This window comes from Ambystoma mexicanum, chromosome 3p (genome assembly GCF_040938575.1).
Source record: "Ambystoma mexicanum isolate Mex_15411 chromosome 3p, UKY_AmexF1_1, whole genome shotgun sequence".
NCBI classification, from domain to species: Eukaryota; Metazoa; Chordata; class Amphibia; order Caudata; family Ambystomatidae; genus Ambystoma; species Ambystoma mexicanum.
Window position 1 is genome coordinate 811083218 of NC_090925.1, and position 288358 is coordinate 811371575.

A 288358-nucleotide genomic window follows, 5' to 3' on the forward strand; every position below is an offset into this window, starting at 1 on the left:
GGGGTGGGGGATAGCAGGAGAGCGACACGGGGCATGAGCGGGGGTGGGGGGCAACAGCAGGGAGACATGGGGCATGAGCGGGGGGTGGGGGGCAACAGCAGGGAGACATGGGGCATGACGGGGGGTGCGGGGCAACAGCAGGGAGACACGGGGCATGAGCGGGGGGTAACAGGGGAGAGACACGGGGCATGAGCGAGCGGTGGGGGGCAACAGCAGGGAGACACGGGGCATGAGAGGGGGTGGGGGGTAACAGGAGAGAGACACTGGGCATGAGAGGGGTGTGGGGGGTAACCGGAGGGAGACACAGGGCATGAGAGGCGGGTGGGGGGGTAACATTAGAGAGACACGGGGCATGAGCGGGGGGTTGGGGGCAACAGCAGGGAGACACTGGGCATGAGCAGAGGGTGGGGGGCAACAGCAGTAAGTCACGGGGCATGAGAGGGCAGTGGGGGTAACAGGAGAGAGACAAGGGGCATGAGCGGGGGGTGGGGGCAACAGGAGAGAGACACGGGGCATGAGCGGGGGGTGGGGGGCAACAGGAGAGAGACACGGGGCATGAGCGGGGGGTGGGGGGTAACAGGAGAGAGGCACGGGGCATGAGCAGGGGGTGGGGGCAACAGCAGTGAGACATGGTGCTTGAGCGGGGGGTGAGGGGTAACAGCAGGGAGACATGGGGCATGACCAGGGGGGTGGGTGGAACAGGAGAGAGACATGGGGCATGAGCGGGGGGCAACAGCAGGGAGAAACGGGGCATGACCGGGGGTGGGGGGCAACAGGAGAGAGACACGAGGCATGAATGGGGAGTGGGGGGCAACAGCAGGGAGACACGGGGCATGACCGGGGGGGTGGGGGACAACAGGAGAGAGACACGGGCATGAGAGGGGTTGGGGGTAACAGGAGAGAGACACGGGGCATGAGCGGGGGTTGGGGGCAACAGCAGGGAGACACAGGGCAGGACCGGGGAGTGGGGGGCAACAGGAAAGAGACACAGGGCATGAGAGGGGCGTGGGGGGCAACAGCAGGGAGACACGGGGATGACAGGGGTGGGGGCAACAGCAGGGAGACACGGGGCATGAGCAGGGGGTGGGGGGCAACATGAGAGAAACATGGGGCATGAGCCGGGGGGTGGGGGGCAACAGCAGGGAGACACGGGGCATGAGCGGGGGTGGGGCGAACACGAGGGAGGCACGGGGCATGAGCGGGGGGTGGGGAGTAACAAGAGAGAGACACGAGGCATGAGCAGGGGTGGGGGGTAACAGCAGGGAGACACGGGTCATGACCGGGGGTGGGGGGCAACAGGAGAGAGACACAGGGCATGAGAGGGGGGTGGGGTGTAACAGGAGAGAGACACGGGGCATGAGAGGGGCATGGGGGGGTAACAGGAGAGAGACATGGGACATGAGCGGGGGTGGGGGGCAACAGCAGGGAGACATGGGGTATGAGTGGAAGGTGGGGGGCAACAGCAGGGAGACACAGGGCATGAAAGGGGGGTGGGGGGAACACGAGGGAGACACGGGCATGAGTGGGGGTGGGGGTAACAGGAGAGAGACACGGGGCATGAGCAGGGGGTGGGGGCAACAGAAGGGAGACACGGGGCATGAGCGGGGGTGGGGGGCAACAGGAGAGAGACACAGGGAATGTGCGGGGGGTGGGGGGCAACAGCAGGGAGACACGGGGCCTGACCGGGGGTGGGTTGGGGGGCAACAGCAGAGAGACACCGGGCATTACCGGGGTGGGCGGCAACAGGAGAGAGACACGGGGCAGGAGCGGGGGGTGGGGGGCAACAGCAGGGAGACACAGAGCATGAGCTGGGAGTGGAGGGCAACAGCAGGGATACACGGGGCATGAGCAGGGGGTGGAGGGAAACAGCAGGGAAACACGGGGCATGACCGGGGGGTGGGGGGCAACAGGAGAGAGGCACGGGGCATGAGAGGGGGGTGGGGGATAACAGGAGAGAGACACGGGGCATGAGAGGGGATGTGGGGGGTAACAGGAGAGAGACACGGGGCATGAGCGGGGTGGGGGGCAATAGCAGGGAGACACTGGGCATGAGCGGAGGGTGGGGGCCAACAGCAGGGAGACACAGGGCATGAGTGGGGGGTGGGGGGAACACAAGGGAGACATGGGGCATGAGCAGGGGGTGGGGGTAACAGGAGAGAGACACAGGGCAGGAGTGGGGGGTGGGGGCAACAGCAGGGAGAAACGGGGCATGAGCGGGGGGTGGGGGGCAACAGGAGAGAGACATGGGGCATGACGGGGGTGGGGGGCAACAGCAGGGAGACACGGGGCATGACCGGGGGGTGGGGGGCACAGCAGGGAGACACGGGGCATGAGCGGGGGGTGGGGGGCAACAGGAGAGAGACATGGGGCATGAGCGGGGGTGGGGGGCAACAGCAGGGAGACACGGGGCATGAGCGGGGGGTGGGGGGAACACGAGGGAGACACGGGGCATGAGCGGGGGGTGGGGAGTAACAGGAGAGAGACACGAGGCATGAGCGGGGGGTGGGGGGCAAAAGCAGGGAAACACGGGGCATGAGCAGGGGGTGGAGGGAACACGAGGGAGACACGGGGCATGAGCGGGGGTGGGGGGCAACAGGAGAGAGTCACAGGGCATGAGCGGGGGTGGGTGGGGGGCAACAGCAGGGAGACACGGGGCATGACTGGGGGGTGGGGGGCAACAGCAGCGAGACACGGGGCATGACCGGGGGGTGGGGGGCAACATGAGAGAAACATGGGGCATGAGCTGGGGGGTGGGGGGCAACAGCAGGGAGACATGGGGCATGAGCGGGGGGTGAGGGGAACACGAGGGAGGCACGGGCATGAGCGGGGGGTGGCGAGTAACAGGAGAGAGAGACACGGGGCATGAGCAGGAGTGGGGGGTAACAGGAGAGAGACACAGGACATGAGCGGGGGTGGGGGCAACAGCAGGGAGACACGGGGCATGACTGGGGGTGGGGGCAACAGGAGAGAGACACAGGGCATGACAGGGGGGTGGGGTGTAACAGGAGAGAGACATGGGGCATGAGAGGGGCGTGGGGGGTAACAGGAGAGAGACACAGGGCATGAGCGGGGGGTGGAGGGCAACAGCAGGGAGACATGAGGCATGAGTGGAGGGTGGGGGGCAACAGCAGGGAGACACGGGGCATGAACAGGGGGTGGGGGGAACACGAGGGAGACACGGGTCATGAGCGGGGGGTGGGGGGTAACAGGAGAGAGATACGGGGCATGAGCAGGGGGTGGGGGCAACAGCAGGGAGACACAGGGCATGAGCGGGGGTGGGGGGCAACAGGAGAGAGACACAGGGCATGTGCGGGGGGTGGGGGCAACAGCAGGGAGACACAGGGCATGACCGGGGGTGGGGGTGGGGGGCAACAGCAGAGAGACACGGGGCATGAACGGGGGTGGGGGGCAACAGGAGAGAGACAATGGGCAGGAGCAGGGGGTGGGGGGCAACAGCAGGGAGACATGGAGCATGAGCAGGGGGTGGGGTGTAACAGGAGAGAGACACAGGGCATGAGTAGGGCGAGTGGGGGGAACAGGGGAGACACGGGGCATGAGCAGGGGGTTGGGGGAAACAAGAGAGAGACACGGGCATGAGCAGGGGTCGGGGGTACAGGAGGGAGACATGGGTAATGAGCGGGGGTGGGGGATACAGGAGGGAGACACGGGTAATGAGCAGGGGTGGGGGGGACAGGGGAGACACGGGGCATGAGCAGGGGGTGGGGGGAACACGAGGGAGACACGGGGCATGAGCGGGGAGTGGGGGAGCAGGGGAGACACGGGGCATGAGCGGGGGGTGGGGGGAAACAAGAGAGAGACACGAGGTATGAGCAGGGGTGGGGGGTACAGGAGGTTGACACGTGTAATGAGCAAGGGTGGGGGGAATGGGATATCCGCACATCGGTCCTCTGCAGGCCACCGTGTACCGATGGCATGTCTCCTGCAAGTTTGCAGCAGCCTTGGATGTTCAGGAAGTGTAATCCACATGAGTCTCACACAGCCCCATTGGAGGCCGCTCTGTCCTCTGATCTTATCACATCGGAATTTTCGCTTGTTAAGTTGTGATAATCACTTGTGAAGTCTGAAGTCACCGCAGATCTTACCACAGATGCCAATATACGAACAATAAACTATGATGGCAGGGTGTCTCTGAAAATAAGACACACTGCACGCTTTACTGCAGCCAAGAGCACGTCAGATTTCCGCGGACATCACGCAAGTCGCTTGCCCAATTCCCTGTTCTGTCCGCGGAGTGAACAGGGAAGTGTGTCCGCGAAGCGGACACAGATATCACTAATTTTTTTCACTTACATTTTTGTCTTTTTTTAAAAAACTACTGGACGGATTTACACCAAATTAAAAAAAGCACGCTTTCGTGACCAAACCGCCGCTCCTACTGCAAATTTGGTGTAAATCCGTCCAGCGGTTTGGGCTGTAGGCGTGAGCAAATTTTTTTCCCATTATGTCTATGGGAAAAAAAAAAGTTTTGGGACCCCCCCTATAACTTTGCCCCCCCTGACCAAACCTCACCTAACTTTGCAAAAAAATTCGGAGTGGGCCATATACTTTTTTTGCAAAGTTTGGTAAGTATTCGTCCAAGGGGAGCGAAGTTATAAGCCGCCCAAAATGTGCTCTTCCTATGGAAACAGCAACTTAACCATAATTACATGGCCAGTACCGTGGCCATGTAATATATATATATATATATATATATATATATATTCAGTAAAAAAACTTTGTTAAAGGGATGTTATGGTTAAGTTGCGCTAATAAAAACCTATGAAATTCAATGAAAAAACGTTGTTAAAAGGGACGTTATGGTTAAGTTGCGCTACTAAAAACCTATCAAATTCAGTAAAAAAACTTTGTTAAAGGGACGTTATGGTTCAAAGTAAAACTGAAAAACCCCTGAAATTCGGCAGTTATGGTAAGATAAGCAACCATAACTCGCGCCACCGTGCACTGCTAACACTAACACCCAGGAAATCAAAGATGACATCACAAATGTCATTGATGACATCACTGATGACATCACATGGCTGGCTCTCCCTTTTTTTCCTTTACTGACATATCTAAGCCACATAGTTTTCTTCAGTAACAGTCAGGAAGTAAAAATTGAAAAGGCACTATTTTTGTAGACTTAGGGTCAAGTCATATCATATGAAACATATGTATAGCGGAAGACACAGGCTTGAAAGAGAACAATCCTTTCTGTGCATGAAGATAATCATTAGAGTTATCAGCACTTTCTCATAGTTTTATTTTTATTACTATACCTTCCCTGTATATGCTCATATTTGTATACATTGTACTCACACTCTTTTCCTTAGGGTTCACTGACATCATTTGATACACATACATACAGTAAGTAGCATCTTTGAAACAGAGCAATCATTTCTCTACATAAAGATAATCAGTTAGGTTATGAACTCTTTCTGCTACTACTTCTGCTTTTTTGCTTATTTCTCTGTCCCTGTATATACTCATATTTGTATGTGTTGTTGTCTCTTTGTGTTTTGTCTGTAATAATGTAATTATATATTAAGTGGTTTTTATTAGCTACTTATTACATGTTTCACAGTATGCAAAACTCTAATAAGAAAGCAGTTACAATTTCATTATTCTACATGGCAAGATTATGAATATTGCACCTTCATCATGTATACTGCACACACTGCCTAGGTTTCTGCATGAGTTGCTTAGTATACTGGATAGAACTTCATAATAGAATGCTACTTATATCAATGCATTGCTTAATGCACTAATTAGCTCATGATTAGCTCATGATTAGCTCATGATTAATTAGCTCACTAATTAGCTCATGATTAGCTCATGATTAATTAGCTCACTAATTAGCTCATGATATTCAAATGATCCTTGACACTTTTTGGTCAACATTATAAGAATCCCTCCTACAGAGTTTTAATGAAAAGTAAATGTGCATGTGATGTCATCAGTGATGTCATCAATGACATTTGTGATGTCATCTTTGATGTCCTGGGTGTTAGTGTTAGCAGTGCACGGTGGCGCGAGTTATGGTGGCTTATCTTACCATAACTGCCGAATTTCAGGGGTTTTTCGGTTTTACTTTGAACCATAATAACTTAACCATAATGTCCCTTTAACAAAGATTTTTTACTGAATTTGATAGGTTTTTAGAAGCGCAACTTAACCATAACATCCCTTTTAACAACGTTTTTTCATTGAATTTCATAGGTTTTTATTAGCGCAACTTAACTATAATGTCCCTTTAACAACGTTTTTTTACCGAATTTCATAGGTTTTTAGTTGCACAATTTAACCATAACCTCGCTTTAACAAACTTTTTTCATTAGCATGCAGACAATATACAAAGATGGAGTGTAAAAAGCAACTTCTCAGGGATGGCTTTACACAGAATGTTGCAAAGTAAGAATTTATGCTCGTTCACAGTGAAGGTCAGCTGCTTAAATTTTTTGCTCGCGGGCCGGAGTGGCCCACGACTCGCACTATAAGGTTCTATTGTTTTTTGACCTTGACAGACAGGGATCGTGCCAAAAGACTTCTTTTGAAGTAGGGGTGCAGTAACGTAAGAGACGATAAGGACGAAATTTCAGAAACAAAACCGCTTTTATATATTATATCACTATGAGAAAGATCGTTGGCACAGACAGAGTTGTATTTAGGGACTGCATTACGCGTAGACAATGGAAAATGCCAATATAATGTAAGTAACCCTTTAGATTATTTTATACCGGAATATAATAACAATAGCGTGGCGTTAAAACCCGGTTAAATTGTACTTGTTCGTTCAATGTGACATATTGTTTTGTACAGTGCACTATCACCGCTGAAGTGGTCCCCTGTCGCTCAGGCGGCTCTGAAAAAGGCAGAGGAGAGAGGGTGGGTTAGTGGGAATAAGTTAACATACTCCGTTGCACTATCCTCGCTAGCAAATAGTTTCACGCCCTAATAAATAAAATGAATATTTTTAATGAAGATCGGCTGGTGAGACTAATTTACGTTTTTAAAACAGGTATATCCTTCCCTACTGTCAATGCCACAATTTTCAGAATCGGGCCGATGGATTTTTTAACTGCCAGGTGCAGCTCCTAGTAAACAACTTCATGACCCTCACCATTTTATGGGACAATCGCCAAGGACCAATATGCCCTTACGCGGTACTAGCGGCTAGAAGCAACATACCAACCGTCATGGTGGTCTAATGCCTCGTTGTTGGAACAGCCTTCCGATTATCAGTGCGACCACAGTCCTTCTTTTATCATAAACCAATACCCTGTGTAGCGCAAAGGAACAGAGCGTGACTCAAGATGAACTTTTGCGAATCGACAGCAAAGAAAAATGCAAATCGCTGAATATTCTCTAAACATTTGATATCAAATAAATGTACTTTACAAAATGTACAATGTTGCTGTTTGCTTTTAAATCACAGTTTCATATTCCGAATTGTGGTGCGCTGTGTTGTGAGATGATGTGTGTTGTTTTCCGGGTTCTGTGTAAAGTCGCGTAGGACTGGAGACGACTGGGCGCGTTTGGCTACGCACCCTGTAACGTCACGGAGAGAGACGGGGAATATGAATGCTTTGATAATGTCAGGCTTAGGGGCGGGAGATATGATTTAGTGTCGCAAAAGCAGGTGAGCCAGGTCGATGGGGCAAGTGATAGGATTATCACATAATGTCGGCGCACAGCAGCTTGATTTATCGTTTCTTTAGTGGACAAAAAGTCGGGTAAGGCCCATAGGAAATTGTAATGTCAGCGGACATAAGGAGGGTTCTTAGAACACTTTCAACCTGACAACGAACAATACGAGCAGCGTTCTCAGAACACCCCCATTTTGTTTAATTGCAAACATTTCAGGCCACCGCGAGTGTTCTTAGAACACATTCAACTTGCCAGAGTACAATACGGACAGCGTCCTCAGGACACCCCCATTTTGTTTATGTTCGAACATTTAAGGACACCGCAAGTGTTCTTAGCTCAATTTTAGCTTGCTTGCGAACAAAACGGACACATTCTCCGTCCTCAGAACACCCCACCATTTAGTTTATATAGAAAATTTCAGAACAGCCGTGTTGTCTGCAGACAAATCGAACACAACAAAAGCGTCTAGCACATAAAAAAACAGAACATTTTAACCTATCTCATACTCCCCCACCCTCCCCAAACACTCTTACACACCAACACACTCCACTAAATACAATTTTTAATCCAAGTTTCACCGCGCTGTCCGTGGTCGTCGGTGAATGCAAGATGGCGGGCGCCACAAAAACTCTGACGCGCTTCACGTACCACGCCGTCCAATTAGCGAACACGTTGCATGTCCGCGGACATCACGCAAGCCGCTTGGCCAATCGGGGAGTTGTCTGCGGAGCGAACAGGGAAGTCCGTCCGCGTAGCGAACGGAGATATCACTAATTTGTTTGCCTTACATTTTGGTCATTGTTAAAAAAACTACTGGACGGATTTACACCAAATTTGCAAAAGCACGCTTTCGGGACCAAGCCCCCGCTCCTGCTGCAAATTTGGTGTAAATCCATCCAGCCGTTTGGGCTGTAGCTTTGCAAAAAAATTCAGAGTGGGCCATATACTTTTTTTTGCAATGTTTGGTGAGGATTCGTCCAGAGGGAGCGAAGTTATAAGCCACCCAAAAAATGCTCTTCCTATGGAAACACCAACTTAACCATAACTACATGGACGCTACCGCGTCCATGTAATATATATATGTATATATATATATATATTTTTTTTTTTATTTATTTATTTTATTTTATTTATATGTTTATATAGCGCTGCAGCCCGCAGGCATCAGAGCGCTTTACATAAAGACAGACGGAGTATGAAGACGGGACAGTCAGGATCACATGTAATAGACATTTGGGGCAGAGATGTGTGTGGGAATTTTATTTAAAAATATTTTATTTATATATATATAATATATATATATATATATATATAATATATATATAATATATAATATATATATAATATATATATATATATATATGCGAACTTTAGTTAAGAGAGAGTTAAGTTGAAACAGTACAAGTGAACAAAACCCTTGACTTTAGTGAAAAAGCTTTTGTTGAAGTGATAGTAAGGTGATGGTTTAACGCAACAAAACCATTCAAATTCTGTAAGTGTTGGAATCTATGCCACCCTAAATGTGAGCTCCCCCGGCTAAGTAGCCCATGAGCACACTGATTACCTCACTTATTACATCATTGATGACATCACAGGAAACTAGAGCACACTGATTAAAACCATGGTCTGTTGCCACATTGCCTGAGTCATGGTTTTCAGCCATTCCAAAAGCCCAACCAACCCACCCAGAGTAGCAGGCGGCCAGGCCCAGTGGCCATGCAATCCCCCATAGCGGGTCCATGGGCCACTGGCCATGGCCTGTACTCATGGCCACACTGGCCATCTGTGATGCTGTGTGCTGTAGTTTCCAGTGATGCCATTGAGGATCTATTAATTGATGTCATAAGTAACATCATCAGTGATGTCATCAGAGTTAAGGTGGCACAACTTCTAACAGTAGATGAATGTCAAGGGTTTTGTTGTGTGAAACCATCACTTTAATGTCACTTCCACTGAATTCCAAGGCTATTATTGCATGAACTGTTTCAACTTAACTCTCTCTTAACTCAAGTATTTTCATTGAATTTTAAGAGTTGTGTTATGCTATATCTCACACATCCTGTAGGGCTCAAGTTAGCATCACAGGTGTCCTATTCAATATTTGTTGTCAAGCTACGGACCATCGGGTTTGTCTCCATTATGGGTCCTTACTCAAGAGGTAACTTGGGGATAAAACGGAACCAGGAAGAGAATGGGTGCGATTTTTGGGGTTTTAGCTTACATTCTGAATAAGGTTTTTTGTGACCCCAGAAGCCTTTTACTCTGGCAAGAATTCACTGTAAAATTGCCACATATTTACTGGGTAAGTAGTGCAAATGTACCATGAAATTAACACATAATTCCCAAAATAACGACACCTATTGATAAAACAAAAATGATGACCCTTCATTTCTACAATTCACAATGGGGGATTCATAAAATACTTTAATGCAGGGGTTGGCAACATCTTCACCCACATTTGTAAAAAAAAAGAACAAAAAATACTGGATGGATTTGCACCAAACCACCAAAAGAAATATCTTCAAAGCTTTGTGGCAAACCTGGTTTGAATGTGAAGGAAATCCGTCCTGCGGTTTAGGCTGTGCACCTAATAAGTGTTCATTTGGCCTATGGTAAAAACAATGCAAAAGCGGAAAATCACCCCCTTCATCCAATGCGTCATCATTTTTAAACAATTGAATACATTTGCATTAGACTTTCCAAATTTAGCAGGCCGGGCCGGAAAACCTCATTTGAATATTGTGTACATATATTTCAACGAATCAAGGTGAAATCCTAAGATCCATTGACTGCAAAGAATTCTATTGCTAATAGCTTGAACTATATAGGTCGGCAATCTTTGCCCAATGTTATGTTATGTTAAAGGTACTTATATAGTGCACCGTCACAAACGGAATTGGTCCCCAGGCACTCTGGCGGATCTGTAAACAGGAAGGACGGGTAGGTTTAGACGGGAGGAGGGGAGTAGGAGAGTGGGAGAAGTGGTGTGCTGTTGGCAGCTTCAGCTCGGTATGCACCGAATGCTGGGCTTTGGTGCAAGTATCGGATCAGGCGAGACCTCGTATGCTGTATGTGCTGTTTATGTGTTGTTGAGGCTGTGTGGTAAAGTGCGTGCGGATTGCTGGAAGAGAAATGGTTGTGTGACTTTTGTGTGGGTTGAGTATGCAGAAAATTGAGGTTTGTGTTAGTGGGGTCTGTATCCTGATTCAGGTGCTTCTGGTTCCGTTTGAGCTGTATCCCTGTGGGTGGGGTTGTTGCTGGTTCCTTACGGGCTGTCTCACTGTGGTGGTGCTGCGCGGATCCAGCTGTATCATAGTGAGTATTGTATGGAGTGATAGGTGTGTCTGAACATTTTCTTCGGGTGTGGATCTGGGTTGGTACTATTTATTCTCTTGTTATCTAATGTGACACTGGTCGGTTGAGGCTTTGAATGGTTCAGGGCTGTATAAAAAAACAATAGGCTTGTCTCCCTCAGCTGGGCTAAGGGTGGTTCCCAAGTGCCATATGAGCCAAGACTGAGCAGCCAGCAGCACGTGTGACCTGTTCCTTTCTCTACACAGCCCCTCCTCACATTCTTGTCTACACCAGTCTTTGTGCCCCGGAAGTGCACCGTTTCTGAGCCACAACTACCGAAGACAGAGGCACGGAAGCCAAAGAGCACATACCATCCATATGCAAACTCCAGATGGAGCGCAGTCGGCAGAGGTCAGCCCAGAGCCTCGTGAGAGCTGATGGGGCATGCGCCGATGTCACTGGCTCCCGGGGGAACACAAAGGGCCCCATGAGTGCTCATGCACGTGCCATTCCAGACCAAACAAACATAGCCACATTTACCTGATTTCTTGAAGATTTTGTAGAGGAATACTTTTTTTGTAGTTTGAGAAACAGATTCAACACACATCGATTTAGGAAAATATCTTGATTACTTCCAAATGGCAACGAGTATATCTGCAGTAGCTTGTTCATATTCCACTGACAGTAGTTTACATTCATAGGGACATTTTTAATTCATTTTAATAAACTTTATTACACGCTTAACACCAAACATCAGTTTCCAAACAAGGGACCCGGATTTGAACCTGTGCTGTCTTGCTTCCAAGGCAAACATGTTGCCCCTGAGCTATCCTCCTGGTGCAGGGAGGAAACCTAAAGGACATTTTCAGCGCAATACTGGTAGGCAGTAGGAACTGAAAGTAACCAATGGGCGGCTGGTATGAATGCCTGGATGCATTGATATATTAGTGCATTTAGGTTAGTTTATAAAAAAAATAAAGCAGGTTAACCATATTCTGGTACATTCTATTTATTTGTTAACCTCAAATTCGTTATAAAGTTTCTTCATCAGGAAAGATATATATTTGCAAGCCTTTTGTGCAATATTAATATGTATTATTCTTTAATTTAGAAGCATCCGCCATTCTATTGATGTCGGAATGACAAAAACCTGACGTATGGTGCCCTGACCCGCTGGGCTCTCTTTCTGGTGAAAGGTTGGTGCGACTGTGAATCCAAGCACCGTTGCCAGTTTCTATGAGAGGGGGCAAAAGACACGTTCAACCAAATGTATAAATATCACGTGAGTATTTTTGAAAGGGATCAACCAACTGCCATGTTCAACATCAGAGCGCAAGGAAAAAGTGTATGGCTCTCATTCCGAGATTGGAGGTAAGTAACGTCCATTACTGGCATGGCGCAAATAGCGTGTCCGAGCTGGCAATAGACCGCTAAAAGTGCACTATTACGAGTTCGCGGGCATGAGCTTTGCGCCATGTCGGTAATGAAAGTAGCGGCATGCCACAAAAACGTCCAGAAAACCCCTACCGGCATGAACCGCAATGTAGCGAACACTACCGCCTTAGAACAACACGTCAATATCGGTGACCGTAAACAGCGATCACCGTTATTTACGGTCACCGTTAAAATACGGAACCGGAAACAGGGTCATTGCACAGGAACTGGAAGAAGCACTGCGGCCATATTTAAAAACACAATCCATTGCTAACCTCACCAGACAGGACCCCTGGCACACTTTTGACATACCGGAAAGATACCAATATCAACGAGGAATGCCCAAAGCGCCAAAAAAGGGAGCTGCCCACCTCCTGAAGGAGTGGTTCAGGAGCGGTTCAGCCCTAACGAACTCCAAATGCTAGTGGATACCCTCCACGAGCATGCTGACACTGTTTTCAGCAATGACATGCGGAGGGTGGCGGTGATAAAAAAAAAGACATCTGGGCTATAGTGGTGCAGAAGGTGAGCATTGTGGGCAACATCCCCCGGCACCACAAAGGATTGCAGAAAAAGGTGGGACGACCTGCGGCTGAGGGTGCTGAGCATCCTCTCTGCCAATAGATGCCAGGCCTCGGAGACTGGAGGAGGCCCAGGTTCGCCCATGAAACTGATGCCGTGGGCGGAGACATGTGCGGCCATGATAAGCCCCGAATCCATCAAAGGGGTTGGAAAAATGGAGTGCGGGGCAACGTCATCCGCTGATGGAGTGTCCAAAGTCAATACTGCCAACGCAAATGTTATGAAAGTCACTGCTAAGGTCTGGCCAAGGAGTCACGGCATGGTTGGCCACACTCCGCCCCCCTGTAAATCATGCCGAACAAAATGAGACCCAGGCTAGTGCCAGGTGCGTGGCCGTAACCTATATGACACATACCACACAAAGTGGCCCATTGCATGAGGCACACAGGGCAGTTGATGTAAACAGTGTGCATGTGAGCCAGCACAGTACCCGGCCACCATGAGTGACACAGACATATGCATGCATTTACCACCCTAGTATTGAATCATGTGCCATTCCCCACCCAAATGCTGATAACCCACAAATATCTGAATATGCTATTGTAGCCATGTACAAATTCTGGCTCTCAAATCATCACTCATGCCGTCCCTCTCTTCCACCCCCACAACAGTGAGCATGACAGCGAGGAGCAGGAGAGCAAACGGCTCAGCACCTCCAGGGACCAAGGCAGGGGCCACCGTCTCCCTGCGAGGAAGAGAACACCTGGAGGCACACCACCGGCTCCAGCAAGGCCCGTGGAGGGTGCACCACCCCCACCCCTACCCCACCCTGCACTGGCGGCAGACACATGCCCTACGCCGCGGTCAGAGGAGTCGAGTGTGGCTGGGGAGGTGGCAGCCACGGCCCCCCCTCGATGTTGCCAACAGCCCCAATTCCATCTGTGGAGTGACTGAGGAGGACACATTTGAAGTCGTCCACACCCCTGATGCCCACTCCAACCCCCAGGACTCCTATAGTGACTCGGGTGAGACCGACACACCTGAGCTATCTGGCCAAGGAGCTACACAGGGACATGCCAGTCCTGTGGCCAGTTCCCTAGAGGAAGCGCCGAAAACACATGTGAGCCTGATCCCCAGCAGGGCACAACATTAGCCATTGATGCACAATGGGCTGTACAGCTCACAGGCCTGATCACTGACTTCATGCAGGACAATCGGCAGGCCAGGGAGGAGTGGCGGGATGAACTGAGGGCACTGGGCCAGGTCATAACAGACAGCACCAACCGGCTCTGTGAGGTCCTTGGCCAGATAGCAGATGCTCTGGAGGCTGCACATCCCACACAACAGCCCCAGCATGAGGACACCCCTCAACTAGCAACTCAACCCAGACCAGCCCGCTCCGTCGGTCGCTCCATACGATGCGCCGCCAGGACATGCCTCCAACTCGCTCTGGGAGTGCACATTGAACATACTGCCATCCACATATGGGCTATGTGGACCCTATGGGACTAGTGTGGGGTTGTTGTGGTGGGAGGGGGAGGGGGGTGAGGGTGTGTTTGGGAGTTTTGGTGGGAGGGGGAGGAGGGGTGAGGGTGTGGTTGGGAGTTTTGGTGGGAGGGGGAGGGGGTGAGGGTGTGTTTGGGAGTTTTGGTAGGAGCGGGGTGAGGGTGTGTTTGGGAGTTTTGGTGGGAGGGGGAGGGGGTGAGAGTGGTGGAGGGTTTGTTTATCACGTTGAAATCTTCACTTTAAATACACTGGTTGACAGAGTGGACATTCATCATTGTGCATGTGTCATTTAATATTGCACAGTGCATAGTGTACATGTATCCCCACACCCAGTGCCCGATGTCCAGACATCCTCACACCCTCTGCTGACTGGTGTGTCAGAAATATTTTCCAATCAATGATAGCTGCACGGCACGTCCCTGCTGTGCATCGGTAACGTGATGCTGTCCTGCCACTTCTTCCTCCTCCTCTCCTTCTTCATCATCTGGTTGTGGCAGTTCCATGTCAGAGGGCAGGGGCACGTTCCGACGGTTGCACATATTGTGCAGCATTACACATGCCATGGTGATCTTGGCCACCTTCTCATGGCTGTAGATGAGTGCCTCACCTGACCGGCTGAGGCAACGAAATGGTGCCTTCAATAGGCCAAAGGTCTGCTCAATCACCACACGTGTACGGGAATGGGAATGATTGTAGTCCTCCTTGTGCCTGTTCTGTGGGTTTCGGACAGGGGTCATGAGCCATGGCTTCAAGGGATAGCCACCATCACCTGCATGAGGGGGGAATGAACGTAAGTGTTCGTACATTCATGGGGGACAACTGTACTGGTCTTACATGGCAGCAGGTGATTTCTGCCCATACGCACATGTCCCTGGGTGCATTTACCCCATTTCTGGCCCCGCTATGTGTCCTGTGCAATGGAATGATGGAGGGGGTGGCATCTTCAAGATGGTTTATGGTGTGCACTCACAGCTTGTTGCACATGCATCGTATATGCATGCAGCAGTGTTGTAGTAAAATCATTGATGTGTTGTGTTCTGTGAGATTTGGTAGTAGAGAGTGTTGGCTGTAGTCAGTAGCATATTCGTCATTCTGCACTGATCAGTACCATGGTGACTTGCAGCACTCCTATGGGTGTGCAGAACCAGTGACACGCTGTGGTATCCCTGTTAGGCTCACTTCAATGCACTCCCAGGGATGACTGTCTTGTGTGGTGAAATGCTGGAGGCAGCGACATAGTGCATATGCAGTGCATAGTGCAGGATGCCCTTATGGTGTGTGAGGGCCGCCGAAGAGTGGTGCATGTGTTGTGGGACATGGCCTGGTTACCTGTTATTCATGTAGTGTTGGGTGTCGGCCTTACTTCATCACTGTGTGATTTGGTAGTCATGTGCCGTTTCACTTGCTTTGGGGCACAGTGTTCGGTGAGGTGCACATCGTGCACTGCATCAACATTTCCACCCAGGTGGAGTATGCATCTCCCCCCCTTCCCACCCAGGTGGAGTATGCACCCCCCCCTTCCCAGACAGGTGGGGTATGCAGCCACCCAACTCACAACCCAGATGCACTGCCATGGCCCAGCCAGGCAACTCACCAAGCAGCCAGGCACGTCGTCCAGCATGTCTTTCCATATAGCGTGGTAGCGTGGAGTTCCGCAGGACCAAAGAGTCATGAGTTGATTCTGGATATCGGGCACAGCAATGTGTGATGATCTTGCTGGTGTTGCATACCATCTGCACGTTGATGGAGTGGTATTGCTTGCGGTTGCAATATGCCACCTCCATGGCATGCGGGACCACCAACTCCATGTGGGTGCAGTCGAGAGCACCTATACAATTTGGCATGCCTGCCAGTGCATGGAAGGCAACTTTTGTATCGAATATCTCCTGGGGAGTCTGTGGTAGGGATATGTAGTCCCTTGTGTGCTTGAGGAGGGCATCCAGTTTTTGGTTCAGTATCCGGGAAAATAATGGTTGTGATATCCCATGCATGTGCCCCACTGTGTGCTGGTAGGTGCCTGTGGCAAGGAAGTGGAGCACAGACACTACCTTCAGTAGAGGGGGGATGGCGGTGCGTATTTCAATGAGGCTCACTATGTCGTCATGTATCAGGTCCCCTATGGTGGTGATGGTGTCACGGTCAAGTCGGTACAAGGTGTGGATCTGCTCTGGTGTTAGGTTTAAGGGGGTGGCTCTGATGCGAGGGATTGGTGGCTGCCGGCGTGGTAACGGTGGCTGCACTGGTGAGGAATACTGGGCCTGTCTCACCCTCCTTCTCCTCCCGTGTCTCCTCTGTGGTGGGGGCTGTGGTTGTTGTTGTTGTGGTTGTTGTGGTTGTTGTTGTTGTTGTTGTTGTTATTGTTGCCTTGCAAGCAGGGCCTCCAGCTCCAGTAATGCTACTACTATTGGTATCATCTTGGTGTGGGAGGGGGTGTGGTGTGTGGGTGTGCTCCTTTTGTGCTGTGCCAGACTCCATTGACTCCACCTGTGCTGATTGTGTGCACCTGTGGCTCTTGGTAACACTGCTCAGGGTTCTTAACACCTTCTCGGAGATGCTGGTATTTACTTCATGCCGGTAAGTTACTTTTCGGACTTCAGTAGGCCGTTATTTGCATGTACGCATGGCTTGTGATCAGCTCCGGTTTACGGCATGCCGGTAATGCCTGCATGTTGTGTCGCGTGCGCGCGCCTAGACCGCTATTTACAGCATCGTAATTTACAATGCCATAAATAGTGGTCTGGTTGGTCAGAATAGCCCGTAGCGGTAAGCGATGCCAGTAATCCATTACCGGCATCGTTTTTACCTTACCTCCAACCTGGAATGACCCCCTTTGACTAACGAAGATCATTAAAATAAGTTCAACTGTGCAACATTACAGTTTGGATGCAGGTTCTAGTTTTGGGGGACGCACCACAAGTACCAAGACCCCCGAACACCACAGGACTAAGTAACTACGTGGAAACGCATGTGTATAGGCGCCATACAAACGTCCAATGAATAAAGTAAATAAATAAGAGCTACTTTGACAGCGGGAATGTGGTAAACATTCGGAAATGGGGGACCAAAGACGTAGGCATTGAAGCACCTGGAACAACTCGTGAGGCCTTTCATGAATTCCCTGGTCACTCCTAGCCACCACCATCACGCACAGACCCGCCTGCATGCAAATCCGAAACAACAGCAAGACCCTCCTCTTCAAAGAGCACCTTCTTCACATCCCATAAGATACCCCAAGCTCACGCTGCCCTGTTACTCTCCCGATGGTCACCCTTCACAGGCAACCCTCCTTTCCAGGCCCCACACACACTTTCAGCCCTGTTACATGTGCCCCACCAACAGTAAACGTTAATTATTCCCTGCCAACCTAAATAGTATTCTGGCCATACATGCTACCAATGTACAGTGCTCCATTGCTCCCTGAAGTTGAGCCCACATTCAATAAACAGCCCAAAAAATATAAATACAATACATTTAACTGAGATCTAAAAGCACATGAGGCCATGCGTGCTCAGCTATGACTGGATCAAACTCGGGCAATTAGTCCGTACAATCAAATGTGTCCATTGGTACCAATCCACCGGGAGACGATAGCTGGCCAAGGCTTGGTGTCACGCTATCTACTAGTATCAATCCACCAGGAGGCATTAGATGGTCAAGGCTTGGGTGCTACACTACTGGTATCAATCCACCGGTAGGTGAAAGATGGTCAAGGCTTGGGTGGCACACTATCTACTGGTATCAATCCACTGGGAGGCATTAGATGGTCAAGGCTTGGGTGGCACGCTAACTACCGGTATCAATCCACCAGTAGGCTATAGATGGTCAAGGCTTGGGTGGCATGCTATCTACTGGCATCAATCCACCGATAGGTGATAGATGGCCAAGGCTTGGGTGGCACACTATCTACTGGTATCAATCCACCGGGAGACGTTAGATGGTCAATGCTTGGGTGGCACACTATCTACTGGTATCAAACTACCGGTAGGCGATAGATGGTCAAGGCTTGGGTGGTATGCTATCTACTGGTATCAATCCACCGGTAGGCGATAGATGGTCAAGGCTTGGGTGGCACGCTATCTACAGGTATCAATCCACCGGGATCTCCACTGAGAGTGTGAGGAGTAAACATAGAATAGGAGTATCAGGGCAGTAGTGGTGGCGGAAGTGGTAGTAGTAATGTTGGTAATAGAGTGGTGGGAGTAGGAGGTGGTAGTTGGTAGTGGTGGAAGGCAGTAAGCCTTAGTGAGTGGTAGTCAGAGAGGCAGTAGAGAAGGAGGGTGATAGTAGTGGTAGCAGAGTGGTAGTAGTAGTGACAGGGAGTAGGAGAACAGGATTAGAGGTAGGAAAGGAGAGGCAATAGTAGTAGTGGCAGAGGATTCCCAGGAAGAAGGAGGGTGGAAAGAATAACAGGGGAGGACTCAGGGAGTGGTAGTTGGAGGTAAGATTGATAGTAGGAGAAGGAGAAAGAAGGGAGGTTAGAAGAGAGGTGAGAACAAAGGATGGAGGTGGAAAGGCAGAGTGAGCGATTCAAGGCTTGAATGGCACGCTATCTACCGGTATCAATCCACCGGTAGGCGATAGATGGTCAAGGCTTGGGTGGCACGCTATCTACTGGTATCAATCCACTGGTAGGCGATAGATGTCATGGCTTGGGTGGCACGCTATCTACTGGTATCAATCCACCGATAGGCGATAGATGGTCAAAGCTTGGGTGGCATGCTATCTACTGGTATCAATCCACCGGTAGGCGATAGATGGCCAAGGCTTGGGTGGCACACTATCTTCCGTATCAAAATACAACATGCTTTTTAGTGGGTGCGGAGAACAGGATGGGGGCACATTACATTGACCCTGCCAAACCTCTGATCCAGAGAACCCACAGATTTCTCCAGTTTCCCACACCCTTAGATCATTTTCCCAAATGTAAAAGGAAAGGTTTCTACAACATCAGAAAGGGCAATTTGCAGCTGGCCTGGGCCAGACGCGCTGAGTCTCATGAAGCCCATTACAAAGTTATGGGATAATGGCAAACGTTGGCATTGAACTGCACAGTCAAAGTGAGACCATGTGTTTGAGGCTTCGCCAGTGTTTCTTAGATGGTATTGCCATACGTGCCAAGCTCCCATTGATGGGATGGGATGGTGTCCTCGCTGCTGCGGGCCTACAAGTGACGGAGTAGGAATGCTGCCAGGAGGACAGCCAGGGAACTGGTGCAGGAGGTCTGGCTTGATGTAACGCCTTGCTGGTTGCTCTTCTCCTCCCGGAGCGTGGTGCTAGAAATGGGAGGCGTGGTCTGGGTGGGGATGCTGGAGAACTTGACTGTGCTGAATTCCATTCCTGGCAAATGCTTCTGTATCCAGCTGGTGTAGGCAGCCACCCTGGTGTACACCCCAGGACGGTTGGGAAGGGCGCACTCTTCTCCCCAGCTGACGATGCCAGCGAGAATCCAGACACCATCCACTTCGCACACTAGAGGTCCACCAGAGTCTCCCTGAGGGTGTAAAATCACATTTTAGAATGTGTAGCTCTCATTCTGTGTAAGCACAGATTGCACTGCTCCTCAATAGCAACTTTCTGGCCTCTTGTCGCCTCCATGCTGGGCCTTCAATTCATGGCCCTCTTGATGTTTTGGACTGCAACTCTCATGGCAATTCGCCACTCACTGTACTGGCTAGGGCTGGTGAGAGTGGCCATCCAAAGCATCTGGAAGGCCATGAATGAAGCTGACTCCCAACTACTCCAGCTGTAGAAAATCTGATATCTGCTGTCACAAAAATCTTCAGAATCAGAACATAGGCAAAATAGTCTTCATTTCAAGCTTTCCAAGCACTTTAAAATAACCAAAGGCAGATTGCAGAATAAACCAACAGGAATTCGTCCCGTTATTGTACAAACTAAAACAATGGGAACATGGGGTGGCCTTGGGGTTGCCCGTCCCTTGAATTCAAGAGCAAAAGACTGCACAAAGTCTTCTGTTACATTTAAAACAGGTCCATCATTCTATCATTCTGAGTGATTTCAATAGTCCAAGCCCTTGTTCAAAATACTAGCTGTGTGATTTCTGAGGTCTCACCCCACGACTCACCAAAGTATCACAAAGTCTGCACCAGGCAGCTCAATGTAGCACATTACTGGCTTCCCAATCATGTCCACTGGGCCCCTGGTGTTTGAGGTCCAGTAAAGTACACAGAGGATTGTGCCCCCATCCTCCCTCTTGAATCCATTTCTTTTTTCTCTCTCACTCTCTCCGTCTCTCCTTCTCACTCACTCTGGGACCAGGCCCCTTCCCAGTCCCTCTTTAAAGTGTCTTATGGCAGCGGCGCCGCAATGGGGCACAACCGCAGCAGGAAACTGTGGTACCGCCCAAGGAAAGGAGCCAGAGCCACGCAGCAGCGGTCAACGCCATGCCGCAGGGCGGCATAAGCATCACACCGGACTGCCTAAGGATGCGGGCCGGGAAATGAGAATCAAGGGATACAGCGGGCGTAATAACACCAGCTGCCGCAGTCCAGGACCTCACAGAGCACATAAGCCCACCAGGCAGGGTGATGTTATTAAACAAAGACCCCACTGTGGGCTACACAGGGAAAATTAGCCCCACCAAACCTTCATGGACCTGTATTAGGAAAAGGCAGCAGGGAGGCCTGCAGGCATTCATGACCCCTGGAAGCCATTGGAGGCTCCAGGTCAAGAATGCTGCAAGAAGGGGGGCAGGGCTTACTAGCATTTCCCAGCCCTTCCCCAGTCACACCCCCTGGAGACAGGTAGGTAATTCGCTAAGGTAAGTTGAGCAACACAAGGTGGGTGTGGGGTATTTAGGGAGATGTGTGGGGAAGGTTGAGTGTGGGTTAGGTGGTTGAGGACAGGAGTTGGTGGAGGATGTCCAGGAGACCAGAGTAGGTGAGAGCGACCAGAGTGTGGAAGCTATTGGAGAGAGAGGGTCTGTGGAGTATTTGTGAGTGCGTGGAGAGTGTGAAGAGTAGAGGTAGAGTAGGAGTAGCAGGGCGGTAGCGGTGCCTGAGGTGGTAGTAGTTGTGTTGGTAATAGAGTGGTGGGTGTAGGAGGTGGTAGTTGGTAGTAGCAGACGGTAGTAAGCCTTACTGAGTGGTAGTCAGAGTAGAGAGGGAGTAGAGGAGGTGGGAGATAGTAGTGGTTGCAGAGTGGTTGTAGTAGCAACAGAGAGTAGCAGGAGAGGCAATAGCAGTACTGGCAGAGGAAGCCAGGAAGAAGGAGAAAGGAAAGAATAACAGAGGAGATCTCAGGGAGTGATAGTTGGAGGTAAGATTGATAGGAGCAGGAGTAAGAAGAGAGGTCAGAATAGAGGTGAGAACAAAGGGTGGAGGTGGAAAGGCAGAGTGAGAGAACCTCTCAGGAAACTAGGGTAGGGAAGAGTCAGGCAATAAAGTGTATCGAAGGAGTGCAAGTAAAACCGGGCGAAAGAAGGCACCATCCCTAACTTCCTAGAGTACTAAGAAGGTTAGGTCAGGAAAAGAGGAGAAAGTCCCTAGGGTGTTAGTTATCCAACATGTTAGGGAAAACACCTTCAGGCTTAGTGAGAAACATCAGATCGATAGGGGTCACCGTTGGCGAGATACTAACATTGACATTAGGGATGCCTGGGCTAGGGAGGGGGGAAAACCCCCAGCGATAAAAGTGCCAGTAATTCCGTTACTGCCCCAAAACAACTTGTTTACTGCACCGCCAACAAGTAATGAGGCCCTTTGACTTTAGGCTGCACACCTGCTGAGGCTTACTTATGCTGTATATGGAAACTGCACATTACACTGAATGTTGCAGCTAACTGCAATGGTCCCAGGAAGCAGAGGCATTGCTGAGCGGGGCGGTGAGGGGGCTAAAGCCACGGGTCTTATGGTTGTAGCGCCGGATAGAAGCTTAGGGACTACAACCAAAAGGCTATAGCTAGCCCCGAATCCCGCTAGTCCCTACATTAGCTTAGTCCCTGATCTTTTCCAGACCTAGCAACACCCCTGCCAGTAAGGACGACCCTAGCAGCAAAATCCCAAGCCCGCATCATGCCTGTAAAGATTTTTAAATAACCACTGTTGGAACTTGTGTCACCATGGTTCTTTGTGGTGGGCCGCCCCATCAAAACTCCCTCATCTTTAGTGTAGCAGCACTGGGCCTCATTACGAATGTGACGGTAAGGCAACAATGACGCCGGTAGTGCTACCGGCACCGTTGTTACCATACCGCCACATTACGAATTCTGCTTGCGGGTGCCTCTCTGCACGCCCGGTCAGACCAGGCATGCAGAGCGGCACCCGCAAGCAGAACTTGTGATTGCACTGGCACCGTTATGAACGGTGCCAGTGCAGCCATGCTCCGCACCGCCATTCTGCTCTATGGGGCAGAATGGGGATCGGGAGCCCGGCCATACCGGCACCTGCGAATGGGCAATTACCGGCCCATTCATCTCGTAATGGGCCGGTAATGGCCCATTCGCGGGTGCCGGCAGTGAGTTTGGCAGTAGCCGTGCCCTTATTAATGGTATGGCTACCGCCAAACTCATAATGAGGCCCATTGTCTTGTAACCTCTTCCATCTTCTGTGCCTGCCTTGGGCCAACTCAATACATTGGAACCTTCCAACACTGGCAAGCTGGTCTCACGTCTCGCCTGTGCCCTTTATGACAGGGTCAGCTGTCTGACCCTATCAGGAGAGTAAGAGGATCGCTCGTAGCCAGGGTGTGAGACCTACCAGGGTGGAATCCAGAGACATACCTACAACAGACCCCATAGGGGGAAGATGGCAGTTGGGAGGGCCCATGCTCCTGTTCCCTCCCTAATTGCCTCTATGTGCTCAGGCAGCACCACTTTTAATCACCCCATGCCTCTGTATTAAGCTGCTGGCAGTCCCTCCTCATTTGAAGCAACTTCATCGAACAGCATTCAGTACAGATTGCCCAGAACAAGGCAGTCCACCAGATCCTCTATACAGCGGTGGGACAGCTCCCTGACATGAACTCCAACAGGACTCAACCACCTACCTATAGTCTAGCTGCAGAGTAGTCCCAGCCATGCCCTGGAACATTATTCAACACGGGCCACCATTGATCCGTCTCGCGGACCTGTGAGGCAGAAAGGAACGCGCATGGACGCCTTTTTTGTGTTCTATCTGTAACACTACCCGGGTGAGGATAAGCAGGCAGGATTGGCCCAACTAGGGATAGTCCAACGGGAAGAGAAGGGGAAGGATACAACTGGGCACAGAAAACAGGAAGGTGTGGGTTGTTCGGAGAGGTCAGAGGAGGAAGAGAAGGTGCCAGATCGAGAGACCACAAGGAAGAAGGATGGTGAACAGGAGTGTGGAGGTGGCTTTCAGAAAAGGTGGGGCATGGGCTGGTGAGAGAAACGGGTACTGTGTTGCAAGTGTTCATGTAAGGTGTGTGAGCGAGAGTGGTAGTGCAAAAAAGGGAGTGAGTTGAAGATGAATGAGGGAGTGAAAGGAGGGTGACTGAGTAAAAAATGGGGTGCAGTAGTAGTTGTGGTATGGACAGAGAAGTAGTAGAGGTGTAGAGGCAGGAGAAGAGTAGAGGCGGGAGTAGTAGTAGTGTAAAGCTGTGAGTAGCAGAGGACAGGAGGTGCAAGTAGTGGTCTGGAGGCGGAAGGAGGTGTAGTGTGAGGAGGGAAGAGTAGTAACGGTGTAGGAGGGGACCATATTAGAAAGTAAGATCCGATGGGGAAGGTAGACTGTGGAGAAACTGAGCCATTGGAGGGATAGAGGAGGAAGATGCAGGGAGAGTGGAAAGAAGGTGGGGAGAATTGGAGATAAAAGAGTAGGCGGAGGAAGGGAGAGTAACAGAGAGGTATAGGCAGAGGAACTTCAGATTGCGAAAGGAAGGAGACAGAGTGGGGGTCTTGAGTATCTGGAAGGCTCCTCAAGACCCCTAGAACTAATCCAGGAGTAGAGTATATCACACCTAGAAAGTCCCTGAGGGAGTCAAATAGACAGGGCATTTTCCCTTAATCCATCACAACAGGACAGGCATACCCTAGAGAGTAGGGAGTAAAAGTCAGTAGACACTAACCTCGAGATATAGATGCATGGTTTAGGAAGGGATTTTCTGGAGAGAGATAGAAAGAGAGAGGGGGGAGAGAGAGAGAGAGGGAGGGGGGAAGAGAGAGAGAGAGAGAGAGAGAGAGAGAGAGAGAGAGACCCAGCCTTAGATCCTGCTTCCCAATAATCAATAAAACTGTGAACTATGCTTGGGAATTGGTTTGTCATTTTAGGCCATCTGTGACATCTTGTCCTAGTAGCATCCCCTCCCTCCGTGGATGTCCCTTTCCAATTCTCTTGGTAAATATTTCTCTCCATACTGTGGCTCCCATTGAATGGCAAATTTGTAATTCTGCCACCTACCTCACCTCCTTGGACACAACTGTCTCTGCTCTCCTGATCGACCTCTCTCTGATCTTTATCACCCCTTTGGGCACAGATATCTCCACTCTCTAGAGCTCTCTCTGTCTCCTTAACTCACCTGGGAACACTGTCACTACTCCACACATTCCTGGGGTACTCCTGCACTTCCTCCTCCAAATATTTGGATGACTCTTGCACCCACTCTACCAAATCTCAGGGTGACCCTTGCAGCCCCTCTTCAAAAGGTCAGAGAGACTCCTGACCTTCTTTTTCCAAATAGCTGGGTGACTGCTGTACAAACCTCTTCAAAATCTCATGGTCACTCCTGCACCCTTTATTCATAATTCTGAGTTGGCTCCTCCGCTCCTCTTCCAATTCTCGGGCTGACCTTTGCACTCCCTTTCAAAATCTCGAGGGGATTGCAGTACCCCTTTTTCCAAATGTCAGGGTGACTCCTTCATCCCCTCTTTAAAATCTCCGGATGAATTTTGCACCCCATGTTTAAAATCTCAGGGTGACTGCTGCACTCCCTTTTCCAAATCTAAGGGGGGGCTCCTATACCTCTCTTTCAAAATCATGGTGTCACTCTGTCACGCTTGACTTCAAACCTCTAAGTGACCCCTGCTCCATGTTCTCCAAAACTCTGGGTTTTTAAGAAAGTGGTACAGGGGTGACCCAAAGTGACCCTGCTCTCCAAAGCTCTGGCTAGCGCCTGCTCCTTCAAGCCTCTATGTGATCCCTGAACCCCCTCTTCTAAATCTCCTCCTCACGCTCCCCCAGTCTCATCTTTGATTGGCCGTTAACAACAGTGCCGGCGCTTCTGAGTCACCACTCCCATAGAATTTTATGGGACTCTGTGGGAATGGGGACTTACATTTTAACGGCGCCTGACTTTCCGGGCCGCCGGACTTGTAATCTCCCGGTGGCACCGGGAAGTCAGGCGCCGGTAACATTTTACGAGTCCGTTGGCAACCCGAAAGTAGCACCGGCATGTTTACCGCCGGACTCGTAATGAGGCCCAATGTTCTGTTTTAAAATTGACTTCAGTCATACAACAATTTAGTTCAACATACAAGGGAACCAAAGCGGAAATAAACGCTGGATGCTGAAATCATTAAAATAATCAGAACATCGAATTCATCGTAAATCATTACAAGAGGGTTACATAACTGTCTGTTTTCAAAGAGGGTCCTATGGTTTCTAATCAGTGGTCCTGCGACCCCTTGAAGCCCATGAAGGGAAGACTTTACACTTGTTCAAGATGGCCTGTTCGTAATTGTGTAATGACGTGCCACCCCTGTGTTGCTTGTGACTGTCCATTGTATAGTGCCTGGTTATGATTGAGCAGTTCCAGCCTAAGCTAGAGCAGTTCCAGCCTAAGCTAGAGCACTTCCTGTCCGTTCCAATGCTTTTCCGGAAGTGGATCTGCAGTGCCCCTCAGTGGTCGTTAAACCCCTGTCCTGGGCTCCCTAATGTCTATGTATAGCGGCTTATTACCTGCAGATGTCTGTTCAGGACTACGCGGTGTCGATAATGGCTGCCCAGTGACTGTCATGGGGATATGTGTGCCCTTTCATACCTGGGTATCCCTGCCAATGGCTGTCTAATGTTTCTCTTTCTCAGTATAGGACATTCACTGCCATTGTAATGGCCGTCATTGGCTATGTAGTGCGTGTCACTGAGTGGGTGCAGGTCCATCTCTCCTTGGTGCATGCCCATACATGCACAGGCATTGCTGGTAGTAGTGATATGTACATAATGGGTTAAGCTCTCCATCTGCTTGACTGCTTCCCTCAGATCACTGACCTACTGACTTTTTCTCACCCACTTTTATATTAATGAAGCGTGGGACTCTTTGTAATCTCTCGTGGGATTGGCTGTTTCCTTAAGCGATCTGGTTTGTGCACTCGGATTGGTCAATTCTGGTAGGTTTCACACATTGATGCATTACACAATTATTTCAGGTTTTCTGTTTGTATAATCTCATGTCCTTTCCTAAGGGACCTGTTAGCAGCAGGCAAAACTATAAAGGTGTCCGACACTGTCAGTACCGTCATGGTTTTGGGGTAACATTGGGGGTCATTACAAGTTTGCCGGTCTAGGAACTACAGTACCGGTAAGCTTGCCGGTACTGTAGTTTCCGGACTGGCAAACTACGCGTTCTGCTTGCGGGTACCATTACGGCTGCCAGGCCTGACCTGGCGGCCGTACTGACACCCGCAAGCAGAGCATGTCGGATGCACCGGCACCATTCTGAATGGTGCCGGTGCATCTGACGTCCCCATTCCCATTGAGCCATATGGGGCTCAATGAGAATGGGGAGCATTCCGTTCTGGCGCCTGCGAATGGGCAATTACTGGGTCCGGCAGGGCCGTAATGACCCAGTAATTGCCCATTCTTGGGTGCCGGAAAAAATTGCAAGTTAGTCGGCAGCCTGCCAGTTTTACCGGCAACGATACTACCAAACTTGTAATGAGGCCCATTGTGTTTTGCAGTTCAGCAGCGTTCGGCAGTCAACTGAAGTCCACAGGGGAAGGTAGGGGTCCTTTCCACCCCTCACAAGGTAGGCAACATCTTGTTTGCCATGCCTTTCCCCTATCCCCGTACACGATCATGCTGGTAGGTGAACGAACTTGGTCCATGGATTGGCTTTGGTGCCTGTTGGCTGCAGCACCATGGCCTTTTGGGAAATGTAGTCTTTATTGAAAGATTTGTATTTCAGCTTTCTCAAAGACGTTAGGTAGGATGTGAGGTTATTATATACATGAGGGTGTGAAGATACGAGCAAACCGCACTAGAATCACTTCTGAGTATCGGCCTGGCCACATCCATCCCATAGAGCTCTGCTCCCTCACACCAGCAAATTGGCATTTGCTCCAATTCACCACTCTGCCCCAACCTTTTGCGGGTGCACTGCTGCTCAGCTGCGAGTTTGCATACGTAGCTTCACTTCTGTGAATTCGTGCACTCACAGAATGTGGGTGTTTTCTCCACCCTCCTGTACAATGCATACATTTTCTATGAACTGGATACAAGAATGGTGCCTTTTTTGAGGCAATATTACCACACAGAATCTGCGGGGTACACTCCTGCAACCCCACATTTTTTTAAATGGAGCGGGGGACACCCCTGCACCACTTGCTCCCATTTACCCAATACATTATCCCCCTACATAATGTTGCTTATGCCGTTTCCTGGAGACTATATGTGTGGCGACATTATTTATGGGGAAAATATTATCTGATACCGGCCATTGCATGTAGCCGCCACATTCAGTGTGGGGTGTAGTCTTCTAGGGCAGCATAACTAAGCCTCATCAGGGGGTCCAGCCTAAAGTCAAAAGGCCTCAGTACTAGTTTGGCTGTGCCGTAAAAAAGTGACAGTCATTTGATGGCCTCCACTTTTTTGGGCAGTAACGGAATTACTGCCACGTTTACTGCACCGCTGAGTTCTGACTTCGGCGTTAAAGTTGAGGAGTCACCTTCAGCAAACTGCTGGAGGTGAACCCTCCACTTTGCCACCAACGATTGGCGCATTCACCGCACAGTATTACCGCCAGCAGTAAATCTGCCAGAAATGCCCGCGGAGCCGTATAGATGCCACATCAGGGATTTGCACCGTCGTACCAGCACTCGTAATCCCAGGGTAAGGCCACAGGACCGAGTGGCAGACTTGGTGCCCACATTTGGGGGTCCGGTAAATCAGGGGATTCACAGCCAAACCCATTACGAGGAGCCAGAGCATTCCGTTAGCAGGTAAAGCGCTGGTGTGAGCCCCCATTCAATGTGGTTTCTTTGAGTTTTGCAACTTCCGTTGCAAAGGTTTTGCAAATTGGAGTGGGCTCAAACATTGTAAGTGTATCAAACACATACGCCCGGGTGATTAGAGGTATTATAGTTCATAATCTGGTGGGAAGTCAAAGTCCTTCGAACGCTAGCAGCTACTTCTGGCTCCTTGTGCACTTGACACATTGATTAAAGATCTGGTCCATTGTGCCATCGACAGCACAAATGAAACACAACAAACACTTTGGCCCTTTTCAGGGCCCAAAACAGTAGGTGTCAACATCCAAATGTCCAATGAGACATGCCTCTGGTTTCTCTCCATTTTCTCTAGCAAAGGCTCAGAGCAACATCCTATTCTAATTGCACACTACTTTACATAAATGGGTTTCCATGCAAAGAGGGATTTCCCTGCAAAACTGTTTAACAATCACAGACAGCAAGCGTCCGATTTGGGATTTTAAGTGATACAATTCCAAAATGTCCAAGCTGAGCCATTTGGGCTGCAATGGAATGGGTGAAGTGGTAAGTGTACGCATAGATTATACATTATAGGCCTCATTACGAGGAAATTGCCAGTCCGGATACCACGGTACCAGTAAGTTTACCAGTACTGTTGTTACTGGACTGGCAAACTCCGAGTTGAGCTCTCAGGTGCCTTTCATTCCGGCAGATTTTCTTGCCGGAATGAGGCCCAATGTCCAAAATTGGGCTGGTTATATACGACCCTCTTTGGTAAACTGACCCATAACTACGAGTCAATGAGTCCATAGCAACGCACATCGCACTTTATAGAATGTAGTTAAACATAAGGAACAGTCTAGAGGTCTAAATGAGATGTATTAATGGGAAATGTCCAAGACTAAAAGATTTTAAAGATTTTGACTCAACATGGTCTCTTCAGTTGTTTGTAATGATTATATGAACTTTGAAGATGTGCTTTACAGTAGTATTTGTACATCGTTTTATGACTTGATTGTAAATAAATTCTGAAAAGTTCCTGATGGAATGAAAGCCCAATAAATAAATAAACTATAATGAAGTGAATAAATAAATATATAGTGTAATGAAAAGTGTCCCAATAATAATTCACACATCACACATTTCGTATTTTACAGTATGCGCGCAGTCAGAAGATAAGGCACGTACCTGGCAGGAGTCCTTCATTCCCTGGGCATTGCCAGCGCAGATCATGTCGTCCTTCACTACTTTAATCAATGGGCTCACGGGGGAGTTAATGTGGTACATGGCATCGCAAGCACTGGCATCAATGAGCGGAATCTGCACTTCCTGCAGCCTCATCGGCGAGGGTAAATCCTCTGAAACAGAAAAACCCACTTGTTATGTGACGAGATATGATCTAACGGTTACGTTGTTCACAGCAGAGCCAGGAGTGGGCCTCGGTCACTGTCCTTGCCATTTGGCTGCAGTGTGAGATCCTGGGGCAAACCACATTGTTTCCTTTTCTCTCAGGTACATTACCTTTAAAAAATTTGGATCCACAAAAAAAGCTCACCCTCGGAAACACAGGAGACGCCCACACCCGTGGCGAACCCCCGCCACATTGCCATGGTCCCCATGCAACCTTTATTCCATCTTGTAGTCAGGTCGTCTAGCATTTTGGGAAGGGGTATTCGGTGAGTGCATTTAGCGTGCCACATGTGCATCATCAGCATATGCAGTGCTTTAATTGGGCCGGGACCAGACGCGGCATGCGCCCGCCATTAAGTCAGGCAAGCTGACGCAGTGGCTGGCTGGCACTTCTGTCAGTCACTGTAACTTCCTCTGGTGACCCCTCGTGTGAGGGGTCACCAGAGGAAGCTACTGTCCCTTTGTTTCCCCACTCCCTCCACAGGTCACTGAGGCGTCTTTAACCCTTGGCGAACCTGGGGACTCCTCGACATATTTCGAGGTTTATAAAAGATGACTTGAAAAGTACACAATTGAAGCCATCTTTTATAATGCTTTGCCGACGGACAAAGGTGCTTCAGGCAAAGCTTTATAAAAGATGGATTGAATTGTGTACATTTCAAGCCATTATTTATAAAAATGTAAATGTTTTAAAAAGATGGCTTGAAAAGTACACAAATCATAAGGTACAAACACAAAAATATAAATGTTATATATTTGTGTGCCCACCTTGCTATGGTTTGTGTACTTTTCCAGCCATCTTTTATAAACATAGAAATATATTACATATTTCTGTTTATAAAAGATGGCTTGCATATTACAGATACGATAGTAAGGTACGCATGCAAATATATAAATGCTTGCATGCATTTATATATTTGTTTGCGTACCTTACTATGTTTTGTGTACTTTTTTAGGCCAAGCCCATCCCACAAGCCACGCCCCCAAATGAGGGCCCCCCTTGATTTCTTACCCCACTTAAAGCCCTGAGCACAGGCATTCTGTGTGGTGTATGCGGAGGCAGCTGAGGAGCATCCACCAATTAAACATACCAATACAAGCGTCGTTATCTTTACCTGATACCTGGTAACTCTACCTTGGTACTGTCTGTGCGAACATTCTCTATTTTTTTTTATTTTTATTTTTATTTGTATTTGTAGAGCGCACTACAGCCCACAGGCATTGCGGCGCTATAGCAGTACTCAAAGAAGGTTCGCTTAAGGGTTACAGTGAAGCCGCCCAGGTAGATAGACTTAGTGACGATACAATGCATGCATTAGGAATCCAGCATTAGTGTAAAAACTTAAGTGTCACTCTGGTTCCAAATGTTTTTATCGCACACTTTTTCACTGCAGATTTTTATAACATATTTATTTCCAGGAAAGTCAGCGGGAAACCTCCACACTCCTCCCACTGTCCCATCACCTCCCTCCCCCTTTCCAGCCCGTATTGCCCAAACCAAACCTACCCTCTGCCTTTTGTGGCAAAAGTTTAGTAAAACATGTTAGGTAAAAAATCTGCAGTGAGTTTTGTGCTGTGAAAAGACTGGAAACCGTCACATTTATATTTTGTATTTAATGTGGAGCTGTACAAGTACAGCCCCTCCGATTTCCTCTGAACCATCCCAAAGGTTTGCGGCGGTTATTAAGGAGACACAAGCTTTTCTGAATCATTTTCCGCCCACTTTTTACTAGTTTCAGTAGAATCCTAGTGCTTGCTACCAAGGAAATGAAAAGTCCCTGCTGAGCACTTTTCAGTGATGCTACTCTGAAAATGCTGAGGCCAATCTATATTGTTGATTTGTCAGTGGGGTGAGAGCACCGGAGAAGTGTGGCTACCGTGCTGAACTTGTCTTTTCCAGATCAATGCGTACTAGCAGCCTGTTGTAAGAATCCAATGGGGCCGTGCTCAGTACACCAGGCAATACGCCACCAAGTTACCTAATATCCATGACATATACCTACTTGCCTTGATAAAGACCCTCAAGTGGTTGAAACACCTGTCGGCACTTCTAGTAACATTAAAGACCTATTGGCACAAATGGAATCAACGGGCTCCTGTTTTCATTAATTGAGACAAAACATACAAACCACAAAGTCTACTCAAGACCACATGTGAACTGTGTGTGCATCGTCAATATCGTAGGAATCCCACATCCATCCTATATTATTGATTTAATTACTTATCAGTAATCTTTATTACTCCCGGTCCTACTCTTCCTAGTCACTGAACTTCCCTGCGAGGTTCCACCATCCTCCCTTGGCAGGAACCTCTTTTCAATTTCTTCATGATACTGCCACTCCACTCATGCTTGGAATCTATTACCCCCCACCCCCACCTTTCTGAGCCTGGGAAGGTTTACTGTACAAGTATCACCAAGATGCTATCCCTTTCGGGGGGGGGGGGGGGGGGGGGGGAGCCTAGTCGTATGTACTGTGACGAGGAAGAAGGGCGCTAGTAATAATGATTACTGGTAAGTAGTCGAATCATTATCGCCACGTCCCTCTTTCTCGCTCAGTGCTTACTAGTAAGATATACCAAATACTTTGACATGGGTTGACAATCAGACTCTGACGAGAATGTATTCTCTGCGCACAACCAAAAAACATTTTATTTGAGGCCCATCCAACAAGACCACCTAAATCCCCACAAAAGGAACTCGGCTCACAAGTGTGCACGAGCAGACGATAGTGCCTTGTGATTGTGTTTGGGTCTGCCCAGGTTGCAGCCCTCCCCCTATGACGCTGACATACCCCTGGCGGATCCTCCCTGACACCCCTTAGGCAGCAAAAGTCCAAGTACATAAACAAGGACCTGCGTACGTTCAAAAAGTGCCATCGAGCTTCCTCGGGAGATGGCGGGTTTAAGAAAAAGGTTTCCTGTGGCAAATGGAACTTTGACACCACCTTGCCAAAAAGCTGAGTTACATAACAAACAAAAAACAACCTCTTCCTGTATTATTAAATGCGGAGGTGTACGCAATGGGGCCCTTCTCTCTCCCAGCCTTCTTGTCGATGTGATAGCCACCAGAAACACTGCTTTTAATGTCAGGGAACTTTAAGATAATACTACCAATAGGCTGAAGATGAGTCTCCTGCAAAAACCCCAGCACCAAGGGGCAAGCCCCACCAGGAAAGCCGGGCCACCTGACCTGTCTGCAATTTGCGAGACTAACAGGCAATTTATAAAGAAGTTTCTCCTTTTCCGAATCAGTGTCCCAAGGACCCCTGGCTGCCCATATGGCAGCCCATTGCCGTTCTGATAGCACAGAGAGCTCAGCGCTCGTCCATGATATCTGTGCGTAGCCTGCTGTGGGAGGTTCGAATCCCAGCAGGGTCAACTCAGCCTTTCATCCTTCCGAGGTCGATAAATTGAGTACCACTTTGTGGGATAACACTGGCCCTCATTGCGAGTATGGAGGGCCCTCATTGCGAGTATGGAGGGCTACCCCCATACTGGGTCCGGGTTCCAGGAATGAGGAATTACCGGGCCATTCCGACCTTGGAGGGCCCCGGTAATTCCCTTTCCTGGGACCCAGACCCTGTGCATAGGGCTCAATGGGAATGGGTGTTAGGGAGAATTCTCTGTTTAGGCTGAAATTTCCTAACCTAGTGAGTCCCCCAGCAGCTTTGCTGGATTTTTGGAGTTTGTTGTTTCCATCCTGCCAAGAGTGAGACTCTTTTTCTCCCACTCTTGGACATGAATGTGTGTAATTCCTTTGAATGTCAATGTGTTCTATGGGCTATGGGGTTTTTACTCCATAGGGTCTCATATGTTTTGCTATGTGTGTTACACTGCACCCTCCGTGCCGTAGCACTGGGGCATCCTAGAGGACCTCCATCATAGACTCCATACCCGGGGACTGACTACTGTCTCCCCGGGCATGTAAAGTCACCATTGGCTTTACTAGACCTAAATTTACTAACAGAACTAGTACAAACCATCCTATTGTGGACGTACTAGTAGGGGTAATTCGATTACTCCTGGGTCTGTTATTCGAGGGGGCACTGTCCCGTCCCCCCTCGTCGAGTTTTGGCTGGTGGCAGTGGAAACTACTTGTTATATTCGACCCCGAATATAATCCTATGGGATTCTTCCCATTGTTGGAGATTGATACTTTTTCTCGTTAATCTCTAACATACCACCGGTTTACTTATCTTAAATAAGTCTATCGGATGGTATTTTCTGCCAGAACTCGGTTTTTAAAATGGCGTCTGTGTTCGTCTCTGTGACTCCTAAACCAAAGGTTGAGCCCTTTGTTCCACTTTTGGCGGGCTTCTGTACAAAGACCCTCCAAAGTGGTGCCATTCTGTCTGGGTTACCACAGGGGTGTGGGAGGGGGTTTAGGCACCCTGGACTGAGTTGCCTTGCCAACTCCAGTCGCACTCTGGTGTGATTGGCCCAAGTGGTGAGCCACCCCGCTCACCACTTAGCGTGTTTTGATTGACAGCTAGGCTGAATGAATGGGGGTTTTCTGCATTAAAGCAGGGCTTTTGGGACTGGATCTTCAGAAGTCGCCACAGGACCTAAGAATCCGATGAGGGTAAAGCTGAGCCGACCTGCAACGACGACACCTCCGGTGGAGCCCTACTGAACCGACTCACCACTTCCCGACGACAGAGGAGATCTCCCTGCCGGAGAGTCTCTTCCCCTGACTGGTGGGAACAACCAGTCCCCTTTGCTTTTTCTTCGCTCCAGGACGCAGTGGTCGAATTACCCGTGCAGAACACCCCGGCAACCGGATAGCCACTACCCCTGTACCGCGACCAAAAGGTGGTGTCTTGTGACGGAGCACTCCGCGGCTGGTCTCTTCCATTGTGGTGCACCGGACTTCACTTTTCTTCGACGACAAGATCATCTCTACTCTTGGCAAAGACCCGACGTGCATCCACCACCAGGAACAACTGCCCCCGCCGTAGCTGTCTCTCCACAAACAAGGTACCGTGTCCGCCTGGCTTCCCTTTCTGCCAGATAGAGTGAGGTGTCTTAATCCTCGCTTGTCCCTTGGGTCGCCTCCAAGCTTTCTTTAACTTGCTGTTCTGAACTGGTCCAATCTTTCCATAACAATTTGCGATAAAGACTTGAAGCGCATTTCCACTGAGACACTTTTTGGGACATATCGCCTTGCCTCTCTCCGAGTGGGCCTGGCCTCTGAACTTTGTGATCTGCAGTAGACCCTGCCTTACTTGCCTTGCATTTGTCCGTAAAGTATTGGTACCGAGTTGATTTCATAACCTGCCTTATTTTTCTCTCCCGTCCTAACGAATACTAGAGTGTCATCTAGGTTAAAGCATACACCTCTGTCTGCAAATAAGTGATGCCGGTGAACCTAGACTTGTCGAACTATTGTTAGGGGATTGATCTTTTTCTTCGTATTAGTAATTGTGATTGAAGTTGTTTGCCGTATTAGTGCCAGAGTGTTCTCCATAGATGTGTCGTTATAAATAAATACCTTTCTATCTTTACACTGAAGCCTTGTTCCCTGTTTACTTGTTCTACTGTGTAGATTGCCCTATTTTGTATACTCCACATACTGCCTAACTCTTCTTGAGGGAAGTCTGACTGCTCAGCCACAGCTACCAAGTGAATCTGTGTGGTACAGACTGCTACCAAGTGGGTTTACTGCCAAACACCTGTAGTCCTAAATCTTTTGCAGTGGTCCCAGAGGGAACTGCACAGGTTTCCGCCTAACAATGGGGAGCATGCTAACAACATGCCCTTTAATGACGGGCCCGTTGTTGGCATCCTGGTCTGCTCGCGGGTCCCGCAAAGGACGCCCGGTTTTACCCACGAGCAGACCTTGTACTGCGGCGGTAGAGGGATAACGGCGCCGGTAGCTCTACCAGCGCCGTTAAACCTCTACCGCCATCCTTGTAATGAGGCCCACTGTCTTCTGTTATTACCGCGCACTGAGAGCTATGGGTGTGTAGCGGTATATAAGAAGTAAATTGTATTGTGTGTTCAAGGTGCAAAAGCCACATTTATTTTCAACCCATCTCTCAAGAACTGCATAAACTAGGGAAGTGAACACTGTAGCGCCTGCAACCTTTTCTTCTTGTACCATACCATGCAGACAGGTTTGCCTGTCTATCATACACTTCCAAGGTCGCTATGCTCCTCGTGCACTGCACTCTCTGAGCAAATAGCAGAGCTAGACTTTATCTTCTCAAGACGTCCCTTTCAATCTCCAATCCCCCCAACCCTAACCTGTTCCCCAAGTCCCCTGGGGTCAGTATTAACCGACGGGGAGACCCTGGAAGCTGGGAAACCAGAGCGATCGCCAGCCCCATTACCAGATGGAACCAGAATCTCCTTGGGCAGAAGGACACTGGTAGAATCACCTCTGCCGTTACCTTCTGTGATTACACCAGAGTCTGAACTAGGCTCTGTAGCCCGACTGCTCTTCATATGCTAGCAGGCCCTTGGTCATCCAGAAGACTACAAAAAGCCCAGAATGCGGCAGTGAGGTTAACTGCCCATCTGGGCAAAAGAGATCACGTTTCTTCATCTCGAAAAGCATTCCACTGGCTGATGGTGGAGGACCGTATTAAATTCAAGGTGGCATGTCTGGTTTATAAATGTTACCACAAACTCGCACCCAGATACCTTAACACGAGAATCCACCAGTATTACCCTACCAGAGACCTCCGTTCAGGAGACAAACTCCTGCTTTGTGTCCCTCCGACAAAATACACCTCTAAAGGAGAAAGGAGGTTCTCCGTGTTCGGTCCCAAGCTGTGGAACCAGCTGCCTTTTGACATCCGTTCATGCACTACACTGGCAACGTTCAGAAAAGAATTAAAAACATTCCTATTCAAATGAACCTAAGTAACCATGGTGACCCTAAGCCTCCACAGCTAAATATATAACATATAGTTAACATCTGCGCCCAAATGCAATTGCTTGCTTGGTGCGCGTAAGAAATGAATCAAAATCAAAATCAAATCAAATCGAACCTGGCCCGCATACAAGTCAGATCCTTTGCCTGCATACGGATAACAACACTTTGGACAATATTTGTGTTGCTTTGTGTATTGTAAATACAGATGGGTCAGGCAAAACAGGATGAACCCGACCACTATGAGGCCTTAATATCCACCTATCATCGAAGGGAGACAGTGATTTTGGAGTCTGCTAGAAAAATAGATGGAACACCGTGACTTGGATGTGAGCACTATGGAGGAAATGTGCTAATTTAGGCATATATATGTAGCCTAGGGCAATGAGGAGTGAACTAATGTTCTCTGGTATGTTGATGTAGGTACTCTGAAATACATTTTGGGCACAGAAGCGGATCGGAAGCTTACCAGAATGTAGGTAGTTTAGTGCGATTTATACAACAGGCTAAATGACATTATGGTATTGAATGAAGATTTAAGTTCGTTCTAAACTTGGCAATTCCATCTGTTTCTTCGCTGCAGATATTCTACCACAAAGGTCCCTCACCCTCCTCCCCCTCTGTTGTAATTGTATTTACCAACCTCCCTCCTTGCCCTGTGAGCGCTTTTAAACAGTATATTCTTATTGTATAAGTGCCTAACAGGCAAACAATAAATAAGTAAAAAATAAATGTTGTGGGTTATATCAGGTAATCGCTAGTCCTGATTAAGGCCATTTGCATTTGGAGCCCTAAATGGCTTGCATGGGCCGAAACAATGGGGTGTCGACTTTTTTCGTGAGGAATAAAGATTCATGCTAATTGTTGAATTATATGTGTTTGTGGTAAGAGGAATGGGCATAGATCCCTGGAATGAAATACAACACGTCAATTGAGAGAGAAAATGGCTCCAAGATTTTGTAACCAGATGAAATCAGGTGTTGCCTTTCCCGTGAATAGATATAATACTGTTTTTATAATGTGTTGTCATTGTATGTGAGACTATTGTTTATATATTGATGAATCCTTGTGTTTATGCCTCTATGATGGTTTTTTAAATGTTTTTATTTGGAATAAAATTGTGAATATCTTTGAAGATTACTGGTCTAATAAAAGAAATGGCCGATCTTTTTTAATTTATTTTACATTTTTAAAGTGCTCACATAGCCCGCGGGCATCCAGACGCTGTTACAGGAATTGTTTGTTTTCTTAGTTGCGTAATTGTTTCCTTTTTTGGTCTTAGTTGTATTTATAATGCGCTTAAACAACCAGAAGTTTCTAAGCTCGGACCCGTGGATCGAATCTGTGTTGCTTCATGACGTCTTGCTTCCAAGAAGGCGCACGTTGCCGCTGAGCTATCCTCCCGGGATCTGACATATCAGTCCTGATAATTTTGCATGTTTAATATATATGTGGACCCTGTGAGACCAGGATTGGAACCAGGAAACCTATCGTATATGTGTACTTTCTAAGAATGCCATAACAAGGACAAAATAGAATGAAGTGCATTAAAGTCTCAATTTGATCAGGACAGAATGGACAAAGGGGATTTAAATGAGGATTCATCTTCCCCACATAGATGTTTCCACACATAAAGCTAGCATATACATTTAGCAGGGACTGAAGCGCCCCTTGGGTCCTGGATGGTACCACTAACATCAACCTAAGACAAAAGTGGTATGTTCCTGAGACTAGTTGCAGACACATCAGCATTCACCTTAAACAACCTACCATAAAGAGCATTAGTTTATATGGCTCTACAGTGATAACAACAGAAAAAATAACGAAAACATTTTCATTGAATTTAAAATAATGAAATAACGTTTATTGAATAACATAAATAACGAATTATTGAATTGTATTTTATCTTATAATATTTAAAACGTACTCAATATTAAGTTTTATCAACTGCAATATTGTTTTTCGCCAGTCGGTATCACTCTTTCCAATGTATTTCGAACGGAAACACTGCAACCTCATTTTTTTGCTTCAACTTTATACGTGATTGATTGATTGATTGATATTTTATTTCTATCGCGCTCGTACACAAGTGTTTCAGAGCGCGATTGGACAGCTTTCTCTGGGGTTCCCTTTTTCATTTATTTTTTCGTGGTTTTTCTTTGTCGTTTTGCAGGATTTCTTCACATTTGGGTCCGTGGATTTGGACTGAGACTGGTTCTTTGGGTTTCCTGCGATTGCTTCTGGCTCGCTGGATTATTTTCTTTTCGGATGGATTTCTTCACTGTTCTTGGATTCTTTTACACATTTTTATTGGTTTTCTTCATGTCTTGAATCCTTGATGAGGATTTTTTTTTCCTGGGTTCCGGATTCTTCTTTGGATTTAATTGGATTTGCTTTTCAATGACACTTGAATAAATCTGCTTTCTGGACACCTCTTGGTAAGTCTTTTTTTCTTTATTAACACAACAAACCACCTAGCGTAACCATCACAGCGTAACAACAGCGACGCACTAGAATGGCCACCCCATTAAAACTACAACGAAAATAACACCAACCTCGGCCACTCTCAAATGGACAAACACTAAACCCAAAGAACCGACCACACGACAGACCATAAGATATCATGGGAAATAGCCACAACTCTAGAGACTGATCACATAATCAGACCCAGACGAAAGTCCTAAAGGTCTCACCCACTCCCCCCTGATGGACCACATCCAAACTGGCAGATGCATTTAGATAGAAAGTTTGAGAGGAGTCCGCTACACCAGCCCCAGCACCGAAGGAGAAGAATAGACACCAAACCCAGATTAATCAATCCATCAGCATTAGAACACCTACAGAGCTGGCTAGAATAGAACGGCAAGGAGCAATCATAACACTTACAAAGCATGTTAGAACAGCACAGGGAGCGCCCCACATAAACCAAACCCTGCCAGGCGTAGCCCTTTTGAACAACCCGATGAAATTGGGAGGATTGGCGAGTGCCACACTCGGACAGATTTCTGAACTTCTGTTAACCTTCATACAAACTGACTAACAAAAAACTCAGCATTTCTGCAGACTTATCTCACTCAAAAATCTCACACAATCATCTCTCGCACAACAACCCGCACGCACTTCATAACACCGCAACAACACATAAGCAACACCAACAGCACACGAGGACTGACATCGATCCAATACTCGCACCGAAGCTCAGCACCCGCTGTATACCGAGTTGAAGCTGCCAACAGAACACCACTCCTCTCACTATCCTACTCCCGCTTCACCTACTAACCCATCCCACCTTCTCATTTGCAGATCCGCCAGAGCGCCTGGGGACCAACTCCGTTGGTGACGGTGCGTGGTACAAATACCTTTAACATTTAACATTAAGTGTTTTATATTAAATGCCACGCTTTGCAAATATGCAATTTCATCTATTTTGCCAAAATTCTGAATACATTCTTTGAAATGTGTTTGCTCATCTCTATATTTTTTTTCTATGTACTCCTGTTTCTTCTCTTGTAATTGACTGTGCTAGTAGCATTTCTTGGAAGGATTGTTCTTTCTTCAAATGCTTCAAAAAACTCCATAATCCTGGATTATTTGTTTAGAATATGTGTCTTATTTCGTAATGCCATCCTTCCAAAGTATTATTCGTTTTGTCTGTTTCTTCTGTACTTTCTTGGTAACACTATGGTTTCGGTATATACATCTGTGGTTGGTTGTTTTTCGGTATAAGGACACATTACCTTGGACCCTATGCATTTTGTTATTTGTGTTTTCGTTATTAGATTTTCATTATATTTTCATTTCAATATTTATTTTTCGCTATAAACACATGGAACCGTTTATATGATATGAAGAAACGGAGCTTGGACATAACCCTGTCTGACTCCTTTTTTATCACCAGCAGGAGTTGGAGTTGTGGGAGGTGGGGGGGGGGTTACTGCTCATGCCCCAACTACCCTTATACTGCTCACTCATACAGTGCCTCCTCAGCATCCTGCATGCCTCAACACCTCTGATGACCCTCCCCAATTTCCTATCTTCCACCATTCATCTGCTCCTTCTCTCGCGTTCTTCCTCTTTAACTGGTCCTCTAAAAGGGTTCATTTATTAATCTCCTCCTTCTTTCCTCCTACTCGTTCGGCTCAATGTAGATACCAGCATAAAAATGTGCTTGAGTGGGGGAAAACTGGACTAACATTAGGGGAAAACTGGACTAGCATTGGCGGAAAACTGGACTAACATTGGGGGAAAACTGGACTAGCATTGGGGGAAAACTGGACTAACATTGGGGGAAAACTGGACTAGCATTGGCGGAAAACTAGACTAGCACTGTTGACAACAGCATGGCAATTTTCAGAGCATAATGGCAGCCTGGCATGTTCCTTTTCTTGAAGTAATGTAGAAACAAACATGACAATGTACTTCAATAAAGCGAAACAAGGATGACACGTGAACGGAGGATACCACAGGGGCAACGTGCTGGTCTTGGAAGCAAGTCCAGGCAGAGCACCAGAGGTTCGAATCCCGAATCCGCACTCAGAAGCGTATTAAGTGTGTTATAAGAAACCAACAAATAAATGAATGGCACTGTTGTCATTAGTTTGGAGCACGGTCATTTCAAGGGGCAAAGAGGAATCAAGAATAACAATGTGCTTACCTGAAGGGAGGTTCTTATGGCACGGTTTAAGAGGGCACAACACTTTTCGAGAGGCAATTTACAGACTTACACACAAAGTGCGTACTTGGGGGGAAAAGCTGTCATTGCAATCTTCTGTGATTATTGTGAACCTGGCACAGTTGTTTTCTGGGAGAATTTGGAAAACTAGCATATCAATGTGCTTGCATGCAAGGAATTTTCTGGTGACAATAGGTGCACACTGGAACCCAGCATGGCAAGGAGCCTAGCTGGGAAATACAGCTTACCACCACTGAAACCGAGATACGTTTTTTTTATGGCAATGTGAACCTAGCGGCACATTTTTGTCGCGCCACTGTGTAGCTGGAGAAAAATTAGAGTGCCACTGCCGAACCTGGCAAAGTAATATGTATTTTGGTGTGGCTGCTTGAAACTGTCTGGGAAATGTGGAGATTGCCCAGACAATGTGGACACTGCCAAGCTGGCGTATTGAACCGAATTCTAGTTTAATTAGGAGCACCACAGTATATTTGGAATTGAATTGATATTTTAATTCTATTGCGCTCATACACAAGTGTTTCAGAGTGCGACAGGGCAAGGGAGGGGAACAGGGGAGAACAAGGCCCAGTGACATTGAGAATGCGCGAGTGCATGGGAGAGAGGGAGGGGAAAAGTGCAAGGAAGAGGGGAAAAGTGGAAAGTGCGGAGCAAAAGGAGAACAGAGTAAATAATAATAAATAAATAAAAAATAAAAGCAGTAGTGCAGCCAGCAAGTGGCAAGTGCTGAGTTTAAGGCAGCAGACAGGGTAGGTCAGATAAGTGCAGGAAGAAAAGGGGGGTATTGTATGGGTACAGATGCAGACCCCAGTGCAAGGGGTAGCCCGGAGGCAGTGAGGGAGGGTGGCAGGGTGAGCAGGTACCTGGGCCCAGGTGCACGGTGCCAGGAGAGAACAGATCAGCAGGGGAGAGGGGGGGGGGCGGGTGAAGGCAGAAGCAAAGAGGAAGGTCTTGAGGTGCTTCCGGAACTGGAGATGGTTCTCCTCAAGTTTTAGAGTGGCAGGCAGGCTGTTCCAGGGGGAGACCCCAGCCAAAGACAGAGATCTACGCCCAGCTGAGGGAGTTAGCGGTAGAGGAGCGAAGAGGAGAGGTCTTTGCAGAGGGGTTATATGAGCAGCAACCCAATTATACCGACTAGCACATGAAAACCTGGTGTATTTTCTACTGTACGTGATTTATGATGGAAACTGTCCCTTTTGTGGTAGTGGCACAATGTACCAGGCACTGCTTCAGTGATGTGGCACAAATATCTATCTGCAGTGCGTCCAGTTTTTCAATTATTCACCTGATTGGACCAAAAACATGATGTGTTGCAAAGACCACTTACGAGGCACTGTTTTTAACCCAGCTGATAAAGTACTGCAATACCTCATTTGTCACAGATCAGAATTGTTTGCAAATGCTGCGCTGTTTTATGTGATCTTTATAAAAATTGTACTGTAACATGCATAATTTGACCCCTTATTTTTTAATCTGCTGTGCCAGAAAACTCTCCCAAACCTCCCTAGGCATAGGTCAGGCTGACACCTTTGCTCCAAGTCAGGTTGGGATTTCTGCCCAAATGTTTTATTTATTTATTTTTACATTTATAAAGCACCACATGCCCATGGGCCTCAGATTGCATATAAAGGACAAACAGGGTCAAGAGTTACGGTGGGGTGGGTGATCAGGCAGAGTAGGCAAGGGGGTACCGAGTTTACCCTGGGGTTGAGGTTAAACAGGTTTGTTTGATTTGTTTCTTAAACAGCACCAGATTGTGAGTCAGGCATAGAAGCCCGGGAAGTCAGTTCCAATGTAGAGCGGCCTAGACATCGTTCTCAAATGTCATCAGGAGCCGTGCATAATGCATGGGGGTGTTTGCCAGGGCTCAGCCCAGGCACTTATTTCTCGTCACCAGCACTTATTTCTGAGCTCTGGCACTTATTTCTGAGCACCGGCACTTATTTCTGAGCCCTGGCACTTATTTCTGAGCACCAGCACTTATTTCTGAGCCCTGGCACTTATTTCTGTGCACCAGCACTTATTGCCTTAGACTCAGATTGATTATGATGTGCTTTTCTGGCAATGTTATTATTTTACTGTCAGTCATACAAGAATCTTCTATAGAATCAGAACAAAATGTTTACCAGGATTGTGTTTAAAAATACACTTATACATTTGTCTCATATCAAGACATAACGGGAATGCTAGTCATAGTCAATACACTGGTCAACTCCAAAGAGCCGGTGGGAGTTGCAGCTTTAACCCCTTATATGTTAACATGGAGGGGAGCAGCCGTGGTTGGAGGCAACAATGGGTGGGGAGCTGCCTGTCTTGATATGTCACGGGCATGCTAGAAAGTATTAGAGCCCTGGCACTTATTTTTGGCACAGTGACAAAGTCCACAGCCTGGCTCTGAGAACCACCAGGGCAGTCACTCAGGAGGCTGGGTGCCACCCGAAGCAGTGGATGTTGCGGTCACAGGTGGTATAGGGACGCACCCCTGATCACTACATTAGTCCCAAAAGGTGTCAGGATTAGGAAACATACTCCTCCTGAGGAGAAAGAGCCCGCAGCCCACAGCAGCCAATCCCAGAGTCTCACCATGAAAGCAGGCAACTTCGCCTTAAGGAGAATGGCTGCCACACAGTTAGATAAGAAAAGAAAGAGCTACACGGCCACCACTGCCAGCTCAGCGGACAACCAGAAGGGGACCATACTTCGACTCCTGCAGCACCCGCAATGATTGTGGTAGCCCTGAAGGGACAGTCATTTCTGTTTGCATTCGGGCGCTTAAAAGGGTGCTCCAACTTCTGCAGTGTTCAGCAATAAATGCCGACGTTGCAGAACAAATGTACCAACATTCTCCACTCACGCATCATATAACTTGAATCTGACAGAATAAAAACCTTACCCAGCATGTGTTCACAACTTAACTCACCCACAGGAAACCACAGGCAGCAGAAACAACTACTCCCAGAAAACCCAAGGAGGCTATAAAGGACATGACTAAAATCCAAGATGGCGGCTCCATCACATATAGCTTAGGTCTCTACCCCCGCCGCCACATCTAACTTATCCTAGCGGAAGTTCTACCCAAAGTGAGGAGTGAGTAAAGTGTAAAAGCCAGACAAGCCTGTCTGACAGTGTGGGTTGTAGAAGATGAAGGCTGGAAAGCTGCAGAAGACAAGGAGAAGGTGGCAGTGGTGGAGGAGACTTGAACATTGGTGGCAGAGGAGAGTAGGGGGAGGTATATGGAGCAGAAAGAGTGAGAAAAGAAGCAATCATGCCAGGAGTGGAACGGGAAGAGCCGGTGAGTGCTGGAGGGATGAGGGAAGAGAAGATGACTTCGGGAGTGGAGCTGAGCAAGAAGGTGATAACATCTTGAATGGAGCAGGAGGGAAGAGTTGAAGGAGGTGAGGAAGGAGGTGGTATGACCAGAGGTAGAACAGAAGAAGGAGGTAACATTGGGATTGGAGAAAGAGGTGGTGGTAACAAAGACACTGGTAACTGTTGTGTATGGCTTGGCTTTGCAGAAGGAATGTTGTGATGTCATGTGGAGTGTTTATGCCTGAGTGATGGAATGCATGGGTAGATGTTCTAACCTGGTCAGTTGGTCAGCAGAGGCCTGTGTGATGGGCTGCCAGTGTCTTTTAATGTCCTTTATGTAACCTAAAAGTAACCTGATTGACTGCCTGTAAAGATACCTAAGAAGCATGTAATAAACCTGGCAAGTCAACCTAAGAAGGCTGGGAGCTGCTTCGTAACAATGGCGACAAGTTGGTCTTTTAAAAGGAGAATCTACGCGTGAAACAGATGTAAAGCTGGTGCCCTGCTGCAGGGGGTGCAGGAAGGAAGAAGAGGACAACACTGCCCCCAAATGATGTAAGGCCCATCATCCAGGGTGGCAAGGTACTGCAGGGCTGAAAAAGGGAAGCCAACTCTTAAGTTGAAGAAAGGGGAGTTTTTTCCATCAGCAGGAGAGGGAACAACGGATTGGTTATTAGCCGGATTATTATTATCCAGGGACATCTTTATGGAGTCCTCTTTCCAGTTTTGGGGTGCCAATTAATGGAAGATGCATAGCGCTGGGATGCTGGGCATGAATTGCATGGCAGGTGAAGCAAGTCTCCTGTGCAGGAGAGAGGAGTCTGATGGTCTGGAGAATAACTGCTGTGTGTGATGTGCAATACAAACTGCTGCTCTGGTTATGTGCACTGAAGTCTAACATCATAGCTGGGCTTATGTGCATGTCATTACTGCACTTTCAACTAGGGGAGACTGTCCCATCTGTGCATTGGAGAGTTTGAGCTGGGTCCCATATGGGAAGACAGCGGTACATAGAAGGTCTGGTGGTCAAAGGATTGGAGTGGTTGGACAAACCTGCAATGAGTACTAATGCAGGGGATCGGAATACGTAATGGAAGTTGGTAAAAGCTGTGCAGTTTGGCAGCATTGTGGACCCATCTGCACAATGGAGGTGTTTGGACATGGTACGGCGTGGGACAGATCCATGGAGCCTGGATTTGGGTAAAACTATGTATGCTTTAAGTAATGGAGCTAAGGACTCGGGTAAAATGGTTGAAGTTGCTTGCTCTATGGATTGAAGGAAAATGTACTATGTGGAGCATCCTAGCGTGTATTTTGCTTAGGTGCTTATCTGTGTTTCATTTACTTTGATGCATATAGATGGATTTCAGGCTGGTATCTGGTGTTTTGTTTTTAAGTATGGGTGGGTATGGTTTGGATGTGATGAGTGTGTTTTAGATTTAACACTCTTGAGGATTTGCAGTTTAGAGTCGCAGCAAGCGACATGGACATTTAGTATGGAGTAAAGTATATGGTATGGTCCAAAATGAGTATGGAAGAATGGGTTTCCCGAATGTTTAGTTTTTGACTTCTTTGAGGATTTTCAGCATTTACGTTGTCCCATGACAACATGGACTTTTAGTTGACAACATGGACTTTTAGGATTAGATTTGGGTCAGTTCATGGCATCTAATGTTTCAGAGACTAGAAGTAACTTTTTGAGGATTTTCAGCATTTAGGTCGCTAAATAGCGACATGGACTTTTAGGAATGGATTTGGTTTGGGCTTCATGACATATATAGTGTCTTTTAAGAAATGCATCCATACTAATGTTGAAAATATTGCAATGTGAACTACATATTGTGTAATATGTGATGTATGGAGTAGGGTATGGAAGATCTGTATGGATCCGGGCAGTTTAGTCATTTTGAGGGTAGCGCCTTCAAGTATCCCTTGTATGGGTGTTGATATGGTTGTCTGGTGATTGAGGGGGTAGTGCCTCCCATGTTTTTGGTTTTGGGTGAAGCTTATATGAAATTTATAAGTATGGTTGCTGATGGTGTGAGTGCCAGGACAGCACATCTTACCTCTCAATGTGGTTGCTGGGGGTAACGCCTTCAGCCTAACAAACAGTATGGATGTGGATGGGTATGCCACAAGGGTATTTGAGAGGTAGTGCCACTTGGTATGGTATCTGGGGGTAGTGCCTCCAGTTTGGTGTGGGCGTGATTGTGATGAGTCGCGCATGGTTAAACAATGTATGTGTGTTACTGGTGGTAGCGCCACCAGTTCCGTCGGGGCGTGACTATAATAGGTTATGCATGGTTATTCCACGTATGGCTGTGTGAGGTGGTAGCGCCACCAATTGTCGGGGTGTGACTGAAGTTAGTCATGCAAGGTGATTGGTTTGGTATCTGGGTGGTAGCGCCCCCAGTAGGTGTAGGGGTATCTGTGTACGGGTGGTAGCGCCCGCGACTTTGGTATGGACATTTCTGTGGTATTAGGCATTGCATGGTCAAACACTACCCCGACTTTGTGCTTTATTTACCACAAATAATTAGATTTTTTGTCTCTGCACATGTGGTGCGGCTGTGTTTAGCTGTACTGTGTGCGCTTCTATGACTCTTTCCAAACTCATCAGGGTCCGAAGTGTGACAGTGATATTGGTTGTTGGTCCTGGTGTGCCTTGCCAGTGCATTGGGTATGAGGTGAGTGGTAGAGTGTCAGAGCACGTGTTGTGTGCTAGCCCTGATGATGCGAGTCGGTGTGAATGGCTTATGTTGGTGTGTGTGGAGATGTGTTGTGTAATGTCTTGCGCTGTTGTCGGAAGAGGGGAGATGTGTTGTGTAACATTTTGCTGTGTGTGATGTGCAATGTAAGGGGAGGAGATGTGTTGTGTATGGATTGGCTTTGCAGAAGGAATGTTGTGATGTCATGTGGAGTGTTTATGCCTGAGTGATGGAATGCATGGGTAGATGTTCTAACCTGGTCAGTTGGTCAGCAGAGGCCTGGGTGATGGGCTGCCAGTGTCTTTTAATGTCCTTTATGTAACCTAAAAGTAACCTGATTGACTGCCTGTAAAGACACCTAAGAAGCATGCAATAAACCTGGCAAGTCAACCTAAGAAGGCTGGGAGCTGCTACGTAACAGTAACATTGCAAGAGAGGGTACAGAAAGTCGATGGGTAGATCTGGAGTTAATGATTGGTCGTTAAAAGTGATAGGCGGAGAGAGATTTAGCCAAGAAGGGGATAGGACTGGCTGGGCACCCATGTGTGGGAATAAAAGGGAGGCTATGGTAACATCAAAGAAGAGAGGTACAGAAGTAGTGAGGAGGAAGCAGAGATTTTCATGAATGAAGAGAGAGAGTGAGGAAGACTAGGGCCTGGCTAGAAAAGGCAGATTCCACAGGGCCGAGAGAGCCCTGGGCAGGCCTAAATAGTGGGGGAGTAATTTGTCCAGGGCAGAGAGTATGACCCATCTCTATATCTCCTTGCCGACCATGACCACTGACCTGCATTCTCAGGAGGTCTTGAAACAGCATTAGTTCAGGGGTTCAAGACCTCAAAAAGCCTACACCTAGACACCAACGGAAGGAGAGAGTTCAGGGAATCCCTTAGCCACAATACCAGAGAAGAAAGAGGTGGCAAATCCTGCTGGGAAGTCTAAAGACTGGAGGGACCAGAGGGGTTGGGAACCCCGTTAGTCCCTGGAATACCAAAAGTGGGGAGCTCGAGCAACCTCTCAGGAACTATGAGGAATGGAAATTTAACACCAGAGGGTGAGGGGCCAGGCCACCTACATAGGCGGGAGAAACATGTCCCCGAAGGAGATCATCCTGACAGTTCTTTATTTTTTTCCCCAAATAAACCTAGTGCAATAAAACCATGTGATCTTGGCATCCTACTTGGTCACTGCTGTCCCATGTGACATTGCCTTAATTGTTTTAGTTTAATGACACCTGATATACTGATATATGCTTTAAAGACTTTATTATTGTCTGGACGGGTAATGTAAATTGGCTCTAGAAGTTTCTCTACAAAGGCGATGATGTTACATTCTACAAACGACCTAAACAAAAGATGTAGAGAAAGGACAAACTATAATGTGTCAGGTTCTTCTTATCTGATAAGGACATTTGTCTCTCTCTAGTTCTCTTTTTAATTGCACAGTCTGGTTCCCGGATTGTAGCGCCTGGTATGCTTCATTGGAATATAGCGCCCAGAGCATGTCTTGTCACCTTAGCACAGTCTCAGGAACATAGCACCCAGCCTGCTTCTTGAAGCCGAAACAGAAGCTTGTGCGTACAGTACCTTGTGCGCTGTGCTTTACTGCTTTAGGAATATGGTGCCCTCGTCACTATGCTTGGCCGTCTCAGAGATATAGTGCCCAGCCCTCTATGCTTTCTTTGAATCTCTTGGGCATTTGGTGCCCAGGCTCTCCCAGGGGTATAGTGCCCAGTGTACCCTTCTGAACTGTTTCAAGAATAAGGTTCCTAGCTGACTATCTCTACAAGCTGAGCCACCGTCTGGTTGGGTTGCTCTGAGGGGGAGGTTTCTCTTCTCACAGATCTCTTTGACCGCTTCGTACCCTTGGTTCCCTATTGGGCTTGCACGCTCATTCCTTTCATATTTTTTATCCCATGACGATTGTCACCATCTGGTATCTCAGCTATATAAGCTTCTCCACTATCTCAGGCTTCTCAAGATACTCTGTTCTCTCAGGTTTCTCAAGCTACTCCGTTCTTTCAGGCTTCTCAAGCTACTCCATTCTTTCAGTTTTCTCAAGCTACTCCGTTTTCTCAGGTTTCTCAGCTCGCTCAATACTATGCAGCTTCCTGCCTCTCACAATGTTCTCAGCTCTACTCAGCCACTCAGCTCTCTCTGTCTATTCAACTCTCTTAGACCTGTCAGTTGTCTTGGCCACTCAAGACTCTTGAGCCACTCAGCATTATTGTGTCTTCCATCTTCCTTGGGTCATTTAGCACCCCTAGGCCACTCAGCTCTCTTGGGAAACTAATATCTTGGGCCGCTAAGCTCTCTTAGGCTATTGAGCTGTCTAGAACCATTCGGCTAGTTGGGACAATTCAGCCCTTTTGGGCCTCTCGGCTCTCTCGGGCCTGTCATCTTTCTTGAGTCGTTCAGTTCCACTCAGTTGCCCTAGATCACTCAGCTCTAATAGGCCATTCAGCTCTAAGGGTCATCCATTTCTCTTCGGTTATTCAGCTTTCTTTGCCTATTACGTTCTCTTCAGCTATTCAGCTCTCTTGTGTCCCTCACTCCTCTACAGCCGTTGAGCTGTATGAGGCAATTTAGCTCACCTAGTCATCTCTACTCTCTTAGGCCATCATGCTTTCTCCGCCAACCATTCAGCTATAGGACCTTCAGATCTCTCCACTGACTACTCCCAATGGCCACTGCTCCTACCTCCACCCTTCTTGCCCTTGGACTGATTTCCCCTCAGTCTTCCATTTGGATTTGTGTGATCTAATTTCCCTGTAAGCTAGTTTGGCAGTTGTTATTCCAGGGTGAGGGCTGGTGGGTAATCATTCTGATTAGGTTTTGTGTGTAATTAAGTGATCAGTCTCACTTAAATGTCCCGCTCATAGCTCTGTTGCTTTAAGGCAGAGACACCATTTTAGGATCAAGCAGAAGCCCCAACCTCCTTCCGCATTTCTGCATGTCCTTGCGGCCGTCTCTCATTTCTTTGCATTTTTGCTCTCTCAAGCCTCTGGGTATGTGGAAGTCAATGAGCTTAAGCTGCACATTGCTTTTCCTAATTACTGATGAGGTTGTTCCTCGACAGGACTTGCAATCATGAATAGTTCCACTGTATCTTTCCACCCGTGGATCCTGTGGCTTCCACCTGCTCCCAGGCTGGATTTTACAAGAGCCATAGAAGTTGTGAAAAAATTCTGCCATGTGTCAACGAGAGGGCTAGATGATGGCAGAGGGGGACTCCCCTCATTATGGGGAGATGTATCCGCTCTCCCTGGGCAAGGGGACTCCACTGGCTATGGGGAAGAAGATTTAGTGAATCTGACCCTCACACTGCAACAGATCTTGGGATCAGGTTAGAATACATCCTTAGTCACAATGCCATTGCTTTTTGTTTATTCAGTAAACAATGCATATATGTAAAGCATATCACTTGTTATGCTCTTTTGGCATTGTTTACAAAAAAGGCTGATGAGCTAATTCACTGCAAACACCTGCTCTAGGTACATGTTGCGATCACATGTGTGCATATCTTAGATCTGATCATTTGGACCCATCCCGTGCTCTGGTCATAGGAATGCTTAAAGGGATAGTTCACGCTAAAATTGTATTGGCTCAAAAGATGGGCCATGATCAAAAATATATATAAAAAATATTTTTTAAGAAAGTTCTTATGTAAACTTTTGAGCAAATGAGGCTCAAAGTCACACATTTCAAGCACTAGGAGGCATCCATTTTGTGAAATGGATTAGCCTCCTTTGCTTCTGTTAAGCTCTGCCCTTGCGGCACTGATGAAGCAAAAGCCAGCCAGCTGTAATAAACAAAAGCTACCACTGGGTGTCTTTTGCTTCATTATTGCAGGAGAGCAGAGAATGCAGGCAGGAAGGCTGCATGCAGGTAAGTGCTTATTTCTTTTAGCACCGAAAACGTAAAATATATTTATGTTTGCAGTGGCTTTAGATTTTAGTCTCCTGGGCTCCCCAGTCGGGGGAGCCCAGCAGACTCAAAGCTGAAGCCACCGCAAACATAAATATAACGTTATTGTATTCATAAATGCTGCAGTTTTCTTTTCTAATTTTCCCAGGCTCCTCTGGAAGCGGAGAAAAGAAAACCGCAGCATTTATAAATACAACCGCATTGTATTTATGACTGCGGCAGCTTTCGCTTTGAGTCTCCTGGACTCCCCCGACATGGGGGAGCCCACGAGACTCAAAGCTGAAGCACCGCAATCATTAAAACAACATTGTATTTCTGATTTTTGTGGTTTTCTAACCACGGAAATCATAAATACAACAACGTTGTATTTATAATTTCTGCGCCTTTGCTTGTAGGCAAGTGCAGGCAATTATGAATACTTCGCCAGCATCCGGCAGAGGTTTCATAGTTGCTGCGACTTTCTTTTCTAGTTTCCCGCACGAGAAACTAGAAAAGAAAGTGGCAGCAATTATGAAAACTCTGCCGGCTTCCGGCGAAGTATTTATAATTGCACCATGCCTTTCATTTTACATTTTCTGTGCTTCCATGGGCTTGGGGTGCACCGAAAACATAAAATGAAAGTGAATGCAGCCTCCTCCATGTTCAGCTCCAGAGACGTTTTTTGCAGGGCAAAAGGGGCACTTGCCCAGGGCCCCCACCTTGAAGGGGGCCCCACAAGGCTAGCTGATCTGAAGAAGTAAGATTGCATTGTTCACCAGTCTTAAATAGCACACGTCAGAATATTTTACGGGGTGCTGCTGAGGCTCTAAACCCATTGCCATTCTGTTTTGGCAAGTGCATTCTGCTTTGATCAATTCATAATGTATTGCTTTCTGCGTTCACTGTGGTATACATAGTTTGTGTGTTCCTTATGGCACAACTCTGTAGCATTCTTTCCTTCCTGTGGGAATTATGTTGATCATGTGCAATAGGCAATAAATTGGTACATTGATAAATTGAGTGTCAAAATGGTTCAGAAGTTCGCTCAGTGCGTGAAGCACCCATTGCAGAGATATGTGTTCATATGCAAAATTAGAATATCCCATTCCAGCAGGGCTGGCTGAGCCTTTCCTATGTCTGAAGTTTATAAAACTGCCTGCATATGTAGTTGGTTTTGCAGAACAACATCTGCTATTATCAGCAATGTTCCTGTACCAGATAGGGGTTGCTATAAAAACTAACATCATCCATATGGTGAAGGTCTAGAAATTGGTTTGTACAGATGGGGTTTGTAAAGCCTAGGCAATCACCTCCAACGATGGCATAAACTATTAGTCCAAGAGGTGAATAAGTATCCAAATTCAAGACTATGGAACGACAGTGTTCATGTTTGTATCCTGGATTTGCCAGCAGATGATCTGTGATCCTGGTCAAATCATCTAATATATCTTACATTACTGTGCTGTGAGGTTTGCTTTCTGACATGCTGCTGGTATCGCTTAGCCCATTACTTGATCTTTCTTTTTATGTAGGCCATTTGGGTGGAAGGGTTGGTAGACAGAAGAGAGTGGACCATATGTTGCAGGCCTCAAGCAAGCATATTTTAAGGTCTGCTTGTTTGACGCAAAAAGCGGTTTGCTTTTTGGTAAAAGTGAAAAAGTTTTTATGCACGTTTCTGAATGAAAATGTCACAAGCCATTGTTTTGGAAGTATTCAAAGCTTTAAAATACAAAAGACAAACCCAGATTAAATTTGTGAAATCACATCGATTGGTATGCCGGTTCTTATATACTTCCTTTGATGATGGAGAGAATGAAGCTAGAATCATTCCCATTTTGCATAAGACCCTTCTATAATATTTTCTTTAAAAATGGTCAGTTTTGGTAATGTAATTTGTGTACTTACCAAGTCTGTTTCTATATAAAATTAGATTGTTTTAGTTCATGGTTAGAACTGGAAAAGAAAGTTTTGAAATGCAGAAATTGCAGAGTTGGCACAAATCCTAGCTTCACCGCTTCACTCCTTAACCAATATGTGTTCCTGGGCATCTCATGTATTCTTGTATTGCCTAACCTCTTAATATTGCCAGTCCCTAAACCTTTCAAAATTGGTCAGCCCTTCAGAGTGATTTCCTTCTCATGGTATGATCTTTATAAAAGCCTTATCGCACACTGCAGGCATTTGTTCCTTTGATATCTAATGGCAACACTATTTGAAAACCAGATCCCCCTTCTAATCTCAGTCTGTCTGGATAAAGACACCTTCCTGGTAGCTTCTAATCTGCCTCCACTATCCATGCTACGGTGTAGCATTCTCCTTCCAATTGGTGGTCCCTATCCATGCATGAGCACTTTTGCATTCTGTGGGGCAGCTAATGTGAGTTCTCTGTCTATTATGGGTTACATGTACATTTTACATACAGTTCTGCATTAATACTACATCTACCTTCATGGATGTTATCAATAAAACGTATCCTGTATGTACTAGAACAATAACCCCTTTGTAGACGGCTAATGTTGGTCTTCAAATGCTACTTGTTTATCATTCCTTCTGATTAGAGCAAGAATGAAGAGGGCGAGGGCACTTAAAGGAGTAAACGTGCTTATTATACTGCGAGACAGCATATCAACCTATAGGATGTGAGCGCGACGGGTGGGGTAGGGGGGCACGACCAGTATTCTTGATCCCTTAAATGCTTTGGTTTGGTGGAGGGGGGCCCCAAAGATGCCTGTGCCCAGGGCCCAAAACGTGCTTAAAATGGCCCTGTTCAGCTCTGCACTGACTGCAGTAAGCAAAGGCTCCCACTAAGGGGCTGTTGCTGCTTGATTAGTGCTGCCAAGGCAGAGCTTAACATGAACAGAGGAAGTTGCATGAAATGACAAAATCGATGCTCCCATGTAAACACTTTGAGCCTTGTTTGCTGATTTTTGCCCATCTTTTGGGACAATAAACTGTTAGAGTGAACTATTCCTTTAATATAGCATTTGGAATGCTTGGTCTAAAGAACACATACTGTTCTGGAACCTCTTGCCTACCTAATGAGGAACATACTTGTCATGGGTCCAACACATTTTAGCTGGAGATCCAACAGATGTATACCCTTAAAAGCAACCACCACTAGCATTCTATGAGAGGAACAAACACAAAGCACAGTGGAAATCACACAGAACAAGCACAATGTAGCAGCCACCCGGGGAAAACATTTGCAGTAAAAGACATGACTTCAAGAATGCTTTGTTCGGCCCTCACTTACTTCCGAATTCAATGTCCCCCCAGCCGGTGACCCAGCACTCCATGCCAGTCGGGAACTGGACCGAGGCACTGGGGAGGCAGACGGGAAGGATGAAGGGCGTGTAGGTCACTGGGGTGCTGAGCTCTATCAGCGCGATGTCCCCGCTGCTCCCTTCCCCGGAGTAGATGGAGTTGATGAACACCTGCCTTATGGCGACAGAAGAAACGTTGGGGTTGTAACTGGCGAGGTCATGTTCACCCAGGGACACACGATAGTTTGAGTAGTGGTAATAACTGGGAAAGCAAATCAAAGAAACAAAAAGTTTATGAGAAATGTATATTGTAGCAAGAGATGCAACGCTCCCAGGTGGAGAATTGAGGATAACTGGCATAAAGTAGGGGACATTTTGGGATAAAATAATGCCTGTGAAGGCCAGACTAGGGAAGGGAACATGTTTTATCCATGGGAGCGGGGCTCTCACATGAGTGAAACCGCCCACTCTTAGTATCAGTGGTGTGTTGTTGCTAAGACTAGATAGCCCGTTGGTAAAGTACAGTGGGTTTCATATCAAGTTTGGCAGTGCATAGGTAGAGCAACAGAATTACTTGCACTTTTATTCTGAGACGTGGAGGGAAATACTGCAGCAGTTGACTGGAGGTCTTTCCTCCACTTTACTTCAGAAAAAATTAGGAATTACCTCTGGCTGAACTACCACCAGTAATTACCACCAGCAAATCCTCCAAACCCCGAAAGAGTCCTATGGGACTCCATTATAGGGACTAATGCCACCTCGGAATCTGTAAGGTCTCCGCTCTTGTTCCCAGGGGGTAAGCTGGCAGTAATTGTACATGCGTTAGTTGGCTGTACCGCAGGCACATCCAGGACACAGTGAATGAAGCCCAGTGTGTGATGTACAAGCGGGGGAACTGGACAGTTCTCAAGTGGCAGGCATGGAACAACAATGCTTACATAGATGCTCATCTGGAGCTATGGTCAGAACCAGTATTCACCTGTGCCTCAAGGGTGGTAACGACTAAGCAGAGCAATGCAATTACAACTTTCTCCTATTCAAGTCTACCGATGCTCCACTCCCTTTCAACACATTTCCACATATACAGTGGTCTTCATTACACGGTAGGCGGAGGACCAAGGTGCTATTAGCACCTTGGTCCATGCCGGTAAAATACCGGCACCGCCTTGGTGGAAAGGGGAATTACTGCCCTATTCCAAGGTTGGCGGGGCGGTAATTCCCCCTTCCCCCATTGCCCTTCCCCATTCCCATTTTTGCCCCATAGGGCATGATGGGAATGGGGAAGGCGCTAATTATGGTGCCGCAAATTGCGGTACCGTAATTAGCACCCTGGTCCCTTTGCGGGTTGGTTTTTAACGCCTGCTAGATAGCAGGCGTTAAAGTACCTACCCGCAAAGGGACCTCATAGTAAGGTGGTAAGGGTTTACCGGTACCGGTGCCCTTACCGGTATCGGTAAACCCTTACCGTCGTCCGTGTAATGAGGCCCAGTGTTTCTTGAGCTTACACCCCATACAAAATTCCATGCAATCTTTACCATTCCCATTTGTCAATTGCAGGGAACCTACAGAAGGAAATGCATTGAAAAACACTCTTAAATCTATCATATAAACCACCTGCTATTTAAGCTCTCATGTTACACTAACAAACACCTGTTATCGTCTATATTTTTTAATGTTATGTTACGGGAACTTATACCAGGCTCTGCCTTTGCATGATCTCGAGATTTTAATTTTTTATTTACATTTTTTTTTATAACACGCCTAATAGTACCTGAGTTTGGTGGATCCAGGATTCAAACCTCTGTTGCTCTGCATGATCTTGCTTCCAAGACCAGCGTTTTGCCCCTGTGCTATCCTGCGATCTCCATGCACTGGCAGATCTGAAAGATATATGGTCGTGGGTGTGGATAGTGGGGACAGAGGGGCAAATGCAAGATAGTTTTGTTGTTGTGTTGATGCGTGCACACTGGAAGTAACCTGAACTCTGAATTGGGATCATCTTCAAGGTGTCCTGTGTCAAGAGCATAGAGACATTTGCCTTCAAAGAGAAGCCATGTGTTCCTGCAATGCTAAGATACGATGCCTCGGAGTGTGGTATGTAAATTAGTTGTTGAAGTGTTGTCGTCTGATGTGTAATGTCTGCTTGGGTGGTGTTCAATTGCCATGCATGGGTGCCATTTCTGGTATGGGTATTTTGTGCTGGGATGTAGAATTTGAGCAGGGTTGTGCGGGGAGCAGTCAGAGATCTCAATGGTCAGCGATACCTGAAGCCACATCTAGCAGATCACAACAGGCCTTAGCAAACCATGAAAAAAGCATGAACATCATCATAATCCGATAGAAGTCATGTTATGTTATGTTACTTGCCATTTATATAGCACTGTATGTATCAATGGTATGACTTCAAAGCGCTGGTAGGTTGAACGCCCTCAGAAACCGTAGTTCAAGTCAGTAGAGAGAAGGAGTGTCGTATGGTGCGTGGGTGCACCGGCTTTGTGTGCAGCTGGTGTGGTTGATGGATGATGGCTGCTTTATAGCAATATGTGTGGTGCTGGTGAAATCAGTTGGATGTGTTCAGTCTGGTGGGTGGACACCTAGACTGGGTTCTGGCTGCGTTAGGCCTGAGGAACGCCTAAACTAGCCGGAATGTGCTCAGCTAGCTGTGTTTTATTAGGGTGACAAGGTGTTCGTGGGGTCGTGTTCGTATGAGAACAGGTAGGCCGAATTTATCATGGTATAGCTGTGTTCTAGTTGAATGATGGTGTATAGAAGAGAGTAAGCATAGTGGTGTGAATGGTAGATATCAGTACACGTGCCTGCCTGAGACCAGGCACGTGAGCAGGACAGTGGGGACGTACATAGCAACATACATATATTTAACGACAGGATGGGTATATCTGGGGTACAGATACATAAGCGGGAAAAGACTGCTTCATACAAACACTGGGAAAAGGCCTTACAACCTGGTGTCCCTGTCTTGCTGCTACCCTTCCTCCTACCACTAGCCTCATGCAGACAGGTCACATTTCAGTTTCTCCCATGGCCACCGTAAGACCCTGTCTCTCACTCTTGCCCCCCCCCCCTCACTCTCTCACATTTCACCAACGTTCTGGAAGTTGCCAGATGTGGACGAGGACAATCTGGAGACTCTACTCATTTACCTTAAGTGGGTTCTTAGGGTTAGGGGGGACAAGAATGCTTGCTTCAGAGAAACAGCTGCTTGAGATATGAAGACCCCAGACACACATTTCACCACCCTTACTATGTAGGTTAGCAGACTAAGAGCTGCGTCAAACCTCACTCTGACTTGCCCAGGAGCTATGCTAAGTGGGTAGATGTTTACTGCCCCCCTGGCCTCCTTCTGGTACCTCCATGGATCTGGAGGCTTCCGTACTTTGCAGGAATCATTGAGGCAAACCTCGTTTCTACACGATAGGCACTAATGGTGAAATAAGTGATTGACAAAGGACAACATGTTAAAAGTGAATTACCCCCAACGCCATCAGTCTAATCAACTAGCATGAATGAGTCTAATTCCATGGCACTAAAAGAGTTTTGACGCAATCAGACATTTGCTTTCTCTTTAAAATTGTCCTTCATGAAAATGTAGAAATGTGCAGCACAGCTATGTTCACTTGTTGGTGGTAAATCATTCCAGATTGAATCTGGAAAATGTCCAGGATTCCAACTCACCACACTCGTACTGAACATCTTGTGGATATATTTTATGGGGCAAGCCCATGATACCCCCCTTCAATATCTCCCCACCGCTTCCCCAAACACCAACTACCTTCAAAACTAAAATAAATTCAACTCTGACTCGGCACCCACGTAAAGGATCCAAGGTAAAAAATGCAATAAAATGGCTGTTCACCAAATGCAGTGAAAGGGCAGCATTGCATTGGGTGGGTCTTCAGACTGGACCGCAGTGACCAGTACCCAAAAAATGAAACATTCTTCTATTACTTTCAGCTCTGAAGCAAGATAGTCAGGAGGGAGCTTTTCTGTGCACAAAGGGTCTAGAATATTTCTAAATGCATATGTTCTTTATTTTATCAATATATTTGCATTTTTATTTAGGGACCTTCAGCATTCCTCCTGTTGGGAAATCTATACCAAAGAAAAGGATGCAAAGAAAGAAAAATAGCCACTTTTAAAACATACATATAAGCTGCAGCCTGCGAAAAGCATCAGAAAAATGGCACTTGCAGCGAATGTGCAATGTTTGCAGCCCATCTATAATAGGTGTATATTTTGAAAGTAACTGATAAAGCCAAGAAAATAAGCCCTTTTAGTTACTAGAAGGTATCCAGCAACTTTCATTAAAATGGAAAAATATACAACCTGGGATGAAAAGCACAGCCTTTCAGAGGAGATTCAAAACCGAATTTGGGCCTTGCGCTGTGTATACTTTCCTTTACAGAACTCAGACACAGCTTTGCAAAATGAAACCTACAGATACTTAAACATGTAAAGTCTTTGGCAGGTCTTTGTTGACAAAGAATAAGTAATGATGTTGTTCTCTTTTAGTCGGCAATTACAACATGGAACAAAGATTACTTCAAAAAGAACATTTTGAGAATGAGACCAAGCTAGGCCTAAAGTGCCAAGTAACCTTTTATCCTTCCAACAAGCTACAGGATATGAATCCCCTGCTTTCCCATAAGAAAAGTGTGAACATTGTCATTAGAAGCTCAGTATAAAATAAAAAATGTTATGATTTTGCATGGATCCTGGTACCCAGAGACATGCAGAGGTAATAAAAACAAAGGCCGCCCATTTACATCTTCCATCTGCCACATGTTCTATACACGAATACCCTAAAAATACAGTAAATAGACTTCTTGCATCAATCCCCTCTCAAATAATCTGATCCCCAACAGCCAGGAGAAGGGAATTTCAAATCTTTGGAGACGGGATGTCTCACATAAGGGGTAGCCAGATCCTGGAATTATTCACAGGAGGCGTGATTGAAGCCGTAAATGGCCCTGCCAACCTAACTTCAAAGAACATTTGCTGTGGCGACCAGGCCTCTCAAAGTCGTGAATACCCCGAGCCCTGAGCTCAAAGGGATTAACAGTATAGGACATCAGATGTTCTTTTGCCATCCAGAGGGACTGGGGATGCCACTTAATATTATTTATAGAAGACATTTTAAAAAAATTCTGTTGAATTTTACATTGGGAATTACTTTTTTGCGTGCAACTATTGAATGAAAGGCCATAGAGACAATTTTTTAAATGTTCAGGGTGAAAAGTGCAATAATTTGAATATCATTTTTTTTTTACATTATCTTCATTATGGAAATTAGGTGAAAGTGGAAATCTATGCGCAGAAATGGCACGAGCCAGTGATTTATATAACCTAGTGTCTGTGTTGCTGAGCCTTTCATTTTGAGATGTAAAAATAATGTTTGCATAAACTTGTCGGAAGGAAACATGCTAAATATCTTTCATTTTGAGATGAAAATCACATTATTTGGTTCACCTAAGTGAGACTAATATGATGAACTGACACTGAGATGACACCCACTCACTGATTGGCTGGCTGATCGTGAGGAAGAAGCAGAGAAAGGAGAATTGATAACAACAGAAAGGAGAATGGAATATATTGCTTTCCTTTGGACCCATTTTGGATCATTAACAGAACACTGTAAGTGAGGCCTAACTGGAGATAAACACTCAGGGCTTCTTCAGTGGAAAAGACAGAGACAGGCCCCAATACAGAAAGAGGCAGAAATCATGCTGTGGGGGGACCCTCTGCCCACCTTTCCGACTGATGCCCACTTGTCCTAGAGGGGCAGTTGAACCAGTGCCCACTGCTCTGTGAGACAGACAAAATTCAGATATAAAAAATAGACCTGAGGGGAGCTATTCTTTACAGGGCAATAGATTAAATGCCAGCTCTTTTATTTGTGAAAGTACTGAGGAGTAGGGGGTATATAAATTGACTAGACATCCTGGGAAATTGATAAATACTTCAGAGGTGTAGGTGCTTCTGGAGATTTTAGATTTGATCGAATAGAGCCCAGAGGGTGTTTGTATTGAAGATCCCTCACTCCTTTTCTGTGAAATGCCCAATTGCAGACTAGAAGCTAATTGGTATCTCACCTTGCACATGCCTAGAAGGGTAATGTCATTGAAGTCATTCCTTGGTACAATCACCAAGCAGAGTTCTGTTACTAGTGCTGATCTACTCAATAATAAGGGCAAAGGGTTATTAACTGTCACCCATTTCCCCATCTTTACATTGTCCATTGAAAATGATAAATGTACGAGGGGCGTGGCCAAGTAGCCATGCAGTAGGACGTGTTCCCGAGAGCTCCTGCTGATGTGGATTGATCCTATGCAGAAACGCAGGAGAGAGTGTGTGTTCATGCACACAAATTATAAACCAGGCACATGAAATGGTTGTGCATCTACACGAATAATCTGTGGACTGTATGATGGAGGCATAACTGGAAACAAGCTGTCGGATGTTGGTCGCCCGATAAGAGGAGGAGGAAGAAGATGGCGGCCGCCGGGAGACAGAGGGCAGAACAAAGGAAGGGAACTGCGTCAAGGTGAGATGGCTGCTAGTCGCTGAAGGTCGGGGGCATCCTACCATAATCCATGAGCAGGTCTGTGGCTAGATTCGATCTAGCCTGAACGGAGATGATAGCACATCAATCGGACCAGGAGTTATGCCACATCCTGAAGCGATTCTGCTAGTGAACCTGCGGTGAGGCGTGCAGCAAGGATCCCCACTCCAGAGGACGGCACCAGGGAATCGGGTTGCATGGAGCAGGGTGTAATGACTGCAAAGTGTGCTTCTGTTCTTGCGCAAGAGGAGCGACACTGTCGGGGTGCCAGATAGTCTGGCATTGGTGAGGGAGGAACAGGCTGGTTCAGACTTCTGCCGATCTCCGTTGGTGCAGTGGTGGGCAGAGTACACTGCCTTGCACCGTTGTGCACCGGAGTCAACTCTAACTGGTGCGGACCCCCGATACTGGTGCATGGTGTGAGGAGGCACGATTAAAACTAGTGACAGATGTGAAGAAGGACCGGGAGAAATCAAGCATGGCACTGAGTCCCAGAAGGAACGGGATATCAACACTAGTTATCCCACAGCACAGCGGGTACATTCCAGCAGTAATGTTGTGGCAAACCTGGAGAGCACAGACATGCACGGAGGGACAAAACCAGGGAGAAAATAATCAGTGGATCGTTGCTGTTGACTCCCAGAAGCACTAATATTGTGAGACAATTGAGTGGACAAATAAGGAATCCTTCCCAACCAGTACACGTGATTGGTCAGGCACCCTTGTTAAGAAGCCATGTGCTGGAATTGGAACGCACGCTATCCCGTGTGTTGGGTGGAAAATGATAAATGTACACTTTAATACATTAATGCAATAGGAACATCATTGAAGGAAATTTAGCAAACATACACGTTGAGCATATAGTTTCCTTTTTACAAGTGATTTACATGTGGGAAAGTCAAGTAGTTGGTATTTCAAATGCATTTTCTAGAATGCAGATTGTCCATAGGGGGTGGAGGGGCTTCTATTTTTTTTAAAATGGGGAGTGGCAGGATTTAGATAGGCAGGGATCTTCTGCTCCAAGAATCTTGAATATATTTGCCAACCAGTGCGGAATCCATGAGAATATGGAGGCAAACCAACTGTCATCTGCAATATCCTCTGTCTCATCTTCCATTTTATTATGCAGGTTTGTTAACAAAGTTCTGGCCTCTGTCAAGATCGCATTCTCGTCACTATGAGCAGGTATGAACATGCAACATGAAGGCCCGATTTTGGCGCAAACTCATCCTTCCATCGCTGTGATCATCTCAAGGACATATCTGTTCTGCAAGGTCATTAGTCGTATGGCCCTCAGCTCTTCCTTGATAGCATTGAATCCCTTCATGGTGGTATCGATTGTCTGCAGGACCTCCCTAAGTTACTTGGGGAATCCAGACGTGGACTCCTTGCTCACTATTCTTAGAGAGGCACAGCTCCTCCCTACTGATGAGGTCCAACCAGACCGAAACACCGTGTCTGGGGATGCTGTTGGTACTCTTGTTCAGAGGAGAATTGCCTAGCATTTCGGTGCTGGACTGCCCCAGGGCAGGATAAAGACTGATATGTTAGGATATTTCTTCTCTGTGAAAGATAGTGATCTAAAGACTCTCGGTATGTCTCTCGCAACCAGGACTAATGTCTGGCAGAGGGACTCCCAGGACCCCCCTTGTTAATTTGCATATGCAAGTAACTTTGGGTCTCACCCTAAGTTACTACGGGAATCCAGACGTGGACCCCTTGCTCACTATTCTTAGAGAGGCACAGCTCCTCCCTACTGATGAGGTCCAACCAGACCGAAACACGTGTCTGGGGATACTGTTGGTACTCTTGTTCAGAGGAGAATTGCCTAGCATTTCGGTGCTGGACTGCCCCAGGGCAGGACAAAGACTGATATGTTTAGGATATTTCTTCTCTGTGAAAGATAGTGAGCTAAAGACTCTGGGTAAGTCTCTCGCAACCAGGACTAATGTCTGGCAGAGGGACTCCCAGGACCCCCCTTGTTAATTTGCATATGCAAGTAACTTTGGGTCTCACCCTAAGCTATTAGGGGAATCCAGACGTGGACCCCTTGCTCACTATTCGTAGAGAGGCACAGCTCCTCCCTACTGATGAGGTCCAACCAGACCGAAATACGTGTCTGGGGATGCTGTTGGTACTCTTGTTCAGAGGAGAATTGCCTAGCATTTCGGTGCTGGACTGCCCCAGGGCAGGACAAAGACTGATATGTTTAGGATATTTTTTCTCTGTGAAAGATAGTGAGCTAAAGACTCTGGGTAAGTCTCTCGCAACCAGGACTAATGTCTGGCAGAGGGACTTCCAGGACCCCCCTTGTTAATTGGCGGAGTCACTGTAGACTGTCACTTCCTGTCCTTCATATTTCTTGAGCATGACAATGAGCTGCTTGCGCTGCTGCTTGCGCTGAAATGTGAGACTCCCTACAACTTCATATTCTACATTTAATCTATGCCTCACTATTGCGGCACCCAAATGCCTTTCCCCACTAGTCTGATCAAATTTCGAAGAACCATCAATAAAATGAATCTCCCCTCCTGCTAAGGCATTTTCCTTCACATGGGGTATATCATCATAAAATTCAATATAATTAGCACAGTTGTAGAGGAGGAGCCAAGTACCCCCACCTCAACCACTTCACCTATATCACCTATGTTGCCTATAGACTTTATACCGAAATACAAGACATACATGGAACAGTTGAATCACAAAGAGCAGAATATGGGCTCTGTGCAGTACCAGTGAGACTACCAATACCTAAGAGAATCCTGGAAGCAAGGTTCCCATTCAGAAAGCTATGCCTGCACATGAAGAAATATGACAGTTGTTTAAATGAAATTCCTGAAGAAGCAGAGCAGATAAACGACAGAGATGAATGGTGACGTCACACAGAGTCGAGCTGACGTGTATAGAAGAGATGCAGAGACCAGAGAATGCAGATATTCTATAAGGCATCAAGAAAGTACAGAGGATAAGTGCCATCTTCGGCTCAAGGTGAAGAAGCTTATGCCACAGAAACGATGAAGATTTCAAGTTAGTTTACATGTGTACAGATGAAAGAAACACAAGCAGCAAAGTAATTGTAAAGCTAGCCTTATGCTTTATAGTGAATAGATTGCGTCAAGCGCCAATATATACATATATGCAGATGAACTAGTAAAGAATGGATGGTTCCACTATACGTTATTCGCAGTGCTGAACAGTAACTAGAAGGCCTCATTCAAGTGTATCGCATTTAAAAAGCAGTTGAATTAACAAAATGAATCTCGAGAGACCACCAGGGGGTGCAGGCAAAATGGCCGCCTGAGCATTGAGCTCCGTTGGAACCCTCGAACATTAGCAGGGAACACTAGGTTGCCCAGCCTGTGAGCTTCCCCGAAAACACTGGACCAGAGAGCAAGGCAATGGCGACCAGCGGCACGACCTCCGAGGAAAATCAGATATGGAATCATCATAAACGCAGCTCATGAAGTGGCACCCCCTCCAGGAAAGCGCCAGCCTCATCATCACTGCAGTTAAGGCTGACAGCGCGGGCCAGCAAAAGGCAGGCAGCAAGGCGAGAGCTGCCCCACATTCGGTTCTTTCCGGACAGCGCCAGGGGTGCCCGGGCCCCCTTCGACTGCCTGAAACCAAACAGCAGAGTGGAGCAACCCTGACCGCAGAGCAACTAGAGCAACCAGCAGCAAGCACCGGCTAGCCAGCATTCTAGTGGATGGGAGACGGAGCAGCCCACAAGATATGCCACACCCTGAGTCCAAGACCGGGCTCCAGGACGGCACAATACGCAGCCCGTGGCATGAGCCAGAGGTGAAAGCATCAGCCAGCCCCAGAACCCAGTAGCTACGGACTGGGAAGGGCTAGCGGTCCCCTTTCTCCCAATGCCTCCCCACATAAGCAGATAAGGATAGGGCAGCAGTGCAGTCGAGCCCTCCGGTCCGAGGTACAGGCTGCATATAAGCCCGCTCACCCGTCCCATCTCCTAAGCTGCACAGTACCGCTACAGAAACAGAGGTGGCTCGGCTGCCAGAAGTGTGGCCCCGTCAAATGAGAAAGCGAAAACGGCTGAAGCACTCACGGTCTAACAGTGATACAAGTAGGGAGCAGCACCTCAACAGGAGCCAACAGCACTGCCCAGGCACGGCATAGAATGCAGCCCTGAGCCCCGTCAAACACCACCCGAGACCGTCTAGGAGCGGGGAGGCAGCCCGTGGGGGGCACTGACCAGGTCTCACCCCAGGAGAGGTCATTGCATAATAATAATCCAGGGGACTGCAGGTGGGGAGAGGGGGGCACAGAGCACAGGGACAGACCCCTGCCCTGCCAGTCACTACCCGGCGGAGCAGCCGCACAAGAGGGACAGAGCCAATACAGATCGCTGTGGTCCCCCCCCTCTCTCCATCCCCCTGCCCTCCTCTGAGAAGGAAGTGCAGTCGGGCCCTGCAAGGCCAGGGGGACCAGACCACGTATAAGCCCGCTGCAAACAGGGGAGACAACCCACGGCATATGTACGAGCCGCGTTACCCATCAGCCATCTGAGGTGCGCAAGCAGGAGCCAGATCTCCCCCTATTACAGATCCCAACTGGTGCCTCAAATCAGCACTCCACAGATCTGGGGCAGTACCGCGGGGTGTGAAACCGGGCCCAAAGCACCGCACCACAAACAACTGTGTGGAAACAGAAGACAACAACCCTCCATACACAGCAGCTTGGGGGGGTCACCACAAGGAATGGACATCAAAATCTAAATCCCTCCTCCCCTACCTGCCCCCTTGCGCCAGGCCACCACTGCACTTGGGTGCGCTGAACACTTCTGGATAAACCAAAGTGTCCCAGCATACTGACTAGTGCAGACAAGTTGCGCTCAGAAGGCAGGGAACACGGCCGGGGCAAGTTCCCCTCCCGGCTCCACAGTTAGAGTGGGCCAAGAGCCGACCGCAGAGCCAAAAGAAAGCCGCAAGAACTGGCGTAGGAGCCCTCCACGGGGCAGGGGCCGATCACCAGACCACCCACCCCCAAAAAGTGGAACCACTGACTTGCCCTGAGAAACGCCAATGGACAGGGGGGTGGTGCCCTGCGGGTGCCTTCTCAAACTGACCACCACAAGTGTCAGAATACTGCACACCAGACTTCACCTCTTCCACCTCCTCCCCAAACTCTAGCAATAGCACAGTGCAGTAGAGCGCCAACCCAGGCATCCCGAAAAGAAACACCAACGAACATCAAAACGCATTAGTCAGTTACCACGCCACCAGTGAAGACACGGCACAAGTTCTGTGAAAAAAAGCCCAAAGCGCAAAACATATGTAGAGAGGGATCGACCCTTCTACCATTCAAAGGCTGCAAGAATTCTAGCGGGTCCAAACAGCCATGTCTGCCTCTCAATCCCAAGATTCCTCCCTAATCCCGGGGAGTGACCAGGAAACATCGACCAAAGCAGATATGCGTCTCTTCCTTGATGAAATCCGAACGTTCAGGACCAGCATGACCACAACAGGGTCCGGTCTTCAAAGAAAAGGTACAGAGGATTGAGGACAAGGTAGAAACCCGGGAAAACAACCAACAATCAGCGGACTTAATAGAGATGAAAACCGAAGGCTGACTACAAGACCTGGAGCAGAGGAATCAGGACCTGGAAGTGAAAATCGACGATCTAGAAAACAGGGAAAGGAGAGATAACATTCAGATTCAAGGCCTCAAAGAATCCCCCAATGAAACCCGAGCCTCCCTAGAGAGAAGAGTCAAAGCCCTGATAACGACCTTGCTAGCCTCATCCCTAACCCCGGATTTGGAATTTGAAATGGTGCACCGAGCAGAGGTCCCCTGGGTAGCCCCCGTTCGGTCCTGGCAAGGTGCCATCACTACAAACATAAAATGGAGATTGTCAGGCAGGCCCGAGAATGAGAATTCAATCGATTTTGAAGCCTCTAGAGTTTCAATTTATCAGGATCTCTCAGCCTAAACCCTGGCCAAGAGAAGGGCATGCAAGCCTTTGACATCCTGGTTGAGAGAGCAGAATTTGAGATATAGATGACGCTACCCCTTTGCACTCATGTTCACACACAGGGACGAAGAATATCGAGTGGTTACAGGAGAAGAAGCCACCAACGTCATGAGGGGATTGCAGACAGGGGAAAGGTGAGGAAATGCCTTCCGCGTCAAAACCCAGCAGGAAACCATCAGGTCCCTGGTCACAGAGAGGTCGTGCCAAAAGTAGGAGAAAATGTTCTAGACTGAACACTTCCTGAAAAGAGGAGTTAGTGCCATAAGTACTGCATGAGCGATGTATCCTGGAGGGGTCAAACAGCTTGAACCATCATCGACTGACAGAGCATTACGGGTAGGAAACGCAAACCACTCAGAAGTCTACCTTCCGCCATCGGGCAGGAATTTCCCTTCCCGACCCCCCCACACCCCCTAAACGTTGGCAAGCCAGGCTGAGCACACAATGAAGCCGTCAGCGCACACGCATATTAATTAAGAGTTGCTGAAATTTTAACCTAGACAAAAGGTTCCCGGGCCTACCCGTTGAGTGACCCTATGTTCATACCTAGGGCATCTCCAATGTTGGGAGAAGTCTTTCTTCTTCTTCTTGAATCTCTATCTTTTGGTTTCTATCCTTTCTTTCAACAACAGGGGGGTTGGGGTGGACTCAATTATGTCCACACAGGGTTTGGGAAATGCAAGGGAACGATCCATATATCTACAGATAGACTCGTTTGAGACGTACTATGAACCAGCGGCGAGCGAACAAATAAATGCACACAAGGCTTTCGCCAACAAGCAACACACAGACTCGATGCAAAAATCCCATTTACATCTGAGGGGGACTCTACATGCATGGCCCCCGACACAGCTCATAAAACAATACCCAGATTGCAGGTGATAAAATCCGTATAGGCACTCTGAACGTCAAGGGCCTCAGCTCGCCACAAAAGAGGTCCATGTTGGTTAGGACTTTTCAGCTGGCTAAACTGGACATCCTCTTCATCCAAGAGACCAAATTGAAGCGCAATGCAGAGTTCACCCTGAGAGGCAGACACATGGGAGGGGCCCTGTGGGCATCCGGGCCAGACAAGAAAGGTGGCGTGGGCATCCTGTACCGCTCTTCCCATGAGCTGCAAATACATCAAATATATAGAGACCCAGGGGGTAGGTTCCTAGTGGCCCAGGGATCCATCAGATCCAGAGCAATAACCCTATGCTCCTCATATGATCTTTTGCAGAGACCTCTTTTCACAATTAGAAAGAGAAAGGACAGGCTCCTTCAACCTCATAGTGAACCCTGATCTTGACTGGAAATCGTATAGAGAGGGGGCCCAACCTGCGGCAGAGAGGAAAGGTTTTCAAAATCTTGTTGCCGATCACAGTTTGATCGACGCATGGCGCGCCCATCACCCACAAGTGAAACACTATACCTTCTATTCCCCACCAGACCAAAACCTACTCCCGCCTTGACTATTTTTTCCTAGAGGGAGACCTGGAATACCTAATGAGAGACTCCACAATAGACGTGATTGGGTGGTCTGACCATGACAGTAGAGGAAAACATGTAGAGAAAAGATGGACATGAAAATGACACGTTATTTAAAGACAAGCCCTTTAGAGAATCGTTAGACGAGAAAGTGCGGGACTTCTTTAAAAGAAACAATACAGGGGAGATCTCCCTAAACACAGTTTGGGAGGCAGCAAAAGCCACATTAAGAGGATTGCTTATAGCCCAAGGGGCCTCGGTCAAAGGACTGAAATTGCTTAGAGAAACCAAAATTAAACAAGAAATAAAGGTCAAAGAAGCATCCAGGGGTGAAGCTGGGGGGTATTCGCATGGAACTAATAGCAGGAATCAGAAATCTCAGACAGGAACTGAAAGTTATTTGGCAGGAAAAAGCAGTTACCCACCTCAGGTATGTTAAACAGAGGTATTTCGAGAAGGGAGTCAAAGCACACACCCTACTTGTGGCCAAACTCCGAAAACAGAGAGCAGACAGAGCAGTCCTTAAACTTGTCTCCCCTCAGGGTCCACCCTGGTAAACCCAATAGGCATCACCGCCTGTTTCGCCGAATATTATCAACAGCCATATTCACCGGAATCCGCTCCCCAATCAGAAAGCGCCACAGAACCTCAGCCCGAAGTAACATTCCCGCAGATCCAGCCCCCTGACCAAGAGAAAATAAACACCTGCATAACGCCTGAAGAGGTAGACCACGCCATCTCACACTTGAAGGCAGGATCAGCACCGGGAGCAGATGGGTTCACCCTGGGTTACTACAAAAGGATGAGAGGAGTGCTTGTCCCATTCCAAGGCCTCATATACAACAATATCATGGCCACTGGAGCTGCCCCTCCATCCTTCACAGAAGCCAGGATCATTATCATACCGAAGGAGGGCAGAGATAAACTGGACTGCGGCCCTTATAGACCGATAAGTGTGGATGCGAAAAATATATGCAAGCATCCTAGCTAGCAGACTGAGCATGGTCCTCCCTCGCCAGGTCCATGGTGACCAGGTTGGATATGTTACGGATAGGCAAAGAGCCGATAATGTCTGCAAAACGCTGATCTGATGGCCTCCATGGATGCACATGACGTGAACCCCACACTGATCTCAGTCGACGTCGAAAAGGCTTTTGACCAGGTCGAATGGCATTACATGACCCAGATACTACAAAAGGCAGGCCTGGGCCCAGAGTGGGGGCTGGGAGTGCAAGCTTTGTACAGCAACACACGCACAAAAGTCATAGTAAACGGAGTAGCATCACCCCAATTTACCCTAACGAGAGGCACTAGACAGCGGTGCCCCTTATCACTGCTGGTTTTCATCCAAGTTATGGAGCCCCTAGCCCAGAGCATCAGAAGCGACAGCAGAATTAAGGGCCTAAGGAGAGGTGGCAGAGAGTACAAGGTAGCGCTGTTCGTAGACGATGTCCTGGTCTACGTCACCCAACCTGAACAATCCATTCTTGCTCTATTGGAAAAGTTAGAATAGTATGGCGCCCAGTCAGGGTTCCGTATCAACCGCAATAAAACCAACATGGTTGGTATCGCAAAAAACCCAACATGGCTGGTATCACAACCTGGCCCTCTCCACTCAGCTGTATCTGGGCCCCCCCATTAGAGACGCAATCACAGACCCCAATCGCTTCCAACCACAATACGAGCAAGGCCTAGTTAGAGCGGGTGAAATGTGGCAGGATGGCGCTTTCTTGACAAAAACAGACCTGGAAGAGGCGCAACAGGGGCTAGCGATTAAACCCCTCCCGTACCTGCAGTTGAAAGGGGTCTTGACAGATGCAAAATGGAAGGGGCAGCTGCAGCGTCCTCTCACCGCCTTTGAGTCCATTCTGAACACCTACAGCGGAACAAAGGGCCTGGTAGCAAAAATGTACAAAGCCCTCTTGGAAAGAGGCCACTTACCCCCACCACGCACCAAATCAAAATGGGATGAAGCGCTAGGATGGGAAGACAGCCAAGAGGGGTGGGAAGCAATATACAGGGTGGTTTGGAAATCCTCCATTGCAGTGCAATACAAAATGCACAATTGCAGACTCCTTATGCAATGGCACTTAACCTCTCAATGCCTAGCCAAAATGTACTCCAGCGCCTCCCCACACTGCTGGAAAGGATGCCCACAAATATGCACCCACTGGCACCAGTGGTGGAGCTGCCCCCACATGCAAGCATATTGGAAAGAAGTCTTGGGGTGCATCCATGGGATAGAGGGCATACACAGGGAACTCACTCCTCTCCTTGTACTATTTGGGGTTGAACACACAGATGAGCAGTACCTGGTCCTCCCTCATATGCCTAGAAACTTGCTCTTAGCAGCGCAAGTGTGTGTCACAATAAAATGGAAAGCGAGCACCCCACCCACACAAGCAGAGCAGCTGCGCAAAGCCAAAGAAATCTATGACATGGAAAGTCTCACAGCGTTAGTCATGGAAACCCACACACACATCGACGCTCAATGGCTTCCCTTCCTGGAATTCTTTAGAGAAGCAAACCTTACACTCTGATTTCTCTTGCTGTCTAAGCACGCTTTCCCTCACACCGCTGGATCTATCTCTCTAACAGTCATTGCCAAGCGGTCAAAGCAACAAACTCGTACCGTAGTTGGAACATCAGCCACTTTGTGACTTAAGGACCTGGGACGGGGGGAGGGTTTAGGGAGGAGGCTAAAGGGACAAAGGGGGGAGCGTTTTTGTTCACTTCTACTCCTCCTTTTTCATTGTTTACTTCTTTCTCACTACTCTTTAATTTCACTGTTTACCAGAAAACGTTAAAATTCAACCTTGTAGATCACAACCAGTTTTTGTAACCTAATTGCACACAGCAAGGTTTGTGTTATATTTTGTATGATCTCAATAAAAACAAAATTAATCTCAGAAGGCAGAGTTGGATGAGCCAAGAAGCCAAGGTCTTATAAAACTGGAGCAAACTGACATTGGATATAAATCATGTGAAAGAACGTCTGAGGTATATTAAGAATTAGTATTTTAAATGCACCAGAAGCTCGATTCCATGGCCTCTAGTCACGTGGAAGGATGAAGTTGGACGAACGAAGTGGTCACACCTACGCACGAGCGTAGCTTGTACCTTCACTCCCTAAATTTCTCAGAGCTAAGAACACTCTCAAGGACAAATTTCGAAGCCCTAATTGACACTGGACCATTGAGGGGATGATGGATTGATATGCTAATTGGTGGGAAGCTGGTATTAAGGTGAGCTCACCAGCACCTGTATGTTCAGCCAGCCTGCTTCTAGACGTAGGTGGAAAGGTACTGACGGAGGTTAGAAGCCAACCAATTATAGAGCACTGCATCATTAAGGGTGATATAGTTTTGTAGTTAATGGGACTTTGTACATTTAGTGATGTTCATAGTGGCCATTTTGAGGGGAGGGTTTAGTTGCCCCACCTGATCACTTTCATTCACAGACTCATGCTAGTATAGAACGTATACTTAGATACTCACTGAGACGCTATCATTACTGCGCATAGGTTTTTGTAGTTTGCCCCGTAGGATGAAGTTGATAGTACGCAGGTTAAACGTCATCAATGACAAGTTTTGCCTACAAGAACCCAGTTTTTTTTTAAGATGCATTGAGTGAGTGCGCTGATGTTCATTGTGCTCCCTGTTTTAGATCATTGAAAATAAAACAGTCTTCCTTTTGCCAAATTACCGGAATCGTTTCGATTATTGATGTATGAATAAAATCTGCATCCCCATCCATCTGCAGGGTATTGCTACGCACCTTAAAAAGCTGGGGAACCACCTCAGTTTACGTGGTAGCGGAGAGGATGGTTTTGTAAAAAATCCATTGCCATAATTAAACTTTGGAGTCCCGGGAATATCGCACAACCTTTGCCATTCGACTGACAGGACGTGAAGCTCCCCATAGATAGAGGTTAGTGTAACTACCAAAACCCTGCAGGGTGGGTGTGATAGGTCCCCTGATTTCAGCCAAGATCCCCTCTCACATCTACGATCAGCTGATCGGACGACAGTTTGAAGAGGCGGATAAAAGAGGCGTGCAATCCCGAGAATCGGAAGAAGAAAAAATGTGAATGGTGAGTAAAAACTAAGGAGTATTGCAAATTGTTGCATGCGCAGTGAATGAAAGCAAGTGTTAAGGGAAAAGAAGAGTAACGGAGGGAGGTGGGATAAACGTGACGTAAGAATAAGAGTGTTGGAGATATTGAATAGAACTTGACTCGAGTGTTGCCGAGTAGGTCAAGAGACATTGTGAGAGATGCCACGATAAAGAGGATATGCCCTATACCTAAGTTTTAAAGAACGTTAGAAGAAATCTTAATCTAGAGTCCTGTAGTGGATGATGTAGAAGACGGGTCTGATTTAAGGCAGACCTAAAGAGATAGATTTAAGTTCCGTTTAGGAGCAATTTTAGAGGGCAAGGCAGACCCCGCAGAAGGGCTCTGTGTTTGTTCGTCTGTTCGTTTCATGTATTTATGTATTTGTCATGATGTCATAAGTACAAAATTGGTGATTAAAGAAAAGCACAAAAGTGGAAAAAGAAATTGTTTTTAAAATTAAACTTGATGGTTGTTTTTTAGCAAGATTAAATTAAAAAGTCGTGATCGAAGGGATTGGAGCTGCAATGTTTGGTGCACGCTCACGTTGTGTTAAGTATTGAAGCAAAGTTTTAAACCTGTGATAAAAGTAAATAAGAGTTACAGAGTGATGAGGTTAAGAATTGAGGAGATTACTCCACTTGTACATCTCTGTAAACAGCTCCCAAACATGCACCCAAGCCTAGATAACACAGTGAAGAATGGGTTAAGGGAACCGCAGCCAAAATGTGTATGCCATGGCTGCAAGGAGGGTCACTATCGAAGGCAGTTTTGCAGCACATGACAACATATTTTCATGCTGCGTGTACTGGGAAGAAGCTATACAAGCGACTTGCGAGCTTAGAGTTTAGGGAAAATATACTAACATGAGACAGATGAGCAGCGTCCTTTTGATTTAATGCTTAATGTTTGCAAAGAAGGGGGTGAAGAGCCCTCAGCTCCACCCGCCCCACCTGAATTAGACAGCAAGAATGAGAAATATGATGGGTTATACCAATTGAGGGAGATTAAAAAGCAGCAGCAGGGTATAGTAACCCGATGTAGGAGTCACCTGCACAAAGCAGTGACAAGGGCCCAGAGAAAAATATTGAGAAAAATGTAATCTCTTATGTCCCGAGGGACAAGGAGAGACGCGAGAAGGAAAGAAGTGAGCGAGCAAATACATCTCTAGACCTAGGAAGAAAAATTAAGAGATGGAAGGAAGAAAGAGATAAAACTGACGAGTTAGCACTTATATAGAACGAATGGATGGGCGGTCAGATTTTGTTTAAACTTGGTGGTAAAAGTATTGACGATGTAAGGCAAAGAGAAGGTCTAGATGAATAAAACAAAAAAAGGTAAAGAAGTTGAGGAAAGAGGTGACACATGTGGTCATGGGGGATGCTTCCTATGGATAAAGGAGTAAGATGGTCAGATTTAAACGCACCTGTATTTAGAGCGATAGAATCATGGACACAGTCAGGCCGACCTAAAGAGCAACTCTATGGTGAGAGGGGGGGAACAGCCACCATATGTGAACAGGTCGAGGTCATTGCTAAGTAAAAAATGGTGCAGGTATATGGTCTTTACAGTAAATAGACAGATGATGGGAAATAAGAGTGAGTTCGAAGCATCACAGTTTTCCTTGCTAGAGAAAAGGGGGAGCCAGATCGCAGTATATACTATGGCCCCAGATGGGAAAAGATAATTTAATCAGAATAATAATAAGTTTGATCCATGGGGAAGAGGATTTCATGGAAGAAGGTGGAAAGGTAACTCAGGGAATGGGCAGAATAATTAGGGTGACTTCCAAAATAACCAAGGTGAGTTTCAGAGTATGAAGAATGGGCAGAGCCGGAGATCTCTGCCTATATGTTGGACATATAGAATGACAAGTCATTTTGTTTGTATGTGAGGCATTTTGTTTGTATGTGTGGAAGCCAAGGGTTTGTGCCACATGGCCAGTTTTCGAGAGGGGGGATGTCAAACCCACCTGCGTATTTGCAGCAAAGTGGAGATGGATTTGCTCAGAATTAAACAATGCAACAGACATATGCTTCAAGAGTGCAGCAAGGCTTGCAATCACAGCAAGCAGCAGTTAATCTGCCATAAGGGTTAAGGTCAGTATAAGAGGCAAAGGGTTTTTTCGTTTTAGTAGACTCGCGTGCAACGTGCTCTTGTATACGAGAGGGAAAGTTTCAATATCTGGCGGAAGCTATGAATACTCAAGGTTTTACAAAAGTTAAAAGCAGAGTTCCTTTGTCTGAAGAATTACCAGTTTCTATAAAAGAGTTTGATATATCAGTGCCATTGCTATATTCAAGGCAAATACTTGTCAATATATTGGGTCGAGATTTAATGACAAAATTGAATATGATAATTTTGTTTGCCGACAAAGGCATAGTGTTGTCAATAATAGGAATTAATCATTTAGTGAGTTTATTATGGCATCTGAAGGACAAGTGGCCATGAGAGCAATGCCTGTAGAGCTAGAGTTTTTGATTATGAAGTGCACATTCTGCTGACATGTCTGGCAGGCCTAGTAGGCAGGACGATGAGAATACCTGATGAATTTTTATTCAGATCAAAAATATCTATGCTTGAAGAGAAGGGACAAGTGTTTCCCTTAGAGCTACAAACAGCCATAGTGCGAGGGGAAATGGTATTGCTTGATGGAAATAATGATTAAAGCAGACAATGGTGTGTAGTAATTGCCATAGGGGAAGGTTACAAATTGATTGATGTCACTGATGACGATCTGTCTGGAGATCATTCATCTATACTACATCGATGTAGTATTTGAAATGAGCATTACTTATTGGGTAAGAGCAATTAAACGAGAGGTTCCTCAGAAGATGATAATAGTATAAAAGTATCCTGAGTATTTTGATGAAGATATGGCGACAGTGCCAGTTTCATATGACGTAGGCTTGCTGAAGAGGGTTAGAGAAGTAAAGGCTAAATTGAACCCAAGAGTAATTTTTACCTTGAGCATGACAGTATTCTATGACAAACAAGAAGCTGTGTATATAGGTCAATTGATTTCACACAAAGGTAAAAAGGTCTCTCCTTAAAGAGCTGAGGCCAGTTTTGAAAACAGCCAAGCCACAAGAAAATAAAGCATATGCAGAGATTTTTTGGGATTATGTAACTACGTCAGAGCATGGGTCTTTGACTACAGCTCATATATAAGGCCTTTATTACAGGCTTTAAAGAGAGCACAGGTAACGCAGGGAAAAATCGTGTGAATTTCAGACATAGAAGAAGGATTTGACGAATTGAAGAAAAAAAAAGCAATTTGCACAGCCCCAGTTTTAAGGATTCCTAATTATGCTGAAGAATTTGTTTTGTTCTCACATACAGATGGCACAGTTATGACAGAGGTACTTACACAGAGGACTACGATGGGGTGCAAAGCCCCTTGCATAGTATAGTTGAATTTTAGACCTCGTAATGAGAGGTCAGTTTAGTGCGAATAATCTTATGCTGCTGCCGTGTTCACCATAGAGAAGGCTACAAGCATAGTGATGGGATGTTTTATGACGTTATTTAGTGAACATGCATTATTTGCTATTTTAGAGAAACCAAAGGGCTTCTGCCTATGAGGTAGTTATATCGAATGCAGCAATCAAAATAGTTCAATGGAAAATAGTGAATCCTGCTATGTTTGCAGCTAAGCCAAAAATGGAAGGAGAGCCTGTATACTATTGGCAAACTATGAAGTTCTATGATGAAATCCCTAGAATAAAGAAAAGCACTTTAGCAGGGGGAGAGATTGTTTTTAATTGACGGTTCTTTGAGAATCAATCAAAATGATGGGCATAGATATGTAGGTGCCGCTGTGGTGAAGCACACGGCTAATGGGGAATTTCGGGTGCTTATAGGTACACAATTACCATTTTATTATTCAGCACAGGCAGCAGAATTATTGCCGTTGATACGCTTGAGAATCATTCAGACCAGGATGTAACAGTGTACAGCGACTCCGCCTATGTGACGTCAACAGTGCACACAGGGCTAGCACGTTGGAAAAGGAGGGGTTACCTCCAAGCGGACGGCACACCAGTACAGCACGCAGCCTTATTAGACAGGCTCATTAAAAGCACTACAAACTCCCATGGGCATAGCAGTCTTTAAATTTGCAGCTCACACTAAAGGAGCACATTTTATCTCACGTGGTAATCATGTAGCTGACGCTGAGGCCAAGCGCGTAGCAACGACTGAAAACGTGATGATGAATGTAGAGATGTCTGATGTGTATAAATTATGGTTATCATAATGGCTAAAACGCAGCTGGTGGAAGTCCAGGGGAAAGCACCTCAAGAGGAGAAGAATTTGTTGACACGAAGAGGGTGTTCTTTAAACCCCTCCGAAGAATTGTCGCAACAAAAACAGCACTGATAAACCAGTGATGCCTGTAGCCTTATTAAGGATGGTGCTGAAATAGCTACACTAGCCGCGCATGTAACTAGGGAGAATCTTGCTGCAACAATTGCTGAGGATTGGTACGTACCAAATCTGGTAGAGCATGTTGCATTCTTTATGACAAATTGTATAGTCTGTCAGAAATTCACAGCTGGGCATACACTGCACACAGTTAGGGGAGTTAGTCCAAGACCCACTGGCTTATTCTTTTTTTTTTTTTTTACAATTTGCGTGTTGTTTATCTCGATATGATACAGATTCTACCTGTGCAGTAACATTTTTAGTGAGGGAAGTGTTTCCTAGATGGGGAATATGTGGAGTCATGAGGTCAGACAATGGTCCTCATTCTATGGACCAGATATTTGAGTGGATAAGCTTGTTGTTTGGTATAAAGCACACATTTTCTTTGGATTATCATTCTCAAGGGGACTGGGATCTACAGACAGTTCAATGATATGTTTAAAAAAGGAGTAGCCATTGTCAGATTTGTTAAAAATAGAATTATATGATTAATTGAATTATATGACATCAAGTATCTCTGTCATTTCAGGTCAGCTACGTCGAAGAGGGTGTGGGGCAGTGCAGAACACAGAAGGAGATGCTGCAACAAGGGAATCTCAGACATTACGTCTTTCCCAACTACTCTCCGGTGATGCGTTCCTAAACCGCAATCATCCAAAGAAGAAGTGGGACGAACCCTGCTTCAAAACCTCATTTATTGTGGAAGACGTCACGCCGTCTGCAGTCAGAGTTTAAGGCAGACGTGCATAGACTTTCATAGGTGACGTCAAAATCCATACTGGAGAAACCCCACTGCTCTCGTACCCATCGGAAGCAAGTACAGGCTTCGGGGAAGAACCACAGCACGTGCAGACAAGGTCTATAACAAGAAAGAAGGACGCAGAAGCTGACAAGTGAAAGGTCAAGGAGGTCATTGGACTGTGAATTTGTTCGGGACACTCTTAAGCCATTCATAAAGGAGGGAGAAAAGCTGATTTGAATGCTATGTGCACTCATTGCAGGGTGAAGATAAATATCTTTGTTCTCAAGCCACAGGAGCTTCATAGACTTTGGACTGAGGCATGCTAAAGCCTTGAAAAGAAGAGAAATATTTGCCAGATTCTGATCTTGGTTTTGACAATTGGAAAAGAGTACAGTATCCTGATTCCTTCCATAGTGAGTTCCTGTTTGGATTTGCCTATGGTGTTACCCAATGACCACGCTCTGCAGGTCATTCTTGATTATTTGTATTTCATGTTGTGCGTATTTCATTCCCTTGTGGGGAGAACTAATCGCATTTTTGATTTTTTGCAAGATGCTAAAACTGGCCGAGTCATAAGAAAATTGCTTATAGTAATTGCTGAACAGATTTTGCAACTACCTGAGTTCAGTGGGAAGAGCACAAATGCCCCTAACCACTGATGATGCGTACAGATTAGTTAGTGTGGTTTTCTATCATGTGATTGAGGAGTACCTGCATCTTGTTGGAAGATACACTGATGTGCACACATTTCTAAGGGATTCGAGAAACAATATAAAATTGAGAGAAATCCTGAGAGGTGTCATACTACAGGTGAACGCTTATTGTGCAAGAACTCTGAGATAAAAGTGAAAACTTTCCTTCGAGGGACAGATCGAGAGGCTACTGGTCAAAAAAGGACTCTTGGTTTATGCTGAAAGAAGATTTATCAGCCAGATCTCCCCCTATTACAGATCCCAACTGGTGCCTCAAATCAGCACTCCACAGATCTGGGGCAGTACCGCGGGGTGTGAAACCGGGCCCAAAGCACCGCACCACAAACAACTGTGTGGAAACAGAAGACAACAACCCTCCATACACAGCAGCTTGGGGGGGTCACCACAAGGAATGGACATCAAAATCTAAATCCCTCCTCCCCTACCTGCCCCCTTGCGTCAGGCCACCACTGCACTTGGGTGCGCTGAACACTTCTGGATAAACCAAAGTGTCCCAGCATACTGACTAGTGCAGACAAGTTGCGCTCAGAAGGCAGGGAACACGGCTGGGGCAAGTTCCCCTCCCGGCTCCACAGTTAGAGTGGGCCAAGAGCCGACCGCAGAGCCAAAAGAAAGCCGCAAGAACTGGCGTAGGAGCCCTCCACGGGGCAGGGGCCGATCACCAGACCACCCACCCCCAAAAAGTGGAACCACTGACTTGCCCTGAGAAACGCCAATGGACAGGGGGGTGGTGCCCTGCGGGTGCCTTCTCAAACTGACCACCACAAGTGTCAGAATACTGCACACCAGACTTCACCTCTTCCACCTCCTCCCCAAACTCTAGCAATAGCACAGTGCAGTAGAGCGCCAACCCAGGCATCCCGAAAAGAAACACCAACGTACATCAAAACGCACTAGTCAGTTACCACGCCACCAGTGAAGACACGGCACAAGTTCTGTGAAAAAAAGCCCAAAGCGCAAAACATATGCAGAGAGGGATCGACCCTTCTACCATTCAAAGGCTGCAAGAATTCTAGCGGGTCCAAACAGCCATGTCTGCCTCTCAATCCCAAGATTCCTCCCTAATCCCGGGGAGTGACCAGGAAACATCGACCAAAGCAGATATGCGTCTCTTCCTTGATGAAATCCGAACGTTCAGGACCAGCATGACCACAACAGGGTCCGGTCTTCAAAGAAAAGGTACAGAGGATTGAGGACAAGGTAGAAACCCGGGAAAACAACCAACAATCAGCGGACTTAATAGAGATGAAAACCGAAGGCCGACTACAAGACCTGGAGCAGAGGAATCAGGACCTGGAAGTGAAAATCGACGATCTAGAAAACAGGGAAAGGAGAGATAACATTCAGATTCAAGGCCTCAAAGAATCCCCCAATGAAACCCGAGCCTCCCCAGAGAGAAGAGTCAAAGCCCTGATAACGACCTTGCTAGCCTCATCCCTAACCCCGGATTTGGAATTTGAAATGGTGCACCGAGCAGAGGTCCCCTGGGTAGCCCCCGTTCGGTCCTGGCAAGGTGCCATCACTACAAACATAAAATGGAGATTGTCAGGCAGGCCCGAGAATGAGAATTCAATCGATTTTGAAGCCTCTAGAGTTTCAATTTATCAGGATCTCTCAGCCTAAACCCTGGCCAAGAGAAGGGCATGCAAGCCTTTGACATCCTGGTTGAGAGAGCAGAATTTGAGATATAGATGACGCTACCCCTTTGCACTCATGTTCACACACAGGGACGAAGAATATCGAGTGGTTACAGGAGAAGAAGCCACCAACGTCATGAGGGGATTGCAGACAGGGGAAAGGTGAGGAAATGCCTTCCTCGTCAAAACCCAGCAGGAAACCATCAGGTCCCTGGTCACAGAGAGGTCGTGCCAAAAGTAGGAGAAAATGTTCTAGACTGAACACTTCCTGAAAAGAGGAGTTAGTGCCATAAGTACTGCATGAGCGATGTATCCTGGAGGGGTCAAACAGCTTGAACCATCATCGACTGACAGAGCATTACGGGTAGGAAACGCAAACCACTCAGAAGTCTACCTTCCGCCATCGGGCAGGAATTTCCCTTCCCGACCCCCCCACACCCCCTAAACGTTGGCAAGCCAGGCTGAGCACACAATGAAGCCGTCAGCGCACACGCATATTAATTAAGAGTTGCTGAAATTTTAACCTAGACAAAAGGTTCCCGGGCCTACCCGTTGAGTGACCCTATGTTCATACCTAGGGCATCTCCAATGTTGGGAGAAGTCTTTCTTCTTCTTCTTGAATCTCTATCTTTTGGTTTCTATCCTTTCTTTCAACAACAGGGGGGTTGGGGTGGACTCAATTATGTCCACACAGGGTTTGGGAAATGCAAGGGAACGATCCATATATCTACAGATAGACTCGTTTGAGACGTACTATGAACCAGCGGCGAGCGAACAAATAAATGCACACAAGGCTTTCGCCAACAAGCAACACACAGACTCGATGCAAAAATCCCATTTACAACTGAGGGGGACTCTACATGCATGGCCCCCGACACAGCTCATAAAACAATACCCAGATTGCAGGTGATAAAATCCGTATAGGCACTCTGAACGTCAAGGGCCTCAGCTCGCCACAAAAGAGGACCATGTTGGTTAGGACTTTTCAGCTGACTAAACTGGACATCCTCTTCATCCAAGAGACCAAATTCAAGCGCAATGCAGAGTTCACCCTGAGAGGCAGACACATGGGAGGGGCCCTGTGGGCATCCGGGCCAGACAAGAAAGGTGGCGTGGGCATCCTGTACCGCTCTTCCCATGAGCTGCAAATACATCAAATATATAGAGACCCAGGGGGTAGGTTCCTAGTGGCCCAGGGATCCATCAGATCCAGAGCAATAACCCTATGCTCCTCATATGATCTTTTGCAGAGACCTCTTTTCACAATTAGAAAGAGAAAGGACAGGCTCCTTCAACCTCATAGTGAACCCTGATCTTGACTGGAAATCGTATAGAGAGGGGGCCCAACCTACGGCAGAGAGGAAAGGTTTTCAAAATCTTGTTGCCGATCACAGTTTGATCGACGCATGGCGCGCCCATCACCCACAAGTGAAACACTATACCTTCTATTCCCCACCAGACCAAAACCTACTCCCGCCTTGACTATTTTTTCCTAGAGGGAGACCTGGAATACCTAATGAGAGACTCCACAATAGACGTGATTGGGTGGTCTGACCATGACAGTAGAGGAAAACATGTAGAGAAAAGATGGACATGAAAATGACACGTTATTTAAAGACAAGCCCTTTAGAGAATCGTTAGACGAGAAAGTGCGGGACTTCTTTAAAAGAAACAATACAGGGGAGATCTCCCTAAACACAGTTTGGGAGGCAGCAAAAGCCACATTAAGAGGATTGCTTATAGCCCAAGGGGCCTCGGTCAAAGGACTGAAATTGCTTAGAGAAACCAAAATTAAACAAGAAATAAAGGTCAAAGAAGCATCCAGGGGTGAAGCTGGGGGGTATTCGCATGGAACTAATAGCAGGAATCAGAAATTTCAGACAGGAACTGAAAGTTATTTGGCAGGAAAAAGCAGTTACCCACCTCAGGTATGTTAAACAGAGGTATTTCGAGAAGGGAGTCAAAGCACACACCCTACTTGTGGCCAAACTCCGAAAACAGAGAGCAGACAGAGCAGTCCTTAAACTTGTCTCCCCTCAGGGTCCACCCTGGTAAACCCAATAGGCATCACCGCCTGTTTCGCCGAATATTATCAACAGCCATATTCACCGGAATCCGCTCCCCAATCAGAAAGCGCCACAGAACCTCAGCCCGAAGTAACATTCCCGCAGATCCAGCCCCCTGACCAAGAGAAAATAAACACCTGCATAACGCCTGAAGAGGTAGACCACGCCATCTCACACTTGAAGGCAGGATCAGCACCGGGAGCAGATGGGTTCACCCTGGGTTACTACAAAAGGATGAGAGGAGTGCTTGTCCCATTCCAAGGCCTCATATACAACAATATCATGGCCACTGGAGCTGCCCCTCCGTCCTTCACAGAAGCCAGGATCATTATCATACCGAAGGAGGGCAGAGATAAACTGGACTGCGGCCCTTATAGACCGATAAGTGTGGATGCGAAAAATATATGCAAGCATCCTAGCTAGCAGACTCAGCATGGTCCTCCCTCGCCAGGTCCATGGTGACCAGGTTGGATATGTTACGGATAGGCAAAGAGCCGATAATGTCTGCAAAACACTGATCTGATGGCCTCCATGGATGCACGTGACGTGAACCCCACACTGATCTCAGTCGACGTCGAAAAGGCTTTTGACCAGGTCGAATGGCATTACATGACCCAGATACTACAAAAGGCAGGCCTGGGCCCAGAGTGGGGGCTGGGAGTGCAAGCTTTGTACAGCAACACACGCACAAAAGTCATAGTAAACGGAGTAGCATCACCCCAATTTACCCTAACGAGAGGCACTAGACAGCGGTGCCCCTTATCACTGCTGGTTTTCATCCTAGTTATGGAGCCCCTAGCCCAGAGCATCAGAAGCGACAGCAGAATTAAGGGCCTAAGGAGAGGTGGCAGAGAGTACAAGAAAGCGCTGTTCGTAGACGATGTCCTGGTCTACGTCACCCAACCTGAACAATCCATTCTTGCTCTATTGGAAAAGTTAGAATAGTATGGCGCCCAGTCAGGGTTCCGTATCAACCGCAATAAAACCAACATGGTTGATATCGCAAAAAACCCAACATGGCTGGTATCACAACCTGGCCCTCTCCACTCAGCTGTATCTGGGCCCCCCATTAGAGACGCAATCACAGACCCCAATCGCTTCCAACCACAATACGAGCAAGGCCTAGTTAGAGCCGGTGAAATGTGGCAGGATGGCGCTTTCTTGACAAAAACAGACCTGGAAGAGGCGCAACAGGGGCTAGCGATTAAACCCCTCCCGTACCTGCAGTTGAAAGGGGTCTTGACAGATGCAAAATGGAAGGGGCAGCTGCAGCGTCCTCTCACCGCCTTTGAGTCCATTCTGAACACCTACAGCGGAACAAAGGGCCTGGTAGCAAAAATGTACAAAGCCCTCTTGGAAAGAGGCCACTTACCCCCACCACGCACCAAATCAAAATGGGATGAAGCGCTAGGATGGGAAGACAACCAAGAGGGGTGGGAAGCAATATACAGGGTGGTTTGGAAATCCTCCATTGCAGTGCAATACAAAATGCACAATTGCAGACTCCTTATGCAATGGCACTTAACCTCTCAATGCCTAGCCAAAATGTACTCCAGCGCCTCCCCACACTGCTGGAAAGGATGCCCACAAATATGCACCCACTGGCACCAGTGGTGGAGCTGCCCCCACATGCAAGCATATTGGAAAGAAGTCTTGGGGTGCATCCATGGGATAGAGGGCATACACAGGGAACTCACTCCTCTCCTTGTACTATTTGGGGTTGAACACACAGATGAGCAGTACCTGGTCCTCCCTCATATGCCTAGAAACTTGCTCTTAGCAGCGCAAGTGTGTGTCACAATAAAATGGAAAGCGAGCACCCCACCCACACAAGCAGAGCAGCTGCGCAAAGCCAAAGAAATCTATGACATGGAAAGTCTCACAGCGTTAGTCATGGAAACCCACACACACATCGACGCTCAATGGCTTCCCTTCCTGGAATTCTTTCGAGAAGCAAACCTTACACTCTGATTTCTCTTGCTGTCTAAGCACGCTTTCCCTCACACCACTGGATCTATCTCTCTAACAGTCATTGCCAAGCGGTCAAAGCAACAAACTCGTACCATAGTTGGAACATCAGCCACTTTGTGACTTAAGGACCTGGGACGGGGGGAGGGTTTAGGGAGGAGGCTAAAGGGACAAAGGGGGGAGCGTTTTTGTTCACTTCTACTCCTCCTTTTTCATTGTTTACTTCTTTCTCACTACTCTTTAATTTCACTGTTTACCAGAAAACGTTAAAATTCAACCTTGTAGATCACAACCAGTTTTTGTAACCTAATTGCACACAGCAAGGTTTGTGTTATATTTTGTATGATCTCAATAAAAACAAAATTAATCTCAGAAGGCAGAGTTGGATGAGCCAAGAAGCCAAGGTCTTATAAAACTGGAGCAAACTGACATTGGATATAAATCATGTGAAAGAACGTCTGAGGTATATTAAGAATTAGTATTTTAAATGCACCAGAAGCTCGATTCCATGGCCTCTAGTCACGTGGAAGGATGAAGTTGGACGAACGAAGTGGTCACACCTACGCACGAGCGTAGCTTGTACCTTCACTCCCTAAATTTCTCAGAGCTAAGAACACTCTCAAGGACAAATTTCGAAGCCCTAATTGACACTGGACCATTGAGGGGATGATGGATTGATATGCTAATTGGTGGGAAGCTGGTATTAAGGTGAGCTCACCAGCACCTGTATGTTCAGCCAGCCTGCTTCTAGACGTAGGTGGAAAGGTACTGACGGAGGTTAGAAGCCAACCAATTATAGAGCACTGCATCATTAAGGGTGATATAGTTTTGTAGTTAATGGGACTTTGTACATTTAGTGATGTTCATAGTGGCCATTTTGAGGGGAGGGTTTAGTTGCCCCACCTGATGTTAAGTACCCAATCACTTTCATTCACAGACTCATGATAGTATAGAACGTATACTTAGATACTCACTGAGACGCTATCATTACTGCGCATAGGTTTTTGTAGTTTGCCCCGTAGGATGACGTTGATAGTACGCAGGTTAAACGTCATCAATGACAAGTTTTGCCTACAAGAACCCAGTTTTTTTTTAAGATGCATTGAGTGAGTGCGCTGATGTTCATTGTGCTCCCTATTTTAGATCATTGAAAATAAAACAGTCTTCCTTTTGCCAAATTACCGGAATCGTTTCGATTATTGATGTATGAATAAAATTTGCATCCCCATCCATCTGCAGGGTATTGCTACGCACCTTAAAAAGCTGGGGAACCACCTCAGTTTACGTGGTAGCGGAGAGGATGGTTTTGTAAAAAATCCATTGCCATAATTAAACTTTGGAGTCCCGGGAATATCGCACAACCTTTGCCATTCGACTGACAGGACGTGAAGCTCCCCCTAGATAGAGGTTAGTGTAACTACCAAAACCCTGCAGGGTGGGTGTGATAGGTCCCCTGATTTCAGCCAAGATCCCCTCTCACATCTACGATCAGCTGATCGGACGACAGTTTGAAGAGGCGGATAAAAGAGGCGTGCAATCCCGAGAATCGGAAGAAGAAAAAATGTGAATGGTGAGTAAAAACTAAGGAGTATTGCAAATTGTTGCATGCGCAGTGAATGAAAGCAAGTGTTAAGGGAAAAGAAGAGTAACGGAGGGAGGTGGATAAACGTGACGTAAGAATAAGAGTGTTGGAGATATTGAATAGAACTTGACTCAAGTGTTGCCGAGTAGGTCAAGAGACATTGTGAGAGATGCCACGATAAAGAGGATATGCCCTATACCTAAGTTTTAAAGAACGTTAGAAGAAATCTTAATCTAGAGTCCTGTAGTGGATGATGTAGAAGACGGGTCTGATTTAAGGCAGACCTAAAGAGATAGATTTAAGTTCCGTTTAGGAGCAATTTTAGAGGGCAAGGCAGACCCCGCAGAAGGGCTCTGTGTTTGTTCGTCTGTTCGTTTCATGTATTTATGTATTTGTCATGATGTCATAAGTACAAAATTGGTGATTAAAGAAAAGCACAAAAGTGGAAAAAGAAATTGTTTTTAAAATTAAACTTGATGGTTGTTTTTTAGCAAGATTAAATTAAAAAGCCGTGATCGAAGGGATTGGAGCTGCAATGTTTGGTGCACGCTCACGTTGTGTTAAGTATTGAAGCAAAGTTTTAAACCTGTGATAAAAGTAAATAAGAGTTACAGAGTGATGAGGTTAAGAATTGAGGAGATTACTCCACTTGTACATCTCTGTAAACAGCTCCCAAACATGCACCCAAGCCTAGACAATACAGTGAAGAATGGGTTAAGGGAACCGCAGCCAAAATGTGTATGCCATGGCTGCAAGGAGGGTCACTATCGAAGGCAGTTTTGCAGCACATGACGACATATTTTCATGCTGCGTGTACTGGGAAGAAGCTATACAAGCGACTTGCGAGCTTAGAGTTTAGGGAAAATATACTAACATGAGACAGATGAGCAGCGTCCTTTTGATTTAATGCTTAATGTATGCAAAGAAGGGGGTGAAGAGCCCTCAGCTCCACCTGCCCCACCTGAATTAGACAGCAAGAATGAGAAATATGATGGGTTATACCAATTGAGGGAGATTAAAAAGCAGCAGCATGGTATAGTAACCCGATGTAGGAGTCACCTGCACAAAGCAGTGACAAGGGCCCAGAGAAAAATATTGAGAAAAATGTAATCTCTAATGTCCCGAGGGACAAGGAGAGACGCGAGAAGGAAAGAAGTGATTGAGCAAATACATCTCTAGACCTAGGAAGAAAAATTAAGAGATGGAAGGAAGAAAGAGATAAAACTGACGAGTTAGCACTTATATAGAACGAATGGATGGGCGGTCAGATTTTGTTTCAACTTGGTGGTAAAAGTATTGACGATGTAAGGCAAAGAGAAGGTCTAGATGAATAAAACAAAAAAAGGTAAAGAAGTTGAGGAAAGAGGTGACACATGTGGTCATGGGGGATGCTTCCTATGGATAAAGGAGTAAGATGGTCAGATTTAAACGCACCTGTATTTAGAGCGATAGAATCATGGACACAGTCAGGCCGACCTAAAGAGCAACTCTATGGTGAGAGGGGGGAACAGCCACCATATGTGAACAGGTCGAGGTCATTGCTAAGTAAAAAATGGTGCAGGTATATGGTCTTTACAGTAAATAGACAGATAATGGGAAATAAGAGTGAGTTCGAAGCATCACAGTTTTCCTTGCTAGAGAAAAGGGGGAGCCAGATCGCAGTATATACTATGGCCCCAGATGGGAAAAGATAATTTAATCAGAATAATAATAAGTTTGATCCATGGGGAAGAGGATTTCATGGAAGAAGGTGGAAAGGTAACTCATGGAATGGGCAGAATAATTAGGGTGACTTCCAAAATAACCAAGGTGAGTTTCAGAGTATGAAGAATGGGCAGAGCCGGAGATCTCTGCCTATATTTTGGACATATAGAATGACAAGGCATTTTGTTTGTATGTGAGGCATTTTGTTTGTATGTGTGGAAGCCAAGGGTTTGTGCCACATGGCCAGTTTTCGAGAGGGGGGATGTCAAACCCACCTGCGTATTCGCAGCAAAGTGGAGATGGATTTGCTCAGAATTAAACAATGCAACAGACGTATGCGTCAAGAGTGCAGCAAGGCTTGCAATCACAGCAAGCAGCAGTTAATCCGCCATAAGGGTTAAGGTCAGTATAAGAGGCAAAGGGTTTTTTCGTTTTAGTAGACTTGCGTGCAACGTGCTCTTGTATACGAGAGGGAAAGTTTCAATATCTGGCGGAAGCTATGAATACTCAAGGTTTTACAAAAGTTAAAAGCAGAGTTCCTTTGTCTGAAGAATTACCAGTTTCTATAAAAGAGTGTGATATATCAGTGCCATTGCTATATTCAAGGCAAATACTTGTCAATATATTGGGTCGAGATTTAATGACAGAATTGAATATGATAATTCTGTTTGCCGACAAAGGCATAGTGTTGTCAATAATAGGAATTAATCATTTAGTGAGTTTATTATGGCATCTGAAGGACAAGTGGCCATGAGAGCAATGCCTGTAGAGCTAGAGTTTTTGATTATGAAGTGCACATTCTGCTGACATGTCTGGCAGGCCTAGTAGGCAGGACGATGAGAATACCTGATGAATTTTTATTCAGATCAAAAATATCTATGCTTGAAGAGAAGGGACAAGTGTTTCCCTTAGAGCTACAAACAGCCATAGTGCGAGGGGAAATGGTATTGCTTGATGGAAATAATGATTAAAGCAGACAATGGTGTGTAGTAATTGCCATAGGGGAAGGTTACAAATTGATTGATGTCACTGATGACGATCTGTCTGGAGATCATTCATCTATACTACATCGATGTAGTATTTGAAATGAGCATTACTTATTGGGTAAGAGCAATTAAACGAGAGGTTCCTCAGAAGATGATAATAGTATAAAAGTATTCTGAGTATTTTGATGAAGATATGGCGACAGTGCCAGTTTCATATGACGTAGGCTTGCTGAAGAGGGTTAGAGAAGTAAAGGCTAAATTGAACCCAAGAGTAATTTTTACCTTGAGCATGACAGTATTCTATGACAAACAAGAAGCTGTGTATATAGGTCAATTGATTTCACACAAAGGTAAAAATGTCTCTCCTTAAAGAGCTGAGGCCAGTTTTGAAAACAGCCAAGCCACAAGAAAATAAAGCATATGCAGAGATTTTTTGGGATTATGTAACTACGTCAGAGCATGGGTCTTTGACTACAGCTCATATATAAGGCCTTTATCACAGGCTTTAAAGAGAGCACAGGTAACGCAGGGAAAAATCGTGTGAATTTCAGACATAGAAGAAGGATTTGACGAATTGAAGAAAAAAAAGCAATTTGCACAGCCCCAGTTTTAAGGATTCCTAATTATGCTGAAGAATTTGTTTTGTTCTCACATACAGATGGCACAGTTATGACAGCGGTACTTACACAGAGGACTACGATGGGGTGCAAAGCCCCGTGCATAATATAGTTGAATTTTAGACCTCGTAATGAGAGGTTAGTTTAGTGCGAATAATCTTATGCTCCTGCCGTGTTCACCATAGAGAAGGCTACAAGCATAGTGATGGGATGTTTTATGACGTTATTTAGTGAACATGCATTATTTGCTATTTTAGAGAAACCAAAGGGCTTCTGCCTATGAGGTAGTTATATTGAATGCAGCAATCAAAATAGTTCAATGGAAAATAGTGAATCCTGCTATGTTTGTAGCTAAGCCAAAAATGGAAGGAGAGCCTGTTTACTATTGGCAAACTATGAAGTTCTATGATGAAATCCCTAGAATAAAGAAAATCACTTTAGCAGGGGGAGAGATTGTTTTTAATTGACGGTTCTTTGAGAATCAATCAAAATGATGGGCATCGATATGTAGGTGCCGCTGTGGTGAAGCACACGGCTAATGGGGAATTTCGGGTGCTTATAGGTACACGATTACCATTTTATTATTCAGCACAGGCAGCAGAATTATTACCGTTGATACGCTTGAGAATCATTCAGACCAGGATGTAACAGTGTACAGCTACTCCGCCTATGTGACGTCAACAGTGCACACCAGTACAGCACGCAGCCTTATTAGACAGGCTCATTAAAAGCACTACAAACTCCCATGGGCATAGCAGTCTTTAAATTTGCAGCTCACACTAAAGGATCACATTTTATCTCACGTGGTAATCATGTAGCTGACGCTGAGGCCAAGCGCGTAGCAACGACTGAAAACGTGATGATGAATGTAGAGATGTATGATGTGTATAAATTATGGTTATCATAATGGCTAAAACGCAGCTGGTGGAAGTCCAGGGGAAAGCACCTCAAGAGGAGAAGAATTTGTTGACACGAAGAGGGTGTTCTTTAAACCCCTCTGAAGAATTGTCGCAACAAAAACAGCACTGATAAACCAGTGATGCCTGTAGCCTTATTAAGGATGGTGCTGGAATAGCTACACTAGCCGCGCATGTAACTAGGGAGAATCTTGCTGCAACAATTGCTGAGGATTGGTTCGTACCAAATCTGGTAGAGCATGTTGCATTCTTTATGACAAATTGTATAGTCTGTCAGAAATTCACAGCTGGGCACAGTTAGGGGAGTTAGTCCAAGACCCACTGGCTTATTCTTTTTTTTTTTTTTTACAATTTGCTTGTTCTTTATGTCGATATGATACAAACATGTAATGGATATAGATATATAATCATAGTAGTTTGTCCCTTTTTAAGATGGATTAGAGCAGGTCCATGTATACACCCAGATTCCACCTGTGCAGTAACATTTTTAGTGAGGGAAGTGTTTCCTAGATGGGGAATATGTGGAGTCATGAGGTCAGACAAGGGTCCTCATCCTATGGACCAGATATTTGAGTGGATAAGCTTGTTGTTTGGTATAAAGCACACGTTTTCTTTGGATTATCATTCTCAAGGGGACTGGGATCTACAGACAGTTCAATGATATGTTTAAAAAAGGAGTAGCCAATGTCAGATTTGTTAAAAATAGAATTATATGATTAATTGAATTATATGACATCAAGTATCTCTGTCATTTCAGGTCAGCTACGTCGAAGAGGGTGTGGGGCAGTGCAGAACACAGAAGGAGATGCTGCAACAAGGGAATATCAGACATTACGTCTTTCCCAACTACTCTCCGGTGATGCGTTCCTAAGCCGCAATCATCCAAAGAAGAAGTGGGACGAACCCTGCTTCAAAACCTCATTTATTGTGGAAGACGTCACGCCGTCTGCAGTCAGAGTTTAAGGCAGACATGCATAGACTTTCATAGGTGACGTCAAAATCCATACTGGAGAAACCCCACTGCTCTCGCACCCATCGGAAGCAAGTACAGGCTTCGGGGAAGAACCACAGCACGTGCAGACAAGGTCTATAACAAGAAAGAAGGACGCAGAAGCTGGCAAGTGAAAGGTCAAGGAGGTCATTGGACTGTGGATTTGTTCGGGACACTCTTAAGCCATTCATAAAGGAGGGAGAAAAGCTGATTTGAATGTTATGTGCACTCATTGCAGGGTGAAGATAAATATCTTTGTTCTCAAGCCACAGGAGCTTCATAGACTTTGGACTGAGGCATGCTAAAGCCTTGAAAAGAAGAGAAATATTTGCCAGATTCTGATCTTGGTTTTGACAATTGGAAAAGAGTACAGTATCCTGATTCCTTCCATAGTGAGTTCCTGTTTGGATTTGCCTATGGTGTTACCCAATGACCACGCTCTGCAGGTCATTCTTGATTATTTGTATTTCATGTTGTGCGTATTTCATTCCCTTGTGGGGAGAACTAATCGCATTTTTTATTTTTTGCAAGATGCTAAAAATGGCCCAGTCATAAGAAGATTGCTTATAGTAATTGCTGAACAGATTTTGCAACTACCTGAGTTCAGTGGGAAGAGCACAAATGCCCCTAACCACTGATGATGCGTACAGATTAGTTAGTGTGGTTTTCTATCATGTGATTGAGGAGTACCTGCATCTTGTTGGAAGATACACTGATGTGCACACATTTCTAAGGGATTCGAGAAACAATATAAAATTGAGAGAAATCCTGAGAGGTGTCATACTACAGGTGAACGCTTATTGTGCAAGAACTCTGAGATCAAAGTGAAAACTTTCCTTCGAGGGACAGATCGAGAGGCTACTGGTCAAAAAAGGACTCTTGGTTTATGCTGAAAGAAGATTTATCATGTTGTCTGGTCTGAAGCAAATTCGAGGCATAGACTGGGAGCTTGTTTATGTCATTGAACTTGTATAAAAATAATTGAAGTAAAAAAGAAAATTGGTGAAATAATTTTTGCTTCAGAAACATCTACATTCCATCTGATGAAATGACTGATGCAGGAAGAGCATTAAGGGTCTTGTCCTTGATCAGCCAGGACAAAGCGCTGAGTCAAGTTGACAGTCTTCAAGAAACAGTACAGAATGTTGCATTATTAAAAAAATGTTGAGTGTTTTCTTCTGTAGGCAATAAGGATGGGTGTAGCTAGTAATGTAGTTATGCCTGACCAAGAAAGACATCCATGATGCTCACAAAGTAGATGCTGCTGATTTTCTTATTTGTGTATAATCTACCTTTGCATTCTGTTGATAATTGTATTGCTTTCACTCACAGTAAGAACGTCATAGTATATTGACGTGGAGGGAGCTAGGACTCCACTGAATCTGCCTGAGCAGAAAGAAGGTATGAACGTGGCAAATACTAGACAGCCGAGACACTATGTAGTCATTCCTGTTCCAAAGAAAGATGGCATAGTGTCTGAGCCTGAGATAAATGGTACTAATAGCCGTTCAAAGGTCTTAGAAGTTATTTTTGGGCTCCAAAAACAGGCTTTACAGGAGAAACAAAGAAAATAATTGTTAGAAAGTGAGCCCACACAAGCAATACATGCAAACACACCTGCTCCTGTGATACATGATCTAAGGTTAGTCCCTAAAAGGAGGTCACACATGAAGATTTTGCGAGACATTTTCATGCCTAAATGGGCTGCTGGGCAGATGAGACATTCTGAACTTTCACCGACTCAAGGCGCACATGTGGGTGCACCCCGCCCACTGATAGATGTACCCATGATTTACCCAGAAAGAAGAAGTTATGCTGGTACACTTCATGACATGATTATGGAAGGTCACATGAGGAGAATGAGAACTAAAAGAAACGCTCAAGAAGATTCTTTGGAACTAAATGATTACCTGGCCAGCACAGCACACTTGGGAAATAACATCTAGTATCAGCATATGAAGGAAGTGGTAAGGAGGACCTCAAAGGAAGGATGCTTTGTGTGTGCACTCCTGCCGTACAGCATGGGGAAGTCAAAGATCTTCATAGCCATTGAAGTAGATGTCCAGACAGCACATTGTCTGTCGCACGTAGCACTGTGCCGAACCAAAGGCCAGTTCCTGGGCCAAGATGCCTATATCAAGTGGGCAACTGAATGGACAGATCCAGATGGAGAAGGAGCTGGAATCAGATGGGAAGTGAACAAAAAACTTAATAGTCCAAATAAAACAGAATAAAGCATCTGGCGATCAGTGTTATCACCAGATTGTCATGATGCCTACCTCCAAGGAGCCAGGTCTGACCCAGCAACCCCAGAGGCAGGCATCATTTCCCCCAGGGAAGTGCCAGCGGGCCCAAGCTGGGGCCCTTTGGACACAGTCCTGGCGCCTTAGGCGCCAGGCTCATGTTGGACCCCTGTCCTGGCGCCTTAGGCGCCAGGCTCATAAAGCTAGACATGTGTTCAAGTTTTTTAAGGTGCACTTACCTGATGCAGACCATGCTGCTACATCCAGACCCTCTTGAGGCCTGAATGGAACTACTTTACCTGTGGACCTACTTTCCCCTGGGTGTGGTCGGGGAAGGATACATACCCGATCGGTGGAAGGATACATACCTGGAACTTCTTCCAAAGCTATTTAAACCACGCCCGATCAGCAACTCAAGCTTCGCATTGTTCTGCTCCTCGCAGCTGGACGTTCACCGTGTCAGCTCCTGCATCTGGACTTCAGCCACGCCTCTCAGCATCCTGGGTCACCTGCTAATAGAGAATTGGAGAGAAAGAAGACCTTACCTGCTAAAGCTGCATCACGGAGACTTCACACCGACGATCCTGAAAGGGAAGACATCATTTTAAAAGCATTTCGCTTCGATCGCTGCAGCGCTGCATTTCACTCACCTTTCCTGGGCACCTCCATCTTCAGCAGCGATCATCCGGATCCGCAGTCACTTTCCAGAGCCTAGAGAGAAAAAGACAAGAACACAAGGTGAGAGAAGGAAGGGAATAGGAAAAGCTCAGTTTCCTTCTAAGACTTACCTGTTGGGTCATTCCCATTTCATTTCGGGTCCTGCCGCTTCCTGGCATTCCGGACCCCGGCCCCTATGGGGAAAAAAGACCAAGACATTGAATGAGCGAATACAAAGACATTACCCGAATGCTCATCCAGAACTTACCTGTCATTTACTGGAACTGCACGTTTCACTTCGGGTCGGCGCCATATCTCCGGCACTCCGAACCCTGGCCCCTAAGGGGAAAAAAGACATAAGCGATTAGCGCTTGCTGCAATAAGACAATGAACATTATTATAAGGCTTGAACTTTTGAACTTGCTACAGAACTCTTACAGCGCCTTACCTGAATAGTCAAGCTTATTTGAACTCCCATCAAACCTCAATCCAGTGAAGTAACTGGGTTTCAACGCGCCCCTGCATCAGAAACAGGATGGAGAACTCATCCTTCCAGACCCTAAGGTGAGACTTCACGGGGAATCGAGGAAGGGTCTCGTGGAGGGCTGGAAGGGAGTGGGAGGCTTGAGCATTATTCCGTCAGTAGGTAATACTCCCTTTTCACGCACAGGGGAACATTCCTGCGTGGCAGTGAGTCCATCTTCAGAGTCCTGCGCTTCACCATAGAAGAAGCATCAGCACTCGAAGCCAGACCTGCGCCTCCGTGGGAATCAGGTGAGCGTGACACAGATGGCTAGGAAGAAGGAGTAGTCATCTGCAGAGTATGATCATCCTGAATCAACTGTGTGGAATGTACAAGTGCTCTGCAAACCACTGGCCGAGTCTTGCCAAATTATTAACCTGAGCCGAAGACAGAGGAGGACCCTAACAGATAGTTCCACTGGAAAGTGCAAAGTTGTGCTTCAGAAATAATGGTACAAGAAAAATGGGAGAGAATCAGAACTGCAGTCGAACCTTTGATGCACCAAGAATGAATATTGGGACAGCAGTGATGATGGATCACTATTGGGCGTGTGGAGCCAGAGCCTACATAAGGTTGCCTGCAGACAGGGGAGGAATATGCTCCTTGGTCAATGTCCATGTTCCAGCGTTGGTAATTCCGAAAAGTGATCTGAATATTCCCGAAAGCAGAGGCTCACCTGAGGAAGAAGAAATCTGTGGAGCTGCTAAAAAGAATGAAGAGAGAGAACTACTTCTCAGCAAAATCAATCGAAGCCTTTGATGCCATTCTGTATGAGCATAGGCTGTTCAGCCAGACTTCCTCAGTGATCAGGTTGATCTTCATGCCAGCTATCCAGGTTGGAGCAAACACCAAATGGCTGCAGATTACCATATGGGAATTGCCACAGACGATTAACACGACCATAAAAGGTTCAATGCAATCAGAGAAGAAATGAGAGCCATAAGACTGATGACTCTCCAGAATAGGTATGTCTTGGATATGATCACAGCTATGGATAGAGGAGTTTGTGCATAAATTGGAGAATCTTGTTGCACATTCGTACCTTCTCATGATGACGAGAATGGAACCTCCACAGAGGCCATAGACATGCTGACTACGCTCCATGGTCAGCTAATAGATGAAGTTCAAGACTGATGACAGCTGGTTTGGATCAATCTTTTCTTGGATTCCAGAGTGGCTGGCTGACATCTTCAAGTTCCTTGGAGCTCTGATAGTGATGATATTGCTTGGATTCTGTGTGATTAAGCTGGTAATCTTGCAATGCTGCGAGAATGTGCGGAAGGCATGGTAAGAATTTTCGTCCCACCGCTTTAAGGAACGAAAATTCTTACCATGCCTTCCGCAGATTACTCAAAACCACATTGTTTAACTAACCTCTCCTCCCCACCCCTCCTATCCTACTGTATTACCACAACTGTATGTAGATTAGCACAACTGCATGCAAATATGCAATTATGATCTGCATTGTATCTATATATACACCATGTTTGCCTGTAACAAGTAAGATTGCTTTCAGCGCCACGATGCCCCTGGGCAGATGTGCGCTATACAAATTCAAATAAATAAATAAGTAAGTAAATAAATAAATAAATAAATAAATAAATGCAGGAAGACAGCAAAGAAAGCAATAGGAATGAAGATCATGATCGATGTTGAGCAGGGATGGAATGCCAAATAATTGACAGATGAAGAAATCAGAGACTATGTGAAGGCCAGTATCTATGCACCTGAGGGAACAAAGTTCCTATACCCAAAGAACCATAAGAAGTATGTGGGAAGATGGGTCTATTGCAGCCAAAATGGACAATGTCAACACATGACATGGACCAAAGATGAGCATGTCAAAACAGCAGGTTGCCTGAAGGGAGTCATAAAGATATGGGCCCCAAAGAAGCTCTTTTTCAGAAAAGGATGCCTGGATGTAAAGGATGATGAAAGAGTGGTTGATAAATCACCCAGAGGGGGGAGTGTAGAGGAGGAGCCAAGTACCCCCACCTCAACCACTCCACCTATATCGCCTATGTTACCTATAGACTTTATACCGAAATACGAGACATACATGGAACAGTTGAATCGACAAAGAGCAGAGTATGGACTCTGAGCAGTACCAGTGAGACTACCAATACCTAAGAGAATCCTGGAAGCAAGGTTCCCATTCAGAAAGCCATACCTGCCCATGAAGAAATATGATAGTTGTTTAAATGAAATCCCTGAAGAAGCAGAGCAGATAAACGACAGAGATTAATGGTGATGTCACACAGAGTCGAGCTGAAGTGTATAGAAGAGATGCAGAGACCAGAAAATGCAGATATTCTATAGGGCATCAAGAAAGTACAGAGGATAAGTGACATCTTGGGCTCAAGGTGAAGAAGCTTATCCCACAGAAACGATGAAGATATCAAGTTAGTTTACACGTGTACAGATGGAAGAAATGCAAGCAGTAAAGTAATTGTGAAGCTAACCTTGTGGTTTATAGTGAATAGATTGCCGCAAGCGCCAATATATACATATATGCAGATGAACTAGTAAAGGATGAATGGTTCCACTATACGTTATTCGCAGTGCTGAACAGTAACAAGAAGGCCTCATTCTAGTGTGTCGCAGTTAAAAAGCAGTTGAATTAACAAAATGATGGTCAGAATGCAGAGTTGGATGAGCCAAGAAGCCAAGGTCTTATCAAACTGGAGAAAACTGACATTGGATACATATTGTGTGAAAGAACAGAACTCCTGTTCTGAAGACATGGACAAAAACAAAAGACGTCAGAGGTCTATCAAGAATTAGTATTTTAAATGCACTAGAAGCTTGATTCCATGGTCTCTAGTCACGTGGAAGGATGAAGTTGGATGAGCAAGGTGGTCACATCTACGCACAAGGGCAGATTGTGCCTTCACTCCCTAAATTTCTCAGAGCTAAGAATAATCTCAAGGACGAATTTCAAAGCCCTAATTGACACTGGACCATTGAGGAGATGATGGATTGATATGCTAATTGGTGGGAAGCTGGTGTTAAGGTGAGCTCACCAGCACCTGGATGTTCAGCCTGCCTGCTGCAAGACTTAGGGGGAAAAGCACTGATGGAGGTTAGAAGCCAACCAATTATAGAGGACAACGTCATTAAGGGTACTATAGTTTTATAGCCAATGGGAAGTTGTATATTTAGTGACGTTCATAGTGGCCATTTTGAGGGGAGGGCTTAGTTGCCCCACCTGAGGTTAAGTTCCCCTTCACTTTCATTCACTGACTCATGCTAGTATAGAACGTATACTTAGATACTCACTGAGAGCCTGTCATTACTGTGCATATGTTTTTGTAGTTTGCAACATAGGATGACGTTGATAGTACGCAGGTCAAACGTCATCAATGACGAGTTTTGGGTACAAGAACCCTGTTTTTTTTTAAGATGCATTGAGTAAGAGGATTGAGTGAGTGCGCTGATGTTCGTTGTGCTCCCAGTTTTAGATCATTGAAAATAAAACAGTCTTCCTTTTGGCAAATTACCTGAGCCATTTAGATTATTGATATATGAATAAAATCTGCATCCCCATCCATCTTCAGGGTATTGCTACTCGCCTTAAAGAGCTGGGGAGCCACTTCAGTTCACAGTCATGCACATGATCACCTTCTTCTATTGGCTCAGCTATAAACATGGCAGGATTCACCATTTTACATCTTTCAATCTTAATCATTGGGTTAGAAATGATTACCTCATAAGCCGAAGCTCTCTGGGATGTCAATGTGTCCTTGGGTTTCTCTAAAATATCAAATAGAGCATGTTCCACAAAGACAGTCATGGAGCAGCCCATGACAATACTTGTAGATTTCTCAATTGCGAACGTGGCAGTAGCCAAAGATTGTGCACAAGGTAAGTGTCCTCTCATAACTAAGTCTAAAATCCCACTGTAATACGCTAATGGTTTGTATCCCAAAGTGGTTCTCTGCATAAGCACTGCTCTTATAACTGTACCATTTGTGTGCGAAAACAAATAAAATTCCTCATCATAATTGGGAATTCCTAAAACAGGGGCTGTACAAATTGCTTATTCAGCTCCTCAAACCCTTCCTCCATTTCTTCAGTACATTCTATTTTTATTTTCTCCACTTCTGCTTTCTTTAAAGCTTGCAAAGGTGATATTGTGTACGTACTATAATCAAACACCCAGGTTCTAACTGTTGCATCTGTTTCACTATATTTGGTTTTGAAGTTTTCATAATTGCCTCAGCTCTTACAGATGTCACTTTCTTTCCTTCATGTGAAATTGACTGACCTATGTATAACACCTCTTCTTGACAATATTGCAACTTCTCCTTGTCTACCTTATATCCTTTGTCTGCTAGAATAGTCATCAACTGAACAGAATCTCATCTGCACTCATCTTCAGTGGTGCTGCAAGTTAAAAAATGTCATCTATGTACTGTATCACCGCACTCTTGAGATCAATATTGGCTAAATCCATCTGTAAAACTTTACTAAAGATTGATGGGGACTCACAGTATCCTTGAGGCAAAAAAGTATGTTTCATTCGCGTTTGGCGGAATGTAAAACAAGTCAAGTCTTATGAGTCCTTGTGCAACAGGATCGAGAAAAATGCATTCTTCAAATTGATCACCGTGAAATATCGAGCTTCCACCGGGACACTGCACAGTATCGTCACCAGATTAGGAACTAAAGGAAACTCTGCATCTACAATCTGGTTAATCGGTCTAATATCTTGTATAAATCTCCACGATCCTACTTTAGATTTTTTAGTAGGAAACACTACAGTATTACACAATGATTCTGATGGCACCAGAATCCCTCTCAGTGCTGAAATGGTCTGAAATATGCCTTCATCATCTTCTCGAGACACGGAGTACTGCTTTGCTCGAGGTAAAATCACTCCTGGCTTAAGCTTTATTTTAACCTCCCATATTCCCTTTAATAAACCTACATTATAAGGGCCTGTGGTCCAAAGGACACTCTGCACCTTTTCCAAGTGTTCCTGAAGAAATGGTGGACATTGCCGCATTATCGCCATTCGCTGTGGGACTTCCCTCTTTTTATCCTTATCCAGTATGCTCCTAAAGAACACCACTTCATCATCTGTTTGGTCTTCTCTGAACATGTCGTCATCAGTTATGTTAGTAAATCTGTTCCCTTCCTCGAGAGCTATCAGTGTTCTCCATGGTCTACCCTCATCATCATCATCATCTACTCCTTCGAGCATTACCATTTTGCTTTGTACTATGGCTGCTTCCAATTCTATAGGGATAGCCTGTCCCCCTCTATGTCCATAGGTATTTGTGATCTACACAAGAACTCATCAGGTATCCTTGCAATTTTTCCCACCAAGCCAGGTAGCCATGTCAGTAAAATGCTCACTCCATATAGAAAAATCTCTCTGCAACATCTTGCAGAGCCACTTACCCTGTGAACGTCAATATAAATTCTCCGACATTTAAATAGTGTATTCCTGGAATGGAGCACACCATCCCTTGCTCAGTGAATGAAATTGTCATGTTTCGTTTTGTCATTAAATCTCTTCCCAAAATGTTAACCGGTGTCTGTTGTGAGTATAAAAAAGGAACAGACATATCACATTCTCTTATAGAGACTGTTAATTCATTAGTTAAAGGAACTCGACTCGTAGCTCCAGAGAACCCTTGAGTATTCATGGCAATTCCTGACATTGGATATTTTCCCTCTCCTGTACATGAATGAGTTGCTCCAGTGTCTACAAGAAAAGAAAGGATTTGCCTCCTATCGTCACATCGACCCTTGGTTCCTCTTCGGGATCTGGTGTCACTGATAGCACTGAAGACATCAGGTCCCCTGTGAGCTGTCCTATTGTGGATACAAGCTCATCCTGTCCCTGTGAAAGGATTCCCGCCTACCACAGTGACACCTCCTATCCTGGGTGTCAGTAGTTGTCCTGTGTTTGCATACGGCTGTGTCTGCATAGGGGCTTGTTGCGACTGCCCTTGCGGTGGATTCATTTGCACTCGTTTTTGCTGTTGCACCTGCTGCACTTGCGGCGCTTGTGTCTCATACAATGTGCGATGCTGGGTAAAGCCCTCTCTAGTCTAAGTGCTATATAGTTGAGGATAAGCTGTCCACCCACTTGAAAATTGACCATTTTGTACATTCCCTTGGCTTCCACATATGAGCACAATGTGCCCTGTCATCCCACAAGTCCAACATACTGGGGGTGCCCATCTGACAAGACCTCCTTGGCTATAACCTCCTTGCGTACTCTGGTTCTCATTCTGCGTACCTTGAAACCCATCTTGAGTATTTTGGAATCCACTTCCGCTTCCTCTATAGCCTGTACCTCTGCCTCGTGGCACAAACCCACATCCCCATTGATCCATCGGGTGAAGGATTATTCGCCTGCGATGCACCCATTGCTTCCTGCATCTCTGCTTGTCATTACTGCCCCTTCTATGGCAAATTCTGCCATTTTTTTGTGAACTAACATGCTTCCTCAATTTTCCTACTCTCATCTTTCTTGTTAGTTTTCTCTTGTAATAACCAACAATGATGTACTATTGTCAGCTGTATCTCAGCCCATGGCTTCACTTCCATCCCTATGTGTTTTTTTCATCTGCCTCTGTAATGGCTCAGGCAACCCTGAAATAAAATGTGGTAAAATAATGCCACTGTATTTTCCCACAGTTCACGAGTTTAAAGTTGCCATTTCTCCTGAATATCCTGAATGTAAGCAATAGGATCTTCATCTTCCTTCATCTTATGTGTCATAATTGCGCCCATATCTGATGTATCTGGATACTGTACCCTGAGTGCCGTCCAGATGTCTGCTCTACAATTATTAAACAGCGCTCCATCATGCCCTGTGTTCTGTGCTGTCACACTTGAATATCCGTTCTTCTCCATATTTCATCAGACCTCTTCCCAAGAATAGTTGCCAGGAGACCTTTTATGTCCCCTATGGCCAACATGTTTCCTCCTGTCATTTTTTCCCAGCGCCCAAAGTCAACCTCGGGAGCTTGCACCTTAAATTATCCTTGTCCATCTGAGGCCATGGGATATACTGTGGTCTTGCTCCCCTTTTTCCAATAAGGGAAACTGAGTGTACCCAATTCCAGAGTCAGAATTCATTGGTCTATCCGTGGTAGGGGCGATCATCTCTGTCGGTCTTCTCATGTTTAACAACCTTATCCTGCTCGCATATGACGGCGACTCTCCCTTTTCACTGTGTGATCGTCCTCGGGGACATTCAGGATACGCGATAGGATCTGGCATCCTATCTTAAGGCTATTCCAGATCTGAGCATCTCACTACTTTAGCCATTTGCAGACTTCCTTCAGGGGCACGCACGCTCCCTCCTTCTGCCCCAAAACCAGACTCTCTTTCCTCACCTGACATGTCTTGTCCCCAACTAGTATGACTATCATCCCCTTCACCTTTATCCAGATTCAGTATACTTAAAGACAATGCTCTACGTCCGTGACTGAATGGATGTTCTTCTTTGCTTCGTAATTGAAGGACTGGGGATCGATCATCGTTCCCTCAAGTTTCATACTCGCTTTTTCGCCTTAACTGTTGATAGACCTTATTGATCCTCTCTCAGATGCTTTCCGCATCAAATCTTTCTTCTTCCAATACAACTTTAGATGCTGTTGGCGTTGCTTCCTTTATCAGAAGGAACTCTTCTAATCTATCCCATTGTAAGTCTGGGCTTGGCCCTATTGATTCCTTACGAGTGAGTCTGGTATCAAGACCTCGGTGTCTCCTATTTCATTCCATTTCCTCATGTACTTCTCTTTGCTTTCTTGCATCCCTTCTAATTGTTCTTCCCCTCTCCTTATTCTTTCCCTTCTTTCCTCATCTTCCCTTCACCTCTTTAATCTTTTGTCCCTTAATATTTGCGCTTCCTCCTCTTCTCTCTTTCTTTCCCTTCTGTCCCTATCTTCTATCCCTCTCCGTCTATTGTCATACTTTCTTTGTTCTTCTGTCTGTTCTTCTTTTCTTTCTTGCTCCTCCTGATATATCTGTCCTCGTTGCTCCCTGCTCTTCCTTTTCTGCTCATCTTCTTTCAATCTCTTCTCTTGGTCCTTGTTCTTTCTTTCTTGCTCATCCTTATCTTCTCTTTGCCTAACTTCCTTGATACTTTTCCCATCTATTTTAAGCAATATCTGTCCTCCAATCCATTTGTTCTGCACAAGCGCTATCTCGTCAGCTTTATCCTTCTCTCCTTTCCATCTCTTAATTTCCCTGTCTATTTCTGTTGACAGATTCGACTGCTCACTCCTCTCTCCTTTGTCTTGTATAATTTTATAGATTTCTTCTTTTCTCTTATTCTCCTCTGGGTTATCATCACTACTGTAAGCAGGGGGTTCATATATGGGATTACTATACCCCGTCACCGCTTTCAACTCCTTTAAAAGATATAACCCTATTTCTTCCATACTAGCACCTTTTGCTTAGGGTGAGGTAAGGGGAGCTGAGGGCTCAACAACTTCCTCCTTACGCTGACTAAGCATCCATTCCTCAGGTGGCAGGTCATCCCTTTGCTCTTGGTACATCTTCCAGTGCTAATCTTTTCTCTTATTTCTTCCCTGTGTACCGCTTTTGACAGTGATCCCCCTTGTGGCCACGGCATGAACATTTTATCTGCCGTGCCTTTCACCCATTTTGCACTATACTGTTTGAGCTTGGGCATGTGCTTTGGTAATGTTTTGCATAAGTGCATAAGAGGATTGTCTACCATAATGAAAAGTCTCACTTGACTGTCAATACTTACCAGACTGTTAAGTAACCTTTATACCTTTGTTTAAATCACCACTTTTCAATGTTTTAAAACAACAAATATGATCATGTACCATCAATTGCTGCTCAAGCCTCTAATTTCTCGATTGGCGCCAATCACTTCAATAAGCTCAATCATTGTTGCTCCTCAGCTTTTTCAATTACTTTCACAACTTCTATTCCTCTTCAATATTTTTACTCAACAAACAATATTCAGACTAGTCGACATTACACATTTATAAACACCTTGATCACCTTATCTCTCTCGCCTTTATTCTATACCCTAACAGGGTTTGAGACGTCACCTTACGTAATCCTGATTACGCATTATATTTTTCTGCTCTACCCCCATTGGGATTTGAGACGTCTCCTTCTGAAACTCCCTTGAGTCAGGACTCCTAGGTGCTACCTTTTCTCTTCACAATATTTCCTGTTACTCAAAAAATGATCACAATCCCATCCCTTTATTTGCCATTCCCTTAATCTAGTCAACATTCATTAATCGACTCAAGACCTTCGGTGTAGACTCCTCCTTCAATTCGACCCCTTCCATTCGCCTTCTGTCCGTATAGCACCTGTGGAAAACGGGCAGGGATTTCGTCAAAGGGGGACCTGACCACCGTCTCAATTCTTCTTGCAAGTTTATTTCTATCGGCCGCTCTCCACAGGAAACCACGCGATCTTCCAGCTAATGGCGGAGGATGCCCGATCGCCTGAAACACTGGAGACAAACTAGTTTGGATCTTTTTCAACCATCCGCACCACTACTGCGTGCACTTATGGCCCTTTAGTAACATGCATGCAATGGATGGGTTTGAGAATAACTCTGAGTCCAAATAATCGAACCAACTCAGGAAGATGGCAAAGAGTCTGTTTTATTAGCAATTATCTAAAACAGGGAGGTTACCACGGACATCAACAGACATTCGCTCAGCTCTCGACGATTTTCTCATAAAAACGTCCTTATATGCAAAAAATACGTCAGCAGTGATGTCATACTACATGGCAAATAATAGAAAACTTATCAAGGGGTGGGATTGGTTAAGGGAGACATCCAAATATACTTTCTATAGGGATTAGGATTGTGATTGGCTGCCCAGTGTCAGGTGGACAATTTATGCAAATTAACAAGGGGGTTCCTGGGAGTCCCTCTGCCAGACATTAGTCCTGGTTACGAGAGGCTTACCCAGAGTCTTAAACTCACTTTCTTTCACAGAGAAGAAATGTCCCAAACATATCAGTCTTTGTCCTGCCCTGGGGCAGTCCAGCACCGAAATGCTAGGCAATTCTCCTCTGAACAAGAGTACCAACAGAAACCCCAGCCACGTGTTTCGGTCTGGTTGGACCTCATCAGTAGGGTGGATCTGCGCCTCTCTAAGAATAGTGAGCAAGGGGTCCACGTCTGGATTCCCCTAGTAACTTAGGGTGAGACCCAAAGTTACTTAAATATGCAAATTAACAAGGGGGGTCCTGGGAGTCCCTCTGCCAGACATTAGTCCTGGTTACGAGAGACTTACCCAGAGTCTTTAGCTCACTATCTTTCACAGAGAAGAAATGTCCCAAACATATCAGTCTTTGTCCTGCCCTGGGGCAGTCCAGCACCGAAATGCTAGGCAATTCTCCTCTGAACAAGAGTACCAACAGAAACCCCAGACACGTGTTTCGGTCTGGTTGGACCTCATCAGTAGGGTGGATCTGTGCCTCTCTAAGAATAGTGAGCAAGGGGACAATTTACGCCTACCTCTAAAAACATGTCATCTTTAACACTATTAAGTACACGGTTTATCGTTGATCTTCACACTATAAGTCCCTTCGTAATACAGCCCTCTACAATTGGTTGGCGCACTCGTGCCATGTCTGGAACATTCGGTTAACATAGCAGCACGTAAGCTCAGACCCAGGTGCCAAGAGGTGGACTCGACTTTACCTTCCCACCCAATTAGCACAAAAGCCCTCATCACCCATGCCTTCTGCCACGAATATTGTCTTTGAATTTGGCCTTGCAAAATATCCTTGACTGTGGGAATATATGGGAGTGCAGGCTCTCACTATCGTTGTTCTAGGACTCCAAGCTCAACTCTATTTCCATCCTTGGTTCACGTGACAGGAGACCACGATTTAGCCCATTTTGCAGCATTTAAATGTCTTTAATGAATAAAACTTGGCCCTCTTGGTGTTTTTTCTTTGCACCTTAACAAGGGATGATTCAGCTTTGCACGTTCACTGCCTTCAAGATCACATAACCGACCTTGGCTGCTTCAGTTTTGATACCAGGCCAGGTAGCCTGGCCAGGTGTTTCCACGATCTCAGCTTGTTCTTGCTGCAACACAATACTCGGCCTTTCCTCTCCATCGGTCTGGGCTTACTAAATACATGACACCAATGTCCAGCTCCTATACAATGGCAGCTTCACCTGCAGTCTATTCACTATGTATAGCCAGCTTCTATGATGACTACTTGCATTTCAGCATCTGTACAATTATTGAACAGTTGATTTTCTGCAGTGTTTTGCACATGTGCAATCTTCTTCTCGCACATGAAAGTTTACTCGATTCTTAACTTCGTCATCAGTTTCTGTAAGATCCATGCATTCTTCTTCAGCCAGTATTCTTGGGGTGTCATGCTCGTCTCTCATGATGTCACTAGCTTCTCTCTGTTGCTCCTTTTCATATTCCCCCAGGGAGTTCCTCCCTCAGATTGTCGTTTCTTTTGGCGATACATTCGGTAGGGTTTTCTCAATGGGTACCTTCTTTCGAATATTGGCACAACTGCTGGTGTCAAGCATGGCACAATCTCAGGCCTCCAACATGTAGGAGGTAGGGGGGTGGGATTTCCTGCAGAGGTATGCAATTGCTCCTCTACTCTTTTGTTCCAGTTTAGAAGGATAATAACAGCATGAGCAGTGGTGCAACTATTTGATTTGTACATCAACAAGGTGGCTTCTTATAACAGTTCTAGGTAATACACTCTGGAAAGCACTGGAATATTCCCTATGGGGAACATCAGTCCATACCTAAGGTATTTTCTAATCATGTAGCATTCTGTGCCATGTGCGTGCAGAGAAACAGGGGAATTATAGAGCCCTAACAAATCCCGTAGGGCATTGGGGTTGCCACCAAATAGCTATAGTGAGTGCAAGGGCCCACACTGGATAGTCTGACTGTGTTAATTGAGGAAATGCCCAAGTAAATCAAATGATCAGATTAAATACCAGGTCTTGGCTAAGGTCAGTTCTTACCCGAGTAATTATTAGGGGTGCTATTGTTTGGGGACTTTCTTGTTACCATAGCCGAGAAAAGGGTTAACATGTCTGTCAGAATTGGCGTTGTGTATTTGCTCCTCAATGCACTAACATGCGATAGTGGGGAGGCAAGTTCAGAGGTTCCCAAAGTGGGTCCCATTAGGAGCATGGTGGTGGGGTAAAGAATTGTGGCAATGCATATACCATTTTTACCATACCCCCATATTAGACCTATGGATCTAAGTAGGAGGAGAAACATCGAGGATGTAGCTGGAGGTTTTTCCAGCAGGAGACGGGAGCATCTACCAACCTCCAGAGGAATTACCACCGGCAATAAATGATCCAAACCATTATGGAGTCCTTTTGGGCTCATTAATGGCCAATAAAATCAACATGGAATCAGTAGAAATTACCTCCAGTTGTAATTGGGTGCTGTCTTCATTTGGAGAGGGACAGAGTTGTGTAACTGGTATGTAGTGATAGGATGTCAACATGCCTCCATGTTACAGGCGATAGCTATTTCAGTCCTGGGATTCTATATAACTAATGCATTCTCGGTGATGTAGCCTTTCTTAAGTTAAATTGAACTAGAAGCTGATGCCAATAATCAGTAGAAGAAATGTACAGGCCTGGAAATGTGGTGTCCCAGTGACATGAAGTTATGTGGTTACCTTATGCAGATATTAACAGTACCATTTTGTATGGTGCGCAAAAAGACTGGGAAACTAAAAAAACAAGCTCCAGCGAGCTACCCGTTCTTTAACATCTGTACCATTTTGCATCAGATTTCTGAGACAGAGTGGGGCACGTAGCGAACAATTTGCTCCAGACATTTGCCAGCTCCATGCTGTAAAATAGTCAGTATCTCCATGCATCTCATTTTGATGAGGCCGGAGAGGCTTGGCCCCTTTGCATTCACGCCTGCGGAGAGAATGGGCCGAACAGAACTTGCATTTCCACCACCCTTCTTCCACTCCACCATACAAAAGCTCCAGCATTTGTGCCGGCATGAATTTTCATGCCAGGGCAAATGCTGGAGATCCCCATGGGGTCCACCAGCTAAAACAGGTTGACCCCATAGGGATCAATGGTACATGTTACCTGCCACACTTGCATAGCAGGCAGCATGTACAATTTTAATTAATGTTTACATTTCAGGAAGCGTTTAATCGTGACTGTGAACACTGCTTACCATGCTTGTATGGTAAGCAGCATTCACAATTAAAATTAAACGCCACCTGCCCTGCTCACATGCCAGGCAGCGTTTACTAATTTGCACAGCAGAGTGCAAATGTGCAGGGCAAAAGACGTCTTTTGGTGTGCACATGTGCACTCCGATGTGCATATGAGGAACATTTTGTGGTGGGGACCTGGCTACACCTGAGTGCAAACATACCCGGGCCCTACCATCAAAATTACAAATAGGAGCAAAATGAGCACCTCAAAATTACAAGGGATATATGTGTCATTTCTGGAAGGGGAATTTAGACCTTTGCTGTTAGCGCTCCTAGTGCTCGGATAACTAAAAGACCTTGCAGCACAAGTACAAAATGGATACTAAATTCCAGAAAGCCACTAAGGACCTCGTTTCTAAGTCCCTGGAGCGGTAAATCAACTGTAAATATAAAATGCATGAAAGATTATGCATCGTTTTACACATAATGTATCACTCCGAGGAATCTTCGGTTACATGTCTTTATAACGACTCATGTTATGAAGAATGCACTTATAATGAAACTTTTAGAATTAAAAACATACCGATTTTTGTGTTGTTTTTTTGGGTGATCCGCCCCCCAAACCCTTGTTTATCACCCCTAAAGAACCACCTCGACCATTCCCCCACAAGAATGTATCCTTTAACCCACCCCCACATACATTTTCGTTATATTTCTCGTCAAAAAAGTTTCAATATATATGCATTATTCATAAAATGTTGGTTATAAAGACTGCATACCGAATCTTCACGTTTTTGAAAATGTGGCGCGAGGACGTAGAATGAAATGTATGTTCTCGCTACCCCGATCCACTCCTCATGTCAAAAACAAATGCATATCCAGCAGCATCTGATTTTCATGCTGGAGACATTTCACTGGGTTCTGGGGTTCCATAGGAATCCATGTAAAGGCCTAACGCCAGTACATGGGGACAGGCACTTAAGGTCGTTTACATAACAAAGTACAATGAATGGACAAAAACTCAGTGCAGTGCAAAGTCACGTTGCACCACGCTAACCGTTCTGTGAATTAGGCCCAAAGGGTGATACTGTCTTATTAGGATGAGGACTCTTAGGGAGAATTGTCACCCAAGTGCTAAATTCCCTCTAACTTAGAGCCCTCCAGCTCTTTTGCTATATTTTGGGACTTTGAACTTTTCATTTTGATGTGTGTTTTACTTTTGTGTTTCAAGCAGGCTATCATCTGGGAACTGTAGAACTGTAGCCAAGCATGGTACATTATACAACGCAAAGCTAGGTTATAACCACACCTGTACAGGTGTTACACTCTTTGGGAAGCGATCAATCAAGTCTAGCAATGGCAGGCACTGTGTCAGGGAGTGTGCACTCACGCTCCTCCCACTACATTACAGGGCCATGCCAGCACCCATCAATACACAGCTGGCATTTGACTTGCAACGTGTAAAGGAAGAATTCTATACCACTGCCAATTTTCGAAAAGCCGTAAGGTCTGTGGATGGAATACTCATCATGGTATCACTGTGTTTCCATGAAGGAAATTACTGCCTGGTCATTTACTTTGTGCACAATTCATAGACAGTTTTCATCTAAATATATTTTTGTTTAGGTTAAGGGTTGAAAGGGAGGTGGGCAGGGGTTTAGGGTAAGGGCTACAGTAAAGGTGGAAAAGGATTGGGAGGGGGGACTCAATGAAAAAGAATTTGATGAAAACTGTCGAAGTAATTTCCACAAAGTAAGTAACTACAAAGTAATTGACTTCATAGAAATAACATGGAACCCTGATCATGCTGTGTTCACCTTTGGTGACTCAACACATCTGTGGGAAGCGAAAGGGGCAACTCCCCTTAAAAATGCAGATCATGCATAATGCAAATCACAGTCAGAGAAGAGTAACATAATATAAAAGAAGGGTGCCAGACTGTTACAGCAAACGGAAAGACAGACACCTGGCCCTTGTCACCCTGTCTAACCTGTTTATTGCAGATCCACCTATGCCTTTCACAGGGGGTCATTCCGAGGCTGGTGTAAAGGGAACCACGACGCCGGTAAAATAATACCAGCATCGATTACTGCTACGGGCTATTCTGACCAGCCTGACCGATATTAGCGGCATCATAAAGTACGGTGCCATCAAAAGCCGTCTGGGCGCGGGCACGCGACCCATCATGCCGGCAATAGCGGCATGCCGTAAACTGGAGTAGATCTCAAGTGAAGCGGACATGCAAATAATGGCATCATGAAGGTGGAAAAATTGGTTACTGGCATGCCGTAAATACCGGCATCGCAGACCAACCGTAAAATGCCTTGAGCAGTGTTCCCAACTGCCACAGGTGCACAAAATCAGCACAGGTGGAGGCAATGGAGTCTGGCCCAGTACAAAAGGAGCACAGCCACACACCACACCCCCTCCCACACCAAGATGATTCCAATAGTAGTAGCATTACTGGAGCTGGAGGACATGCTTGCATTGCCACAACATCAACAACAACAACAACAGCCGCCACCACAGAGGAGACGCAGGAGGAGAAGGAGGTTGGGACAGGCCCAGCATGCCCCACCAGTGCAGCCACCATTACCACGATTCAGCCCCCAATCCCTCGCATCAGAGCCAGTCCTTTCAACCTAAGCCCTGAGCAGATCCACACCCTGTACCGTCTGGACCGGGACACCATCACCACCATTGTGGACCTGATACACAACGACATAGTGAGCCTCATTGAAATTTGCACCGCCATCCCCCCTCTACTGAAGGTAGTGTCTGTGCTCCACTTCCTTGCCACAGACACCTACCAGCACACAGTGGGGCACATGTATGGCATATCACAACCCTTATTTTCTCGGATTCTGGACCAAGTGCTGGATGCCCTCCTCAAGCACACAAGGGACTAAATATCCCTACCACAGACTCCCCAGGGGATATTTGATACAAAAGTTGGCTTCCATGTACTGGCAGTCATGCAAAATTGTGTAGGTTGTAGGTGCCCTCGACTGCACCCACGTGTAGTTGTTGGTCCCGCATGCCATGGAGGTGGTGTACCGCAACCGCAAGCAATACCACTCCATCAATGTGCAGATGGTATGCGACGCCAGCAAGATCATCACACATTGTTGTGCCCGATATCCCGGATCAACTCATGACTCTATGGTCCTGCGGAACCCCACGCTACCACGCTTCATGGAGCGACATGCTGGACGACGTTCCTGGCTGCTTGGTAAGTTGCAGGACTGGCACATGGCATTGAAATGGGGGGGAGATGCACACAGCACCATGCTGTCAATGTTGATGTGACTGCACGATGTGCACATCACCGAACACTGTGCCCCAAAGCAACACAAACGGTACATGACACCCAAATCCCATATGAATGAAATAAGGTCGACACCTATCACTACATGACTAACAGGAAACCACCCCACATCCCACAACACGTGCACCACTCATCAGCGGCCGTCACCTTCCGTAACGCCATCCAGCACCTTGCAGTGCATATGCACTATGTTGCTGTCTCCAGCATATCACCACACAGGACAAGCATCCCTGGGAGTGCATCAAACTGAACCAACTAGGAAATCCACTGTCTGTCACAGGGCCGCCACACCCACAGGAGTGCTGCATGTCACCATGGGAATGATCAAGGCTGATTGCCCAATATTGCACAGACTACTGCCAACGCTCCCATGTGCAACAAGACGTCAGTGCTCACCATGTATCATCTTGAAGATGCAATGCACACCATAAATCCATGGCACAGGACTCATTGAGGGACTGAAAATGGCGTAAATACATCCAGGGACATGTTCATGCGGGCAACGATTATCTGCAGGCATGTGTGACTAGTACAGCTGTCATCATGAATCGACTAACATTTAACTTTTATTGCCTCTCATGCAGGTGACAGTGGCTATCCCTTGAAGCCGTGGCACCTCACCCCTGTCCGAAATCCGCAGAACAGGCACGAGGAGGAGTACAATCGTTCCCATACCTGTACCCGTGTGGTCATCGAGCAGACCTTTAGCCTGTTGAAGGCACGATTTTGCAGGCATGAGAAGGTGGCCAAGATCATCATGGCAGGTTTCATGCTGCACAATGTGTATCTGCCGGAACGTGCCCCTGCCCCCTGACATTGAACTGCTACCACCTGGTGATGATGAAGGGGATAAAGAAAATGTGGACAGACATAATCGCGGTGCCGATGCACAGGAGGGACGTGCTGTGCACCAGTCAGTGATTGCACAATATTTCTGACACACATGGCAGCAGAGGGTGACATGATAGTTGGACAGAGGGCACTGGGTGTGGGGGTACATGTACACTATGCTCTGTATATGAATAAATGACACATGCGCAGTGATGAATGTCCACTCAGGTCTTGCTTTTCACACAACTGGTGTATTAAATATGACAATGTTAACGAAAGTGAAAAAACCCTCCACCAGCCTCCCCCTCCTGTCCCCCCACAACTCCCCCACACACCCTCACCCCCCTCTGCGTCCAACCACAAGTCTCCCACATACCCTCACCCCCTACCACTCCCCCCACAACTCGCCCACAAACCCTCACCCTCCTCCCCCTCCTCCCACAACTCCCCCACACATGTCACATCGGGTGTCCAATGCCTACATGAGGCTGCCCTGTCTATCAATTGGCACTCCCTGGTCCAGGTAGCGGCATGTCTTGGTGGCGCAGGGTACGTGCCGACCTGCGGAGCGGGCTCATCTGTATCGAACTGGAGGATGACGGTGTGGCCGCCTACTGGGATTGGGTAGCGGGATGCCCTTCCTCCATGGCATCTGCTATGTGGCCTAAAACCTGGCGGAAGGCCGAGACCTCCTCGCAAAGGCGGCTGGTGTTGTCTGCAAACAATTTGGTTATGGAGGCAGTATTGTCTGTGATGGACCTGCCTAGAGAGGTGAAGTTCTCACGCCACTCCTGTCCGGCCAGTCTGTTGTCCTCGACAAACTGCCGCACAAGGGCCGTAAGCTGTTCCGACCGCTGTGGCCCTGTGGGTGAATGTTTTCTTTCCATTACTATCCCTGTTGTCCATTTTTTATAGTATTTTTTCTATGTCAATCATATTGTTGCACATTCATTTTTCTTTTATCCACTTTTCCTCTTTCATTCACCTGAGTGTTGACAATTGTATTTGTAGCTCCACACATGCCCATATATCTCTAATGCAGTCTCTTAAATGTACGTGCCGCATCGCGCTGCTCGCCCGATGCGATGCGATCACGTGGGTATTTATAGCAGCGTTACCATTAGCAACGCTTGCTTACAGCGATGCAGAACGGCGTTTTCCTAGCCGACACAGACCCTGATTGTCTTCCAGGTAACCATTGAAGACGGTCCTTTGTAATCATAGCGCCACTGCGCTCCCGAAACTCCTCTTAATACACACTTTTGTTTCCGACAGCTTTATCGATCTGTCTGCACTCTGTACGCTGCTGTTACCGACAGCAGACCACACATCTGCTTTTTGATTGTGGATTCTCGTCTCTACGAGGCCAAACACGTCTCGTGAGTCCTTTTACATTATTTTCCCTTCATTCACATGGTCATATTTCCCACGTTACTTTCACTTATTGATTCTTCATTTTTTTCATTTTTTTCATTATATATTCCATCCTGAACCCACATCGTTTCTTTGGTATGTGATTTTCAATTTTTACCTTTTCTTTTGTGATTCATGATTATATATTGTGTTATTTCTCACGTGTTGCGTTATATATTTCTATTCTATGTGATTAGATTAGACTCACCCTGATGAAGGAGCTATATGCTCCGAAATGCATTGGTAAAAGAAGTCTATTTAAAATATGAGATGTGACAGCTGAATCCTCACTAAGACATAATTAGTGATTTTCCTCCTTTTTTTCACTTTGTTTCATTTTTTTGAATCCATGTTTTTGATAAACATATTACCCCCACTACTACTTTGAATTCAGTGTTTCTCTATTGAACTCATACATAAGAAGAAAAGAACTTACATTTCTATCGTTGGAATCCATGTTTAAACTATATCACCCGTTTGGGGTTTGTACGGAGAGCGGCTGTTTGACTAGATCTTTTTATCTAGTCTTCTTTGGTTCTTGAGTTCATGAGTCAGGGTGTCTCCAGACTTATTGCAGCCAGCTCCTGTAAGCATCTATTTGAGCTTCAATTTATTATTTTTTGACTCAATTTCTTTTGAGTGCCTAATACTCATACATTGACCTTCTAATAGTACAGTGGTGCCCACTTATTTTTGCCATTTGCTCTATATTCCTCCTTTTTTGAGACACACGCAAGTGGAGGCACACATTGATTACATTCATCTCGGCAATTTCAATTTTTAGATTTTTATATTTTTCATAAACGACATGTCCTTTGAAGACATCGAAGGGCTATCATCGAAATGTGCAGAAACCTTAGGGTTTTCGACCGAGGAAGCAGCTGCCATTCTCAAACTAATTAGTGAAACGACTATAGGCACACATTCCACTACCACCAAGGATCCGGCGAAACGCATCAAACAGCTAGAATATCTAATCCGCAAGGAAATCAACCGAAAACTCCATGCGATCACACTGGGTCGCTACTTTAAGAATCAACGTATCCCAAGAGGCTTACGTATTCAACTCCGTCCTACCCTTTGCAAAGAAAGCAAAGAATGTGTACGTAAATGGGAGGCTATTCTGAACAAGTGTTCTCTAGACTTGATTCTTCTAACCATCCAGGAACTATCTAAAAATCTAGTTTCTCTGAACTCCGAAATCCAAGAAATTGAAAAAGAGCTTGTGACGTTACTAGGGAAAGAAGAATTTGATATTATCTTAACGGAAATTAATACAAAACTTGAAGATTATAAAACTGAGTTAGAACAGAAAAAGGTGAAAAAATTAAAACGTGATACCTATGACTATATCAACGAAGAAGTATATACATGGATGGAAAAATACGGACCAATAGCCCCAAAGAAACTATATAAATATCCAACAGACACCACATCTAGCTCAGATTCAGAAGCACAAAGGGACTCTGATGCACACACAGAACAACCATTGGGTGACGACAATCGCCCAGCCAGTCCTTCAACCCAAATACCCACAAGCTCGGCTTTTTTAGGAGCCCGACCAAAAGAACCCGCAGGGGGAGGAGGAAACCTCAGAAACAAGCCACAAACACGACTACAACTGAGAAAAACCTAGTTATCAACATATCTCACAAAGTATTGAGCAGGACTGAAGTGAACACACTTCAAAAAGGGTTAAGCTTTGTGCCAACATACAGTACAACCTTGTTTAATACCAAGATCGAACTCTACAAGTTCATCAGAAAATTGAAACTCAAGGTATTCTTTGAGGAACTTGAACCACATGAGAGTACCACCGATATTCCTGATTTTCAAGAGTTTCGAGCTAAAAGTAATTTTATACCACCAATCTCGGTTCCATCGATAGACATCTTTCAGAAAATGGTTACTAAGGATCTTGAACGGATCAGTTACAAAATTCCACCACACAAGAACATGAAACCACACAAAATGAAATCAATTCGGGACCTATACTGTGACAAAGAGATAACTATCCGTCCAGCAGATAAAGGAGGAGCATTGGTGATCATGAATACCACAGATTATGATGCTGAATGCATGAGACAATTACAAGATCGAACTGTCTACGCACCGTTGGACCACGATCCCACAGTGTCCATTAAACAAAACTTAGAAACCCTGCTTGATAAAGCGCTTGAACTAGATTGGATAAATGAACATACTCGCAAATTTCTCAATAACACCCACCCAAGGATTCCGAACTTTTACACATTACCCAAAATCCATAAAGATCAAGTCAAACCACCAGGAAGACCTATTGTCGCTGGTATGGACAGCATTAATCAACCGCTTGGAGTTTATATTGACTTTTTCCTCCAACCGCTGATACAAAAAACCTCCACTTACATCAGAGACACGTCGCACTTTTTACAGAAGCTCAATGACACAATATTCAATCAAGAGCATTTTTTGTTCACAATCGATGTTAAGAGCTTGTACACATCCATTCCCCATGATTTAGGCATTAAATCTGTTGAATGGCTCTTACTCGAATCACCTCCAATCCGTGCACAGAAAGAATTCATTCTGACTCTTCTTCAATTTATTGCAGAGAACTCATACTTTCAATATCGCAATAAGTTCTTTTTACAGACTTCAGGAACATCGATGGGTGCCACCATGGCACCATCATATGCTAATTGCTTTATGCACAAATTTGAATCCGATCATGTACTAAAAAAGCAAGAGTGGAATCAGAATATCTACCTATGGTCACGCTATATCGACGATATATTTGGAATCTGGACAGATACTCACGATAGGTTCATGGTCTTTTTTGAATATCTAAACAACATCGATCCACGTATTCAATTCACAAGTGAGATATCTAGAGAACATATCACATTCCTTGATGTTAGTATTGTCAAAAAAGAAACTGGCTACAACACCACTTTGTTTCGCAAGACCACCGATCGCAACAATCTTTTACACCGTCTCAGTTTTCATCAACCTAGCCTTCTGAAGAATTTACCATACAGTCAACTCTTACGAGTGAAAAAAATAGTGAGTGACCCTGCAGAATGCTTAGCTCAACAGCTAGCTATGAAAGACAAATTCCTAGCACGTGGCTATACAGAGGAAGAACTCAACTCAGCGTCCCAAAGGGTACAAACCTTTGATCGCGACACACTACTTACCGGTACTACCAAACCCAAAAGGGAATTACAAACACCTGTATATGTTTCAAGATTCTCCATTCAGAGCAACAAGATAAAGAATTCCATTAAGAAACATTGGAACATCTTTAAGAATGATGTTAGAGTACAGAAATTGTTTGATCAATTACCGGTATTTGCTTATCAAAGAAGCAAAAATTTACGTGATGAACTAGTACGCACAAGACCTCCCTTGAAAGAACCTAGTACTCAACGCACGGGGACATACCCTTGTCTCCATTGTACTAATTGTAACCTGGTCATCAAAGGCAACACCATATACCATCCTAGCACAGGCAATAAGATTCTGCTGAAGACATTTGGTACTTGTGATAGCGAGAATATCATTTATGGAATAAAGTGTCCCTGTGGGAAATATTATGTTGGCCAATCCACGAGAGCAGCTAAAATACGTTGGAACGAACATCGCTCTTGCATACGTAACTCTAATCCCAACTCAGCAGTGGCTTGCCATTGGAACGAGAAACGCCACAATTTGACCCAAATCAGATTTCTGATTCTTGAAGTGTTGAGCAAAGTCAATCCACATGAGGATCTGGGCCTTCGGCTTAACCAAAGAGAGACATATTGGATTGATAGATTGGGGAGCTTGTATCCCAATGGCCTAAATGAAGAAATCAATTATCATTGTTATCTTTGAATTGGATGCACCTATGTTGATTTCATGTGACATTATATAATGTTTTTTGCATGTGTCATTGATGATTTTGCATGTTACACGTAATGGCTAGACTGTTAATGGACAACTAATGTAGTCCTTGACATTTTGTCAGGACCAACTTTGCCAACGCCAGTATCCTTAGGTATTGATAACATCCATATAGTGTTCTGGATCATCTAAGTCGTTAGTTTAGCATTTGCTAATTTTCTAAATTGCACGAATTATGCCCAAGCATCATGGCAGCCTTTCCCGGACACTCGTCTGGGACCCAAGGTGACACCTCCGGTGCCACCCACCACGGCTGGGATGCATGTTTACTATCTCTTATTTTTCCATGGGCTGCCACTTTTGGAGCCTGTGTTGTTGTATGTTTTCTTTCCATTACTATCCCTGTTGTCCATTTTTTATAGTATTTTTTCTATGTCTATCATATTGTTGCACATTCATTTTTCTTTTATCCACTTTTCCTCTTTCATTCACCTGAGTGTTGACAATTGTATTTGTAGCTCCACACATGCCCATATATCTCTAATGCAGTCTCTTAAATGTACGTGCTGCATCGCGCTGCTCGCCCGATGCGATGCGATCACGTGGGTATTTATAGCAGCGTTACCATTAGCAACGCTTGCTTACAGCGATGCAGAACGGCGTTTTCCTAGCCGACACAGACCCCTGATTGTCTTCCAGGTAACCATTGAAGACGGTCCTTTGTAATCATAGCGCCACTGCGCTCCCGAAACTCCTCTTAATACACACTTTTGTTTCCGACAGCTTTATCGATCTGTCTGCACTCTGTACGCTGCTGTTACCGACAGCAGACCACACATCTGCTTTTTGATTGTGGATTCTCGTCTCTACGAGGCCAAACACGTCTCGTGAGTCCTTTTACATTATTTTCCCTTCATTCACATGGTCATATTTCCCACGTTACGTTCACTTATTGATTCTTCATTTTTTTCATTTTTTTCATTGCATATTCCATCCTGAACCCACATCGTTTCTTTGGTATGTGATTTTCAATTTTTACCTTTTCTTTTGTGATTCATGATTATATATTGTGTTATTTCTCACGTGTTGCGTTATATATTTCTATTCTATGTGATTAGATTAGACTCACCCTGATGAAGGAGCTATATGCTCCGAAATGCATTGGTAAAAGAAGTCTATTTAAAATATGAGATGTGACAGCTGAATCCTCACTAAGAAATAATTAGTGATTTTCCTCCTTTTTTTCACTTTGTTTCATTTTCTTGAATCCATGTTTTTGATAAACATATTACCCCCACTACTACTTTGAATTCAGTGTTTCTCTATTGAACTCATACATAAGAAGAAAAGAACTTACATTTCTATCGTTGGAATCCATGTTTAAACTATATCACCCGTTTGGGGTTTGTACGGAGAGCGGCTGTTTGACTAGATCTTTTTATCTAGTCTTCTTTGGTTCTTGAGTGCATCAAACAGAACCAACTAGGAAATCCACTGTCTGTCACAGGGCCGCCACACCCACAGGAGTGCTGCATGTCACCATGGGAATGATCAAGGCTGATTGCCCAATATTGCACAGACTACTGCCAACGCTCCCATGTGCAACAAGACGTCAGTGCTCACCATGTATCATCTTGAAGATGCAATGCACACCATAAATCCATGGCACAGGACTCATTGAGGGACTGAAAATGGCGTAAATACATCCAGGGACATGTTCATGCGGGCAACGATTATCTGCAGGCATGTGTGACTAGTACAGCTGTCATCATGAATCGACTAACATTTAACTTTTATTGCCTCTCATGCAGGTGACAGTAGCTATCCCTTGAAGCCGTGGCACCTCACCCCTGTCCGAAATCCGCAGAACAGGCACGAGGAGGAGTACAATCGTTCCCATACCTGTACCCGTGTGGTCATCGAGCAGACCTTTAGCCTGTTGAAGGCACGATTTTGCAGGCATGAGAAGGTGGCCAAGATCATCATGGCAGGTTTCATGCTGCACAATGTGTATCTGCCGGAACGTGCCCCTGCCCCCTGACATTGAACTGCTACCACCTGGTGATGATGAAGGGGATAAAGAAAATGTGGACAGACATAATCGCGGTGCCGATGCACAGGAGGGACGTGCTGTGCACCAGTCAGTGATTGCACAATATTTCTGACACACATGGCAGCAGAGGGCACTGGGTGTGGGGGTACATGTACACTATGCTCTGTATATGAATAAATGACACATGCGCAGTGATGAATGTCCACTCAGGTCTTGCTTTTCACACAACGGGTGTATTAAATATGACAATGTTAACGAAAGTGCAAAAACCCTCCACCAGCCTCCCCCTCCTGTCCCCCCACAACTCCCCCACACACCCTCACCCCCCTCTGCGTCCAACCACAAGTCTCCCACATACCCTCACCCCCTACCACTCCACCCACAACTCGCCCACAAACCCTCACCCTCCTCCCCCTCCTCCCACAACTCCCCCACACATGTCACATCGGGTGTCCAATGCCTACATGAGGCTGCCCTGTCTATCAATTGGCACTCCCTGGTCCAGGTAGCGGCATGTCTTGGTGGCGCAGGGTACGTGCCGACCTGCGGAGCGGGCTCATCTGTATCTAACTGGAGGATGACGGTGTGGCCACCTACTGGGATTGGGTAGCGGGATGCCCTTCCTCCATGGCATCTGCTATGTGGCCTAAGACCTGGCGGAAGGCCGAGACCTCCTCGCAAAGGCGGCTGGTGTTGTCTGCAAACAATTTGGTTATGGAGGCAGTGTTGTCTGTGATGGACCTGCCTAGAGAGGTGAAGTTCTCACGCCACTCCTGTCCGGCCAGTCTGTTGTCCTCGACAAACTGCCGCACAAGGGCCATAAGCTGTTCCGACCGCTGTGGCCCTGTGGGTGAATCTGTGGATGTTATTGGTCCCTGGCTGTCCTGCTCAGCCTCCATAGTTGTCAAAATGGGACTGAAGTGCCCTTCCATCTGCTCCTGACCAGAGTGCTCCGGGGTGGTGGTGTTCTCTGTATCGAGGGACAATATTTGTGGGGATGCCAGTGGACTTGGTGTACAGACCACTTCCGATACATCGTCCTCAACGGGCACCCAAATGTCTTCCTGTGGGTCCTCCACAGCGAGGGGTGCTGTGGCTGCCACCTCCCAAGCCAAACTGGATTCCTCTGAATGTGGTGCCTCGCCTGATTCCTCAGGAAGGTGAATGGGTGGTGGTGGTGGTGCTTCGCCCTCTACAGGCCTTGGCGGCACCGGTATAATGGCTACTTGCCTGTTGGTGCACGGCGGCCCCTGGGTTGTCCCCTCGAGGTCGAAGGGCGGTTGGTGTCATCCCGGGACCTCTTCTAGGGTGTGGTCTGTGCAGGGGTTGCGTCCTGCCCATCGCTGTCATGGTCAGAGCCTGTGGCGGTCGAAGAGAGGGACGGCATGAGTGATGTCTTGATAGGCATCAGACATACATTTGGACAATTGATCATCCACACATTTGGGGGTAATGGGCATTTGTGTTTGGATGAGCACATTGTTTGATACATGGGTGGGTTATGCAGGCATACGTCGGCATCACTCATGTTGGCACAAGAGCAATGCTATCTGACATGCATAGTATTTTGGGCCTGCACGCTGTGTGACTCATGGCATTGACATCTTTGTGTGGTATGTGTCAGGTACGGCATTGCCTTGCAGCAGGCATCTGCATGTGTCTGTGATGTGTCTGCCAACCTTGCTGGGAGTGTGTGTGTGTTGGACCATGGCTTGACTATTTGGACTGACATATTGGTTGACTTTCATCAGACTTGGCATTACAATGTTTTCTTAGGGCACTCACCTCCATCGCCCGATGTTGTGGCGCCACACTCCATCTCGCCAACACCTTCTATCCCCTCCATTCCTATCATGCTGGCGCAGATGTCCTCCCATGGGGTGACCCTGATTGGTGACATGGGACCTTCTACTTTTCCCATTGCCTGGCTCCGGTTCACTGACAGAATATTTCGAACTCTCAGTCGCAGGTCGTCCCAGCACTTGCAGCAGTCTTTGATTGTGTGTGGGGTGTTCCCAACAGCACTGACCTTCTGAGCAACAAGTGCCCGGATCTCCTTTTTCTTCAGTACTGCCTCCCTCTTCATGTTATTGGAGAATACTATGCCAGCATGCTCCTGCAGTGTGTCAACCAGCATCTGCAGCTCATCCTCATTAAATCTTTCTTTCCGCTGGCGGGCAGCTCCCTTCTTTAGGGCCTTGGGCATTGTGGTATAATAGGTGGATGTTTTCACGACAACAGAAGAGTCCAACGGGTCTTGTGTGGTGAGGATGGCAATGGATTGTGTTTTTGAAGATGGCCGCCGTGCTCCTTCCCGTTCCTGTGCGATGACGCTACTTCCGGTTCCGCTTAATAGCGGTGACCGTTATTAGCGGTGACCGTTATTAACGGTCATCGCTAATTACGGTCACCGCTAATGCCGCATCGAACCTTGTTGGTAGTGCTATCTGCTCTGTGATTGATGCCGCTATGGGCATCTAAGGTGCCTTTAACGGCATGGCAGTAATGACCTTACCGGCATGGCGTATAGCTCATGCCCGCGAAGTCGCAATAGTCCTCTATTAGCGGACAGATGACTGCCGGACACACTATTTACACCATGCCGGTAAGGACTGTTACTTATCTCCAAACTCGGAATGAGGCCCACAGTCTAATGAACTCACCCTGAGCAGGTGTGTAGGGATAGGAAATGCTGGTCAGAGGCTGGTGTGCAAAAACTGGGGTGTTAGGGGAGGCTCTTCCATCTCTTCCTAAATATCTTCCTTCTCAAGCCCTTCGCTCATCCGCCTCAATCTCCCTCAGGGTCAGTCCCTTCTCCAAGCAACAAGTCGGTGGTAGATCTCTTTCTTCGGCTGGGGCCTCCCTCTGGAACAGACTCCCTGCCTCTCCGAAAGTTGAGGAGAACCATCTCCAGTTCCGGAAGCACCTCAAGACCTTCTTCTTTGCTTCTGCTTTCTCTTCTCCTCTCCCCTGCTGAACTCCTGGGTGAATCTGAAAGTGCACTGGTCACTTGGCTACCCTCTGTTCTCGGACCCAGATCCCCACCCTGCCAATTGCACACCTGCATTGCCCCCTGACACACAGGGCTGTTTCTGTATCCCTACATCCCCCTACCAGCACCTGACACGTGATGTCTGCACTTACCCATGCACTTGCCACCACTTGGCTGCACTTATTTATTGTATTCATTGTTTTTTTATTTATTGTTATCCTATGTACTGCACTGCCCCCTCCCATTTCCCCCTCGCACTTTCCCCTCTCCCTCCTCCCCTGCACTTGCGCGATCTCAATGTCACCTGGCCTAGTAGGATCATTTGTCTCTGTCTTCCCTCTTTCCCCCACCCTTGCCTCGCTGTGCCTTGAAACACTTGTTTATAGGCGCGTTATAAATGCCATATCACATCATATCATGTCATCATATCAGGTTGCTAAGGCTTTGCTTTCACACTATAGATGGATATGTGCTACTCTACTCTGGCAGCCTAAGCCTTCGTAAAGCCGTCTCTCATGTTTGACAACTCTTTTCCTTCTATTACCAACAACATTCACCATTTCACACTGTCCATCTTGACTTCGCCTCTCTAGACTCAGGCTTGGCAGTCACAGAAATAATATTCTGGGGTTTGACCGTCGGTCCAAAACATGGAGATGTTGGGCAAGTAAGTAAGCCACCAATCTTAAAGGATTATCTGGGCACACTCTCCAAGTCTGCGACGGAAACCCAATCCAGTTACCGCAGCACTTTAGCAGAAACCCTCCTCTTCCCTTTTGCAGAACTGTGATCCACCCAAAAGAGCAACCTGCACCCATGCTATCACAAGAGACTCTTCCCCCGCTCCATCCCTCCCTCCCTGTGTCTGTAGCGTCTCGTCCCCACCTTTCCATCCTCTTATCGTCCCCTCACTTATTTGCTCTCCTCCAGTGGGTCCGGACTCCTGGCGGGGGCACAACGCGCAGCTTTATGGACATGGATCGGACCTCTGATACTAAAACGGTGGTGATTTGGTACAGTATAAAAGCAGATTGACCAGGGGAGTTGCTAGGTCTGGAAAAGACCCGGGGCTAAGCTGATGTCGGAACTGTTGGGACTGGGGGCTAGCTAGTCTTTTGGCTGTAGCTCCTGAGATTCTATCCGAGGCTACAACCAAAAGATCAGGGGCTATAGCCCCCTTAGGCCTCCCCTAGCAACGCCCCTGAGATTGAAATAACGTCATCACAAATACTGTAGTAGATGCTTAGACACTGAAATACACAGGCACCTTTCAGATGGTGAGTTGGATGATGGCTGGCTCCTGGTTAAAGGCACACCAAAAACACTACACATATCAGTCGCATTATGCCACGCTTCCCTGATCTCCCATGTCACCCCAAACAGGGTAGAGATTGCAACTGTCATCTGTCAGTGGATACCGAGCCCCTACCTGAACCCAACATCGGAAAGACAACATCCTGACAGCACAGTGCACATTGCATGACATGTTCCTTTGTGGAGTACGTACTCTGCATCCTAAAATCACAATTCAGGTGCCTCTACAAATCAGTGCGCACATTGCAGTAGATCAACGCACCTGCTGCCACATCATCTCAACATGTGTGATATTGCAGGCAGTAGCATGGCCATTGGAAAGACAACTCTTATTTATTTTATTTATTTATATATTTGTTGCATTTGTAAAGCGCCAAATCCCGCAGGCATCATGGCGCTGTTTCAGAACCAGTTACTTACGGGTTGGCTTCACATGAGAAAAAAAGAAAAGAGGCGGGGATTTCAGACATGTAGGGGTAGTCCATAGCGTTACTTGCTACAGACATGTAGGGGTGGTTCACAGTGTTACCTGCTGAGGCACACAGGGGTTCTGCATTGTAGTGTGGAGAGCAGAGTTTTTAAGGCTTTTTGAAAGGCCCAGTATGATTTCTCTGCTCTTAGGCATGTGGGAGGGGGTTCCAATGGTTTATGGTCATAAAACCGAAAAAACAAATCCCGAAAAAAAAAATCTCGAAATGAAAAGGTCGAAAAAAAAAAGTCGAATTTTTTTTTATGACGTTTTTTGTTCGAAATGGGGGGGTTCCCCCCAACCCCCTTTTTTTCATTTTTTTTATTTTACCCCTTTTTTTTACTTACCTGACCCCAAAAAAGCATATAATTAAATAAATAAAAAATTCGACTTTTTTTTTTTCCATATTTTATTTTCGAGATTATTGTAATTCGAGATTTTTTTTTCGGTCTTTTGACTGACCACTGGTTCCAATTCTTAGCGGCAAGAGTAAGGAAACTGCAACCACCTCCCTTTACTCGATTGAATTTCGCAATTGCGAGGTGGTGTGCGTAAGATATCCTGGTTGGTCTGTCTGAGTTGGCTCTAACAATTTTTTGCGCAAGGTATACTGCCGGTATACTGCCGCGATTATCCAAAAGGCATTTGTGTGTGATTGAGAGAGTTTTGAATAGAATCCTTTCACGAATAGGGATCCAGTGGGCTTCCCTTCTGGCATCTGTGATATGTTCTCTTTTGGAGATGTTGAGTGTGTAACGCAGGGCATTGTTTTGGAATATCTGCATTTTTTAATGCTTTGTTGGGAGGTACCTGCATAGAGGGCATTAAAATAGTCTAGTCTGGCCCCAATTACAGCCCTGGCAATGGTTAGGCAGCTGGAGTGTGTCAAGAAATGTCTGGCAGTGTTGATCATCCTGGTTGTGTAGGCCGATGAGGAGACGACTGAATTCACTTCACGTGTGAGGGGAAAGAGTGGCATCCAGGTGGAACCTAAACGTTTTTACCAGGGTAGAGACAGGGATCGCATTTCCATCTATGGTGAAGGATGCAAATATGGTGTTGAGTTTCTTCAGTGTTATGATATGATATGATATGGTATTTGTAACGCGCCTATACACAAGTGTTTCAAGGCGCGACGAGGCAGGGAGGGAGGGAAACAAGGGGAAGACAGACAAACGATCCTACTAGGCCAGGTGTCATTCAGATCGCGCAAGTGCAGAGGTAAGGGGAAAAGGAGAAAGTGCAGGGGGAGGAGGTGGGGGGGAAAGTGCAGTACAAGGTAAGTAGCGTAATAAAATAATAAATAATAAATAAAAGGGCCAGCTGGTGGCAAGTGCGAGGTAAGTGCAGAGCAAGTGCTGGGAAGGGGGCTGTAGGGATACAGTGACAGTCCCACAGTGCAGGGGGAGCCAGGGAGGCAGTGCAAGTGGAGAGTGGCTGGGCCCTGGACCGAGGTCACTGAGAGTGGCCCAGATGCAGGTTTAGTGCAGAATTCAGTGGGGAGTTAAGCAGGTTTAGCAGGGGAGAGGGAGAGAGAAGGCAGAAGCGAAGAGGAAGGTTTTGAGGTGCTTCCGGAACCGGAGATGGTTCTCCTCGAGTTTCAGGGAGGCAGGAAGGCTGTTCCAGAGGGAGGACCCTGCTGCGGAGAGAGATCTACCCCCAGCTCGTTGCTTCGAGAAGCGGCTGACCATGAGGGAGTTGGAGACGAATGAGCGAAGGGCTGTTGCTGGTGATCCGACCAGTAGAATCTCCCGCTTGTCATCATTGATGCATAGGTGGTTTGTGGCCATCCACACCTGGATTGTTGACACTGATATGGGGTGGGGAGAGACTAGGCCTTCAGAATATTTACAGAAAACACGTGTCCGATGACTTACTGTGCTCTAACAGTACTAGTCGTGTTGATGTGCTAGGTAACCTCCCAACACCCCAAAAGGTCCTGCTCCCTCTCACTATAGAAGCCACATTCAAAGGATTCATGCAAATCTGTACAACACAGATATATGCAGATATGTGCTAAATGTTTGCACAGCTTCGTTAAGGTGAACTCATTTTGGTGGGATAATGGGGTACCTGGCCAGAACAACTCCAGGTGGATGCCCCTTAAATGATATGTCAGTGTTGGGTGCATGTTCGTTTGTTTGTGCATTTATATATCTGTTACCGCTTACATATTGGTTGCTTTCTCCAGGACATGGGTCCACGGGGTTCAGACTTCACAATCTTGAGGTCAGGCCTTAAATGCACATTGTCAGATGTCCTATAGTGTCAATGGTTCAAAAAGCACCAAGACCACAGCATTATGGTTAAATATGCATGTATACTTGGTACAAGATGAGAACAAATAATACAAGTTGGGAATAGAAAACGAACACAAGCAACAGTGTCTCTGCTCCCCAGGTTACCCTTCTAGGGTTGGACCCTGGTAATCTGGTCACCCCTCCTTCTCTTGATAGGCATCCATAGTCTTCCCTTGCTGCCGGTTTGTGAGGTCTGGAGTCCAAAATCCTTCTGCATCTCCCAAAGGACCCCTAAGGGATTCTGGCCTTTCTTTCTCACCAGAGGTTCTCACACTGTTTATTGGGGGCTTACGGTTTTCCCACACTCTTCTCTTCCCAACATCCGTTACGGTTTTCCCACACTCTTCTCTTCCCAACATCCGTTGAGTGTTTTTGGGAGTGCCTGAATTGTTCTTCTTGGCTGTCTGTTCTGGATGTTCTACTTTTCTTTCTTTCTCTCACTTTCTGTCTTCCTTAGTAGATCGCCATGTCTCACAGTATAGTGAGCATCGGGCAACAACCAGAACAATGGAGGCAGTTACCTCTCCTCACCAGACATCGAGTGGAATTTCTTCCTCTTCTGCTTCTCCCCTCTAATCCTGTCAAAGGTTGTCTGTCAATGACGTGTTCCTCTACAAGTCTCTAGCACCTGCCATGGGCCAACTAGCCTTGATGAAAACATCCTTGTTGGACTGTATACTTCGTCCTCCCAAGGATCTCTGGGCTTCACCTGACGCTGGTCTGCCACCTTCCCCTTTTCTTCCTAAACCTCCTCTTGCTTATTTTCTCCTATTCCCTCCTTCTGATCTCACCTCTTCAGGCTCCTCTTGAAATTCACAGACTTCCTCCTGCTGATGTCCAACTTGACCAATCTCCTGCTTCTGTCTAACAATCCTCCTATTGATCTTCTTCTACACCAACCTCCTTGCTCTTTCCGACCTCCTCTGTCTGACACTCTGCCTTCTCTGTCTTCCTCCTCCTTCTGATATTCTTCTCCACCAATCTCCTCTCTGTCAAACCACCTCCTTCTGATGTTCTAGCCCACCCACCTCCTCTTTCTCCCCTTTTGGCCTCTAACTTTTCCACCACCTCCTACATCACTCTTGTGCTTGCCCATCTCAGTTTACATTCCTTATCCTGTTCCAATCGCTAACCTCTTTTCTCCAAACTCCCACACCAATTGACTGGGAGCCTGAGCATATATAATGTAGTGACCCCTCCCCTTGTGTGGGACACTGGGCGAAGGTCTACACCTGTGCATTCAAATTAATTGTATTTTGTGGTTGGCCATATGGTTCACCTTCAGCTGAGCTTAATTGGGTAAGAAGGGATTGGAGCAAGTCGTTATCAGGCCCGGACGCCATCTTGGTTTTTATTTTTATTTCTCCATTTGGCTGCTTCTGAAGGGGGTGTAAGAAGGAGTAAGCCCTCTGCTTCCCTCAGTTTGTGAGCTTAGTGTCAGTATAATACTTTGCAAAGAGCGGGCTGGTTTGAATCGGACACAGAACGTGTGTCCATGGCAAAGCTACCGGTCCGGATCCCTTGCAGTAAAATCCCCTGCTGGTAAGACCATCTTTGAGAAGTGCATGCAATGGGTCCATAGATCTCATGTGGGAACCTTGGCGCCGGCTCACAAGCACGCCCTGTGTCTCTTGCGTTGAGGCGAGGGATTCACGGATCATGCGGGTGAGGCATGCTGGTGGTTTACAAACCTGTAGTGGAACACTGGATTTACAGGGCTTTTTCCCCACCTTGTGGAGACATCAATGCTTCCCCCATTAGACTTTTGGCAACAGTGACAATGAGTTTCCTTTTATGATTGAATTCATACCTGATGTCAGGTGTTTACATTTTTGCTTGGGGACTCCGGTTGTGCCTACTGTGTTTCAAACAGGGGCAGGGGTACAGTTTGGGAATACAATGTGATAGTGCCCTGCCTTCCAGCAGGTAACAAGAGAGGTTGACCAGAGTGTCCTCCTGTACTGTCCCGCCACATTGAGCTATAACAAGTAGATTGTGGCCGGGATAACATCGTTTAAATTTACCAAGACGGGGGAAAACCTTATGCGCCAACCTTCAATGCAGGTGATGTCATAGAAAGTGACATCACAAATCTGTGCCTTTGGGAGATGCCCTGGCTAGGCTTTCTTCTCTAATCACGTTCTGCTTTCCACCAAAACTATGAAGTGATAGATTGAAGGTTCTCAAGGACCCATACCCAGTAGCATTGCTTTGTGCAACTTTGCATTACACACATGGCAGGATCAAAGCCGATGTGCTGCTCGCTGGCTCCCCTGTGCAATGGAGTAGGCGGGATGATAAAAAAGATGGCATGGAAGGTTGCCCAGAGCAATGATGATTAATTCCAGTCTTCCGTCCCATCTGCTTGTCAGCCCCTACAATCCCTGGTCTTTGCCATCTCTGGGTGCCCCTACCCCGGCAATGGATTTCCCAGGTGGGGCAGAACATCTCCATCCCCCCAGTAGTCGGTGCCATTGCACTCTGTCTAAGGGCAGACAGAAAGTCTATGCAATTATTTATGAATCAGAGATCACCAGTCATTGCCCTCGGCCCTGCCCCTAAAGCGCCATTTTGTAGTGCACTTGGCAAGCATGGGAACCACCCACTTGCACGTGCAAATCTAAAGTGGCAAGGTCACAAATTATTTTTGTGAACCGGCTACATGATCAATTTCACACTTACCCACAGACAAGCCCATGTTATTTATTTATGTATGTATTTATTTATTTATTTATATAAATATATAGCACACCGAGCCCTGGGGCATCTGGGCACATTTCTTACAGGCACATATGATACAAAACTCATTACTTACAGTTACATATGATACATTTGTTACAGACAGAATGTGGTGGAGAAAAAGATAAATGTGTTCTTCTTGTTATCTTTTTGAATGGGGCCATGTAAGCCTCCTTAGTCTTTCCTGTTTCGTGCTTACCTGGGGAAGCAATGTGCAGCGGACAGCACCCACTGGTTGGCGATCAGAGACCCTCCACAAAGGTGCATGCTGTTGTAGCGCAGACTGACCTGCCAGGGCCACTCTCCTTTCTGGGCCCCCTGCCCACCCACAATTCGGCCAGCGATGGCCGGCTTTCCACATGCTGCAAAACAGTAAACACAAATCTCGTGAAAATGACAGTTCAAGCCCAACCAAACACCTCGCCAGGTCTGCAAACATTCCACCTCGAAAGGCAATAACAGATGCAGTCAAGAACAAAAACCACATAATTGCCCACTTTTTCAAATCAACTAAATCTTTAGTTTTTTCAGTAATGTGCGGGGCTCAAATCAGAGGCTGCAGTCCATAGTGACAACGTTTCCTGCCTAATCGTGGAATTACAGAGTCGGATGTCAGGGGGGCTGGGTGCCACCCCGACCTAGTAAATGCTGGACTCAGGAGTCCGCTGGCTATAAACCATGTGCTCTTTAGAATCAGAGAAGGATTGCATGGCGGAAATGTTCCTTCTGTTCTGTGTCCCTCCTCCAAATCAAAATGGCTGAAAACTCCCCTGAAGTGTAAAAGTCGGGTGTAAACGGCTAACTCCTTGCTTTTACACCTTACCTTTGCACGCTGAGAGTCTGTATGTTCGGTTAAATTCCCAGCAAATAACTCTTCCAATCCACCTTGTTTTTCACAGGTGCGCGCATTCCTCTCACCTGGGTTATCCTCCATCTTATGAGTTCCTTTCCATCCCTTAAACATGACGTGATATGAGATGAGAAGATGGCGGGCACTCTGCATATCCACCATAGCCGCAATGGGGACATTTACATTCTTCGTGTCCTGCCCTAACAGCAGCAATAGTACTAATGGTGACAGCATTGCCGCTAGGAGCACTGCTACTATACGCAGTAGTACTAGCAGTAGCACCACTGCAAGCAACTATAGTAGTAGCACTATTACTAACAGCAGTAGGAGTAATAGTACTACTACCTCCAGTCCATATTAACAATAGCACCATTAACAAGACTACTACTACTATTTGTAGTAATGCTAACAAAACTACTGGTGATACTTATACAAGTATTCGTTATATTACCACCAGTAGTAGTAGCTCTACAACTACTGTCAGTAAAACTACTACTGCTACTACTGTGCTAGTACTGCAACTATTAATAGTAGTGCTGACAGGAGTGGTAATGGTAGTGATATTGGAGCTAGTTGTAGTGCAGGGTGACTGGTTGCAGTAGACATACTGGTACTGTAGCAGTACTATTCATAAAGCCCTCCACTTCACTTTTCACCTCATCTTCCCAGGAGGATAGCTCAGCGGCAACATGCTCGCCTTGGAAGCAATACGACACGGGGCAACACAGGTTCCGCGCTTAGAAACCTCTGGGTATTAAGCGTGTTATATATAACCTATCATATCTTCCATTGCCAAGAATAAACACTACAGAGCACATTTTGTTGCTCCGCGTAATTCGGTGGCAGCAACCTGTTACGTATTGACACATACAAATGCGGGTCCCTGCGGTCGAATATTGGTCATTTGCACGGTGGAGTGTGAAACTGCGGGACATAGGGCAACGTACATGCATGTATGCTTACTTTTGGTCTTCACTTACCCATGACAGGGAGCAGGGCCGGTCTTACACCAGATTGCACCCCAGGCGGGTACCATCGTTAGCGCCCCCAACCCCCATTCATCAGAATGCGCCCATCCTCCCCAACTGGCTCACGTCACTCCCAAACTACACCTCTGTTGTGCGAAAAAAACCTCCTCAATATGAATAAATAATTGCTATATAAATGAAGCTAGTTTCATTACATTGTAATTCAAGTACTTTACAGAAGAATTCTAATGTGAAAACACTGCTGTTGCTGCCCCAGTAAAATGTTTTTTCTGTAGTTTCAAACTGTCCTTACTGGCACGCCGCAGGGTCTGAGGGCCACTACTATCTATTTGTGGGCACCACTATTATCTGGGGTAAATCTTGGGGGCAAGGGCTGCCTTTGCGAGCTTGGTGCCCACTGGCTAGACCAGTATCAACGGGCCAATGCAGGCAACACTACTGTGGGTACAGCACTTTTGGCACCAAACCTGTCTTCAGGGGCTCAAATTGGCCTATTGGTCAATAAATGTCCAAAAGTGCTGGCTTAGCATCTTTCTGTTGGGCAGTTTTTTTGGGGGGCCAAAACGGGTCTTTTTAAATATACTTTAAAATGCACAATATGTTACAACGCTCCCTAGGTAAATAGCACTCCAAAAGTCTGTCCCCAAAAGTATATAAAAGAAACTAGCGATTGTGGCTCACTTTTCATCGGCGCCCGGACATATTTAAATCCCGGCCCAACCCAACCCGGCCTGCGCGGTCTTATTTTCCTCGGCTCATTGTAGAGTGGGTACAGTTGGTGACTTAGAGGAACCCCCACTATGACCACCGACCCCCGTGATGAAAACCCAGCTATGTAAAGCAGCAACACGAAGAGGACAGGGGTTGAGGGGGAAAGAAAGAGAGAAAGAAAGAAAGAAAGAAAGAAAGAAAGAAAGAGAGAGAGAGAGAGAGAGAGAGAGAGAGAGAGAGAGAGAGAGAGAGAGAGAGAGAGAGAGAGAGAAAGAAAGAAAGAAAGAAAGAAAGAAAGAAAGAAAGAAAGAAAGAAAGGAAGGAAGAAAGAAAGAAAGAAAGGAAGAAAGAAAGAAAGAAAGAAAGAAAGAAAGAAAGAAAGAAAGAAAGAAAGAAAGAAAGAAAGAAAGAAAGAAAGAAAGAAAGAAAGAAAGAAAGAAAGAAAGAAAGAAAGAAAGAAAGAACAGCCCAGGAGCGTGGAATAAGAAAGACCCAACGATATTCTGGAGTAGCAGCAACACAATGCAACAGCGTGCAGTGCAGTACAGAAACAACTGGAGAAATCAGAGTAGAAAAAATGTTATACAATTATCTGCGCCTGCGAAAAATCTGCCTGCCCTTTCACACCTGTTTTGCTGCATCTTGGACCGATGTCCCCCCAAGTGCCTTACAGTAACTGTTACCTCACAAACTGCCATACCAAAGACCCCTGCCCAAGGCTCCCTCATGCTTGAGCACAATCAAGCGGAGTTGACTGGCATGTTGGCCCAGTGTGAGGTGTGAAGATCAAGAGGAGGCTGAGTTTGTTGAGTGTGAGTCGATGTTTGGTATACTGCACGGGTAGAGTAGTGTGAGGTAGGTGATAGCGGTGAGAGGCACAGGGTCCCCGCAGAGTGATAATGTTGAGGAGCTAGACTGGCTTACAGGGAACCACTTGAGAGATATTAGCGCCGGGTCACTGCTGTTTTCACAATTTATGACATTGAGTTGTGCATGTTATCGACAGAGTTTTCGTTGTTGTACTCGTCATCATTGCAGCCAATTAAGCGGTGACAATTTCAGGAGATTTTGCCACAGGTGGAGTACTTGGTACGGTTTTGAGGTGCCAATAAGCCGGTCGGCCAGTCACTCTTCGACACTAACCTTCATGATCTGAGGGGCAACGTGATGGGGCTGGGGCTAAGCATACAAGGGTTTAGGGTCAGAGGACCCCAGAATGGTGTGTAGTATTGCTGAACCTGTTTCTGGAGCTCTTACACACTTTTTCTGAATGTACTTAGGGGCTGGTGGTCTGCAGTCCCACTGGCATTTCTGTATATCGTTTTATTGTGTATTAAGTGTGTCCACGTCTGGTTTTCCAAAAATCGAATCACTTATTATGTTTTCAAAGTGGGGGTCAGCTCTCCATACTTTGGATGTATATCATTTACTACAAACAGCAAAATATTGCCCAAAAAGCGCAAGAATTTTTTTTCCATGACACTCCATTCTGATGGCACGCGGAGACCCCCAATTGATCACAGAATGCATGCAATAAGAGCCTATGTTTCTGGAGGAGGGGCAAAGTGCTCGCCTTGGAAGCAAAACGACACCGAGCAATCACAGGTTCGATCGCTGCGTCGGTGCTTAGAAACCTCTGGGTATTTAAGCACGTAATAAATAACCTAAATATGACATATGCAAAATAGCTTATGCTTCAGGACTGCATAACGCCTCTCCACCATCAGCAATGAAATGTATGTGATTTTACACAATGCACTACTGCAGAAAGCCCACGGGCGAGAGAGCGGAGGAGGAGATAGTGAAGTGGATAAAATAAGGGAATTTAAAGAAAAATAAATAGGAGTCACGGAGATGGAAAGAAAAAGTGGTCCGGAGAGGAAATCGCAGTCCGGAAAGAAAATGCAGGTGTCTGCAATCCGTGACCATCAATCACTGTCCACCACCCTCCGATCAATGCTTTCTACCTTTCCCTCCTGCCACTGTTCAACTTAATGACCCCCGGGCGCCGGGAAAGTAGGTCAGCTTGCCCGCTCGCCTCCCTGCCCCCCCACCCCAAACACTTGCCTGCGCGCACGGTTGCACCGCATGTTGCATGACCCACTCCTCTTTTGCAAAAAGAGGGTTATTCAACCGCAACGCAGTCGCCAATACCAGCAGCCCCTAATCCCAATCGGTGTCAGAGTAGCAGTGCAATTCTGTGTGCATGGCCTGGAGGAGGGCACGTGCGCCCATGCGCTTGGCTGGTGGCAACGGTGCAGGCGTCACCCGGGTAGTCAATAAAGCAACAAATGTTGCAAATTGGCCTGCCAATTGCTGCCCTGCCTGAGGGACGAGGCTGCCTGCCGCCCGCTGCTGTGTGGAATACGAATTTAAGTTAACAACACATTAAAATGATGCATCATTAGGCAGTTTTAGGCTGCCTAATGATGCATCATTTTAATGTGTTGTTAACTTACGTTCGTATTCCTAGGCTGGCTGGCTTTGGCTGGTGCGTGAGACCTGGCCCAGTGGCTTTGCACTGGCTTGAGGCTCAGGCGAGCGCCCCCTAGAGGCTGACTGATGTCAGGCAGCCGCCTGAGCTGCCTAACACAAAGACCGGCCCTGACAGGGAGCATTTGCAATTGATACCCATGGGGCACATCTGATATTTGCAGGCACATAAAGCCGGTGTACCCCATAGGCATTGACATCATTTGAGCCAGCATGAAAATCCACACCGGTGCAAATGCAGGGAGTATTTGTATGGTGGAGAGGAAAGCAGTGATGGAAATGCAAGTTGTGGTCCGCTCCTCCTCTCCCCCATAAAAATGCAAGAAACTGAAGCGTGACGTAAGAAGTATGTGTAAAAGCAGTACGCAAGGATTTTAACACGTTTCTTATGTTACTCCCCTCACCAAAATGAGCCCCCACTAGTGTTACTTTCACTGACCAGGTCCTAGTGCTCATTTGGCAATCATCCAGTTGAACCGGTCACTGGTGGTCATTACAAGTTTGGCAGTATTCCGGCGGTAAATCCACCAAAATACCGGCCAACAGAATTACTGTAACCACCACTTGGTCTGACGGAATTACCGCCAGATTACAAGTGGCGTTGGCGGAGTTGATCCCCCTTTTCTGAGAGTCCATTGGACTCTATGGGGCATTTTTGGTGGAATTACCACTAATGGAAAGTGGGAGTGTTTACCTCCAGGATGATTCTGGAGTTAACTCCGGCACTCCAGGGCCATACTTGTAGTATAACGGAGGAGGGAAAAGTGGCGGTAATTCCATTGCTGGCAATTCTTTCCTGCACTGCCATACTCGTAATGAGCCCCACTGTTCCCCTCTGGTGCTCTGCGTTAGCCTCCCTTGCACTGCTCCGTTGATTTTCCCCAAACCTATGGTGAATGTGAGAGTGGTGTATGTGTTGCTGGCATGTCTCTGTTCATCACTTGCTGTGTGTTGCTTTCCCCCTCACATGTCTCTGGTACGCGATTGGTCCGGGGCCCAGCTCCTCTACCAATGTATGTGTTCGGTCTGGTGGAATTGACAGTTTACATGGACATGGGGTGCGTTCCCCCTTTGTAGCAGCAGTCTACGGGCTGGGGTCTGAAGCTCTGCCTTAATGCTATAGGATTTTAACTGGTGAACCTCAGGAGCCAAGGAGATCCTGCAGCAATCGCGTTTCCAGACTTTTGCAGTTGCTACGGAAATTAGAAAGTCCATGAACACATAGGAAAGGTCCATTCACCTGGACTACACATTCATCAAGAGGATGAGACCTTGTTTAGAATCGCTTATATTTAGAATGATGCCAAACATAACATGAACCCCTCTAAATTATGTCTAACCAATTAATTCTGTAACTAACCTAGGGGTGCACCCTGCATCCAGTAATATATTGGGGCGATGCCAGCCACTGGATTGGCATGATTTGACCAGACGACCATTGAATCGAAGCGGTGAAGCATTTTTTGTATTTTCTCACACTTTAATCACCCCCATACATGGCTTGATTAAGTGGGTGCCGCGGTGGCTTGCCTGGAACTGGAAGTGGCAGGTAAAGAAACCAGTCGGGCTTGATGGTTTATAGTCATTCCATCGACCGCCAAACCATCGACAGCCATACCATTGACAAAAATGCATTGAAAAAAAATCCATTGAATGCATTTAAAATTTATTTTTATAATGGGGGGGTTCTTTCCAACCCCCCCCCCCTTTTTAACCTTTAAACCCATTTTTATAAAAAAATAAACCCTTTACCATTGAAAATAATGCATTCCATTTTTTTTTCGATGCATTTTTTTCAATGGTATGGCTGTCGATGGAATGACCATATACCATGCTTGATACATGCAATGTCATGCTGAAGGTGTGGAAAACGAGGACACGAAAAAAGGAACTTGTCCTGTCTTTTATACACATCGTCTGCAATTTCTTTCCGCTTTCAGGTTAACAGCACTTTTTTTACAGTTTTTTGCACTTTTGTAATTTTATACCTGTGGAACCGAACTGTTATTGTTATAATTTTCGTAAGCATATGTCCTGTTTTATAACTAATAGCGTGCGTAAGTTAGGTTACTTTCACCTAACCTAGAAAAAGAGCAGAATATCTAGAAGTAAAAGTTAGAAGTGCGTAGTTTATTGGTTGTAAAAATTACTTTTGAGAATTGTTGGAAAGGTGCCAATTTACTCCAGTTGGATTGATCTTTTTCAGACTATCCTGTTGAGGCGCACTTTGGGAATACTTTATGGAGATGAATACCCAGTCTGACTTTTACAGACAGACCACATGAAGACACGATTGGACTCAGTAACCAGAACCCCGATTTTGAACAAGATGAGGTGAACTTAACTGAAATATGCACAAATGTAGACGGCACGTCCTTGAAAAATTGAATAGGATACTAATGTGACTTTGCAATTTGTTTTAGAAACTGTGCACTAAAATGCACTGAAAGTGTTGGATCACTGTAGAATGATCACTTACCAGCGTCATAAAACTGAAAATATTTCAAGGTCTTGATCACAGAAGGAAGAATACTTCAGTTCTGATCTCTATAGGTAAGATCCAACCAGGACTTGACACAGATTCTGATAGCACTTAAGCACATGATAAACCTAACCCTAAACTAACTCCAGTCTACTTTATCTCTCCCTGCCCCCTCTTTCCTTCCCCCTCTCACAACAGAGCTATTAAAGGGGAAGACTGATGAAATATTTTATTGTCCCAATGGTTTGGGCATGTATTTTTAAGCATACTGTAATTGATCTAAAAAAATGTTCCAATGCATCTTACCTTAGTTTTCCTCACTTTTACACAAGCAAAAACAACAGGTTGGGCGCCACCATCTTGTGCCATCTTATCCGTTGATGCATCGCCCCTAGTTCAAGGGCCCTCGCGGCAAGAATACAGATCGCCCGCCCCTCAAACTGACATCAGTAGTACAAACAATATGCTCCACCTATTTTCATGATGTTCGTGGCCAGCGTAGCCAAACGTGTCCCATCATCACCCACGCATAATGTTACTTTATGGAGAACCAGGCAGATAAACACACACATCTTCTCACAGTGCGTAACTTTTCTTTCTTGTCCCAAATAGGAGAGCAAAACATTTCTTTTTAAGAAAACATCAATAGTCTGCAATGTAACAAGTGCTTTTATTTTGCAAAGAACGCTCACAAGAGAAGATTAAGTCCACGAAATGAACAATATCGTTTTGCAATACAAGTTATAGGTAGTGAACATCGCATGCTTTGAATGTTCTTTATAACTTCCTCATAATACGGCAATTGAGATCAGCGATCAATCAATCCCTGTACTCCAATTCTTTTGTGTTCTTATGTTACATCAGCAAAACTTTAGAATGATGGTGTTCAGTTTGTGAGAAGATATGGATTCCTTGCACTTTCAAGCACAACGCTTTCGCTTCAGCACATTTTTACATCATAAATGCAGACAGGTTGCTCCTTATTGCTGGTACCGCCAAAGGCCAGATTGGTTCCTGTCGGTCGTCCCACATAACAGTTATAAAATTAGCACAGTTTATGATTATCCGCCAATGTTGATTGAAGAATCCATCTGACGGTAGCTGGAAATTGTGGCATGCGTAGAACGGTACAATATATCTGTGTTGATAACAGAATAAAAGAATATATTTTAGTAGCCGTTCCGTAATCCAATATAACAAGTTACCATATAATTCAGAATCGGATGAAACCTAATCATAAACACAAATCGCACAGAATAAAACAGACATGACAATATGGGGAAGTAGTTGAGACCACGATGTGCATGAAAGGTTAGCGGTGTGAAGTAGTTATAGCTCCCAATGGGATGGAGAACCAGATGCACTAGCGGGCCATACCAGAAAATAAGGACAGAGATAGTAACGTTTTATGTTGAACCACAGACAGATGGCATTGTAATTCAAGTGGTAAGATTAGTGTTCGAAAAGGGAACCAAGTGCCCACAGAAAAGCTTCATCCGCCGCCCCTCCACCAAATCCCCACTTTATTGTGCATAAGGATGCAACGATGACAGCACACCAGGATATCCCACGGGACAAAGCGGTGTAGATATCATTAGCCTGCATACAGATTGTGGTTGCGGGTCTTCGAGGAATAATCATCACAATAGGGTCCCTTTAATAACCCATAACTCGGCGCAGAATATATTGGTGTGCAAGGCCAGTAAGCAATACATCCCAAAAAAATCATACCGCTATTCACTCCTATTTAAACTATACACAAATAACAATTATTACTAGATAAACAAACAGGGAGTTACGCACTCGTTTTTTTATAGTGCACGGTATAAATATCATTCAACCTAACTTAACGTACCTTGTCAATTCTTTTGGTAAAATCGCACATTCGCACACACATGCCGTTTTTAATCGCACAAATATTATGTACAGTTCAGCTAACATAATTTCAGGAAGTTCCATTCTCTCACTGTCAGGCTGAGTAACCGCTCCGAACAACAGATCACTGAAATGGAAACCAAATTTTCATATGTTCACTTTTAATTAGGGAATCCCAAAATGTCACAATCTAGTGACTTCCCTAACTTTTTGTGGGGAGGTTTATTACTATATAAAGAGAGGAGGTAGTTGGATAATATCAGCAGTTATACCAAGGAGAACGAATATTTTAAGAGCATGTACATTTATTCAAAATGTAATAAAAACACACAAATGGTATTCCATAGAAAAATAAAGTGCATACAATAATAAAAAACTATTATAAAACGACACAATAGTCTTCGTGACAGTAAACTCCTTTACAATAGGGGACTTTTAATATAGTAAATGTTTTCATTTTTTGTGGGTTTCCAACACATGGACCTCATTACAAGTCAGCCGGTCTGGAAAGAACGGTGGTGGTAAATCCTCCACCACCGTTCTTTCCGGACCGGCTGATTAAGAGTCCTGCAGGCGGGAGGTGTCACGCCCGCCAGTTCTGACCTGGCGGGTTTAATACCACCCGCCTGCTGGCGGACATGGAAACACCGGCACCATTACAGCATGGTGCCAGTGTTTCCACGTCCCCATTGGACTCCATGGGAATGGGGATTAACAGAATTTTGCCTCCGGAATTACCGGGTCACCGGGTTGTAATGCCCCGGTGAATCCGGTAATCATAGAGACGGAATGGTAATACGAGTCCGGCGGTAACCTGCCGGAATTTCCGGCACGGTTGCCGCCAGACTAGTAATGAGGCCCATTGTGTCCTTCGAACAGTTGCTGACTTTCACTCACGGCCAAATAACAATAGCGGCCTGTTTTCGGTGATTGCAGCCACAGATGGGTAGGTTTTTATTTTGTGAAAGAATGCCATAAGAAAAAAACTGGACAAGACGCTGCTTCGAGCAAGTGGTTCAGAAAACCAAGGACAGTTACAAACACCTATTTAAAATATTTTTCGCAACAGGAACGTAACAACATTCCAGAACATTTTGCGTTGCTGTTACCTCCAGTGATATATCATCTCTAAGAATATGAAATCAAAACCCCACCTCTCCCTCATCCAGCACTGTTTCATGGCACAAAGCATACCCCTACTCCTAGTGTGCTATATACCAACCGCCCATCATTACTATGTCCCTGTTCAGCTCTTGAATCATTTGTTTGCTACTTACACTTGCACAGGTCTTACTATAATTCATGCATTTCCATTCATGCTTGCTTGCACACCTGAAGTAGCCCTCTCTACCATCATGCGAGACAGGGTGAACATTTGTACCACGCATTCTACAATAAAATTCTATTTCAAAGCACCACAAGCTCAAATGGGATCGCAGGTTGCTGAAAAATAATTCCAGAATGGTAAGTTACATTCATGCACTGACTAGCCTTTGTGCCAATCAGCCGCGCTATTGCATAAGGGATGGAAGGAGGAGCCTATAGGTCTACAAGTGCTGGAGGAGGGTGTTAAGATGGATTTCTAAACTCTGACCTGATGGGCAGATGTTTAGGAGGCCACCCTCCATTTAGTGAAACAGGGGAACTTTCTGGACAAGCCGGACCAATCTACGTAGCTTGGCAGACGGTCACGACTAAGTCTCAGGAGAGGTGAGAATGAAAGGAAACCCACAATGAGCACACACAGCAACGAACCACAAATTACTCTTAGACAAGTGTATGTGAAAGATATGTATACATTTATTGTCAACCAGACCAATAGACATGTGAAAACAGTGACCACACACAATACTCTACTATACAGCATATAGGCAATACGTTTTCCAATCCGACAAATGAGGAAACACAGTCACAACCTGTAAAGAGAAGGGTTGGTTAACACACTAGGAGCATTTGAGAATTCTTTGGAGTTATTCCCTAACTTTCTAGTCCAGCCCTTAGTGGGGAGTCTTGTGCTCAACAGTACAGTTGTGCGTAAAAGCACACAATTGTGCAGGTAAAGCAAAAAGCATGTCTTCTTGGGAAGGCGGCTGTAGCAAGTCAAGAAGCGGCTTGAGGCAATGAATAATTGGTTCCCACTATTTGAGTAGGATGTGCCCTTCGTGGCAGAACAGTTTTCAAATGGTGAGAATAGCTAGGAAGCACAGGCTAACCAAGCCAAGATCGGACACCTTTATGGGATGTTCGGGCGTAAAAGGGATTGGTTGTGCCAGGGGGAAACCAGCAAGTGATGCAAGTAGTCACTGATCCTCAGCACAATCCGGACCAAACTTTGCCAGTTTAGTCGAGGTCACAAGTAGGTTTGAATAGTATTGTCTCAGAGGATGGGTCAAGGAACCTGTGGGAACCATGAGAATCTAACGAGCGGTAAATGCTGCAGTTCGGTCATTTCCGGTGAAGGGAAAGTGGTGTAGAAGGGTACAGTTTTTACCAGTTTGCGGAACTGTAGAGGGTGCTCCAGAAGTCTGACAGGGGCATGGATCGATTTGGGAACACAGGTACCTCCGGAGGAGAGACCTGCCACCCACTCTCAGATTGGAGAAGTGTTTGACTGTCATGGACTGGGAATTAGAGGAGCATATGGCTGCACAAGGGTACTATTTAGGGAAGGAAAGTAGGAGATTGCATGGTCTTAGGGCCAAGAACGGTTTTTGATTGTTGCTGAGGGTCTTGATGTTGATCCATGTAGTGAACAGGAGCCATAGGATAGATTTTATGTCTACGATGACATGCTTTTTAGCCCTTTCTATTGCCCTTTCAGCAAACGTATAGTGCCGACAGGACATACCTCCACTTCGTCCATATAAAAAACATATCCCTTATTGGAATGACTTATTGCATCTGCTAAGGGGAGGCCATCAGTGCAAGTGGCATGGATTGCATGTGTGCATGGGGTTTAGGTCTAGCAGAGGGTTTGACAGACACCAAGCCTCAGTGTACCCTTCACAGATGGGAAATAACTATTTGCATATCAGTCTTTCTCCCACCCAAATGGGCAGTCCAGCACCGAAATTCTCGGGCAATTCTCTTCTGAACAAGGGTACCAATAGCAACCCCACATACGTGTCTTCTAGATAGCGGATAAGCAATATACATGAAGGAAAGTTAAAAGATATACATTAATGCATTATAAATCTGATTATATAAGCGTAAATACACACCTTTTAATACATTATCTAGCATTGAAATTGCAAGTGTAATACCATTAAATTCTTTCTGTAAAATTTTCAAAAACTGGGGGAAATCTGGAAAATTTGATTGTGAGCAGATTTTGAAGACAGCTACAAATCATTTATAGCTGGAAGTCAACCTTTCAACAATTTTCGATTTTGGAGGATAAGGCTCTCTTGCAATGTTATGTGGCACTGTATGTGTCCTGGGAACAAAATCAGGAGCAATTCCATGAGTATACATGGCCAACACAGTCAATGTCAGATCTTTCACAAATTCAAACTCCATTTCCTGGAAGATTGGCTTGGCCACCCATTGTTTGCTCTGTTTTGTGAAGGCCATGGTAGAACGAAGCATCCCAAAAGTTCTTGGAGTTTTCACTAGTTCCCTCCCAACGTTCTCATTGTGCACAAGTACAGCTAGTCTTGTTCTCACCTCCATACTATCTATGCCAAAATGTAACCATTTGGGCCTGTACTTTAGGCACATATTATGGAACACCTCCAAATCTCCAGTACAACAAAATTCAGTGAGTCTATTCGGGTCTCTTGAAAGCGGTTTATCGTACACAATCATTTCAAGTGCTTTTTGTGGAGGGGAACATGGCACCAACCCCTTCTTGCGTTCCTGCTCCTTCAGTCAAGGTCCATGTGCACATTCTTGGAAAGGTTGGTTTTCTCTCCATCAGTGTATGTTGGAACAATGGTGCATCAATGAACACCATTTTTCAAGTAGAATTTCTGCAGTTCCATCGCAGGTTTTGGAGCTCCATCAAAGATGGTTGCTGATAGACTGAGACCACTTTAAAAGGTTTTCCGAACCCTTCTTTTTACCAGCAGATGTATTTTTTTTATTGATGTATTTGGCAACATGCCATACTTAAAATTGATGCCAAATGTGTGAAACTGATCTTGCATGGTTATCAGGTCTACTTGCATTCCCCTGGTTTCCAGATGTTCGATGGATTTTATGAAACCATGTCTCTCCATGGCCACAGATAATGTACATTCAGACACCTGCACAATGACCAAACTCACCATTTCTTTACTTCTCATGTCTTGAAAGTGATAAGTACAGTACTTAGTGGAAAATCCTGTACTGTCACAGGTAGCCTGACACTTTTGCCAGAGAATGCACTTTCTATTGACATCTGTTTGAGTTACCAGGCATGACTAATAGTAGGGAATAAGAATTCCCTCTGATATTTGTAGTACTGGGTTTTAGCAAGGAACTGAAGTCCCACAAATTGACAGAAACTGGACATTTTAATGAAAGTCGATGCCCTGAACAGTAAAGCTGCTGAACAAAGTACATTTCCAGAAGGCACTTCACCGAGCATCGGTTGAGCAGACCATGAAAATGTGTTATGGAAGTGGACATAGCTGGCCTGGATTTTCAGATTGGTGCCTTGTAATACTTGAGAGAAATTCACCAATGGCTCTTTGCATATGCTCACTCTTAATTTATGATCACATTTAATCATTTGTACAATCTCTAGCAGGCTTCAGTCAAATACAGTGTATTTATGCTCCTTTAATAGCCAATCGTCCTGCAGTACTGCGTTTTGCGTCTCGATGGTGGTGGACAATTCCCCCAAACTAGGCATACTGAAGATGATTTCTTGTGCAAATTCTTCACTCAATTGCGTTGAAGCTTCAGCCTTGGTTAGTTCAGGCTGTGGTATTTCCGCAGGAATTGGAGAAACAGGTTACATTGAATGTTTGGTCGGTGGAACATTTTTAGAGGGTGTAGATTGTGTCAAAGGGTCTGCAAGCAATTGCAATGCATCTTCAAGGTCTTCTTTTTCATCTGAGCAATTTTCAACAAAGTAGCAATGGTCCGTGGCAACTTTGTATGGTTCACAGGTAAGATTCCATTCATTTTCTGGCCACTGGACATATGTATCACAAGTCTGGATATTGGTTGAACCATGCTTTGCCTCAAATAGTAGTTGCTCCATTGTGAAATCCATTTGGCAAGCAACACTTTTGGTTGCAGTTGTTGTCTGAGTCTTTATAATACTCTTCCATATGGGCGTCTAACAGATTTATAGAAAAACATACTCAATGTATAGCACATATACAGAAGATAAACATAATATGACTAAAACATCCGCTTAAAAACTTCTCCAAAACAAACTGGTTTGTTCTTTACACTTGTTTTCTTTATTCGCTTCGAAACGGTGGCCTTCACTTTGCTGAGCGCAACAGCAAGCGGAAAAAATAGTGTTTTTATATGGTTTAAATCAAGCAAATTTCTTTTCGACTCAAACAAACAAATGTACATAGAAACAGAACCAACTGGACAGACTTCAAAACATTACAACATTATAAAAATGTAATCCCAATCCACGGTGAGGCCCAATTGCATTTCATATTAGGCTATGTATACCTCTCGTAGTTTGCTTTGTAATGTTTCCTTTCAGATCTATTCTGCATTATGGAGGAAGTGCAATGTTAGAACCAAAATCAGAAAAGTTCGAAACAGTGCAAGGTTGCATACATTTCAGTCTCAAAGTATATCCTTTGTAGGATTTATTTTCATTCTTGCAAGGAAACTGCAAGTACGAATACCTCATACTCTGAACCTGTTGCAAAGAAGGAAGTGATTGTAGTCGAAGTTCCAGCATTCCACTATAACATAGTACTTGTTTTAATACGGAGTAAAAAGCAAAATTAAATTGAAAACATGAGATCCCGATGATGGTACATACTGAGAAATACCCATACATGCCACTTTGTATAAATAACCAATACCATACATAATAATTTTCAATATGTTTAAATTCCAAGCATAACACATGCATGCCTGGGACAGCCTGGAAGTCCACTACACCAACTACGCTGATGATACTCAGGTTGTTCTTCAGCTCAGCGGGCACTACAAGCAGGACCTCTGTGCCGTCAACACCATCTACAATACCATTCAAAATTGGATGGCCTGTAACTCTCTGGCCCTCAATTGTAAAAAGACAGAACTCATGATTGTTGCCACCAACGCAGGTCAGTGCAAGCTTACATCTGACTACTCAAGCTTTTCAATTGCGGGTCACACTATTCCTGTCTCTAAGAAGGTCAAAACTTTAGGAGTAGTCCTGGATGAAGAATGATCTATGAAGCCTCATGTATCATACATTCGGTCCACATGCGGTGTTATCACTAAACGCATACACTATATTCGTTCTTTTATTACCATAGAAAATTGTGCCCTGCTTTCTACTGCTTTAATCAATTCCAGGCTCGATTATTGCAACAGCCTGTTGGCTGGTACCACCGCTCTTAACATTCAAGCCTTACAAGTCACACAGAATAACAGGTTACAAGCAACTTTTGATCTTTTTCGCCGCACACAGATTTCCAAGTTTTAAAAAGCCCTACATTGGCTTCCTGTGAAACAAAGGATTTCACATAAAATGTCAACATTAGCCTACAAATGCTTGTCCCATTCATGCCCTGCATATTTATCTGATTGTACCAAGAGTAAGATATCCACCATGAATCTTAGGTCATCCATAGCAGCCACACTTGTCCAACCGAGATTTAAATTGGTGTGTTTTGGTGGCACTAGTTGTGATGTCCAAGCACCATTTCTCTGGAATTCTCTTCCTGTATCCATACGTCTTATCAACGAGGACTCTTCATTTAAAAAAGCCATTAAAACTCACCTCTTTAATCTCAGTCCTGACTAACGCGCCATCCCTTCTCTTCTATTGACCTTGTATGATTGTTTTCTGCTTTTGTAGTTTGACATGTGGAGCGTTACAAAAATAAAAATAAATGAATAAAAATAAGTGTATTGTTCATTCACATGTAAAGGACTAGTTCAATATAATTACTTGATAGGTGAGTGAGGTTGATGTTGACTCCGGAAAAGTAATTGATGAAGAATTGTGCTCCTTCATTTTCAGTGCATTGTCAGAAAAGAGTACAATGGAAAAGGTACATTAGTATTAAAAATGTGGCCACATCCAAAGCTCTAAAATATCACTTTGTGCATGTCGGTTGGGCTCACCATTGTACTACTAGATGTGTCTTTGGTTTCTTGACTGGTGAGGGTCCGTGCTTCCATCAGTGAGCTCTACATACAGAAGGACATGTCAAGCAACACATTTTGAAAACATTAGGCGACTTTTAAAGGGCAAAATGGAAGTCTTTCACTGATTTATTAGAGTGTCCCGAAAGTGAGCACAGAGAAAGTAGTTTAAGTGAAACATTTTAAAATGTGGGTGATTCTGGTAACTAGGCAAACTTGAGTAATAGAACATTGATGCAAATAAACACTGAAAAAACTCAGAACCATTAAAAAAGTTACCTTTTCAATACACCATTTTAAATTAATTGAGAGATCATTGAGAAGACAATTTAAGAAGAATTCCGGGTCGATGCTTTTTTTGTACTTTGATTGTTCCTACATATTGTCAGTAAAGTGCAGGCTGCAGACGCGGAATCAATTGGCCCTCAGGTCTCCCAAGACAGCCTAGGCTCTACTTCCAATTTAGTCCACTGGAAAACCGCAACTTGTAATTTATGACATCAATATCATTGGGGGATATATGCATGACTGTGCCCAGAGTTTTGACATGGCTCACAGAAGGGCAACCATGTATTACACAGCTTTGTTTATAAAGTTTGTTTTAAAGAAAGAAAGAAAACCTGTTTAACCTAGTCGAATTAACACAGCAATCACTTTCTTTCAGAATTGATTGTTATACCGCAAATTGTAATGTATTACTCGTCCATTGAATGAACTTTCAAGCACCAAAAGAAAGCATGTTTTCAAACATGGGCCATGAAACATTCCATTCTGTTACAATGCAGAGTGATGCAATGTGCTACTTACCAAGATCAAAATAAATCAAACATTAGATAATGGTGAAGTCTTTGAGATAAATGAAAATTGGGATACTGTGTACATTAGGTGGAAATCGATAGAAACTTTCAGAGCAGCGATCCATGAACATACATAGGTGACCTACCCTTACTCGGAGGAAGAAATGAGCTGATTCAGCAAGCCAGGGAACAAGTAGCCGTGGAACAGGTATCCGGGGAACAGGTAGCTCGATGATGATATACCTTGTAGATCTCAGAGATGTTCTCCTGGTAAATGTCAAGGTGTTTATAAAAGCTTAGAAAAGTGTGTGTGTATGTGAATGTGTGACATGTTCATTGACACCCACTCAGCCTCAATGCCAATGTTTCACATCTGCCATACCCACCCACCCAGCCACCTTGTGAGCGCACAGGCATAGGCCTGCTCGCACTGCTTATAGAACAATGGGGCCAGGGTCGAACCACAAGCGCAAAATTCTTGTGTGGGCCATATTTTTTATTATCAAAGTGGGCAAATATTTGGGGCAATGTGGGCCGGTTTGATGAGTTTCTTCAAAATGCAGCTAGTAGCAATGAACAGTGCTGGTGAACATATTTTTTTTAAATGCTAAATTTCACATCATCTTTTCATCAAAATACTCACCTTTGGGTAATATTTAAACAGTGTCCGAAAAGGAATTAGTAGCGACTTCGAACTGTGGGCCACGTTTTCATTGGTGCCCGAGACAATCCTATGGCCCTGTACGACCCTGTTCATAGGTGTCAACTGCCATTGATACTACGGAGGAAGATGGATGGGAACGAGGTAAGCGCAAAAGGGCCGTAACACTGCTTTAACAGATGAGAGAAATGCTACAAATCAGCATGTACCGTGGGACATTCCTTTGTGGGTGGGACAGGAAAGTGGACCAAAGAAACAAGAAGCATACTACCATTTAAAAACACAATCACATCTAGGTGGGAGCATAGTCTATTTTGACCCAGAGCATTTCCACAAAAATGGAACACACCTATCAGTAAATGGGAGAGAATTATTCCATAGAGGGATTTTAAACATAATAACAACAAGGGGATGCAAATAGAGCTGTAGGGAAGCAAGGGTCTTTTGGGTGAACCCAAGTGGACCTGGACCCACTCAGGTGTAGTGGCATGGGCCTGGAAGGAAGCTGCCAGCCAGAGCAAGAGTTCTCACCAGACAAGATGCAGGTCCTCATCACACGGACCTGAGAGCCCACAATGGGAGTACTTGGTGAGCTAAGGTGGGCCAGTTCCTGTTGTGGCACACTGAGCATCCACACCCACCCAGCTGCCTTGCGAGTGCATGGTGTTAGGTGCAAACCGCTATCGATACTGGGGAGGGACGGAGGGAGAGTGATGGATGGACTTGAAAGGGGAGTCTGGAAGCACTAGGTCTGGGGAGACCATGTCAACAATGGTCACTGTGTGGAAGATCCCTCTGAGGTGTACATGCTGTTTGGTGCCTTGAGCGTTCCCGTTCACCCAGCCTCCTTGGGAGCAAACGGTCAAAGGTGTGAAATTCCATTGATACAGGAGGGGCGATGGATGGGCATGAGGTGAGCACAAAAGGCCCGGAACATTGCTGAAGGGACACAAACTTATGTTGATTGCAGAGGCAGGGTTTTGAAGAGGGGAGTCTGCAGACTCTGGGTCTGGGGAGGCCATGTGAACAATGGTCCCTGTGCAAAATAACCCTTTGTGGTGCACATGGTGTTTGGCAACTTGGGTGTTCCCACCCAACTAGCCCCCTTGTGAGGGCACATCCACAGGTGCAAACTGCCATTGATACTGGTGAGAAGGGGGATGGATGTGGACGAGGCGAGCGCTAAAGGTCCGGAAACCCTGCTGAAGGAACACAAACTTATTTTGAATGCTGGGGCGGGGTGTTGAAGATGGGAGTCTGAAGACATTGGGTCTGAGGAGGCCTTGTGAACAATGGTCACCGTGCGGAAGATCCCTTTGAAGTGTACATGCTGCTTGGCACCTAGTGCATTCCTACCCAACTAGCCCCCTTGTGAGCGCACAGGTGCAAACTGCCATTAATACTGCATGGGGGGTGAATGGGCATGAGGTGAGCACAAAAGGCGCGGAACACTGCCGAAGGGACAAGCCTATGTTGATTGCAGAGGCGGGGTCTTGAAGAGGGGAGTCTGGAAACACCAGGTCTGAGGTGGCCATGTGAACAATGGTCACTGTGCAGAAGATCCGTTTGAAGTGTACATGCTGTTTGGCACCTTGAGCATTCCCACCCAACCATCCCCTTTGCGAGCGCATGGCTACAGATGCGAACTGCCATTGATACTGGAGGGGGTACGGATGGGCATGAGGTGAGCGCAAAAGGCCCGGGCACTACTGAAGGGACACAAACCTATGTGATTGCTGGGGCGGGGTCTTGAAGAGCGCAGTCTGGAGAAATTATTTATTGGGAGGCCATGTGAACAATGGTCACCGTGTGGAAGATTCCGTTGAAGTGTACACGCTTTTTGTCACCTTGAGCGTTCCCACCCACCCACTACTGGAGGGGGGATAATGGGGTGAGAATGGATGGGGAGGTGCGGAGCACACAAGTACACCAACCATTATTTTGTGACCCTCATAGATGATTGGGCGTGTTCTGACTCACTGAAAAATTCGAACAACTATTCGTATATGCTCAGTTGTATTTTATTTAGTTTGGTGATGAAGATGGCACAAACTTTTTTTTTTTTAATTTCTTTATTGGTTTTAAACAACAACAAAACAACAAAAAACAAAACACAAAACATACAATCTGGCATGACACAGCATCACTGGCGCGTTAGGATGTTCCTAGGATCCTGCCATACTTCTGCAGCCTCGAGGATCTCAGGCGACCGTACCCTTCATGTCCATCCCCTTTGTTGGGTCTACCGCTGAGTTCTATACACAGGAGTCTCGCCACGGCGTTCGTGCCGGGTAACCTCATTCTTGCTCGTTATTCTGCCGTCCCCACGGGGTCCTCATTATCTCCCTCTTCTCTCATGTCGAATAAGTCCTGCATCAAGGAGTTCCATGCGGCCAACTTGTGTACTGTTTCCCCTTCCCCCTCTTTTCACCGCCCTTACCCACACCACAGTCTCAGTCTGCGCCCACTTTCGGAGATCTGACCACCATGCATCTATGTTCGGGCCCTCCGTCGACTTCCATGACATTGCTATTCTCCTTTTAGCCAAGATGCATATTAGGTCCTTCATTTTTGCTTGGTGCGATTTGTGTCTGCTTCCTCTCGGGAAGAGGCCTAGTAGGTATCTCTCTGGATGCTCTGCTTGTATTTGAAGTCCGCCTGGTGCTATCTTGATTCTGATTCTGTCCCAGAAAGTCTGTATTACTGGGCATGTCCAGAACATATGGAGCACGTCGGCGTCCTCGGCCAGGCAGCGTGGGCATCTGTTTTGGTTCTCCGTCCGCATCTTGTGCATCCTCTTGGGGGTGAGGTATGCTCGGTGTGTGGTATATAGCTGTGCCTGCCTGAACCGTGCATTCCTTAAGACCTTTTTTGGGTATCTTAGCACCCTAGCCCATTCTTGATCGCTAAGTGGCCTCTGGAGTTCCTCCTCCCAACGTCGCCTTGTATTTGATCCATGCGGGTCTGCTGTTTTTAACAATTGTTCATATAATCTGGAGGTTGTGTGGGTTCCCTCTGAGATGTCGTACCATACGTCTAGCTCTGTCATCTCCTCCTCCCCCGGGTCTATCCATTCCGGCCATCTTTTTTTTGATGTTTCGTATTATGCAGTTATAAAGGATGAATTGGCCTTCGTGTATCTCGTGGTCGTCTACTATTTCTCGAAAGTCTGCCCACCTCTCTCCTCTCCTCAGGTCTCCAATTTGTGCTACACCTTTGGCCTCCCAGTGCACTCGGTACATCGCCAGCATGTTCGTGTTCCCCCCTAGGAGGCCCGCCAAAGGGATCTGTGTCGAGCACGGGTCCTTCATACCGTGGAGTTTCCATGCCCTTTTCAATAGCCCCACTGCGATCTTAAGCATGTTCGGCAGGGTCCTGAGCTGGGGTGTGTCAAGCCACAAGATCTCCCTCAGATAGTATTGTTTCAGTGCTGGCTGAAAGACAATTGTGTCTATCGTTTCATCCTCTCCTAGCCACTTGACTGCGAACTGCAGTTGTCCTGCTAAATAGTATTTTTCGAAATCCGGTAGCCTAATGCCACTGTCCTCGTAGCCTTTCTGGAGAGTCTCCATTGCAATTCTGTTCCTCCCTCCTCCCCATAGGAAATTCCGTGTTATCGTATTTAATGTGTTGAAGAAGGCTCTGGGAATGGCGTGTGGGATGTTTGTGAAGTAATATAGCAGGCGCGGTAGCACCACCATTTTCAGAAGGGCCGCCCTCCCCATCATCCCCAGTGGGAGTGTTCCCCAGAAGACCATTCATTTTTGTGTTTTTTCCAATGCCACCAGTGTGTTTATCCTATGGGTGTCAGCAGTGTCGTGGTGTATTTCTATTCCAAGATATTTGAAGGAGTTTCGTGCCCATGTCAGGCCCAGGTCCGGGAGGCTGCCCGGGGGAACTTGCCTTAGCCCCGCCAGAGGGAACACCAGGGATTTATCTCTGTTAATTGTTATTCCCGATAGTCTGGCGTATGCTCCGATCGCCTCTAGGAGGCATGGTAGATTGGTGGTCGGGTTTTCTACATATAACAGCATATCATCCGTGTACAGCGAGATTTGGTGGAGCACCCCGTTTATGTTTATCCCAGTATCCCCGTATTCCGCTCTAAGGAAGGCCGCGAGCGGCTCTAGGGCCAGAATATATAATAATCGCGACAGTGGGCATCCCTGCTTGGTGCCCCTGTGTATTCTCCACTCCCTTGAGATGAATCACCCCGTCTTCACCCTCGCTCTAGGTTCGTTGTATAGCAATTTGATCCATCGGAGGAATCCCTCACCAATGCCGAAGTGGGCGAGCACGCTCACCAGCCACTCCCAACGCACCGAATCAAACGCTTTGACAGCGTCCAAGGACACTATTGCGCTCTCGCCTAGTCTTTGATTTGTCTCTTCTAGTACATGGTGTAATCTGCGAAGATTCCACGACGTGTTCCTCCGTGGGACGTAACCCGTTTGGTCCGAGTGGATCAAGGTGGGCACAACTCGTTTCAGGCGGTTGGCTAACACCGCCGTCAGAATTTTAGCATCCTGATTGATCAGGGAGATTGGCCTGTAGGAGGCACATTGCCTGGGAGGCTTCCCCGGTTTTAGGATCGGGACTATCGTCGATTCGGACATGCTGGGTTGCAGCCGATTGCTCTCGTATGCGCCATGATACGCATCAAGTAGCTTCTGGGAGATGGTACTCTTGAATGTTTTATAAAACTCCCCCGGGATTCCGTCCGGGCCCGGGGTTTCCCCGTGGGGAGCTCCATAATCACGCCCTCTATTTCTTCTGCTGTGATAGGTGCATCCAATGACTGGGCCTGTTCTTCCGCCAATTTTGGTAATCTAATTTCTGCTAGTGCGTCCACTATGTCCTCTGGATCTATCTCTGGGTTCGGGGCATATAGTCGCTCATAAAACTGGGCAAATAGGTCGTTAATATGTTCCTGATTTCTGATCTCTTTCCCTGTGTGATCTTCTAACACTGTTATGGGGTCCCTTTTGTTTTCCTGTCTAGAAAGCCATGCTAGAAGTCTACTGGGTTTATCCCCTTCCACATGTAGGCGTTGTAGATATCTCCCGTAGTTCAACCTTCCCAGTTTTTCCCAAAGTACCATACAGTCTGACCTCAATTCCACTAGCTCTTGGGACTCACTCCCTCCCGTTCCTGCTCGTCGCTCTTCCTTTTCTATCACCTTCTCAAGTTCGCCGAGCTCTTTCATAGCTGCTCCCGTTAACCCCCCTGTCCTGCCTATTGCCGCCCCCCTTATCACCACTTTGAACGCGTCCCATAATGTGGAACTACTTTCCACGCTACCCTCATTCTGCTCGAAGTAATCCTCTATGGACTCTTGGAGGTGTTCCTCCAGCTCTCCCTCTTTTAGGGCCTCTGCCCGGAGCCGCCAGGTAGGTATTGGGGCTTTTCTATGGGTGTGTGCCCATGTTGCTAATACTGGGGCGTGATCAGAGAGTGTGCGTGCTTTGATAGTGATTTCTGTGAAGTCATGTAATGATTCCCTGCCCGTGAATATGTAGTCTAACCGTGTAAATGTCCCATGTGGTGCGCTGTAATGTGTGTACCCCCTCCCCTCTCCAAGTACCTGTCTCCAGATGTCGACCAGTTGTAATCCCTCTAAGGTCCTATGCAGTTCCTTCGCCGGGGGTGCTGGCTTCCTGTGCCTGTCGTCCAACCTGTCCAGCAGCGGGTTTAAGGTGCAGTTGAAGTCGCCGGCCCAGATGAACGTCGCTTCCCTGTACTGGGCCAGCCTGGGCACCAACTTTTTAAAGAAGACTGCTGCGTCACAATTCGGGGCATAGGTGTTGATCAGGCACACTTCCTTATGTTCCAGCATTCCGTGCACCAACACCATCCTTCCCTCCGAGTCTGACTCCTGCCGGAGCATTTGAGACGGTACCCCCGTGGCGATCCATATCAATACTCCCCGTGCATAGTTCGAGTACGTGGCGCTGTATGTTTGTCCTCCCCATTTCTTGGTCACCTTGGCCTGCTTTTGTGAGGTTAGGTGTGTTTCCTAGAGCATCGCTATTTTGACCTTCATTCGGTATAGCCATGCATAGACCCCAAGTCTCTTGATATACGCATTGAGGCCTCTCACGTTCCAGGTGACTATTGACGCGCTGTCTTGCCCCATTGTCCTTTTTTGCGGTCCGGCTTCCTCATCCCACAGCCGGGTCTCCATGTCGTTCTCTCGACTCTCCCTGTGTGGGAGCCTCCTGCGGTTCCTGTTGCGGGGACCCCGCTTCTGGTGCGGCCATGACTGTCATCTATTACCACTTGCCGTATATACCTCTGGTCACCTTCTGCTTGTATCTTCCCTTCATCCTTTGCAGTCGTTTTCCTGTTGCCTGTGCCATATGCTGTCCATTCACCACACTCAACATCTTTAACCCGAACAAAAACTAATAAACAAACGCCCAGCCACCTTTCTCCTGCTCGGGCTCCACCTCTTCCCTCCTCGTACTCCCTCGGAAGGGGCCGATTAGCAGCGGCGTGATTCCTTAAAACTGGCATCTAAACTTGGTGATCACTCTCACTGTGCGGGGGCGTCGCTTTTCTCAGCCGACCTTGACTAGAGTGAGGTTGGTCGCTCCTTCATACTTGTCTTCCGGCTTAGTTGCTTATCAATTGTTTGGTAACCTTGCGCGTTACTGCGTTTTCTCTCCCTTGTTTCGTATTATCAGGGTCTGTTTGCGTTGTTGTTGGCGCTTCTCTGCCTTAGCTGGGGGATGCCCTGCGTGTCCATCCACCTGGGCCTCCTCCGCCGAATCAAAGAAGCATGATTTGTCATGGTATATCACCTTGAGTTTGGCGGGGAACAACAGCATGTATCTCACCCCTGCACACCTAAGTCGTTCTTTCGTTGGGCCAAACTGTGCTCTCTGCTTTTGGACCAAGGCTGTATAGTCCGGGTAAATCGTAATCTTAGAGGAGTGTCTAACAATCTTCCCCCCCCTCTTGAGAACGCCAGTATTTTGCCTCTGTCTTTGTAGTTCATGATCCTGGCAATTATCGGTCTCGGAGGGGCGCCCGGTTGGGGTCTTTTTGTCAGTGCTCTGTGTGCTCTCTCCACCACAAAGCCCTGAGAGAACTTCCCGGCCCCTACCTCCTGGAGAAGCATGTTTTCTATGTACTCCGTAGGGTCGTTGCCTTCTTCGCCTTCCGGAAGTCCGATTACACAAATGTTGTTCCTCCTAGCTCTGCCCTCCGCGTCCTCTGCTCTCTGTTCCAGGGCCTTGACTCTTTGCAACACTTCTGCTAACTGCGTCCGTGTTGTGGCGACTCCTGCCGTGTTTTGCTGCACCTGTTGCTCTGTCGCCCCTACCCTCTCCGCCAGGTTCCTCGTATCTTGACGAAGGAGGCCCACATCCATCATCACCGCATCCAGTTTATTTTCTAGCGACACCTTTAGGGCCCCTATTGTTGCATCCATTTTGTTTTCGAGAGATGCCTTCATGGCGGCTATTGCTCCTATGATTGTGCCGTCGTTTGTATCTTCTGTCGTTGAGGTGCAGCCATTTCCATGTCTGTTGGTGTTATCTGTTTTTGCCCTGGTGTCTTGGTGTAGGTGTCCATGGTGCTCTGCTTGACCTTCCCTTCATTTTTTCTTATTTGGCATTGTGCCCCTGCGTGTCCGTCCGCCCTCGGTCCCGTGGATAGCTGGGCCGAGGGTAGGGAACGGTGTTTCCAAGGCGGGTTACTAGTACCGAGTCCTAACAATTCCGTCTCAATTTTCCCGACCCGGCTCCTCCTCTATCTTCTACGGGTCTTGCACCGTAGCCCTTCACCTTATTGTATGGGTGCCATGTTGGTCCATTGGGGGCCCAGACTTTGCCTTGTCTTGGTGGTGTAATGGCGGCGGATAGGCAGTCCTGCCCGGTGTGTGTTGGTGTCCAGGGAAGCGGGCCGCCTCCCCCTCGCTCTGGCGCCGGGAGGCCTGTCCCCTATGCCGCTCAGTCAGTGACCTGGAGCCGGGGGTCCTACCGCTTCATCCACGTGCGCTGCCCGGCGTCTCCCCCACGGGCCCTGGCTCGTTCACCTTCAGAAGTCCGCTGCGCGGCGACCTCTCTTCCGCTGTCCGTGCCCGTCGGCCTCCCCACGGAGTCTGTCTCCTCCGGGCCGCTTCTTACCCCGGTGCGGTGCCCACGTCCTTTCCTCGCCAAGCCTGTTTCTTGTTTTTCTCCCCACGATGGGGGGGTCGGCTGCCGCATGATCGCTGGCTGGTCTGCTCCTTGGCCCAGTCGGATTTACCCTTCACTTCGAGGCCGCAGCTCCGTCCGCCATCTTGGATTTTCACCGGGCTTTCTTACCGTCGGGCGTTTTACTATGTAAACGCTCCGTTTTTTCTCGGGATTTCGCTCGGATGTTGCAGGAATACTTCTTCCTCCTTTCCCTGCGCTCGGGCCGCTGCAGCGTGCCCCAGGATGTCTCTAAGTCGGATATGTGCGCGGATCGTAGCGGGAGCTCCGTCTCAAGACGACCTCACTCCATGGGCTCAGGCCACGCCCCCTTAGATGGCACAAACTTACTACAAATTGTGTACTGGAGGTGCGACATAGTGCTTGAAAAGCCCCTCTACTGTCCGCTGTGACTGGGGAATTTGGCACGAATGGCTTGAACAACACTGGCGGGTATTACTCGTCGAACGCGGAATCCAAGCCTCCCATGAAGCCTCCATGTAAACGAACGGTAAGCCACCAGCCTGTACCAGCTGTGAAAGAGAACCATAATAATTTTAATTGAATGAACCAGATAAGTGTACCACCTTGGTTGAAAATGCATTCTAAATTCAATGGCATATTTGCCCTTAGAAAAGTAACTTTCTGGGAAAATGTACTTAGGCTTTCAAGTATCGACACATTACAAATGCGCACACACATTCGAGCCAGAGCGGTTTGGCCCCTAGAGAAATATTATTTTTTAGACAAAAGTGAAAGACACGTAAGCGATGAACACTCTGATTTGCAATAAGTGTGAGAAATGTATTCAATTTACAGACTAAAATCATTTGTCTGTGATCGATCAATGTTGCGACAATGTAGGAGAATTACTTCAAATGTTAGTGGTCAAAATTACATCACATCTAGGGTATACTTACTTGGATTGAGAGGGCGAACTGTTGCGAAGTTCATGCATAAGCACCATCATAATCCCCAACACAGACCTTGTGAGGCAGGCTACCCTGAAGTCATGCAGCTCGGTAATGCATAGCGGTGGTGTGCCTTCTTCGGCTATGTAGGCCAAGCAGTCAGAGTTTTCTTGGCAGCAGCATTTCTGCACCTAGGTTGTCATGGCCTCGAAAACGATTGCAGGTACACCAGGTGGAAACGTCTTCCATGCGACTAGGCTCAGGCTCTGGTGATTCATTTTCCCAACTATCGTCCGATTCCCCATCGTTTCCACATCTTTCTCTTTCTCTTTCAAATAGTTCCTCTTCGGAATATTCTGGCTCCTTCTGGTAGGGCTGTATTGTTGTCATAGTTCCTGAAAATTGAATAAGTACAAAATCCACAGTCAGAAAAATAAAAACGTTTTTGTTTGTATGTAGCAACTACTGGTAAAGAAGGAGAAGAAAATACATTGCAATGTTAAAAATGCCCATAGAGCAAATAAATGCACAATCGGCACAAACTATGACATTTTTAAATTAATAAGGTTTGGTGAAGACACTAATACATTATATGACAAATATATTTTTTACAACACAAGTAACGGGCTAAATCAGTTCTGCTAGTGTAAGTACCTGTTCGAGGGGTGTCGTACTAGTAAGGTAGCTGAACAGAGCAGAAACGAGTCACGGGCGATCGAAACTAACTACAGTGAGACTATTAAAACGTGAGGTAAAGAAACCTTTGTAGTCTTTTGGTGGGTTCACTTAGGCTTCATTACAGGTTACATTAAGAGCTTACAATAGAGGACACTACTGGGTCCCATCACCCAGGTAGACCCAGCATCAACTGACACTCTGCAGAACCTTGACATGCATTCACAGACCAACATTCCACAGCAACACAGAAACATTCCCTCATCTCATGCATTCACTAAGAAGCACTACACAACATATCTCCTTCTCTTACTCTGGACACACACCTATATGCAACATGACATTACAACACATCTCCCCCACATAGACTGACAAACTCACATACTCATGACAATGATGCACCTTTTAGAGAGGGTGTGCTACTCTGTGAAACCCACAGGAAAGTACTATTCCCTTCACCACTGTATGGTTACTTGACAACCTCACTGTCCCTCCTTATATAAGGCAAGAACATCTAACCATAACTTATCACACAAACACACCCGTTTGTGTTGTCACACTATAGCATTAATATTTGCCATGGCTGAAGGCGCTACCTCTCATATACCTTGTGACATTCTCACCTGTGTTCACAACCCTAGAATTCCATATGCTAATAGGGGCGCTACCACCCTAAGGCTTTGTGAACTACTCTACCTCACTTACAGATCAGCGTATACACAGCTGATACTGGGGGCACTACCACCCAGAGCATAGCGGCACACCTAACCGCTCTCACAATCCATCTTACTCTAAGATAACAATGGAGGCGCTATCTCCTACTCACACATACAAGCATTCACAATGTTAATACTGGTGGCGCTTAACATCCAGATATGCTCTTTGTAATACGTACAGCCACACACTCTCGTATTGTACCATACCACGCTCACCTTACATCACATTATACACACAGGCGCGACCCCCATAAGACCATTGGGTACACGACTTTTCACATTAGCTGACTACACACTCGCTGTTCTTCCATCACCTTGAGCACATTCTTCTTCTGCTGTTCACATGGTGCGCTTCCAACATCCATACATTTCCCTGCACTTGCGCGATCTGAATGACACTTGGCCTAGTAGGATCGTTGTTTGTCTTCCCTCTGTTCCCCCTCCCTTGCCTCGTCGCGCCTTGAAACACTTGTGAATAGGTGCGTTACAAATGCCATATCATATCATACCCAAGATAACATATGATTTGCACTTATTAATTCTGCATGGTGTAGTCATTAATGTCAGGTTACATTTGGTTTTGCTAGGACCGACGCAACTTGCTAAAAGTCTTTGTTGTTACTACAACATAACCCTGCAATTCCTCAAAGTCATTAATACTAGCTCACTCTCACATGGACATACATACTCAAACTCTCTCAAATCATCTTCAATTTAAGTTGTCCATAGAAGTCCATAATTTGGCTGGAAATCCTCAAATAGGTTAAAGCTAACTTTCTCTCACTCAGCCTCACAGGACTTCTATACCGCACATATCAATTATGCCACACACATTCACATATTTCAATGACCAAGATTTCACAGACCAACATTCCACATCAACACAGAAACATTCCCTCATCTCATGCATTCACTAACAAGCACTATACAACAAAAAGCAATTGCAATGTTGTCTTCTCAGAAAGGGTATGTTTATACTTGTTGAGGAAAGAGAGGCATCCTGGCATTACCATGGAGACACGTCAGTAGCTTGTGCACAGAGAACGTTGACACGTCTAGTGATGTCAGTTTGAGGGGCGGGCAATCTGTATTCTTGCTGCGAGGGCACTTGAACTTGGGGCGATGCATCAACGGATAAGATTAGCACAAGATGGCGGCGCCCAACCCGTTGTTTTCACATGTGTAAAAGTGAGGACAACTAAGGTAGGATGCATAGGAAACAATTTTAAGATTGATTACAGTGGTGGTCACCAAAACTTTGAGGTCCAAAATGACCTTTTAATTCAATATATGAGCTGAGATCGACCATTGCAAAATGCACTAGAAATATAAAATGTAATCTTTACATTCATTTTCATGTTAAAAACAATCACCATATTTTCTGTCTGTACGCATGAACACACACACTCGCACACACACACACACATACACACAGCAAAAGTATTGCATTCTTACAAAGCAAGAGCAATAAAACACTATGTTCAGCTCAACCCACACAAACACACAATAGTCCTAGTTCCTGATAAATTTATTAAATTAGGATGCACATAGCCACAATGCTTTTTGAAAAGTAAAAATAATGTATTTGTGTTTGTTACAAACACTCTGCCCAATTACAGGATTCACACATACAAGTAGTACACTATAGTTGTGAATTGTAATCATTTTGCTGTTAAAAAAAAATGTTGTACAGGCTCAATTAAAATATGTGCAATGGGAGCAGTGTCTCTTCCTCTGTTACTCAATGTGATTTATGTGACTGCACACTACCTGCAAGTTTGTTGTAGTTGGACATGGCCAGTCTAATGCAGTCTGTCAGATGTGCATCAGTAAGGCGAGAACAGTATTTGGACTTTATTATTTTCATCTGGGAAGAAGCCATCTCACAGAGGTATGTAGATCCAAAGAAGGCCTTCTCCTTAATCGCGCAGGTTGGAAGGAGTGCATACATCTCTCTGCTCACTAGTCCCCAAAAGTCCCTGTCTCTCGATCTAGTTTTCAATTCAATGTCACTTTGTAAATCAATTATCTCCATGTCGACAACCGTTGGTAAATCAAACACCACTTCCTTCATTTTAGCGGACAGCTCTTCAACCTCAATCGAAAGGAACGGATTTGAAAGAAAAGACACAACTGGCTCCATCTGGCTTACATCTCCAAATCTCTGGTTAAATTCATTAATTAGCTTGTTAATATGGGTACGGAATTTTTCAGAGACAAAAGCGTTTTTGCCTTTGACGTTTTGCAACATCTTTTCAAGTTTGGGAAAAATGTCAGCCTCGCGTTTCTCATCTGGGTATTCAACAAACCCAGCTTTGCCTTGAATGCATTCACAGAGCTTGTCATGTGGGCAAAGTCTCGGTCTTTACCTTGGGGCTCACAGTTGAGCTCGATCAGTTTTGTGGTTAGATCCGTGAGAAACCCTAAATCCAAAAACCATGCACCATCTGACAACAGCTCATAATCTTCATTTTGCGATTCTAGAAATGATGTTATCTCCGGCAGCAAATCAATAAAATGCAGAATCACCTTTTCGCGACTCAACCACCACACATCTGTGTGGAGAATCAGATCTCCATATGCAGAATCAAGTCCATCTAACAATGAGTTGAATAACCGGTGTTGAAGTGCTTTTGCGCGTAATGAGTTAACAATTTTGACGACCACGGTCATCACATTTGATAAGTCAATTACATTACCAGCTAATGCTTGTTGATGGATAATACATTGGTAACTCACAAACGGCGGGGAATCAGGATCTTCTTTACACAATGCGCAAAATCCTGAACGTACACCACGCATTGCCGGTGCCCCGTCAGTTGTTATTGACACTATTTTCTGAATTGGAATGTTTTTCTCACTCACGTATTTCTTGAATTCATTGTACACATCCTGGCCCCTTGTTCTCTCTTTCATTGGAATCAGTGTGAGAAAGTCCTCCTTCGTTATGGAATCCTGGAAAGCCATCCGAAGACATACAATCAGCTGGGCTGTGTCTGTGATATCTGTGGACTCGTCAAATAGAAGAGAAAAGCATTCACATAGCGACAAGTCTTCATGCACTTGATGGGAAATATCCTCAGACAGCATCACAACTCTTCTGGCTTTAGTAGATGCTCCGAGAGGCAAATCTTTTATTGCTGCTTTAGTGTCTTCTTTGTTTTTGAAGTCCTTGAATAAAGTTTCGGCTGTGACAGTCATAGCTTCTTTGAACAACTCACAGTCAGTAAATTGTTTTTTGTGCTTAGCAATGATGTGGAAAACACAGACTGATGTCTCTGTTGCAGCCTTGATTTTAGCTCTAGGCTTCGTAAAAAGTGTCTGCTGTGCTTTTAACAGGCCTTTCAGTTCCTCCGCCCGCTTTCTTCGTAGGTCGCTTTCGAGTGGGTAGGTGTCCTTGAATTTCGGATGAGCACTGCTATGATGGTGCTCCAAATTGCCTCTTTTAGATAAGGATATTGTGAAAACATAAAAATTGCTATGAGGCTGGGAAGCCCAAAGGAAACACACCAACACAGGTTACAAAGAACATACAAGTGCTTTATTTAAAAGCTACAACAGTTACCAAAGTCAATTGACAAACGGATAGCTATTCGGCTCTCAGAGTAACGTAACGAACTTCAACGAAGGTTCGATGCATTAGTAGAGAGACCGTACATTGGAATATTTGGGTCTTTTATACGTTTTGTCCAGCCTTTGGCCAACCCTCTCGTGGGTTAACCATTCTTGGGATCAGGCCTAGGGTTCCTTGCCAGGTCAATCCTGTAATGTATGCATTTTGATCAGTTCTGCTGATAGTTATTCATTTACACATAGGTCAGCAATAGGACAAGGTCTCAGTTCGTGACCCCGACAAGTGGCCTGCAGGCATATTAATTATTCGTGTGTGCGGAGGTCACAACGGCCAGAATCTCACTCAGAATGTCATTCAGCCTCCATTTTGATGTTCAGGGTGACTTCCACATTACAAGAGAACCTAAAATGGCGGCTAAATCCAAGATGGCGACTTACATTACTTTTCGTTAAGGTCAAGACCTTGCCGCGGAGTCTATTTACATGATATTTTAGACAACTTGGCGTAGGCCAATACACATTCAATTACTGCGATAGGAGGCATAATATTATTTTGATTCCAACAATATAGCCTGCTGACATATCAGGCATATTCTCTTTCTCTTCACTGTGGTGAACAGAAATTCATGTTCCCATTCCACATGGAAATTATCTGTTTTTGCCCGCTTTTTCAGAGGTTTCTCAGCCATGTTGCCTGTCAAGCAGCTAGCAAGCTAGTTAATGAACATCTGTGATTGTGCTCGGTAATACAAGTGCTATTAGGCACGTTGCTAGAAACTACCTTCTGATTGGCTTGAGTATATTTCCAATATAGGCACGTTGCTCGAAATAACCTTCTGATTGGCTTGATTGTATTTCCTTCACAGACCAGTCCACACACAGCCATTCACAGAAGTAATAGTGATTATAACGAAATAATTTGGGTGAAAAATATTATTTTACAAAACGCCTTGCGATCTACTCGAAATGCCTTGCAGATCGACACGTCGATCGCGATCGACTGTTTGGTGACCACTGGATTACAGTATTCTTAAAAAAACATGCCTGAACGATCGGGACAATAACATTTTTGAGCAAACTTGCATGTAGAATTGAATATTAGTTGCCCAGATTGTAATTCACCTTTATGTATGAAATTTTGATTAGTGATTACTAAGAGACAACAGTCACTTTTACTTGAGTTATGACTGTATGTAGAATATGTGCATCATTATATTGACCGAATTAAATTATCGCTGTATCACGCATATATAACTAACTGTGCCTTGGCATACCTTGACTTTTACACTGCCACTTGGAGTTTGAACCCGCTGTTGTTATGACCGTATGACTGCAGTGGATAACAAGAAGGCGTGTACCATGTACTTCCATGCTATAGCTACACATGTGGGCGTGCTGTGCTGTCCACCTCTACTTTGGGGGGCCTCGCATAACTATCTGTCAAACACTTCTAGGCATGGGGTTCCTCTTTGCCACTTCTCTGTACCCATTGGTAGATAGAGCATGTCTGCAGAGGTGTGGTACTAATGCAGTAGAATTGAAGAGGCACTGGTCCGGACCAGGAGCTATCTGTGGAGTTCTAGTAGGCTGTCAATTGTATGCTCTGCGTCATCATCCTGTTTGATATATTTGAGGTTGGTGAAGAGGATAACCTCAGTAGGCCTCTCCTGGGTCGTGAGCTGCAGTGTCTGTTGCCCTGCCCCATAAGGCAGGCTCCCCAGGGCTTCCCCTCTCCAAATCAAAAAAGCATGCCTTTGGACGCACATGTTGCAGTGGTTCTTTGAGCCCATCTCTTCGACTGCCCTTTGAGCTTTTCAAAATCACTTGTCAAGAGCACTCATCAGCACTCACCTGTGCAGTGTTGCTGGGTGGGGCCCCAACCCCAGTCCTTTCCCCGTTCTTCTCTGTACCGTGGCACAGGTTGACATTTCTGCAGAATCTTCACCCAGGCCAAAGTGGGGACGCAGCCAAGGACTTCTTTATTCACTGAGGATCCTTCACCCAGACCACCGCGAGGATGCGGCCGTAGGACTTCTTATCTCACTTGCCCGCCCCTCTTGCCTCAGGGCAAGCCAGTCGCACAAGCGGCTCTGAACTTGCTTCCAGGCATCGCTCTCATGCAGCTTGAGAGAACGCATCTTCTGGTCCCATGCGGACTGGCCACGGTGTGAGCTGTCTACTCCTAAATCAGTGCTGCCTGGTCCCGGGCTGCCCCACTCTCGCCATTCTGGGTGGGTTTCCCTGATTTCACCCAGGCCACACCCCACACATGTCCCAGGGCTTATTACTTCTGGGCCCTCCCGACCTAGGTCTTGGGTGGGCAGAGTTTCCCTCTAGCCCTGTGGGTGCCCTGGCTGCACCAGGCATGCAGCCCCATGCTCACAGTTCACGCTGGGCTGCTCCTGGCCTACGCAACCCCGCTAGCAAGCATCCTCATCCCCAGCGGCTTTGCTAGGCCACAGCCCACCATGGGGCCTTCAGCTACATCTCCAACTTCCCTCTCGTATTTCTTCATCAGCCATTGAGCCCAACGTTTTCTTCCACATTCAATTCTTTCCCCTTGAACCTTCTCCCGAAATCAGTCCATTGCCTGGATAGACGAGGCCTGCCCACTGTTAATCTGCTCCACCATTTTTATGTGGCCGCAAGAAAGTGTTGGGTGGAGCAGTTACGTTCATGGATGAAGAATAAAAGGTATGCCTTTATTTATATAAAAGAAACAAATACACATACTAAATAAAATACTTTTCTTTCTACCCCGGTGGTGTCCGTGCCATTCTTTCCTCTATATTTGCTTAGGGGTTAAGAAGCATAACCCTAACTAGCTGGGCCCTAATTGGCATGCTCTCTTTGGGATATAGAGAGGTCAAGAGCCCTCGACAGAAATCTCATAGGCAGGCACCACCCCTGCAATACCTGGGTTCTTCTTATCTGCACTAAACCTACACAACAGAAAAGCTATATAACATTTTCCAACCGTCCCTTCTAACCAAACTAAAGACTAGCCAAGTTTTCAGATTTCTAAGGGTAGGCGTCCACACTATTCCTGTTTCTGTTTCACGCTGAAGTAAAGATGCTGGTTTACCTTCAATTGATTGAGACTCCAGAATCCCTGAAAGGAAAGAAAGACTGGTGTTAATTGTGTTGATAGCGGATCAGCAGTAACAGAAAGAGATATTGGGGTTGACGATCTTAGATGTTGGCACAATGAGGGCTGATTGGAGCCCCCCAGCACTTCAAGGTGAAGGACACTTCTCCAAACCATTGGGCGCATGCCCACCACTCCACAGGCACCCGTTTTCCCCGAAGAACTTCATAGGAACTCAGTAGAACTTGCCTTTACCGCCAGTCACACACATATAGGCAGGTTAATAGTCTCAATTTTTAAGAACCCCCCCACTGTGGAGTTCTAGTAGTGTGCAAGTGAGGCAATGGTTTAGAAAGGACAGGCGTGATAGGCTTAGCTTGGCTCACATGTCGGTAGCAGCGAGTCAACCATTTTAGGCCAAACCCTAGGAAGAGACCTGCGTGGACAAGAATAGAGTGTATTATGTTAATGCTTAGAACAAAGGCATGTACACATTAGCAGTGTGACACATGTGGTTAAATATCGCCTGAAAAGAAGTCTGATGATGAGTGAAAATTGAAATCTTAACTATTTGCAAACGAAACACAACAGCGTGTCATTTTGTGAATATATTGGTGTCCGCCTGATTAAACCAACCTATCTTACAGCCTATCCTAACAGTGCAGTAGCCAGACAGTACATGCTTTTGAAATGTAACATCAGTGCGGCATTGATTACTCAAGGTGCCCATATAGGCCTTGCACGAGAAGCAAGTTTCTGTCGATTATGTGACTCCTTAGCATTCGAAAGCATTGAACATTTATTAATAGAGTGTGAAAGGTTACAACGCTCACGAAATAGTTTTATCAAATCATATAATCATTATTTTAATTGTGACAACCTTACTGCATTGTGGGTGTTGTTTATGAGCTGTTGTGACCATAATTTGTTTGACCATATGGTAAAATTCTACTGGAAATGTGCTGATGTTTTAAAAATATTATCTAATTGAGTTTTAATATTTGAAAAACATAACTTTAATCTTATCTATGATCAAAATATTTTAGAGTAATTTGACCCTACCTGTGAACAATCAGTATAGTATCAGTGATGTTTCTGTAAAATGGTTTTAATCACAAAATTGTTTTTTATGTGTTGTTGTAATATGTATCTTTTCGTCAAAATTACAAGTCAAAGTACACCTGAGCTATACATCTCAATTTTCAACCAACCAGATATTAATTCCGTTTTTACCCTCCTACCCCTTCAGATATGTCACAACATGGGGGGATAGTCACACCCTACAGCCCCTAGACCTGCCAGTGATCAGCACATGGGGAGAAGGGTGTCCTTAACCCTTAGAGAAACTACTTCCCATAAGATGAACATACCTAAAGAAACATTTGAGCAATCCAGCCAGTTCCAAACATCTAGCATAGTAAAGGAAGCCTCCCCCTTTAAGAAAACAATGTTTTAACTTTTCACATACAATTAAGAAATACATTATTTTCTTCTGCATATATGTTGAAGGAAACATTTCACATTATGACTCACACTCAGGCAGCCTGCAATAGCCCAGTGATTGCATAGTTGCGCTCAAACATCAAGCACGCACTTTTCGCAGAACACACACACAAAGAAAGAAACAGACCCCACTCTTCCAGCTTTTCAAGGGTTACATACTTGCACATTCCCAATAACAAAGGACATTTAAATGGAGCAGAAATCCTCCCGGGATTACCGTAACATTTCCGGACTCCAGATTCACAAGCTACGAGAGCAGATTATGGCAGCAGGGCTTTCAAGCTGAGGGAGGGAGACTCCACACCTTTCCATGGCCCTTCTGGAATCCAAAATGGTGGTAGGCCTTTATGTAACCTCAGGCCAGCCCCTTCCAATTTATCATAAAAAAGGATACGTTTGCTGTGATTAAACTGTGCAAACTTTGTTGTAATCAACATGAATGGAGCCAGAATGTTGCACATTGTACCTGGTGCCCTCTATACATGTGTAAAGCTCAGCTCCCTTCCAAGCCACATGATCCTCCGACCCATGGTCCAATCACAAAACAGCACAGCCCTCAGTACACAGGTGTCCTCAATGTCAATAAGCACCACTCAGGGGAAGGAGAGACACAACTATGAAAAGCAGCAGGTTTATTACTGCAGTGTGGGGTGTTCAAGGAACAGTTGGAGGAATGAGTTTGATAAATAGTGGAAAGAGACAGATGTACTAAAGGATAAGCAGGAGGATAGAATTGGAGGTTGGAGGGAGAGAGTGGAGGAGGCCAGTGGAAGAGAGAGTTATCATCAGAGGGAGGACATTTGTTGGGGAGTAGAGGACGTGTACCATCAGAGAAAGAAAGAGTTGTAAGGAGGTTCCAGCAGGAGAGGGTGTCATTTGGGGGAGAGCATTGAAGGTTGGAGTAAAGTAAATCAAGGAGGTTGGAGAGAGAAGCTTACATCAAGGAGAAAGGGGATTTGTCAGCAGGAGAAGAGTTCTGAGGAGGATGGAGGAGAAATGATACAATCTAGAGAGAGAGAGGGCATAGGGAGTTTGAGGAAAAGCAACACTAAATGACCAAGGCGGGAGAAGGCAATTGAAGCCCTTAACATTGGTGGTGGAGAGAAAAGAGCTAGAGGGAAAGATGCCAGTACTATATCTGAGGAGTTGGGAGGAAAGAGAGAGCAGTTAATTACCAGTTGGCCGGGTCAGTCAAGGGCAGAAACTAGAGGGTCTGGGATGAGGTAAGATACAGTGCCATCTCACCTGGGGCCATGGAGCCCACTTTACAACCAACAAAGTGCATCTCAGACCCCACCCCAAGAGCCTGGGAGAGTGGGTCTGTGCTGGAAAGACCCACTCTGTGCCGTCGCCTGCTGGAGAATGCCTGCCGACTGGTCCAAGCCCAGAGTGCACCAGAACCGGAAGGTCAATACCAGTATGTACTCAATTGGCAAGGATTCGGGAAGCCCTCACACCAGCAGCCTAAAGACAAAGACCAGAGTTCTTAAGCAGACAATTGAGCAGGTATAGGCAAACCCCTTTTTTGGATCCATTTAAAGAGAATGCATTAATGCTTTATGACGAACACATTACCTAGCTATCCCTTTTTTTTGTGATGATTAGAATAGACCCTTTCCTATTACTGAAACTTACCTACCCATGTACCAGCCTCTTTGTGTCTCCCACCTGGCTACTCTGTCACAGCGGGCTCAGCCGAGAGCTCCTATTTGTTATGTGTATTTCTTTGCAGATACATGCGCTCATCAATAACTTAAAATAATTTGTGCACACTTGGTTTTGCAACAAAGGTGAACTATGTATCCTACTTCACAGCGTTGGTTATTTTTCAAGTTTCACGGACAACTTTAATGGTTTCTTTCAATGTTCAGATTTTAAGACACCATATTAAAAGAACAACAAATACAGATAGTCATATTAAATAAGGGCACGTTTACGTTTGAGAAGGGATGGAGAGGTGAGAGGCCATGTAAGAATGTACAATTGATCTTTATATGAAATTAATGTTTATGGCCTTACACTCGATGAATCCGTCTTTTGGAAACCTTTTTCCACAGAAATAATGCTACTCGATAACCACACAACCATTTTTTAAGGACATTTTCATAGGATCGTTGGCCACTTTCTTGATAGACAATCCAGGGCATGGTTGAGGCCTCTATTACCCAAAAAGCAATTCAAGCATTCTTTAAGACTAGCGCATTTTGTTAAGTCCTTGAGTTTCGGAAACCCCTCAGACTAGACATTTTTTTTTCTCTCCACTTCCCATCAATACTTTTCTAGAACTGATTAGTGATCACTTTCTGAGATCCCACGCAGTTCCATTAATGACACAAAAACGGAGCCCATCCCAAATTAATTTATTTTTAAGTGAACCCCTACCTCGAAACTAAAAAACTGGATGCAGAATGAATACTAGCACCTGTTTGTTAACCGTTAATAGGCATACACTGCATAAAGTCAATCATATGTATTTTCACAACCAATAATCCTCTCGACACTTCACCAGGCAAGCAAATCTACAGTTAGAGGCTGGGCAATATCTATCATAGCTCACAGTAACACATTCATTAATGGATAACCAGCTCTTACAGTAAAAGATATCATACATACTCATCAATTTTGTAGAAAATCTGGCAAGAATCCAAGAATTTGTATAGCAAAAGAGTTGGCTACACGCTGTCAAATGGCAAAGCTAAACAACAATTCAATGCTAATAGATCCAATAGATTTTAGATAATTATTTACTCTCCAAAAAGGTTGTGTGCCAGGTAGCACAAAACATCAATTGGAAAGAGGACCAAAAAAGGGAGTTGGGGCTCCAATGTCGTCTTGATGTTGAAGACGTGCCTTGCAGCTTGTGCAGGAATAATTTACCTCCCATATTGGAAGTTTTGGAGGCTGCTCAATCTAAGGAAATGATTGATGGTGATTTCTAGAGCGTCTGCTGGAGGGACATTTTCTGCACGATCCTTGCTTGGAGGCTCCTATGATGGACCACTGATGCTTTTGAAAACAAATTAGTAAAGATCAGCATTACAGTCATTTAACTCAGCGAGTATCTCAGCATTACCCAGTATTGAGGGGGTAAGGTGCTTCCTCCTGCTCTCTACGGTATTGATCATACATGGTCTATCACTTTTAAGAATTCAACTCAAGTAGTTACATTTATGAAATTCTTTCTGGAGAGATTGGAAAGGGGTAATACAACTCCGTCCTTTACCACTCACCCAGAACAGATCCACAAGACTTATCCTTGGCCTCCAGCCCTGGGACCGCATCTCACCAGCGCTGAACTCCCTCCACTGGCTCCCCGTGGCTGCAGGGATTAAGTTTAGGACCCTCTGCATTATCCAGAAGAGTTTCTGGGGCCGGGGGCCACACTACCTACAACGCTCTCTTCCTAAATACTCTCCCTCTAGAGTCCTCCGCTCGTCCTCCTCCAACTCTCTCCGGGTGAGTCGCTTGCACAAACAGAGATTTGGGGGTAGATCTTTATCCTCTGCTGGTACTTCCCTCGGGAATACCCTCCCTGCCCCTCTCTGTCATTAGCCAGATGACCTTAAGTTCCATAAACTCCTCAAGACCTTCCTTTTCTCTTCATCCTTCTCTCTCCCTCTCCCCTGCTAACGTCCTTTCTTTCTCTCCACCTTCCTTCTCCTGCCTAACCCTGTTCAGTTTTGCTGACTCCACCCCCTCACGAGCTTGGTCTCAACTGTGCCACTTCATGCACTTGCACTAGGAGAAATGTCATCAGGCCTGGGATGCTAGTTTTTCTGTTTAGATCATTCAGAATATTCAAGGCCTAAGAATGACTACTGTATTCCCTTGTTACCTTCTCCACCTTGAAGCGCTTCGAAGCACATCACCTGTATGTAAGCACTTTATAAATAATAAATAAATTAAATGATTAAGCAGGGGATGTTGCACTTATAAATTAATACCAGACCTAAACGCCAACTGCTTATCCTGATGGAGACACCTACGGGTTTGGGTATGCTGTCCAAAGAAAATAACTTAACAACCTAATTGCCAAACTCTATGAGAATATCGGTTGGTCGCCTGACTTTACACATGGCACCAGTCTCGCTACTTTACAACACCTTTTCAAAAGCAAACTGAAGCAATGGCACTGGCTAACAACTATACACACCTCTCCACATTGAGTTCATATGCATTTGATCAAGTCAAGTGGCACAGCGAGTAGAGCGGTCGCTTTGACATGCGTGCAGAGCTTGCTAACACATGTTCGAATCCCGGCAGGGCCAAACTCAGCCTTTCATCTTTCTGAGGTCGATAAATGAGCACCTCATATGATAAGCAGTGCTCAGATACCAGAGGGTTCGTAGCGCTATATAAATGTGGAATTAATTAAAATTATTTAATTTGTCTCAAATGTCACACATTTGTATCGAACGGCTCAAAGATATCTGAGACAGTGCCCTAGTCTTGCTGTTCGGTGGTTTATACTAAAACTAAGGATAAACCAACTACCAATGTTGGTATCCTGTGGGGCTCACCGAAACATCCCGCTGCAGTACAGAACCTGACGCATTTGTAATAGCTGAGATTTGCTTGAAACGGCTGAACACCTATTCACAGAGTGCTCATCCTTGGATCCAGCTATTATGACCACTATGGGTGGTTTCGCGCACAACTATGAGTCTATAAAGCTGGAGGCATTTTGGTCATTTTGCCTCAACAAAGAAAGTGAAATGGTACAGCTGGCCTTGTATAGACTGTGGTGCTATATTAAGAAATTGTTACCAAAGGATTATCATGGGAATAGTCCTGGTACATCTTTATAAGATATGAAATTGATGACGAAGATTCCGTATATAGTAGTAGTTTTTATTCAATTTTAATTGCACTGTCATTTGTTGACTAGTACATTTTAGTATTTATATTCCTAATAATTTTAATGATGTTTCAAACTGTACTGGGAATCTTGTTCAGTATTCTTTGTGATACCCTTGCCTAGGAAGACTGGTATATCTGTACTTCTAATCGCTTTTATACAATCTGGTGGGAACCGGTTGGCTTTATGTCAACAAGTGTGAATCGGTGGATTGTTTTATTTGGAAGGTCTGCACATTGTCCTGTGTGTAATGTGCAAAATGTTTTGTTCATAACTTGCACTTTTAACAATTCACACTTTTGATCTTCTGTTTTTTACATTTTAATTTTGATGTTTCTAATTTGTAAATGTTTTCGAACTATATACAAATAAAAAAATAACCAAATAAATATATGCCAGTACTCCTATGTAAGAACATACTCCTGTTGGTTTGGCCATTAAAAGTGACATGTCGCAATATGAAAACCTGTCCAAACTGGTTCCAATGAAAGCCAGTCTAGACTCATAAGAACACTTATCGTGCTTGATTCATTACAGATGCTAATAAGTTAATAAAAAAACATGATACAGTAAAAAAATATACATGCCGCTACAACAAAACATCATTATAGTGAGGTAGCACTACATATCATGTTTGCTTTTTTAAAGTTGTTGAGTAATAAATGTCATGCCACAGTAAGAAATGGCTAGACTGACTGCACCAAAATGCTAGTGTTTCCAGGTAATGACAAACATGAACTTGTCTTTGTCGAAAATACCAGTAAAACATACAAAGTCAATAAAGGATGTTGCAAAAATGCTTGAGTGATCCCCTGTCTCCCAGGGTCTTACACATGCATCCCCTTTCACCCACCGGTTGCTCACCCATACATCCCCTCTCACACACAGACACACACCCAAGCCCCTCCACAGCATTCAAAAACACACTACCACATTCATAATCATTCACACACCAGTCACTCACACCTTCTCCTACATCCCTTCATTGCATTCTCTACACAGGCACACACTCACTCACCCAGAACATTCATAAACACACCATCACATTCATACTCATTCACCCACCAGTCGCTCACTCATACACCTTATTTTACCTCCGCTCATAGCATTCTCTACACAGGCCCACATCGACTCACCCAGAACATTAAAAAACACACCATCACAGTCATACTCATTCACCCACCAGTCACTCACTCACACCTTCTCTTACATCCACTCATAGAATTTTCTACACAGTCACAACTCACTCAGAACATTCAAAAACACACCCTCACATTCATACTCATTCACCCACCAGTCACTCACTCATACACCTTATTTTACCTCCGCTCATTGCATTCTCTACACAGGCCCATACCCACTCACCGAGAACATTAAAAAACACACCATCACAGTCATGCTCATTCACACACCAGTCACTCACTCACACCTTCTCTTACATCCACTCATAGAATTCTCTACACAGTCACAACTCACTCAGAACATTCAAAAACACACATAACATTCATACTCATTCACCCACCAGCCGCTCACTCAAACCTCCTCTTACATCCACTCACTGCATTCTCTACACAGACACACAAGCACACACCCACCGAGAACATTGAAAAACACACATCACATCACATTACTTCTCATTCACCCACCATTCACATCATAAATACATCTGACACACACTTCACACATGCAAAATACACATCACTTTTTCTTTTAAAAGCCTTCTTACCTTTTTCTTGCAGCTTGGGTCGGTCCTTCCAGAGCACCGTCGGCTCCTCTGTGCTGCTCACAAACAGGACCCAGGAAGAGCTTCCTGGGACCTGTATGTGTGCTGCAGGGAAGCCGAGGGAGACGTGGTTGGAGATGAACATGGCAAGTGACATGTGCCACATCTCACGGTCAGCTTCAATGCAAACCCCTACTGAGCACCTCCCCGGCCCAGTCTTCAGCCTTTTGTTTTAAGAATGTGGGGTCAAAAGGTAGTCCCCAGGGGTTACAAATGCAGCCCACAGGGGTCACAGTTGCGACCCATGTCAACCCTCAAGTAACGTCTCTGCTTCCGGACAGTCCTTAAATCATGCTCCAAACTCCTGCAACCTCCAGGAAGAACCTGCTCCAGAAACACACACTCAGATAATGGGGCTGGCTGAATATATATTGTGTTCCCTCATCCTCCTAGGTCAGCCTTTCAGTGTGGGTCTCTACCTCTGAGTGTTAATTGAGTGAGTGCTGGGATTGGCTGTCTTCCCAGAGTGTATCTGGGGCTGTTTTAAGGTCAGGAATTTGAAGCAAACCTATATCTGGCATGTCCCCCATCCTGGATCTGAGATTTCTTCCCCTCACCCTCCCTGAGAATGCCTGCACTGTGCTGTGGTGGCCAATTGTTCCAAGGGATTAGGTCATGGTGTACGTCTCTGTAATGATGGGCAGCAGGCTGGTGAAAGGTATTTAAATATTGAATGGATAAATAAGTATAAGGGGCGATTGGAGGAAGGAGCCCCGCTGGCGCAGACCCATCCTTCTTGCCCAACCATCCTGTCTCGTTGTTCCATCCTTGTGAAACCTGCAGGGTTCCATGCACGAGAGGCAGCGGGACCTAGACAACGAAATCGACGAGTGATCTGATCCTACACATGCCCTCTTCTTCCCAGAGATTGACCAATGGGAACACAGAGGAGGAATCTGAAGCCTGACCTCACGAAACATAGTCTCTAAGATAGGCAGGTCTTCGGCAGTTTATTCCACTCCTGGAACTAGCCAGCTCTGCATGAGTAGTGTCCCTTGAGGGAGGAACGCAAGATCCACAACGTCATTAAAAGGCTCCACCACCCCTGTGGTCTACAGGTGATAGATAGCACTGGTTTTGTGTGTGATGGCATGCAAACGGCAGCAGTCACTCCATTCCTTTGATCTATATTGTGTGCCATTATCAGTTACAATAACACATGGATATCCCTCTCTCAAACACAATTCTTCAAGAAAGTCCACCATTCTACCCGCAGTCACGCTGTTCGTCACTAGATCCTCCGCGCATCTGGTGATCAGATCCAACACAACCACACAATATGACTCAACTCCGTCACACAAAAAGGACCCAAAACATCCATACCAAGTTTCTCCTGCAACTGTGTGGGTTTTTCAGTCACAGCCATCGGACACTTTCCACTTACACTGTCATTTCTCTTGCAAAGGATACAATCCCTAACCGCCCTTTCAACTTGCATGTCGCAGGTCGGCCACCAGTAGTCATTGCACATTCTTTGTTTTGTTTTGTTTCTGCTATGCCCTGATCCCCTTCATGACTCAATTCAACCAGGCACTTTCTGACCCCCTTCCAGAGGAATAATCGTATCACGTCTCCACAAGAGTCCATTCTGAATCAATAACTCATCTTTCGTCTCCCAAAGGCTCCTGAGACCCCAGGATGCCACCTGATTCTTGTTGAGCCCTCCATTTTGCACTGAACTCAGGAACTGACCCAGGTTGACATCATTCTTCATCTCTCTATCCCAGTCTTCTCTAGAGACCGAACTGTTATCGATCTCGAGAATGACCTCATCCTCTTCGTCTCCACCATCATTTTCAACATTGGCAGACAATCTTCAGAGGCAGCCGGCAGCATGATTCTCCACTCCAGCAATGTATTTAACGATGCAATCATATTCCTGAAAAGGGGAGACCCACCTTCTGATTCTTCCTGACACCTTATCCAAAACCTTTGAGGTGATGATCTCAACTAAGGGCTTATGATCCATATGAAACTCGAAACATGTCCCCCACACAAAATTACGGAACTTCTCTGCAACCCACTTTACTGCCAGAGCCTCCATTTCAATGTGTCATCATTTTTCTCTGCTCCCTTTAAAAGCCTTGAAGCAAAAGCTATAAGGTACTCTTTACTTCCTTCCTGTGATGACCCACAGCGCCCAAACCCATATTGCTAGTATCTTTTATAATGATCGTGGTTCTTCCACTCTTGTAATTGTGTAGTGCGAGAGCTTTAGCCAAGGCATCTTTAATGAGCACAAACTCTGTCTTGCAGGCATCATCCCACACAGATCCTCCCTTGCTTTTGAGAATTTCCCTCACATTAACTATGTGAGAGGCAGAACTGTTCACAAATCCCAAATAATACCCAGGCATTCCCAAGAATGTTTGCAACTGATCTCTGCTTGTCCGAGCTGGCATTTCCTCAATAGCATTCACCAAATTCCTCTTGGGGCGAATCCCTTCCTATGAAATAACGTGGCCCAGGTATTCAATCTCACTCCTGTTCATTTTGCATTTCTCCTTATTGGGTGTTATCCCAGCTCTGCATAGTTTTTCAAACACCCCTCCAAACCTCTTGTTATGAGTTTCTAGAGTGTCCGCATAAACCAAAATGTCATCCTGGAAGAAGAAATCTCCTGGATCTCCATTGAATATTCGAAACATGATCTCCAGGAAAACCGATGCTGCGGAGATCAGCTCAAAAGGCATTCACTTGTACTGAAACAATCCCTCAGGTGTCACAAATGCAGTTAAATGCCTGGACTTCTTGTGCAATTTCACCTGATTGTAAGCCAAAATGAGATCCAACGTTGAAAAGAAACTTGCTGGACACATGGTGGAGATGATCTCTTGAATTTGAATATTTGTCAGTGGATGTCTGTCCGGTACAATGCTTCTATTAAGTTCTCTCATGTCTACACGGATTTGTATCTTGCCTGAACTCTTCCTCACCACAACCAAAGGGTAGACTCACTCTGAAGCATCAATGCTCTCAATTATGTCCTGTTCAACTAACTTCTTCAGTTCTAGTTTAACCTCATCTCTCAATGAAAGGGGAATCTTCCACATTCTTTGTGCCACTGACACACAATTGTCTTTTAGTCTGTTCTGGTGAACAAATCCACGTAGGCAACCAACTTTTTCTTGGAATATCTCTTGTACTGCACTGATCCTTTCTAATGGTGCTTGCACTGTAAGCATTGAATATTCCGCATTGGGATCAAGTTTGACAGATAATTTCTTCTGGTGCGTCCAACTAAGCAGTGGCGTAGCTCCCTTCTTTGGGACATACACTTCCTTCCTTTGAAGCTTAGGGTCGCATTAACCCACCCAACAAAGCCAATGGTCCCTCCCCCATATGCCCTTGGACATATGTCGACCTTATTTAGATACTCTGGTCCCCTTCCCAACCAGATATTCTCTGGCATCAATGTACATTTGGCACCTCGGTCAGTCATCATCATTGTGGAAACCCCAAAAACCCTGACGGGTGCTTTCGGCTGTCGACTTCCTCATCTTCATCCACTATTAAATGAATTCTCTCCTCCTGCTCCCCTTCGCTGTGATGACTTCCGATCCAATTGATGGTTTTCCTGACTTCGCAACATCTCGCCAAGTGTCCTTTCCCTTTGCACAGTCTACAGATGATCTTTAGAGCAGGACCATCAGGGTCATTTGCTCGGTTATATACACTACCACATCTTAAAAACCTCCTACTGTCACTGTGACTCCTTCTGCTAGAGTTGAATCATCCCGTTTTCAAAGTTCCTTCTGTCTCTATACGGTCTCTCATTGGACAGCCTCTTCCTTTCAATGGGATTCACACCTCACACAGCGGCAATCGACTCAGTTGGGGGTCACAAACTTGGGTGCATCAGGTTTCATGCTTGAATCCTTCAACCTGGTTTCAAACATCTTAAGACGCTGTTCTGTAGGTTCAACTTCTTTTGCAATGCGTAAGACGGTGTCGAGGGGTGGATCATCCTCAAACCAAAGTTTCTCCCTAACTTTGCTACTACTGCACTGCAACATGAACTGTCTCTTAATCTCTCATCGAGTTATTAGCTAAACTTGCATGTCCTCCCCATTTTCCTTAACGTTGTGATATACTGCTCTACACTCTCTCCCTCTTCCTGGGTGCGTTTCCCAAATGTATAGCATTCCAGGACCATCCTTAACTTCTTTTCAGAATGGCTTACCATTGTCTTGACCAATCTCTTGTATTCAGTTAGGTCTGCACTTGTTTTCTTCTGGGTGGTCTGGCAAATCCTCAAATTTCTCCTGGCCTGCTGAGCCTAGGCAATGCAAAAGTAGTGATTTCCTCCTATGCACACTGTAATTTGTGCCACATACTATATTAGCATAATGTGTGAAAGATTGTATCCACCTTTTCCAAGGTATGGTGGGTTCTACAACTTCTGGCAAGAAGAAAGGAGGTGGCGGAACACTGTGGAGAGCCATGTCTCATGCACCCCTCCAAGACATTGTGGTTCCCGAGTTGGCAGTACAAGCAGGCAAAGATTCTCTGGAAGTGGCACTGAATGCAGGGAATAGGTTAATCTGCTGGAACACACTCGCAGAGCATAATGCAGTGTTCACAGAAGAAGAAAAAACACTTCCAGGTACCGGAAAGAGAAAGATCAGTGAGATGTCCTGCAATCGTATATGTTCTTTCGTCTAATCATCAAAGGCAGGCTTCTACTTAAGGCACTCCCATTTTTCTCTTGCGTGCGACGTACGTTTGCAGCATTCATCAGAATTGAAGCACTAATGAATTTGATAATTGGCAGTGCTGGCACAGAAATTAAATGAGCGGTAGGCAGCAGTCTCCACACAAGGAGAGGCAAAGCAACGGCACACTCACTGAAGTCCGACGTCCAACAATTGACAGGCCGTTATGTGGCTTCATTTTAGGAGCAGACCCGGGGCTCCCTGGAGAAGGTATCCCATCCTCGTCGCCAGTCTGTAATGATGGGCAGCAAAATGGTGAAAGGTATTTAAATATTTTTTGGATAAATAAAGAAAATGGGTTATTGGAAGGACCCCTGCTAGCACAGACCTGTCCTTCTTGCCCAACCGTCCTCTCTCGTTATTCCATTCTCGTGAACCCTGCAGGGGCAGGGTTCCACGCACGAGAGGCAGCGGGACCGAGACGGCGGGATCGGCGAGTGAGCCGACCCTACAGTTTCTAGGGCTGGTCTGCCCTGAAGGCCTAGTGGGCTGGTTAAGGGCTGGACTGCTAGGACTGTCCTAAGGTGGGATCCCTTGCAGCCAAATTGCCCCCACCCATGTTGTTAGCTCCCACTCCCTGTTTCTCTGCTTAATTCACTGTGCTCTTCCCCCTATGATTGTGAAATGCTCCATTGCTTCCAAAGCTCTGTCAGCGCTCATCAATTACCCTAGTAATAATATAATAAATATGTATGTATGTATAAAACAAGCTGCACACCTGTGTCAAAAAGTTAATTGAAGTATGTGACTTTATCACACAGGATCTTCTGGGTTGTATGACGAATCCCGAGAATTGTTTCCTTCTCCCCTTAGGGACTAGGGAGGTGAGTGTGCTATACAATACCCTCTCTAGAGGACAGGGAAAACGAAATCCTAGTGAGGGAACCGCCCACTCTGGGGACTAGGAATGTAGGAATTCCCTTTCACCTTCCCTCATTGCAAAGTCCCAAGCGTTTGTTGGCTACAATGAAACTGAGCAGGGTAGCCATGTGCATGGCCCCTTTAAGGTGGGTGGCATGGTCTCGGATACATATTTGTTGCAGCCTCATTGTGAAACCCAGAAGCAATGAATCGCTGCCTCCACGCCACTAAAATACACATGCAAATCAATAAAAGGAGAGACCAGCCAAGTTGTGAGAGGTGCCGGCTTGCGCTACCTCGCAAAATGGGAAGTCCAGCCCCCTGAGGAAGCAGAAGAGTCATGCAGGGACCCGAAGTAGCCACAGAGTGCTGTCTCTTCACCAAAGCGGAGGAGAACTTCAGCGCAGGAGCAGGAGGAAAGAGCCGAGGTGAAGCAGGAGAGCGCACAGTCCGAATCCAGGACGAGAACACAAGTCCACGCTTGCCATGGAGACCACCTCTACTACCGAAGCAGGAGCAAAGGTGCACAGCATCACATGAATGACAAATGTAGAGCGCTGAGACAACCGTGTAGGCCACACAGGAGTGATAATCAGAAGCCCCCAGAAGATGGTAAGAGAAACTGCCAGAGAAACCGCAACTAGGGGCAAGCAGGCACATAGCCCAAATGGGGCTGATAGTCAGAAGGGCCCAGGAGGGGGTAGGAGAAACTGTAACCACAGTGGGGCCAAGCACACCCGTAGCCCACCTGTGGCCAATAATTAGGAGAAAGCAAAAGGTAGTGGTGTTTTGTAAATACTGATATCCACAAGTCAGAGGAACGTGTATGTGCAATGGAGCAAAAACAAAGAGGTGATGGCTGGAAGGTTTAGAATTAATCTTAACCACTGGCATTGCTCTGGCCAACCCTCTAGACTATTGTTCTTTGCCTGCTAATCCATTACAGAAGGGGAAAGCCCATATGCAAATCAGGCTTAGTGCCACCCCAGAAGGGGCAGTCCAGCCCGAACTGCTAGGTCACATCCCTTCTGCATGAGACCACAAGCATCCCCAAACATGTTTCGGCCTTGTTGGGCCTCCTCAGTGAGGAGTAGCTTGGGTCTCTAGGCCCAGCAGGCACGGGACCCACATCTGGGCATACCCGTCCCACTCGGGGTTACATAGCAAAAACAAAGAGGTGATGGCTGGAAGGTTTAGAATGAATCAAGCTACTCCTCACTGATGAGATGCCATGCACAACAAGACTTGCCTAACGCTACAAGAACCCATCTCCTAATTCAGTGTAAAAGCAAACAACTCTCTGCAGAGAAGGAAACGCAAAAGGCTCGACCCCTAGCATGGCACAGAAACAGCAGACAGGTCCATGTGGGGAAAGGTGGCAGGGCTAATGGGTTCTTTTGAAGCCTTGCACCAGTGTAACCAGGCCCTTGGAGAAACAATAGACAGAGATTGGCCCACAGAGTTAGGTGAGCATTGGAACCAGAGGAAGTAGAGGTGAGATAGAACTAGGAAGAGAAAAGTATGAAAGGAGAGTGAATGTGAGACAATGTGTGCATTGTACGGGTGAGGTTGGATGACGTAGAGGCAGACCGAGATACTAGGTGGAGGAAGGATGGTGTAGAAGAGTGCTGAGAAGTTGGTGGCAGAGTTGGCACAGAATGAAGGTGCAGTATTGGTTGAGAGTGAGTGTAGTCCCATTTGTAAGTTTGAAGCTGCGATTGTGAGAGTGTATGGGGGTGATTATTGTAAGAAGGATGAAAGGAGTAGGTGTTGGAAGGAAAGAGGAGAGAAGAGGAAAGAGGAGAGGGATGAAGCGAAAGGAGAGTGATGAGGAGAGAGGAAAGGCATGAGGAGCGAGGAGAGGATAAGGACGAGGAGAGAAAATTGAAGAGAGAGTGGGCACATCAGAGAGACACATGGCGAGAGAGGAGAAACACAAACAGAGGGAGAGAGAAAGAAAGTAGGAGGGGAGCCTGAGAGTAAACTAGAGGGAGTAGTCAGATCAGGGAGAGGAGAAAAGGGAGCAACTGAGCGAGAGAACGAAGCAGTGTGTCTGGTATTGGCACAATTTAGGAAATACGGGGTCTGATAGGTTAGGCACCGTTAGGAGATAGAAGAACCCCAGAGGAAGAGAGATAGATAAGGCTTTGGGCTTTAGGCTCTTACCTATAGCTAGCTTTAGATAGTAGGTGTTACCAATCGCTAGTTGAAAAACCTGGGTTTTAGGGGCACCTGAATTAGGGTGAAGGGAGACCAGGGAAGCCCATCAGTGCCCTCCCCATAAACTAACCAGAATAAAAAACATAAATGTTCTAATTTGTGAAATATAGACCCTTGAACCATCCTTCAGAGTCTAGGAGTTTGGTCCACCATCAGTGACAGTGCCGATTTATCGTCTGACTTTTCCATATGTTACTGCTAGTGAAATATATGCATTTCTATTAGGGGTCTGCAAGTTACCATTAGTTGACTGGGTATGCCGGCTTGCTGCGCCCAGTCGGCATTGTCAGTATGAAAGTGCATACCAGTAAAACAAAACTACAAATTCAGTACAAAAGCTTTGGTTAAAGAGACTTTATGATACAGTTTCCCAGCGATAGCTGCAGCTCTTTGGGGATCCGCAGCTAGAACATTAAATAGATGAAATAAGAATTCAAAATATTCCACTGAACCTTTCTCAAGATCAGACTTGGCAAATAAGTGACTAAAACATAAACGATTTAAATCTTCCACAAATCCATTCCCACAATAAGCCGTTGAGAAAGTTTGTCCAGGCTTCTCCATTAACCATAACAGAGTAACCACATGTTCCACAGGGCCACGGGGCAAGCTACTAGGAATTCTTATTTTAACTCTGAAAGCAAAGGTCCGTTGTTCTCCCTACAAAAGGATTACCACAATATGACTGAAATGATGTTCTACTAATTGTAACAACTATGTCTCTATATCCATGGGATTTCAAAATAATTTAAAACGCCCAGGGAAGCAGCAAGATGTAAAAAACCATCTCTTTGGTATTTCCCAATAAGAAGAGAAACCTGCTGATCTGGATATTCATAACCCAGAAGCCAATACAGTACCATTGATTACATTAACCGTATTAACCACAGCATTTGAAACTTTCAGGAACAGACGCTTTTTGGCTCAAATTTGGTCCATGGACATAACCCATGCACTGAGATCCAATTGAGTTGACTCCTCTAGAATATTACCAGAGAAAGGCAAAATATCCTTAAAATTAAGCAAACCTCCAGCACAAACAATACCAATTTACCAAGAGAGACTAGCCAGATGTTGAAGTCACAAACATCGACCCAAAATGACCACCTCAAAAACCAGGTGGCTGATCTAATTTCCGAAACCTGTACAGATGTGCTGATAAATGGCACAATCTAAGAAGAATCTGATGTGCTCGTTTTCTCAGCAGGAATCTGCATGGAGTCTGCAGGCCCAGGAAAGCCACAGGATAGGAATGTTCACAACGTCACAAACTGAAGCTCTAGACACCCATTCCTTCAGATGCTTCTTTCTATTTCCTTTCTAGTGGGTAAACTTTGCTCTTCATGACCAACTCAGTTGACACTTGAAATTAAAAATGAAGAAGCCCTCAAGACCAATTACCCTTAATCTTTTCTTTTGAGACCTATTGGGAAGGAAAGCCTGTATCGTTTCTAATCACTTAGACCTGGCAGCAGGCTGCATAAACATACTAACATAGGACAGGACATCCATAGGGCCTTGCTGTAAAACCCCCACAAATTCTCACATCGGTGGGTGGCCCCCAGTTTTTCTACATTTAATTAGATGTCTTTTGTCAGTCCTTTTATGTTGGCTCCAAGCCACATAAATGCAGATTTTCTAGTATTCATTTTTAAGGTTCTAAGCTCCATGTACTCAGCATTAGTGTATAGTAACTGTGGCAGGGGCTTTGGTGTACGTCCCAAAAGTTAATCATCACCTGCATATAACAACTTAGGACATGTGCCATCATCAGCACATCTGGCATCTGGTCTCAACTTCTGTAAGTGTTTTCCCAGCCTGCTAATATGCATTGGAAAACAATAGAGGGCAAGTTATACATCCTTGTCTAACTCCCCTTGAGATTAGCAATTTTGCAGTAATTTCTGTTGCTAGACCGATGTGGTGACCATTGGCTATCCATGATTGGATAGCCATGGCTGTTTGAATGCTGCAGAGCGTCACCAGTGGTGGGCTTGGGCGTGCTCCCTGCCTGGATCTTGGGGAGGACTCCTGTGACTGTTAAGCAGATAACTGTTGGAGCCAAGACTTCTGTGAGGAACAGTAGCTCACTGATGACCCAAGGATGACCCCTGCAGCCAACCAGCATTGACTCCATTGTTGTCCTGGTGAATCACTGGTCCTCTGTCCTGATCTCAAGAAGGCCATTGTTGGTGCTTCAACTCCAGGACCAGTAGGAACAAAAGTCTCATCCTCTGCTCAGGGATCCAGGCCTGCTGAGTCTTTGGAAGTGTCGCTGGAAAAACCAGGGGACCTACCTGCTCACTCCTGAGCTACCTCACAGCAGCTGTGCCCGTTCCAAGCAGGGCCTTGGATCTTTGTCGATCTTCAGCTTGTGCTGCAAGTCACCCGCTCCTGCATTTTCAGCAGCAAGGGAAGCTGCACTGGGCCTGCTCTTGTGTTCTTCACTGGACGACCACCTGTCGCTGCTTGACGTGGTAACCTTGATTGGATCTTGTTGCCCCTGAGGAGTCCATGGTCATCTGCCCTGCAGAATCGGTCGCCTGTCTTCATTTGGTTCTTCAGCTGGAAACTTTATGGTACAGATTCCTAAGCACCTTGACTGACCGAAACTAAATCTTGCGAATTAAAGCATCTCTTCTGTCTAGACATTTAGACAACACTTGCAAAAGGAACCAAGCCAGAACGAAAAAAAAACGAAGTCTGGAACCTCCACACATGTTATCCGGAGAACTCTGAGCCATGGTGGTAAGATAGCATACCTGTTATTCCCTCCTCCCTGTATCCGATAGTTTAAATAAGGTGTGAATTTCTGACCCTCAGTCACTCTTTGCTGACCTTTGGTGGTGGAACCTGGGTTAAGGATCCCTCCAAGGGCCTATCCTAGTGTGTTGGGATTGACAGGAGTTTGTGAATCTATAATCATAACCACTGACATTGCTATTTCTATAGTAACTTACCTGAAGAAGTATATGAAGTATAAACTTTGGAACTGGTCACCTTTTGGGCATAAGGTCACACATCATCTTAGGGTTGGACTGTATAAGCATTAAGGGAGCTGTTTGTGTTCATTCTAAGAGTTGTTACTATCTGTATGCATCTGAGCTACGCCCCTGTATTGTACTGGTCAATGTAAGAAATGCTAATCGAACTCTCCTACGGTGAATTCATTTATCTGTTTTATAAGGGTTTTGTGTGACAATATTTGCCTGTATTTTTATCTGCTTAGTGTGTGAACTAGAGAACAAATAAATAAATGTGTTTCTATATATTTGCCTGTCTAACTAGAATTACTGGTGTTACTTTGTGTGGTCTCATTGTAGCCCTAGCCCACTCTTAAACCCCCTTCTGAATGGCCTTGACCAATTATACTTTCCTGACCGAAGTAGAAGGTACTCTGTGTTAATCCATAGGAATACTTACCCTTACAAATAAATGAAGTTGAAAATCTACCTGAAGGAGTTGTTGTTTAAACCTAAAATTGTTGCTCTTTTGAAGACGGAATCTTGTAACAATAAGAACGAATATTCTTTTGAAGTAGTAGTTTTTGTAGCTGTAAGGAGAACAAGCATTACCCAAGCCAAGAGGTAAACCATTTCTATACTGAAGAAAATCCTGTTTGAATCAATCATCTAACGGGTAAAGTTGTCAAAGGTCCAGTGTCCTCTGATACAAGTGAGACATTATCTGAAGTTGAAAGTATGGCAATACAGCTTCAGCTACTCGAACCAAGCAGATGTACTTAAAGCTGAGGAAGGGGGCTGGGTGCTTGTAAGAAAATTAGGCCATCTACCTGTGATGCTAAGACTGTTGGAGTGGATAAGTCAAAAGCAGGTTATCCTTGTAACAGTAAGGCAGACTGGAAGGGGCAAAGAGGCTTCCCTTTTCTTAGAACCTAAGAAAGAAGAATGCTTTGCTACCTGTCGAGGTCAAAGTGTCTCGCCGTTAAAAAGCCTAATCATTCTCAGATTCAAAGTTGACGTAGAGGTTGTGGCAGTAATGCTGACTGGAAGAGGCAAAGAGGATGCCCTTATCTTCGAACATAGGAAAGAAGAGTGCCTTGCCTATCTGTAGAGGTGAAAGTGTCTTGTCTTTAAATTGCCTAACTATTCTAGCATATGTAGTTGAAGCAAAAGTACCAGAACTGTGGTTGTGTATAATACTGTCGGCAGAGGTCACATTGAAGTTGATTGAAGTAGTGGCACACAGTGGAACCAAGGAGCCTGCTTCCACAGTAACGGTAGTAGAAGGGTGGTTATTAAAAGGTGAACAACGGTCCAAGAAGAAGCATCCTGACAATTATACCAGATGTACTGCAGAGGTTATGAACATTTGCAGAGTTGTAGAAGAAGAAGTGGCACATCTATTTTCTAAACGGTATTACAGCAATCGTGGAAGGAAGACATCCAGGGTTACCATTGGTGCTGTTTCCTTGGCTGAAATTGGAAAGGGATCTTTCCGACTGGAAGTGTGAGAACTGTTACCAGTGGATTTTTGTTTGATGAACTTTTATTTCATTTGGAACTTACAAGAACTGGTTCACGACTTTATTCTTTTGTTTGAACATTTAGGGAAATTGACTTTGGATAATCCTGGGGACGGGGTTAACCCATGACAGCTGAAGGTCATCCGAATTACTTGTTGTTTATTATTTGTGCACTTGAGTTTACATGTTTTGTTAAGGGTGTGGGCCAGTTTGTTTCTGTTAGGAGTGACTTCCTCAGTTCTTAGACCAGGTAGGGAATTTCCTAATAGAGAAGGTTTAGCGAGGATTCATTTGAAACTTTTTCTTTTCATAAAATGTTTAATGTTGAGAAGCCTGCAGGCAGTTGTCCGCCTCACATTACTGACCCCTCTCAGCTGACATGTGGCCAGTGTTTTGCTCTCTGAGCCTGTGAAATCTTCTATGTACGGTTACTAATTTCTTGCATTTGTGAAATACGGCTTGCTACTTATATAAATGGAAGATATCCATTGCGATACAGTTTCCCCAAAGCATTATATGGGTAGGCGTGTGTTAAGGAAAATGAATGCTGGGGCATGTGTTACAGTTAAGTAGTTTATCATAAAAGGAACATGCCTATTCCTTTTTGCAACCACATTTAACAATTTTTTTTTATTGATAGAAATATATATATCATGAATTCATGCAAAATCATCATTTTAATGAGATATATTTTTCATGAAATGAACGTCACAGAATACCACATCTCCAATAGCTTATACTAGAAAAGTAGCATTATGTGACTAATTTCAGGCAAAATATATTTTTTCAAAATAATGATCTTGCATAAATGCAGTTTTCTTTTTTACAGAATTCCAAAGCATACTGTGAAACCTTTTTTTGTTAAATTGCTTAAACTAGTTGACAAATGTATTTTGAACAATAAAGCTACAAGAATTAGAGAACATTGACTATAATAACTGATCAGGGGTTAGACACCCCTATCTTGACAATATATGTCTGGGTGATGTTTGTTTGTTAGTTTATTTATGTATATAGCGTGCAAAACCCTGAGGTATCTAGGCGCTTAAACTTCAGAGATTAGTTTCAGTGCTTCGGGTTACAGAAAAGGAAGCGTAAGTGGTGAATTAAATCATTGTGGACCGTGCAAGGTAATACATCATACGCAAAGTGCAAAAGAGAGGGACAAGGTAATCACATCCATTGAGCCTGACTCCACCTTGCAGGGTGGCAGCAGCACACAGATGCGAAAGTCAAATCAGTAGGCAAATACATGGTGCCTACCCCATGTTACAGGGCAGCAGCAGCACACAGATGTGAAAGTCCAGCAATAGGCAAATACATGGTGCCTACCCCATGTTACAGGGCAGCAGCAGCACACAGATGCGAATGTCCAGTAATAGGCAAATACATGGTGCCTACCCCATGGTGCAAGGCGACAGCCGCAAACAGATGTGAAAGTCCAGCAATAGGCAAATTCATGGTGCCTACCCCATGTTACAGGACGGCAGCAGCACACATATGCGAGAGTCTAGCAATATGCAAATATATGCTGCCTACCCCATCTTGCAGGGCGGCAGCAGCACACAGATGTGAAAGCCCAGCAATAGGCAAATGCATGGTGCCTACCCCATGTTACAGGACGGCAGCAGCACACATATGCGAGAGTCTAGCAATATGCAAATACATGCTGCCTACCCCATCTTGCAGGGCGGCAGCAGCACACTGATGTGAAAGTCCAGCAATAGGCAAATGCATGGTGCCTACCCCATGGTGCAAGGCGACAGCAGCACACATATGCGAGAGTCTAGCAATATGCAAATACATGCTGCCTACCCCATTTTGCAGGGCAGCAGCAGCACACAGATGTGAAAGTCCAGCAATAGGCAAATGCATGGTGCCTACCGCATGTTACAGGACGGCAGTAAAACATATATGAAAAGGTCAAATTAGTGGGCACATTCATGGTGCCTACCGCATGTTGCAGGGTGGCAGCAGCACACAGATGCAAAGGTCAAATTAGTGGGCAAATTCAAGGTTTTTTGGTAGAGATAGCAGAGTAAATGTGGTCATTCTAACTTTTTCAAATGGGTAATACTTAAAACATTGTAGATGGTTTGTGAAGACTGGATTGATATACGTCTTTATAAGGTATCTCTTAATTAAAGACCATACTTCCATTATGGGAATCTTCATTTTTCATGTGTCTGTTGACTATGCACTATTCAGTCTGATCAGAGAAGTAGGAATTGACCATCTAAGGAACTTCTTGGAAAACAACTCCCTGCTTACATTGAAAAAGATGATATAACGGGTGGGTGCCAAATGAGCTACACTTAACACGAGATATGCAACTTTTTCATGTCATGTAGCCCCCTGGGGCACAAAGAGAGCAGACGACAAGAATGTGATCCTGTGCAAATCGGGAATGACGAATCAATCTGAAGAGACCGGCTGGAGTATTGCATCATGAGAGAAGGATAGCATGCACAATCCCACAAAGAAAACTGATAGAACATCTGAAACTGCAAGTATCAACAAAGCTAATTGTGGAATCACTGATCAGAGCTAGAATAATATTTCACCCGGCTAATTTGAAGAGACATAACTTATTCCCTTTATTGACACTGTATTGCACACCATGCCGTGTGTCCATCATGAGCACTGGAAAGAACACGCAAGGCTGAATCCTCAGCTCGGCAGATGATGTTCTGTCACTCTCAAGCACTAGAAGAATACTGAGTATATGTGATTATGTCTTCTTTCATAGCCAGAGCTTGATCAATCCAGAAGAATTCTTTTACGGCTATTTTTGGAGTGAATCTGTGTGGGAATTGCAAACCAGGAAAGTATGCTTTGACTTCTATGCAGTAGAGGAGGCACATTTTATGGTTATTAAAGAATAATTATCAAGCAAATTTGCAGCAGGGTCTCACAGTTTGACAGATTTACTGGGGCTGGTTTTATGGAGAATGTAATTGCAAGATCAGGTACAATAGAAGGGCAGGATACCTGGCACGATTTAAGATATTGGATGCACCAACACTTTCCCTACCAATAAATGGAAATATAAAAAGTAAAAAGTCACAAAAACTTTTCTTGCGACTTGAAGTAAACTAAGCAAAGAGCTGTGACAATGCATGGCAGAAGACAGCGGATCAAAAATACAGAAAAGGCTCAATTCATTTTTGTAGCCAGTCTGATGTGTGGGTAGGTAGGCGAGATTGTGATTCAGGGCCTCATTACAAGTGCTCCGGTCCGGAATTAACGCAGCCGGTATAACCATACCGGCACCGTTTCCGCGTCCGCCTAATGATGACCTGCAAACCCGGAAACAGCACCACCTCCAACCGCCACAGCGGAGTTAAAGCTCCCGTAAACTCCGCCTGCACGGAAACTCCTCCGTTGCCGGCAATACGAAACACCACGAGAATCACAACTAGCGCAGACATGGAATCACCGACAACAAAATGGCGGTAAAACCGTGATCAAGGTGGCGGTACCGCTGCCACAGCGAACATGACGTTAAACTGTGCCTGGTGGCCTGAATCAGGCCAAAGGTGCACCAAATCAGCCCAGCTGGACCCAGCAGGCCACTGGGTGCATACAAAAGGGCCACACCCAGCCCAACTCAAAACAGAACCATGCAGGCAGCAGCTCTAGTAGCATCGGGACTGGGCCTACTCAACCAACAGGCCGCACTGCACATGATGGCAGTAATGTTGCAGAGGAGGAGGAGGCGGAGGCGTTGGAGGCGCAGGCGGCAACCAGCTAACCCTGTACCCATGGCAAACCCCATTGTCCAGCCGGCAGCACCCCGCAGGCAGCCTGCAATACCAAGGATCAGGGCCTCACCCTAGAATCTCACCCCAGGACAGATCCACACATTATACCGGCTGGACCGTCCAACAATCCTGTACATCACTGGCCTGATAGAGGACGACATCAGCAGCCACATAGACACCCCCACTGCTACCCCCCCTCCTGAAGGTCGTGTCTGTACTGCACTTTCTTGGCACCAGTAACTATGAACACACAGTCGGTGAGCTGCACGGCCTATCACAACCCTGATTCTCAATAATCCTGGTTCAGGTACTGGATGCCCTGTTGCGCCATGTGTCTGAACAGATTGCCCTACCCTGTACCCTCCCCCAGGTGATTGCCACCAAGTTGGCCTTCCATGCCATAGCAGGCATGCCAAATTGCATAGGTGCACTCAACTGCACCCACATTGAGTTGACAGTACCACGTGCAATTGAAATGGTGTTCCGCAATAGGAAACAGTACCACTCACTGAATGTACAGATGGTATGTGATGCGACGCTAGTGATTACACATTGCTGCGCACGTTTCCCGGGCTCAACCCATGACTCAATGGTACTGCAGAATTCAACAATACCACGGTATATGGAACGCTATGCTGGACAAAGTACATGGCTATTGGGTGAGTACAGCTGCCAATGCTCCGGACCTTTGTAAGTGGGGTGTGTGTGTGTGACCAGGGCAATGAGCTACGTGAGTGGGCTGCTGCGACTGCACATGCATCATCCCCCACCCATCCACTGAATAGACAGCAGAACCCAAACTTCAAAAAGCAACACATGACAGGTAGCCACAGTGTGGCCGTACACACCCTGCCACCTGACACACACAGCCTGAACTCCCACTGGCACACACACCTGGAGCCACAGCAAACCCCCCCCATAATATACAACACAGCACTCACAATGCACATGATAGCTGTACATGAGACATCCTGCATCTACTATATCATCACTGTGGAGTGACCCTGCCATGTGTGCACATCACTGCACAATGCCATACTCACAAGCCACATGCACACCACTGCATTGGTCAATGTCCAGCTGCCAACCCCCACTATGATGGCCATAGAAGATTAACACCCATCAGTGAAAACACTGCATGACACATACGCATGAATGAACAATGACACAAGATTGCACTGCATATGATGAAGACATGATACTACCAACACTGACATGTCTCCCACATCTACATCCCATGTAGGAGATTCCGGATATGCACTCACGCCATGGCTGATGACGCCTGTACGGAGGCCAAGGAACAGGCATGAGGATGCGTACAACAGGGCACATGTCCGCACACGCGGCATGATTGAGAGGACAATTGGATTACTGAATGCCCGGTTCCGCTGTTTAAGCAGATCTGGCGGATCACTGCTGTACAGCCCAGTGAAGACGGGTAAAATTACGCTCGTTTGTGCCATGCTGCACAATCTGTGCCAGCGCAGGAACATTCCAATGCCCCCAGACGGAGATGATGAAGATGGGGATGGTGGATTTGTTTCAAAATTGTTACTTAACATCCAACAGTGGCTCAAGGTTTTCTACATTGGATGGCAAACTAAACCGCTCTCTGAGGTAGTGACGATATAAAATAGGCTTTTCAGGAACGGAAAAAGGAGACCATCAAAAACAAACTTTTGGTTTTACAAGTAAGGTCTCTGAGGCGAGGCTTTTCAGAGGGGCAGGGAGCATGCACGGGAAGCAAGGAGGGAGGGGTTGAGGAAGAGGTAGACATGACCATCAGGAGATCTAACATGTAAAGTTCCTTAGTCCTACTGCAAGATACGGGTAGCATAGCTCAGTGGCAACACGCTCCTCTTGCAAACAAAACGACGCAGAGCAACACAGGTTCAAATCCCGGGTCTGCGCTTAAAAACCTCTTTGGTACTAAGCGCGTAATGAAATAACTATTATAATAATTATGATTAATGCATGTAATTATTGGAAGGAAGAGGGCAACTCGAGTGTTCAAACCATCCCCAGCAGAATTTGTCTGTGCCCTAACCAAGAACCATTTCTAACCTCTAATGCACCTAAATTCAAGCCAAAGAAATCATCACCTAGCGCCCAAATGAAGACCAGTTCTGAAACAACATCTTGTCACGCTACTCCTGACTACAGTAGACCAAGATGGCCTATATGTGCAGTGGGAGGCCCTCCCATCTCATGTTTAATACACAAGGGTGCTAATAGATCTGCAATCAATTCCAACTGTTTCCCTGGCATCCGTTTTTCCTCCCTGACTGGTAATGCAATAGGCCTACTGAATATACCTGTCCCACACCCAGTTAGTAAAATGGTTTCTGTCACCCGTGACACATCCAAGTAATGTGCCCCTTCTCTGCAATGGGGAATCGCCCCTTTTGAGGCTAGGAAGGTGGCCCTGATATGCAAAACACCACCTAGGGGAGTGGGCAAGCAGAATCTCACTGAGGGTCACCCCCTCTTTGGAGATAAGGACTCCCATGTGAACCAATCTGCACTGTCTCTCTTCCACCCCATGTCCAACAGGGTTGTTGCATGCATGCAAGTTGATCACATTACTAAAGAAGTGGACCCTTTAAAAATGCTGGGCTTTGTTGTTGACTCCTCAGTGTAGCTGAACGTCCATGGCCAATGGGTATGTCTCTCTTGTTCCCAAGCAGAACGTATAAGGGATAAGCCCCTTAACTAGAGGGTGAGCGGAGCCACAGTGTAAGAGGACGACTGCCAGAAATGAGCCAGAAGCAGAGAGACCAGGCAGAGCAGGAGCACAGAGAAGTATACTGTTCCTTTCAATTATCAGATAACATGGCTAGATATACAACTAGTATCATACCGCGTATCATGTATGGTTTGGAAAGCTACACAGAAAATCAAGTGGGCTGGCTGAACAAGTTAGAAGGGAAACTATACTATAGCAACCAGCGTTAGACCTCCCTAACTCTGTGCCCATCCAGGCCATAAGAAGTGAACTTGGATTGACATCCTTACTCACCCTATGGAAGATCAAACCAAGTGATTCATTCTGACAAATTAGGTCAGAAAACGGTAATTGTAATTCTATATTGAGCCTCCTTGCTAATCTAATCATTAAAGATAACGCAATATATAACGTTGAGAGTGAAGTTATACAACCATGCAAAGATTTTTACACATACAGAAATTGGTCAGATGAACAGTTAAAGAATTGTGGAATCGCCAGGAAAGAGGCCAAAGTGAAAGCCTTGGATTGGAATTACACCTGTCATTTAAAATATCTTGATACAAAGAAAATGCTCCAGGAATATGTTAGGGCAAAGCGTTCCACATTTAACTCCATTTAATGATGTCACAATATTTAATGATCAATCCTTGTGGAGATTCCTCATGTGATTAGGATCTAATACTTTGCCGATTATGATGATTACTGGTGCCTGGAAAAAATACTTCTTGAATCTAGAATCTGTCGTATCTGATGTGTTGACGTAGAAACAGCTCGCCACTACTGACTCATTGTACCTGCCTTATTAGCCTATGTAAGGCGGGTTACTATACATTTGTTAGATATATAACCAATACATGATCTGATCAGTTTTGGGCCTATGTGTTTTCTGGTAATTCACTAATCTTGTCACCTGCAGTGTATGATATATGGCAACGTATTGAATCTTTATGAGATCTTGAATGCACATCATTCAGCATTATAATAGCTTGTGTAGATGACACAGCACTTGACTTTGATAAGTTGAAGAGAGCCTTTTTACTGGTTGGAATAACTGGCAGCATGTCAATTCTTTGTGTTACGTCCTTTGGCTGCATTTTGTGGGATATTATCGTTGCAAATTATTGTATCATAATTTTAACGACATGTTTAACCCGGTTGGGTATTTCAGTTTTAAATGTTCACAATTGTTGACACGCGTATAAAGAAACCCCATCTTTGAATTGTTTGTAATATATTTATAAAAGGTAACTTTGATGTAAACCAAACACACTAATAAATGTAAAAAAGATAACACGACTAGGTGGAAAGAATAGGACAATGACAGAGCAAGTTTGTACAGATAAACCTTGCATGTGGTGTTTTCACACATATAGACCAAGAATGTGCATGCTGCCTTATACAGGCCTCTGTCTCTCCTGTTATGAATCTGGTAGAGTTTAGGAATATGGCGACTGTAGCTAGCAAGACCTGTGGAACAATATAGCAACTGATGGTCGGCCTTGATAAACGGTGATTCCACAAAATGGGTCATAGCAACAGTTCTATTTTTTAACAAGATACTGTCGCTCACTCAGGATGGTAAAAAGAAAGGCACCTGAACGTTTTTCCCCTAGCCGAAAGCACATATATACATTCACAATGTTTACTTACGCTATGATGACGGACTTAAGGAACAATATTGTAAAGATTACATTGTAATACAATCAATTAAATAAATTAAAAAGGGTTTTTTGCACCATTGGTAAGCATTATACTTAATTGCATGGAGAACTCCAGGGTAGTTACTAGGCGAGTGACAATAAACTAAGGATGGATATATCTTTGTTCTCTCCATATAGGGTATCTACAACACTTTGAAATGACCATTGTGCATCAATATCCTACTTATAGTGGAGTTTGTCCACTCTCAAATTAATTTGATCCATCGATGTGGTGAGCCAAGCATTGCTGCCATCAACTTTTGTTTACATAGGTATATTTTGCCTTTTTATCCTCTCTTCTTCATTTACCCTGGTACCTCGTTTTCTGAGGTCATTGTTCTTTTTTGGAGTCACACTCATAGTATGTTGGATGATGTATTCAGGCATTTGATTTCGACAGTTTACATTGCATTTATATAAATATAAATGAATGTGAAAGTACACATTTGCTGCTTCATAAAAATGTTTAGTACATGTCCTGTGTTCTTTTCTCCTGTGTATTCTGTAAATATTATGCTATGTTTCTTGTAAACTGATGATTCTCAATGCATATAATTTCAGATTATTTTGCTCCTGAAGAAGGGGGTGTTCCCCGAAACGCGTAGAGCCCTTCAGTTCATCGCAAGAATATTGTTCCTTGCTAACTCTTCTTATTTGATTTTTTATTGCTATAATCGTTATATTGGACTATTGACTTGTCTCATGTTGGCCTTTTTGAATTTTGAATGATATTTCAATGTTAACCAGATGTTTTCTGGTCTATAATTTATTTTGTGACATTTTTTCTCATTTGTATGAATATTTATTGACTTTTTTTATGTAAAAATGATGAATACTTTGACTGATTTTGTATCAGTTTAATGGTGTGCAGGGGACGGGAGTGTCTTTAGATTTAGACACTTTTCTTTGCCTTCATGTTTTCCACAAGCCCCGTGTCAGGGCCTGTATTCCTCCCCAGCACCCGAAATTATTAAGTTTTCTATCTAATTTTGAATGTTTGACCTTGAATTGGTTGTGCACCAATCCATTCCTATATTAGTTGGACCCCTTCCATATACATATACTTTTTGTTTGGAACAACTACCAGAAGGATGTCTTCTATCCAACTGATAGATCTAGGTCGATATGTTTTGAGTATGAGATGCCAGTAAACTGTTCCATGCAAAGCCACATAGATATGCACATTTTCTGGAGGTTTTACTACGGGCCCACCAGCTTACTGATGTAAAGAAACTGTTGCACATTCTAGAGACAGTGTTTGATGAGGAAAGGCAAAAATTCTAGGACTCTCACCAGTATGCCACCTTGAAAACTCCTTCTGATGCTATCTGATTAGTCACTAAAGGAGAAACCTGTCACCTCAACAGTGATATTTCTGACAGTTATTTATGTTCTTTCAGTAGAACTAGTTATTTACTGTTGTAGATGTCATGTGAATAAGCAGAAAATAAGTATATATGCCGCCTGACCTCGAGTAAAAGTAGAAGGAAAATTGTGTTATTTACAACATTGTGAAGATAAAGATGTGTATAACTGGGACAGTGATGTAGAGGAGGACATGGACGTCCTGCCGAGTATTAACTTGCTGAGTATTAACTTTAGAGTGTATTGAAGGGAATCTTCTTTGGAAAACTATTTTAGAAGTGATTTGCAGGCTTTCACGAATCCCCTAGTGATGTTCATGTAGGTTTGCGGGTTCCTGTGGATTTTATTTCCAGAATCTGACTGAATATCCTTTAAAATCCCCAAAATCTTCAGAAAGGTTGGAAGATGTTTGGGCTGATTCGTGGGGAAATAAACATATACAAAATAACTTAAAAGGCTTAAATAAGGGAAAGAATCCTATGCATCTGTGAATTCTATTCAAATAGGACAGCACAGTGTGAGAAACCTGAAGGTACTCTCCCATCTACTCCCCAGGGATCTTCTGCTCAGGTGGCCAGGGAAGGGCCATCACTTTTGGATCCCAATCCTGGGGGTGGACAAGCCAGGGAGGATCACCTGAGTGGAGAGTCCTTGGGGATTGGAGAGATGATGCCTGAAGGCAGGAAATGGTATCCCTCCTTTCCTGATATTGATCTACCTTTGCCTCCCTTAACCTTTATGGGCTATTGCCAATCTCATCCCATCTTCCTCTGTAGTTTTCCTTTAAGTATTGGGAATAAGAAGAACCAACCAGGAGTAGTGCAGAGTTCCTGTTATAAACAGCACTCTGGGACTGGGATGAAGAATAGTGGTCTGGAGGCATGTAGTAGTAAAGATCAGTCATGTCACACTAGTACGTTTATGCAGGGTCAGACAATTGAGTATACTTCGTTTCGCCTGCAGTCTGTTAGTAGTAGGGAACCGTATAAAAGGTGAAAATCAGACGCACATGAGAGATGCAGTCGCAACAGGAACAGGGAAGTTGCTGTGCTGAGAAGCAAGAAGCTGAACTGCAGAGACACCAACAGAGATCCCGAGTGTTTTGCGGAAGTGACTCTGCAGGACTGGGAGCCCTTGGGAAGGAAGGTGTGCAGCAGGCACTGCCAGGGAGCAGAGGTGGATCCAAGCAAAAAGGCCGGCGTATGCCGAGTGGCGCACCCGACGAACTAGCGAGTTGCTTTTCCCGTGTCGCTTGAGGAGAACCCACTGAAAGGAGCTGTGGAGACCCGTTAAGTGTCGGGAGGAACTAGGAAAGCCTGAGCGCTCCAACGGACCATGGAAATGGTAACGGTCCACGGAAGGAATACAAGTTAACACTTATTGAATCCGAACTAAGTGAATGGTGTTATTTAGCAGACGCATAAATTAAAACTGTCTTTATTGAACACCGAACCAAATGAATTCTGCTGCCCAACTTAAAACTGCAAACTAAATGAAAAGTGCTATTCAAGTCGGCACAGTTTAAAACTATATGTATTGAAAATCGCATCAAATGAAAAGTGTTATCCTGACAAATGCAACGCAACATTACATTTACTGAATATTGGGCGACAGGAATGTTGTGGTTTGAGTGAAACCAAGTGAATGATGCAATTCTAAAGAATTGAATGAAAAGAAAATTCTTACTTGATCAGATTATGAAATTCTAAAGACTGTATGAACATTCTGGGACAATCAAGTGTATCAAGTAACCCATTGCCAGAAAAACACCTTAAGGATAATGTGCAAGACATATAAGGACATTGAAGAGTTGTCTTGAATATTACTGAACAATGGCCTTTGGGGAAACGTATGCTTGCATGATCTGTGATGGGTGGATCATGTGGTCTGACAACTGCGCCTAGACCAGGCAGTTTCTTAAACACTGGCATTGCCAATATCAAGAGTCAAATTACAGACAAGGCATGTGGTTGCTGGTTGCGTGACCTGTAGTGGGTGGACCGGGTGGTCTGATAACTGCGCCGGGACCGGAAATCACTAAATATTGGAACAGCAGCAAATAAGTGTGTGCCCTCGGTGAAGCTAACCAAAGGAAGGGTCCAGTGAACCGTATATTCTTTTGTCAACTGGTAAACAGAAGAAACAATTCAATCATTCAGTGTAAGTCTTGGGGAAGGGAACCCTGAGAACTGAAGAGTGTTTATCTTAGGGAAGGGAGTCCCAAGGTCACAGTGTTGTATGAACTTGGTCACATTCCAACTTGGGAAAGGGAAACGCAAGACCTTCTTTTGATGTGAACTGTGATACTTGTGAATCCACAGAAGATAACTTCGGAAAGTGATCCAAACTTTTTTAAACAAAGTTACATTGGAACTGTATTGAACTAGAACACTTATATTTGTTTGAGAATATTTACCCACTATATTTTGTTGTAGTTGTGAAGACAAGCATAGGTTCACAGACCATCGTGATCATTAATAAAGTTCTGTTTAGGAATATTTATCTGTTGTCTGTGTCATCTCTCTTGATACCATGCCTGTCTCACAACAATCACCTGCAGTACGATACTTCAGTACATGAGTAAACCTTACAGGGCTGGGAAAGAGTCAATCATGCATTAAGGGTGCATGATGTTTCATCCTGCTGAGTTTGCTTCCAAGAGGTACTGAAGTTATTTATTTAATAATAGGGAGAGTCCATGGCTGCAGTCACTAGTAGCACACTAGCGTACCTGGTGGCTAAGCTCCACATATCTGCAGGCACACGATCCTGACACTGCACATCGACCCACAGACTTGAATCACAACTTGTCCACAAAGAGAGAACCCGCTAACAATCCTTCTCTTGTCACGTGCCCACCCTCTGGAACTCGATCCCAGTGTCGGCTCTGAATGCCCCCACAATTCTCCAATTTTACAAATCCCTCAAAAGAGGGCTTTTTTAACAACACCGACGAAGGTCAATCCAAAGGATGCACATATCAACACAGACCACAACTCACAATACTTCTCTACTGTAAAAAGATGCAAGCTCAAACACTGTCTAGCCCAATCTCTACAGCACTCCACTGCTTTCAAGCTAGGACTGCTCTTTAAACAATAAAAAACAATACAAACAATTTAGATTTAGCTGACCAGGCATTTTTTTCCCCTGTTACGTCACATGTTTTAACGTTTCCATTTTGCTCGGAAATTTAATTTTCCCCAAAAACTTAGCAGGAATTTGTGTTTGTCAATTTTTTGGTTGATTGCCACATCTTGGCATTGGTGTCTTGCATGCTACGGCACTGGGTTCTTTGTCATCAGTCTCTGCGCATTAATATTACAGTACTTCCACATGCCTAGGATGATCACTCTTCGGACAAGCAAGCCTGCAGCGGGAACTACAACTCCTTTCCCCTCTGGGTTGCTCCAACGTAGATGAGAAAGGTGTCTGGCATCCTCCTAGGAGCCATTCACAGTACGAGGATCATGAACATTGATGGCTAAGCTGGGATTTGTTTCTTTCTTGCTCCCAAATATTCTGTCATGCATCACGTATGTGCTTTTCGGTTCCCTGTGATTGTTTTTGTTGGCTACTTGCAAGATGTCAACCTTTCTGTGGTTCTTCCCAGTTTTCAGGTCCCTACCTTGGGCAGATGATCTGAGAGGCTGCTCCTGTCCTTTAATTTGTCATCTTCAGGAGTTTGGTCACACTGTAGATGGTCCAGTTTGGTGTGGTTCCCTATAGTACTGGAGCGTATAGCAATGGAGTTATACTGGATCCCACCACTTCCCTCTGCTCAGCTGGATTTCTCTTCAACTGGGAAGAAGTGCCTTTGAACTACCCCTCCATGATATGATATTTTATTTATATCGCGCTCGTACACCAGTGTTTCAGTCTCCTTCTATGCACAGAGTTGAGTAATGTCAATGAGACTCTTCCTCATTTCATTGAGTTTCCCCATTCTGTGGAAGACACCATCTCCCTTAAGCTTCCATTAAGAGCAATGACCCTTCATAGTGTGTTCCTTTCTTTTGCACCTCCAATAGGATTTTTGTGTGGATTTCTGTGTTTTTTTCCAAGTCCCACTCCACCACATCCCATTCACCTCATTCCTTTCTCCCACACAGAGAGAGCATCCATTTACCTGAAAGGTTTTTCCCTTGGGCATGTCGGGAAGTCGCAAAAAGGAATTGGTCAATTTCCAGGACTTGCTGCTATCTAGGGGAGCTATTTCTCCTTTTTTGTAAGTTGATTTTTTGTTTGAAGTGCCAATGTGTGGATTTGGACATTCTTGCTGAGTGATGAAGTGGACAAGATGGAGTAGGACTTGGTGCAATGACTTTTACCCTACCGAAGCAGGGCATTATCTCTTCTGGCTCTTCATGGACTATTGAGCCCGTGGAGCAGTTCCTATGGGCATGTGCAAGCCTGGTACACACTTTAAACTTGGCCGAGATGTAAGTCAGTTATCTACCTGGATTTAACTTGATTCATTTTGCAATATTTCCAAAGGCATCAGCCTTTGTGTGGGGAATTTGGGGCCTTGGAAAGACTGCCTTTTGCTTGCTGTTGATCGTAGTCCATAGAGAGGTGCAAAGCATCCAAGCATATTTGTAGTACTGTTCAGAGAGATCTTTGCCTCTCTCTCTCTCTTGCAGATGTATGGTGTCGGCTGTATATCTAAAGCACTGAGACACCCCACACACGCACAGCCAGATTCTCAAACCTTTTTGGGTGCAACTAAGGAGATGCATCTTGCGCCAAAGAAAGGAGAAGACCAATTCACAAAGGACATCTAAATGAGTGCATCCTCAATGCGCTTATTCAGACGCGCTTTTGCCCACTGCGCATATTTGCACAAATAAGTGCGTGTTTCAGGGCTTTTAAAGGCGTATCCCAAATTCACAAACAGGATGCACTTTTAAATGCACAGAAATGAGCGTCATCCTCCTGCGCCTTTTGAAACAGACGCAAGCGGAGGAACAAATCATGCCAGTGTCATTTCTAACCCTGTCGTGATTTGTTTTCAAGTGTGACAGCCGCCAGTTCAACCGATCCACTACATGACTATGGACAGGGACGTCATTTCACCAAAATGCCAGGGGTAGCGGAAGTGACATCACAACACCACACCCCCAAGAGTGACATCACAGGAAGTGATGTCCTTTGACCACGCCCCCGCGTGGCATTACAGGAAGTGGCATTATCTCATAGTACATTAAGAAAAATATGGTTACGATATGACTGTATTGTGACATTTCATACAAGAATGGATTTGCATCACATTTCATCAAAAACTCCCTCTTGGGTACTATTTAAACAGTGTCACAAAAGGAATGAATAAGCATTTGCAACTGTGGCTACTTTTTCATTTTTCATTGGTGCCCGAGACAATTATATGGCCCAGTCCAACCCTGATGACCTGTGTGAAGTGAAGCACACAAGTCAGCATGAGTCTGGGCCCTGGGCCTGCGATGGCGCAGCCCATTCCACTCCCCCTACTCCCATCCCCAGGAATTTTCTAATTAATGACCTGCTGCCAAAAGCGCTTCACTGATCTGACATGCCAGGGTGACCCCAGAAAAATGAAAAAGGTGACTTTCTGTGAGACTCCTTTCTCAATGCCCCACTAACAAGAAGGTAAAGGTGGCACTTTTGTTCACCTATTATCTATTTAATTACTTGTGAGCCGAATCATGGCGAGGCTCAGGCATGATGCGTAGATAAAAGCCGTCCTTCGCTTGTTTATTTTTTCCCAAAACGTCTCCAGAAGTGCCAGCGTGGGCCTATTCTGTGGGGCAATTTCATAACTTTATGGAGTGATTTTCTAAGATGTGTAAATTGCTCACAATGGACGTCTGACGTTTTACTTGTGTGCACTTTGATACCCATAGATTTTTTTTTGTGTGATTTGCACTATGAACTACTGACGGATCCAGGTTAAACTTAACACACGTATTTTGCACATCGAAGTGCAAAGAAGTGTAAATGCCCCCCAAAATGTATGCTTGTTGGAGACTTTTACAATGGATTCGTGGCACGTGCTAAGAACGGGTGGACTGGATTCCTTAGGAACCAGCATGCAAATGTGATGCTGACGCTGGGACAAGTTTTCCTCATGCAGAGCGTATGGGACAGGTTGGAACAGTGGTTTCATTCTGCGTCCCTGTTCCACCTGCCAAAAACAAAAATGCCCCACCGTATTAAAAGAGGTGCAAAAACGAGACGATACCTTTTACATCAGATTTTTACACCTGTTTTAATTCGCTTGAAATGTAGGCAATGCCCCCCATTAGTGAGATTATGATGGGGATTAGGACAAAATTCACTGAAAACGTGTTCACAAATCTTTGTAAAAATTGCACTCTCTCTCAGTACTAGGTAAACAGAATGCCGTTGGCACCGCGGCAGCAGGCGAGACGAGTTGGTGATTGAAGCACTGTGGTGGAAGGGGTATAAAGCGTGTCAAAGGATCCTTGCATTTCTCATCCATGTCAGTTGGACAGCTAGGTTTACATTACGGTATCATAGTGCCATGCTTTGTTTCTGTTGGCATGTACAGTACTTCATTGGTATTGTGGTTGACCTGTCACTCGAAGCCCTGGTATTTTAGGGACATAATGCACTGTTACAAGTTAAGAAGCCTCAGTGTAAAAAAACAGCTATTATTAAATTACCAAGAGAGAGACGGCAAATCGTGAGTGATATTTTTAAATAGTCAATACTATTAACGTGCTAATATTTCTCTTTGCAGCATCTGGCAGTCAATTGGGAGCACAGCAGGACTTCACGGTGCACTGTAATCCACGTGCCGTCATTAGATGAGACATTCTCTGTATGTTTCACCTCGTTGCCGGCATGATCTATCAATTCCCAGCCACATTACAGCTCCCTGATGCATTTAAGGAGTGGGCGAGAGCCCATATTACGCACAAATTAGCCTCGGCGTGGAAACGGTTTTAGGTGCAAGGAGAGCAATAATGGCGGGACGTGGTGTCGAATTCCGTTTAGTTTAGAGATTAAGTAAAGCTATTATAGGGCTGGGGGTTTGGGGGTTCTGCAGGCCTCACATCTCTCCATCTGTTTGTGTGCGAGAGGGGGAAGCACGCCCCCGTCCTGACCTCAGCATGGCAGGCGAGTTCAACTTGTTACTCGCCTGCCGCCACGGCGCCGCTGCAGGCCCAGGCTGACCTGTGTGAAGTGAAGCACACAAGTCAGCCTGGGCCCTGGGCCTGCGACCGCGCCGCGGCCGCAGGCAAATAACGAGTTGGTGAAACACACCACGCACCCGACCTCAGCCTGGGCCTGCAGCCGCTGGTTGCAGAGCGGCCGCAGGCGAGTTGGGCTTGGGCACCACCACAGCATTCTGATTCCGGCAACACAACAACCCCAAACCAGCACAGCAGCACACACACCCCCGTCCCCAACCTCAATCCCACTTACCGCTTGGAAGTTGGACTGGAGTAATTGGACAGCAGATGACAAGAGCGCCGCACAAGAGGAACCGCACGTGCTGCTGACTTTGGTAGCTGTGGCCACGCCCCCTCTTCTGATTGGAGGAAACCAGAGGTCGCAGGAGATTGACAGTGGTCGCTGGCCAATCAGCAGAGGTCGCTCTTGCGACCTCTGGCGACCCCCAAATGACGTCCCTGAGTAGGGATTCAGCAAGAGCCTGATTGGTTCACACAAACTGCGCGATTAGCCCTCGCCCCTTTCATCTATTGGAGGAATGGGCGTCCTCTCGGGGCTGATGGAAAATTCAGTGGCCATCCGTCGCATATTTTGTGGGAGCGATCCAGTTTTCATGCACTTTGTCCCATGTCCTGCACAGAGCCTGTCCGGGATGGGCAAAAATCCTGCCATCGTTCCTGTGAAGCAGCACTAGCTGTTGAATGCCTTCACAGCGTAGCAGGGAAGCACGCAGGCTACCACTGATGGACTTTGTGTCAACACAGCATTACAATAAGAGGGATGAGAGGTGGCAGCACTGAGGTGCCTGCTGAAGGACTATTGTCCCTTAAGAGGTGTGAATGGCGGGTGATTAGTGGGGAGGGGAGTACCTAGCTGGAGGTTGTTTGGAATAATGATTGAAGCAGGTTCCATCAACCTGCCCTCCATGTTTTCTCACTGTAAACAGTTTTAAAAGCCAAAGAGATTGAAGACAGTTCAAAAACACAAATGAGATGTATTAAGACTTGCCTACCTGTTGGAGTTTGCTAGTGTAATCTTGCATTCAGGATGGGAGAAGGCTGTACGTTATGATCGACGTGTTTCTATAACAATATACATGAAGTCAATATAATTTCTTATGAGATTATTTTTACCTTTCAAGGCAATGCTACAAAACGAATTAGTATTGCATCTTTTAAATCCCAGTCCCAAACAAATACTCATTAGTACTATAGTTGTGACGATATGTGGTCAAGTACATGAATTGCAGACTACCTCCTATTCCTGGTTTCACCACTTAAGCAATGTGTGATCCTGGTCAAATCATTTAATTCCACTGGCTTGATCTGCCAAAATTGGGAGTCCCTATAAATCTGCGGTGCACAACATCAGGCCTGCGGGTCATATGCGGCCTGTAATGTTGTGCTTTGCGGCCTCCTGTGGATAGGGCCTTAATAATGAAGTGCGGCCCACTTCAAGCAACGGAAAACAAAGTGGGCCGCTCTTCATCAGGAAAGTCTTTCTAGCCAACAGCATTGCTGGATCCATAGATGGGGTGGTAATTGCCCCTCCACTGGCTGCTTTGTGCCCCCCAATGGATGGCCTGTCCCCCACCCCATCTCCTCCCCCCGCATTAAGACCCCCCCCCTGCAAATAACTTTTTTCCAGGAGCCTTAAAGGTGCTCCTTCGCCCAGCCGTCATTCGCGCGTTTGCAGGCAATATTTGCTCAGCATGCGTGCTTTCTTCTGGCCTGAAAGGGACACCACAGGAATTAATCGGCTATGAATATCACTCGGGTCGGGCCATCACTGTTAAAAGCAGTCTACCTACATGGTGGGGACACTACGGTTTTCCAAATGTGCCGCTTACACTTGTCTAGAAAAAAACATTTCCAAACTGAAACATACTTCTTAAACTTGCATTCACTAGTTTATTTTAAAATGTGTTTATTTTTTTTGTCGTACTACCACGCAAATACCCTATGATTTTTGTGTGCCTTCCTTTGTGTTTTTTCACAGGATATTGGTGACAACAGTTATTAGGAAATTAAACGGGGGGTTCATGGGTGACAACTATTGATTTTCACTATAGGGGCAGAAATTACCCCATCCTCACCCTGAATATAAGCAAGCTAACATCCCAACCCATCCTCTGGCCAAACACATTGTATAGCACTTGTTCATAAAGAAATGCAAAAAGTCATAGGATTTGCTGCCAGGTTTAAATGTTTAACATTGAGCAACAGTCACTACGTTTGCAGAGCTACCCTGGTAGACTTCTATGGTTGGACATGTCTATGTGTCCCTTAATGTGTTAAACATGACTGCATTGACTGCATTACTAACAGTGCAGGTCGTGTACATGACAAAGTCAACAGTATTTCATCTCCAGCCACTCTGACCCTGTGCATACATTCATTGACTGTGTACCGGTGGTGGCTTTTCTATAATGGGCAAGGTTGCGATAACCCACGGGCACCCTCGCCCATAATGAAAGAGCCAGCCCAGTGTAAACACTGACCACTCACTCAGCTGCATAACAATGTAGGGTTGAACAACAACAAAACATAAAATACATAAGGTCAACACGATAACACAACACAACAGTGTTTCAGCCAGGAGGTGAGCTAAGTGAGCTCTAGTGGAGTGGCCCTCATCAGGACAAGATGATTCCATGGGTGGAGGTATCTTTTGAGGTCGGATATTTGTAGCGCAGTGGCTAGAGAGGTGGCAGTGTCTAAGTACACTGTGAGGATTTTGAGGTCCTAGGTGTGCCCGTTCCTATGGGTGGCCTGAAGCGCCACTTATGGAATTCGTGAATGCCTACAGACTTACCTGCTGCAGCTTTCCACTGTCCGACCTCGAGTCTTCCACCTTTGACGGATTGACACAGCGTTACTTAACGCCTGCCTGACGCAACATGTTGTTCCCTGCTTCAGGCCACCTACTCACCTCATGGCCGAAACACTGTCGTGTTGACCTTATGTATTTTATGTGTTGTTGTTGTTCAACCCTACATTGTTCTGACGCATTGTCCGCTGCTGAATGTGCTATCACCTCACTAAGTCCGCTGGTCTCCTTCCCAAGGACACATCAGTGGACGTAGAAGCAATAGATTGATGCCACAAATATTCAGCATTTGTACTCTACAAACTGGTTACTAAACCTCGAAAATGTACACCAACTGATCTATCTTTTGCTCCAGATTATGTGTATTGAATACACCCGCTGCAATTTAATTAAAACCCCATTGCAGCCTACAGAATTGTCTTGTAAAATATTTGTCACAGCTATTTATATTAGTTTAGTGCCACCACTGAAAGGTGGTTTATCTTTAAGAGTGTGCTCATCTGAAATAGGAATAAAGACAAGAAGTGCACCTCAAAATGTCTGTTCCCCACATGCTTGCTAAAAATGTCTGGGGGGCATAAACTAATTGCCTGCCCCTCCTGGCTACCCCACACGAACTATCCAGCCCCCTGTAGACATCTTATAAGGTATATACGGCCCTCCTGCAAAACTAGTTGTACACCCCTGCATGATTTTCATATAAACGCATCCTCTCTCATGGTGTGTTCAACTTTAGAGTTGTAACATGTTAACAATAGTGAGCATTCACGTTGTGCGCACAACAAAATGTATTTTCCTCTTGCCTTGCACACGGAAAGGTCTAGAGTATCAAAGAGTGACACTCCTTGTAATGTGATTTTCCATCGTGTCACTTCTGATGATGTCAATACAGATCTAAACGAATGGGTCTGCACGTCTTTTGTTGCATAGAGCCTTGGAAATCCGGAGAAAGACCTGAAGAGAAATGTAACCGATCAGTCCTTTTATGCATAACACTCCTATAGTCCTTTACGTTTTTGTGTGCTGTGTTAAAAGCACTTTTGCAACTAAAGTTTGCATGAATTTGGATGATGGTAGAGTAGAAGGGGTGTGTGAATGATGCTGCCTGGAACGGCGCGTATCACAAACTGTTTCTGACCCACCACTGCATCTAAAGTGTCCTGCAAAACCATTTTGTAAAGTTGGCCACCCTACTGTCGAAGGGTGGTTGGACAAAGGTCCTGCCCATTAGACTGTGCGACCATCTCTCCCTCCGATGCCCTCCACGATGCATTATGCCCAGTTCAAAAGGCAATCCCTGGACTGTCACGGCAGTAGAAGGAAAGAGTGAGTACTATGAACACAGCCATGTTATTCCACTACCAGTGACATTAGTACGCCCTCTTGTAATGTATTGCTCAACCAAACGATACACCCACCTGTGCATGAACAACACAAACCCCTGCCGCGTGGAATCCAACTACAACTCGGAACACTCCCACACCAACTGGGCCTTAAATGAAGGCCTAGCACCAGCAGAGCACAGCTCTCCTTATTTCAAATAACCACACCCATTATATAGGAACACAAACTCCTTGAATAACTAGTAGCAACTGCCCCCTGCACTCTTTAGATCCTTACCACTTCAGCCAGCTCCCAACAAGCAGACAAAGAGTAGCTTTGTGATCAACAGGGGTGTTGCTAGGTCTGGAAAAGATCTGGGGCTAGGCTAATGTCGGGACTGTCGGGACTCGGGATAGCTAGCCTTTTTGTTGGAGCCCCTGAGTTTCTATCCGGGGCAACAACTAAAACACCCGATACTATAGCCCCGGCGCCCTCCCCCCCTTGCAGCGCCTCTGGTGATGAAGACATACACATGTACACAAACAGAAACTCTGAATTCAACAAAGGTAGTGGAATAGCGTACAACAACCGTGGAAGAGTGATGCCATGATACAATCACGTCTTCCTACCGGTCCAACTCAGGGTAACACCGTGCTGCTACACGGAGCTAGCCAGCACCTAATAGCATTACATACCTATTATCCCAAAACTCCATTTCAGGATTTCTGTACCCCAATTAAGCCCACACCCTAACCACAGACACCCCTTAGAAGGTCTGGCTCTACATTCTTCTTCCTCCTTCTCTTTCACCCTTGCCTCCCCTAAAACCCACCATAAACCACAAAATAGGAACATGGAATACCAAATGGCCACATCTGCTAGTGTTGCTGAAAGATTATCTACGCTGTTTCAACTACTGCCACAATGGGGAAAAGTAATTTCGTAAATCATTTTCTCCATCATCATCATCATGCACACCCCCATAGCCGATGCCTCCCAATAACCAAAAATAGTGATGATCAGGAGAGACGACATTTTTTCTCAAGAGGCCCATAACTTTTATAACCGTGAAGAAGACCTTTTACCAAATCCAGAGCGATGAAAGAATCAGTGACAGACACAAAACCCGAATTTGAACAAAATCAAGGTTGGCATGTACCAAAACGGTACATTCGTCGTAAAAGGGGTACAATACTCATTAGAATACTCATTAGAATACTCAGCAAACTCTTCATGCACCTTTACAAAGTAGTCACCAAAGCCCCACTAAGAGAGAGATAAACTATTACATCACAAGATCCAGCACCAGCCATCAACCCCATCAAGAGTTCAACACAACCTTGGGAGAGAACAAAATAAGAAAAATGTGGCTACTAAAAGAGTCAATCTGAGAAAATCATCGACAATCAATCAATCAAATGGTGCTTTTTTTTGGCTTGTCACCATAAAAGCAAACATACAGATATAAGGGGAAAAAACAAAAATACAACAGTTTTAAAAAGGGGGCGCACCCTTAACATAAAATATATAAACAGCTTTAACGCAGTTCTTCCTGGGCTTTTAGTTCTTATAAAAACATCACAGTGCAAATAGGCACATTTCCAGAATAAATAGACATACACAGCTGGAAACCACATCAGCTTGACACTTTTATTTTGGCTCTCTTCCTCCAGGCTTTGATTAAGTCATTCGGTGTGGCATGCACAACATCAGGGGAGGAGGAATTCCTGCATTGAAGTTCGACTTCGGACATAGTACATACGCCATGGTTCTCTAGACACAATTTGAGATACCCTTCTCGAATTTGTGAATAACATGGGCAAATGAACATAACATGCTGTACTGTCTCAGTAACGTCGTGAAAAATGGGCACCATACAATTCCCAGTTGTGTACCAGACACTGATAAGTGGAGCCAATGGGAGGGTGTTAAATCTGAGCTTCATGTAAAGGGAACGAGCAAACTATGGCTCAATATCTGTTAGGTATTTTTCACGATCCAACACCGTTTTGCTCAACAAAATGTTCCAACCCGCCACCAAAGATAAACTCTGCCTGAATGCCAATAAGACAGAGATCCTTCTCATTGGGATGCCTGCTCCTTGCTTCCCCCCACTGTCTGGTCAGACTCCTTGGGTCCTCTCCCATCACCCACTTGTGAGGCAAAAAACCTTGGGATCATCTTTGACTCCTCTCCCTCTTTATCTCTACACATCATGTACCTTGCCAAGAAGTCACATTTTCAGCTTCATCTCCTCAGGGGCATTCTACATTTCCTTACCTTCCTCTAGAAGCTCAATGTCTTCAGATGCCTGGTTCTCTTTAGACTTGATTACTGCAATAGCCTCTTCCTCAAACTGCCTCTTTCCTCCCTTTGCCCCTTCAACTAATCCAGAATAGGACTGCAAGACTTATTCTTGGCCTCGAAACCAGGGACCGCATCTCTCCAGCCCTAAAATCTCTCCACTGCCTCCCGGTGACCACAAGGATCAAATTCAAGACCCTCTGCATCATCCAGAAGGCTGTCTGGGGCCTGAGACCTCTTTACATCCAGCTTTACCTCCCAAAATACATCCCCACCAGAGTCTTTTGGTCTTCTAGCTCCAACTCTCTGCAGGTCAAATGTTTCTCCAAGCAGAGAGTGGGAGGTAGATCCCTTTCCTCGACTGGCTCCTCTCCCTTTGGAACACCCTCTCTCCCCCCTCAGACTTCAGCCAGATCTTCTCAAGTTCTGGAAACTTCTCAAGACTTTCCTTTTCTCCTCTTCCTTCCCTCTCCCATGCTAAACTCCCCATCTGCCGCTGTGAATGGGGCCTGGTCTCTTCGGAGTAATATAGGGGCCAGACCACCACCTACAAGTCCCTCCAGCATCCTGTGCCAGCGCTCGCCCTTGGGTTCTCTTTCCCAGACCAGCCCAACTTGGTCCTCCCTGTCCACAGCACTCACCCTCCCATCCCCCCTTCTTCCCCTGGCACTTACCGCCTTGGCCGGCCCAGCACTTGCCCTCTCCCACACCTAGGGGTACCCCACTCTGGCACTTCTCCCTATACCCACTCCCCCTTGCACGTATCACCTTGTCATGCACTTGCCCGGTAGGATTGCCAACTGTGTGTCCATTACAATAAAGGCTTGATCTTTAACTGATAACCTATACATTTTAAATCCAGCTCCAGGTGAACAAATGTGATAGGGGTGCTCATCAGGAGTATTAAAAGCCTTTTTAAAAAGTCATTTTAATTTTTAGACGGTCGGCATTGCTGTGGCCCACAATTCTGCACCATAACTTGCAGCGCCATTTACTTGCGATCTGTAGAGTTCTAGGGCAGGGTTTACCACATTGTCCCCATACTTCCTAGAGAAATTCCCAATTGTGTGCTAATGTAAGATGGGCTTTTTGCACAGGCTTGTCTCATTTGCCATTAGTGACCAGGCCAAGGCCTAAGAAGACAAACAGCGTGACCTCTTCAACCTTAGCTCCTTTAATTGTGATAGCTAAGTCATTGTATCTTTACAATTTTCTCCCCACGGCACATTAGTTTGGTCCTCCCTGTATTAACTTTGTGTCCCTTCTTATCGCAGAAGTCCACAAACTGATAGGTTCATATCATTAGCACACTATGCTGCAAGAGAAAAGCATTGCATCGTTAGCGTAAATTAGGATGCTGGCCCCGTCACCTGCAAGTCTGGGGGCGTCAACATAGTCGACAGGTAGGTGATTAATAACGTCATTGAAAAAAATAGAGAAGAGGGTAGGGGCCAACAAACAGCCCTGCCTCACCCACTTCTCTACAGGGAATTGCCTTGTATATGTCTCACCTATCCCTGTTCTGACAGCCGTAGAGTTGTCGGTATCAAGCAACAAAATAGTGTTCAGTAAGGGGTCGGGAATCTGTTTATCGTGAAGGGATGTCCAGAACTCTGGTCAGGGAATGCAGTCAAACGCGGTTTTGAGGTCAATTAATAAAAAGCACAGAATACCTAGTCTCAAGGTGACGTAATTTTCAGTCAAAATATGAAGCCTAAAATCTTGTTCGGTTGTGCCAATGCCCTTTCTGAAGCCAGCCTGAGTGTTACTAAAGCGGTCTGACTCGGCCGCCAAGTGCTCTAGTCGCCCCAGGACCATTTTGCCAAATATCTTGCCCATAGTATCAAGGAGGGAGATGGGGCGATAATTCCAGGGGTCGTCCGTGTCGCCCTTCTTGTAAATCGGAATAATTTCAGCCTGGCGCCATGTAAGGGGCACCCTATGTGTTCTGCAAAAAAGATTGCACGCAATCTGCAGATATGGAACCCAGAAACTCAGTTCGTGTTTACACGTCTACCGGGACTTTGTCCGGCCCTGGGGCTTTGCCTCCAGGCTGTGCCCGGACAGCTTCCTCTACTTCCTTAACGGTAAGGGATAAGTAATCCCTATTTACAACTTGGGGGAGTGGAAGGGAGTCGGTTTCTCCTAATGTGCCTCTGTACTCCAGTCTCTCGCCCTCGTATATGGAGGGAAGACAAATAAATATGCTAGCTGTCCTGTGTGATTGAAAATTCAAAAGGCAAGCCCTCATTACTATCTCCTGAATAAGCTAATTTCCAGAACGCTCTTTCGTCTTTATTTCACATCTACTTTCCCACCTGGCTGTCACAGGTGCTTTTTTCTTCTTGTCGATGAGAACCTTTTACTAATTCCATGTGGGGGACAACAGTGAACGGACCACTGGGTTGGTTGACTTAATACCCGTTAAGGGGTCTGCCCTGCACTCAGAGGCAAACCATTCTGCTAATTGCTTAATTCGTGGTTTAACCTTGAGTGGGCGGGGAGGTATAGTAAGATGATGGTACATCCCAGCGATAACTTTGCTGTTCAAATCCCAAAGGCCACCATCACTGATTTTCCATTAATAAAGGCTTCTTCTACCAGCGGTAGTACTTGCAAATTTCTTTTTGCTGTAATAATAACAGCAGGGTTCGACATGGCCCATTTCTACCTTTTCCTGTGATTTCTACTGGAAATGGTGGGAATCGTGGGAGATGAAGTTGTCTTAAGAGTTTCGGGTCCAAGAACTGGTGCCACTGGTGAGTGATCACTCTCGGGTCTACATATCACATTTAAAGTACTAGCGCCTTCCCAATCAAGAAGATCCCAAAAAATATAACCAATAGGACTCACGTGGGTGCCCCTCCTGAAAGTATTAGCCGGGGAATGTTGCCTATTACACGACCATTCCATGCCCTTACACCCATTCTAAGAATATTTTCTGCTGAACTCAAGGCGTACTTATAGCATTGAGTTACCCTAGGGGTCATTAGGGTAGGTATATTCCATATTCCATCTTCGTCTTCTAAAAGACCATACAGGTCAGGCGGGGGTTCCACTTGGAGATTGAAGTCGCCTAATACTAATCGCATTACTCACATTGGTTAGCTGCCAGTCTTGCAGAACCAATTCAAGCTCAGTCAGAGTCTGCTTAGACTGAGATATCCAACAAGTCAACAGCAATGTAGAATCCTCACCCACCTAATTTCAAACAAACGAGCGCACACCCATCTCCAGAAAGACAAGCAAACTGAGGGACAGCAACGCAAACATAGCATTCTAAGTAGCAAACACGCCAGACTGCCCAACTCAAACTCCATTAGCATTCTTCAGACATCTTGGGTGTGTCAGAAACATGGTTCAATAAAAAATTAACCTACTATGCTTATCAGTGGCGGCCAGTCACTATGGGTGGAGGGAAGGAGTCCCGACCAAAGTGGTAGACTGCCACCTCACCTGAGTGACAAGCAGGCCACTAAAAGCAAGAGGCCAAGTAGCAAACATTTCCATCTGCTATATAACTGCACCCTAATATCAAACAATAAATACTCCTCAATTGGAAACATCACCATCTGAAAACTATCTTTGCGGTCTTGACAGATTACCCTCCTCCAGGGAACAATGCCATTTTCCTTGGCTATTGTTTGGAACTGTCATGTCAACTGTAAAACACGAATACAAGGGTCCTGGTTTTAGGGGGCCTAAATATACACTAATAAAAACACAGTTGCCTGCCACAATAACATAGAATCCAAGGGCTTTGTATCCTACCAACAGAGATGGCCATACCCTGAACATCTCCATCAAAAGTACCCAAACAATTCTGGGCTGACTATCACCTAATCTAAAGCAAAATACTTCTACCAGACATAAGTGATACATTAGAAGAAAATAGTGTCCAAAGGTTGCTGTGGGTGCAATCCAGCCTGAACTGCTAGGCCACGCCCCCAAGCAATCCAAGACATGCGTTGGCCTTGTTGGGTCTCAACAGTGAGGTGCAGATTGGTTCCCTGTTGTGCAGCGAGCAAGGGACCCAAGTTTGGGAATACCCTCACTCACTTAGGGAGAAAAACTATAACCAAAACATTTGATGGGTGGGAGGTTGCTCTGGGCAACCTTCCACCCATCCGTTTTTAGCCTGCCTGTGCCATTGTAGAAGGGGACCAACCATTTGCAAACCAGTCTTGGTCCTGCCACCAAAGGAAGAAGTCTAGCCTGAACTACTGGGCCAGCTGAAAATGCTGGGCCGGCCGAAACTGCCGCGCCACACCCCGTTTGCACAGAAACACAAGCAACTCCAGACATGTTCCAGTCTTGTGCGGCTCAGTAAGGTGGGTATCTAGTCTACCCATCGAATGCCTTTCCATCGAATTATTTTGCATCGAGGGGTTTGCAACGAAAAAATATGCATCGAATGCATGTTTTTGCGGGGTAAAGGGTGAATTTCTTTTGTGGTATGTTTTAAAGGGTAAAAAACAGAGAGTTGTGGGGGCGATCCCCGCATTAAAAAAAAAACAATAAATGTATTTGATGCAAACTTTTTCATTGCAAAAAATTCGATGGAAACGGCCCTCAATGCAAACATTGTGATAGGTGGAAGAATATAAATAATTCTTAAGCAGTGGCATAACTAGTTTAGGCAACCTTACAGACCATTGTTGTATTAACCTGTGTGCATCATTGCAGATAGGGACCATCTGCCAGTGCAAGTCTTTAAGGTTAATTCAAAACCTTCCAACCATCACATTTTGTGGTTATATGTAATGTTATGTTATGTTATTTGGCATTTATATAGCTCTCTATATATCATTGGTATGACATAAAAGCATCACGGGGGACCAGAGGGGCATACAGCGACATCAAGGCGATTAGAGGGGAGGGCAATACAGAGGGATACATAGCGACATCATGGGAGCGGGAGGGTAGGGGTACACAGCGGTACACGGGACATAGAGCGGCACACAGCAACATCACGGGGACTAGAAGTGTTCTCGAACAGCGACAGCACTAGGACCAGAGGGTCGGGGAACACAGCAACAGCACGGGGGACCAGAGGGGCACAGAGGGGGTTGGGCATACATCGATAGCATGGGGGCCAGAAGGATAACAATGAATATATGGGTATCGAGTGGGCAGGGGTACACAATGACAACACGGGGGACTGAGGGGCTGGGGGCATATAGAGACATCACATGGACAAGATGGGCTGGGCCAGAGGGGTAACTATGAATATACGGGTATCCAGTGGAGAAAGGTACACAGTGACAACAAGGGGGACAGAGGGGCTGGGGGCACATAGAGGCATCACGGGGACAAGAGGGGCTGGTCAAACAGCAATAAAACAGGGGACCAGGGGCTACGCAGCGATATCACCAGAGCCAGTGGGTGGAGGTATGCAGTGACAACGGGGCTAGAGGGTACACTGTAATATCGTGGGAATCCGGGGGCAGAGGCACATAGCGACAGCGCAGAAACAAGCGGGCCGAGCGGACAGAGCGGCCCCATTGGAAAGGCAAAAAGTTACGACCCACGTGGATCATTATTCTGTATTTCAGGGATACGGTTGTTTATGGTCAGATGAATGGGCATATTCATTGATGACATGGCTGGGAGTCCCATTGTGTATTTAGTCATTTGGTTGTTAGAAATGCAATCACTATTAAGGTTGAGGTTGGTGTTATGGAACAAGCCACATTTTTAGAACTTTGTGGAATCTCATATAGTCTTGGTTGTGACGAATATGTGGGGGAAGCGAGTTCCACAGAGTCAGGGCCAAGGCTGAGAAGGCGGATCCTCTGATCCTGACAGAGTTAGTGGTTGGGATCACTAAAAGGAGGGCAGTGCTTGATCTTAGTGTGCGGGGTGGGAGGTAAGGTTTGAATTTTTCTTGCAGGTATAAAGGGCTTGTCTTGTGCACTGCACGGTGAGTGATGCACAGGGTCTTGAAATTGGCCCTTCGCCCGACTGGGTGCCAGTGGAGGGTTCGGAGAGGTGTGGTCTCTTGGACCCAGGATGAGGATCAGTTTACCAGCAGCGTTTTGCACTCTTTTGAGTTTATTAAGGTGGTATGCCAGGACTCCTTGGTATAGGGAGTTGGCATAGTCCAGTCTCGACATTACAATAGACATAATAGCGTCAAATCTGTTCGGGAAGGAGAGGTAGGGAAAGATGCATCTGAGAAGTTTGAGATGGTAGTGACAAAATTTAGACACATTGTTGATCTGATGGGAGAGGGTTAGGCCAGAGCCCATAGTGCAGCCTAGGTGTTTTACTGTGTTGGGGGGGGGGGGGGGGGTTGGCCCAGGGACGAGGGCCAAGGGAGTGGATGAGGTAGAAGCACAGTGTTGCTGCACACTACGATTTCAGTTTTAGTGGTGTTTAAGAGGAGGTGGTTTATTGTCATCCATCGGTCAATATCTAGGAGACAGGTTTCGGGGTCGGGCTGGGGGTTGGTGTCCGAATTGTGAATTTTAAGGATCATTTGGGTATCGTCAGCGTAGTTGTAGCGCGAGATGTTATGCAAGCAGATGGTTCCAGGAAGGGTGGACATATAGAGGTTGAATAGGAGAGCAGATAGATATGCGCCTTGCCGTACTCCAGTATTAACCGAGCGAGCAGCTGAGTCGAAAGGGGAGAGGAGGGTTATTTGTTTCCTGTTGCTGAGGAAGGAGGCGATCCACTTGAGAGCAGTGCCCCAGATTCCAAGAGAATGGAGACGGTCAAGGAGGATTGAGTGGTTAATCGTGTCAAAGGCTGCAGAGAGGTCGAGGAGGATTAGTGCAGATCATCCTTTACAGTATGCAGTGACCTTAAGATCATCCCAGATCGAGGTCAGAGTGGTTTCGGTTCCATGTCATGATCTGAAGCCTGATTGTGTGGGGTTGAGGAGGTTGTTGGATTCGCCAAAGGCATTTAGCTGGGAGTATGCTGTTCGGTCAATGAGTTTTGCAAGGAATCTGGTGTTCGAAATGTGTCTGTAGTTTTTGCGGTAAAGGGGGTCGAGGGCTTACTTTTTAAGATGAGGCTTGACATTCGCAATTCTGAAGGCATCAGGGAAGATGCCAGAGCTGAGTGAGTCATTTAGTATGGTCCTTCCATGTTCTCCTGCACAGGTAGACCAGAATATTTATTTTAGGACTGAGGTGGGGCGTTGGTCAAGGGGTGACCAAGACGGTTTGCTAGCAGATAGGTCTAGAAACTCATCTCTGGAGATGGGTCTGAAAGAGTCAAAGGTGGGGAAATTGGGGGTTGGGGTTGTGGGGGGGGTTGTTGGATTGGTCAGTTGTTGGGGGGGAGGAGTGACAGCCTGTTGTTAAGGGAGGTCATCCTGTCAAAAACATTGGTGTAGAAGTGTACGGAGAGGGAGTCGCAGAGCGATTGCGATGGGTATGATTGGGTAGAGGTGCAAGTGGGTTTAACAAATTCAGATATGATTTTATGGAGTTCTTTGTTGTGATTTCCACAGTTGAGAATTCATGTGTTGTAATAGGCTTTTTTGGCTTTCCGGATTTCGGCTTTACAATGGTGCAAGGCGAAAGTAGATCTGCTGAGATCCGTTTTTTATGCTCACCATTTGCGTTCCAGAGATTTATTTTGTTTTTTGGTGTGCGTCAGTTCGGGCGTGAACCATTTGGGAAATGGTCCATTGCGTGAGGAAGCGTGGCGTGAGAGGGTGAGTGGAATTAGTTATTCATTGAGCCAAGAGTCGAAAGAGTCGATGGTTAAGCATCTGTCTGGGGGGGGCATTGTAGGGGATCTAAGTAGTAGGGCTTCAGCAAGATCAGGAAGGATCTTTACTTTGTTCCAGCATTTTGATGATGAGGCCCTTTGTCTTTTACTTGATAAACTGGACTCTCAGGTTCTGCAACAATGAAGAATGGCCTTGACACCTCTGCCAAGCTGGGTTGAGGGCTCCAGACCTTATTCTCACTACCCCTCCTCTTGGCACCCTTTCCTGGCAAGTTGGGTATTCAACATTCCTGTATTCACAGTTCACTTTCTCTTTATTCACTTCCACCCAAGGCTTTAGTTTACTCTCCTGCCAAGGTCTCAGAGTGTCCCTTCCACACACAAGCTCTGTATTCCTCTTACTTACAATTTGAGGTATACTTCCGCAAGCTGGGTCCCAGACCCCCTTCTCGTGATTGTTCACAATGTTCTCTATTCTCTTTGGGCTCCACAACCTTGGTTTACTATGCTGCCAAGGTCTGTGAATGTTACTTCTATATGAAACGTTCGTATTCCCATCTGTTCCTGGTCGGGGTATGCTTTCCTTATGTGGGTTCCAGACCCCCTTCACTTGATCATACGCAACGTTGTCTGGCCTGATCTTCCTTCAAAATGAAGGATTTATTATTTGTATTAATATCTTAGGTCTTACAGCTAAATAACTTTTGAACATTACATTTAACAATACATATCAAACATTCAACAAAACAAACACATGCATATCAAGCAAACAACATGAAAATACAATTCATTAACAAAACACATTTCAACATTAAAACTTCATTAAAAAAAGACCAAATGCCATCAACATCAATACTTATAAAGTGCATTTATAGTGCATTTAATAGGAGGGATTCGAGCATGAAGCTATCTAAAAAGCCCACAATAGATGTAACAATTGCACAGGAACGGCTATTCTTCAATAGTGCAGGTCCAATTAAATCTATACAGAATTGGTTTCACATGTACTGGATTATGGATTAGATCTGTCTCTGGCATACTGGTTTTACAAGGATTTCCAAGCAAGTTGACACCAGTTCCTTTAAATAAAATCCTTGAAACACCTAGAAACTCTGATCATTCCTCATTTGGCTCAAATCGCAAAATAGAGAGTCTTTCGGTGGATCAAGGAGCTTTCTGTAAAATGATACGAGTCTCCAGTGAGCTCTACTTTCAAGAGAGCACAAGCCAAGTGTGTATCTGAAAACGGAAATGTCTACAGATTTTTGTATGCTCAATACTTTTTCCGGATGACACCTTCCAAACACTTTAAAATCTTTAAAATCCATATGCAAAATGTTGCACTGCCTTATGAAAGTCTAGATATTAGCTTTTCTTCATAAAATGTGATTAGTGGTTTCACAGTCTACTCTTGGAGTTGACACGGTCCATTTCATTCAGCATAACTACTGCTCGTCCTCGAACCTATTCCTCGACTTTAACAATATTGGGTTTAGAGAAAATTGGGAACCCCAAATAGATGAAGCTATCAACCTTGTCCAAGATTTCACCTCCCACATGCCATTTGTATGGAGATTCCTGAGTCCTAGCTGTGCACTGCATAATCTAAGTTTTTGCGGACTCCACAGACAAGGAGTTCATATGTGCATAACAGCTAAAAGCATCTAGCAAGTACAGAAGTACGCGTTCCGTGCAGTCAAACAGCAAGAAATTGTTTGCATAACTAAGCCATGGTACCTTGAGATGACCCAATGTAGGGGAAGCAAATATTGCACTCTTTAATTGCTCCCCAGTGTCAGGCGTGTATACATTAAAAAGACACAGATCAAGGATGCAGCCTTGCCTTGCTCCTCTTTCGACTGGTATCCTACGTGACACAGCCCCATCCTGATTTAATCAGACTTGCATTGCAGAATTCTCATGTATACCAATCAACAACCTGAAATAAACCTGTTGCAATTCCCCAACCCTGTAGCTTTTTCCAAAGAAGTTCTCTGTTCACACTGTCAAAAGCAGAGGTTAAGTCAATCGCCTCTCTATATATAGATGTATATTTTTAGGTCCATGCAGTCCATTGAAGGCACTTAAGTAGATAGCCGTTTAGCGTTGTCCTCATAAACTTTCTGAGTTTAGGGCCCCGTTTATGAATGGGAACTACATGGGCGGTCTGCCATGTGTCAGGAAAGCTTTTGGTATCAATCACGTTCCTGAAAGGCAGTTTAACATACCCACCCAAAACACTGGATTACCACGAAAGACCAAGTGTGAAAGTTTGTTTGGTCCAGGGGCCCTACAGGAGCTTATTTTACTCATAATTTCGAGTGATTCCTCTCCTCATACACCTCCAACAGCCAATCATAAGTACACCCATAGAGCTTCAAGTTATTTGTTGTGATGCCTGCGCAGAAGACATTTTCAAAATAAGACACCCATACCGGTTCAGCCATTGCATTTAGTTGAAGGATTTGTGCGGGATATCCCGGCTCATAGACATCTAGATACAAGCAGACAAAGGGATGTTTAATTGCGCCAAGACTAAGGAGCGTTTTTGATCCCCTGAGATTTCTTTCATTATTGAGTGATTATCTAATATGAGTAGTTGATACTGTAGGATAATCCTTGGCTATAGTACCCTCCAGTATTTGCAACATTATCAAGTGAGTTAACCTTGATGTAGAAGTCACTGGTCCCTTGATTTAGAGTTCTTTATTACTTCTCCTACTCAAAGTTTTTCAGACTGAATCCTGGCCTCCCAGAACTTACCATTTATACAAGCAAAAAGTGAGCTACTCCAAATTGTAAGAAATTAGAAGAGACTGATGAAACCACATGTCTCATTCTGGATACTTATACTGGGGTGAAGTAAGGAGCCAGGTGCCTGCCAAGGATGATTGGCTCAGAGGTAGAATAATGGGATCCCCTGCTTACCCCCACATAGTCCTGCACATAGGACAGCAGTCACAGAAACTGTATGGAGGACAAGTGCCTTATGAGATACATCTGAAAACAATCACACCTGTATGAACGTGGCAAGCCGGTCAAGTGGCACAGTGAGTAGAGCGCTCGCTTTGACATCAGTGCAGATCCTGCTATCGCAGGTTTGAATCCTGGCAGGGCCAAACTCAGCCTTTCATCCTTCAGAGGTCGCTAAATGAGCACCACACACCATGGGTAATAATAAGCAGCGCTCAGATACCTGAGGGCTCATAGTGCTATATAAATGCGAAATTATTATTATTATTATTATTATTATTATAAAGGCACCCATGATTCATAATCCTGGTCTCTAGACAACAGAACTTCCTAATTTCCATTTACCCCTGAAATATGAACGCTGGCCTTTTAAGGAGCCTCAAAAAAACACTTGGTCTCAGGATCATTTCCTCAACCAGCCGTAACACTCAGCATCGGTTTCCCAATAGTAGGGATTGACTCAATTTCAGAGACAACCGACAAAAGGACACTGTCCCTTCAAGAGCTTCAGATCAAACTGAGGTACATGCAATTTTAAAACAATGTTTTCTTAATATAACACTGCAGTGTGCAAATCACCACCACAGCAGCTTCAGAGAACGGAGGCCCATCCGAGGATCCAGAGCCCCTCTAACGTCCTACATAGGTTCTGGGCTCCGGGGGGGGGTCGTGGAACAGAATGTGGATCTCTCCTGTAGGATGAAGGCAGGTAAAACCATGGGCTTTCCCATAGGGAGCGAGGTTTGGATGCAGCTACTGACTGGTATAGGAATCCCCTTAGAAAGCCTGTATTTTATTTATTTGTATAGCGCACCATGCCCAGGGGCAACCGAGCGCATCACTTAGTTACAACATAAGAAAAACAGCCTGTCTCCTCACTGGCAACTGGTGGGACGAATAAGAGTGGGTAAATAACTGACTCCCTAATGATTTCCTGTCCCTTCTCCCTTAGGCGAAACAAGCAACAGTGTTTGGTTCCAACTTGTCGTACCTATTTTGCTTCTGTGTTCTGAAGAACTATCCTTTTTTTGTAGAATTGCTCTATGTGAGTTTGTGTGGTCTCCAATGTCTTTTTAAGTTGAAAATAACGTTGTCCCTCTTTCTTTTTCCCTCCCAGGTTCATGACAACCTTTTGTGCCAGCCAGGGCAAACATAAATTCTAGATTAGTGTGGCATGCTGGGGTTCACTTGTTTGAAGAAAAAGGTTCAGTTTGTGGTGCAAACGGACCTATTCTTTCTTTCTGTCCAGAGTCACTGTGATAGAAGCAGAAAGAAGGACAGGGACGAGGGCGGAAAAGAAATTCTATCTGCAAGCTCCTCCTGGTGTATCTTCTCGCTTATCTGCAGTGCTGCCTTCTGTTTTACCCCGTCCTCTTTCTTCTATGCTGGATTTATGCACAAAGCGGATGCAATGGAAGCTCAGAACGGAGACATCCCATGCGGGCATTTTGGAGCGTCTGGAACATGGTGCCAAGGGGCGTGGCCTTTTACGGGCTTTTCCTAGAATCCCGCGAGATTGCCGACATCTTGCAAGATTTTGCTCGAGACTTACAGCGTCTCCCGTGCAGTGTTGCCAATTTAGCGACTTTCTCGCTATATTTAGCGACAAACGGCAGTCCCCTAGCGACTTTATTCATGGAAAGCGACTAGCGACAAATCTAGCTACTTTCATTGGTTTGAAGACGTACACTTTTTTCTATTGGTTTGGAGACTTGCAAGTTTCCAAACCAATAGAAAAGGGTGTATGTCAACAAAACAATAGCAGTACCCCCAATCAATGCACCCGTCCTTGTAGCCAGGCTCCAGCACAACAAGTCACGTCATGTCACTGATGCCCCCGCCCGGCCGCGAGAGGCACGAGAATGCTGCGAGATTATGCTAATTAGGCAGTGATGTCATTTAGCTACTTTTAGCTACTTTTAGGACGGCCTCTAGCTACTTTCTGGACTGAGGAGTTGGCAACACTGCTCCCGTGACCCATTCGGTTTTGTGTGTGAAGGTGGCACTGCATACTCGTTCGCATCAGAGTTTAACTCTGGTTAACCATGTATTTGTCACTGAGCTCATTACCTTGGTAACCTTAGAGCAAGGGATGACCCATGACACCCTCCACCACATAGGGGAAACAAATAGTGGGGGCAACATTAGAGGAGTAAAATGATGTTCTAAAACAAGGCGAAGTGTAATACCGCAGGGGAAGAATGCTCTCTGGTAGCATGGGTTCATGACAGCCTGACCTAGGTGGACTATAGTTTAGAGGGAAAGGATTGGGGGGGGTAACATAATGTATTAAACTCATTGAACAGTGTTTCCGAAGCAGATTTGGAAGATTATATGTTAGGACACTGGGAATTGGTTAGTGTGTGAGGAGCTCGAGAATGTGTGAGGGCAATCCTCGAACATGTGTGGCTTAATTGCCCAGGCATATCCACACATTGTACCACAGGTAAAGTTCCAGAAAGCTAATTCTAGGCTGCCAAGCTCTAGTCGAGAAGAGGCCTAGTCTAAGAATAGATTCTGAAAAGAGATGAATGTTGCGTGCGAACGTAAGGTGGAATTGGACAGTCAAGTAAATAGTGTATCAAATCCAGAAATGTGTCCAGCTGATGTTTGCTTCAAGTGGAGCCATGCAGATTCACTGGCCCACATGGTAAGACTCTCCCAAAGATCTCTTAATGTTATGTATTGGCTCCTTATCTCTGTTTCAGTTTACTCTGCAGTCCGCATGACTGTCAAGTAAACCAACTTGATTCCCAACCTTCTACATGTGTCCTTTCATTTGCATGTTTATGCATATGATTCACTTTGCATGCGTGCTGCATGTGAAGAATAGCAGAGCCCTGAACTGTAGACAGTTACTCTATGGATTCATACATGTGTATCCTTGCTACCTTTCCTCCTGTAGTGCTGTGCCCTTGCCATATCATTTCTGTCTGAGTCTCTAGCATATGTGTGTATGCTTCATGCTTCAAAGCTCTCAACTGTAGACAGTTGCCCTAGAAGTAAGTATAATACTACTATCAATGTAAGTATTTTTCCCACTACATTTCCTTCTAGTGTGGCGCCCACGGCATACAGCCGAGTCACGGAATGAAATGATGTCCCGCTCTCACATAGTCCCTACTATTGCAACACAACCTGTGCCTTTTGTCGATCTACCCTTCGTCTTCCAATGTGTCGGCACTAGATATCCCTGCTTTTCCTAGACAGTTCTGAACAGTTCCTTAAACTACAATTATTGCCGCATGCACGGACATACTCCTTTCTCTTGTCTTCTCAGACTGCGATCTTCGGAAGGGTCATTCTACCTACAACGCTTCAGTTCCATTGTAGATGGCAGGTGATGCAATAGAAATACAAACTAACATAATTTGAGAAGCCGGGAGGGTTGTATAGTATTAATTGTGACACTCAGAAGCCTGGGGCCCCAGAGTGGCCCAGTACTGTGTCACCCCACCGAAAGGTGTGTGTGGTAGGATTGATTGATTATTTATTATGCGCTTATACACAAGTGTTTCAAAGCGCAACCATGCATGGGAGGGGAAGAAATAAGGAAGACAAGACAGGCGATCTTACTACGCATGGTACATTCAGATTGTGCGGATGTAGAGAAAAGGAAGTGTGTGGGGGGGGGGCAATAGGATCCAAGTGCACCCAGTCCCCTCAGAACATGGGGTAAGTGCAGAAAGATACCACTCTCATGGGTGGTAATCTAAGTGCAGTAGTAAGTACACCAGGCAGCCAGTCAGCGGAACTGAGCAGAAGCAGAGGATAGAGACTGACAGAGCAGAAGGAGGTGGTTGGCAGGGAAGAGAGAGAGAGAAGGAGGAGGTGAAGAGGAAAGTCTTGAGGAGTTTCTGGAACTTAAGGAAACCCGGCTCAAGACAGCGAGAGGTAGGGAAGCTGTTCCAGAGGGAGGCACCTGCAGTGGATAAAGATCACCCCCCAAGTCTATGCTTGGAGAAGCGGCTCACCCGCAAAGAGTTGGAGGAAGACAAGCGGAGGGCTCGGGAAGGCGTGTATTTAAGAAGAGAGCTTTGCAGATAAGGCTTTCTGGGGCCATGGGCCCGCTTTAAGGACAATGCAAAGGGTCCTAAACTTAATCTTTGCAGCCACAGGGAGCCAGTGAAGGGATTTCAGCACCAGAGAGATGCAGTCCCTGAGCTTGAGGCCAAGGATAAGTCTTGCAGTTTTGTTATAGATGAGTTGAAGAGGACAGAGGGTAGAAGAGAGAAGTTTGGGAAAGAGGCTGTTGAAGTAGTCTAGCCTAGAAAGGACCAGGGCTCTGGAGATCGTGAGCCTCTGGGGGAAGGGAGAAAAGGTAGAATATCTCTGAGAAGGTGCAGTTGGTAATGGGACTTTTTAGAGATGTCCACAATGTGAGACGAAAAGGAGAGAGTGGAGTCGACAATGACCCTCAGATTTGACAGAGGGAGAGTAAGAATCAAGATTTGAGAGCAGATCTTCACGGGTGTTTAGAAGAGCAGTTTCTGTGCCTCTGGATGCTCTAAAGCCAGGCGGGCAGTCATGGAAGCAACAGATACAGTGTGGTGGGTAAGCTAAAAAATAGCCAACTTCTCCAAGAGTTTGCCCAGGAAAGGAGTGAGAGATTGGACGATAGGACAAACAGGCTAGGGATTGAACAAATGATCTGTTGACAGCCAGGCACATTAACAATAAGATGAAACTGCTTCATAATCCTTCAGTGTTCAAGCCACATGCGCATGGCTTCTCCATACGGGTGCACCCATCGAAGAAAGATGCAGGCTCTGTTTGATGCCAATGCATCTTTCTCAAGATGCCTTGTCGTGCTACTCTTGTGCTTCCCGGAAATTGAATCTTTGCATTACTAGGAATGCTTGTGTACCTTGGACAGTCAAGACAGTGGGTAGAAACTACTATTCTATTAGTTAATGGGTGGTTGCCATTTACTAATATGAGACAGCCACTTACACATGGTATTTAAAAAAGAAACGCACAGCTGTCTCTTAGCAACACAATTCTACACTGCTAAAATCAATAGATGTACAACCAGTCATGCCCCCCTCCCTCGGGCCAGTGCATGCCCACACCATGAGCATGACGTCTCTTCTTTGGACACAAAGCCCCTCATGCGTAGTGGAAGACGTGTGGAACTGTAATTTCTGCGGGGGATGTGGTAGGAGGTCGGGAGCAAGGTGTAACGCATGTGTCAAGGGGTTTTGGATGGGCCAGGTTGTGTAATAATTAGGCAAATTAAGAGAAATTTGAATACACCGAAAGGTTACCTTAGAGAAACACCAGTCGTTCTCCCGCCTAAGCTTCCTTCTTCAGAAATGGTTCCGACAGGGGTAGAGAATGAGTGCCTCCCTGAGGCCCTTCCTCCGCCTTCAAATACAAGGATTAAGGAGGGGAAGGACTCCAGGGAAACCCTCTGGGGAAGAAAACCCTGTGTCGACGGCCACTGGATTGATGTCGTCTGTCAGGAGAGGTTCTTGGTACCCGGACTAGCCGCTGAAGGGGAGCCGTCTGAATAAAGATAGAGGAAAGTGGTAAGTTTAAGAAGGGAAACTAGAAAGCAGGATATGGGTAGAGAAAACGAGGAGTACCTGATTGAAAGGGGAATACCACCTATCGGGCATACTGCAGGTCTTCCGATGAGATGCGGATAGGAGTAACCTCGAGGACATCCCAGAAAGAGAATGATTCTCAAATCTCAATGCTGCGGATCGGACCCCGCATATCCCTGCTTCTGCATAGGTGAAATAATATCAGGTGTCAATTCTGGGTCTTCTTCTAACCCCCGGATATAATAGGGACTGACTATCAATTCTCACGTACCGCACGCCAGGGAGGAATTCTCACTAGCGAACCGATCAGTGAGGTTCAGCTCGTAACGTGTGAGGCTGGGAGAGTACACTCGAGTCTCCGGTGTCGTGCAAGAGTTGGGAGAAGAAGTCAAGTCTGAAAACAGGTGAGTGAAAGGGTAGAATTACACAGAAGGAATGACAAACAAACTAGTATGCAATAGATCCTAGTATCGAACTCACGAAGCGCTGTTGTAGAAGAGTATCAACGCATCCGCGCGTTGTCCGCAGGAACAGATGAACCGGCTCCGGAGCCGGGGGGCGGTCCTTCCACCGCGCGGCCTTGGTGTAAGTCTAGACCCACACCATCCGTAGCGGCGGCCATCCTGGGAGTAAAGATGTCCGCAATCCGTCTAAGAGACCATCTATGCCACAGTGACCATGGTCTCCGCAGGGGCGTGACAGGTTGACAGTGAAGTGGGTGAAACTGGCAAAATGAAGGAGGTCATCTGTATTGTTTTTCATTTATTTCTCAAATTTGGTCAGTCATTTGAAACATCTGTGAAATCAATTGTCTCTACTCCCTGATGGAGCTCATACTTAACACCTACCTGAACATCAGCAGCTTCAACAATATAACAATGGCTGCGGTAATGAAAAGTACTGGGTCATTTATTATGAAGCCTGGATCCTAAAGCTGAAAATCGTTTTATCTCCTCTGGTCTGACAGAGCCTGATGACTGAATGGTCTATGGTCCTGAAATATCCAATAGGATTGCATTAGAGTAGTCCACTGAGGCTCCTACTATAACTGCACAACCGACCAGTGATATGAAGGGGCCAATCCCATGTAGGCAACTAACGTTCTAATGAAATCCTGCTTTAATGGGCCGGAACTTTATCAACATCTATGCATTTAACCTAAGATGACAACTTGACAAGTTTTCAAAAAAATAATTGGGGAGTTGGGGTGTTGCAAGAGATAATTTCTTAGTTTTAGCAGAACCTCCTCCAGCTTCCGAAAGTTCAGATAGAAGCCAGATAGAGTTAATCTAATATGTGAAGTCATTCAGTATTTGTCAATGTAGGGTGAAACCGATTTCAGTTTAACTGTATCTGCTGTAGGGTGGTAAAGTGAAGAGGTAAGTTAAAAAAAAAACAGTTCCATGAAAATGATTGTCAAATGTAGTGTAACTGTGAACAGTAAAAAGAAAAAGCAGTAGTACTCCGCTCCCAATAGCTCCTGCTCACTTCGACCACTGCCCATGCATCTAACATAATACACCAAGAGCACTTCCAAGTACTGTACTTCCGGACAGCAACCTTAATACAAAGGACAACAAACCTGCCTTCTCCCTCTCCGAACTCACAAACTCACATACTCTCTTTCAGACACCAGACAACCCAGTATATCTGGAGACCATGCAAATGGCAGTGGTGTACAATAAAACTCCTAGTAACGTAACATAAGTGGAGCTGAGCATGATCTACGTAGTCTTTACACACTTCAGTGCCAGCCCAGAGATAGAAGGATGGATATTTCTTCTTCATTGTGTTCTTTTCAGGGAGGAAACACCTCTAAGACTATGGACTACTTTCACAACCGCACTGTAGTTTGGTTATGTTGACATCAGCCAGCCTGTGCACGCAGGGCTTGCCACCACAATAGGGTTCAGTGATATTTAATATCTTCCACTAAGCAATATGGATGGGGTAGGCTGGGGTTTGTTGGAGATATCTGAAAACAGTGGCTCTCTAGGTGGATTGTAGATATGTTGCATGAATTCACATGACCTTTTGTGGTGTTTTGTCATTTGCTTGCCTATAGTGTGTTGCTGTGTGGCTCTGATCTGGAGGTGAATTTCCAGAGATGACTACTAGGTGGCGCTGTGCACGTGTGGCTTTTTAGCTGCTGAAATGGCCCTCTCATTTCAGTTTTGCAGATATGAGGGTTTTTTTCTTGCCTTTTCAAATCCAACATAAGATTGATTTCGAATAAAAATATAAAAAGTTAACAGCATTGTCTCATTAAAAATATTCTATTGTTAAATACATTTCCGAGCTGAGGAGTTATTTTAGATGCTGATCAACCCACCCTTTTTTCCACTCCCAGTTATTATTTGGCATCCCCTCATCACACATTTTAGGAACTATCTTGAGTATATTTTCATAGAGAATACATCTTTTCTACAAAATAACAAATGCAGCAATCTTACAAAAACGTTATACAATAAGAACAGAAATTGTACTTTTGTACCCTAGTATCAAACACGTTTTCACCTAGTCTTTAATTCAAAATGTTTATCGCTTGTAAATCGGGATTTTCTCTTACCCTAGATTTATATCCCTCCCACCAAGTTAGGATTTTGACCTGAACCATTTTAATGTGAGTGTCCAAAATGTATTTATGTTTATGTACTTAGAGGAGAAGTTCTCTCATAAATGTTATCGTTTAAAAACGTATAACAGCATGGCAAACAGCACTGGGATTGTCATTTCACAGCTAAAGAACTAGATCACACGAGCCCCTTTCAAAGAGACTTGTGGTCCTTTCATAAGGCCGCTTTCCGTATTGTGCAGCAGTAGGTCAATATGGCAAACCGCCCTGTGCGTGCTAGGGACTTGTGTGGTCCAGAGGTGAAGGGTCAGCCAGGCGACATGGATTTGTTCCCATTCTGTTTTTCTGGTGCATCAAACATTGTATTTGAAAACACAATTTGCTGCACCAGAACGAAAGACAAGCTGGGACCCAAACCCTGGTCGCATGGCTGAAAGGGCTCACCTTTTACCACCGAACTGCGTGAGTCCCTTTCAAAGAGTAAATCAAGCACGTCCTGTCGAACGAAATGTGTTTGCAATAAATAGAATCAATAGAAAATTGAGGCAAACTGTGTTAGTGCGGCCAGCAAGTGGCAAATGCTGTGTTTGTCAAAAGAGGTAAACTCCAAGCAGGTTCCAAAGATGTCATGTCAGGGCGTGGGCCTGGGACAGACAGGGCAGGTTGCGTATATGGCAGGATTGCCGTATAGTGCGATTGAGCCTGTTTGCCTTGGAGGCCTTGAGGAAGTGCCACTAAGCAATTTTGCAGTTCTTCAAAGGTTAACGAAATGTACAGGGTTGAAGTCCTAAAAAAAAGGTTGGGGACTCAATGATATAAAAATAGGAGCTGAGTACACAGGGCAGAGGGCACAGTTTAAGCCGTTCTCCTTGAACAAAGGGGGCAGGAGTGTAATTTTACCCTTGTGGAGATTAACAACGCACATGCACGCAGCGACCAGAAAAGAAAACTAAGTCCGGATTGAGTGCTGTGCTCCTCTAAATCACTGGATCTAGCAGGATTTCTGGGTTCAGGCTAGGTGATGTGCTAGCATGCCTCTGGCAAAATGTGCAAGTGCTGCTCCCTTTAAAATGAGATGGGATCCTCATCAATGTACCCACTGAGCCATTTTTGGAGGTGTGAGCAGGCCAAAACTGATTGACGGGGGTGCAGGAATTTCAGGTGACACAGGGGATCCTATAGCAGAATGTTGCAAAGGCAACTGAGCAGGTTAGGTTACTGTTGCAGAGACATTCTGCCTGATTCATGGAAATATGTGTGCTGAAAACGCAGATTTGCGCGCCTTTCTACCCGAAAATCCCCATACTTCAAACAGGGATTTTTGGGCAGAAAGGCGCGTAAATCTGCGTTTTCGGCGCACATATTTCCATGAATCAGGCAGATTATGTTTAACCTTCCTGTACCTCATATGGCTTTTTCCTATTCTTGCTTTAAAATGTGGTGTTTCGCCCTGGAGATGGGTACCACCCCCTCAGGGTGGGAACTTCTGCCTCCCATAGTGAAAATCAAAACCTGGCACCTATGAATACACATACAGTAGGAGAACATATCTTAAAGTGAAATATACATATTTGGTTTAATTGACTTTTCCCTTAAGAAGAAAGTGCAAAAGACAAAAGTGCATTGGCCTTTCCAAATAATTTATCAACTACAGAAAAATAAATGGAGATGGGGGATTTTCCAATAACTAGGCTGGCAAAGTATAAAAGGTGCTCACCTTTTAAACCCAACAGTCTATAGTGAAATATTCCCTGGAAAACAAGATCCCAACACGGTTCATGTGCTTTGATGACACTGTTATGTGGTCTTGTGGGCATGCGTCTGCACTTGGAACAACAGAACCACAGTGAAATCTTCCTAGCCGAATGTCATGATCCTGCCCACCTGCCACCCAGCACCGCTACATGCGCATATACAGAGACTCTGTTTATGGCATATTTGCAAAGTTAAAACCTACAAACTGCCCCTGCATTAATTTACTTGTTTTATCACTGCAGTTTTGGACCGATCTAATTTCATGATCCATTTCGTGTTTTGGGTTAAAACAGCAGATGCATTCTGGTATATGCAAACTGTCTAAGAGGCAGAGGGCTGGAGGAGGCATATTTAGTACCTTTGTTTGCAGCAAGCTACTAAGAGCTGGATGGGCCCTGATTGCATTCACCTGTTTGAAGCTGCTGCAGTCTACGCTGCCGAGAGCCAGAGAGGCCTTAATTCTATGACAAGACAGGAGGCTCATATTATGCATTACAATCTTTACTCTGAAACCACAGCAGCAAAGAACAGAACTAGATAGAGTTCAATGTCAATGTATGGGGAACTCCCCAAACCATCATGGAGGATAGGTCATGCCCTGCAGGGGACCAATGAGCAGGGACCCTCTTCTATATATGTTCATTACTCTAACCCCAACCCCTCTTTCTTTGCTGCTGAAATCCACAGCTAAGTCAACTCCTCCTAGTTCTTTTCTTAGTGTGGAATTATGGAGTTTAGAGTGCTATTTATTTATGTTATTAATGTTATATTGATGAGTTTGGGGTTTTATTACACTGTACTGTGGAAATGGTCATGTATTTTTCATGTTCCGTTAGTAACTGGCTGAGTGCCGTGTTCGTGTGCTAACGCTGACCTGCAGGTCACATTCATGCTTTGTAATGCTCCGCTGGGAGCCTTCTGCTTCTGCAGTGTTTGTTTATATTTCTTCAGCCCTGAGAGGCGTTCTAATCAGGCTGCGGCTAAGTGTGAAATTCTTTCCCTCCAGGCAGTGTTATTTTTAGCAGCTGCCCCAGCCCCAGAGCCAGCGCACGTTTCCCACAGGTGGTTTGGGAACGCTTGAAATTCTTTTCACTTGAGAGGAAGTTTTGTTTTTGTTTTTCTACAAGTTCATTATGTAAGCGGCAGTAGGAACCTGCGCGCATTTTTTTCCATGACTGTAAAGGCTGCAGCTTCTTTTACTCATTAACTTCCCGCACGTCGCGTGTGTGTGTTTTTATGTTTACATGCGCATTGTCATTAGTTGCATACAGGCTAGGCCTGTCCTGGGGATCCGGCTGGGGGGGGGGGGCAGTTTGCTAGGCCCTCCTTTGATGGGAGTAACTTCCATGAGCATTCCTGAAAAGGGCAGCTGTGTCCTCTTTTTACAGTGAAACGCTTGTATTTCTACATTTAATTTATATAGATCTATGGTGGTGAGGGATGTTTCAGCCCACAAGAGGCATAGCTCAAGGAGAGGTTTGCAGGTTTACTAGGCCGAGGGGCCTCGGTTCGCTGCCCGCCTTTGGCGGTATACACATGTGGATGCGAATGTGTATTTATATATATGTATTCACATTCATGTTTATATTTATTCATATAATATATATATATATATATATATATATTTAAAATTGATATTTTATTTTGTGTTTAAATTGATATTTTCAGTATATATTAACACCAGTTCGCCTACTGAAGGGTGCTTTGCCTTCTTGGTAAGTGCTATAACCTGTTTAGCTTCAGGTTCTGCCTGAATTCTATGGGGAGGTTAACCCCTCGTATACTGCTGGTTTCCACACCCTGCGGGGGTGACCAGTTTCAGGTACTCTGGAGGTGCTCTGGAAAGGTACCGTCACCTGCTCGGTGGCAGGATTGGCTTGTGTTTCTGCGAGGTGATCCCTCGTATACTGATGGTTCCACACCCTGCTAGGGGGAGCAGTTGAGGTACACTTCATCAGTGTATTCCTCACTTAAAGTTGGCAACTTTGTCGGTGTGCTGCATATGGCGTTGGTGATTACCTTAACAGTTTGTGTGCCATAACCTGTTTGGTTTCAGGTTTCTACCTCAGTTCTAATGCAAGGTTACCCCTCGTGTACTGCTGGTTATCACGCCCTGCTCGGGCAAACAGTTGAAGGCACAATTGCTCAGGGTATTCCTCCCTTAAGGTTAGCAGTCTGTTTAGATGCTGCATATGGCAGATGTCATTATTTCTGTAAGCACACCGTAGCCTGCTTGGTTTCAGGCTTTGCCTGGATTCTGCGGCGAGGGACCCCCTCGTGTACTGCTGGTTGCCACACCCTGCTAGGGTGAGCAGTTAAGGTGCACTTGCCCAGTGCTCTCTTTTGCGAAACATTATGTTTAAGTGATGAATGGAACACATTGGCGTGTTCAGAATTGTCAGTGGCCCGGATAGCTCGGTAAGTAGCAGCTTATAGAAGGGCCGGGGGTTTGGACCCCTGTGAGGGCGTAACCCCTCTTCTTTGGATATTTTATATGTCTATTTTATATAATTTATTAAGTACTTTAAAGAAAAGAGTGTGTGGAGGTTGTGGTAAAACAGACCCATGTGGGGGGTTGTGCCTTCCTCTATAGACACTGGTGTTAACCTTCGTCTTTTAGTTAAACTTCTGTCGCCCTTTACCGTAGTTAGTTTCAGGACAACTCAGTCCTTCCTTAGGTCTTGCTTTCCCCGATATCAATTGCTCCACCCAACACCTGTGCTGATTAAGCTGCTGTATTTTCTCCCATCATGAGGAAGAAACAGATGATGCGTTATGCCTCTGTTGAGGTCTGCAGGGCTGGAGGCTCTCTATAGTGGGGACGGGGTTTCCCTTACTATTTGTCCCATTGGACATTCTTTTTACTATTGAACTGTTGGTGGAGACAGGGTCAGCTCGAGGGTAACTGTTCAGTTTTGTTGCATGGCAAATTGAGCAACCGTGTTCTACTTGGAGAAGGTGTTTGGGAAACACTTCATGATATCAGATATACGAGTTGCCAAACAATAACTTTAGGGCGATTGCCCCATGGTTTTTCCTCCCAAATCTTGGCCTGTGGTTCAACTAACCGTCTAACAGTGTGTTGCACTTTCTCCTCTGCTCGAGGAGTTCAGGCAGGCTTCTGTACCCTCAAGAGCGTTGCTTAATCTCTTTTGTTGTGTATATATATATAGACATATACATTTTCTACAGTTCACCGATTAGGGTGCTGGTTTTTTCTCATCCGTGCTGACCCTACTGATACAGGTTCCTAATTTTGGAGAGGTCTAAATAAGTATTTTATCCTGCTGAGATCGATAAGTGAACACTTCACGTCACGCACCGTTCGTAATAGTGATATGCACCACTCATATACCTGAGGGTTCGTAGTACTGTATAAGTACTGTTTGCTATGGACAATGTGCTTCATTTTTTCTTTTTTCCCTGATTCCCTTAGTGGCCAGTCAGCCTCACACGAATACAGAGACTCAGATCTCGGGTTTGAGGGGACAGTGGTCCCAGATTTCTTTCACAACCTGTATTTACGAGGCATTGATCATTTTTCCCTGAGATCTTTCCCCCTCATTCCCATGCTCGTCATCCTTTGGGGATATTGTATCATGATATACACCACGTGGAGCATCGCCCGATGGTTTTTCTGGTTTTCTTTTTACAGGAGTTCTGACTCAGGGCCAGTGCAGACTCGCACTAAGCATTTCCCTCCCGTCAGTTACTTTCCTTTGCGCTAATTCCTGGTATTTCAACAGGTTAAGCGGAGCCTGTCCACGGTCAGGGGGTTGGTTAGAGTGTATTTATTTCTCTTAAGGGTGTTAAAAGCGGGGTTGTAATGTGGTCCTCAGGGTAGCCTTCTTCTGGGTTGCAAGGTTTTTTTCCCTTGGTTAAGTGGGGGAGGGGTCTCCTCATTTGTGAAGGCTCAATATCCCTTGGTGAGATAGAGGGGTCTGGGAGTGATGCTAATCTCCCTTCCAAGTTATTATGACCCTCTATCACAATGTGTTCCAACGTCTCTACATTAACTATCAGAAGGTGTCTGCCAGTACGATTCCCAGAGGGCTGGGATATTTATATTCAGTTAATGACTTGATTCTCCTAGTCACCTGCATGGCAGGTGGACCTTTGGGTTTTCACAAGAGTTTGTTTTTACAATAAGGTGCCAGCTCAGGGTGCTGTGAGCTTCAAGGCTCTCCAAATTGACTGAAATAGAGGTTAGACCTCTTCTGGTGTGCAGCTTCAGTTTAACTATTTAGTGATCACTTCTTTGCAGTTTAGAGTCTTGCTAAGACTTGGAATTAGGTGTCCTCCTTCGGTTAGTTTTTTTTTTTTTTTTTTGATCCTCTAGGGGATTTATCACCAGAGAGGAGGGAACAAGGTTCAAGCACCGGGCATATCTACAAGGGGGTTTTAGATGTCACTATGATGGTAGCGATTGGATGTAAGATACATTTTTTCTCCTTGCCAGGTTTGGCCTCTTAAGGATCAGGTTTGTAAATATCTGCTTCTTGTCATGGTAGCAGAGTTCTTCTTCAAGTGTTCGGAAGGTCTGACGGTCTCCGGTTGGCGGTTTGACAGGTTTAGCTTCTCAGGTGGGGCCCCTCTCTTCCCTTCTGCTTCGGCCTCCAGAGGACATCCCTCCTTAGTATACACATATGTCTGAAGACAATTGTGGGTTAAGTCTATGGCTTTTCAGCTCTGCTCAGGATGGGTCGTCCTGTTACAAATTTATAAAATGATTTTTACTCCCATTTTACCTTTTTGAAGATTTGTCTTTCCCTCTTGGTTCCCCAGTGTAGTTATGTGACATGCCCTGATCCTAATGCAATATCTTCCTTTAATGCATGGGATGGAACCTAAAAGACTTTCCCCCTTTGGGGTACTTTTTCTTTATCTCCAGGAGAGCTCTGTGCTTATTTTCTCTGGTTTGCTTTCTAGGATCCCAAAGATGATATTAATTTAAATGTTTTAAATGTTTGATTGGACAACAGAGGCGTTTTTTACAGAGGAGTTTTTGTCCTAACCTATTAGTATAGGAAAACTTTGTTCAAGGGTTTTTTCCCCTCTTTAACTAGTTGGTTTTGGCGGCCTGTAAGGAACACTGGAATTGGCACAATTTCCTGTTTTCTTGCATTTGACGATGCCTTATAAGACAGTTTTCGGGCAAACTAGTCTTGGTCAATTCTCTTGCGGTCAGCTGATTGATTTAATGAAAGCATAAAAATGTTTTTTCCTTTCCTATTATTTTATTATATTTTATTATATTGGCTCTATTATATGGATCATGTTGTACTAATAAGATGCAAGGGCTTTGAACTTGCATAATATGAGCCTCCTGTCTTGTCATAGAATAGCTAATCCCCCACACTAACGTGAGATGGGGGTTTAGATTCTATTAAAGACAAGGAGGCGATTATTATCCCACCCACCCACCCTGGATATGATATGATATGACATGACAATTGTGACACGCATGTACACAGGTGGTTCAAGAGAGAACATTCTTTGGTTTGTTGTTTTTCCCAACCACCCACCCTTCTTGTTTGTTGTTCTTACAGCCACGAGTTGAGGTTCTCATCAGGAGTGTGGCTCGCAGTTACAAGTTGTGGAGTGCGTGATTTTGGATGAGAAGTCCTATCCAGAAGAACTTTGGCATAGATTCAGGCTGCGGGAAGGTGGAGATCTCCAGTTTCGATGGATTCTTTCTCCGCGCTACGCAGTTCAACCGTTTCATTGGACTTCTGGTGCAAGACAGCTGCAGAAAGAGGGGTTGGGGTTAGAGTAATGGACATATATAGAAGAGGGTCCCTGCTCATTGGTCCCCTGCAGGGCATGACCTGTCCTCCATGATGGTTTGGGGAGTTCCCCATACATTGACATTGAACTCTATCTAGTTCTGTTGTGGAAACTTTTTTGTTTGTAAAAGTATTTTCTTTGCTGCTGTGGTTTCAGAGTAAAGATTGTAATGCATAATAATCTCCTCCTTGTCTTTAATAGAATCTAAACCCCCATCTCACGTTAGTGTGGGGGATTAGCTATTATAATCCACTGCTGCAGGCTACTGAAGTCGGGACTGGGCTTGATTGAACACAGGTGCCTGAGACTGCAATCAGCTCCATCCTGTTTGGCTGTGGGCTTGGAGGGCATTTAAAAGCTTAATTTGAACAGAAGCAGTTATTCAGTCAGGTGCTTCCACTGGGAGTTTGTGCTAATGTGCTCCTGTGACAGCTTTATGAACCCTTTCGGAAAATCCTCATTTTGGCTTCTGAAGCCTGTTTGTTGGTGCTACGTTGCAGTGCCTTTTCCAGTCTATTATTGCAGTCTGCCTGTTATTGAATCTTTCCTGGAAATCCTGTGTTTGTCTTCTGAACCCTGCCTGCCTTTGTCTGTGTTACAACGCCTGTCCTGTTTTGCTTTTATGGACATCCAGTTCTATGCGGGTATCTTTACTTCCTGTCTGACTTTCTACAAACACCCTGTTTAAAGTAAGCATATCTGCATCAGTAGCTTCTCATGTTTCTGCCTAAGCTGTTTTCTCTTTTTCTCTGCCATCCCAGTCTCTTGTTTATCTGTCCTTTGTTCTGGTCATTCTGCCCCTTGCATTTGCTCTGAGTTAATAGCTTCCTTCAGTATTTAGCTTTCCTGTTTGTTCCTTGCTTGCCTAATTGCTAGACTTCATCCCATAGTTAGAGTGCCTGTTCTTAGTGCTCTGAGCCTGCCCCCCTCCAGCTAGAGGTTTACCCCCCCTAAGGGCCCACTGGATGTCTAAGTGGGGTGGAGAGGCAGGCTCTTTAAAATGTAAGAACATGTTCTACTGCTTATATTATCAATGAAAAGAAGTCACCTTAATTTCTTTTATATTGAAAACAGTCATTGTCATCCCTTTTTAATGAGTCAGACCCCTCCCAACCCCGCAGGACATCCTTCGGGCCCCGGTAGGGTGGCCAGCCGCCCAGTTTGAAGACCACTGACTTAGACATATAACAAAAGGCAATACGTGAACAGGTTACCTGCTTATGTTTTAATGATTGACAAATGCAGGCTTTGTGTGTGGTGTAATGAAAATATTACATTCTACCAAAAAGAAACACTTTTTGGGGTGTTAAATATGAACATCTGAAAATAATGTAGTTAGTTTGAAACTGTTTTGTGTGATATATAGTAATTGGCCTGGGATGGCAGTAGATTTAGGCAGCTAACTGGTGCTTTGTGTGTGCTTTCAGAAATAAAATGCCCCTGTGCCTTTCTGAACAGGAAACATTAACAATGGTGTCTTAAATGAGCTATTGCTTCTAAATCGCTCCAACTTTAAAAGCTCTGACAGAAGAAAGAAAGTGATAAGCAGTAAATATGGGTATTTGTGTCTAGAGCGTCACGATGATTGGGAGAGTAAACTGTGGCCTCACTTGGACAAACGGAAAAGCAAGCAGTCGTCAAAGTGAGCGGGGGCAGTTGGGAGCGGTGCTCATCTGCTTGTTTGTTTGTTAAGTTTTACTGCTCCTATACTTTTATTTTTATTATTAAGACCTGGCATAGAGACTCGCTCTATGCCAGGTCTTGTACCTTTGCATCCGAGTTAGTGGTTCTTTTTGGTTAGCTCCCCGACCTTACAGTTAGAATGGGGATCCCAAGGCATTATTTTCAGGTAGTTTCCTCCGGGATTGCTCTATTTTTCTTTTGATGTGTTTTTTCCTCCTTTACCATGCTAGCAAGACTTCGGGTTCAGCTTCATTACAGACGGCTAGCTCGCGTTGGCCTGATCAGGGGTGGTTTCCACTCCATTAGGATTTCACAGGCCATATTACTAGTATTGTACCTCTCCACCTGTGCCCGGTCTCTGTCCCGCCAGTTTTCCTTTTAGGAATGGTTCCTGCAAGGGTTCTTCTCCCTTATTAGTATATATTTTCCTCTTTTTCGGGAGCTTCTGTTTTTTTTCGCATGGTTCTATCTGGTTTTCAAGGCCTTCGGAGCAGCCTTTAATAAGTAAAGGTTTTCCTTTCAGCTTACACCCGCTCAGTTAGTATTTGTGTAGATTGATTTTCACTTCCGTTCTTCCCTTATAGTAGGGATAGGTAGTTTTGGATGGAAGGATTTAGAAAGGGTAACATTACAGGTTTATGTTTGCATTTAACTGCCACTATTTCACAGAAGACATGGTGCCTTTAAAGGGGAGAAACAGTAGATAGACAGCGCTGGATGCGCAGGACCTTCTAGTTCATTTGCATTGGGCTTCCTCCTGAGCTAGGAGTTTTTTCTTACGGGACGTTTACATCGTATTGGTTTAGTGCGTTTTGTTTCTAGTGAAGGGTTGTCCAGAATTCAATTGTTTTCCATGTTATTTAGGTGGTATATTTCTTCCTGTTAAAAAAATGTTTTTCCGATATCTGTCCATTACATATGGGCAGTTTTTTCTTTCTTCCCAATGGGGGAGGATGTTTTTCTGGGTTGCCAAAAGGGATAGCGTGAAGTTTCCTCCTTCCATTATCCAGGTGTCCAGAACATTTTTATGTATGAGCTTTTTAAGTATTCTAGAATGTTTCAGTGCAATAAAGAAGCTCTTAGTCTCCTAATACCTTTCAGCTGCTTCCTGTGGGATCACTTTTGAGGGGCCTCTTGCTCCTTTGACCTATTGGATTAAGTAAGTGATGCAGTAAGAGGGAGTTAATTTCTCCCTTTGGTTCTTCATTTTTGATAATATGGTTTAGGTCGTTCTCCTGGGGGGGAAATTGTATCATAGCAGCTGATTGGTCCTGGGAATGATCACGGTAATATTTTTATCACAAGTATTGGTCAGGTTGTAATTAATGTGATGCAAGGGCTTTAAACTTGCATAATAGGAGCCTCCTGTCTTGCCATAGAATACCTAATCCCCCTCACTAACGTGAGATGGGAGTTTAGATTCTATTAAAGACAAGGAAGCGAGTATTATAACACCCACCCGCCCTTGATGGGATATGATATAGCATTTATAACGTGCCTATACATGGGTCTTTCAAGAGAGAACATATTTTGGTTTGTTGTTCTTCCCACCCACCCACCCTTCTTTGGTTTGTTGTTCTTCCCAACCACCCACACTTCTTTGTTTGTTATTATTGCAGCTTCTAGATGAGAGGTCATGTTTGGGATTGAGTCACGGCTACAAGTGGTGGAGAGTGCGTCATCCGGGAGCTTCGCTGGATTTTTTCTCCATACTTTATCATCTAGTCTGTGCAGTGGACGTCCAATTAAGACACCTACAGAAAGAGGAGTTGGTTTTAGAGTAAAGGACTTATATAGAAGAGGGTCCCTGCTCATTGGTTCCTGGCAGGGCATGACCTGTCCTCCATGATGGATTGGGGAGTTTCCCATACATTGACATTGAACTCTATTTAGTTCTGTATTGAAACTTTTTTTTTGTAAAAGTTTGTCTTTGCTTCTTTGGTTTCAGAGTAAAGATTGTTGTGCATAATAGGAGCCTCCTGTCTTGCCATAGAATCTGTGTGTCCTTCACTGAAGTCCTGTTAAAGAAGAGCATTGACAAAGACACTGAAGTCCTGTTTAAAACCAGCATTGGCAAGACAACGTTTTTGGCTTGGGCAAACGCGTTAAGCTACTGCCAGGCACTTCTATTAGATGCCCAGACACTCACACCTGGTAGTTAATAGCACTATGGCTATGCCTGGCAAGTGACTTTCCCATGCCTACAAAACAGCTCAAATGGTTGGCATTGCCAATGCTTGTTTAATGTTGAATGGAGTCAGCCTTTGACGCAGCTGAAAGTGATGGGGAAAGGGGTGTCTGCTACTTCTTTTCATACGCTTCGACCACTGAAAGCGAGCCTCATACATGGAAGCAGCACAGCCCCTCTTAAAAGTCGAGGATGGTATGCGGGGACGGCAATGGGGTGACTGAGGGGCCCCTGGGCAAAGGCACAGGGTGGCCCTGACCACTGTTTATCAAATGTTACATTCTGCTTTTAAGCCATTTGCAAAGAAGTGATTGTCTCTGAGGTAATCTCACCCTTGGCTGTAATCCTAGGTCACCAGTTATAATGATTTTTACTCAATCCATTTGGGGTTGTATTAATTTTACTTCAACTGGATCCCGTGGAACTTCTTTGCCACTGGTAAACTTGATATTCCACCAACTACGCAGTCCATGTGAGGCTTGCTCTCAAGCCTGACATTAAAGGCATAGTGCTGCCCCAGCTTTATGGTTTGCTGCTTTATTTTAGACATAAATAATCAAGAGGGAAAAATGGCCCACAGCTGTGAATGTACTATCAAAAGGTACACGTGTAATTTTAAAAGGAATCCCAGCCCCCAGAATTCAAGAGATTTGCTTCAATCCCCAGGCAGACAGCGCACCCGCATAATACGTGGCTGTGTATCCAACCTGGCTTGCATGAAAGGACTGCCAACGCCCTGAGCGCCTATTCCACATACAACTGTTCACAAGGCCCCATCCAGTGACAGTGCTGAAAGCTGTCCCCCATCAGGCTCCGACCATGGCCGCGCTTTCTCAGCAGATCAGCAACTGAACAGGTCGCCGGCTACCTTCTGGAATGTGCCACCGATAGGCTTGTACTCAGGGCTTTAAGTGGGGTAAGAAATCGAGAGAGGGGGTGGGTCATTTGGGGGCGTGGCTTGTGGGGTGGGCGTGGCCTAAAAGGCAAGCCATTTTGTATAAACATAGAAATATGTAACATATTTCCATGTTTATAAAAGATGGCTTGAAAAGTACACAAACCGTAGTAAGGTGGGCACACAAATATATAACATTTATATATTTCTGTGCATACCTTACGATTTGCGAACTTTTGAAGCCATCTTTTTTGAACATTTCTATGTTTATAAAAGATGGCTTGAAAAGTACACAATTCAATTAATCTTTTATAAAGCTTTGACGACGGACAAAGTCCGAGGCGTTTTGTCCGTCGGCAAAGCTTTATAAAAGATGGCTTGAATTGTGTACTTTTCAAGCCATCTTTTATAAACCTCGAAATATGTCGAGGACTCCCCACGTTCGCTGAGGGTTAAAGACGCCTCGGTGACCTGGGAAGGTGGTGGGGAAACAAAGGTACAGTAACTTCATCTGGTTACCCCTCGCGCGAGTGGTCACTGGAGGAATTTATAGTGACTGACAGAAGTGCCAGCCAGCCACAGGGTCGCTCACTGGCTGGCTGGCACTCCTGTCAGCTGGCATGACTTAATGGCGGGCGCGACAATATGTCCCACCAATGTTGTGGTGGGACCCCACTTTAGAAGACAGCCAGGGCCCAGGCCCGGCTGACCCTGGCCCACTTTAAGCACTGCTTCTACTGAACACCTTCCTAAGAGTGCCACGCCCAAGTCCCACAAGAAGTTCAATGGCTTCACCACATAACTCCTTCCATTGTCCGAACTCGTGCACTCTTTAGACTTTAAACAAATCTAAAATTCAAGCTTTGCAATCTTCAGGTACGAGGCAGGTCACTCCCTGTCTCCATATAGGGCAAACAGAGCAATTCCTTTAGAGTCACCCTTTTTCTTTTTACAACTTATAGCAAAACCCTTCCAGCTACCAGTGCTGATCCTCTCCGCAAAATGGCAGAGTTTAGACGTATAACAAATGATTGGAAATGCAAGGAGCGCCTCTGAAGTGATCCCAGGCCACTTTGTTCACGCGTATGCACAGCACGCTTCCCTCCTGCAGTGAGCAGCTGGCCATGTGCTTTACTATAACAGGCTGAGAGCCGCTCCCAATTCCCTAGAAATCGTCCTACAAAACTGGTTTCTTCTCTGCTAATAATAGTAAAAATAATAATACTCTTGACTGTTCTTATATAAAGCTTTGTGGCAATATCCTCCCGCTTCTAAGCACTGTAACAACAGATGTTACTTTCATTTCTTTATTTGGGGATACAAACTTAAAGAGAGGTGCAGACCATTTCACTGAAATTAATTCTATAATTGATTTTGAAATATTATACCATGCTTTAAGTAGCTGGCCAGGTCAGATCAATTGACAGGTAGAATTGCTATACAACTTGTAATCGGTTATTTATAATGTGTTTAATACCCAGAGGTTTCTAAGCACTGACCGTGGGATTCAACCTGGATTGCTCCACTTCGTCTTGCTTCCAAGGCGAGCGTGTTGCCCCTGAGCTATCCTCCCAAGTCAAGCAGTGGCCAAACATTCACAAAAACCCAAATATCACCTTTACTTAATCAGATTTTTCCATTTACAAATTACAATGCAAACACACCATATCACTCATTTCCATAAAAGCCATTACCAAATGACCACATCTAAAACATGGTGTGACAGAGTGTGAAGAAAACCGGATCTTGGTCGTCGCCGTGACTTAGATGCCACGCAGCTTCCAGGCATGTCCCAAATCTGTTTCTCGGGAAGTGCGGTCTCAGCAAATGCTTAGGCCAGTGGCAGTCAAACTGCGCCCCCGCCCCTCCCCCCGAAATAAACCAAATACAATTCTTTTTTTTTTTTTAGCAACATAGAGGGAAGATTATGTGCTGACAAAATAAAATCCGCGCTCTTCACATTGCCACTATTTTATGACACACTATACGTTTATTTACAATACAACAAATACAGAATATATTTTGGAAGTCCTAAAATCATTGTATGCACAATGTTTCCAAAAATGGCGCCATGGGGAATGAACTACTTGTTGAGTGAAACAATGAGGCACAGGGAAGATTCTGGAACGCGAGGCCGGTGAGGGCACATCCTGCTGGAAAGTTTCACTGACCCTAAAACAGGGCAAAGCTCGCGAACATGACTGAGAGAAAACCGAATGTACTCCCTAATACAGCGTACTGGGGTTTAGCTTAAATAATGGAGACTAAGCACATACAGACCTCTCTTGAATAACTGATACTACATAAGCACCCCCAACAATGCCTCTGTTATCAATCTCGGAAGGATGAAAGGCTGAGTTTGACCCCAAGGAATTCATACCTGTGGCTTTGAGGATTGACACAAATCTCCACAGCCAGCACTCAACCCCGGGAACTATCTGGCCTATTTTGGTTGATTCTGAGTGCCCACTAAATGCCTGCTCGCATCCCTCTGGCACTCACCGTCTTCCAGGAGGAGCAGAAGGGGCACCAGCTTCCATCCCCACATATCCGCCAGGATACCGCTGTCTCCCTGGGCATGGGGCCAAGCCTCCTACCCTGGGGGTGTCATTGGTGTCATCACATGTCCACACTGCACGGCTAGACCAGGAGACGGAAGTGTCACCCGACCTGGCAGGCAGGCTCTTGTCTGTAGCTGATCTGAACCCCCCACCCCCTCCCCATCTCTGCCCTTCACCAGGTGTAATGTACCTGCCAGGGTGCGGCCATCCTTTGTTCTCGTGGGCTGGGCTTGCTGAAGCTCAATGTTTTTTTTAAAAAAATATTCTGGTAATATGCTTTTATACTGCACCAAATCACCACCATAGTAGTATGAGAGCACCTGCGCTTGCCCATGGAGGGGCACACTTTGACCCCGCCGGCGCCAGGGGCATGCAGACCTTAGTCTGAAAGAAAAGGAGTGAGAGGAAGATAAGAGGAAGGGAAAGCAGGACCTGGGTGCAATGAACACAGGGAGGGGGCGATGCAGCGGAGAAGATTGTGTCGTGCTCGTGGGTGCCAACATCACAAATGTGGGGCCTAGGTAGTGGTGCAAACCCACCAAAAATGGCAAGAGACACTGCACGCCCAGTGACCCTTCTGCCCTCCTTGCCCCCCCCTGTCCCTGATGTCAAGTCATGTCAACTTTGACCCAGATAACATCACAGGAAATGACATCACTTCAATTTATACAAAAGCACACACAATAAAGAGTGCAGTAAAACACTATTGGCAGAGACGGTCAGATAGCACAACGAGCTGAGCTCCTGTGTCTGACATCTGTGTGCAGCCTGCTGATGCAGGTTCGAATCCCGGCAGGGCCAGCTCAATCTTTCATCCTTTCGCGGTCCATAAATTGAGTACCGCAATACCGAATAATAATAGTTATCTCAGCGCTCAGATGCCTGCAGGGCTTGTATAAAACTAGCTATTGTTATTATATATTAGAAACAACAAGGGCCGGGGTCTAGAGTGGGTAGGGGACCTAGGGGCTGACCTTGTGGGATGCCCCCACCCACTCCCCTGCAGAATTACAGGATCAGCTACATCCCCAAACTTAGTCTTGGGGGAAGTGAAGCCAGAGCACTCACGTTATCCTTAGTTCTGAACCTATTGAGGTGCAGGGATGGGCCTTGCACGTAGAGGGGACCAGGTTTGGAGCAAGGGTAAGCTTCAGGGCATCATCAATGGGTATTTCCATCCATGGGTAACTTTGACGAGGGGGAGCAGTAAAACAGTGTGGTGCGTGGAGCCACTGTTTCATCAAAACACTACAGCGTCCAAACACCTGCCCTTAGGACTTCAGGTGCTGGAAGGCTTCGGGCCTGATCGACGTACTAAGTGTTTTTCAATGGGAGTGTTCCATTGTAAAATATCTCTGTGAATCAGGTGCAGGTGCTTCATGTGTTAATAGAACATTCTCCCCTCTTCCCCCCTCACTTTCTACCCTATAATGCCCAGGGCCAAACACCAGAATGAAACCTCAGACCGCACACACTGCGCTCCAACCCGTCCATAACATTATAAAATCACTGCAGTAGAAACAGCGACTGATTTTATTAACTTGTACTTAAAGTACTTAAGAGCAAAGAGCAGGCAGACACAGTAACGTGGACAGGTGTTTTGCAGGTCACCGGTTGCTGTCCCTATAAGACATTTCGATCTCAGTTGAAAGAATAAGTTGAGCAAATAGCCTTTCTTCACTCTCTTCAGTGAATACAGACTGAAAATATGATTTTTCCTTTAAAACGTACTGACATTCTTTGTACTATTAGGAACAGCAAACGTAGGCAAGATTATTTGGAAACAGCAAATATTGTGTGCAAAATAGATTGCAACAAATAAAACAGTGTTGCTATCTATAAACCATAAATGTCGTCTTTGTCAATGCTACAGGTGGGTAAACCATGAGTGTGGCTTTTTTAAATAGCATACGGTCTAGGGACTCACCATTTTGTCTGACAGCGGCCAGTAAGATTAAATGATTTGCCCAGGATCATATACTTTTGTTAAATGATGAAACTATGATGTGTGCCCAGTCTGCAATTCTGGCATTTCATCGCCTATCCTCCCAGCTTCGGCTGGAAGAAGTGTGTTATTTGGCTTCCAAGAATGCAATGTTTTGTAGCAATAACTTCAGATGATGGAGACATGTGATAATGTTTGGCACCCGAGGACTAATATAATAGTCTGCTTTTTACAGATGACTTTAAAGTACTTTTATCAAATAATAAACCAACCCGACAAAACATAAATCAAACGAAGTTGAGCAAACAGAGTATGATTATAGCGTTGTTTTCCACTTCCTGGATGACAGTCTACAAGGCTTGTTTTTGTTAAGGGTTCAAGTTTGCTTTTATTATGCCCTGTGGCGCGAGCACTGGACAGAAGGAGAAAGGATAATCATCCTGGACAGTAGTCAAGCACAAACAAAGAAATGCCTGCTTTTGTTTTGTGCTGAGTTCTGGGATTTGTAGTCGCGATTGTAAAATATAAAAAGCAAAATCTCAAGTACCAGAATGTAAAGTATAGGCCTTTCTTCACATCCAGCTAAACTTCTCACAATAGTTTCAAAAAATGTACTTACATTGAAACACTTAATGACAAACATTGTAGAGGCTGCACTGCTGTGACCCTTTCCAGTGATGACCAGGAGCCGAAGGTAAAAAAGAGAAGCTTCTTTATCGGTTACAATTTAGGAAAGAACAGCCCCACAGCTTACAGGCCACAAGACTGTAGCACAGTATGGAACATCTATTAGCACCCTTGGCGGGGGTGCCAGCCAAACAGGAGGCTTGAAACGCTGGCTTAATCTCCTGATGTTAGCCCTCGTTCCAATCCACCTAATGGCCACCTCTGCCACCTGTCATCTTCCCCCCACTGCCGGACACCTTTCTAAATCATCCCCCTTGCCCACTTACTTCATTGCGGCTGTAGTGGCACTCGCAACTGCTGCTGCTTCCTTCTTCCTTTCCTCATGCGTGAGGTCAGCATGGAAAGGGAAGAGGGACTCCATATAAAATCCAGCTTTCCCTTTCCATGGTGGCCATCTTTGAACAGTCTTTTGTTTCGTGAATGGGATGTCGCAATGTGACCCTTTCACAGAACAACAATACTTTCAATTATCCCCGTCCCAGCGCATGGGACGTGTGCTAATGGCGTTCAGCGCCCGTTTCAAGGGCTGGAACGGGTGCTAACGGCCCAGAGCCCTAGTTAAATGTCCTCGCTTCGGTCAACCGTTAACATGCGCCGCCAGGCCATTACCACCTGTTCCAGGCCTTGGAACGGGTGCTTAACGCCACATTGCACACCCTCTCTCCCAGCCGGCCTCTCTCCAACTGTCAAACATAGAACACTCAGGAGTCAGCACTCACCCAACATTCTACTATCACAACCTCATGGCCTCACGATTCATGCATAGCCGACAAGGCAGGAAGAAAGCACATTGCAACATGCACACACTTCACTCCCTGTTGGTTCTTCACTCCTCCCATGTTTAAATACTGTTTCGTGGATGTGCCTGTGGGCCCCACACAGCCAGGCACCTGGCAACGTTTGGGAAGAGGTGGGGTTCAATCCCAGCAGGATGTGTGAAAGCTCTGATGCATGAAGGGGGATTAAGGCAAAACTAAAGCCAGCAGGCGGAGGCCAGCTAGAGATCCGTAGCCTACCGTATCGAGCAAGTCAGGCAAGGGCATCCGTCCATGGAGGCCTGGTAAATTCTGAGCTTGGGGCGCGATGCGGCAGGCAGGTGCCCTCTGTCATCTTCGGAGCAACAAGTTATGAGGACTCCACAGTTGTGAGATTTCCTTCCCACCTTCTAATGTCCGGTGATGGGGAGACATTACAGCGAGGTGCTGACCAAGTGGCCCCCCGTAGTGCAGGGCCCTGTCTTTAAAGACAGTCACATGCCCAGCATCACCACTGCAAAGCCCCTGCCGGAGGAAAGCGCACTTTTGAGGATTGGAGTCAGTGTGGCCAGTGCCTACAACACCAGACGATGAATTAACGGTAGGGCCCGATCCCCCTGGGCCCATATAATCTGGCGCATACGTTCGCGATAGCATCGGTGCGCGTCAGTCTTTTTAGGTGGACCATGGTTCCGCGAAAAGTGAGGTGGCAGCCATGTCCTAAAGTGTTGTGGTTAGCGTGCTCTGTTTGCAAGGCAGATTTGGAGAATTGTAAGTTAGTGCACAGTGTAATGCTGGATGCATGAGGGGGTTGAGAGAGCGATCCAGCAATCCTGGACGTTTGCTGGCCTATTTCCCCAGGCAGAAGGTTAATCCTGGGACAGCCAAGCCTGAGCCAAGCGCGTCATCGTCAAGAATAGACTGTGCGTAAAGGTGAATATTGCTGGTAATGGAGTGGTCAAACTGGAGACGTTAATGGAATGGAGAGGTAAAACTGGTACAGTCAAATGAAACACGTTTGTTCCGTGTCTTGTCGCTCTAAATTTTAGTTCACAGTGAGACAGGGTGGTACTTTACTTGGAAGAATAGCAATACGTAGCCTTCTATGGTGAGAGAGTAAAGCCTGAGCTGCTTATGCAGGATGTGCTCATTATATTTCATGTGAAAGGCGGTGGTGGATGTACGACCAACCAGGGTACATAGGGAGAGAAGGATAATAATAATAATAATAATAATAATAATAATAATAATAATAATAATAATAATAATAATAAGGTATGCAGTCACAGACTGACAGCCTTCTCTCATATTATGCTTCTATGCTCTCACTGCTACCATGAGGCAGGTATGCAGTCTTTATATCGAATATGTGATAAAGAAGGAACATATATCGAATAATTTATAACGAAAAAGGTTATAGAGAATGCATTTAGGGGTCGGGTAAAGGGTTAAATATTTTTGGGAAACGGTTGGGGTGGGTTTTTAGGGGTGGCAAACAGGGGTTTAGGGGCGGACCCCACCCCCCCTAAAAAAGTGGTTTCTATATACAATATTTTGTTATAAAATATTCGATATATGTTCATTCTTTATAAAATATTTCGGTATATAGACATGTAATCCATGAGGCAATGCCACGATCTGACCAGTGCTTCGTGCCAGAGGCAGGCCAGCAACCAGAACTGAGGAGCAAAGAAGGAAGCTTTCAATTCACAAACCAACAAACATAAACACCAGCGCACCCAAAGATATGCCCACACGGGACCCTCAGCCAACCAACCAGCTAAAGCGCAGAAAATGGCGTGAAACAGAGTGAATGTGCTCCAAAACAGACTCACAGACAAGGGAAATGGTAATGTGGGCAGCTCGTGCTCCTGGAGACCATTATTATTATTACGTTTAGTATTATTGGAGTATTTATTGAGTGCAGATCAATCTTCGGCAAGCAGCGGAGTGCTTTGCAATTCATGAAGGGAAGACCACAGCCAGGGAAGCAGACGTCTAAAGAAGTGGTAAGTTCAATTCATGAAGGGAAGACCACAGCAAGGGAAGCAGACATCTAAAGAAGCAGTGAGTTCAATTCATGAAGGGAAGACCACAGCCAGGGAGGCAGACGTCTAAAGAAGCAGTGAGTTCAATTCATGAAGGGAAGACCACAGCCAGGGAAGCAGTCGTCTAAAGAAGCGGTGAGTTCAATTCATGAAGGGAAGACCACAGCCAGGGAAGCAGACGTCTAAAGAAGCGGTGAGTTCAATTCATGAAGGGAAGACCACAGCCAGGGAAGCAGACATCGAAAGAAGCGGTGAGTTCAATTCATGAAGGGAAGACCACAGCGAAGGAAGCAGACGTCTAAAGAAGCGGTGAGTTCAATTCATGAAGGGAAGACCACAGCCAGGGAAGCAGACGTCTAAAGAAGCAGTGAGTTCAATTCATGAAGGGAAGACCACAGCCAGGGAAGCAGACGTCTAAAGAAGCGGTGAGTTCAATTCATGAAGGGAAGACCACAGCGAGGGAAGCAGACATCGAAAGAAGCAGTGAGCTCAATTCATGAAGGGAAGACCACAGCGAGGGAAGCAGACGTCTAAAGAAGCAGTGAGTTCAATTCATGAAGGGAAGACCACAGCCAGGGAAGCAGACGTCTAAAGAAGCGGTGAGTTCAATTCATGAAGGGAAGACCACAGCCAGGGAAGCAGACATCTACAGAAGCGGTGAGTTCAATTCATGAAGGAAAGACCACAGCCAAGGAAGCAGACGTCGAAAGAAGCGGTGAGTTCAATTCATGAAGGGAAGACCACAGCCAGGGAAGCAGACGTCTAAAGAAGCGGTGAGTTCAATTCATGAAGGGAAGACCACAGCCAGGGAAGCAGACATCTAAAGAAGCGGTGAGTTCAATTCATGAAGGGAAGACCACAGCGAGGGAAGCAGACATCTAAAGAAGCGGTGAGTTCAATTCATGAAGGGAAGACCACAGCCAGGGAAGCAGACATCTACAGAAGCAGTGAGTTCAATTCATGAAGGGAAGACCACAGCGAGAGAAGCAGACATCGAAAGAAGCGGTGAGTTCAATTCATGAAGGGAAGACCACAGCGAGGGAAGCAGCCATCGAAAGAAGCAGTGAGTTCAATTCATGAAGGGAAGACCACAGCGAGGGAAGCAGACGTCTAAAGAAGCGGTGAGCTCAATTCATGAAGGGAAGACCACAGCGAGGGAAGCAGACGTCTAAAGAAGCGGTGAGTTCAATTCATGAAGGGAAGACCACAGCGAGGGAAGCAGACGTCTAAAGAAGCAGTGAGTTCAATTCATGAAGGGAAGACCACAGCGAGGGAAGCAGACGTCTAAAGAAGCGGTGAGTTCAATTCATGAAGGGAAGACCACAGCGAGGGAAGCAGACATCGAAAGAAGCGGTGAGTTCAATTTATGAAGGGAAGACCACAGCGAGGGAAGCAGACGTCTAAGGGAAGACCACAGCGAGGGAAGCAGACGTCTTAAGAAGCGGTGAGTTCAATTCATGAAGGGAAGGCCACAGCCAGGGAAGAAGACGTCTAAAGAAGCATTGAGTTCAATTCATGAAGGGAAGACCACAGCCAGGGAAGCAGACATCTACAGAAGCAGTGAGTTCAATTCATGAAGGGAAGACCACAGCGAGGGAAGCAGGCGTCTAAAGAAGCGGTGAGTTCAATTCATGAAGGGAAGACCACAGCGAGGGAAGCAGACATCTACAGAAGCAGTGAGTTCAATTCATGATGGGAAGACCACAGCGAGGGAAGCAGACATCTACAGAAGCAGTGAGTTCAATTCATGAAGGGAAGACCACAGCGAGGGAAGCAGACATCTAAAGAAGCAGTGAGTTCAATTCATGAAGGGAAGACCCCAGCGAGGGAAGCAGACGTCTAAAGAAGCGGTGAGCTCAATTCATGAAGGGAAGACAACAGCGAGGGAAGCAGACGTCTAAAGAAGCGGTGAGTTCAATTCATGAAGGGAAGACCACAGCGAGGGAAGCAGACGTCTAAAGAAGCGGTGAGTTCAATTCATGAAGGGAAGACTACAGCGAGGGAAGCAGACATCGAAAGAAGCGGTGAGTTCAATTCATGAAGGGAAGACCACAGCGAGGGAAGCAGACATCGAAAGAAGCAGTGAGCTCAATTCATGAAGGGAAGACCACAGCGAGGGAAGCAGACGTCTAAAGAAGCGGTGAGTTCAATTCATGAAGGGAAGACCACAGCGAGGGAAGCAGACGTCTAAAGAAGCGGTGAGTTCAATTCATGAAGGGGAGACCACAGCGAGGGAAGCAGACGTCTAAAGAAGCGGTGAGTTCAATTCATGAAGGGAAGACCACAGCCAGGGAAGCAGACGTCTAAAGAAGCGGTGAGTTCAATTCATGAAGGGAAGACCACAGCCAGGGAAGCAGACATCTACAGAAGCGGTGAGTTCAATTCATGAAGGAAAGACCACAGCCAGGGAAGCAGACGTCGAAAGAAGCGGTGAGTTCAATTCATGAAGGGAAGACCACAGCCAGGGAAGCAGACGTCTAAAGAAGCGGTGAGTTCAATTCATGAAGGGAAGACCACAGCCAGGGAAGCAGACATCTACAGAAGCGGTGAGTTCAATTCATGAAGGAAAGACCACAGCCAGGGAAGCAGACGTCGAAAGAAGCGGTGAGTTCAATTCATGAAGGGAAGACCACAGCCAGGGAAGCAGACGTCTAAAGAAGCGGTGAGTTCAATTCATGAAGGGAAGACCACAGCCAGGGAAGCAGACATCTAAAGAAGCGGTGAGTTCAATTCATGAAGGGAAGACCACAGCGAGGGAAGCAGACATCTAAAGAAGCGGTGAGTTCAATTCATGAAGGGAAGACCACAGCGAGGGAAGCAGACATCTAAAGAAGCGGTGAGTTCAATTCATGAAGGGAAGACCACAGCCAGGGAAGCAGACATCTACAGAAGCAGTGAGTTCAATTCATGAAGGGAAGACCACAGCGAGAGAAGCAGACATCGAAAGAAGCGGTGAGTTCAATTCATGAAGGGAAGACCACAGCGAGGGAAGCAGCCATCGAAAGAAGCAGTGAGTTCAATTCATGAAGGGAAGACCACAGCGAGGGAAGCAGACGTCTAAAGAAGCGGTGAGCTCAATTCATGAAGGGAAGACCACAGCGAGGGAAGCAGACGTCTAAAGAAGCGGTGAGTTCAATTCATGAAGGGAAGACCACAGCGAGGGAAGCAGACGTCTAAAGAAGCAGTGAGTTCAATTCATGAAGGGAAGACCACAGCGAGGGAAGCAGACGTCTAAAGAAGCGGTGAGTTCAATTCATGAAGGGAAGACCACAGCGAGGGAAGCAGACATCGAAAGAAGCGGTGAGTTCAATTTATGAAGGGAAGACCACAGCGAGGGAAGCAGACGTCTAAGGGAAGACCACAGCGAGGGAAGCAGACGTCTAAAGAAGTGGTGAGTTCAATTCATGAAGGGAAGGCCACAGCCAGGGAAGAAGACGTCTAAAGAAGCGGTGAGTTCAATTCATGAAGGGAAGACCACAGCCAGGGAAGCAGACATCTACAGAAGCGGTGAGTTCAATTCATGAAGGAAAGACCACAGCCAAGGAAGCAGACGTCGAAAGAAGCGGTGAGTTCAATTCATGAAGGGAAGACCACAGCCAGGGAAGCAGACGTCTAAAGAAGCGGTGAGTTCAATTCATGAAGGGAAGACCACAGCCAGGGAAGAAGACATCTAAAGAAGCGGTGAGTTCAATTCATGAAGGGAAGACCACAGCGAGGGAAGCAGACATCTAAAGAAGCGGTGAGTTCAATTCATGAAGGGAAGACCACAGCCAGGGAAGCAGACATCTACAGAAGCAGTGAGTTCAATTCATGAAGGGAAGACCACAGCGAGAGAAGCAGACATCGAAAGAAGCGGTGAGTTCAATTCATGAAGGGAAGACCACAGCGAGGGAAGCAGCCATCGAAAGAAGCAGTGAGTTCAATTCATGAAGGGAAGACCACAGCGAGGGAAGCAGACGTCTAAAGAAGCGGTGAGCTCAATTCATGAAGGGAAGACCACAGCGAGGGAAGCAGACGTCTAAAGAAGCGGTGAGTTCAATTCATGAAGGGAAGACCACAGCGAGGGAAGCAGACGTCTAAAGAAGCAGTGAGTTCAATTCATGAAGGGAAGACCACAGCGAGGGAAGCAGACGTCTAAAGAAGCGGTGAGTTCAATTCATGAAGGGAAGACCACAGCGAGGGAAGCAGACATCGAAAGAAGCGGTGAGTTCAATTTATGAAGGGAAGACCACAGCGAGGGAAGCAGACGTCTAAGGGAAGACCACAGCGAGGGAAGCAGACGTCTAAAGAAGCGGTGAGTTCAATTCATGAAGGGAAGGCCACAGCCAGGGAAGAAGACGTCTAAAGAAGCGGTGAGTTCAATTCATGAAGGGAAGACCACAGCCAGGGAAGCAGACATCTACAGAAGCAGTGAGTTCAATTCATGAAGGGAAGACCACAGCGAGGGAAGCAGGCGTCTAAAGAAGCGGTGAGTTCAATTCATGAAGGGAAGACCACAGCGAGGGAAGCAGACATCTACAGAAGCAGTGAGTTCAATTCATGATGGGAAGACCACAGCGAGGGAAGCAGACATCTACAGAAGCAGTGAGTTCAATTCATGAAGGGAAGACCACAGCGAGGGAAGCAGACATCGAAAGAAGCGGTGAGTTCAATTCATGAAGGGAAGACCCCAGCGAGGGAAGCAGACATCGAAAGAAGCGGTGAGTTCAATTTATGAAGGGAAGACCACAGCGAGGGAAGCAGACGTCTAAAGAAGCGGTGAGTTCAATTCATGAAGGGAAGACCACAGCCAGGGAAGCAGACGTCTAAAGAAGCGGTGAGTTCAATTCATGAAGGGAAGACCACAGCCAGGGAAGCAGACATCTACAGAAGCGGTGAGTTCAATTCATGAAGGAAAGACCACAGCCAGGGAAGCAGACGTCGAAAGAAGCGGTGAGTTCAGTTCATGAAGGGAAGACCACAGCCAGGGAAGCAGACGTCTAAAGAAGCGGTGAGTTCAATTCATGAAGGGAAGACCACAGCCAGGGAAGCAGACATCTAAAGAAGCGGTGAGTTCAATTCATGAAGGGAAGACCACAGCGAGGGAAGCAGACATCTAAAGAAGCGGTGAGTTCAATTCATGAAGGGAAGACCACAGCCAGGGAAGCAGACATCTACAGAAGCAGTGAGTTCAATTCATGAAGGGAAGACCACAGCGAGAGAAGCAGACATCGAAAGAAGCGGTGAGTTCAATTCATGAAGGGAAGACCACAGCGAGGGAAGCAGCCATCGAAAGAAGCAGTGAGTTCAATTCATGAAGGGAAGACCACAGCGAGGGAAGCAGACGTCTAAAGAAGCGGTGAGCTCAATTCATGAAGGGAAGACCACAGCGAGGGAAGCAGACGTCTAAAGAAGCGGTGAGTTCAATTCATGAAGGGAAGACCACAGCGAGGGAAGCAGACGTCTAAAGAAGCAGTGAGTTCAATTCATGAAGGGAAGACCACAGCGAGGGAAGCAGACGTCTAAAGAAGCGGTGAGTTCAATTCATGAAGGGAAGACCACAGCGAGGGAAGCAGACATCGAAAGAAGCGGTGAGTTCAATTTATGAAGGGAAGACCACAGCGAGGGAAGCAGACGTCTAAGGGAAGACCACAGCGAGGGAAGCAGACGTCTAAAGAAGCGGTGAGTTCAATTCATGAAGGGAAGGCCACAGCCAGGGAAGAAGACGTCTAAAGAAGCGGTGAGTTCAATTCATGAAGGGAAGACCACAGCCAGGGAAGCAGACATCTACAGAAGCAGTGAGTTCAATTCATGAAGGGAAGATCACAGCGAGGGAAGCAGGCGTCTAAAGAAGCGGTGAGTTCAATTCATGAAGGGAAGACCACAGCGAGGGAAGCAGACATCTACAGAAGCAGTGAGTTCAATTCATGATGGGAAGACCACAGCGAGGGAAGCAGACATCTACAGAAGCAGTGAGTTCAATTCATGAAGGGAAGACCCCAGCGAGGGAAGCAGACATCTAAAGAAGCAGTGAGTTCAATTCATGAAGGGAAGACCCCAGCGAGGGAAGCAGACGTCTAAAGAAGCGGTGAGCTCAATTCATGAAGGGAAGACCACAGCGAGGGAAGCAGACGTCTAAAGAAGCGGTGAGTTCAATTCATGAAGGGAAGACCACAGCGAGGGAAGCAGACGTCTAAAGAAGCGGTGAGTTCAATTCATGAAGGGAAGACTACAGCGAGGGAAGCAGACATCGAAAGAAGCGGTGAGTTCAATTCATGAAGGGAAGACCACAGCGAGGGAAGCAGACATCGAAAGAAGCGGTGAGTCCAATTCATGAAGGGAAGACCACAGCGAGGGAAGCAGACGTCTAAAGAAGCAGTGAGTTCAATTCATGAAGGGAAGACCACAGCGAGGGAAGCAGACATCGAAAGAAGCGGTGAGTTCAATTCATGAAGAAAACCACAGCCAGGGAAGCAGACATCAAAAGAAGCGGTGAGTTCAATTCATGAAGAAAACCACAGCCAGGGAAGCAGACATCAAAAGAAGCGGTGAGTTCAATTCATGAAGGGAAGACCACAGCCAGGGAAGCAGACATCAAAAGAAGCGGTGAGTTCAATTCATGAAGGGAAGACCACAGCGAGGGAAGCAGACATCGAAAGAAGCGGTGAGTTCAATTCATGAAGGGAAGACCACAGCGAGGGAAGCAGACATCTACAGAAGTGGTGAGTTAACAACATGGGAGCGGGAGGAACATCTTTTTAAATAGCATTCCGAGGAATTGCACGTCAGACATGCACATTTGCTAGGGTTGCAACTAACTGAAAAATTAGCAAAATTGGTTTGTTTTCCCTTTTATGTCATGTAAACAGCAAAGATTTCATATTCCACCAAGTCACCACCATAGCAGTTCAGAGCGGCCCAGGCTTGTGCTTTTGTGCGAAATGTTTATGGTCGTGAACATAGTCTTTGGCTCAGCAATGGTCAGAACTTGAGTCCTTCCATGGTGCCAGGGTGTCATTTTTACCCTGGGCATGTTGAAACCATGTACAAGAAAACACATAGGGCAAATCAGTTCTACCTACTTCCTTATGCCCCCAAAGTGTTGTGAACGGTGAAGTTCGAAGATACCTATCCATCTTGCAGCACTCAGCTTCGATCCTAAGGAAATTGTTAGCTCAGTGGGTTAATGCTACTGCCAATTCTTCGTGCAATTCCCGAAACACACATTCCAAACCCAGGAAATCAGCCCTTCTGTTGACAGATCGCATGTCAGGCTTTCTAATGATTGCAGGGTCGACTCATTCGTTCATTCATCAAAGTCAATCAAATTAGCACCATGAAACTGTTCATCAGCTTATTCTAAGCGAGGCGTGAACCTGTAGTAATGCTATTTGCCAGAAGGGGAAATGTCAATGTGGGAAGGAGATCCTAATGGAGGTGTATAGAATGGAGTGTCACGTGCCCTCGCTGTATCTAGAGCAGGTTCTTCCATTTTGCTCACCTCTTGGTGCATGGATTTGAAACAGAGAGGGAAAGGTTAGTGGGAGGAAAGGGAGAGGAACTCCTTAGGTCTTGATGGGTTCAGGACAGGAGTGGCTGATTCCTGCGTGCGGGTGTGTTTCAAGGAGGATCTTGAAGCGTGACACTGTACATCCAGAGGAGAGAACTGAGGTGCCGGTAACCTGCTCAACTTGCCTCCAGCACAGCCATACTGCAGAAGCCCTGTGTCCGGAAGGTAAGGGTTACATGTCTGGTTATCGCTATGGGGATAGATGCATGTAGTGAAAGGTGGGAAGCCGAAAGAGTTGAGTAGGTGGGGAGCCCTGAACTGAGTGTATTGACCAGGACAGGGAGTCCTGGCCGTCCTTGGTTTTGTTCTTTGGACCATGATTCTGGTATGTCCCCTTTCCATGGGTGAAGATGAGACCGCTCCGGTAGAATTTGGACACCAGTGTAGGCGAAACTGTGACATTGCGATAGATGTATCTGCTCCGTTTGTTTATAACAGGCATCTCTGGGGGTCAAATGCCCTCTCAATTAATTTGGGCCCCCCATACATTGATGTTTTGGTACCTTCGGGCATGGGCCACCTCACAGGGTTCCGATAAATTGCTCCCCTGAGCAGCCATTTTACCGGGCTCTTTGCTTTTAGGGTGTCTTGTCACCTGGCTTGAAGCAAACCCCACAGGGAATGGGTGGGCCCTTAGCATTTGGGCAAGGGCATCTAAGCTTAAAAGTGGAATTCCTACATGCTCTAGCAGACTGTTCTTTGTTACATATGGCTGCTTAAAATTTTATATAAAACATAGAATTCCAAAGTGAAACAAGTTTCTTAAACATAAGTCACCTGTGGATTTCCAAAATGTTTGCATTTTGTTTCTGTGGGAAAAACTTCGAGAAAGGGCCACCCATTGTGTGCCCCTTCCTTTTGGTATCCCCATAAGTCTCTTTCTTTGTAGTAGTTCCTTAGCTTCTAGTCACTCCCTACCCTGGTCCTTTCCTCTTCTTTTTCTGCTCTTCAAGAAGGTAAGTACACTATTGGGCTTGCGCCCTCAGAGTTTGTGTTAACGTATAAATGAATTGAGTGTGTTATTACATAGCGATTAAATTATATGTGTTTATGCAGTGCAGACAGTGCAGTGACTCGCGGCGCACAATATTGTAGAGGAGGACTGCATAGGCAGTGTGATGTGGTCACAAAGAATTCGGGAGCGCAAGCCGGATCCGTGAGCAACTAGCTCACCAAGAAAGAAATAAGCGCATCACGGTATTCAAGGCTGTTCCATTGGAGTGCTCCAGGCTGCGTGCCCGGAAGTGCGCATACAATAAAGGTGACCCCGCCCACCAGAGCGGGACGCCGTAGACACAACATCATCAGACATCCGACGGAGCCAACGAGCTCACATAATCATGGCAGCAATCTGCGGGACAAGTAGCACACCCTCCTCTGGGAATCAAAGACCCGTACGAGACATACGATCACGGGATAGCCATTAATCCGACACAACGCTCGGCTGAAAGAGTCCACAGCCGCCTATCAGCTCAAATAAACCACACCTAATGTGCATCCCCAGAGCTGCATTTGATTTCTGTTGTCAAGGGAAGGGCTTCATATGAGATCAAAGTGCCTGCATAGAGTGCAAAGTAGCAGAGACGCCAGAGTTAAATCCAAGGATGATCACCTTTGTCATGAAGGCATACAAAGATGTCAGAAAAGGAATGGATAAAGCCTGGAATGGCTGCCACGATTTAGCGGGCCCGATAACCGAGATTATGGATCTGGCAGAGAGAGCTAGAGACACTGGGGAGCAAGTGGATGCAGAAACCTTAGGGAGTTGGGCACAGAAGGCAGTTTGTTTGTTGGGCAATGAAAACTACACCCTTTCAGCTGAGAGGGGAAGGAGCTTTTTGCTAAAAAATAAATAGTAAACTAGGAGATCTGGCTTCACACGCAGCGGGAGAAGTGGTGCAAGGCCTTTTGTCTGGCAAAGTGTTTGCTAAAGAAATGAGCATGTTTGTCAGCACCTACACAGCGCTAGAGAAAGCGCAGTCATTGATCAGAAACATCTTCCCTAATCGTGTTTTTGCAGTGACCGGCCGTAGTAGAGGCCATTCGACTGGTCGTACTCAATCACAAAGAAGGCCCCAGAACCCCATAGCGCAGTACTGGGAATCATGCCAGCAAGACTTATTCTTCCCAGCACACGGTCAAGGAACTAGAGGATGTAGAGGAAGGGACTACTTCCGTCACCAGGGTGCTCAAGCAGGTGAGAGCGACGAGCGTGCATAATGCACCAGTGGGAGGCAGGACAAAGTTATTCTTGGCAAACTAACAAAAGCTTTCCAGCAATGCTTGGGGTTTACAGACAGTCATAGGTTTCCATCGAGAGTTCATAAGCAAGCCCGTCCAAAGAGTAATTACGGTCCGCATGGCGCAGACGCAGGGGGAAGACTGGTTACTAGAGGAAAAATTGCAGCTTCTAGTTATAAAAGGAGCGTAAGAGCGCAGTGAAAGACTTCCTCCCGCATTTGTCAGCAATATGTTTCTAGCGCATGGAAAAGACAAAGCGCATGTCATCAATCTGCAGGAGCTCAATTGGTGCTTCGTTTTCAGACACTTCAAGATTGAAGACATACACCTTCTCAGAGACATTCTCCGGAAAGGAGATTGGCTGGCAAGGAAGGACTTGAAATTCCAGTCGCATGCGAATACCACACGTACTTGACTTCCCCATGGAAAGGCCAGGCATGGCACTTCAAGAGCCTGCTGTTTGGGTTCTCAACAGCACCCTGGGCCTTCACAATAATCATGAGACTGGTGGCCAGCGGCCACGAGAGAGAGGGGCATAAGGATCATAGGATACATGGACGACATTCTCATTCTAGCAGCGAACAATGAAATGCTGCAGGAACAAGTGCGATGGGTGTCAAATTGCTTCTCATCGCTAGGGTTCATCGTCAATCATAAGAAGTCAGAGCTAGTGCCCAGGAGGATTATGGTACTCCTAGGGTTTTTGATAGATACCAGAAAGCGACACTAGAACTTCTAGCGCACAAAATGAGAGCAATAAAGAAAGAACTACGAGCAGCTCTCGTGAAGACGCTGATCTCGATTCAGACTTTAGCAAGGATAGTAGGACTGTTAGCAGCTTCCCTACAAGCTATATTTCTGCGGCCTCTGCATTAGAGAGTTGTTACAGTGACTAAGGAGCAAACATCTCCAGAAGGGTCTCAGATATCATCAGCTAGTACCCTTGGATCAGGAGGGAAGAACAGAGCTAGACTGGTGGCTTCAGAACATGGAAGCGTGGAATGGACGTGCGGTTTTTGGGGACATCCCAGAGTTAGTCATAGAGTCAGACATGAGAAGGTTCGGTTGGGGAGCAAGATGCGGTCAGCTACAGAGAGGCAGCAAATGGGCACAAGGAGAGCTAGACCTACACATGAACTGCTTAGAGCTCTTAGCAGGATCACTCGCAGTGAAGACCTTTGCAAATGACAAAGTGAACTGTTGCGTCCTGATACCTGAATGACTCCAGCAACTGGATGCTACACTGGGAAGTTTTGAGGAGAATACCAGAATTGTGGGATCCACTAGACATAGATCTATTTGCATCCATGTTAAACAGAGAGACAGACATATTTTTCAGCTGGAGGTTAGACCCAGAAGCAATACACGCAGACGCATTTCTGTAGACGTGGGCAGGAGCAGTACACTACGCCTTCCCGCCCTTCAAGATGTTGGGCAGAACATTTGCAAAGATCCACAGGGAGAGGGTGCCTCACTGGAAATCGCAAGCGTGGTTTCCAGTTCTGATGGAACTTTCATCGTATTTCCTGCAGACAATTCCTCACCAGCAGGTTCTTCTTCTCAGGGTGTCGGGCTCAGATGGAAATTGACCAGGATTTTAGTACAAGCTGCCGAGTTTATCAAGCAATCATGGGCCCCCTATACGCTCAGGAGCTATGACGTTACGTGGAGCTGATGGGAGCACTGGTGCATACGGCAGAGTGTTCATCCCATTTCAGCCCCTGTAGTTCAAGTGCTGAATTTTCTAGCGTCGCTATCAGATGAGGGCAGAGATTACATGATCATAGGTGTATACAGGTGAGCCATTTCGGCAGGATACAAGCACGTGGATGGAGCGCTGATATGAGAACATCCGGGAGTCATGCGTCTGCTTCGGATGTGAAACTATGTAAACCACTGTTGCCGAAGTACGTGTGTCTCTGGGACATCAATGTAGTGCTTGACTTATTTATTGGATGGTCTGAGAATCCGGGGCTTTCGGACAAGCAATTATCAGACAAGTTAGCAATGCTACGACGTCTAGTGTCATGCAGGAGAGTGGCAGACATGAAAGCACTAGAGATAGGTAGGAAAGTCTTTTTCGCGGAAAGGGTGGCATTCGCTATGGAAAAACGTACTAAGTGCAACTCAATAGTTATCTCATATATGTATTTTCCAGACCAGTCAACATTCTGTGTGGCCAATTGTGTCAAAGAGTATGAGAATAGGACAAAAGAAGTTAGGCTCCAGGGCGTTTCTCAGCTTCTCACAGCGCGTAGGAAGCCGTTTAATGCAGCGGTAGCAGCTACGATAGCTAGGTGGGTGTGAAAGGTGATGACGCTGGCAGGAGTAATGTATCCCTGTTTGGAACACACTCAGTGAGAGGAGTCATGGCCTCTAAAGAATGTGGGGCTGGAGCTAGTCTTCAGAATATCTTGAAATCAGTGGACTGGTCGAACGATTCTACTTTTAAGACGTTTTACTTCAAGCCGATCTCAAGCGTGGCAACTACAATGGTGAGGAGCTATGAACAAGCATAATGCTTGCCTCCTTTCTTGATATAGAATGAACAATAGCCAAGCTTACAGCACAGGGAGTCTTGATTCTATTAAAGACAAGCATTATCCCACCTGTATACACAATGTGGAGTACAAGCTACTTATGTAATGTTACTAGGATATGTTGCATTTGTTAATGCATATATTCACCCCTAATGCATTACTTGTATTGACAGGAGATGACCAGAAGAAGGGATAGAGGTCAATAGTTTCTGGGATGTGCATCCAGTGCCAAGACAGCAGTGTAATGCAAGGAGGCAGTTATATGCGTTTACAGTTCAGGTTGAATTTCATCGTTGCCAGTGACATCACGGCTGAGAGGTGCTGTTCGTTCATAATTGTCAGTTTTAAAGCATCAAAAGAAGAGGCAATGACCTGGGCAGAGAGTGACTAGAAGAGCCCAGAGGAAAAGAAGTGAGGCAAGGAACTACTACACAGAAGATACTTATGGGTGTGTGTAGTTCAGAGTTATAGTGTTTTTTTCTAATATGTAAAAAAAATGTAAAACACGTTATGATGAAAGTGAAGTTTTGAAACTGCTGAAGAGTAGAAATAAAAGAATTAATCATGTTTCAAAAAATGTAGATATTTCATCCTCTCTCAGAGCGATGATCTAAGGTGGTACAGCTATGAATAGTAGCTTACTTAACAATTGTACTTCTATGTCTGTCCTGAACTTAAGATTCTCCAATAATTATGAACATTGTTTAAGAAGGATGCACCAAGTAATGTTGCTTTGTTAAACAATGTCAATTTTAATTCATAATTCCATTCAAATAATTAGGTTTGTTTTACTTCATATAATTTCCATTGGGATGTCAAATTAAATGCCTCGACAAATTAAATGCCTCTCCACCATATTTTGGCGGATCTTCAGGAGGTCTTTGATATTTTAATACGTTTGTCTGGAAGTGAAGGATGTCTTGTGGAGTAAACGGGCAAGGATTCTGTCTGTTCCTCAAATCAGTGCATTGTCAGCGTTTCACGAAGAAAGCTGGATGGGATACTCCAAAGTTTGTTTCTGCCACGCGGTTTTCCCTGTAGAAATAAAAGAAGTTGAAGCAAAATGCTAGCTTCCGTGTCTTTAAGAGAATCAAGACTCCCTGTGCTGTAGACTTGGGTAATCTTCATTGGTTAGTTCTTCGTCCCTATACCCATTCCTCCAGACTGCTGGCATATTTAGGGCCAGGACTGAACCGGTGTGATTTTGAAGCTCACAAACCTGCTGTACTCAGCCCCATTCCTTCATCCCCATCATGACCTGTTTCAGGGCAGGACACCCCCTTCCCCATCACTTTCAGCTACGTCAAAGGCTGACTCCGTTCAACATTAAACACACATTGGCAATGCCAACAGTTTGGGCTTTTGTGTAGGCATGGGAAAGTCACTTGCCAGGCACAGCCATAGTGCTATTACCTACCCATTGTTGGTAGCAGGTGCAAAATTGTGTATGTACCTGGGCATCTAATAAAAGTGCCTGGCAATAGCTTAACACGTATGCCCAAGCCAAAAACGTTGGCTTTGCCAATGCTTGTTTTAAACAGGACTTCAGTGGCTTTGTCAATATTTGTCTTTAACAGGACTTCAGTAAAGGGCACACAGTTTGCTTAAAAATCAAGTTGCTGAAGGCAGGCCTGGTAAGACATTTTTATTACACCAGTAGTGTGTTTACAACTCCAATTAAGTCATTAACTCTCAGGAGACTGTTTTGAACAAACACTGGCAGACACTGTGAATGCAAAGCCTGATGGTAAGGCTTGATAAAAATGAGCTCAAAGAGTTCCTATGAGGAACAGGTAGGGCAGAGACAGGAATGGCCATAGGAATAAGCATGGCCATGTCCAGGCAATTTATTTATTTATTTATTTTGCATTTTTAAAGAGCTCACACAGCCTGCGGGCATCGAGGCGCTGTTACAGGAATAGTTTTTTTTTGGCGTAATTGTTTAGTTTTTTTGTCTTAGTTGCGTATTTATAACGCGCTTAAATACCCAGAGGTTTCTAAGCGCGGACCCGGGGATGAAACCTGTGTTGCTTTGTGTCGTCTTGCTTACAAGGCGAGCACGTTGCTACTGAGCTATCCTCCCGGGGCAGATAACATAACAACACCTAAAGACTCATTGTGCCTCCTCATTTGTCATTCTTCCCTATCTGTACTCCAATGTCCATTCCTCTCTATCTGTATTCCAATGCAATAGTTTCGGCTAATATAAAAAAATAGATGATGTCAGTCAAGCGCAGATTCCTAGTTTAGCTCTCTCCCGAGCCCTATGTAGGAAGCAATGTTTGTTATTGCAGTGGGGGGGGGGGGGGCAGGAGGGTATAAAAGTGAATGCCGGTGGCACTACTTCACCAGGAATTCCTAACCGCCTAATCTCAGAGTGGACCTGCCCTACCAGAACTTCCGATCCAAGGTAGTTTCATGGCTGAAAACGTAGGCCGTCTAAGTTACTCCACCGCCAGGCTGTCCCTTTTTCATGTTACCGACACACAATGTAACCGCGTGTGCCCTCCTGTTTTATGTATATAATAACCATGTACCTCATTGTTGAAATGTATATAATATAAGTGTACCATATTTTCTCTGTACCATATTTTCTCTCTGTATACCCTATGACCTGTAACTAAGCTTCACAAATTCTTGTAAAGGCTGCGCCCTGATACCTTCGGGTACGCTCGCGCATTATAAATAATAAACAAACAAATAGAAAAAACAATGTGTGACCCTGCGCGAGTCACTTCACCTAATGTGCCTTATATGCTGGGCGGTATGTAGGATTCCATCAAGAATGTGCTAAAAAGAAAGCCTCACACATTGCCAGATTTCATAGATGACTGCCTGGCCCCATATATAATAAAAAGAATATCCCACGTTCCTGTAGCAGGCTCCAAGGGCTGAATCGCCACGTAGCTCCCTCATTGCACCATCACTTCTAAGCCATGGTGAAAATGATGCAATCGTACAGCGACGTTTACTGGGTGAGGAGGTTTGCCTCGGACAAGTGCTGTTTAGTTCAATATATATCTTGCAAAGGATTTGCTACAGGTGATGCTATAACAAATTCCTCGCCACTATTTTTTTAAAGTTCACTTAGCCCGGTGGTATTCACAAGTTTTATGTTGTCTACTGAAGTGAAAAAAAGAGCGTATTTCCAGCCTACAGTGACCAGATGACACCATGTAACCAGTAAACCACTTTTGGTGTCATGTTGTTTCATTTAACACACGACTGCATTCTGGTAGTTTGCTTATAAATTCAGTACATTTGACCTAAGCACTTGACTTGATGGAAAAGTATAGGACAGCACAAGTGGCGCCCCAGTCCATGTAGTAATACATAATCCCCCCCACTATCGTGAGTGGGGGTTTAGATTCTATTAAAGACAAGGAGGCGAGTATTATGCCAGCAATCTTTACTACTGACATAAAATAGCAGCAAGAAAAAATGTTTGGTAACATTAACTTTTTTTCATTATAACACCAAAAAACCACAAAGTTCAAATAACACATTTGAAGCTCCCAATCCAAAATGGGGCTAGCCCATAGTCCATCATCCAATCAGGATGAACCCACACCCATATATGTCCTTTCCTCTAACGGCAACTCCTCTTCTGAAGCTGCAATGACGCTTGAACAGCAAAACATAACACCACCAGGAACCAAAGAAACAGTCCAGTAAACATCCAGGCGTGAACTCCAAAGAACCGCAGCCGAAGAAGGCAACCAAGTTAATCAACCCGAAGCTGAAAAAAGGAGATAGATGTTAAAAACCTGGGTGGGAGGGCGGGATAATCCTCGCCTCCTTGTCTATAATAGAATCTAAACCCCCACTCACCATAGTGCGGGGGATTAGGTATTCTATGGCACGACAAGGAGGCTCATATTATGCAAGTTTAAAGCCCTTGCATCACATTAAAAACTACATGATCAATCTGTTTATGATAAAAAGTTTTAAAAGTAGATTCCCTGGACCAATCAGCCGCTTTGAGAATTTGCTCCAAACCTCCCCCAAGGAGAGCGGCCTTAGAGGCCATGGCGCCTCTAACTGAATGAGCCCCAAAACAGGAGATGTCAATACCAGCTTCCTGCATTATCCACCTAACCCACCTAGCTAGGGAAGCAGAGGACACAGCCTTGTAAGGCTTACGATATGAAATAAGCAGCTGAGAGGTACCAGGGAAACGCAAATCCACAGTTTTATCTTCAAAACATTTTAAACAATGAACTACACATAATTTGACATTTTCAGGAAATGCTAGTTATGAAACAGAAGAAATCATAGTTTTTGTTCTCCTAGTAATAAAAAAGGTTACTCCCTGTGGCGAGAAAATCTTATTGTCCACATCCAGTGCTCTAATATCTGACACCCTCTTAATAGAGACCAGGCATAAGAGCATTGTTAACTTTGAAAAAAGCTGTTGTAGGGATAAATCTTGATTATGAGGCCATGATATAAACAAATCCAGGACCTTACTAACATCCCACAAAACTGAATACTTAGGATTAGGGGGAACTTTAACCCCAATAGACTTAAGAGCCTTCCTGACCAGGAAATGTTTACCCACTGGTTCTCCTTTTACCAGAACATGACCAGCGGAAATTGCTGACCGGAACCCATTAATTGTCCGATAGGCCTTACCCTCCTTAAACAATTCTACCAGAAAATTTACTACTTCTACTGGAGGAGCAAAAACGGGATTGAGATGCCTAACCAAACACCAGCTAACCCAGCGACCCCATGCTGATGAATAACCTGCCTTGGTGGAGGCTGCCCAGGAATCCCTGATGACCCCAATAGAGTCCTGCGAAAGACCTCTGAAGCACCAGGACGTGCTGAAATCTTCCAAACCATAAAGGAAAGATGTCCCTGCAGGACCAGGTTGTGAGGGAGACCCGCCGGGTCCGTCAGGAGGAGGGGATGAGATGTCAAGAGGCGAGGGAAGTCCACTGACATCTCTAGGAGAGCGGGAAACCAAACCTGAGAAGGCCAGAACGGGGTCACCATTACCAAGGAAGCTTGCTGTCTGCGTAACTGCACCAGAGCCCTGGCTATCATGGCGAATGGAGGGAAGGCATAGGAAAGATGGACCGACCAGTCTTGAAGGAATGCTTCGGTGGCCAGGGCCCGAGGGTCTGGTCTCCAACTGTAGAAACTGGGAACCTGACAGTTGAGATGGGATGCAAAGAGGTCCATGTGAATGGGGCCCCAAAGAGATTGAATCAATGCAAACACCTGTCTGTCCAGCATCCAGTCGCTGCTGTCCTGAAGGTAACAGGAATTCCAATCCGCTACCGCATTGCTCGACCCCGGAAGGTACTCTGCCTGGAGTAGAATGTTTCTGTCTAGGCAATAGTGCCAGAGCTCCCTTGCAAGATCCGCTAGAGCCTTCGAGCGGGTCCCACCCAAGATGGTTGATATAACGAACCGCTGACACATTGTCCATCCGAAGGAGGACACAACAATTCCCCTGATCCTTTAGAAGGCTCTTGACTGCAAAGGAACCCGCCAGTAATTCCAGGCAATTTATATGAAGTAGCGATTCCTGATTGGACCATTTCCCCCCCGTGGAAATGTGACCTACTCTGGCCCCCCAGCCGGATCTGCTGGCGTCTGACTCGAGAACCACATCCGGAGAAGGCCCAAAAATCGCCCTGCCATTCCAGGCGTTCATATGATTGAGCCACCACATTAGTTCCAATCTGGCTTCCCGATCCAGTTTTACCCTCCGAGCATAAAACAGGCTTTTGCGCAGGTGTCTTCCCTTAAGGCGCTGAAGCGCCCTGTAATGCAGAGGGGCTGGGAAAATCGCCTGAATAGATGCTGACAACATCCCTACCACCCTTGCTAACTGACGAAGGGAAACCACCCCCAGCCTGAGAATGAGGCGGATTTCTTTCCGAATCTTCAAAAGCCTGGAATCCGGGAGAAGAAGGATGCACTCTTTGGAATCGATATCGAAGCCCAGAAATTGGATGCATTGAGTAGGAGAAACAATGGACTTCTTTGCATTTAGAACAAACCCTAGATCTTGCAACAGGGAGATTGTGAGATCTAACTGGTCCTGAAGAGCTTGGAGATCCTGAGCTAAGAGGAGAATATCGTCCAGATAAATGATGCTCCTGACCCCCTTCGCCTTGAGAAAAGCCATCACCGGCTTCATTAGCTTGGTGAAACACCACGGGGCTGATGAAAGGCCGAACGGGAGAGAGGCGAATTGCCAAATGCGACCCCCCCAGTGAAACTGAAGGAACTCCTGATGAGGGGGAAACACAGGGACTACCAGATACGCGTCCTTGAGATCCAGTCTTACCATCCAATCCCCAGGAAGCAGAGTATCTCTCAGAAGATGAATACCCTCCATCTTGAAATGATGGTAAACCACAAAGGCGTTGAGAGCCTTCAGGTTTATCGCCGGACGGAAACCCTCGTCGGGCTTTGGGACCAGAAAAATCATACTGATGAACTGGGAAGCTCTGAATGTGGCCGGGACCACTGCACCCTTGGAAATCAGATCCTGAATTTCCGCATCCACCAGTTTTTGCTTTTCCTGATTGAACATCAGAGGTGGAGGGGGAAAGAGCTGACACGGAGGAGAGTAGAACTCTATCTGAAACCCCCGCACTGTCTGTAAGACCCAAGGATCTGCCGTAAGATTTTTCCAATGCTGAAAAAAATCGCCCCAACCTGTCCCCCAAACCTCTGTGGGAAGAAACTCTTATGAAACGATTCAATACCTGGAGCGGATCTCGCTCTACCGGAACCTCTGCCATTCCGACCTCTCCATTGATTTCCTCTTTGGGGGTAGAAGGTCTGCCCACCTCTAGCAGAGGAGGAATGATGGGCCCCTCTGGAGGCGTATTGCTGAGGTCTGGCAGAGCCCCTGAAGGAGGAACGGCCAGAGGAGCGGGCTCTTCCTCTTCCGGCCCTGTCAAAAATTCGGGGTGCAAAAACCTTTCTAACATTTGTCTGGGCCTTGTCCAAGGTCATAAAAGTGTGGACGTAAGCTGACAATTCCTTTATAAACTTGTCTCCAAAGAGGTTCCCTTGGGCTTTGGGACCAGCCTCCCCCTCCGCCATATCCTGAAGTTTGCGGTCAATACGCCTTAGTAGTACCCTGCGACTTTCCTTAGAAATGCATGAGTTAGCATTGCCGAGCAGGCAAATAGAACGCTGAACCCAGCCTCTTGAGTGCTTCAATTTCAATCTGTGACTCATGAACAGCCGCTTCCTCTGCCAGTTCAAAAATTTGGGTCAAGGGCCCCAATACATCCAGAAGTTTATCCTGACAGGTCTTAAGAGCCCCATCCACCCCCTTTTTAGGATCCTTACCCCTTTGGGAAAGAAAGGCCAACATGGACTGATCAATACTGGGGGTTATCGCCACCTTATCTGGGATGACAGGACAGGGACATTCTGAGCGCAGCTTACTCCTATCCTCATTGGGGAGAGCCCTCCTAACCCAATGATGAAGGAAAGAGGATACAGCCTCTGAAGGACGCCACTCCGCCGAGCGTGGATGTTGTATTAAAGAGGGGTCAAAGAACGGCACACCACTGCCATCTAACAACTGTTCAGTAACAGGTTGTGACACATCTGGAGCGGCTACCCTTCTTTTCCTCCTCTTAGGGGGGAATCGGAATACTCCGAGGACTCAGGAGATGACAACGGGGAAGAAACCACTCTAATAGGGGCAGAAGCTTGGGACACCCCCTCCCTGAACTTACGTTTGAGGGTCCTAACTGGGGAACCCAGGGAAGAAGAACTTAAAACCGGGCTGGATTGCCCTTGCAAATGCTTGGTTTTTGAAGTGCACTTTCTGGGGGCTATCGAGGGACCCTGCGCAGGGGCCGGGTGGAAATCCGAAATTTTATTTATTAGCCTGTCAAAGGCTGAGGCAAGGGTAGAATTTAAATTCCCCAGAGCCAAATCCATAGAATCCCTTATTGCTCTAGAGACCGAAGGGGGAGGAGCTACTGTAGGGTCCCCGAACTCCCTCATAACCCCTTCTTCACTGGGCTTGTCTGTTTTCTTCGAAGCAACCCTGACCTGGGCACACGCATCCCCATAAGGCACCCCTTCAGATCCCTTTGTAGACTGCATTATTGAAAAGGGAAAAAAGTAAGAACATATATATATATATATATATATATATGTAAAACAACTTAATCACCCCCTCCCCCCAGTGCACTGTGACTAAATGAGGGACCTAGCAGGTCTGACAGAAAACTTCCACTTAATTAATGTGGAAAACTAATGTGTACACACACATATACCAACTACCAACCGGTGTTGGAGGGACCTGTGTAAACAGGCACAAATCAAAATTGGAGGCAAAGCCACCCAAAGACGCGTGAGCAACGCGGTTTGAAATCTCAACATCAAAGAGAAGCAACGCCGAGCAGGCGAACGCTTCCAGAGAGCTTCCGACCAGAAGCGAACCTATGGCACTTTGTTGCAAAACGCTTGAAAACGAGCGGGGAGGAAGCACAGTATCCAAATAATGTATACGCGCCGAGCAGGCGCAAACAATTCCTTGAGCGCGAGCAGCGCTTGGCGGCACACCTCTCGCCGAGCAGGCGAGGCTGAAAAGGAATGTCGGGGAAGGAGGGGCGGGAGGCGGGTAGGCCGTACAAGGGCGGCCAGCTCAAGGCGTGACAGAGGCGGACTAAAGCCTCACGCCGAGTGGCTCCCGATTGAAGAAAAACGCTAGCGCGTTTATTTGCACACCGGTCGCTGCGAGGCTGAGAGGAAAGTCGGGGAAGGAGGGGTGGGAGGCGGGTAGGCCGTACAAGGGGGGGCCGGCTCAAGGCGTGACAGAGGCGGACTAAAGCCTCACGCCGAGCGGCTCCTTAATGCAAAGAAAAGCTCGAACGAGCGAGCAGGAAAGTACAATACCACTGCACAACAGAAACAAGTATAGTGTAACAAAGTAACACAAACTCTCATCAAAGAAAGGACGAGAGCGTGTCGAGGACTTATCTTGTTGCGTCAGCAGCAAAGAAAGAGGAGTTGCCGTTAGAAGAAAGGACATATATGGGTGTGGGTTCATCCTGATTGGATGATGGACTATGGGCTAGCCCCATTTTGGATTGGGAGCTTCAAATGTGTTATTTGAACTTTGTGGTTTTTTTGGTGTTATAATGAAAAAAAGTTAATGTTACCAAAAAAATGTTTCTTGCTGCTATTTTATGTCAGTAGTAAAGATTGTTGGCATAATATGAGCCTCCTTGTCGTGCCATAGAATCTTGTAAGCACGCCCCCCCTCCCCCACAACCCCACACACACACACACACCGGGTGAATTCCCTCCCGCCATCTGCAACCTCTTTTCACGCCAAAGCATACTAAGATAACAAAACACAACTAGCTTGCAATAATAATGGCGACGGGTGTAACTGTTTTGGGTTAGTACCAAAGGCTGGCTCATGAGTGAGCATTTTAAAAAAAAACCTCTGAGATGGCTAATGTGGGGTGTTAGTGTGGGAAATCAGAGTGCTTTGTAGGGGAGCTTGCCCGACTAAGGGTCAGCGTCGGGGTCCAGTCCACTGTAGGCTGTTAACTTGTTTTATGTATTTTGTTCATGAATGCACATAAAGCTACAGGACAGCAAATAATGGGAAAATACGTGCAGAATGAAACATTAATATTCAAACATGTGTAAGACCCAATGACTTTTGGACGTTTTTGTATGGCCTTTTTGAATTACTGAGATTGACATTCTTTGCCAAGATTGCATACTTGATGTAGCCAGTTTTTTGCATTAAACCTATTTTAAACTTACTTGCATGAATGCCATGCGTTAATAAATACAAACAGCTTGGTTAAGTATATGCGTACTTCTTTTTTTTATTTTGCGTTTGGTTATTGGAACAAACCGCAAGCACATTTTACTAAAATCGATTTGGCCTGTTGGCCCTTATTGGATTCGGCTCCCCTTGTCCGGTTTGAAACCCCTTTTGCCCGGCACCCACACGGACGTCCCTGTTGCCTGGTGACGGCCCTTTTTGGGTTGATGTGACGTTTAAAGTGCGCCCAAAAAAAGCCTGGAAAAAACACGATTTGAGGCGACTACTCGAGGGTGAAGGATTTAAAAATCTCAAGACGTCACTGCGCAATTTTACAGTTTGATGTACCGAAGCAGAGAGGTTTTCAGTCCTTCAGAACTCCCGACCTGCACCGAGGATTCCGACCAGATGTCACTGTCTTTGAGTACAATAACATACTGTAACTACCGCAATAGAAGAGAGGCAAAGGGCGGCAGAAACCAATCAACCAGCTCGTGCTGCCTGTCAACGTAATACGTACGGTGACACAGCACACCTGCTTCTCTGGTGACAGTTGATAGAGGTGTAAACTGTCGGCTCGTTTCGAATGCGTGCGTGCGTGCCTGACGGCGTCACGCTGCTCACCGGACCGCGCTTCATTACCCCACCCCCTCTCTGCGCAGACGGATCCTATGTCGGCCTCGGGTGTTGAGGGGAAACCAATACATTACATCATCTAGCCTAGGTATGTGCACACGATTTATACCTGAACGCTTGACTCATCCTACCTTCCGCCAGTAGAAAATGGGCTATAACACCTGACCAGACACTGTAACAGGCCTGTAACCTGGGGCATTTGTTTGAGGGGGATGGCATGGAACCCCAGACAGTAGCTGTTGGAATGTAGGACGTCACCACTGTCAGGTGACGCCCTCCATCATGTGACTAAATAGGACCCCTGCCTTAAGGGCAGGGAGTCCATTAGACTCGTCTCAGGTATTTCTGGTGTTAGGTGCCGTTGTTACATCACTTTTTGCTACCCTTCAGAAAATCCTACTGATAGGAAAAAGGGACGGGGTAGGAAAATCTGAGAGTCTGACCTGTCATTTTTTCCTACCCATCAGAAAATCCTACCGACAGCAGGCATTGGGAAACCCACCTAGGGGTAGGAAAAAGTGACGGGGTAGGAACATCTGACAGCCTGACCTGTCATTTTTTCCTACCCGTCAAAAAATCCTACCGAGAGCAGGCACTGGGCAACCCACCCAGGGGTAGGAAAAAGTGACGGGGTAGGAAAATCTGACAGCCTGACCTGTCATTTTTTCCTACCCGTCAGAAAATCCTACCGAGAGCAGGCACTGGGCAACCCACACAAGGGTAGGAAAAAGTGACAGGGTAGGAAAATCTGACAGCCTGACCTGTCATTTTTTCCTACCCGTCAAAAAATCCTACCGAGAGCAGGCACTGGGCAACCCACCCAGGGGTAGGAAAAAGTGACGGGGTAAGAAAATCTGACAGCCTAACCTGTCATTTTTTCCTACCCATCAGAAAATCCTACCGACAGCAGGCATTGGGCAACCCACCCAGGGGTAGGAAAAAGTGACGGGGTAGGAAAATCTGACAGCCTGACTTGTCATTTTTTCCTACCCGTCAGAAAATCCTACCGAGAGCAGGCACTGGGCAACCCACAAAGGGGTAGGAAAAAGTGACGGGGTAGGAAAATCTGACAGCCTGACCTGTCATTTTTTCCTACCCGTCAGAAAATCCTACCGACAGCAGGCATTGGGCAACGCACCCAGGGGTAGGAAAAAGTGATGGGTAGGAAAATCTGACAGCCTCACCTGTCATTTTTTCCTACCCGTCAGAAAATCCTACGGAGAGCAGGCGTTGGGCAAGCCACCCAGGGGTAGGAAAAAGTGACGGGTTAGGAAAATCTGACAGCCTGACCTGTAATTTTTTCCTACCCGTCAGAAAATCCTACCGACAGCAGGCATTGGGCAACCCACCCAGGGGTACGAAAAAGTGACGGGGTAGGAACATCTGTGTTAAGACGGATTTCTGAACTCTGTCCTGGTGGCGCAGAAGTTCAGAAGGCCAACCTAATTACTTGGAACAGGGTAACCTCTGGACAAGCCAGACCAATCAAGGTAGCGATCGCGGCGGTCAAGACTAGGTCTCAAGAGGGGTGAGGGTGACTGAAAGCCCGCAATGAGCACACAAAGCAAGAGCGCTTACAAACTACTCCAAACAGTTGTTATATCAAAAATAGATACACATTTATTTTAAGGCCTTTAAAATAATGACCGTAGCGAGAAAATCACAATATCACAATATTAAACCAACACATACCATATCAACACAATATATATACAAATACACAGTCTCAAGCGTTTAAAGCACGAAATATGTAGTCCACCTGAAAGGAAAGGAAAACAGGCAGTGCGATACCGCTTTAGACTCAGTTCGCCTTCAGGAGCACCTAACTAGATGGAAGTCCGAGCCCTGCGAAGAGTGGAGCCTTGTGCTCAAAGTACCTGCCACGCCGGTGCCAACGGGCAAAAGGGGAAGCTCTTCGGAGGAAGTCAGGCAGTTCGGGTTAGTGCACAGCAGAAGGAGAACAGGTCCCGCAACTCAAGCGCAGCCTCCACAGCGGGCAGAAGCAGAGCGCGAGTACGGCCAAAAGGGTGCTGTTTTTACACAGCAGGGAAAAGCAATGGGATACTGCAGGAGGGCGACCAGATCCTAGCTAAACTACTCACCGGTCCCCGAAGCAAGCAGACCCAGGCTTCTCCACGTTAGTTTCAGCATCTGGCAGGTTCAGAAGAGCAGGGAACGCCTCGTAGTCGTGTAGAGCAAAAAGACGTCCCAATCGACGAAACCAGCACAGTTTGTTGCCGCAGCAGGACAACGGAGCGGCCGTGTGTATTCAAGCCAAATGTACACTCCTCCCTTCAGACCTGGGGACGCCAAGTATACGAAGCGTGGGAGAGTGACCAGGACTCGAAATACAACACAACCTGGCGGCGGTTACAGAGCAGGACTCCCTTGTAAGCTGGTCAGTCAACTGGATGGCCCAGAGACACTTCCGAAGGCTTACTTGGCAGGAGTTGATGAAGTCGCCGGGAATAGCTGTTCCTGCTATTCCAAAGGTCGAAGCACCAGTAAAGGCCTTCTGGTTCGATCAAAGGAGGAAAGGGTTTCACAGGACGACAGCAGTGCAAAGGAGGATTCCTTCAGCGGGTCACCAGCGATTCCTCGGTCCAGCCTCTTGGTTGCAGGATACTTGGCTCCTGTATTCCTTCGTTCGTTAGAACTCAGGAGATCAACATGGTAGTGGTGTTTCCAGCCCCCTCTTATCCACGGTTCCCTTCGCGCCAAAACGGAGGGGAGCCAATGGGAGATCCGCTCATCAACACACATACCATACGTGGACCAATCACGGACCACGGTGGTCCCAGGCATTCACACTACCCTAGACTCTCTGGCACCCAGGATGTGTATTGGGACCAGACATCCCAGCCCACACCCTGGAGGCACAAGAAACAACATGTAGAAGCCCGCGAAAGCAACCACGTTTCGCGGGAAAGTACATGCCCAAATAAGGAAGGCCCCGGGTCGCCCGACCTGGGGAAGGTGAAGGGAGCAAGACGGTCAGTGGACAGGACAAAGGAGCCTCATGGTCTGGCCATTTTGGGAGCCAGGCCACCATTTTGGGTTCAGTGCGAAAAACGTGCTCAGAACGCCAAAAGGAGCTCAAAATAAACAAAACGATCGCTGCCACCATTCCAGTCCCTGAATGACTTGCACCGATCAAATACCATCCTAAAAGAGTATCTAGGGCCTGTAGAAGGCTAGAGGCCCAAGAGAGCTGTAACTTAGCTTACAGTGCCCTCTTGTGTCATGTTGCACTAAAGCCGCAACACGATAAAAGAAACTACGGGAAACAGCGTTCCCCGGTACTGACTGTCTTAAGGGCATGTCAGTTTCCCAGTAAGAAAGGAGCGAAAGCCCAGAGAAGTGCGGCAGAAGGCTGTACTTCTCTGGCAAAGTCAAGAACAAGGTGTAAAACAACAGCAAAAAGTTTAGGGGTTGCCACATGGAAGGAAAATTCCCTACAATTACGAAATCTTTCCTAACAATCTGACAGCCTGACCTGTCATTTTTTCCTACCCGTCAGAAAATCCTACTGAGAGCAGGCACTGGGCAACCCACAAAGGGGTAGGAAAAAGTGACGGGGTAGGAAAATCTGACAGCCTGACCTGTCATTTTTTCCTACCCGTCCAAAAATCCTACTGAGAGCAGGCACTGGGCAACCCACCCAGGGGTAGGAAAAAGTGACGGGGTAGGAAAATCTGTGTAATGTCAATTTTTGCTTCGCATCACAAAATCCTACCAATAGCACATTTTGACCGTGTAGAAGGAAAGTGGGGGTACATTTCAATGGGTAGGCACATTTGACAGGCTGTGCAGGGATAGGAAAATGTGACAGGGTAGGCAAATATGATTTTTTGCTACCCGTCAGAAAATCCTACCGAAAACACATTTTGACATCACATAAGTTAGAAATCCTTGTAGCTGGTTGGTGCGGCACTATACATAGGTGGCCTGGTCCACTGGGGATGCTAGGCCATTGGTCCCAGCTTCACCTGCTCCTCTTCTTCCACATTGGATTCTTCTTCATACGCCATCAAGCGCAAAGCTCATAATTGGTAATTACTATAAGACTTCACTAGATCTCCTATTTGTGGTCTAATGTGCACCTGGTACTGCAGACATGAGAGCAGAGGCTACTTTTGAGGTCACGATAACTTCAAACCTGTGCTTGATCCCAGACCGTCAGCGCTGATCCAGTTCTTCCCACCCTGAGCGTAAATTTGTTACTTTCCTTGCAACACAACTCGCAGGGACAGGGATCCTTGTGATGAATTAGCACATATGGCCGTTGGTCTGGGGTTGACTGGTACACTGGGGTCTTGGGATAGGGCATCTGGGCACTATAACTTAGGGTTTGGACTGGTGATGGTTGGAGGCTTGTGCCCTCTTTCAGGTGGGATAACTTCTCAAAGGGAGCTCTCTGCCCCCATTTGGAATTGCAGGGTGCATTTCTTCTGGCATACAAGTGCTAATAATATGAAACACTGAGAGGTTTATGAATCTCCGCGGGTTTGGTCTTTCTCACTGCTGCCTAAGCTACACCCAAATGCAATGAAAAGTTGTCTTGTAGCTGTGAAGGCTTTTGTACGGTCGAAGTAATACTTTAAGGCACTCTTGACGTCTAAAGAACATAATGCTGAAAATTCATTGTATGTAAATCTAAGAAAGATCCAATGCTGGAGAAAATCTAAAAAAGCAGAGGTTGTCACAAGTCTCTCCCCTTCTTACCTGTTTCTGTTGTGTACTTGCGACCTTCTGGGATTTCTTCTTCTTTACGGTCCGGGATTTGTATAGACCCGAACGCCGATCTTTCGGCGTCCAGCGTGAGAGCAGCGGTTCAGTTTCCAGGGGCGTTCAAAAAGTCCAGGGTAATTCCAGGAAGTAAATAAGGTACGCTCGGAGGCACGAAGGACTGTGACTCGAGCGCGGAAGGTTTTCCAGGAGATTGGAGAAGGAAGGGAACAGGAGGGGATTCAAGGAACTGGGAACAAGGAATCAAGCGAGAGCCCCGATCGAACTCCGGCTAAGCACGTCCGACTACAGGTAGCGGTAGCGTTGAGACGTGCAGAGCCGCGGGGGCGTGTCTCTTGTAGGATGAGCAGCGTGAAACGCATAGACTGATCCGGAGCATTCCGTTCCGGGCGGCCATGTTGGAAGGATAACTGCATGCAATCCCCTGCGAGTCAGGGACCAGGAGGTCCAGAAAGGACGTAGACGACGGTTCATGACAGAGGTGGGACAATTTGATAGGTTAGTAAAATATGACAGCAAAGGTCAACATTTTTTCCTACCCATCAGAGACTACTATTTACAGGAAAATGGGGGGACAAGTGAGGAGGGGAAATGACAACTGCGACAAGTAACAGCTTTGCCTGTGGGATTAAGCTTGCAGTCAACAGGTAAGTATGTACTCTGAAATGGGCGAGGGCTAAATAAAGAAAAGGGGAAAGAGGGGCAGGGGTGGCAAGGGAGGGAGGGGAGTTACGAGTTAGAGATTTAAGCGAGGGAGGGGGTTGGTCAGCAGTTCTGTCTCTGTGCAGCATTATGCTTGCAGACGTCTATGGATCAGCTGCTGTGAATAAGTCGTGGGAGAGGAGAAACAGGCTGCCGTTAAACTATCACTGTGCACGCACTACAGAGTGAAGATCCCAGCGACTGGAACCTCGTACTGGGGTTCTACCACCGACCTCCCCGTTCTGATGCCCGTGCTCACAGCTATGCGCTGTCAGGAAACTGGATGAGGAGGTAAAGAATGTCTTCACCGGCACAGCCAGGACGCTAGTGCAGAGCAGTATCCTGTCACTGTGATGTCATGTAGACAGAGCACTTGTAATTAACTCTTGCTATATAAAGCACGATGCAGGTGTTTGTCTCCATCACACCCCTTGTGTTGAGTGCTTTTGTCTGGGTATAGTGTTGGGGTTTGGGGAGGGGTTGTCGGTGTGATTTTTCAGGTTCAGGTGACGGGGGGGAGAGGGGTACCTGAAGCAGGGTAGGGGTTACATATTTCCTAATGCTTCTTGCGGAGGGCCAGTTGTGGGTTCTCGGCACCTGTGCTGAAACACCGCCTGGGGACTGGATGGGACCCCAGCGCCAAGTGCTGCTAACTATGAAACAGCTGGGTAGAAGTGCTGCTTTCCTCCCATGCATGCGTCATACCCTTGATGTAAAGTCCTGCCCCGCCTACCCCCACTGAAAGAATTGCACTAATGCTGAAACCAACGCTACAACTGACAACACACTACACATCCCATCTCGCAAAATCAAAGTTATCTGGACAATTTTTAAGACATCCACTATGGAAGACCTCACTGCCATCCTTGCATCCCTCAAGGCCACATTGTATGCATCTGCCTCCCTCCTCAAGAGAGGGTTCCAAGAATGCCCCTCCTCACCCCCAGAAACATGACAGCCAGAAACGCTCGCAGCCACCCATCTTATTTTGGACGAAATCCAAGTGCACCATTTGCTGACACGTACATGGAAAAATATCAACCATACAGACCCAATCCAGTGCACATTCTTACAGGTATAGGGAGACAACAGAGATCGAGGATGGAAATACCCTAATAGACAGTCTCGATTAAGCACCAAGAAGCCACGGTGCTGATGTCATTAGTGACACCATGACATAGCAGCATTAGTCATGAAGCACACTCACACTCCTGCACTGCATCACACAAACACACATTTGCATACACGAAGAACAAGCATACACAGCTCTATAGCTAGAGGACGGATACATATACATACTGTCAAAGCTTTTATTATTTTTCTCATTAGACAAATGCAGGAACGCAGAAACGCAAGGCAAGAAGAGATCCTGAGCAAGCTTGCAGATGCTTAAAGCAATTAACCCTATGGTACTACAAGAGTATATATGGAGCCTGGTAGAACCATGTGTGACTAACCTATAGGTTACCCAGCATAACACGGGCATGTAGAAATCATATTATAAGTCTAAGTAAAATTACAGAAGGACTCAAGTTACAGAGCACGAGACGAGAAGAGCTGATTCAGACTGCACAGAGCGCAAAGCAGGCTCAAAGCCAAGGTCAGAGATACACGACTGCATTCCAAACTTTAGACAACAAGGGACCAGCTACAGAGAATCAGAAATAAATCCTCACAAATGCAAGCGCAAGAGCTTGGCTTTGTTGTTTCCAAGCACGTGGTGCAGCCGAACCAGACAATGGTCATTCACCCATGGTGGGAAAGCAGACCCGATCCCAGCAAACCCAGACAAGGAAAGCAACGTAGGAGCGCATTCTCACAGGCAAAGGTGGTACACCATAAGTTACAATACAGACACATAATCGTTCACATTACCTTGAAGAGGTGCACAGAGGGCTGAGAACTGAACGAGTCCCAGGCCTGGGGAGATCAGCTCTAACCAATCACAGAATAGAAAATCAGGGGTGGTAGGCAAGGGGCAAGAACCAATGGTAAGCCCATTACTCTGCAGCAATTTAAAGGATAGTTTCTTGGGGACGGGACAGGCCAACCACCTGACATGCAAGGACCAGTAGAATTACCTCAATAGGGTGCACCCATAGGTATTACCACTCTCAATACCCAATCATTTGTGGTGATAGGTTTTTCAGGGAAGGGCCCAGGGATGACGTAAGATCGCTCAAACTGTAACGCACACCATGGAATACTGAAAAGTACTGGAGAAACTTGATTGTTTTGTATGATCCCTGTTGCTTTTTGTAATAAAATGCAGTTTGAACCTGCCGTTGGCTGAGTCCTCCATTTATTCTGGGGAAGGGAGTTGGGCCCTTGAGAGTCAGGCGGACCCCCAGAAAACCTCTGGCATACCTGGAAAAACTACCCCAACACTCCGTACTCAAGACCCTTTCCGGCTGAAGCACTCCTCCCTTACCTGACAATAATTAACAGCTCCCAGCAGGACACAACTGCTCCTCAGGCAAGTGGTCTTTATAGAATCATAGTTGGTTAGCTAAACCCTGATTGGGTTTATAGCTCTTTGGTGACTTGTAGCCAATTACGAGAGCCGTTCCGTTTGGGCTACGAGTGGAATAGGGCCCAAGAGTGTTAGGCTGTTTGCCTACAAACGCACCCCAGTCAAAATTGTTGAGTGTAATACAAAGCATTCAAAATATATTTAATGTATACCTTATGAATTTTCTTTATGACTGCTAAAGAGTTCTCCTGTCTGACGTTGCAAGGGCCAGCAATATACTTTATACTTAACAGTATGCAATGTTCCTTCATTCTCTGTTATTACTGTCAGCATACATAAATGAGTAACACCCCATTTGTTTAATTGTGCCACATTCAATATAGTTGAAGTCCATTTGTAGCAGGAGAAGTTACGCCGAGGGCAGCCGGAAATTGAGTTGAGTGTCATCAGCGTAGCACTGGAAATTTGAGCAGAAAATGGTAATGCAGTGGGCGAGAGTTGCCAGTTATTCGTTGAAGAGCCAGGGTGAGAGGTTAGATCCCTGGGGAACCCCACAGGTATAGAGGAAGATAGATGATAGGAAGGACCCCAGTTGGACCTGGGAGGGTCGGTCAGAGAGGAAAGAGGTCAGCCAGGCCAGAGCCTGATCAGTGATGCCCAGGTTATCACGGAGGCGGTTGAGCAGGATGGTGTATTTGACCGTGTCGAAGGCAGAAGAGATATCAAGAAGGATGAGGACAGAGGGAATGTTGGAGTCCAGGTTGGAGAGCAGACCTTCACGGATATTCAGGACAGCAGTTTCCATGCTTCTGGCCGGTCTGAAGTCAGACTCCTGGTCATGGAGACAGCCAACAGAGTCTGAATGAAGGTTCAGCTGAGAGATGACCAGCTTGTCCAGGAGTTTGCCCAGAAAGGGGGTAACGGAAATTGGGCGATTGTCATTGAAGAAACAGATGAGATCAGGGCGCAGCACTGCGCCTCAGCAGCACAGAGAAGGCAAATACGCAAAGAGCTGGACATTCCACTACAATGGATTCTCGAGCTGGGAGACACACAACAACTCTCAACCTCACATGCCGCTCAGATGGAAGAAGCATCCAAAGCTGGGAAAAAACAGAATCGGCTCATGGGGTGACGGTGAGAGATCCAGCAAAACCCGAAGGATTGTTCAACAGGCAGCAACCCAGGCGTCCTCAAACCTAATGAGGAGCAGCAGAAACTGGTTGACGCATGCAAGGGTGCAGCACCCCATGAACAAGCGTATCCGGCAGGCGGCTGGCCAAACACGTGACCACTGTGGAAAAGGGTGAATCGTCAAGACCACCAACCACGCTGCTTCGACCCCGACAATGATCGGTACCAGCACTGGAGGAGGACCAAGGGTTGGTGTTATCAAGACTGGAAGGGGCAGCAGACATTGAGGGCGTGTTCTTCATTTAGGCAGTCTGTTTGGGTGGTCCAGGTCAACGTTGGAAGCCACAGTGTTCAGTCTCCATCTTGTCAACTGAAATGTCCATTCTTATCGATACTGGAGCTTCAGTAAATGTAATGCCCACCACCCAGTTCAAGAAGCTACGCCCAGCTCCCACTTTGGCTCATCCACAAATTACAATCGTCACCTATGGTGGGTCTACACCATTGCCACTGAATGGTGCATTCTGGGGCCAAGTGAAGCATGAACAAGTATCGATTGATGACACATTCTAAGTGAACCCAGTAGCTACTGACACTCTGTTAAGTTGCTCAACGGCAGAAGACTTATGGCTGGTGCAGTTCATCTTCAAAGTCTATGAAACTTGGCACTGTGCTACAGACAAATACTGTTCCACCTGAGACAGAAGGTGTAGGAAGAGCTGGACAAGCTGGAGGTGGCTGGCATTATCGAGCGAGTGGAAGGCCCTACAGCATGGGTGTCACTGATAGGGGTGGCCAACAATCCAAAGTGCCCAGAGGAGGTCGGGATACGTGTGGACATGTGGCTCCCAAATAGGGCCATTCAAAGAGAATGCCACTCCATGCCTATACTAGATGACATCCTGGCCGATCTCCAAGGAGCTAAGGTGTTCTAGACCATCACTAGCAGTGGCGTACTTAGGCCCAAATAAATGCATGTGCCCCGCCAACTTTACTCCACCTTTGCTAAACTCTGCACCTTCACCAGTTTCCGCCCCTTCAACAAACTATGTCCACGTTGTCCAAACTACGCCCCATCACCTCAATTTTAGCCCCCATTTTGGCTTCATTACATTAGAAGGACGTGTTTAAAGTTGCAGGGATTAGTAAGTTATTGCTACCTTTCTATTAATTCAAGCCTGTCATCTTCTATGTTATGTTAGTTGAAAGAGTGTTTTCAGATCTCTGATGCCCAAGATTTGGAGAAGGCAGTGTGTTCTACAGTTGAGTGCACTAGAGGTAATCGTTACGGCTAATTGTCTACTTTCAGTTAGGTCCGAAACACATTTTAAGAGGAAGTTACAAGAACATTAGCTGTCTGCCAACTGGACACAAATGAGCGAAGTTGGAATGAGGGATTTTGGTTTCAATGATAATATCTGGTTTCTCTCACACTCTATGAGAAGCACCTAGACCTGTCTGTAATATTAATGCAACAGGTCTTGTCAAATGGTAAAGTTAACATATGAAATATAAGTGGTACAGGCACATCTTAAAAAACAGTTGAATAAAAACAACTCAAGCCCCTTATCATGGTTGCACCTCTGGTGTTAGCAGGTGGCAAATGGGAAATAAGGCAACTTACCTGCTGCAGACGATATACCTCCAATCTCTTCAGCTGGAAGGCCATTAAAATATGACAAATTCACATGTGAAATTAGTAAACTCTGCCTGTGCATAAACATCTTGGTATAATAGACATTTGGATAAGGTTCTTGGAATCTTTGGCTGTGAGTTCTCATGGTAGAGTAATGGATAAGGGCGACCCTGAACATTCATGTGTGGGAAGCAACAGTATTCCTCGGAGCTGCACAATGCAAATGAAGTGGTACATACTGTTTACATCATTGCTGTTTGTGCAATTGTTCAAAATACCCAACACTCCAATAGTAAGACTAAACAATGGATCGGGCGTTCCAGCTCAATATTACCTTTGTGGGTGTGGTTTAGTGGGTGTGGTTTAGGTTATCAGTCTTTGCCAGCTTGCGTTTAAGGTAATTTAAAATGTTTTTTAACTGTGTAGAGTTGGTTGGATTGTACAATACAAAGGAACTTTTTGAGATATGTGGATATAGATATAGATGTCCTGCTGTTATTTGAAGCACTTTTTCACAGTAAAAGTCCTACCTTGTATTTAAAATATAATTACTTATAAGCATCACAGTAATTTATATTTTTTATTTTTATTTAAATGATAGATTAATTCCGAAGTTTTCATTCATATCCAAACTACAAACACAAATCTCTGCAACATACAACAATAAAAAGAAAATACAAAATATAAGTTAATTTCCTTTCAGTCCAGATTACTTTTCGTTTAGATGGGGTTAATGCATTCACTTAAAATGTTTTTATTCGATTTGTCCATTATATTCTTCCAAAATTGTATAATCCAAAAAATCAGGGCTTTATTACTCCCCAAAATAATCTGTGCCCATCTTTAGTTTGCATCAAAAACGGTCCTTATTTGTGTAAGCATATCGTTACGTTTCTTTTTTCCGTTAAGGCCGTACAAGCCATTATAATGTGATAGAGTGACTTACTGTGTCTGGGAGCTGGCATAACATGCAGAATTTCAGTTCTGGTGGCAACTGTTTTGTCATGAACAAAAGTTCATGCATGGGCAGAAGATTGAGGCGTAAACGTAAATAGGTTTCTCGGATATTTCGTGCAGGAAACATGCTAAAATATTGGGGTAATTGGTTCAAATGTCTTGTTTCTATCTCACAGTTTAATGCCAGCTGGTATTGTGCTTTAAGTTGTATCATTCTAATCCAATCATTCCATTGGATGCGTTTTTTTCCCTCTTGTGGACGCAGTTTAATCATCTCCATATTTATATCTGCATTGTGCAACATTAACATGGCAGCTTTTTTTCATTCATTTAACCCCTTAAGTGCCAAGGATGAGGAATCTCGTCCTTGACATTACGTATGCAGTGCCAAGGACGAGATAGCTCGTCCTTTTTGGCACGTTGTTTTGAGCGATCCCTGCAAAGCAGGGATCGCTCAAAACAGTAATCCAACCCCCGGGCTATGTGAGGGGGGTCCCCCCTCACTGCCAGGGGGCTGGATTACCTTCAGTTTCAAGTCGGCGTGCGTAAAGCACGCCAACATGAAAGTGAAAGTCATTTTCACTGCAGCAGCCATTTCGGGCTACTGCACTGAAAATAGAAGATGAGTCTTCACCTTTCTCCCCCTCGATCTCCGGCTGTATTTCAAGCCGGAGATCGAGGGAGGTGTCGTTGGAAAGGGGAGATTGTCCCCTTTCTAACGACACCCTTTGTGACAGCATTGCTGCCCGCGGATCGGGCGCAGGGCGCTCGATACGGTGGAAGCAATGGCCACTAGACACCAGGGAAACGTTTGTGACGTGGGGGGAGGTGGGGACAGCTTACAGTAAGCAGCCCTCGCCCCACCCCGGCCCCCAAAGCATGGGGGCACATATGCGCACAACCCTGGGGGAAGATGGCTGATCATCTGCCCCCAGGGAAGGGGGCAAACAATAAAAAACAAAAAAAAGAAATAGAACACGGGTGGGTGGTGGGGGGTATTTTTTTGCCCCCCTGAAATGGTGGTGGCCTCCCCCTCCCACACCAAGTGGAAAGGGGGGCACCCCTTGTAGCCTTCCTGGGGGCAGACTTATGCCCCCAGGCAGGAGTACATGAGGTGGCCCCCCATCCAATTGGGGGTTGTGGGGTGAGGGTGCGATGCTGGAAATGCATCGGAGGGACAGGGCCTCCGTATCCTTGTCCGTTACTGCTTTTTATCGCGTGTTCTGTCATGTTTTCCGCGCAGGAGTTCAGGTGGGACTCCTGGCGGTGCAGCTCTCTTTCTTTTGGTTTGGTGAACGGACCTGTGGGATACCCTTATGGCACCCATGGGTGGGGGTTCAACCCTGTGCCCCTAGTGTATGTTTTTGGGCACCTGTGGGTGGCCCGCAGAGCAGGGTATGGGCTGGTGGCAGCTCCATGCTGAATTTGACAGGTGCGCGGAGTATCCTCCATTTTGGGATGCCCCGGCCCTGCCATTGGGATCAGTTGATTCCTGATGGAAAACAAGTTGGCCCCTGTGGCCTCTTGCTTTCTATTACCCATTACCTTGTTTTCCCAAAGTTCTGGGAAGCCCTGACTCTGTCTCTTGCCCCTGACTGGCTGTTGGGTGGAAATGCCATATATGGTGTTGTTGTGAAGGCCCAGCCAGAGCATCTGGAGCCTTCCCGGTGATGTATGTTGTGGGTACCTCCTCTGGGTGGGACCTGGGTGAATAGATTGTGTGACGAATATGCATTCTATGTTGTGGGTGTCTAGTATCTGGTGGTTGACACAATGACTGAGACAACCCTGCCCGAAACCGGTATGAATGCAGCTTGCAGTGTTGAATGGCTCGGTACTTGTCCCAATACACATAACTTGTTGTGAGTGTCTGGAGAGAAGTGAATGGCCTGAATACCTCGTGTGCCTGATTGGCTGCCTGCCTGCAGGAATGCCTGTAGTCGGGATTGGATGCTTGAGTGTGACCCAGCGGAATGAATGGGAGATCAACAGTATATCTGGGGACCTCTCACTGCTAGGAATCGTGTTCAGAAGCTGAAGTCCACTACGACGAGTAACTGGAGTAACTGACGCTTGACCTTGAAGCCCCGCTGGATGAGAAGAAGTGCTGTTGCTCTCCTTCGCAATCTGAAAGCTGCTGTGTTTCCAAGGACTGACCCAGAGAGGACCTGGTAAGGCGCCCTCTTCCCGAGCTACGAGGGACCATCGTGCACAGCTGATATTTGCCAACGCTCTCTGGTAGACAGACCTTCGACAGGCTGCCGACCCGATACGGGGACTGCTGCAGAACTCCAAGGAGAAGCACTCGGACTGTTGTCCGCCACTGTCGATGACTGCCGTCGCCGACCGGAGCCGCCGTGCTCCCGTTTGCCTAAGAACTTCAATTGATCATCGGACGCTCTCGTCTGCATCGTCACCCGCTTGTCTCCCGCTGGAGAAGGCATGACCATCGACGCGCCGAGGAGCATCCACCGGTGTGTTTCCCGCCACCTAAAGACCACAGAGACGCCGACGATCGACGCCCTTGCTGGGCCACAGTTCTTCATCATCTCTTTGTGGTCCAGAACTATCGTCACCGAGGTGCCCCGCACGCCTCTTCCTTGCAGGACGCCAACGCTCTGTTGTCGACGAGCACCGGTAGGAACGAAGCTGTCACTTCCCTGCCATAGTTCGACCTGTTCACCGCCGGACGTTCGACGACCCGTGACTCCCGCCTTAAAGGGAGGGCACTCAAGAAGGGCCATCGATTCCCCGACACCGAACGCCGAGTTCCCCCGACCCCTCTCGACGATCCGTGGCTCCTGCCTTAAAGGGAGTCACTCAAGAAGGATTGGTTGACGCATCGTCGGAGAACTCTACTCCACCAGGTATATTGGGGGGGGTAAAACCTTAATAGGAAGAAGTAAGGCTATTAAACATTTGGACTGGGCTTGTGCTATATATCTTTATTTACAGGTGTCCCAGGTGGGGGGATCTCCACTCAGAACTGTGCCTCGTGGTAGGGGTCAGTATTCTGCCTACTGTTTCAACCATCTTGCGTTCCTTCCTATCTCTATTGCTGGTTTCCTCGTTATTAATCTGTGTGACATTTTAACCGTACAGTTGATGCACTTTCATGAGATTCAATAACATTAGTGGTACCACTTTAGAATTGTATATATTTATCATTATTGACTCCCGAGTACAATGTGCGTTATTGTGATCGTGTACATGCCCTTGAATATTAATTATATAAAGACTGTGTTTTCAGTAATACAGTGTGTGGACATTCCTTTGTGGGGGCTCGGGGACTACACTGTACTTGAGAACCAGCCCGCATCACCTCCTGAGAAGCTAGGCCTTGATTGCTCGTCCATTGCTACCTTATAGAGAATCTTGGCTGGGATCTTCTGTGCCTCTCCTCTACCATATAGAGAGCAGAAGTACAGACACCCCCTACCAGTCTTTACACTGGTGGCAGCAGTGGGATGCTTATGGTTTTAAGACTCAGTGTATAACCGTGCCACTTACAAAATATCTGCACTTCATTAGATTAAGGTTTGGGTGTGTACAAAATAACTGCATTACAAGCAATGGAGTCTATTGCGAATGGTAAATTGACTCGGATGAGCTTAGAGGCTCTCCAGAGTGCTTGTGAAGCCAGGGAGTTAGACTTTGTGTATAAGTCTAGGGCTGAGCTGATAGCTGCCCTGGTGGACTACCAGACCGATGGTGAAACTCTTGATGAGGGGGGGAATGCAACCAATGAGGACTCTACCCCTGGGGTCTCTACTGAATCTGTTTCTGGGAATGCCGCCATTCCTGCTGCCTCTGTTCCGAACCCCAGCAATACCTTAGAACTTGAGTTATTAAGGATGAAATTGGCCTTTGAATATTGCAAGTTGGAAATAGATGCTGAACCTAAGATGGAGGAGTTGGCTCAACAAGTGGAGCTCAAGAATAGGGATCTTGAACTCAAGAATAGGGATCTTGAACTCAAAGACAAGGACACTGAATGTCAGAGAATCCAGCTAGAGAAAGCTCGAGTGGAGACTTCAGCGAAACCCAGTGAGAGTGTCAGGTCCCCAGCAACCAAGTTTATGAAGGATTTGGTTGGTGTTTTTTCAGAGGGTTCTGATATCCTCCAAGGGATTGAAGCGTTTGAAATGGCTTGCGCAATTCATGATGTTGAAAAAAGAGATTGGGCTAAGTGTTTGCTAAGCAGAGTGCCTCAAACTGGATATGACTGTATTCTGAAGCTGAGTGTGGAAGAAAGGGGTCAGTATGAGTGTATGAAATCTGATTTGATTGCCAAGTTTGGCAAGACGCCTACCCAATACCTTAAAAGGTTCAGGGATTTTAAGAAAAGAGAGAATGTGTCTTGGATTGACTGGGTGTTTGCTGCGCACATGAATATGATGGGGTGGATTGATGGTTACAAGGTGAAAACCTTTGTTGAATTGTCCCACCTGTTGTTTTTTGAGCATTTTTCTGAAGCCTGTTCACCAGAGCTGCGTCAGTATGTTGCTGACCAGAACATTTTGGATCCCTTTAAGCTGGGTAGGTTGGCTGACAAGTGGGTCTCCCACCAGGTGTCCCCTAAGGACTCCAGTGGGAAGGACAAGGACAAAGAAAAGGGGGCCTCTCAGAAAGGTGAGGAGTCCCAAAAGCAGTCACAGTCGAATAAACCTAAACCCTCCTCTCTTAAGACCCAAAAACCTAGTGGGGATAAGTCATCTGTGGGTGGGAATAAGAGTAGTCGTCCACCTGCTGCAAAGCAGGCTCCCAGTGGTTCCAGTACCGAACCCCGCACTCCCGGCACTTGTTGGGACTGTGGGGCTCTGGATCACAAAAGGGGTGACTCCAAGTGTAAAGGTAAGGCACTCGGAGTACAGGCTGTCAGCCTGACCTACCCTTACCCCATGTCTGAGGTGGAGGCCACTGTCCTCCCCTCCTCTACAGGAATCACTTTTGGTGCTCCTGTAGAGATTTCCTTAGTGTCCCTTGGGGCCTGGGACCAGTACGCGGAAGTACTGGCGACTATCCCACAGAACACCCATAGATTTTTGAGAAGTGTCCTCCTGAATGGTCAGCCTTCTACTGGTTTGAGAGACACTGGGGCAAGCATGACAGTGGTGGACAGGACCCTGCTCAAGCCAGAGGACTATGTAGATGCCCTCTGAGAACCACCAGGTTAGCTGGTGGGCCTCCCAAATTATCGCCTGTAGCCCGAGTCACACTCGTAATTGGAGACAAGACAGCAAAGCTTCCTGTCTTGGTTCAGGACAACGTCCCTGCTAACATTCTGTTAGGTAACGATCTAGTCGAGGTGGGATTGATCGCGGATGGTCTTCCCATGACAGCTGCTGCGGTCACTAGGTCAAAGGTGACACCGGGTCTGGCTGTGAGTCAGGTACCCGAGCCGAAGGCGCGGCCTAAGGCATGACGAAGGAAGAGCAAGAAGGCCACCTCTGTGGAGGGAGCTCCTTCTCTTCCTGCTGTTCCTGCAGCACGCATTGGGATCCATTCTCCGGACGGGCTGGGCCCAGTGGTAAACCCTGTCTCAACTCCTGTAGGAGAAGAGCCAGAAGACTCCCCTGTGGGAGAGGTTCTCAACCCGGAGGATCATCCCGATCTTCAATGCTTGTTAGCTGAAGGGGGACCCTCCCGGGCAGACTTCTGTAAAGGACAGAGAGTGTCCCTCTGTTGAGGGTCTGAGGAAACAGGCCCTGTCCCAGGCACGAGGAGAAGTGCCTAGGACTTTCCGGATTTATTGGGAGGGTGAGCGAGCGCCTTGTTAGTGAGCCTACTAAGCCTGAACCTGGTGCCCTCAAGAGGTTGGTGGTACCCCAGGTTTACAGGCCCTTCCTACTGCAGTTGGCACATGAGGTGCCCTTGGCTGGTCATCTTGGTACCAAGAAGACTAAGCAGAGGCTCTCTGCCCATTTCTACTGGCCACGGATGGGAGTAGAAGTGGAGTCCCACTGCAGGACCTGCCCAACTTGTCAGTTGTCTGGCAAGACTGGAGGCAGTGTCATTGCCCCACTGCAGCCATTGCCAGTGGTTGGCACACCGTTTGAGAGGGTGGGCATCGACATTGTCGGTCCTCTTGACCCTGCCACGTCAGGTGGACATCGGTTCATCCTGGTTTTGGTAGATCATGCCACCAGGTACCCTGAGGCTATACCCCTTCGGACTGTTACTGCCAAGGTGGTTGCCCGGACCCTACTGGGCATTTTCACCCGTGTTGAGTTCTCCAAGGAGGTTGTCTCTGACCGAGGATCCAACTTCATGTCTAGTTACATGAAAACCATGTGGAAAGAGTGTGGGGTAACCTACAAGTTCTCCACTTCTTACCACCCGAGACCAATGGTCTGGTTGAGAGATTTAATAAAACTCTGAAGAGCATGCTAGGTGCTTTGGAAGAGCCCCTAAGGAGGAAATGGGATCTCCTCCTGCCATGCCTGCTGTTTGCTTACAGAGAGGTACCTCAACAGGGTGTTGGTTTCAGCCCCTTTGAGTTACTGTCGAGACTTGCCGCGTAGTGAAGTGTATTGAGCCTCTGTCCACAAACCACCCACAGGGAGAGAAAGATAAACACTCCCTGTGCGAGCTTTGAGGCCACAGGTGGTTTGTTGGTTGTAGAATCAGGTGGCGCCGAGGACTCCAGAGGCTGTTGGAAGGAAGTCGGGGTTAATACAGGCAAAGACAGTGCTTCAGTAAAGAGTGAAGAAAGGATACTTTCTTACCTATGTTCAATGGAAGGGAGCCTGAGGAATTGGTGCAAGGGAGCGCCGATGATTCAAACCGGCAAGTACCTGGAGGTGGGTACGAGCTGACCACCAGTAATCCGTAATGATTTCCAAGACTGAACAGAAGGAAGGTCTGAAACCTTCCAAGGGTCGAAATCCAGGTTGTAGCAAGTGAACAG

General features: G+C 45.9%; 1 protein-coding gene across 1 annotated transcript; it reads right to left on the reverse strand.

The window, feature by feature from the left end:
- Positions 1 to 11644: 11644 nt before the first annotated feature.
- On the reverse strand, positions 11645 to 241703 carry LOC138580920 (serine protease 27-like). The gene is made up of 5 exons (XM_069651852.1): positions 241557 to 241703; positions 129281 to 129443; positions 54672 to 54943; positions 29711 to 29880; positions 11645 to 19891 (listed from the first exon to the last, which is right to left on the reverse strand). Exons 1-5 carry the CDS (start codon positions 241600 to 241602, stop codon positions 19562 to 19564), a joined length of 981 nt encoding a protein of 326 aa, XP_069507953.1. The 5' UTR covers positions 241603 to 241703; the 3' UTR covers positions 11645 to 19561.
- Between the last annotated feature and the right edge of the window lie 46655 nt (positions 241704 to 288358).

Bases quoted from the DNA above. Each gene is read 5' to 3' on its own strand.
- LOC138580920 (XM_069651852.1), bottom strand. From the start codon at position 241,602: ATGTGGGGATGGAAGCTGGTGCCCCTTCTGCTCCTCCTGGAAGACG. The intron at 129,444-241,556 runs GTGAGTGCCAGA...ACTGTTTTGCAG, and splicing joins TCTGCTCCTCCTGGAAGACG to CATGTGGAAAGCCGGCCATC. The intron at 29,881-54,671 runs GTAAGTGAGGGC...TTTCTGTTTCAG, and splicing joins GGGGGACATTGAATTCGGAA to AGGATTTACCCTCGCCGATG.